The sequence below is a fragment of the Cannabis sativa genome, chromosome 3, assembly GCF_029168945.1.
Source record: "Cannabis sativa cultivar Pink pepper isolate KNU-18-1 chromosome 3, ASM2916894v1, whole genome shotgun sequence".
Classification (NCBI taxonomy): domain Eukaryota; kingdom Viridiplantae; phylum Streptophyta; class Magnoliopsida; order Rosales; family Cannabaceae; genus Cannabis; species Cannabis sativa.
Window position 1 is genome coordinate 5,055,880 of NC_083603.1, and position 262,952 is coordinate 5,318,831.

The 262,952-nt window shown below is 31.7% G+C and overlaps 21 protein-coding genes, 1 long non-coding RNA gene and 2 other non-coding genes across 43 annotated transcripts; 14 read left to right on the forward strand and 10 right to left on the reverse strand.

The window, feature by feature from the left end:
* The first annotated feature begins 6,352 nt into the window (after positions 1 to 6,352).
* LOC133035863 (uncharacterized) lies at positions 6,353 to 9,072 on the forward strand. Its single transcript, XM_061112292.1, has 4 exons — positions 6,353 to 6,649; positions 6,731 to 8,288; positions 8,340 to 8,695; positions 8,884 to 9,072. Exons 1-4 carry the CDS (start codon positions 6,353 to 6,355, stop codon positions 9,070 to 9,072), a joined length of 2,400 nt encoding a protein of 799 aa, XP_060968275.1.
* Positions 6,896 to 7,002, reverse strand: LOC115711763 (small nucleolar RNA R71). Its single transcript, XR_004010640.1, has one exon. It is a non-coding gene; the product is annotated as a small nucleolar RNA R71 (small nucleolar RNA).
* Positions 9,073 to 42,790: 33,718 nt separating the features above from the next.
* Positions 42,791 to 54,137, reverse strand: LOC115710120 (uncharacterized). Of its 5 annotated transcripts, XR_009686718.1 has the most exons (5): positions 54,002 to 54,137; positions 51,540 to 51,673; positions 48,938 to 49,343; positions 45,603 to 45,776; positions 43,494 to 44,560 (listed from the first exon to the last, which is right to left on the reverse strand). XR_009686718.1 is itself a non-coding variant. In XM_061111520.1 (4 exons), exons 2-3 carry the CDS (start codon positions 51,568 to 51,570, stop codon positions 48,955 to 48,957), a joined length of 420 nt encoding a protein of 139 aa, XP_060967503.1. In that variant the 5' UTR covers positions 51,571 to 51,673; positions 54,002 to 54,137; the 3' UTR covers positions 42,791 to 45,776; positions 48,938 to 48,954. The 5 variants fall into 5 exon arrangements, 4 of the variants coding, with proteins under 4 accessions (XP_060967503.1, XP_030494318.2, XP_030494319.2 ...); XM_061111520.1 differs by having other exon boundaries at positions 42,791 to 45,776; XM_030638458.2 differs by lacking the exons at positions 43,494 to 44,560; positions 45,603 to 45,776 and having other exon boundaries at positions 48,747 to 49,343.
* LOC115710080 (cytokinin dehydrogenase 1) lies at positions 46,119 to 48,736 on the forward strand. Its single transcript, XM_030638402.2, has 5 exons — positions 46,119 to 47,051; positions 47,175 to 47,302; positions 47,395 to 47,655; positions 47,758 to 48,020; positions 48,105 to 48,736. The coding sequence occupies exons 1-5, from the start codon at positions 46,388 to 46,390 to the stop codon at positions 48,430 to 48,432; spliced, it is 1,644 nt and encodes a 547-aa protein (XP_030494262.2). The 5' UTR covers positions 46,119 to 46,387; the 3' UTR covers positions 48,433 to 48,736.
* Positions 54,138 to 63,141: 9,004 nt separating the features above from the next.
* On the forward strand, positions 63,142 to 70,216 carry LOC115710065 (uncharacterized). Its single transcript, XM_061111519.1, has 11 exons — positions 63,142 to 65,812; positions 65,938 to 66,177; positions 66,414 to 66,543; positions 67,158 to 67,310; positions 67,454 to 67,692; positions 67,815 to 67,884; positions 68,273 to 68,479; positions 68,859 to 69,094; positions 69,195 to 69,273; positions 69,362 to 69,502; positions 69,599 to 70,216. The coding sequence occupies exons 1-11, from the start codon at positions 63,342 to 63,344 to the stop codon at positions 69,812 to 69,814; spliced, it is 4,182 nt and encodes a 1,393-aa protein (XP_060967502.1). The 5' UTR covers positions 63,142 to 63,341; the 3' UTR covers positions 69,815 to 70,216.
* A 4,550-nt stretch (positions 70,217 to 74,766) lies between these two features.
* LOC115710090 (eukaryotic translation initiation factor 3 subunit E) lies at positions 74,767 to 77,958 on the reverse strand. The gene is made up of 8 exons (XM_030638415.2): positions 77,684 to 77,958; positions 77,438 to 77,592; positions 76,611 to 76,838; positions 76,386 to 76,507; positions 75,809 to 76,028; positions 75,541 to 75,683; positions 75,193 to 75,330; positions 74,767 to 75,089 (listed from the first exon to the last, which is right to left on the reverse strand). Exons 1-8 carry the CDS (start codon positions 77,889 to 77,891, stop codon positions 74,984 to 74,986), a joined length of 1,320 nt encoding a protein of 439 aa, XP_030494275.1. The 5' UTR covers positions 77,892 to 77,958; the 3' UTR covers positions 74,767 to 74,983.
* A 1,342-nt stretch (positions 77,959 to 79,300) lies between these two features.
* Positions 79,301 to 81,940, reverse strand: LOC115710115 (protein GET1). Its single transcript, XM_030638451.2, has 7 exons — positions 81,736 to 81,940; positions 81,564 to 81,643; positions 81,384 to 81,454; positions 80,371 to 80,441; positions 80,193 to 80,274; positions 79,903 to 79,952; positions 79,301 to 79,593 (listed from the first exon to the last, which is right to left on the reverse strand). The coding sequence occupies exons 1-7, from the start codon at positions 81,862 to 81,864 to the stop codon at positions 79,522 to 79,524; spliced, it is 555 nt and encodes a 184-aa protein (XP_030494311.2). The 5' UTR covers positions 81,865 to 81,940; the 3' UTR covers positions 79,301 to 79,521.
* Positions 81,941 to 83,770: 1,830 nt separating this feature from the next.
* Positions 83,771 to 87,888, reverse strand: LOC115710088 (probable glucuronosyltransferase Os02g0520750). Its single transcript, XM_030638413.2, has 8 exons — positions 87,419 to 87,888; positions 86,460 to 86,606; positions 86,245 to 86,309; positions 85,624 to 85,693; positions 85,040 to 85,258; positions 84,437 to 84,580; positions 84,221 to 84,356; positions 83,771 to 84,125 (listed from the first exon to the last, which is right to left on the reverse strand). Exons 1-8 carry the CDS (start codon positions 87,782 to 87,784, stop codon positions 83,896 to 83,898), a joined length of 1,377 nt encoding a protein of 458 aa, XP_030494273.1. The 5' UTR covers positions 87,785 to 87,888; the 3' UTR covers positions 83,771 to 83,895.
* Positions 87,889 to 89,729: 1,841 nt separating this feature from the next.
* Positions 89,730 to 95,677, forward strand: LOC133035584 (alpha carbonic anhydrase 4-like). Its single transcript, XM_061111522.1, has 7 exons — positions 89,730 to 89,829; positions 92,294 to 92,511; positions 92,893 to 92,999; positions 93,438 to 93,540; positions 94,222 to 94,386; positions 94,925 to 94,978; positions 95,322 to 95,677. The coding sequence occupies exons 1-7, from the start codon at positions 89,757 to 89,759 to the stop codon at positions 95,400 to 95,402; spliced, it is 801 nt and encodes a 266-aa protein (XP_060967505.1). The 5' UTR covers positions 89,730 to 89,756; the 3' UTR covers positions 95,403 to 95,677.
* Positions 95,678 to 105,074: 9,397 nt separating this feature from the next.
* LOC133035585 (uncharacterized) lies at positions 105,075 to 120,854 on the forward strand. Its single transcript, XR_009686719.1, has 3 exons — positions 105,075 to 105,581; positions 106,000 to 106,047; positions 120,614 to 120,854. It is a non-coding gene; the product is annotated as an uncharacterized LOC133035585 (long non-coding RNA).
* A 1,009-nt stretch (positions 120,855 to 121,863) lies between these two features.
* LOC133035586 (uncharacterized) lies at positions 121,864 to 123,074 on the forward strand. Its single transcript, XM_061111523.1, has 2 exons — positions 121,864 to 122,377; positions 122,639 to 123,074. Exons 1-2 carry the CDS (start codon positions 122,255 to 122,257, stop codon positions 122,960 to 122,962), a joined length of 447 nt encoding a protein of 148 aa, XP_060967506.1. The 5' UTR covers positions 121,864 to 122,254; the 3' UTR covers positions 122,963 to 123,074.
* Positions 123,075 to 126,649: 3,575 nt separating this feature from the next.
* LOC115710109 (alpha carbonic anhydrase 4) lies at positions 126,650 to 132,061 on the forward strand. The gene is made up of 7 exons (XM_030638443.2): positions 126,650 to 126,910; positions 128,662 to 128,879; positions 129,366 to 129,472; positions 130,720 to 130,822; positions 131,349 to 131,507; positions 131,641 to 131,694; positions 131,865 to 132,061. Exons 1-7 carry the CDS (start codon positions 126,811 to 126,813, stop codon positions 131,943 to 131,945), a joined length of 822 nt encoding a protein of 273 aa, XP_030494303.2. The 5' UTR covers positions 126,650 to 126,810; the 3' UTR covers positions 131,946 to 132,061.
* Positions 132,062 to 137,054: 4,993 nt separating this feature from the next.
* LOC133035864 (uncharacterized) lies at positions 137,055 to 138,029 on the forward strand. The gene has a single exon (XM_061112293.1). It carries the CDS (start codon positions 137,055 to 137,057, stop codon positions 138,027 to 138,029), a length of 975 nt encoding a protein of 324 aa, XP_060968276.1.
* Positions 138,030 to 138,923: 894 nt separating this feature from the next.
* LOC115710083 (zeatin O-xylosyltransferase) lies at positions 138,924 to 140,782 on the forward strand. Its single transcript, XM_030638407.2, has one exon. The coding sequence runs from the start codon at positions 139,224 to 139,226 to the stop codon at positions 140,649 to 140,651; it is 1,428 nt and encodes a 475-aa protein (XP_030494267.2). The 5' UTR covers positions 138,924 to 139,223; the 3' UTR covers positions 140,652 to 140,782.
* Positions 140,783 to 140,861: 79 nt separating this feature from the next.
* Positions 140,862 to 142,955, reverse strand: LOC115710108 (calcium-binding protein CBP). Its single transcript, XM_030638442.2, has 5 exons — positions 142,370 to 142,955; positions 141,900 to 141,946; positions 141,612 to 141,787; positions 141,225 to 141,243; positions 140,862 to 141,128 (listed from the first exon to the last, which is right to left on the reverse strand). The coding sequence occupies exons 1-5, from the start codon at positions 142,848 to 142,850 to the stop codon at positions 141,024 to 141,026; spliced, it is 828 nt and encodes a 275-aa protein (XP_030494302.2). The 5' UTR covers positions 142,851 to 142,955; the 3' UTR covers positions 140,862 to 141,023.
* An 11,658-nt stretch (positions 142,956 to 154,613) lies between these two features.
* Positions 154,614 to 163,352, forward strand: LOC115710064 (chromatin-remodeling ATPase INO80). 3 transcript variants are annotated; one of them, XM_061111525.1, is made up of 23 exons: positions 154,614 to 154,939; positions 155,199 to 155,286; positions 155,465 to 155,864; positions 155,974 to 156,400; positions 156,529 to 156,729; positions 156,912 to 157,022; positions 157,207 to 157,625; positions 157,747 to 157,855; positions 157,960 to 158,040; positions 158,127 to 158,299; positions 158,463 to 158,588; positions 159,004 to 159,165; positions 159,262 to 159,319; positions 159,627 to 159,857; positions 159,953 to 160,099; positions 160,333 to 160,893; positions 160,986 to 161,243; positions 161,336 to 161,443; positions 161,581 to 161,675; positions 161,774 to 161,930; positions 162,016 to 162,213; positions 162,371 to 162,526; positions 162,621 to 163,352. In XM_061111525.1, exons 1-23 carry the CDS (start codon positions 154,880 to 154,882, stop codon positions 162,918 to 162,920), a joined length of 4,626 nt encoding a protein of 1,541 aa, XP_060967508.1. In that variant the 5' UTR covers positions 154,614 to 154,879; the 3' UTR covers positions 162,921 to 163,352. The 3 variants fall into 3 exon arrangements, with proteins under 3 accessions (XP_060967508.1, XP_030494242.2, XP_060967509.1); XM_030638382.2 differs by having other exon boundaries at positions 162,374 to 162,526; XM_061111526.1 differs by having other exon boundaries at positions 154,800 to 154,939; positions 155,230 to 155,286.
* Positions 163,353 to 169,397: 6,045 nt separating this feature from the next.
* On the reverse strand, positions 169,398 to 174,622 carry LOC115710071 (putative DEAD-box ATP-dependent RNA helicase 29). Of its 2 annotated transcripts, none has more exons than XM_030639445.2 (12): positions 174,448 to 174,622; positions 173,818 to 174,215; positions 172,201 to 173,362; positions 172,068 to 172,125; positions 171,795 to 171,899; positions 171,395 to 171,440; positions 171,148 to 171,221; positions 170,943 to 170,995; positions 170,713 to 170,794; positions 170,545 to 170,601; positions 169,908 to 170,031; positions 169,398 to 169,779 (listed from the first exon to the last, which is right to left on the reverse strand). In XM_030639445.2, the coding sequence occupies exons 2-12, from the start codon at positions 174,203 to 174,205 to the stop codon at positions 169,541 to 169,543; spliced, it is 2,388 nt and encodes a 795-aa protein (XP_030495305.2). In that variant the 5' UTR covers positions 174,206 to 174,215; positions 174,448 to 174,622; the 3' UTR covers positions 169,398 to 169,540. The 2 variants fall into 2 exon arrangements, with proteins under 2 accessions (XP_030495305.2, XP_060967507.1); XM_061111524.1 differs by having other exon boundaries at positions 171,148 to 171,218; positions 174,448 to 174,607.
* A 1,843-nt stretch (positions 174,623 to 176,465) lies between these two features.
* LOC115711711 (U2 spliceosomal RNA) lies at positions 176,466 to 176,660 on the forward strand. The gene has a single exon (XR_004010591.1). It is a non-coding gene; the product is annotated as a U2 spliceosomal RNA (small nuclear RNA).
* Positions 176,661 to 176,789: 129 nt separating this feature from the next.
* On the reverse strand, positions 176,790 to 180,966 carry LOC115710131 (S-formylglutathione hydrolase). The gene is made up of 7 exons (XM_061111527.1): positions 180,684 to 180,966; positions 179,934 to 180,051; positions 179,057 to 179,104; positions 178,352 to 178,548; positions 178,086 to 178,184; positions 177,937 to 178,002; positions 176,790 to 177,251 (listed from the first exon to the last, which is right to left on the reverse strand). Exons 1-7 carry the CDS (start codon positions 180,831 to 180,833, stop codon positions 177,069 to 177,071), a joined length of 861 nt encoding a protein of 286 aa, XP_060967510.1. The 5' UTR covers positions 180,834 to 180,966; the 3' UTR covers positions 176,790 to 177,068.
* A 12,034-nt stretch (positions 180,967 to 193,000) lies between these two features.
* LOC115710084 (glycerol-3-phosphate dehydrogenase [NAD(+)] GPDHC1, cytosolic) lies at positions 193,001 to 197,135 on the forward strand. Its single transcript, XM_030638408.2, has 6 exons — positions 193,001 to 193,288; positions 193,689 to 194,376; positions 195,500 to 195,721; positions 195,826 to 196,073; positions 196,292 to 196,431; positions 196,710 to 197,135. The coding sequence occupies exons 2-6, from the start codon at positions 193,707 to 193,709 to the stop codon at positions 196,831 to 196,833; spliced, it is 1,404 nt and encodes a 467-aa protein (XP_030494268.2). The 5' UTR covers positions 193,001 to 193,288; positions 193,689 to 193,706; the 3' UTR covers positions 196,834 to 197,135.
* A 693-nt stretch (positions 197,136 to 197,828) lies between these two features.
* On the forward strand, positions 197,829 to 200,923 carry LOC115710123 (uncharacterized). 2 transcript variants are annotated; one of them, XM_030638462.2, is made up of 5 exons: positions 197,829 to 198,010; positions 199,062 to 199,104; positions 199,193 to 199,284; positions 199,386 to 199,486; positions 200,671 to 200,923. In XM_030638462.2, the coding sequence occupies exons 1-5, from the start codon at positions 197,936 to 197,938 to the stop codon at positions 200,702 to 200,704; spliced, it is 345 nt and encodes a 114-aa protein (XP_030494322.1). In that variant the 5' UTR covers positions 197,829 to 197,935; the 3' UTR covers positions 200,705 to 200,923. The 2 variants fall into 2 exon arrangements, with proteins under 2 accessions (XP_030494322.1, XP_030494324.1); XM_030638464.2 differs by having other exon boundaries at positions 197,833 to 198,010; positions 200,701 to 200,923.
* A 5,924-nt stretch (positions 200,924 to 206,847) lies between these two features.
* LOC115710073 (uncharacterized) lies at positions 206,848 to 212,609 on the reverse strand. 11 transcript variants are annotated; one of them, XM_030638394.2, is made up of 8 exons: positions 212,292 to 212,609; positions 211,529 to 211,582; positions 211,371 to 211,439; positions 210,961 to 211,283; positions 210,254 to 210,418; positions 209,569 to 209,775; positions 208,774 to 208,863; positions 206,848 to 208,339 (listed from the first exon to the last, which is right to left on the reverse strand). In XM_030638394.2, exons 2-8 carry the CDS (start codon positions 211,563 to 211,565, stop codon positions 207,281 to 207,283), a joined length of 1,950 nt encoding a protein of 649 aa, XP_030494254.2. In that variant the 5' UTR covers positions 211,566 to 211,582; positions 212,292 to 212,609; the 3' UTR covers positions 206,848 to 207,280. The 11 variants fall into 11 exon arrangements, with proteins under 11 accessions (XP_030494254.2, XP_060967511.1, XP_030494255.2 ...); XM_061111528.1 differs by having other exon boundaries at positions 210,254 to 210,421; positions 211,371 to 211,433; positions 212,292 to 212,591; XM_030638395.2 differs by having other exon boundaries at positions 210,254 to 210,424; positions 211,371 to 211,433; positions 212,292 to 212,591.
* A 23,825-nt stretch (positions 212,610 to 236,434) lies between these two features.
* LOC115710074 (uncharacterized) lies at positions 236,435 to 243,913 on the forward strand. 2 transcript variants are annotated; one of them, XM_030638398.2, is made up of 20 exons: positions 236,435 to 236,686; positions 237,201 to 237,257; positions 237,400 to 237,481; positions 237,580 to 237,655; positions 237,967 to 238,046; positions 238,147 to 238,223; positions 238,496 to 238,558; positions 238,684 to 238,796; positions 239,006 to 239,085; positions 239,527 to 239,613; positions 240,126 to 240,206; positions 241,599 to 241,754; positions 241,838 to 242,014; positions 242,267 to 242,345; positions 242,437 to 242,555; positions 242,670 to 242,750; positions 242,847 to 242,900; positions 243,017 to 243,094; positions 243,270 to 243,320; positions 243,478 to 243,913. In XM_030638398.2, exons 2-20 carry the CDS (start codon positions 237,202 to 237,204, stop codon positions 243,703 to 243,705), a joined length of 1,818 nt encoding a protein of 605 aa, XP_030494258.2. In that variant the 5' UTR covers positions 236,435 to 236,686; position 237,201; the 3' UTR covers positions 243,706 to 243,913. The 2 variants fall into 2 exon arrangements, with proteins under 2 accessions (XP_030494258.2, XP_060967516.1); XM_061111533.1 differs by lacking the exons at positions 236,435 to 236,686; positions 237,201 to 237,257; positions 237,580 to 237,655 and having other exon boundaries at positions 237,463 to 237,481.
* Positions 243,914 to 247,285: 3,372 nt separating this feature from the next.
* Positions 247,286 to 250,495, reverse strand: LOC115710106 (UDP-URONIC ACID TRANSPORTER 1). The gene is made up of 4 exons (XM_030638440.2): positions 249,721 to 250,495; positions 248,816 to 248,919; positions 248,114 to 248,342; positions 247,286 to 247,742 (listed from the first exon to the last, which is right to left on the reverse strand). Exons 1-4 carry the CDS (start codon positions 250,222 to 250,224, stop codon positions 247,596 to 247,598), a joined length of 984 nt encoding a protein of 327 aa, XP_030494300.2. The 5' UTR covers positions 250,225 to 250,495; the 3' UTR covers positions 247,286 to 247,595.
* Between the last annotated feature and the right edge of the window lie 12,457 nt (positions 250,496 to 262,952).

Here is a 262,952-nt window from a genome sequence, read left to right on the forward strand (position 1 = left end):
ATTGTATTTTTTAGATCTTTATAAATTTTAAAGATTTTTTATTTTAGAGAAATTGTTATGAGTGCTCTTGAGGACTCACAATAACTTATGTAAAATAGTTATAAATGTAAAAATATTGTTAAGAGCTAAAAACAAGTGATTAAAATACCTATGAGCTATTATTGCTCAAAATATTAATTTCCTTAGCCAAATGTAGTTACAACATTCTTAGGTTTTAGTGCATAGTTATAATTGTTTATTATTTTTATAGTGTATTTTGTTGATTTTTGAGTGTAAAACTATATATATAATATAATGTATAATATTTTATTATTTATATACTATAAATATATTATTTAAATGATATAAAGGAAAATATAAAGAATCATGTATAATGTAATGTAAATGTGTGAGATAAAATAAAAATATAATTTTTTTAGTGAGATATTTTAAAGAATATAATAGAGAAGATATTAAAAGTGATTTTTTTTTTTTTGAATGATATTAAAAGTGATCTATCAATAAGACTTTCACCACTATACTACACTCCCATATTTGATATTTATTTAATAGAAAAACATTTATATATGAATTTCAAAATTTTAATTTTAACTTAGCTCTCATATAATTTAGGACCGATCTTGATTATCCTTAAAACAGAACTAGAGTATTTAAATGTTTACATATAGAAAAGTGATTGATAAATTTAGTTACTTTTACCAATAATTTTTTTTTTGTTTTTGTTTATATATATAATAAGGTTATAAAATAAGCACATACCCTACAAGAATCCGACCACAAAATTTCTAGCCAAAAAATAAAATCCTACTCAATTATTTTTTAAAAATCAGGACCCATATACATGCACATGTGTGTTGGAAAATTATAATACCAATTAATAATGATGAATACTAAAAGATATTAGTGCTATTTATTAGTATAATTAAATGTCGAAGTACATATCATAATTTAATAATTATTATAGAATGATAAAAATGTTAAAAGGTAATACCAATGCTTAATATCACCTGAAGTGTCATATCGTTATATAAGTGGAATTAAGTATCATCTCCTACAAAATTTAATTTAATAATTATTATGAAATGATGGTTATTTATAAGACACCACTTCATAATAATATTAGGCACTACTGTTAGTGTCTAATAGATTGCTCTATAGAGAAATGTTAAAAGCCAAAGGTACACTAGTAGATTAACCATCGCTCACATAATTTAATTTTATAATTATTATAATATACCGTCAACAATTTATAAAGCACCACCTATGATGTTACGCACATGGTAACTAATAGCAATATATATAAAGAATGAAAAATAATACTAAGGGGCAAGAGGTGACATACCGCTATTGGTGTAAATCAATATCAGGTCTCACACATTTTGATTTAATAGATAATATAAAAATCGCTAACCACTTTAAACGCATTACATCAGTGTGGTGTTAGGTACCTTAAAATTCTCAAAAGTAATACTCATTAAGAAAACATAAGATAAGTGTGAATCTGATGAAGTAAAATGTGTAAAAAATAGAGTTTTTTTGCAGCTAAACCTCCTCAACTATCATTTCACTTGCACTTAATTTTTCAAGCTCAAATTTTAGTAGTAAAACCCTCTAAACTATTGAATTGATAGCAAATTTAAAATGACATTTATTTTTTACAGTTAACTACCAACAATATGGGTTGCTTATACTCTTGTTCACGTGATAAGTTTATATTAGTACACCTACTATTATTTTTTAAAAATTATTTCAAAATATATCACATTTTTTATTTTTTAAATATTTTACTTTTTATTTTGATAATTTAATTTAATTTTAAAATGAATTCTTAAATAATTTTTAAATAATAATAATATTAGGTGTATCAATATAAACATGTCACGTGTACAAGAGTATACACATAATCAGCCCATAGTGGTAGTTAACTGGATGACACTTTAAATTTGCTAACAGTTCAGTAATTTGGAAGGTTTTACCTCCAAAATTTGAGCTTAAAACTTAAGTGCTAGTGAAACGATAGTTAAAAAAATTTAACCGCTAAAAACTCGTAAAAATATAAAATTGCACCCACTTGTGTAGAGTGTCAATTTTTTTTTTCTCTCTTACACACCACTCCTCTCCCTCTCTCCCAATCCGGCCCCTACTCTCTCTCTCTTTCCCACTTAATATATATATATATAAAGAAATATATGCTAAAAAAAAAAAATCTAGACAAATGTGAAGTTATAAAAGCTAGAGAGCTTACGTAGGAAATGAAAGCTACATTTGATGGAATAATATAAGCCTAGTATGTATCATAGTTGTGGGTCATCTAGCTTCTATTCAAGTACTATATGTACTCTATCATATAGCTCTGGAAATTTGTGTAGCGGACTTAAAAGGGTTGTTTCGGTAGATTTCTTTATTTTATTTGGTATAAAAATAATTGTAGTTTAATTTATTTTCAATGTGAAACTAACTTTAATATATTATCAGGTATAAGTTGTAGCTATATATATAAAATTATTTGTAGATATTTAGAAAATTTTTAATAATTTATAGTACTAAAGTTTAAATAATTACTTACCATACGTATAAAAAAATAATAATCTCACGTACAACAAAATATGTAAATTTTATTTTGGGTATTGTAAAATACTCAGAAATGTTTAAAAATTTACAAATAATCTTAAATAACTATATCACATTTATAAAAAGAAAACTAAGAAACTAAAAAGTTCTTTTATATACCGAAACAAATATGGGATCTACCAAAACATCACTTTAGAGAGTGTACTGATGTGCATTGACATGGCACTGACGTGACAACTAAGCAGCCATGTCATCATTTTATTTATAACGTGTGACAAAACTTGACAGAATGACTAATTTATAGCATTGTGAATAATTAAGTGACCATTTTTAACAGGTTAAAAAGTTCATGGGACACAACAATATATGAGTCATAGTTCGGGCACGAAAATCTTAAATAACCTATATATAGAGCTATAGGGTAATCTAAAGTGATGTTTTGGTAGACCACATATTTATTTCGGCATATGAAAGAACTTTTAAGATTTTTTTTTTTAAATCATGTACGTTACAGTTATTTGGGACTATCTGTAAATTTTTTTTTAAAAAATTGAGTAGTTTATAATACCAAAAATAAAATTTATATATTTTGTTGCATGAGTAACTGACTTTTTATTTTATACGCGCAGTAAATAATTATTTAAATCTTATTTTTGATACACTAAACTATTAGAATTTTTCTAAAAATTTACAAGTGGTATAATTATATAGCTACAACATACAAAATCATAAAAAAGAAAAAACTCAACTAATTTTTTTTTCTTGATGCCAAATACAAATAAAAAAAAATTACTAAAACAATCCTTTAGGAGTAAACTATAAATGTGCATTGAAGAAAATAATGACTTCATCAAGAGATCTTATGAAAAGAAAACTACCAAACTTTATGAAAGCCTCCTATTTTGACTTAATTAAAACATTAGTATACTAAAATATGGGGCAGTGTCATAAAATATAGGGTACCAAAATCAAGATTCAAATAGTATAATAACTGTTTAACAAGTTGTTTTGAATCATAATGTCAACACTATTTATTTTTGAAAAAAATTGTAAAAAGATACAACCACAAAATACTCACCACACATACATTGAAAAAAATATGAAATTAATTACAATTACAATATATACAATATAGAGAAAGAGACGGTTTCAACTGGGAAAAAAATCTAATAATATATGTATGTAGGAGTTTTTTTATCTTTATATTTTAAAATAGTTTTTTTTTTTTTTTTTTTTTTGCACTTTTACGAAATTTTATATAGAAATTCTTATTGCAACTAGCGGATCAACCTAAATCGCAACTAAAAATCATATAGCAACCTACATAGAAACTACCTGAGAAACCATTTTAAAAACTCAAACCGTAAATTAAAAAAAAAAATTAAAAAAATAATATTTAAAGTAATAATTTTCCATATATCTATATGTGTACATAAATATTAAGACAGGAACCCCTTTTATTCATTTGTAATGATATATATATATATATATATATATAATATATAATATATACTTGGTTAATATTATTATTTATACTTTTAGATATAGTTTTAATTTTTATTTTAATTATGTATATTTTTAGTTGTATAATAATTATTTAATTTTTTTATGTTATAAATTTTAATTTTAGTTACAATAAAATTTCTGACAAAAAATATAAAAGTTGTGACTAATTACAAATTATCATTCTTATGTTGTGATTAAAAGGTCTGTAGCTAAATGTATTAGTCGCAAAAATTACAATTTGTTGTGACTAAATGTATTTTTAGTCACAATACTTGTTATGAGTTAAAACTAAATTAGTAATAATAGCTTCTAAATACTATGTTTTAGTCACAAGTAACTTTTTATTGTGACTAAAAGTCGCATTTAGTCACAAAAAAATTATGCTGTAACTAAAAGATTATCACTAAAGGTAATTTTTTTTTTTGTAGTGTTTATATATATTAGGTGAATATTACTGCAATGCTTGTATACTATTAATTATATTTTTAGTATTTACTTTAATTATGTATATTTTTAGTTATATAATTAATTATTTTAATTTTTCATGTTATTTAATAAATAATATTATTTTTTATTAAAAATATTTAAGTGTTTGATAACTCTATGTTATAGAGTTAATTTTTATGCTTTTAAACTAGAATATTGTGAGGAGAGTAATGAAAATGTGTCTATTTTGCTTAACTTTAATTAGTTTTAGTGTTATTTTCTATTTAGTAGTCTAACCTTTAAGTTTTGTAAATATTGATATTGTTGGGTGTGTTTTTTTTCAATTAACTGTGCTTATTTTGTTGAAAAAGGAGGAACTAAATTGACAGGTAAAAGAGAGAGAAGCAAGGAAGGAAAAAAGAATACAAGCTGGAACTGGGTTGATTGCTGAAGCGGTGCTAAAGCAATGCTGAAGTGAATTCAGCATCCTGGCAGTGACGTGGAATCACGAATTTCACTTATCCACCTCATCAATTTCGGTCCAATCACTCAAATTGCATCAGCTAGCTGACATGGAAGAAAGGAGTCTCACCCTAGTGGGCCAAAGTGGAAAAGTTGGGCTTCTATTTTGGGTGAGGAGGTTGGTACCCTAAAAACCCAACATCAAAAAGAAAAGGAAAGGATTAAGTACGGGGGTCATCTTCATCAAGGAGGAGGGGACAGTACTTGAGCAGCTGCATATTTTTCTAGAGGAGCTTTTATTGCAGCAGCAAGTACACGAAGAAGAAAGAAGAGGGGACCAAGCCTAGTGTTTGAATTTTCTTTTACCCTTTCTTGATAGTCTTCTTTATTTTTCTCTTGGTTGTTGTTGTTTGTACTTAGTATTCAAAACTTTTGTAAATTGTAAGTTTGGGCAGCAGCCATGGATGTAGTATTTCTAGCTTGGATTTTAACTTTTTATTTGAATATGAGCTAAGCTTTTGAGGCTTGAATGACTATGAACTTCTAAGTTGGGTTTGATTAAATTTTAAGCTTACTTTAGTATTTGTTTGCCTTTGTTCATTCAAGTGAGTTTCATTTTAATTGAATGTTGTTTCTTGGCCATGAATAACAATTTGCTAAGCTAGATCTTGTACTGGAAGGGCTAGATCTAGTAGTTCAACTTGAATGAAGCAAGTGAAAACCTAGACTTAGGCTTTTCTTTGTAAGTGGGATAGGAATATTTCATTTGCCTTGCATAACTCACCAAATTAATGCTTGAATAGTGTTCTGCTTGATGGTTTGATATAGGAATATATTAAGCTAAATGGTAGAATTGAAGTTGTGAGTGTTGGAAAATTCTCACAAGCCTAGAGGAATTTGTTGTTATCTCTGTGCGAGCACGTCAAGTAATGTTGAACCAATGCTGTACTGACTGTAAAAAAAAAACCTGACTAGAAGGAATTAGTTATTCAAGCCATTTTTGCCATATTATATTTTTTATCTTGCAACCAATTTTTCTAGCAGCAGTAGTTTTAATTTTAGCAAGTTTAATTCTTGTCAATTTTAATTTTGAATCATTACTCAACCATTTACATATTATTTCTTTTTATTTTAAGTTGTAATTAGTTGATTTTATATCAAACTTTGTTTGCAATCCCTGTGGAGACGATCTTACTTATCACTTTATTACTTGTGTGACTGCGTATACTTGCGTACACAATTTTTCACAACAAGTTTTTGGCGCCGTTGCCGGGGATTGAAACTAAAAATTGTGTATTATCAACTATTTTGCAATTTATTTTCTGGTTTAAAGTTTTAATCCTATTTTGGTGCGCTGAATTTTTATTTTTCAGGTGTAAACTAGTGTATGAACGAGCAAGAAGAAGACCTTGAACTTGCTCCTATTGACCCCGAAATTGAACGCACTTTTAGACAAAGGAGGAAGGAACAAAAGGCTAAAAAACGCTGCAATATGGCCGATGGGTTTGAAGTTGGGGGTGTTCATAATGAAGCCAATCCTATTGCTTTGGCCGATGATAGAGCCCGAGCAATAAGAGAGTATGCAGCCCCTATGTTCAATGAGCTTAATCCGGGTATTGTGAGACCCGAAATCCAAGCACCTCACTTTGAGCTCAAGCCCGTCATGTTTCAAATGCTCCAAACGGTTGGTCAATTTGGTGGGTCGCCAACGGAAGATCCTCACCTCCATATTCGCTCATTTTTGGAGGTGAGTGATTCTTTCAAGCTACAAGGAGTAAGTGAAGAGGCTTTAAGATTGAAGTTGTTCCCATTTTCCTTGAGGGATCGGGCTAGAGCATGGCTTAATACTCTTCCTCCCGATTCGGTGACTAATTGGAATGACTTGGCTGAAAAATTTTTGAGAAAGTACTTTCCTCCAACAAGAAATGCAAAGTTTCGAAGCGAGATCATGTCCTTTCAACAATTGGAAGATGAGACTACTAGTGATGCATGGGAAAGATTCAAGGAGTTGTTGAGGAAGTGCCCACACCATGGTATTCCCCATTGTATCCAACTTGAGACTTTTTACAATGGTCTCAATGCGGCTTCTAGGATGGTGTTGGACGCTTCGGCTAATGGAGCCATTCTTTCCAAGTCTTACAATGAAGCTTTTGAGATTTTGGAAAGGATAGCTAGCAACAACTATCAATGGTCAACTAATAGAGCTCCGACAAGTCGAAAAGTAGCGGGTGTCCTTGAAGTAGATGCTTTGACCGCTCTAACCGCTCAAATGGCCTCAATGACCAACATTTTGAAGAATATGAATATGGGAGGAAGTGTGCAACCAGCCGCTGCCATTCAAAGGGCAGAAATCTCTTGTGTGTATTGTGGTGATGGGCATACTTTTGAAAATTGCCCCTCAAATCCAGCTTCGGTGTGTTATGTGGGTAATCAAAACTTCAACCGCAACAACAATCCATACTCAAACTCCTACAATCCGGCATGGAAGCATCATCCAAACTTTTCATGGGGAGGTCAAGGGGCAAGTTCAAGTGGAGCACAAGGACAAGGAAAGCAATCATTCCCACCGGGTTTTTCTCAACAACCAAGACCTCAACAACCTCATCAACCTCAAGGCTCTCAACCTAGTTCTTTGGAGAGCTTAATGAGAGATTATATGGCCAAGAATGACGCTGTAATTCAAAGCCAAGCAGCATCTCTTCGGAATCTTGAAGTTCAATTGGGGCAATTGGCCAATGATTTGAAGAATAGATCACAAGGCACCTTGCCTAGTGACACCGAAAACCCAAGAAGAGATGGCAAAGAACATTGCAAAGCGGTAACCTTGAGAAGTGGAAAAATAATTGAGTCAAATGTGGCTGCAACAGTGAAAGAAAGAGCCCTCTTCAATCCAAAAAGAGGGGGAAATGAAGAAAAAACCAGCAACTTCACTGCCGAAATTCCCCAAGAGTTACAAAGCATCCGGTCGCATTCCGTCGCAGAAAAGCCTTTGCAAAAGCCACCTCTACCATTTCCTCAACGGTTCAAGAAGCAACAAGACGATGGTCAATTCCGGAGATTTCTTGATGTTCTAAAGCAGCTCCACATCAATATACCTTTAGTGGAAGCTTTGGAGCAAATGCCAACTTATGTGAAGTTTTTGAAGGATATTTTGACAAAGAAAAGGAGGCTTGGCGAGTTTGAAACGGTCGCTTTGACGGAGGGATGTAGTGCTATGTTGAAAAGTAAAATTCCACCCAAATTGAAAGATCCGGGCAGCTTTACAATTCCTATTTCTATAGGGGGTCGAGATGTTGGAAGAGCTCTTTGTGACTTGGGAGCTAGTATTAATCTCATGCCTATGTCTATTTTTAGGAAGTTGGGAATTGGAGAAGCAAGGCCAACCACCGTCACTTTGCAATTAGCGGATCGTTCCATGGCTCATCCGGAAGGGAAAATTGAAGATGTGTTGGTACAAGTGGATAAGTTCATTTTTCCGGTCGATTTCATTATTCTTGACTATGAGGAAGATAGGGAAGTTCCAATCATTTTAGGGAGGCCCTTTCTTGCCACGGGAAGAACTTTGATAGATGTTGAAAAGGGAGAGCTTACCATGAGAGCTCAAGATGAGCAAGCCACATTCAAGGTCTTTCATCCTATGCGTGCTCCGGATGCAATAGGAGAATGCTTAGCAATTGGAGATATGAATCCTAACAGGGTTGAGGAGTCCAAATTCAAAAATAGTAAGAAGGTGAGAAAGAAGATTCCCCTTAAAGAAATTGCTAAGGATCACGAGCCGCAAGAAAGCAAAGACAAAACATCATTTGACCCTAAAAACCACCCAAAAAGAAGAGAAAGAAAAAGAAGTTTAGTAGAAAATTTTGGTCTCAAATGTTTGAAGTTGGGCAACAAGTGATTTTTGCTAACTCTTTAACGAAGGCTACTCATGGACGACTAGATTCAAGGTGTGATGGATCTTTCTTGGTGGTGAGAGTGTACCCCGATGGGGTGGTAGAACTACGTGATGCACTTTCAAGAAGAAAATTTTTGGTGAAAGGCCAAGGAGTGAAGTTTGGGAGTGGTGAGGTTGATCGAGCAAAGACCTCCATCACATTGGAAGAGGCTTGAGGAAGAAGGGTCTCGGGTTGTCATGGCTGTAGTGAATCACATTTGGGCAACCCAAGAGCGGAGGAACAAGATTATATTTAGTTATATATATGCTATGTAATAAGTTTGGGGTGTGCTACCCCTTGAAAAAAAATATATATGTATTTACAATTAAGTTTGGGGTGTGCCACCCCTTGAAAAAAAAAAAAAAGAAAGAAAAAAAAAGAAAAAAGAAAAAGAAAAAAAAAAGAGGAAAAGAAGAAAAAGGAAAAAAAAAATTAGTATATACATACTTATATAATTACATATATATATAACTTTTAATTTCCTACATTTACTAATGATTTCGCTGTAGTGTGGTGATCTTTATTGCTGGTGCAAAGCAAGGAATGACAGAAAAAAGGGGCTGCTGCAATATGGTGTGAGCAAATTTGTATGTTGAAGCAGTAGGTCCCAGTACAGCATTGGATCAGCATCGCTTCAGCATTTTGAAGCAGAGACTCTAGTGGGGAAGAGTTCAAATCTTGAGGGAGTTTTCTTTTTCTCCTTAGTTAAATTGTTATTGCTGGTTGTGTTTGATTGTTTACTTAGTTTACTTTTATTGTCGTCTTTAGTTGTGTGAGTAATAAATATTATGTGGATTAGATGTGTATTAATCATGTTGTTTTGTCATGTTTGTGATGTTATGTTTTAGCTTGCAAATGAGAAAAATACTGCTTGTGTTTTCAGCTTGGTTTAGGGTAGCGCTCGATGATGAAACATATCCATTTTCCTCCATTTGTGGAGTGCCTTGGTTTGTGTGTTGAAAATGCTAATTTTAAGTGTTATTTTTGTCCAAATGCTAGCCTATGAGGAATGCTTTCAACAATTGTGTGCTTGTGTTATCCCACCATACTTTGAGTTTTTAGAATAGCCAACGCTTTGAGAGAGTTTAAGCATCTAGAATTAGCTAGTGTAATCCTTGAGGCGAAATCCTAGCGAGCTTTATAACTTAGAAATGATTTAGGCCATCTTTGGACGTTTGAGCCTTTCTAACCTTCCCTATGAATTCAATTTTTCCCTAGTCACCCAAGGTTGAGCCATTTAGCCTATTATTGTTGTGCAACCCAATCCTACATCTAACGCCAATCTTAATTTGCATTTCCACATATGTCCTAACTTAATTACTCACTTGTCAAGAGCCAAGTTTCACATTAAGTTTGGGGTGAGTGCGGTGAGTGTAACTTGTGGCGAGCTAATTCAAGGTCATACTTTTAGCCACATTGGGGACAATGTTGGGTTGTAAGTTTGGGGTGGGGGAATTAACTCACAAAGTATATGAGTATGAATTTTCAATTAACCTTCTCTTGCTATTTATTATATAAGTATAATATAGTAATAAATGTTTTTCTAATATATGAAAAAAAAAAAAAAATCAGCAACGAAAAAAAAAAAAAAAGAAAAAAAAAAGAGAATAAACATAGCAAGAGAAGTCAATTTTAATATCAAGTACTTGTGAGTATTGAATTAGGGAAGAGGGTCAAGAAAAAAAAAAAATTTTAAGGAAGAGGCTCGGTTTTTGACAAGTGAAGTGGTTAGGTGTTAAGCTAGTTTAAATACATCCTATACCATACCCTAACCCAAGCCTAACATTCAAGCCTAATCAAGTCCTTTTTATCTAAGTTGTAAAGCTAAGCTACATTAGTGGAGAGGATTACACTAGTTCAACTTATGGAAGCAAACTTTTTAAACTTGAGGATCAAAGGTGGTTGTTGTAGAAATTCAAGTTGTTGGTGGGAAGTATTTGCACACTTATTTGATCAAATTACTCTTGATAAGTTTTAAGGACATAAATAGCATGCAAAATTCTGTTGAAACACACAAGTTCGAGGCATATTCACTACTTCCATTTCCATTTCCATTTCATCTAATTCTGAGAGCAAATTTCGTCCCTAGACCAAGTGTGAAAGAGCAAGATTTTCTCTACTGCAAGCGTGTTAGTGTCGCTGTCATTTTCTGTTCTTATTGTTTAGTTCTTTGTGTTTTTCATTACTCGAGGACGAGCAATACTCTAAGTTTGGGGTGTGATAACTCTATGTTATAGAGTTAATTTTTATGCTTTTAAACTAGAATATTGTGAGGAGAGTAATGAAAATGTGTCTATTTTGCTTAACTTTAATTAGTTTTAGTGTTATTTTCTATTTAGTAGTCTAACCTTTAAGTTTTGTAAATATTGATATTGTTGGGTGTGTTTTTTTCAATTAACTGTGCTTATTTTGTTGAAAAAGGAGGAACTAAATTGACAGGTAAAAGAGAGAGAAGCAAGGAAGGAAAAAAGAATACAAGCTGGAACTGGGTTGATTGCTGAAGCGGCAAAGCAATGCCGAAGTGAATTCGGCATCCCGGCGTTGACGTGGAATCACGAATTTCACTTATCCACCTCATCAATTTCGGTCCAATCACTCAAATTGCATCAGCTAGCTGACATGGAAGAAAGGAGTCTCACCCTAGTGGGCCAAAGTGGAAAAGTTGGGCTTCTATTTTGGGTGAGGAGGTTGGTACCCTAAAAACCCAACATCAAAAAGAAAAGGAAAGGATTAAGTACGGGGGTCATCTTCATCAAGGAGGAGGGGACAAGATTTGAGCAAATGTGCATATTTTTCTAGAGGAGCTTTTATTGCAGCAGCAAGTACACGAAGAAGAAAGAAGAGGGGACCAAGCCTAGTGTTTGAATTTTCTTTTACCCTTTCTTGATAGTCTTCTTTATTTTTCTCTTGGTTGTTGTTGTTTGTACTTAGTATTCAAAACTTTTGTAAATTGTAAGTTTGGGCAGCAGCCATGGATGTAGTATTTCTAGCTTGGATTTTAACTTTTTATTTGAATATGAGCTAAGCTTTTGAGGCTTGAATGACTATGAACTTCTAAGTTGGGTTTGATTAAATTTTAAGCTTACTTTAGTATTTGTTTGCCTTTGTTCATTCAAGTGAGTTTCATTTTAATTGAATGTTGTTTCTTGGCCATGAATAACAATTTGCTAAGCTAGATCTTGTACTGGAAGGGCTAGATCTAGTAGTTCAACTTGAATGAAGCAAGTGAAAACCTAGACTTAGGCTTTTCTTTGTAAGTGGGATAGGAATATTTCATTTGCCTTGCATAACTCACCAAATTAATGCTTGAATAGTGTTCTGCTTGATGGTTTGATATAGGAATATATTAAGCTAAATGGTAGAATTGAAGTTGTGAGTGTTGGAAAATTCTCACAAGCCTAGAGGAATTTGTTGTTATCTCTGTGCAGAATGCTGAAGTAATGTTGAACCAATGCTGTACTGACTGTAAAAAAAAAACCTGACTAGAAGGAATTAGTTATTCAAGCCATTTTTGCCATATTATATTTTTTATCTTGCAACCAATTTTTCTAGCAGCAGTAGTTTTAATTTTAGCAAGTTTAATTCTTGTCAATTTTAATTTTGAATCATTACTCAACCATTTACATATTATTTCTTTTTATTTTAAGTTGTAATTAGTTGATTTTATATCAAACTTTGTTTGCAATCCCTGTGGAGACGATCTTACTTATCACTTTATTACTTGTGTGACTGCGTATACTTGCGTACACAATTTTTCACAACAGTGTTATTTATATAAAAAAATTATCAATTATGATATAAGTTTGACCGTAATAATAATTTTAATTTTATAATACTTTTCATGTTTTTAAAAATATCATACATCTTTACTTTTTTTTTTAAGAAAATAATAATAAAAGTTTTTTTTGTAATTACAATACGAAGCCACATCATAATAGTGATTTTTTATTATTTAAAAAGAAAACAATAATAAAAAATATTTTTTATTAGATATGTAAATTAAGTAAAAAAAAATAATAAAATATATTTATTAAATATATATTTGAATCGCAATATTAAAAAAATACTTTTATGTTATATATTTAGTATAAGATAAAAATAAAAAATATATATGTATATGTGTAGTGAGTTCAATTCTTTTTTTATCTTAAAAAAAAAAAAAACCATTTCTAGAGTAGCTATCAATTTCTATACTCCTTCCACCAATTTTTTATTGATCGATCGATCGACTTAGATGAGATTTATAATCATTATTGGGAAGAATATATATATATATATATATATATATATTTATATATATTATAATCATATATTTGTGCATGTGCTTAATTAAGGAACTAGCTGCTATATGCTATATATACATATATATATACACTAGGTGATTGTTACGTGCCAAGCCACGTAGTGTTAGTTTTATTTAATATTTTAGTATTTTATTTTAATTAATAATTAAAATAGTATAATTATTTGAATGATTTGTTTTATAAAAAATAAAATATGTGTCAGTATATTTAGTAAGTAAAACATAGTTGTGTTATAATAATGTAAGTTATTAATAGTAAAATGTACATTAATCTTCTAACTGAAAAAAGTTCTATTATTTCATTTCATATCTAATAATAGCTACACAACTATATATTTATAGATTTTCACATTCTTTGCAAATTACTAATAAGCACCAATAATATTTTCATATTCTAATATTTTTCAACCTTCTTCTCTTGGTGGTAAAATTAAAAATAAAACTAAAAATAAGCACAAACATATAAGGTAAATACTAATTACAGCCCATTTCATCTTCTTTTTATTTTTTTTAATCTATTTTATCTTTTCTAGACATTTTATCTATATTTTTCTTTTTTAAAATATAAATAAAAAAAATTATTAATATTCTTTTTTAAGATAAGTTTGTTAGAGAGATATGTGGCTAAGATGATTTTTTTAATTTAAAAAGAGATTATTAATATTTAAAAGATTGTTTGATTTTTTGGGTTTAATTATTGGGTTTATTTGTTAACGGCAGATCAAACCTAATCGTTAAATTTAACAGAATATTCTTTTATTTTTAAGTATATTCTGTTAAACCAAGAAATGCCGTTAAATAAGCACTTTTAATATATAAAGATATATATTGCTTTACATTTGTTGCCCTACCTAGCTCTCTCTCTATATTATATATTTATATATATATATATATATATATATATATATATGCATGTGAAATGATATGTGCTGCAAGATGAGGACCCAACTTGGGTGAACCATAGTCAATTTAGGGTTCCACTAATTAATAATAAGGGCAACACATTTGATATAGTATACTATATATGTGTATATATATATATATATATATTAATAGATCGTGATGACCAAATTCAGTGAATGATAACTTCTCTATTATTCAACATGATATATACACTAGTCACAATAAGGAAAAAAAACATTTAGAAATCAAATGCAGCATATATAAATATATATATATGTTATAATTTAGTGACATTTGGCACATGGAAATTAATATAACATATATTATGTATATCCCACCAAAATGATCTCACTAATAGATTGTATTACTCTTTTAACACTTTGAATGTCATTAGAATTTTAGAAAAGATGGTATTGATTTTTTTTTTTTTTTTCAAACATCACTAATTAATTCATATATAATTTGTAGAATTTTAAAAAATAGCACTCATTAATTCAAAAGTATTTTATAAGGACATTGATGAATTGTAAATCACTATATATATATTGCATCATTGATAAGTGTCACTAGATGATTTATTATATTTATGAAGGTTTAATTTGCTGATGCAGAGTATAAAAAAGAGGAGATTAAGAAAATTTTTATTTGGATTCAAAATTTTCAATTGCAATTGAAATATTGGAGAATTGGTACTATGACCAAAATTTTGAGCCCTATAAGAAACTTGCTACAACAAGACCAAGCAACAAGAAATAGAGAGAAGTTGTTATTTGCTCGAGAACTTTTGGAAGTGAATTGAGTTAAGACTTGACTCATGAGATTGAATTTGTGAAGGTTAGAAAATGAAAATGGCTTTTGATTATGATTGGAGGCCTATCCTTTGTGAAAAATACAAAGGCTATAGACACATGATAGAGGACTCCAAGAAAGCTCACTACAAAAAAGACTATTTTTAGTGACAACTTTTTAGTCACAAAAAAAAAAAAAAAATTGTGACTAAATATGACTTTTAGTCACAACAAAAAAGTTAGTTGTGACTAAACATAATATTTAGTTTCAAGTTGTCACTAATTTAGTTTTAGTCACAACAAGTATTGTGACTAAAAACGTATTTAGTCACAACAAATTATAATTTTTGTGACTAATACTTTTAGTCACGAACTTTTTAGTCACAATGTAGAAATGACAATTTATAATTAGTCACAACTTTCTTATTTTATTAGTCACAAATTTTGTTGTGACTAAAAATAAAATTTTTTGTAGTGGGTTGCTAAGCCTACTAAACAAATTGAAAATATTAGCTCAAAGATAGTTACGGCTAAGGGGAAATTTGAGGAGATTAGATAAGTGGTGAAGACTACTAAGAGTAATGAATAACATGCTTCGACTCTTATTAAGAATTCGTTTCAGGTTTTAAAGGAGCTATCTGAAGGAAAAATCCAAGTTGGAAAGGTTTTGTGTGATCTAGGAGTTACTAGGGATGGAGGGGGATTCCTCTGATCCCACATGGATGGGATCCTTACTTGCAATGTCAGGGAGATTAATGCCCACTCGAAAAGAAAAAAAAAAAAAAAAAAAGGGAAGAGGTTCTTCTAACCTAAAAATGTGGGGTAATTGGCCTCCTTGAAACAAAAGTTAAATCCTCTGAATTAGGGGATTTGTACCTCAATATGTTCCCCAAGTGTTTTACTAAAAATCTCTTTTTTCATCCATAGGTCGAATAATGCTAGCTTGGAAAGTTACTAGTTTTATTGTTGATATAGAAAAAGGTTCTAGTCAAGAGGAGTGTTAATTACAACCTCCTATTACAACCTTAATCAACCTCCACGTCCGAAATCACATGCCAAAATATTTTTTTTTCAAATTTTTTTTCATAGCGGTATTCATTATAGTTACAGTATCACCTCTGTAAGTTTTTGAAAAATTTCGAATAGTTTACAATACGGAAAACAGGGTTCCTAGTATATTCCAGTTTACCACACGCGTTCAAAAAACTTCAAACGTATTTTTGACACTGTAAACTATTCGAAAATTTTTAAAAATTTACAGGGATGATGTTGTAAGCATAACGAACACTCCCATGAAAAAAAAAAATTGAAAAAAATATTTCGAGATATGTTTTTGGGCGTAGATGTTGACTAAGAGGTTGTAAGATGACGTTGACGGTAGCATTCCTCTCTAGTGAAATGTTGCATTACAAAGTCACTCCGATTAATGGGGAGTTATTTTTCGGCTACCTTCATCTATGCTTTTCAATGAGGCGGGAAGCTGAGAAAAGCTCTAAAATGAGGTGCGATGTATAGTTAGAAATAATAATGATATTTGGATTTTATTGAGGGATTTTAATGCGGTGAGACAGTCGAATGAAAGAATAAAGTATAGAGTGCAAGCTAAAGATTTCAAGGCATTGAAACAATGTATGGAAAATTAAAAATTGGAGGATGTATTTAATAGAAATTTTTATACTTGGAATAATAAGCAAGAAGGTTAGGATATATGCAAAGTTAAATAAGGTTGTTGCTAATCAATATTGGGTGGATAAATATACAACTACAGAAAATGACTTTGATCACAACCCTGACTTCTTTCTATCTATCATGAGGTCATTACTTGTAAGAAAATATTTGAATTCTTCAATTTTTGGTGTTCCCATCCTGAATTTTTGGAGCGTGTTACTCAGACTAGCTTGGAATGTGGTTATGAAGAGAACTCTTGTGTTTCAAGTTGTTCATAAGCTAAAGGGAATCAAGATGATGCTTATTAAAAGTTTTAATAAAGACATCATTGGAGATATTTATGTTGATTTTCATAGCTCTCTACTGAATATGAAAATTAAGCAGGAGTGTCTTCAAAATGATCCTTATAATATGGAGTTGTTGGAAGAGGAAAAAGTGGCTAGATAGAGTTACCTACAAGCTCAAAAGAGTTATTTTTTCTTGCTTAGTCAAAAAGCAAAGTTAGATTGGATCCGAGATGGTGATGAAAATACTAATGTATTTCACAGGAATATTGAAATGAGAAGGAATCAGTATAAATCTATGATTTGTTGGGTTCTTCCAAGATTAATGGAAGAAGAGTTAATAGTAGAGTTCTCAAAATGGGTCCTTTGGTGACTCGAAATCAGAAACTAATGCTCCTTAGGCCCTATAGTGAAGATGAGGTGAAATAGGATTTGTTCTCTATTTCTGATTTGAAAGCTTCGAGACCAAATGGGTTCAATAGTGATTTCTTCAAACAATCTTGGGAAATTTTCAGGAAAGAGGGTACTTCGTCTGTTTTGTCCTTCCTCCATTATGGGGAAATTTTGAAAGAAATTAACTTCACCACATTGACATTGGTTTTGAAAGTAAATTGTCCAGACTCTATTGCAAATTTTAGACCTATTGTGTGTTGTAATTGCTCTGCAAAATGGCTACAAAGATGATATGTTTGAGAATTTGAATAGTTTTCCCTAATCTAATCTCCCAAAATTAAGGCGGTTTTGTACATGAGAGATTCATTACTCACAATATAATGGTGTGTCAAGATTTGGTAAGACATTATGGGAGGAATGTCGACTTGCCTAATAAAAATAGATTTGAGGAAAGCCTACAATACGGTGGAATGAGACTTTCTTGAAGAGATGCTACATGCTTTGAATTTCCTAGAGCCTTTCATTAAAACCATAATGGTATGTATTCATACTCTAAAATTTTCCATATTCTTCAATGGTACATGGCTATTTTGAGTCGAAAAGGGATTTAAGACAAGTTGACCCCATGTCCTCCTTTTTATTTGTCCTGGAAATGGAGTACATATCTCGCATCCTTATAAAAACCTCTGAGTGTGAGGATTTTTGTTTTCACCATGTGATGGGATAAGCATACGCATTAATGTTTTGTAGATGATTTACTACTCTTTTGTCACGGTGATATTCAATCCACAATGCTTTTGTTACGAAGCTTTAAGCAGATCTCAAATGCTTTGAACATAATGGCCAACCTAAGTAAAACTACCATGTTTTGTACCGGGATGAATTCGAGTGAAGTTCAACAGGTTTTGAATGCTTCTGGTTTTACTCAAAGTATGCTGCCATTTAAGTTCCTGGGTGTGTCAATTTGCTCAAATAAATCCCTTCAGCTGAATGTGAAATCCTCATAAAAAAGATGGTGGCTAGGATTTGAGTTTGGAGTTCTCGGTACCTATCTTATGTTGGGAGAGCAACTCTAATTAACTCGGTCCTAATTGTTATTCATACCTATTAGGCTCAGGTACTCATTCTCCCCAAACAAATCTTGAAATCCATTAATAAAATCTATCATGATTTCCTGTGGAATGGTACTGCTGATTACAAATAGTCGAGTCTTGTGGCTTGGAAAGATGCTTGTAAGCCAAAAGATCAAGAAGATTTAGGTTTCATGTGTATTGAGGAATGGAATGTTAGTGTTGATGGTAAACATGTTTGGTCTTTGACTCAAAAAAGGATAATCTTTGTGTCAAATAAGTGCATGAAGTGTATATGAAAGATACTAATTGGTAGGATTATTAAACAAATTGAAAACCTGTGTTTTTACAAATGCCAATAAAATTTAACAAAATAACAGTAAAAATACAATTGTAACAGTCTGAAGCAGCAGAATGTAATTTTGTCACTGCAGAGCACAGTTTTGTAAAAATAAAACACAACCAGAAATTAAAAAAAAAAAAACCAGTAGAAAATAAAATCACTTGACATAAGAGAATTATACGTGGTATCAGTGTTCTTTTGAACACTCCTAGTCCACAGGACCACGTCCAGAGAATGAAATCAATTAGTAAAGTCTCAAAAATTACAAATACAATTGACTTAAACAAGTTTAGACTCCCTCTAAATTTTCGCCACAATTCTTTGTAATTCGCTTTACGAATTTGATTTCTGAAACACCATTAAACACCGAACTCCCTTTGTCTTTGAAGTGTGAGTGTTTACTTCCTCCCGAAGTAAGGCTTGAACAAGTCTTCACCCAAAGACATTTCTCTTGTTCAATCAAGTTGTTCAAATCTATCCTAAGACCGGTATAAGAACAAATACATAAGTAATAAAACTTAGTTGAACAACTAAGTTCTCACAAAAAGAACACTTCCTCATAAATAAAAAATATGGAGAAATAAAAAACTTAAGAGGTGAATTGATTGGCTGTCTCTATATTCTATTTATAGAACATAGCAAACCTAGAGACATCCACAAAATCAATTGCATAGTCGTACAAGCTTTTTTTTAAAAAAAATCATAATTTGCAGCAGCATAATCGAGTTTTTACAGGAACCAAATCAAACCAAAAAGGAAACTAGTCAAATATGTGTATGATCATAAACATGGACTTCATACCTGCCAAAAACAGTGTGCTTGATCTGATATTATCAAGACACAATCGAAAACATTAAAGAGAAAGAGCAAGGTCAAAGTTTCCAAATAAAACCAACTTTTCATAAGAGAATTTTTTCTCTTTCAAGAATTTTCCAAAACAAGAACAGCTGAAAAGAAAACTTTCCTTTGAAAGAAAAGAGCAATAAAGACACAAAATTAAATTGAACAAATCGGTTTAATTGCACAAGAAAATCACATGATAAATAAAAATATTTTGACACTTCCAAGAGAAGACTTCACACAAATCAAGATTGTAGTTAGTATTGGATTCAAATTATGAGGGTGAGGGATAAACTAAAATCTTCTTTCACCAAAAACTAGCTCAAATCTATGGATTATTCTATCAAAAAAAAAACCTGCAGCAGCTTGTTTAGTAACACATGGAACCAGATACAACATTCCAAAACACAAATTTGTGGCTTGGTGGGTGGTCATAGGATCCATGGTGTGCAAACTTGTCTTTTATGTGGCTTGGATAATGAAACACATGATCACTTGTTTTTCAAGTGTTGTTATAGTAAAAGTTGTTCTCAACAGGTCCTGAACTGGTGTGGTATTGGTTCAAACTAGTACCATTACAAAGAGATTCTTAAATGGATAAGAAGATCTAAGAATAGAAAATTTTGAAAAGAAGTGTATTCATTAGTGTTGAATGCTTGTGTATATTTAATTTGGAGAGCCAAGAATATTATTTTGTGGGGAAAAGATTTACAAAATATCAATAGCCTTATTCAAAATGTAAAGTTTGTTGTTAAGGTTAGGACATACATATAGTCTAAATATTAGGATTGTAAGTGATATAGATAAAAGTTGGATTGAAAGTATTTGTGTGTAACTTGAGATGATTGGGTGTAAAGGGGTCTAGATTTTCATTAATTTTTTATGTACATATTTGATGTGCAATACAATCATCTTAATTATTTACCAAAAAAAAAAAAGAGTTGATATTTTACCCACTATTTACTCTACAATTATATAGGATATTCCCTTTTTTTCAATTAGAGTGTACATCTTTAAAAATAAATAAATAAATAAATTCTTTCCAATTAGTTCTTTGAAAACAAGTACTTGAGCTGACCCATTTGGGCCAGGTTTCACTCAAGCCCGCCAAAAATTATTTGCAAACTATCTACATAATACATATATTTATGGAATAATTACATAAGGTAATTTTTTTTTTTTTTGTAAAAAAAATATATTTTTATGTTTAAATATTTTTTTTACATTTAAATAGTTTTTTATAAAAAAAAAAACAACAAGAAAATTATATATAAAGTAACATGAAAATAATATTTAAATAACATCAAAACAACAATAAAAAATAACATACATGATAACAAAAAATTAACAACAAATTAACAAGAGTACAACATAAAAAGACCGTATTTTCTGTAAATAAAATAAAAAAATCGTAAAATATTTAAAATTTCATGAAATCATATTTTTATAATTTTTTTATTATTTGTATGTATTTGTGAAATAATCCATATATTTATTGATTATGACCAATTATAATCATATAGTTATATATATTTAAAATTTATATATAGTGACTTTTTTTTTTGTACATACTAATGCAAGGAGACCAGTACAAAGGTGACTCTAATAAGAGTAAGAGATCCAATATGATGCATCATATATTTGTACCTTTTTTTATTATTATTGATTTCCATTTTTGATAAGTGAAAGCAAATATGTTTCTTGTTATTCATTATGGCCATTTCTAATAATGCTTTGCATGTGCTTTGACAAAATTTAATGGATGCTATAGTAAGACTAAGAGATAGACCTACAATAATATTTTAGGATGAATATTTTTATAAATTATGACTAGGGGGCATAAATGAAAAATAAAATTGTAAAGAAAACTCAAATAAAAAAAAATAAAATATCTAAGACATTATAAAAAAACAAATATATATCTATATAAAATTAAGGCAGATATAATTTTGCAGGTAGACAATTACCAACCTCATGAACATATAGGTTCATCCTTGGCTACAATAATAGTATTATTTTTGTTTAAGAAAATTAAATAATAATAATAATAATAATAATAATAATAATAATAATAATAATAATAAATAATGATATTTGTGGTAAAACCCTTTTAACATATTTATAATTGTTACATATATGACCCTAATAAAAAAATATAGTAAAATTATCTTATTTTACGATTTGTTACAGTTGTATTATTTTTTTAGTTGTTAAGTACCAATTCAGCTCATTAAGTGCCGGCTTAAAAAAACATGAGAACATACTTTTTTAACTTATTTAATACATATATAGTACAATAATATGTTAACACGTGTTTCTGAGTTGACATTTAATAGTCCAAAAATGGTACAACTATAACAAAATTGTAAAATAAGATACTTTTGCCGTCACTTTCTTTTATTAGGATCATATGTATAACAATTGTAAATATGAAGTGAATTTCGCCTCAAATATCTCTAATAATAATAATAAAAGCTCGTAGGGACAGCCCTAGTTGAACCCATTAAAGAGGAAAGAAAGCAACTAAATAGGCATTTGATACCACACACAATAACTTGAAAAGAAAGCACTGATTCATTCCATATATTAAAATTCTTTTTGTCAATTTTTTGTTTAAATGAAAGAAAATAAAATAAAATTAATTTATTAAGAGCATAATATATCATAATGGGTTTCCAATTTAAGACTAGTAATAATAAGTTAATAACATGAAGAAGTTGAAGAAGAAATAATAGATATTTGATTATATTTAAAATAATATAACAATAAAAAATGAAAAAATTTAAAACAAATATTTACTCATTTTATGGGTTTTTATATCTTGTTAAATATATATATTATGGAAAAAATTCAAATCAAATAAAATCAAATCAAAATATGAGAAAAAGTGAGTAACCAGTTACTTCTTTGAGGTAACTAGTTACCTATACTATTTTCTCTATATTTTTAATTTTTTTTTTTAAAAAAAAAAAAACAAAAACAAAATTCCCATAAAATAACTTTTTTGAAACACATTTTTATAAACTTGTGTCTTAAAAGCTATAAAAATAAAAATTCTCCTATACGTATGTTTGTTAGAATTATAGTTTTTAAAAATACTATTTCTTCCTCAAATGTAACAGAATTATGTATGTTAGGTACTATGTTTTGAGCATAAGCTAATTATGTGTGTTTATCACTATTCTCTAAATAATTCACACATATCATATCATTAAAGATATATATATATATATGGGTGATTATTCACTGGTTACATTTTTATTGTAACTATATGGTTACATTTTTTTTTAACCTGTAATAGCAGGTTACTAATAGGTAGATTTTCCTTTTTTAGATTTAATTAATTATAATTAACTATTTTCTTAAAATAATTAATTAAATAGTAGACATTTTTTTTTAAAATTATTTAATTATAATTAACTATTTTCTTAAAATAATTAATTAAATATTTAACAAGACCTCTTTTAGCAATTAATATTTATATTTAAATCTTTACTTGAATTATTTTAATAATTAAGCCATTTAATTATAATATTTACAATAATATTTATTTTTTTTTACAAAAATTAAACTTCTTTTGACACAAATTAAAATTCTCTTCTTATAATAAATTTTCAAATAATTAATTATTTTGTTACAATTATATAAACTAAGTATGAGGCCTCAAGCTAATCAATCGATAACAAGTGTAGCCATTTTTTTTTCTAAAAATTCCTTCAACTTATTTCATTTTTTAATTTTTAAATATTTAAATAAAAAAATTAAATAATTAAGTGTAATAATTTAAAATTAAGATTACAAGTATAATAAAATTTAAGTTATGAAATTATATGTGTATAATTTTAAATTATAAAAAGTTTTGCTATAAAATTTTAAATAATTTAAGTATAAAAAAATAAATTGCTAAAAGATCCTTATATAGTAATAAATTGCAAAAAGTTAATTAATAATTATAATTAATTTAATTTTAAAATATAATTAATTTTAATTAAAGTTTTATAAGGAAATAAATGATTAGGTTACTTTCAGGTTACAAGTTATTATTATTTATTTTTATTTAATTTCTAAATTAATCACAACCATTTAATAGTAATCTAATGGCTTAAAAAAATGTAATCATTGAAACTTCTTCCATATATATATATTTATATATATATATATGATATGATATTTAAGGGTAATTTTAGGATAGGTACTTTGGTTTTTATATTTTAGTGATATGGTACAATATTCTTCACCATCTCCAATGGAGTAAATAAGTACACTAAAACTGCCAAATAACTAATATCCAATGGAGCATCTCCAATGTAATTTTAATATTTTTATATAAAAAAAATGTTTCTTTAATGTGGGGGTGCATCTTCGCAGTGTGGTTGGTGTGGTTTTTTATTATTTTTTTAAACCAATCCGCACATGTGGTTTTTCTAATTTTCCAAACTGCATCCCCATCGCGAAACTAAAAAATGCAAAAATTGCACCACAAAAAATAGTGCAGTGCGGTGCGGTTTTTGTAGTTTCTGCGGTTTGGACTATCATCAAATAATTAAACTATCACAAATACAATAAAGTTTGATTGTCAAAAATACCATAAGGCTTGAAAATAAATATGAAAAAAAAATAAGTTTCAACAATACAATAATTAGATTTTCAAAAAAAAAAAATAATACAATAATTAGTGAGTTTTGAATTGAACATTTACCTATTCGACCTAAATAAACATAAAAATTGGTATTTTTATAATGTGCGGTGCGGTTTGAACCGCTTATTAACAATTCAAAACTGCAAACCGCACTGCACCGCTCCGCGCGGTTTAGGAATAATTCAAACCGCGACCGCACCGCAAAGAATCTCAAACTGTATTTTTTTTTGCAGTGCGGGCGGTTTGAGCAGTTTGATGAGCACTCATAATGTGGGGTGCTAAAATTTGTGTCAAATTTAACACACACTAAAAGTTAGAATTTGACACATATAATTAAGGAATAATTACGTAAGGCCCCCTTTTAAAAAAAAAATTACATTTTTACGTTTAAAATTTTTAATAATTTTTTTATTATTTTTATGTATTTGTGAAATAATCCCTATAATTAATATACTTTTTTACTTACATTATTCTACATTATTCTCATTTAGTATTAATGACTTACTTCAATATATTTTTTTTTAAAAAAAAATACTGCCATAATTTTTTTAAAATATATTTAATATAATGATTATCATTAATAATAATTACTTTTTTTTTGTTAATCTGTATAATTTGCTATTATGTATTGGAACAGGATTGTAAAATGTATAAGTCAAATATAGTATTTATTAATTTTTTGCACCAAATTTAGCCTTTTTTTTACTCCCCGCATTGGAAATGGTCATAGAGAAATATTAAAGGACACAGATATCTAGCTAACACTATGTAATCGAATATTGGATCTCATATATTTTAATTTAATAATTATATAGAAAATTATTAATCATCTATAAGACGTCATTTCATAACAATATTGAACACTACTAGAAGGCACTGGCGGACCCAATGAAGGACCAGTGTGGGCTTAAGCCCATGCTAAAAAAAATATTTCTTTTACTTTTTAACTAAAGAAAATCTTTTAATTATTTTAATTGCCCACAACAAATGCGCAACAAAATGGAAGATCAATAGTTGAATGATAGTTCGACAGTATATCTTAAAAAGAATGTATTCAATGCTATTGACAACGAGCTTATTATTCGTCGTTTTCAAAACATGAAAAGTCGTCGAGGACAACTCTAAAGATATGAGCTCAAAAATTGATATATTTACTAAAATTTTAGGATATTGAGTATGTTATATATTTTGAACATTGTTTTAGATTGCTTTTTTTTCTATTAGAAGATGTTTAGTGCTTGATATTTTATATCTTTTTAGTCGAGAATTGAAATATTGAATTGTGTTTTTCTTTATATTTACTTGTTTTTTTGGAATATTTTTATATATGAAAAAAATTTACGCCCACCCTCCAATTAAATTCTGGATCCGCCACTGCTAGTAGGGATGCACACGGGGAGTGGAACTGGCAGAGAGTGCTCTCCATCGCCATCAAAGATTTTAATCCCTATCCCTGCTTATTTTTCATCAGGAGTGGAGCGGGAAATCTCCTAATGGAGACGAGGACGGGGCGGAAAACCCCCTAATATAAAAATAAAGTTTTTTAATAAAAAATTAAATATATTAAATATTAAACTACATAAAAATTAAAATATTACACATTAATTATTATTTAATATAGTAATTATTATCTAAAACCCAACTTAAAATTCATAAAAATATACTAATATACTAAAACAAATATAAACATAAATTATAAAATATTAAACGAGTCCCCGTCAAGTCAAGGAGTGTCATCCTCGTTCCCGACTCGTTTAACATTGCCTGCAGCGCCTCATCCACATGGAAGAAATGTGTATCCCTAACTGTTTGTACCTAAAAGTAATGCTAAATTAAAATTCTATAGTGTGATTTTTATTTATTTTGAGGATATTTGCGAAGAAACTCTTTTAATATTTGCATTCGTTACATATATGGCTTTAATAAAAAGAATAGCGACAATAGTCTTTTCCGTATTTTTGTTGAACCTGTTAGATTTTTGACGTTAAGTGATATACTAATGTGTAATTTTTATATAAAAAAAAATTTAATAGTTTACAGTGTCGAAAATAAAATTTAAATAATTATTTATCACAAGTGTAAGAAAAATAATTATGTGTAATCAAATATTTAACTCTTTCGACACCCTAAACTATTTAAAATGATTCCAAATAACTAACATGTATACTGAAAAAATAACTACAATATTCTCATGAATACCCAAATAAATAAAAAAATCTACAATTGTCCCAAAATATATACATTAACAACTTAATTCAAAACTTAAAAAACTACAATAATTTTCAAATTATAATCAATCTAATAATATATATATATATATATATAAATATATATATATTTGAATACTAATCATCTGTTTATTTGCATGATTTTTGGTACATAATTTGACAAGATGATTGAGGTTGACCCATTAGGATCCCAATCATCATAAATATATATATATTTCTTGTGAAGTTTTTTTTGTTTTTTGTTTTTTTTTTTTTTTTTTTTTTTTTTGGCCTTAGTACGTGTCTTGTGAAGTTGTGAGTGAAGTTGTGACCCAATCCATTCCATAATTTTTTTTAATAATTTCTTGTATTAATTTCTTTTTATTATTATTAATTAGATCTTTTGGTGGAACCCATATGTCTGATTTCTTTCATATAATTTTAGATTTATATAGGCATATGCATATGAATATGTTTAATTGATCATTAACAATAACAAGATATATATAATCAAAATGTTTTGATTGAATCATTATCTAGCTAGCTATATTGCATTATAATTAATTAATAATGCCATTTTTAGACTTGAAAAATACTTTTTTTGTACCTTCAAATATAGTGTGTTATTATGTATATGATAATAATTATTAATGACATTCTATTCATCCTTTTCTTTTTCTTTATTTATAACAATATAATGATAATCGTGATATAGAAATAGTATATACATATACATAATACTATTATATTTCTTGAAACAATAATTGATAGTACACTATACATATTTACTAAAAATATTATACATAACAATATATAAAGTAATCTGTTGGAGTAAACCTCCACTTACACTGATATTAAGACTCAATACAGAACAGTACAAGGACAGAACAGTAAATACAAGTAAAATCCCTAAGTTGACCTTCGGTCTCTAAAAACCTAACAGAAATTAGTTAGAATGGATTTGGTTAAATCCACACCTAACTAATTTCTGTAACTACCTAACTAACACATGCGGAAGCTAAAAGAGAAACCCTAGATCTATATATACCTGCAATCTAAGCCCAGATCTACACGGGTTGAGGGTATTCTTCAAGATCCAGAACTTTGAAGCTTGAAGAACCAGAGATTGAAGCTCGTGCATGCAAAAGAAAGAACATAGGGTTAGATCTAGAGAGAGGAAGAGAGATTAAACACTAAAACTTGTATTAAATAGAGATTACCAGTCGAAGAAATTACCTGTGACTTGGAATCTCCTCTAATGTACTTCTGAACAGCAAGATCTAGTGGAATCGAGCACTCATTTTTGAGGAGCAGCTCAAACGGAGACGTAGCCAATTTATTGGTGAACTTCGGGAAAATTTCTGGTGTTTTCTATCCCTAAACTGTCTCTATTTGTGTGTGTGGGTGTGTACAGATCAGATCATTGTAGATCTGATCTGTGTATTGTGTTTGGGGCTTGATTTTCTGGGTTTGTAAAGGCTAGGGTTCGAGTTTCTCTTTGAGAATCTCTCTGCTAGGGTTTCTAGCTTTTCAGAGAGACAAGGAAGGAAATGAGAAGGTTCTCGATCCATTCCTAGGTTTTGTTCAAAGACAAAACGTGGTCGTTTTGGGGTTAACTTTGAAAAGTCAAAGTGAACAGGGAAAGGTCGAAATTGACCCTGAGATATTGATTTGTTTGTTTGTTGGTGTAGGGAGCAAGATAGTAAAATTCTATCTTAAAATTCCTACAATGGTATCAGAGCTTGGTTAAAGCTGGAAAGAGATCAACATACAAACTAATCAAGAAGGAAGAAAAACTCAAGCAAGAAATCAAGAAACTCAAACAAGAAATTCAAGAACTCAACTAGATCAACTTGAAATCTTTAACAAAGGATTTCTGGGACACATTATAATTATCTTTACAATTAAATTGCCTATTAACATTTATCTTTATTTGATATTATTTAGATTCATTAACTATGAGCAATTTAAAGGTTGACATTGACAAATTTGATGGCTCTGGTGATTACAGGATTTGGAGAAGGAAAATTAAGTCACTCTTGGCTCAACAGAAACTGTTGAGAGTGGTTAATGATCCCATAGAATGGCCAGAAGGGACTACCAAGATTCAACAAGAAGAATGCTTGGAAACTGCAACTGGAATCATGATATTCAATTTATCAGATGCCATAATCAGATTAATAGACAAGGAGGAAACCCCTGCCCAGATTTGGAAGAAACTGGAAGAACAGTTTCAACAGAAATCACTAACCAACAAGATTTTCTTGAAGGAAAGGATTTTTGGGTTTAAAATGAGTTCATCCAAATCCCTTGATCAAAATTTGGATGAATTCTTAAGGATGCACATTGAACTTGCAAATTCTGGGGAAAATGAGGCACTAAGTGATGAAAACCAGGCTATAATTATCCTAAACTCACTACCTGAATCCTACAGAGAAGTTAAAACTGCAATAAAGTATGGTAGGACTTCTATAACCCTAGAGGAGGTGATTTCAGCACTCAAATCTAAAGATTTAGAAATGAGGACAGAGAAAGGTGGACATTCAAATGGTGAAGTCAACCTGAGTAGGGGCAGACCAGGTCCAAGAAAACCTTGGAACAACAGGGGTAGAAGCCAAGGCAGAGGTTCAAACAAACAGGGAGGATTTCAAAGAGGCAGATCAAGTTCTAACCCTAGAAACTCTGATGAAACTAATGGGTGTTACAACTGTGGTAAACCTGGGCATTTCAAAAGAGATTGTTATTTCTTGAAAAGAAATAACAAACAAAAACCACATGGACAGGGAGATTCTAAATATTCTAACTCTAAACCTAAATATGATATGCATGATGCTAATATTACTGATGGTTATGAAAGTGGTGAAGTGTACCAAGTTGGACCATCCATCAAAGATGAATGGATCCTTGACTCTGGTTGCACTTTCCACATGACTAATAATAAAACTTTCATGTTTGATTTCAGGAAATCAAATGGGGGCAGAGTTATACTTGGAAACAACTGCATTCGTGATATACAAGGCTCTGGATCTATCAGTTTTAAAATGCATGATGGAATGGTCAGAACTCTAAGTGAAGTTAGATATGTTCCTAACCTAGCCAGGAATCTAATTTCACTAAGTGTTCTAGATGACCAAGGCATTGTTAGCAAGATTGAATCTGGCCAAATGAAAATAAGCAAAGGAGCCCTAACTATCATGAAAGGACATAAAGATGGAGGCTTATACTACTTAAAAGGACAACCAGTTGTACCTTGCAATTATACTGCTCACAGCAACAATGATGACCCAAATGCAATGCTATGGCACAAGAGGCTAGGACACATAAGTGAGAAAGGACTGCAACTAATGAGTGAACAGAACCTACTAGGTAAAGACAAGGTATGCAAACTTGATTTTTGTGAGTGTTGTGTGCTTGGAAAACATCATAGACTGAAATTTTCCACTGGCACACACAACACTAAGAAAATTCTAGAGTATGTTCACTCTGATCTGTGGGGACCAGAGAAAACAAGTACTCATGGTGGCTGTGTATATTTTCTATCTATTGTTGATGATTTTTCTAGGAAAGTTTGGATTTTTCTGTTAAAACATAAAAATGAGGCTTTTTCTAAGTTTACACAGTGGAAAACACTTGTGGAAAATTTAACAAATGAAAAATTAAAAACTCTAAGGATTGACAATGGATTAGAATTTTGTAATGAAGAGTTTAACAATTATTGTAAAGAAAATGGCATACAGAGACACAGAACAGTTAGAATTACACCCCAACAGAATGGAGTTGCAGAGAGAATGAACAGAACCATTCTCAACAAAGTGAGATGCTTACTGTTGCAATCTGGACTATCACAAGATTTCTGGGGAGAAGCAGCTTTAACAGTTGTATACTTAATCAACAGGAGTCCATCCAGTGCAAATGGATTCAAAACTCCAGAAGAAAAATGGTCTGGTAAACCTCCTAATCTTTCTAATCTTAGAGTATTTGGTTGTGCAGCATATGCACACCAAAGTATTGGGAAATTAGAACTTAGGGCTATGAAATGTGTTTTTCTGGGATATCCAGAAGGAGTTGAGGGATATAGGCTTTTGGTTTGGGAACAAAGAGGATTTAAAACTATCAATAGCAGGGATGTAATATTTAAGGAAGATGTTTTTCCATGTTTGCCTATTTCTTCTAACCCTAGTGCAGGTACAAAAGACAATGAAAATGCAGGTAACACTGCAAATGAAGGAACTGGTTCTATTCACGTGGAACAAACAGTGAACACACCTGAACAGAACCAGGGAGATCAGGTTCAGGTGGAACCTGGACACCAGGTTCAGGTGGAACCTGATGATGATAACACTGGCCTTATTGATGAAGGGACTCAAGAAGACTTGGGGGATTACCAATTGGTCAGGGACAGAGGTAGAAGGGTGCCAAGACCTAATCCTAAGTATAGCTTTAATATATGGGATGAAGACATAGCATATGCCTTCATGAGTGAGTTGGAAATGGTCAATAATGAACCTCAATCATATGAAGAGGCCATTAAAGGACCAAATTCCAGGAAATGGAAAGGTGCAATGGATGAAGAGATGGAATCTCTTAAGAAAAACAGAACCTGGATTGTGGTGCCTAAACCTAAAGATAAGAGCATAGTGGACTGCAAATGGCTATTCAAAGAGAAAGAAGGCAGAACTAAGAATGAACCTATAAGATATAAGGCCAGGTTAGTGGCCAAAGGGTTTACACAGAAAGAGGGTATAGATTTTAATGAAGTATTTGCACCAGTTGCAAAATACAAGACTATAAGGATAATGCTAAGTCTAGCTACTCAATACAACCTGGAAATAGACCAAATGGATGTTACTACTGCTTTCTTACATGGTGAACTAGAAGAGGAGATCTATATGAGGCAACCTAAAGGATATATTGAAACAGGGAAGGAAAACTATGTATGCAAGCTAGTTAAGTCACTGTATGGGTTAAAACAGTCACCTAGGCAATGGAATAAAAAGTTTGATGGATTTATGCTAAAACTAGGGTTTTCCAGGAGTTACTATGATCATTGTTTGTACTACAAAGGAACTGATATTAACAAAGTCATATATCTACTTCTGTATGTAGATGATATGCTTATAATCAGTAAGGAAAGAGCAAGAGTAAACACAATGAAGGGCCTACTCAAGACTGAGTTTGAAATGAAAGACCTAGGGGAAGCTACTAAGATTTTGGGAATCTCTATTAAGAGAAACAGAGCAGAAGGAACACTTAGCCTAACTCAGGAAGACTACATACACAAAATAATTGAGAAATTCTCAATGAAGGGATCTAAAATTGCTAGCCAACCTATAACTACACAGTTTACACTATCTAAGAAGCAATGCCCTGAGAGCAAAGCTGAGAAGGAGGAAATGAGTAAAATTCCCTATGCTAATGCTATTGGATCTGTTATGTACCTAATGGTAAGCACTAGACCTGACCTTGCTTATGCTATTAGTGTACTTAGCAGATTCATGACAAATCCTGGTAAGACACACTGGCTTGCTATGAAATGGTTACTAAGGTACCTAATTGGGACAACTAAACTAGGACTCAAGTACAAAAAGCAACAAGGAAGCACAGCAATAGAATGCTTCAGTGATGCAGACTATGCTGGGGACAGGGATAGCAGGAAATCTACATCAGCCTACATACTACTACTAGGGGGAAATTGTGTAAGTTGGAAAGTCCAATTACAACCTGTTGTGGCATTATCCACAACTGAATCAGAGTACATTGCAACTACAGAGGCTATTAAAGAAAGCATATGGGTTAAAGGAGTCCTAGAAGAGCTAAAATTACTAGACTCAAAACCAGTTATTTACTCTGATAGCCAGAGTTGTGTGCACCTATGCAGAAATCCTATGTTCCATGACAGAACCAAGCACATAGAGATAAAGTACCACTTCATCAGAGATAAAGTGACACAGGGACACATAAACATTGACAAAGTACCTACAGAATAGAACCCTGCAGACATGGGGACTAAGGTGATCACCCTATCTAAGTTTAAACATTGTTTAAACTTAATAGGGCTGGATCAAGGATAATGTGATCCTTTGGATCACAGAGCTATGACCCTCAAGAATGACTCGACCACTAAAATATCAGCTAAGTGAAGGTTTAGGTGGAAATTGTTGGAGTAAACCTCCACTTACACTGATATTAAGACTCAATACAGAACAGTACAAGGACAGAACAGTAAATACAAGTAAAATCCCTAAGTTGACCTTCGGTCTCTAAAAACCTAACAGAAATTAGTTAGAATGGATTTGGTTAAATCCACACCTAACTAATTTCTGTAACTACCTAACTAACACATGCAGAAGCTAAAAGAGAAACCCTAGATCTATATATACCTGCAATCTAAGCCCAGATCTACACGGGTTGAGGGTATTCTTCAAGATCCAGAACTTTGAAGCTTGAAGAACCAGAGATTGAAGCTCGTGCATGCAAAAGAAAGAACATAGGGTTAGATCTAGAGAGAGGAAGAGAGATTAAACACTAAAACTTGTATTAAATAGAGATTACCAGTCGAAGAAATTACCTGTGACTTGGAATCTCCTCTAATGTACTTCTGAACAGCAAGATCTAGTGGAATCGAGCACTCATTTTTGAGGAGCAGCTCAAACGGAGACGTAGCCAATTTATTGGTGAACTTCGGGAAAATTTCTGGTGTTTTCTATCCCTAAACTGTTTCTATTTGTGTGTGTGGGTGTGTACAGATCAGATCATTGTAGATCTGATCTGTGTATTGTGTTTGGGGCTTGATTTTCTGGGTTTGTAAAGGCTAGGGTTCGAGTTTCTCTTTGAGAACCTCTCTGCTAGGGCTTCTAGCTTTTCAGAGAGACAAGGAAGGAAATGAGAAGGTTCTCGATCCATTCCTAGGTTTTGTTCAAAGACAAAACGTGGTCGTTTTGGGGTTAACTTTGAAAAGTCAAAGTGAACAGGGAAAGGTCGAAATTGACCCTGAGATATTGATTTGTTTGTTTGTTGGTGTAGGGGGCAAGATAGTAAAATTCTATCTTAAAATTCCTACATAATCGTTTATTCATAACCGTTTAAATATATCAAATAAATATATTTACACTAGTTTATTTATGCTCAACATGATAATAAATACTCATCTATTAATTGTACTTAAAATTATTAGAAACAGAAAGCAAACCAAGTTTGTATACAAATTTGATGAAGAATTATAATTTTCAATAGAATTTATTATTATTAGGATTAAATATTTATACTCTATTATTTTTTTAATATTGTGTGAAAGTTAGAGTCAGACCATAATATGTAAAAAGATATAAACCAAATAAGTTGTGCAATTCTACATTGCTTGGAAAAAGTTAAGAGTGATGTTTCTAAGACTGTGTAGGTATTTGACTACAGAGGTGAAGTGGGGGCATTACAAATAGTATCAGAACCTTAAGCCAACAGGAAGTGTGGTCGATATTGAGGTCGTCGAACCCCGTAAGGGGATGATTGTGACAGTCAGAATCTCGTGATCCACAAGAATATAGACCAGACCAGGTAAGCTCCTAAGTTGTGCAATTCTATATTGCTTGATAAAAGTCAATTGCGATGATTCTAAAATTGTAGATATGTGACTAAATTCTTTTATTTGTTTGTTATTTCCTTCTTTTCAAATCAAAACAAAAAGCCTATAAATAAAATGTTGACAACAAAGCTATAATAAATTAAAGACTGGAAAGACTCATCTCTCACTATCTGGTCGAAAGTTATTCACATTACTCTTAGCTTCTTTAGCTAGCCTATAGTATAATACTAATTTATAACTACACCCTTATTGCTCTTTCAATATTTTAATAATAATAAAAAAAAATCACATAGCTTTTTCTTTTCTTTTTGGTTGAAAAACAAAACTATATAGAATTAGATAGCAATATATATGGAATTGTTGACAAGTAGCTATTAAAAAACAAAGTTAGATTTTCACAGAAAAATAACATATAGTACAAAAAGACAAATTGACATGACAAGAGTAGAAATGTAAGTCATTAAGGGAACATGATAAGAATTCATAAATAATAGGGTTTATTGTTAATATAATTTTTATCTATATTATATTATCTTGTTTTTACTCTCAATAAATATACTTTAAACCACTATTTTCATATCTTATTTTTTGAATCAAGATCATCAATTAGTTGATCAAAACAAACATAATATATATGTTTATTTATAGAATAATATGCTGTAAAATCACTAATTATTTCTAAATTTCAAATTTTAAGAGTAAAATTTTGATTGATTTGCTAACATTACAGTTGTTTGACAAATTTTGCTACTAAAAATTTAGATTCATAAGTTAGTTGTTGTGTTGAATTAATGATCATCCTCAAAACCTGATTGTTAGTTCAGTAACAATGTTCAAGAAAATACAATTCAAATTAAAACCAATCACAAAATAAAAATTAGAATTTAGATAAAATTAGACAAAAATAAAATTAACTTGAGAATGAATAAATCATGGATCTTTATTGATTAGAAATAATTAATAATACACCATGAGATATGTCTAAGAATACAGCTCCAACACAATGAACAATATAAAGAAATGTCTCACAATAAGAGAAATCACTTCAAGAGTGATACTTCCATTACATCCCTCCACACACGCACTCACTATGATCTTGGACCCTCTCTCTCTAAACTTGACTCTGAAACTGAAGTATGAGCATTGGAGATTACTTGAGGGAGTAGAGACACATCTATTTATAGATGTTGGCGGAACTCTCTTTAAGTTGGTGACAAAGCTAACTGTTATAACTTACAATATCTTTTTCAGATTCATTTGATGAGTGAAAAATAGATCTACTGATTTTGACAGATTGTGTGAGTTTAATCTCAACAATTTCACCTGATTAGACTCACTTATTCTCTCATCCAAAAGAAATAAGTGAGGACATTGAATGTCATGAATGCTCAACAAGTTTAGACAATGCCCAAACTTGTCTCTAGTTACACTTTTAGTGAAAATATACAGGGTTATCATGTGCACCTCATTGTCCATTTCAGTGTTTCCCAATGTTCAGGGCTAAGGTCTGAAATGTACCCGTTGGCCACACTCATAGCATGAGCTAAGTCAGGTCTTGAACACACCATGGAGTGAGACTCCCAACACAACTTGCATAGGGAAACTTGCTCAACTTGGCTCTTTCTGCATCTATTTTTGGTGACTGAGATGCAGACAACTTGAAGTGTTGAGCAAGTGGTGTTGTAACTGGTTTGCACTTGACCATGCCAAACTTATTCAATACTTTTTGTAGGTAGACAGCTTGAGAAAGTATTATCATGTCAGGCTTAGGTCTATTTATGTCTATCCCAAGAATTCTCTTTGCTTTTTCCATATGTTTCATCTCAGACTCATCACTGAGTTTCCTTTTTAGCTTGTCAATCTCTGACTTTGCTTTTCTAAAGATCAGTATATCATCAACATAGAATAGAAAGTATGATTATTGAAATGCACACATGAGTCATACTTTCTTTTAGTATATCCAAAATTTGTATTTAGGTATCAAACCTCAAATTCCATTGCCTAGGTGCCTGCTTGAGGCCATAAAGAGACTTCTTAAGTAGGCATACCTCATTTAGGTTACCAATGCCAAAGCCCTCAGGTTGTTACATATAGATTTCCTCTTCTAATTCCCAATGTAAGAAAGTTATCCTTACATCCATATATTTGATCTCTAAGTCCATGCTTGATGCCTTTGCCATCATGGCTCTAAGTGAAGCTTGCTTGACCACTAGAGAGAAAATCTCATTGTAATCGAAGCCTTCATTCTGAGTGAACCCCTTGGAAACTAACCTTGCCTTGAATCTGGTAGGTTCATTACCTGAACCTTCTTTATGCTTGAAAAGCCATTTTCATCCTACCGGCTTGTAAAACTCCGATTTCTTCATAATAACCCATGTTTTATTCTTCATAAGAGATGGCATCTCTTCATGGATGGCCTGCAGCATCTTTACTTCTCATAGCTTCTTAAAAGCTAGTGGATTCTAAATTGTCAACCTCTTCTGCATCATAAGAGCATATGCAATGAATTTAGTATAACCAAAACGATCAGGGGCCTTTCTCTATCTCTAGCTAACTGACAGCTGCTGAGTTCCTGTTGATCTTCATTATCTTCTCCTTCTGTTACCTCAGTTCCATCAGCAACAACATTAGCTGATGTTGGAGGAGCAACTTGCTCCACCTCAATCTAGACATTCTCATCTGATACAGCTTCACTATCATTGGAAGTGCTCTTGGTTTTTTGGCCATTTCATCTTCCTTGAAAACAACATCTCTACTAATCAAGCACTTCTTGAATCCAAGTTCTAAGCACCACACTTTATATCACTTAACCCCTTCAGGGTAGCCAAGAAACATACATCTTAAAGCTCTAAGCTGCAACTTATCTTGTCTAACATGCACAAATATAGTACATCCAAACACTTTCAAGTGATTTAAGTTTGAGGGTTTACCTGTCCATAACTCTTGTGGGGTCTTTAAGTTTTTTGGCATAGATGGTGATCTGTTGATTAGTTAGAAGGTTGTTTTAAGAGTCCCCAAAAGGTTCTGTCTAAGCCAACTCCTAGTAACATGCACCTAACCCTTTAAATCAGTGTTCTATTCATCCTCTTAGCAACACTATTTTGCTGAGGGGTTTTGATCACAGTTCTATGTCTCTAGATTCTCATTTTGGCACACAATCCCTTGAACTCATTTGAGTAGTACTCAAGGCCATTGTCAGTTCTTAGGACCTTGAGTTTGTTTCTAGTCTAGTTTTCTAGCAGCCTCTTCCATGTGTTAAAGGTTTCTAGATCTTCATCTTTGCTTTTCAACAAATAAATCCCGACTTTCTTGTTGTAATCATTAATTATACTCATGAAATAGTGTGCTCCGCCTTTAGTTGGAATCCTAGATGGCCCCCAAAGGTCAGAATGGACATAAGCTAACCTTTCTATGGTGGTGTATTCTACCTTGTTGAACTTCAATCTGAAAGTCTTTCCAAAATAAATTCATCACAGAATTCAAGTCTTTTTGTTAGCTTCTCTTTGAACAGTCCTTGCCTGTTCATTTCCTCAAGTCCCCTCTGACTTACATGCCCCAATTTGAGGTGTCATAGTCTTGTTTGACTGTGTTTAGTTGAGTTAATAACAGGTTCTGCACTACCTGTTATTATCTTTCCATCCAAGAAATACAATCTATTACTCAACCTTCCTCTCATCACAGTTTCAATGCCTTATGCAATTTTCATCACACCTTCCTCAACTTTGACAACATATCCAAGTTTATCAAGCATACCAATAGAGAGAATATTTCTTTAAGATCTAGAGCATACCAGAACTGTTTCAAGGTCTTCAAGACTCCATCATGATTCTTTAACAAGATTTTTCCCACACCTTTGATCTCACAAGCTTTGTTGTTCCCAAGAAGAAGTGTGCTCCCATGACTCTCTAAAAGGGTCTTAAACAATTCTTTGTTTTGTGTCATATGAAATGAACACCCATAATCTAGAATCTAATCTCCACCTGAATCTGATCTAGACATCACAAGTGCATCAGATGACTCAGAGCCATCTGTGACAACAGAAACTCCATGCCTTTTGGACTTGTGATGATTTTCTCTCTTCAATTTAGCCTTTAAAGTCAAACAATCATCTCTAAAGTGGCCCTCTTTCTTGCAGTAATAACATTACTTTCCTGCGGCTCTATTAGAGCTTGGCCCTCTAGTGGAGTTTCTAAAATTGAATCTTGAATGTTTACTTCTGTAGACATTTGAATTCTGATTTCTCTTGTATTCCCTCTTGGAGAATTTTCTCTTAACAATGAGTAATCCTTCTCCATAGATCTCTTTTCTCATCTCATTTCTTCTGAATCTCTTTAAAATTTAATGCAGCCTTAACCTTTGTCATGGTCAGAGTTTTTTTGCCATACAAGATTGTATCAATAAAGTTCCCATACATCTTGGGAAGTGAACTCAACATGATTATAGCATGGTCTTCATCATCGAATTTCACCCCAAAATTAATCAAATCAAGAATGATTATGCTATAATCATGTAAATGCTTTCTCAATTCCTTTGATTCATCCATTCAAAGTGTGTACAATTTCTTCTTAAGATACAACTAGTTTGCAAGAGATTTCTTCATGTAGATTGAAGTCAACTTGTTCTAGAGACCCAAGGTCTTGTCTTCATCTGAAACTTCCCTCATAACCTCATCACCAAGATTAAGGAGGATGGCATTGTATGCCTTGCCTTCAATTTCAAGTTTCCTCTTCCTGTCTTTAATCAATTTCATGGCTTCAGCATCAAGTGCTTCATAGATACCTTTGTGAATTAAAAAATCTTTCATTTTGATTCTCCATAGGCTAAAATTATTGGAACCAACGAACTTGTCCACCTCAAACCTTGTTGTAGTCATTCAAACCAACTTCTTGATTGCTTGAATCTAGTTCTTGAAAGTTCGAGTTTGATTCTTGAAATGTTGAAGATGGATCTTGATTGGTTGAATGCGATTCTTGAACTCTAAACCTTGAGCTCTAATACCATTTGTGATGAATGATCACTCTCAAAACGTAAGTGTTACAGTAGTAACAATGTTCAATAAAACACAATTCAAACTAGAACCAATCACAAAATCAAAACTAGAACTTAGATGAAATTAGACAAGAATAAACTTAGCTTGAGAATGAATGAATCATGGATGTTTATTGATTAGGAATAGTGAGTAGTGCACCATGAGATTGCCCAAGAATACAACTCAACACAATAAATAATTACAAAGAAATGGCTCACAATGAGTAAAATCACTTAAAGAGTGATACTCTCATTACATCCCTCCACACACACACACTCACTGTGATCTTAGACTCTCTTTCTCTAAACTTGACTCTAAAACTGAAGTATGAGTATTGGAGATTACTTGAGGGAGTCGAGGCACTTCTATATATAGATGTTGGTGGAGCTCTCTTTAAGTTGGTAACAAAGCTAACTATTATAACTAACAACAGCTTTCTCCATATTCATCTGCTGACTTTGACAGATTAAGTGACTTTAATCCCAACAGTTATTATAAAGTGTTAAAAATATGAGAAATGCAAAGGGCACCCATAATGCCTCACCCTTGTGATGTGTAATATTTTTATTGGTGCAATTCAATATGGAGTCTAACATATTTTACTTTAATAAAAATTATAGAAAACCGATGACCAATTATAAAGTGACACCTCGTAATGGTGCTAACACTTAAGTGTCTCATAACAATGTATAACCATCAATTACTCTTATTTATATGGTAGCTATTAACTGCTAATTAAGGCCAAAATTAATGAATAAGAGAACATTATTAGTCAACTTTTTCTTTCAATGAATGACAACTAGTAGATAAAAATTAATAAATAAGCAAGATTTAATCTTTGTGATTTTGATATGACTAATTAACTTATTAGTGAACACATTAATAGGCTGATTAAACTTATTGTTTGCTTGTTTATATCCACCTCTAATAACCAATTGTAAAATCAATTTAGATATGCTATATTGTGTTTTGTTGAGAAATAGAGTATTATATTGGTATGGATGCCTAATATTTCTTTTCAAATAATTGGTCTCCTTTTAGAGAGCATTGTAGAACTGTTTTATTATTTTATGATACAAATGTAGGGTTGTGATTGGAATTTAGTTTAGTATATAATTAAAGGTGTGTTTCTTATTATCTTTCATTAGACCAAATCATACTTACCAGAAAGTTTAATCCTTTATTTCCCCCTATTAGGTTAACACAAATATTAATAATGTATAATTTTATTATAATAATAGCCCATTTGCTACATTGATAAAATCCAGATTTTAGCTTTTATTATTTTAGCCAAGAAATGATTATTAATTGTTTCCCATTTCATCATGATCATCACAAAATTGAAATTTGAAATTGGGTGCTGAAAAAAATAAAGACAAATCAATTTATGTTGGGGATGTAATAATATTACTTGTAATATAAAATCTTAATTTAAATTAGTGGATATTACTTGTAATATAAAATCTTGATTTAAATTAGTGGGGACATAAATGCTCACCCAATTAATGACACTATCATTTAAACCAATAATGTTTTATATTTTTATATATAATTTAAAGTGCTATACTCAATAATTTATATTATTATTTATACATAATCTAAAGTGCTATACTCAAAACCAAAACAAAAAAAAAAAATAGTGCACAAAATTGATGAGTATTTAATGGAAGAAAAAGAAACTATAATAGCTTTTTTACAAAAAATAAAATAAAGAAAATAGCATTAATTAATAAAGCGCTTCTGAATTATATAGGATCAAACCTGGCCTTGAAATAAGTACCCTTAATTAATCAATTATTAAATGTAATAAGATTCCTCTATTTTCTCATTTTTTTTCATTTTTTCATAATAATAATAATAATAAGATCCCTCTTGGCAATATAGTATACTTAGCAAGAATAAGAATTGTCTAATTATTTTCAAGAAAGATAGAGTTAGTTTGACAAGGATAAAAATTAAAAAACACAACAAAAAATAAAAAGACTAGTAAAAGGTTTCAATATATGATTTGGCTTTTTTTCTTCAGAAAAAGAAGTTTGTACACAAAATATATGAATATTTATAAGAAAAATATCATAGAAAGGGAATCATTTTGGCTTGTCTTAATGTCGGAATCTAGGGCTCCAAACCCTATAGAATAGAGTTGCCTTTTAGTCTTTTTATTTCTTTTGAAGGTAACCTTTTAGGGCTCAAAAGTCATGGTCTTCAATTATCAGTGACAAAATATTAATCCTCTTTTTCTTCTCCTTTTGATCTTAAAGTCAATATACAAGAATCATAGCAATTTATACACAAATTTGTGGTTCAACATTCATAAAACATATATTTTTTTTTTTTCTAAACACAAATTTAAATATAATAAAAACTAGTTATATATAAAATCTTCTTCATAATAATTGATCGAAGAAACATTTATTTTTAACTAAGAGAGCAAAATGGATTCATTACTATAATATTGTATATTAGATCATATGTATCCTATGCAAAATTTAAAATTTATGCTATATTTGATAAAAATATATATATGCTATATTCAACTCACTTTAATAAATTATAATAGTAAATAAAAAAATAAAATTTATTGTGAATTTGACCCATTATTAGAATAATTTATATTCTTATATAATGTGTTGTTGTATTAAAATATATCATATTTTACATAATACTACTAAAATATATACTAATTAATATTATATTCTCTATGTAATTCGGCTTACCAAACAATCAATGCATGTTAATTAATTAATAGATTCATAAATACTTTCTATATTGCACACTTTTTTTTTGTAGTGTTAAATGGATTGACACGTACATTTTCATAATAATTTATAACATAAAATATCTATTTGTCATACACAGTACTCAACCCTATAGGCCATATTTGTTGCAGTACTGGATTAGTGCTTGGAATTGGATTAAATAGGGAATTGGATAATTTCATCCACTCCACACAATTTGTCCCTTTGGCTTGGACTATTATATTATCCCATCAAAAAAGATGATTAAAATAAACCTCCTATTTTTCTTTTACATTATTTTATAAATAATGTATTACAAAAAATATCATGAGTACTTAGAAATGATATCTATTTTTTTACTAATTTTTACTTCTAATTCTTTTTTTACTACTATTTTTTTATAATATTATTTTACTTTTTTTCAAAAAACTATGATTATTTTAAAAAATAACTTTCTATTAAATTTAATCCAATCCAATTTTAATTAATGAAAGAACATTACATAATAAAAAAACACTTATGTTTAATTTTTTATTTTTTTTTACATTTTCACAGTATTTAATAAAAACACAAAAAACCCACATAAAAATAATTAAAAAAATATCATAAAAATAATATATAAATAACAAAAAATCAATAACAAAATAATAAAAATACAACATAAAATCAAATAATCGTATTTTATGTAAATAAAATCACAAAACTCATAAAAATGTTCAATATTCCGTACAATCATATTTTATATATATATTTTTTTTTTAAATAATCCCAATTAACAATCCTATTCAACCCAATCTAATCTAGCATACCAAATAAACCCTATAGTAATAAATTAATATAATTTAGTAATTATTAAAACCTTATGAATATATATCTAAATAAATTGCTAATTTTATATGTAAAATTATATAATGGTAATATGCACCACCACGTATGCACTCAAAATTACACCACTTAAAACAATGGTTTTTTTTTACTAACTGTCATTATTGGATGGTGCACCATAACTGAATTATATAATAGAATAGAACCGTTGAGGTGGTATATTATTATATTATGTTAACATATTCTCCACATGGCAGACCAGAATTTAAAGTGAGAGAGGCGTAATTTTTTTTTTTTTTAAAGTGGAGGCAAAAGTAAACTTAAAAAAAAATGCTCTTCATAAGAATTGAACTATTACACTAAAACTAATTTGATGTTTATAAATATCATTTTTTATTATAAATATATGTGGTAACTAACTAAAATTCATGTCCCCCTCGCCTATGTGTGGGTCCACCCCTAATTAATAATGCCTTTGCTTGGTCATTTGAATAGTTTTGCACTAAAAAAATTCTTTGATATAACTTATTATGACCACTAGATGATTCATCAAGTTTAACGAATACCACATAATAAATGTAAGAAACCAAATTATGATCTAAAATAAAAACAAAACAAAGCAAATAAAAGAGTGTGTGTGTACTAGTTTGTATTGATGGTGAGGTCAATGGTCCCCCAACCACAACTAGTTGTTAAAACCCAACGGTGACACGTAAAAGGGGGTGTTAGAATCTTCTTGGGGGCCTTAAATAAAATCAAAATCACCTTCTAAACCCCAAATAATTGGGACTTCCTCACAAATCAATTTCTATTCTATCATACACTTATATACAGTGAATATATATATATATATTTATTGTAGATATTTAAGATATTATATAAATAATTTACACAACTTCAAAACCCATTGCATGTTTTAAACACGTCAAATAAATAAAAACAAGAGCACATAATTTTCAAATTATCTACTATAAATTATTTAAAATTTATAAAAAAAATTATTTTATAAATATATATAATTATAATAATTCATACATATAAAATATATATACACATTTGTGCACCTATAATATAATATACTTTACTAACTCACACACTCAAATTACACACTACAAAGTACAAACAATAAATAATTTTCAAAAAAATTAAAATAATTTAAACCGAAAATATAATTGAAACAATTACTTTACGTGCATTAAAAAACAGTTAGGAGTGCAGTAAAATATCGCACTATAAACTATTCAAAAATTTTAAAAAATTTAACACAATTATGAAAAAAGAAATAGATTAAAAAAATCTCGCTGAAACAAATATAGGGCGTACCAAAAAGGCCCTATACTGTATATTTACCCTATACTTTGTGAAGCAAAAGATTAAAATATGTAAGTAAACAAAATAATTGGCTAAAGCAGGGGACCAATGACAATCCAAAGTTTTAAGATGGGGTGAGATGGGTCCCTAGGTGACAAAGCTATTGTCCCAACAAGATGACCTAAAGAATCAGTGCTTATCATGCAAGAAGAAAAAAAAAACAAGTGTGTTTTTCTGATATATATGAATCAGCAGTGGAAAGTAGAGGGAGGGGCTGATCTGATCTTTAAGCCAATAGTTGATAGGTTATATTGTCACTTGGTATTTTTTTTTTTTTTCTACTTTGTCAAACTATAATCCTTGTGTCCACTACTAATACTTCTAATATCTTTTTCTCTTTTAATATCCCTCTCATTTCTCTTCCTTCACAATAAGCTCTCTCTCCAAACTCCTCCTACGGCCCCTACATGAGCAAATTGTACCAAAAGAAAAGATGATACCATACCCCCCCCACCCCATTTGTGTCAATTAGAGTTTATGCGCTTAGGCATGCCTTTTAGATATAAACTGACATGAAACCAACAAGAATTGCATATATCTATATCTATCTATCCATCCATCACACAATATAGTATACAGAGATTTTATGTGGTATAGGGGTTTACCTCTTCTTGTTTTCGGTTCCGGAATAATTTTGAATTCAATTTATGCTAAGATAATTTATTGTAATTGTTTGATACATCCTGCAAAATTTCAAAAAAAATCGAATTAAATAAAATAAATAAAGAAATAACAATTCGGGAACTAAAAACACACAAGAGGGTGTACCGATACACAAGGTGTGCATTAACCTCTGTGTATTCGGTTCACAATATTAAAACAAATAATTATAAAAAAAAAAATCAAAATAACTATTCAGGAACTAAAAACACACAAGAGGGTGTATCTATACACAAGGTATGCATTGCAAAGATCTCTAGTATATACCTTTTTTTATTTGGAAAAAAAAAATCAAAATCAAAATAAACAGAGAAATTGGAATTTTCAGCTTAAGTTAATGGAAAATAGTGGGGTATCTGTATAAGATGATATGAAACTCTAGTAGTAGGACTCTTGACTATTCAAATGTACCTTAAAGGAATTTTCATTAGAAAACAACCACCCTTCTTTCAAGTGCAAAAATATATATACATATATAAGAATCTATATGACTAATCAATCTCACATGTTACTATCAGACCCCTAAAGAGTATTTTTTTTTTCTTTTTCTCGTGATATATAATGCATATGAGGTTGCTGGTAGTTATACCAAAAACCAAGATCATGACAGGCATATTTTTTCCCACAAGGGGGTCACGTGCAAGAGGCTCCACATGACTCCTTTCCTAGCCATGCTCTAGTAGCCTTTAACTTACTACTATTACATCAAATCTTGTCAACTTAACAATGACTATGACTACACAATATATATAATAAGGCCCTAATATTAAACATGCTCTAAAAATCAGCTCTTTCAAAATCAGTATAACATATTCTCTTTTTTGCTATTATTTCTTTCAACAACCATAGGACCACTAACCATTTCTGAAACTAAACAAATAATACATAAAAGTCCAGAAAAAATCACCAGAAATGCTTAAAACTTCACCGTCGAGGGGTCGGCCGGAAGTTCTTATACCAAGTATTCCATAGTCAAAATCATAGTGATTCTTTAAATATTAATGATAAGCAAAAAAAAAAACAGAATAAGAATATAAAATTTAAGCTAAATTAAGAAACACATACCTTGCTGTTGATTAAAATGTTTGAGTGGGGACCTCATTTTCTGACTCAAATTCACTAAACTGAAATAGCATGCATTGTAGTAAGTAGGGGCCAATCAAGCCCATTTGCTTAGCAACTGGAAAGTTTGTGCTCTGTTTTGAAAACCTGACAACAGTCACGTAGAAGAGGCATGCACTGTGTTCCATGAAAAGATTGTCAAAAACTCAGATGGTCTCTTGGCAGTGAATCAAAGTAAGACTGTTTTTGGGTCTTGAAATAGTTATTAGAATCGGCTATACAGTGAAGAAAAAGACATTTGAGTGTGTGTGAGGAGGGGTTAGTCCTTTTTAACTCAAAGAGTGATTTTTTATCCTGAAAAAACTGTAGAACCCAAAAGGGAAATCTAAAAGGTATTTTATTCTTTTCTTTTTCCTCTTAAAATAAAAAGAAATAAAAAAAATAAAAAGAAAGAGAAGAAAAAACTCAAGGAAGTATATACTTAGATAGTCTTTTCAATGGAAATAGTACTTTTTCTGATCAATATATTATATGTGAGCACTATTAGTCAGAAAAATATAAGACAACGTATTAATATATTCAGCTATCTACAGAAATTTAACTATTACGCCTCCCTCTTTAAATTCTCTTCTCTAGCCCCCAAACTCTTCTACACCACACTTGCTTTTTCTCACAAACCACAGCAAAGTAAAGCTCTCTCTCTCTCTCTCTCTCTCTCTCTGGTTCTTCATCTCTCTCTCTATCTATCTATCTAGCCATATTTATATTCTTATACATATTATCAGTAAATGGTGCCACTCGTTTACAGATTCCTGAAACAGAGAGACATAATCCACCTCAAACTTCTCATGATTATACTCATGAGCTGCATACCTGATAGAATCGAGCTATGCTCAAACCATTTCAAAGCAGCTCCAAAAGTAACATCTCATTACAGCTCCTCTAACGTACCTTTCTCTTTGGAAACACTGAGTCTAGATGGACACTTCAGCTTCGAGAACAATCAGTATGCAGCAAATGACTTTGGCAATATGCACCATTTCCTACCGTCGGCAGTCCTGCATCCAAAATCGGTATATGATATTTCCACCACAGTAAAGCATATATTTCATATGGGTTCTGGTTCAGAATTCACTGTTGCTGCTAGAGGCCATGGCCACTCCCTCCAAGGTCAAGCACAAGCTCACCGAGGTGTGGTTATCAACATGGAGTCACTTAAGGAACAGGAAATAAAGGTCTTCACTGGAGAGCGGCCTTATGCAGAAGTTTCAGGTGGCCACTTGTGGATAAATATTCTGCATGAGACGCTTCGGTATGGGCTGACGCCAAAATCTTGGACTGACTACCTATATCTCACTGTCGGCGGGACTTTATCATATGCTGGCATCAGTGGACAGGCATTCAAGCATGGACCTCAGATCAACAACGTCTACCAGCTTGAGGTTGTAACAGGTACTATACTATGTTCTATGAAACTTACTACTTTTTTTTTCCCTCAACCACAATCCCAGAATACAAGCATATGTCCAAACTAGTTGACAGAGAAGTAACAGAGTCTAGAGCTTTCTATTTCAGGTAAAGGAGAGGTGGTTACCTGTTCAGAAGAACAAAATGCTGACCTCTTTTACGCTGTCCTGGGAGGGCTTGGACAGTTTGGCATCATTACTCGAGCAAGAATTTCCCTTGAAGTTGCACCCAAGATGGTAATAATCACAGCCCACATTACACCCCCCGAAGAAAAAAAGTATGCAGGCTGACTATAGCAGATCTAACCAAATTGTCCTAATTATGACAGGTGAAATGGATTAGAGTTCTGTACTCAGACTTCTCAACATTTTCTCAGGACCAAGAACACCTTATAGCATCCCGAAACTCATTCGACTATATTGAGGGTTTCGTGATCATAAACAGAACAGGTCTTCTAAATAACTGGAGATCCTCCTTCAATCCTAAGGACCCAAGTCGAGCAACCCAATTCAGCTCAGATGGAAGAACTCTCTATTGCTTAGAAATGGCCTTATATTTTAACCCAAATGATGAGAAAAATATGACCCAGGTTAGCATTTCAAACAAATATTCCAAACATATAACTTTGTCCTAATTAAAATGTTATTCATAATAAAATCCTCATTGAAAAACTTTTTGAATATGAATGCAGAAGACAGAACGCCTCTTGTCAGAGTTGAATTTTATTCCATCCACTCTCTTCCTATCTGAGGTTTCTTATCTTGACTTCCTAAACAGAGTCCACATTTCAGAGATAAAACTTAGAGAAAAAGGACTGTGGGAGGTTCCTCATCCATGGCTGAATCTTCTGATCCCAAAAAGCAAGATAAACAGTTTCGCTAAAGAGGTCTTTGGCAACATGCTTAACCACTCAACCAATGGTCCCATCCTCATATACCCAGTGAACAAATCCAAGTATGTACTCACTCAATAAACTACTAAGTTTTCAACATCTTTGAAACCTAACAGGTTTCTAATTCATACTATTACATGATACAGGTGGAACAATAGAACGTCCTTAGTTACACCTGATGAAGATATAATGTACCTGGTAGCATTCCTATCCTCAGCAATTCCATCTTCCACAGGAAAAGATGGCTTAAACCACATATTGACTCAAAACAAGAGAATTCTACAATACTGTGCCACAGCTCATCTTGGGACTAAGCAGTATCTACCTCATTACAGCACCCAAGAAGAATGGCGAGCTCACTTTGGTTCTAAATGGCGAGTTTTTTTAAACAGGAAATCAGCCTACGACCCTTTGGCCATCCTAGCGCCTGGTCAAAAAATATTTCAAAAGGCAATACCTCTTAGAGACACCTAGCAAACCAGGAAGAAAATAATTACCCTGCAGACCTCTATGACATTCCCAAGACCTATAAATTAGTGCCAGTCAAGTCTGAATGTTCATGGTCTCAACCAAAAACAGCAAAGTGAAACAAGAAGCCTGTGGGTTATCTGACAATTTTGTTGGGAACTTAGAAACAAATATATAATCAAACATCACAATGTAAAACGACTAAAGCATTTACCTGGCTAAGGTTGTTAGTAATGTATTTATAAATAAATATGTCTATCACTAATCAAATTAGTTCCATGTGATGGAAAAGCCAAATTTCAAAAGAAAATACCAATGAGTGCAACAACAACGTGAACTATTTAATGATATAGTCCATTTCATATAGCAATATAATATGAGTATACTGTTAAAGTAAAACCCACAACAACAAAGAAATAACTTTAAGAGTTGAGTCACACTTCAAATTAAAAACACTAAAAACCAACAGCCAATAAGTAGCAGAAAAGTTGAGTTAACACTAAATACATACATGGCAGTAACTGGCAACTACTTTTGTGTAGTAGTTTCTTTCCAGCCAAGACCTGGTCTGCATACTTCACCCTGAGGTTCTTCATATTCACGGGCATCACGTATCATGGCTTCAAAGTCAGTAGAATCACTTGCAACTGGAAGAAAACTGCTAAGATCATCTCTAGCACCAAAACCTCCTGCTCGTATAACATCATCTTCTAATATGGAGGCATCCATTACTTCCCCGGGAGCATCGATCTCTAAAGGGGATGCATCTTGATTAACATTTTGACCATCTTTCCCTTTGACAATGTTAACTTGAACATTAGTTTCAGAATTTGGAACTGGTTTTAAAAACTCTTTCTTCTTGATCTCAATATGAGTGGATTCAGCTTCTTCACCTTTTGGCTTATCTTCATTCTCATCTAGTTAAACAAAAGTTCAAACAATTACATATTTCAGTAAGAAATATGATATATGTGAAACCCAGGAAAAAAAAGAAGAGAAACAACCATCTATAAACAGCATAACCGAATATGAAATTACAATCCAAATTGATTTTAAGTTTTTAAGCATAGAACCGTGCACGCTTCGTTCTCAAACTTTGGACCATTTGTTTCTGCACACAGATTGCTGTTTAAAGCAGATTTTGCATAAGTTCTACCTGAAAGATGTGAGAGGATATCGATTGAGAAGCCTTTTGGCTCTAGTAGAGGTAAGATAGAAGTTGTTAATTAGTTATAGAGATAGAAGATGAAATCTTCAAGAGAAGGAACTGTATTTGTTATCTTTGTGGTTAAAAAATGTAGTTTCTAGCTGCTCTCTAAGCATTGGCAAAAACACTTAACTAACGGGTTTAGTTTTTGCTTTTCAGTTATTTTGTTGGTTGTGTTTACTCTGCCATGTCAATATCTTACCCTCGATCATGTGTGTGCATGTTTCTTCCCCGTTGACAGAGGTAGTTTTACACCACAACACCCATTTCACCCCTTCCCCCCGCCCCCACCCACAAATAATTTATTTCAAAAAACTAAACTAATTTTTGCAAAAATTCTTGTACTTCAAAAAGAAAAAAAAAAATTGGCCCCCCTATAAGACCAATTCTCCCTCCATCCCTTTGTGAAAAATAAATAATAATGACTCATTCATGTTTATACTTACCTTTTTCACCTAAACTATGGAACCTGGGGTGGACCATGACCAAGTAAGCTGTCCAACTATAGTAAGACACAAATCATCCAAATCTCTTTCAAACTGACTTCAATATTTTTGTGAAAGCATGCATGTTAACTTTTCTCCAAATATAGATTAGAGTTCAAATACAAAAACATATACACTGAATATAGTATACATCCCCGTCTTCACATAAAATTTATACCTTATAATCTTTTCCTACAGACTATTTCACCACAGAATTTCTTCTGTTCAGTCCTTAGACTTTCAACCTATTCACTAACTAATGGACTGTGAAAGATAAATTTAATGATTCATAAATGTAAGTTGACTTTTCCTGCCAAAATTAGAACCATTAAACGTTTTATTGTGTTAAATAAACTATAAAACTCATAACTAAACTTTCATTTATTTTGTTGAAAAAAGTGAAGATACTGACCCTTGTCAAACTTTTCAAACTTATGAATCTCTTAAGAACTTCTCTTGCGATTTCAATTTTTAACTTATTTCAAAGAAAATTTACTCTTACCTTGCTTTATAGAGATCATCCCTTCACGTATAGAGAGTGCGTTGACTAAATAGGAGGAGGGGGGACAAATAGGAGAGAGAAGATAAAACCATCCAAAAGCAAGACAAAGACAAATTAATTTCTTTTAAAGAGTCATTAGGAGACAACATAAAATTAAAATATTGATCTCCGTCTTCTTATCAGTAAGCAAACAAAAATTCTACCACAATTATCAGGGACAAATCTTTGTTTGTATCAATGACAATGAGAGCACTTATTGAGTACATGTCACTCTTTAAGTGACAATTAAGCATCGTGTTAGGAAATAATTACCATAATATCATCCTCTTACATACATTGAACCCGCCTATAAATCATTTGCTAAAGCTTGGACCAAATTCCTTTTGACTAAAACATCCATGAAGCAAGCTCAATTCAGGAAACAGGTGCCCCATGGCAGGATACATAATCAGACAAAGAACAAAGTGATGTGAAACTGTACTGTTTTATGGTTATTTCGATGGAACATAAAGTCATATCTTAGGCCAAGAAACAGGAAGAGTTATCCAAATGAGAAAGTGAAGAACTTTAACTAATTGTGAATTTCCACTTTCTTTTGTTTTTTCTTTCTGTGAGGATATTTCATCTTCTATTATTCTTTTAAATTATTCCATTACAGAATCTTACCCATTTATATCATTGTAAGAGTCATCAGATAAAAAGTGAATTTTACAAAGGGTACCCATTTATATCGTTGAAGGAGTCATCAGATAAAAAGTGAATTTTATAAAGGGTTGATATGTATTGAAAATAAAGCTTTTGGGAAAATGAAACCTATAATAACACTAGAAACAAAAGACATCAACAACAGATTGTGGAAACAAAACATACAAAGCAAAAGGCATAAAACTATAATCCAAAGAAGAAACAAGAACCATACCATGCGAAACACTATCCAGACAGCTGTCCATGGGGGAAGCAAATCAGTGAAACAGAACAGTTAGCTGCTTCCTGCACTGTATTTCTTGTCTTTTAGGCTACAGGATGTTACAATCTTTTGAAAGGAATTTGGACCTAAGAAAACCAAAATTAATATTCATCTAGGTAGAAAAAACGAAAGAGCTCAGCAATATTCCTCTGGTATCTAATACAAAAATTGCATATAGAAGCATACAGTTTTGTACATCAATAGTAAATGCTATGAGCAAAAACAAAATTGAGAATAATCTTAAATGCTACCGGTATATAATAAAACTAGTAAGTATTTTTCATGTTTCTACTCTCATTCTTTGACAAATGAAAACAATCAAATTTTCAACTTCTGATTTAAGGCTATGTTCCTGCCAAATGTTAAACCACACAATTTGTATCCATTCGACTCTAATTGTGTCTTCAAAACCCTGGACACATGATATAGTAATGCAACCACCAATTACACCATTGCTTTAACAAATCTATTTCAATGAAAAAGCAACAGATATCACAGGGGCTGCTGAAAAAACAAAAGAAGAAACTGAAGTTCTCTTCTTTTAATAATCAAACAATAATAGCTGAAGGAAATAAAATGTAAGAAAGGGAAACAGAGACCTCCCTACAAATTTTGTTATGAGCTTTAGGCTGCACGTATTGTCTCAAAAATTACAAAACTTTTCCGATTTAGATATCTCTAGTTAATTATCAGCCTAAACTTATTAAAAAACCAAGTACTATAGACACTGAAGGAAGAAGAATTTGCTTCAAAAGAGCGAAAATGGACCTATGCTAGACTATGGTAGTGGACAGTATTATCACTGTTTATTCCATTGTAAATAATATGCTTCTTATCATTGGCACAATTAGTATAAAAGACTCATCAAATTCTTGATCTTGGGTACAAACATCATGGAATTTTTTCAATGAAACCCCATTCAATAGCTTAAATCACAACATACTGCACCTGACTAATCTACTCAGTGAAAATTCATGACAACTGTGCTTGAGGGTCACCAACAAGAATTAGGAAATACACTTGTGGCAAATTTCAATAGAAGACGTACCAGAATTCAACAAAAATTCCATTCATGTAAATTGTCATGAAAGCAACTTCACTTATTCCAATATTAGAAAAGTATTCAAATGAGCATGCAAGAAATATCAGAAATGAGGTAACATCTAAAACAAATCATATATAGAACCTCATAATTCATAATCACTATAGGATAGAGAAACCAAACATGAGTGGCATGAACACAAATTTGTCCAAACTATGAATCTGTGGTCTATCAATAACATTCCAGTAATTTGGTTACACAAAATAACAATCAACAACATTCCAGTAATTAATGAAAAATTTCTTATAAGAAAATTCCTCTTCTGTTCTGTTAATTTATGGGTAGTAAAAATTTCAGGATTTCTCGATTTTATATAAATATATATTTATATGCTACAAATAGATATGTGAGTATAAGTCAGAACACGCCCTTTCTTTCATAACACTTAGGTCATCTTTTCATCACCAACAAGGCACTGCGACAGTGTCACAGTAAGCCAATATTAAATAAAGAATATAAAGAATTAAAATGAGAATGTTCCGCATAGCTCTCAAAGCTCTTTTAGTGCCTAAAAGTCACTTTTGGTGTGTGAATATTTTTAATGTGTTTTCTCTCTTTGGATGGATTTCATACTATTCAAAAAAAAAAACAATAGAAGTTATTTCAAGTCCTATAAAACTTTAATGATTAAACATATCAAACTAATCATCTTACTAACTAAAGAAACATATATCATAAATTTATATAAATCTTCATGCATCGTCTACATCCAATATAAATTTTTGCTGTTTGATATATTCTATTATAATATACAAATTGTACATTTAATTTCTTTCTTCTATTTATTTATAATAGATTGTGTGGATTAAATTTGAATATTATTGTAACAAGGATTTTAAAAATTGTACAACCAATTAAACACATCAAAAAGCCCTGTCTAAATAGTAACTAAGAATCCATTTCAAAAAGTATCATATTCACAAGCCGGCCCAATGCAAAGCAAGTTAAAATTTAGAACATATTGTACAAATAAAAGCCTATCAAAATCAATTATCGAAAAGAAAAATCAGCACAAACAAGCTACTAAATCACAAATAAAACTGGTAACCAAAACTAGTTTAGACATGAAGAAATGCATTCATTCAACTCAAATCAAATCCCCAAAATACATCCACTCTATCAACATCTACACACGTATACATATATATATACACATTGATCAATGCTAACATTCTGAATCGCATCGTCACTAAAAACATTTCCTCAAACCATTCATTCTCAAAGCTTAATCCAAAAAAAATAAAAAAAACTAGAAACAAAAGCAACAGAAAATAGATAGAGAGAGAGAGAGAGTTAAGGTAGGGTTTAGTACCAGGCAGTGACGACCATGTATGGCTCTGTAATTTTTGGAGCTCTGTTTCTGTGCCACCTTGCGTTTTGGAGAAAAAAATGGAAAAATGGAAGTGAAAAAGGCTTTTGTACTCTTTTTTGATTCTTTTGCCTTTTTAGGTCGAATTGGCGGGATTTTATGAGCTATTTTAGGTTCAATACGTGGACGGTTGGGAGGGGAACACGTGTCCATGATGGTGACTCATTGGTTTTGCTACAGTGCTACGCTGGTGCATATTCATTGGTGGACAAGACTCGAATCAACCAACATCCACCAATACTTTCACGACAAAATTTAATTAGTAATTTTTCTCCTGAATTTTGACATATACTAAATCGTGCCTCTGAATTTTTTTGGCCATTAAAAATTGCTCCCGAATTATTGAGATTGTTAAATTTAAAGACTTTTGTCTAATTTTAGTAAAAAAATTCTAACAAGGATGAAAGTTCAAGGGGCATGATTTAGTACAAATCAAAGTTTAAGGGGCATGATTTGGTAGATATCAAAGTTTGAGGAGCATAGTTTAGTACATAAACAATCACTGAAACAGTAAAATTGAATGAAATTAGACAAAAGTCCTTAAATTTAACAATATCAATAGTTCAGGGAGAATTTTTAACGGCAAAAAAATTCAGGGGCATAATCTACTACATGTCAAAGTTCAGGGGAAAAATTATTAATTAGCCTTTAACATTTTATATAAAATAACTTGCGACGTAAATACTCATAGTTTATTAGATTTTTTAAGTTTATCCAGATTCGATCCAATTATATATTGGATGTTAGATTTTATTATCTGATTCGATCCAATTAATTTTAGTCATCCAATCGATCTAACATCTATTGGATATTGAATTGGATCGGTTCTATCCGTTTGATGTATTTCATATATATTTATTGGTTTAATTCAGATTTATATAATATTTTAAACCTAGTATTTTTTGGATCAGATCGGATCCATCCAATATTTTAAGTCCAGTATGTATTAGATTGGATTGTATCCATCCAATCTAAGAAAAAAAAGAGTAAAATTTTAATTTAAATTTTTATATATATATATATTACGTATAACAATATAAAATTTAATAACTCATCCAAACTAAATGAAAATACTTAGTTCAATTGGATGTTGGATGTATTAGATTTTTGGACACCTCATCCAACATCCGATCCGATCCAATTGGATATTTAAAAATAACATCCAATTTGATCTGATCACAATTGGATATCTAATGTTTAGTGGTCGTTGTAATTGGATTGGGTGATTTATGCACACTCTAGTCGTAAGTTTAACTTTTGGTTATAAATATATATTTTTGTGTTATACTATTAATGTTATACAATAGTATTGATGTTATCTTCTTAAAAAAAAATTATACAATTTATAATTAAAAAATAATATATTTACAATAATATTTTTGAATGGTATTATTATTAGGATTTTATACTCTAAATAAAATTTATTTAAATATAATCATATTTATTTATTAATAAAAATCATAAATTATTTTATGTTGCATGATTCACATTATTATTTTTATATTATATGTTTAATATATAAATTATATTGAATCTCGAACATATAATTTTCATGATTATTTTTATAATTAGTGTGTCTACACAGTGGAAAATAATTATGAGTATATACTTCAAACTATTTAGTCTCAAAATTTATCAGTGCAATGGATTTACACTCATGTGATAATTATTAAGAGTTAGTCCTACATTGCTAATGTGTAGAAATAAATTGTGATCATATATAAGATGAATGAGCTACTCCTCCCATTGCCAATTGGTTTTGAGATGGAACCTCATGATTCTCAACATGGTATCAGAGCCATTTGTGATCCGTTGTGAGCCCAAATTGCCACTGATTCAAAAGTCATTTGTGATCCGTTGTGAGCCAAAGTGTTGCCAATCCAAACAGATACTTCCAATGTCTCCTCGTTAGCCTCCATTTGGGACCTTTCAGACAATGTGCCAATTTCTAATGTTGGGTCTTTGACCTGTTTTAAAATTCACAAATTTCTCGACGTGTACACCCACAAATTTCCCTATATTTGGCCTTATGGGATTCTTTCAAATGTTATGTTCAGTCATGTGGTCTCTTAAGAGTTAGTCTCACATTGCTAATGTGTGAAAATAAATTGTGAGATATAAGAATGGGCTACTCATCCCATTATCAATTGGTTTTGAAATAGAACCTCATGATTCTCAACAATAATCAACAATGTAGTTTACTTACACTTGTAAAAGTGGAATATCTTTTCCATGGCATTAGATAAGTAAACTTGTATCAGATGTATCAGCTATACATCAGACTGAACCGATATTGACAAACGACAGTGGAAAAGATATCATAAACTTACTGTTATGTCTTTTCTAAGGGCTCGTTTGGTACAGCTTTTAAAAAAGTTAAAAGTTATTTTTTTGAAAAAGCTATGATAAAAATATGTTTGGTAAGCAGTCAAAAAATAGCTTTTTGAATAATTTTTAGAAAAACTATATCTAAAAGTTAAAGCTGCTCCAACCCAACTTTTTGGAAGAAAAAAAAAATTGATTAAAAGACTATAATATAATTTTTTTATACTAAAATAATATTTACTTATTTATTACATATTAAAAAATATAAATATTTAAAATAAATTAATTATAATAAGATAGATAATTATTTAATTTCTTATTTTTTTAAAAAAATATATATTTTATTTAATATTAATAAACAACATCAATTGAGTTTTTTTTTTTTTTTTTACATTTGATAAAACATAATATAAAAATACTATAAATTATTTTTATCAAATGCATATAAATTTATATTTGAACAAAAATTACAAATATATATAAAAAAAATAAAATATTATATAAAATACGTTTTTACATATTTGTGATAATAATAAACTATATTATAACATTATCATTATCAATATAATAGATCTTTATAACTCACATTATTTTAAAATTTATAATTTACCAAACACTCAGCTAAGGTTTTTTCTACAGTTTTGATGCAGCTGCTTTTTCTCACAGGGCAGCTACAGCTGCTTTTTCCCACATGGTTGTGCCAAACTGGCCCTAAGTCAATGTCACTTAGTTGATCTTAGGTCAATTGATCTCAATCCTAATATGGTTAAGTTCTAGCTTAATTGTATTATACGGGTTTTTTGACTTGTTCGTTACAGCTTATCAATAGGATTTGCTCAATACTTACACCTTAGAAGCTCGGTAGTTTAATTGAGTGGGAGTGTTAATCATAGATATGAAATCTATAGCTTCTAGAAGTGAAACGATGATTTCCTTAGAGCTTGGCTTAACGCGATAAATGATAGAGTGCTCATTTCAATAATTATATTAGTATACTGAAATATCATTTACAAGTAACTGAGTGTTTTGAGGATAAAATACATTGAAGAGTAAAACAATAAATTTGTCATTACTCAATATAAACTGTTTATAGAGGATCATTGGTTGTTTAGATTGTAACAATAGACAATTCATAGTGTATCTATATTTGGTATATAAAGCATTCTATGTAATTTAGGAGTGCAATTTTGAATCTATAGTGGAGTCAGGAGAAATTAGTAAGTTAGGAAATTTACTTAGTGAACTTCAAATCTACTTATTTGGAGCTTGGTTACATAGGTCAATGATCTCCACACTAACTCAGATAATATTATTTTTTAGTCTCGGTTAATTGATTTATTTAATCAATTAGGATTCTAAATAATGATTGTGTCTTGTTTATGAATTTTACTAAAGAATGGCATAATTGAGAAGAAAAGAGAATTCATGATTTGTTTATTAATTAAGAGACATTGGAGAATCTAATTAATAAATATATTTAAATTGTAATTTTATTTAATATCTAATTATAATTATTAAATAGATAAAGTTAGCATTGGTGGTGATAATAGACGGCTATTATTGTGTTAGGACACAGTGATAGTGGCGCCACCTATGTCTTAATCAAGACATTAGTAGTATCTTTTGTCTAGACAACTTTTGTCTTCTCTCCAATTTATTAAATTTATAAATTTAAAAATAAATTATTTATTACAAAAATAAATTATTACTATTTTGACAAATCAAAATAGATTTTTTCAAACTTCTATATACAACTTGTATCTTTACCCTTGACAGTGTTTCAAGTAGGGGTGTACGTCGGTCGGTTTGGTCGAGTTATAACATATTTTTATTAACCCAATATAAATATCGGGTTGTAAATATTTAAACGTAACCCGCCCAATGAAAATTTAGAAAAAATTCAACCCGCCCAATGATTTTGTCGGTTTGGTCGGATTAACAAGGCAAACCGTTTTTTTTTTATATATATAATTGTTATTGTTAGTTTCTAGAATTCAAGTAATTAAATTTAAAAAAATAAAAATATATTATTTATATTTCAAGCTAAAAAATGCTATAGTTTAAATTAATTTTAAGAACTTTAATATAAAAAAATATATAATTGAGTAAACATAAAATAATAATAAAAAAGTGATAATATGGTATAGATTTTAAACTTTAACTTTAATATCCAAATACACTAAAACTTATTAACTATAAAATCTAAGTTTTAAGTTAAAAATTAAAATGTCCAAACTTTAAATACAAAATAGTTTAACTAATAAATGTAATTTATATAATATAAGATATAAATTTTTATTAAAAAATATATAATTTGGTTTAATTCAGTTTATTCGGGTTAATTGGGCGGTTTAGAATAATTTGTAAACCACCCAGTATATTCATTGGGCGGTTTGGATTTTCATCAACTAAATAATCTTGTTTATTAATTACATGATTACTCTACTGTAGATATGGAATTAAACTCTTAGTAATTATAAAATTATATTTATTGAGTTTTATTGCAGTGTACATTGATATAGTCAATTCTAATTATTAGCCATCCTTATGTCGATTCGTAATTGGTTTGGTCAAATTACCTTTTATCTTTCGAATTACTTCTTTATCTTTTAGTACCGTTAATTCACTAGTGAACGTATAATTTAGATATAAAATTTGTGCACAACTTTTCAGTTCTAGAAGTGAACCAACATTCGATCCATTAGGAAAGTCAGGATTCCATAATTATAGATCATGTTCCAGACATCCATATTATTAGATCCTTAAAATAGAAGTTGTAAGAATCAACTTCTCGTAATCAAGAAACTAATAACATGAACTCAGTTCATGATTACTCAGGATTTATGTCGATCTACTATTGATCATCTTTATGACATGAATTAGGTCTTTATAGTAAACGACATGTTACACCTTTTGACATGGGCCATTAAATCTTTTATCACAATTAGCCAAAAATACCCTTGCTTGAGTATTTTCTTAGACAAGTTCTGTCCCTTAGCGTGATTTCTATAAAAACCTTCGTGGACCTCAACACGAATTTGTGCTACTTCGTCCTAGGTGACACATCTTAGGAGGGGAAGTAAAATTCACATTTGTACATTATAAAGTACCATGCAACTTTCCTCATTATTTTTCGAGCTTTATTTTTGTCACTTGGGAGTGTTCTAGATTCGAGGTAAGTTGCGATTGGGGTCATCTTGGTAGGAGTGTCATCCAAAATGTTAATCTCCTTTGAGCAGGTGATACTTGGCTCTTCAAGGTATTGGACAAGAACTAAGTTTTCCTTGTTAACCACCGTGCTGCTTGCTAACCAAGCTAAAACGTATGTAGTTGCATTTTCTTCCCTTGGGATTTGTCTTATCGTGTACCCTTTAAATTGTGCCAAGAGATCTTTGATTTTGATGAGATAGGCTGCCATTTTTTTTCTCATGCCATATACTTGCCTAGAACATGATTGGCGATCAACTGTGAATTACTACATATATCTAAGTATTCAACGTGTATTTTTCGAGCAAGTTTGAGTCCAACAATGAGTGATTCATACTCTGCTTCATTATTCGAGGCTGAAAACCCAAAATTTACAACTCTGTGTAGTTTTTATCCCCGAGTAATTAGGGTGATTCTTGCACCAGAAAGCCACTGGTACATGACTCATCCACATGGTCAAATAGTTGATAGCCCTCCTTGTTCTTTATCTGCGAGGCCTTCCTCACGGACACCTCCCCGAGAGGTTTAGTATGTGTTGGAGGTATATCATTCTGCCCCGCTCTTATTGCAGCAGCCTCGCATTCTAACTTCGCATTTCTTTGGTTTGACTCAATAAGCCTTTACTGAAGTTGACGGTTTTCCACTTTTACAATTGGAATGTAATTGTTGGGATCATACACTCCTTGGTTCTTTCTTTATGGAATACCCTCTTCATTGTCATTTTTCTCAAAACCTCATACACTAAAACCTCTTCCTGTGTTTTGATCCTCATTGAGATGAGTTTCCTGTGGCTCCTTTCTAGGGTGATGCCCCGTGTCCGTTTGTTCGGTATGAACATCAGGGGTAGTATTTTTCATGGAAAAAAAACTTTTTAATATATAAAATATGTGATTAGAGGAGATGTGTTTTCTTAGAGTCTAATTATCAAAAACTGTCATTGAAAATACCAATCTGTTAACTCCAAATTTCGTTAACATTAAATGAGGCTTAGATAATTAATACTTTGAATATCAAATTAATATAAATAATGTATTCAATAATGAACAATAAATGAAAGATAGAACTTTTTTAATGTAGTTTTATAGTTAATTCTACATACTTCATGAGTCTATTTTATTTATAAAAATATTGAGGAAAATTTAGAATCAAGATACAAGATTGGCAATGTTTTTTCAGTAAGGAATTTTTGTCGTCCCTTTTTACATTGATTTCCTCTATTTATAGGTTAAAAGTAGCAGTTATTAAATCTTATATTTACGATGAATGAAACATGGACAATCCTCACATTTCATTTATCTTATTTTGCAGGCGGGAAATATATATGCATAAGTGCTATGTATTCGAGATAATTATGGCAGATATATTTGATCTTATCTAGAACTCGTTATGAGTGACCCCTTATTCAAGCAGTGGCTAAATAGTTCTTGAGTTGAACTGTTCTATTTATAACTTTATTTGGGAGATAATTCATCTCGAGAAATGAACTATCATTTTTCCTTACAATGAGGGTTTGGATAATTTTTGTACAATCTTACTCAAATTGTATCTCTTGTTCTTTATGGATGCTGAAGCCATTCAATCTCGCATCTAGCTTGGCCTTCATCTCCTCGTCAATAATATATCTATTCATTATGCGAGCTGGATCATATTGCCAAATTTTAAAACACATGTCGAATGTTGGCCTTCCATATTTACTATTCGAAATATGAGAATAAAATATTGTAGTTTTAAGTAATGTGGAGGTTTTTAACACGAGTGCCACCATTGAAGATGCTTTTAGAGCACACTCCCAACAATTTATCTACTCCATCTTTTAAAATACATCACAAAAATTTTACTTTCTCTATAAATGTAGAGTATGGATAGTAAATTTTTAAAAAATAAAATAAAATGAAAGAGCATTTTAAAGCATCTGCCGTAGCGCAATTTTACTATAGTTCTTTAAATTTTTTTAAGAAGTTTTTTTTTTTTTTTTAATTTTTACACTTCAAAGTAGTTTTTTTTTTTTACATTTTTACAGAAATCCACATAAAAATTTACATAGAAACTAACAGAGGAACTTAAATCGTAACCAAAATTCTCATAACAATTGTTAGGCTACTTTTTAGCCTAGCTTTCAGGTGTTAATTTAAGTTGTTTTTGAGCCGTTCGTGATGCTTTAGGACAAAATTATGCTTGTTCTTTATGTTTTAAGGCTTCGTATAGTTGTAAAAATTCGAGGCTTCAAAAGGGTGATAAAAGACCAAGGCAAGTGAATACAAATCAAAAAAGCAACATTTGATTCACCAGCGGCGGATTTATTCACGGCCGCGGCCGAAATGTTACAGAATGGGGGGTTTTTACCTAGCCCAGTCGCCGCGGCAAAGCCAAAGCTGGCCGCAGCCAAAGCTGGCCGCAGCCAAAGCAGCAGCCTAGCCGCGACGAATTTATTTACGGTCGCGACGAGGACTTAGCAGATAGACTCGCCGCGGCAAGGTTCCGTACAAGTCGAGGCCAATTTCGTCTTTTCTCGATTCTTTGGAGTCTGGAACTGAGATTATAAAAAGAAAACTACGAGAAACAGAAAATAGGAGCGAATTTTAGACCTAAAAAGCAGTCAAGAGCGGCATAAGGAGCAGAGTGGCGGCCCAGATTTATTCTACCATCAGTTTCTTTCTTCTCCTTTTATTTCTTTTATGTTAAATTCTATTTAGTGCTATCATGGATATGAATATGAACTAAATTTCCAATCTAGAGATATGATAATTGTTAGATGACGTTATTTTGATTCAGTTAATGTAATTATTAGTTTTCCTCCTTGATTGTGTGATTTGTTCTTATTTGCTTTAATTACATATTTTAGACTGGCTATCTTAAATGTGACTTATGATCCTAATGTGAAATTTGATAAGTGAATATTAGGAATGCTTTAATAGGACAAACATAAATTGATGTAAAATGAGAGTATTTACATAGCTTATGTGATTTGTAGATTTTGTTCTTAACGCAAGTTGTATGTTATTTTACTGTAGAGATGCGAGTAGATGATATATGATTTAAGATCTTAATGATCTGAGAAGAGTTAGGGTTAAATTGATAATCTATCATCTCCAATAGGGAGAGAATTAATAATTAACATTAGCAATTGAGAATGAACTAACCGGATTCGTATTCCTAACCACTCGTCTACAATTTATTACACTCGTTACTATTATTTTCCTGTTTCTTGAATTTCTAGTCATTTAATTCTTGAATCTTTCTAATCGATTTGCCAAATAAAAACGAAAATCTAATTTTGTGGTACTTGATAACAATTCCCTGTGGATCATACTCACTTGTGTGAGTTTAAAACTATAAACGATTATGTACACTTGCGTAATTGTTTATAAATTTCGTAACAACAATCCGCATAAAAACTACCGTAACAATTCAAATCGTAAATTAAAAAAAAATTATAAAATAATATATAAAATAATTTTTCAATAAAATCCACCACCAATGAAAAAGAAAATTACAAAATTGGGTTTTTTGAGCCACGTCACCAAGTTTAAACTTGAGGATTTCGTGGTTTAACTTTAAAACCCCTTTTTCTCTTCATCTACTTCTCTTTCTTTCCTCTCTTCTCTCCAGAAAATACTCTACTCTGCTTCTCACTCTGTTTACTTACCTAAGCTCTCATTCTCTCAACCAATCACTGCTCGACACGTCATTCTCAGCTTCAGTCCAGGGTTTCTCTTCTTCTTCTTCTTTGAATTTCGATTCTCGCCGGAAAATGCCGCCAGCCGCGGTGGATGTCCGGTCACCGATTGCCTCTCCTCCACCGACTATGCAAAACCCTAGCTCTTCTTTCCCCCAATCCACACAGACTGAATCGCCTTTCAATTTCCGGACAGCTTTTGGTGATGGAGGCGGCGATCGTGAAATGGAGGTGCCGCCGCAGCCGTCGGGGAGGTCTCGACCGAGGCTTGTGAAGGTGAGGAGGCAGGTTGGAGCTCAGCATGCGAGGTCGAGGATTGGTTCGAGTGAGGTTGGGCTGGGTTTTAATCCGTTTTGTTCGTCGAATGGGGATAGTGCTTCCAGTAAGGAGAATGGAAGTGTAGGGTTTGGTTTTGATAGTATTCGGAGTGGTCTAAGCGAGGGTTTGGGTTCTGTGGAGGGACATAGACAGTTAAGCTCTGATGAGTCTGGGAAGTCGAATATTGGCAATGGAATGGGTTTTGTGTTTGGGGCCAAGGAAAATGATACCACAAGGGATTTTCTCGGGGAAAAGGAGCAAGCTTTTAGAAATGGGAGAGAAGTTGTTTCTGATGGTACGGAGATAAAGAAAACAGAGTCTGAACCAGTAAGCGGAAAGTTTGGGGGTTTTGAATTTGGCAATAATTGGAATGGGTTAGGTTTGAATTCTAATATGGAAAAAACAGAATATGGTGATTTTGCTAAGAATTTGAACTCTGATGTAAATGGAAAGATGAAACCTGAGACTGGAGCAGAGTGTTCAAAGGATAGCAATGTGGGTTTTGTGTTTGGAGCCAGTCTTAATGGGTTGAGCTCAAATTTGAATTTGAAAGTAGGAGAGGACAGAAAATCTAGTTCGGAGTTTGTGTTTGGTGCTAGTTGGTGTACTTCTGAATCGAATTCGAGTTCGGAGAAGAGAGATTCCGGTGATATCGAAAAAGAAGTTCCCAGCAAAGTTAATACTAATGAGAGTTCGAATTTGTATAAAAATTTAGGTGCTTTTGTATTTGGAAGTAGCAATAGGAAAAGTTCTGGCTTGACTGAGACTTTAGGGAATTTCCATGGCAATGTTGAAAGTGATAAGTGTAAATGTCGACATGAAAATAGTGATAACATTGCTAATATTTCTGATGAGATGAGGAAGTTGAATATTGATGCTTCTGTAAATGTTCCTGGGACTATGAAAGCTGAAGATTCGAATTCGAAACCGTTTTTCAATGTTGGGACAGCTTCCAAGTCAAGAAGATTTGTAAAGGTTTCTAGACCAAGTAGCAAAGGTACTTTTTGCTCTAGTAGACATGTAGAAACTAATTATTGTGGTAAGAGTTTTGAAGGTCCTTCTGTTGATGTGGAAGTCACCAATGGGAGTAGCTCAAAGACAAATGATGCAACATCAGGTATATCTAATTCTGAGCCATTTACTTTTCAAGCGGGATTTGTTGAGAATGATAATGTTGGGCAGTTTCATAAGAGTGAATCAATTGATAATATAGAAGCAAATGTAGGTTCCTCACAGTCTTCATTTTCGACTAATAATCTCGAGTCCCAACATAGTGTTTTTGAAGCACCTTCTGTTGGAGTAGAAAAGGACTATGTTAACAGTTCTACTACTACCAGTACTCAAGATGGATTGGGAGTGGGAGGGTCATCTATGGAGTTCAAAACTCCAGCATGTGATCCTTCATCCCTTAAGGATAGCTTATTTCCTAAAGTAGATAAGAAACCACAATTCATTGTAAAGAATAGGACAATCAAGGATAAAAGATTTAGGGATACAAAGCATAAGTCGAAAAAGCCTTCGGTTAATCAACGGCTTGGCCAAGATCATGCCTCTAAGCAAAGCAGTTCCCAAGAAATTCCAAACTCTCCTGAATGTTATTCCCCCATGGATTTCTCTCCCTATCAAGAAAGTACTATGCCTGATGAGCACTCAAGAGAAACTTCTGCAGCATCAAATGGGTCCTTCTACCAAGACAATAATTGTAAAACCTGTTCATCAGATGTACCTGTACCTGCTGATCTTGGAGTTGATCAGGAATCTATACAAGAAAAGGAAAATGTTGCATGTCATGATGGATCATCTCTTCAGAAGTGTCCATCAGTTTCTAAGGCTGAATTTTCCTGTCCCGATGCCCGAACAGAGCAAGCTGGCTGCCACAGTGGTGTTGGTTTGTCTTCGTTGGAATCTATAGCAAATTATAGATCAGACCCAGAGAATCAAGAAAACAGTTCTACAACACAGTTCTATTTTACTTCAGGTCTGGAAGATAAGGAGAGAAGTTTTATGTTTTCTGCAACACCCTCTGGGCAGGAGAGATTATCTGCAAAAAAGCATCGATTTAGAAGGAAGATTAGGAGTGGTGTTGGTCGTGATTCTTCTGCTGTTTCTTCAAGCTCAAATCAATCTTCGTCCAATGCAGCAGGCAAATTTGAAGCAAGTAAACAGGTCAACCAAGGGCATAGTGCCTCAGCTGAAATTCAAGAAACCTGTGAGAAATGGCGACTCAGGTGGACTTTCCTTAAGATTACTCTTTCATTTCCAACTATTTAATCTGTTGTGTTTTCTTGATGATTGTCTCTCTTTAGTGACCATTATTAAGCTATTTGCATTTTGAATATTTGGTTTTTATCAGGGGAAATCAATCTTACAAAGATGGGGATCTTGCAAAGGCCGAGGAGTTTTACACACAGGGGATTATTTCTGTACCTTCAAGTGAAAGATCAGGTTCCTGTCCTAAGCCACTTTTGCTCTGCTACAGCAATCGCGCGGCAGCTCGCATGTGTCTTCTAAGAATAAGGGAAGCAATAGGCGACTGCATGATGGCTCTTGCATTAGATCCCAACTTTCTCAAAGCTCAATTAAGAGCTGCAAAGTATGTTATCTAATTTTTATTACTTTTGTACAGGGGTTAAAAAGATAAATGAATAAACATCACATAAATCAAATTCGGGTGATTTTAAACATCAAATTAATAGTCATATTCTTCATCTAACATGCTAGTATGATTTTGAACATGTTAAATTTTGTATATATTTTTGCAAGTGTTGTTTCCATTTCCATCATAAGTCATTACATGTCTTTTAATATTGTTTTTTTTTCGAGTTACAGCTGTCATCTTGTGCTTGGGGAGATTGAAAATGCGTTACAATTCTTCAATCGGTGCTTGGATGTAGGGGCAGGTGTGTGTTTGGACCGGAGAATCATATTAGATGCAGCTGATGGTCAGCAGAAGGCTCAGGTCTGTCTTTACACTATTATTATCTTGTTAAAATGTTGATCTTATTATACTTAGAATTCAAACCAATTACCTGCTTGTTACATTCTGTCATATAAATTCTTTATTTATATAATTGCAGTTTCAGGATGGTACTGAATCTATTCTGCATCTCTTTGCCTTAATGTATCTATAATTTTTTGACATTGTGGTTGGGGGAGGGGGGCATTCAAACTTGGGTGGGACTGTGGGATTAACACAATTTAGAAGTTTAAACAGTTAATTACAGTGTTTGATTTACAAATGAGCTTTACATAACCAGAATAGATAATTTATTACTTCTGTTTTACAACAGAGATCTGAATCTGAATAATATATTAAATGAAGAACAACTACATAGATAATGGATACTATCAACTTATCTGATGAACAAATCTAAAGTACATAGAAATCATATTCATCATACCTATTCTAAAGTACAAATCTGATCAATAATTTGCTTTCAGCTAGTGCTATGTGGCTTTAAGTTTTGTATATTAAATTTGTGCAGTTTATTTGGGCGTGAAACAGATTAAATCCTTGTTAGTTCAGATATCACGGCTCTTATTTATCTATATGTTTATTTTTTTTTTTTGCAGAAAGTGGCCGATTGTATTGGTCAATCCACTAAACTTTTGGAACAGAAAAATCCCGATGCAGCTCTCAGTGCTTTGGAAATAATTTCTCAAGCCCTATCGATTAGTTTGTACTCAGAAAAGTTACTCAAAATGAAAGCCGAGGCTCTGATAGTGGTGTGTACTTCATTATTTTCCCTTCGAACTTTTTAGAGTTTTGTATCGTGAAATATGTCTATGGTGGATGCCTTCCTATCGGCAATTTTTTTTCTTTTTAGTTTTGTCTATCTGTTGGCTTATTTACTGTTGGCATCTTTCAGTTGAAGAGGCATGAGGAAGCAATTCAACTGTGTGAAAAGAGTTTATCTTTTGCCGAAAAGAATTTTTCTTCAGGAGTGTCATTGGTAGCAAATCTATATGGTTCTGTTGGTGAACATCATTCATTTGAGAGAATATGGCGATGGTGCTTGATATCTAAGTCTTACTTTTATTTGGGAAGGCTCGAGGCTGCTCTTCCTATACTTGATAAACTGAAGCAAATCGGATCTTTAGAGGACGAGTAAGTATTTTAAGTTTATATAAGCCATCAATTTATCATTTTTTCTAACAAGTAGAATAATAAAAAAGTTTATCTCTTTTATTGAAAAATTTCGATGTTGATTAATAATTTCAAATTTTTAGGTCTGCAAAAAAGGAGCTGGAGTCATCAACCCTGCTGGCAGCTACTATACGTGACCTTTTACACCAGAAGGTAACCTTTTTGTTTTGAAAAAATATTTTTCTATCGGATTTGAGATCTAATATTCATTGAGTTTACAAGTCGTAGCGGAGAATTTAGTCTAGTGCTGCTCACCTCTCAAGTAATTTATTTTTAAGATGATCTGAGTTCGATGATGGTTAGAATTTTTGGGGTCGAGTTTACTCAGCTAGGTCAAAGTTGCCTTCTCTTTATTCTAGGAAGTATGATATGTCAGTATGTTTGAGAGAGGGAAAAGCCGGAGGATTTTGTTATGTATGGATGTTTAGTTGGAGGGGTTATGTAAGGGAATGGATAGGGACGGGATTGATAACGCCAATTAAACTGCATTGTGTCCTAGGAGATGATAGAAAATTAATCATGTGTTCTTTGTATATAATAGAATGCAGGTAATGAAGCGTTTAAATCAGGAAAATATTCAGAAGCAGTGGAGCATTACACTATCGCCCTTTCTAGCAATGTTGAATCACGGCGATTTGCAGCTATCTGTTTTTGCAATCGTGCTGCAGCACACCAAGCTCTGGGTCAGATTGCTGATGCCATTGCTGACTGTAGTTTGGCCATAGCACTAGATGGAAATTATGCAAAGGTATGCCACATGACTTTATTAAAATCTTTATCCTATAGAAGATTCTTTTGTCAAAATCTTTAATGATTAGCTTTCCTTATTTTCCCCTTCACACTACATAATAACTGCAAATATTTAGTAAATGCCCGATCGTGGTGGCGGAACTTTCTCCTTGTTCAAATAGAATTATATTCTTTTTACACGATTAAAGAAACTTATTTAGTTGTTTCCTCTACCAGCAACTTTGGCCCGACACGAGATTCCTCAATATAATTTTGTGCTCAAGTATAATTTTCCATGGTTACAGGCAATTCGGTTTTTTTCATTTTTTTTTTAGATATGAATGTTTTGCTTTGCAGCTTTCTACTTTCCCAACTTTGCTTAATTTCACTTAACACAGGCAGTTTCTAGAAGAGCTACCTTACATGAAATGATTCGAGACTATAGCCAGGCAGCCACTGACCTCCAGAGACTCATCTCCATTCTCGAAAGCCAATCTTCCAACAAGACCAACGAGCATGGCTCGTCCGGTAGATCCACAGGCAATACAAAAGATTTAAGGCAAGCTCAAATGCATCTACAAATAATGGAGGAAGAATCTAAGAACGGAATCTCCTTGGACTTCTATCTCATTTTGTAAGTTTTTATTCTGCCGAAGCCTTCATTAGTTAGAATCAGATGATTACCTAAATTATATGTTGTATAATTTGAACTGATATCATAATTATAAATGCAGGGGTAGTAAACAAACCGATGCAAGTGCGGACATTAAGAAAGCATACCGTAAAGCAGCTCTGAAACATCACCCTGACAAGGTTTCAGCTTCTGTTCCCTTTTATTTTTAATTTAATTAGTCTTTTGCTTTAGTTACTGTTTGATCATTTTTCTCTTGGCGGGTTTCAGGCTGGCCAGTTCCTTGCAAGAAGTGATAGTGGAGACGAGGGGCGACTTTGGAAGGAAATCTCCCAGGAGATCCACAACGATGCTGACCGCCTTTTTAAAATGATTGGAGAGGCATATGCAGTACTTTCAGACCCTGCCAAGGTTTGTCTTCTGGGTGCAATATCCTACACCTGGCAACCGATATTTTCATCTAACCCACGTATGCTTTATCTTGATTCACCATTTTTCTGTTATCAGCGTTCCCAGTATGATACCGATGAGGAGATACGAAAAGCTTCAAAGGGAAGCAGCAGCAGCAGTAATGGAAGACATTCAGATGCTTGTAGTTCTGGAAGCAGTGGTTTCAGACATGAATTCCGTAGCTCACCATTTGGGAGAAGTTCATACAGACGCGATTTCAGGGATAACTGGAAGACTTATGGGAACTCATACTCATCATACTCTAGATGGTAACAAAACAGGAGAGACCAGAAACAAAATTCTTTTCCAACTTCCCAAAGGTTAGCCGAAAATCATTGGGAATCGAATCGACTGACCAATGGTGGTGTTGGAGTTGCACTTTTGGGATCGAATCTGGTTGGTATGGATTGGTCGGTCGGTGTCGGTCTGAAACGACAGTTATTCTTTACACAAAGTTGCAAATTTCATGTATATGATTGATTCAACCTCAAAAGCCAATATGCTAATTCTGACCAAAACTTGTCCATTCTTTTAGTATTCATCAATTTTGAAGGAAGAAAAGAAATGTTGAATTTTCTTTCTTTCATTTTTTCATGTATTCTTGCTGTTATTTATTTCAGCAGTAAGAAGGAAAGCTTTCTTGCCCAATTTCAATTATTCATTGAATCTCATAAAGTATTATATATATATATATATATATTTATATATTTTTTGGTTAGGAATGAAGATATTATGAGCACTTTCTTAGTTTGGTCAAAGGATCACATGGGTGTCCCAACCCAAGTATTGTGCTTCATTGGGCTGTTCATAGATACTGTTATTTCATGTACTTTTCTAGTGTGTTTACTTCAAATAATTTTTTTTTTTAAATATATATATAAATATATTTATATAAAGCATTTTTTTTAGGTAAGTGTCATTTTTGTTGCATCATGGAATTGGAAATTATAATTCAATTTGAATTTTGCCCATTTTCAAAATAATTTTGAATACTATTTTTGATATGGCAAATTATTCGATTTTTTGGAAAATAAATAAAATATTTAGTTATAAGAACAAATAAGTTTTTTAACTAGGACACATTATTTAAATAATTACAAAGCTCTCTTTTTTATTTTGCTTTTGAAATAATTTATTAATGTGCCTACAAATTAAGGATGACAATCTTATCTAAAAATCCATTTACCCTACCCGTAGAATTTAGGCCTTTAGGGTAGGGTAAAGGTGTGAAAATAAGTACCCGATGAAGGTAACATATGGTAGGGTACGATTATAGGTGTACCCTATCCTATTATCTTAAGTGATTTTATATATATATATATTTATATGTACATTTGAATACTATTAGCAAAAAGTTACGTGCAAGGCACGTATACTAAATTTTATGCTAGTTTTTTTTATGTTAGTTGAAAGTGATACAATTAAAAATTAAAGAAAAAATATTATTAGTTATAAGGTGAGATTATTATTATGTGTATCTAAATAGTATGGTTTATGTTGTCAATTAAAAGTGAATACCGAATACAATATATTAATGTTTAAGAAAGCTTGATGATTTAAATATGTTCTTAAGTTAATCCAAAAATAAATTAAAAATTGATGTTCTAATACTTAAAAAAAACATTACTTAAATGGGTGTAAGATAAAAAGAAAATTAAAAATCAATCTTTAAATTATTGATAATTGAAGATAGCATTTGTCTAAAAATTGTAGATAAGAAAACTAATGATAGTCATTGGTGCATTTCAATTTTCATTTGTTTCGATAGAGACAATAGTGTAATTTTTGTATTTTGTACTTTTCATTCTAGCCGGGTTTGCGTATATCTGGATTGTCCATTTTTTCGTTGATAAATTGAATATGGTAGTGTCGACAAAGCGGTGGTCTGCAAACCGGGATGTATTTTCTTTTAAAATGATTAGACATGGTGTGCATAGCTTATTTAATTAAAAAAAATCAACTTATGAAAGGCATGTAAAATTATTTTATTTTTTAAAAATTACACATTTGCAGTATATTTCATTAGTTGGGCAGCAGTACACGAACATATTTTTTCCACAATATCTGCGAACATGACAGCAGATATGCTCTTTGTATTGTCATCAAGTTCAACATATGTTATAGCACTGTAAAATGCATAATAAGATTGTTAGTATCTTCTTTTTTATTATTATATTTTAACTTAATTTCAATAACATCATATGTTTTTTGTAATATTAGTGGTGTAGGAAATCCTTCCTGGCCGCATGTTGGCTTGTCACATATAATTTTTTCATTGCGATTGTATCAATCTATTTTTTTATGACATGCGTCACATGACATGTAATAAAAACTCAGGACGGTATCAGTAATTTTTATTGCCGTTTCAATCCAAAAATATTTTCTCTACATCAAAATCAAATGGTGTTAATAATAGAAAGATATTGAAACAAAAGTTTTATAAAGTAAATATTGTAGTAGTCTTTACCTTATTCAGTTGCAAAATTTTCTTCAACTCTGAAATTTGGATGTTAGTCACTATTTTGCTAATATATTTAATTGTGCTTCTAATTTATGAGCACGTGATCAAAAACAGTGCTATAATGTACTCTCTGATTTGTTTTTTTTTTTTTGCATCTAATGCCTCAGGTTTAATTATGATAAGTTTTGGTAGGTTTTAGTAAATGTTTTTCTTTTTCTGGTTTGCATTAATAGCTAGAACATGGAGAAATTAATAAGATTCACATTCTTTTTTGTCGCAGCATGTACAAAGCAACATAATTATAATAATGTTTTAAGTTGCTTTTATTTTTATTTAACAGAAGACGAAATTATAAATTTTATGACTTCTTAATTATATTGTATGTGCTAAAATATAATTTTTTTTCTTTTAATGAGTGTTTTTATAGGAAAATGGCAATTCTAGAAGAGAATAAGAGAAGAAGAAGAGAAAAATCGTAGATGTCAAAAACCCAATCGTATTTTTTTTTTGGATTTAATAGAATTTATTTTATTATATATAAATAAAAAGTGACCCATAAATTTCTCAAAAACTATTTTATTTTTAATATAAATAAAAAGTCATCCAAGAATTTCTCATAAACCAAGAATTCGGTTATATAGGCACACTTTATATGGAATAGATACATTTATTTCATATTTGAAAAACACACACAAAAAAAATATACTTTTATATTAAATATTATAAAATATAAAATTCAAAAAATAAATGTATACCATTTCTAATACTTTATATTGCTTTAATGGTTAGCATTATACTTTTTAATTAATTTATAATTTACAAATAATACAATTAACTTACTATTTATATAATTACATATATATTAGTATTATTATGTCATTATAACTTCTAATTTTTCCTTTATTTCTTCTTCAAATTTATTAGGGTTGGGTAATTCGTGGGTACCCTATACCCGATAAGAAAATACTTGTACCCTACCCACAAAGAATAATCGATAAATACTATTTTAGACTCTGTGTTTTGCAAAAGTTATCAATCGGACTTTCTGTTTTTTTAAATGACAAAATATACCCTATATCTTCCAAAATAGTAAAAATAAGACCCTGACTTAATTTTGAATAATTTTAGTTTTTTAATATAATCAACTTTAAGACAATTTCTAATACGAACAGATACAAAATATTAAATAATTTTGTCATAACATCTCTAAATCAAATTATTATTAAGTTTTATTTTGACGAAAAATCAGTTCAGGGTCCTATTTCCACAATTTTAGAAAATACATGATTTATTTTCTCATTTAACAAAATAGAAAGTCTAATTGATAACTTTTGTAAAATATAGAATTCAAAATAATATTTACTCAAAAATAATAAGGTAACATGGTAAGTATGAGTAGAACTTTTTCATAGAGTAGGGTTGTGGAATAAGCATACCCTACCCATACCCTACTCGTTGCCATTCCTACTACAAACCAACCGCATATGATTAAAGTATGAGGGCTTATTTAACTAACTTAAGCTAGTTGGAATCAATTTTAATAGTTTTAAAAATTTATACATTAACTCTAAAAATTAAGAATATTCATAGAGTTTATCGTTAAAATATTGTCTATGCAATTATTATCTGTTTAAACTCTCGAATTATAGTAGACTAGCTTTGGTTCAATTTTACTTCAAGCAATTGTTACAAAAATAAACGAAATAAAACTGAAAGAAAAAATTTGCAATAATTTTTAAAGTTTGAGAATAATTATAGTAGATTAATCATGGATCGATCTTATAATAGGAAATTGTTTACAAAATTGAATGAAATGCAACTATAGGAGGGCAAATTTACGATTTTCAAAGTTAAGAATGAATTTTTTAAAAGAAAATAATTCACGAACAAAAATTCTATAAGTATCACAGTAAGAACAAAAATTATATTATTTTCTAGTAATAACTACAATACACCAATCATATAAAACAAATTAGAATATAATTATTTAAATGTCAAATATTAGCATGTGATAACCCATATATATTATAATTATTAAAAAATAAATGAAAGACAAGTAATGCTTAAAGATTGCAAGTTTATTCAAATGTAGATCTTCTTAATTTTAATTTTGAGTTTTTAAATGTAAACTTCAAATTATAAATCTTATTTTATAATTTAGGCTAATTATGATTTTTGCCCCTTGAACTTTGACATGTACTAAATTATACCCCTAAACTTTTAAGATCGTTAAAATTAGCTAGAAACTTCAAAATTAATAAATAAATAATAATAATAACTTATCAAACAAAAGTAAATTTTAATTTTATTTTCATTAGTTAATTTTATTTAAATTAAGTCTGAATCCGAATCTAAACTTGAATCGGGATCCAAGTTCAACTCTAAGTTTGGGTTCGATGCAAAGTCAAAGTGCAGAGCCGAATCCAAAGTTGAGGTCAAGATCAGAATCCGAGTCAGGAATCAAGTCTAGATTCCGAGTCTCGGACCAAGATCCAAGTCAAAGTGCAAAATATTAATTAAGAAAAAAAAAAACTATTTAGAAAATTTGTGAAAGTGACATGCTTATGTTTTTAAAATTTTAATTATTAATTAAAAACTTGAAAAGGGGAAGCAATTTTACAGAAAATATTTTCAATTAATTAAAAAAATATTACTAAATGCAACCAAACTTAATAACTTTTTTTTTAAATGAAAAGAGAATGTACCTATAAAATAAGCCGACTCAAAGCTAGCCAATATTCCATGCAAAAGAAGAAATTATAAGTGAACAAAATTGAAGAAAACTAAAATAAATTGCTCTCTGCATTACAAAGGTTGGAAAAATTAACATAATAAATAAGTTCTCCATAGACAAAAGCCACAAACAGTAAACTAAAAGTCTTACAACAAAGCAAAATCTGTTGCTAGTTTAGCAAGAATTTTTAATAGAGGTCTCAAGTGATTGGAAATCTCCGAGTTCAAATCTTACTAAAAATCACCGACTACCGGGCAACTTGTGTCTGATTTTGAGCGTGCTCGAGAACCTGACTGACTAACTTGTAAGTACGCCCCGACAATGCCTTGGAATGGTCTATCAGTTGTTCATAGCTGGGAAAAAATGCATACTATTTTAGCCGAAAGAAAGGAGAATGAAAAAAAGGAAAGCAAAAATCATAACGATTTCGGGTGTCAATATGCATCAAAAACTTACACATTGGGTTGAAAAGGTTCCATGATTACAGTTCCTGTTTTAGAGTCAATCTTAGCATCTAGCTTTGAGTTTCGGATAAGATTGACGATCCATCTCTCAGCCTCTTCATAGTTCAAGTTTAGTTTCTCAGCAAGGACTCTGTCATAAAAAAAACAAGTTCTTTTAAATTGGAATATTCCAATGAAACTATATTGCCATGTACACATTATTATATAAATGCACTCTAAGCTACCAAATATTAAATAGACAGCTACCAATCCTATCCTAAGATACATATTAACCCCTGTGGCATATGTAATAATGGAAATTTAAGATATAAATAATACGAAGAAGTAAAAAGTCCCAAACCCCATATCAATGCGCTGATGGATTCGGCAATAAGTCTCGAAGATAAATAGTCTGGCATTTTCAAGGAACTCATCTCTCATTGGTACCGTTGAGAAGTTGCCTTCTTCGAGTCTCTTTCCTAGGAAAGGATCATTCAGTATTACCTACATTTGTCAAAATGTAACAGTAAGCAAAGTCCACAAATCAGTATGCTCCTAAAAATGTAGATGCAGTTGAAAATTATAATGGAACACTAATTTTGTGGTTGAATTGGGGCCGATGGACTTACTTCTTCGCACTCTTTCATCTTTTTCTGTGCACCGTCAAAATCATAATTGACATATACACATGCTAGAAATTCTGTGATGGGATCTTTGTAAGAATGTTGCTCCTGCTGAATAACTTTGATAAAGTCTTTAAAGTTTTGTCTCCTTCTCTTGTTAACAACGAAAGCAGTGGCCAAGTAGCGTAAAAGATGGGGAGCATTGGTTTGAATGGCATTTAGATACCTACAAAATTTTGAACGTTACGACTGTAAATAATAATAGGGTTGCCAAAAAGACTTACCGACACAAATACAAGAATATACTGCCTATTGCAAGGATTATGCCGCCTAAAAAGTTATAATGTATTTAAGGATTATGACAAGTGAAAGTTCATAAAGAAAAGAAAAACTCTACAACTGTTGGTAAGATGTGTGTTCAAAGAAGCTCGATTGGTTTTATGTTATCAAACAGCATTTAGAAGGCATCAGATATTCAGATTAAACAATAGCAAGCAATTTATGAGATCTTCACAAAATTGAAGGCTTCTATGAAAGTTACACACAAAGCAACTAAAACGGAAAAGTTTAGGGGAGGGCATACTTGTCCTGATTAAACAGATCAATGATCTGTGTTCTTCCATTGTCATGGTTGAAAAATATGAAGAGACTCCAGTGCATCAACCAAACTCTACTTTGCACCTGATTCATAGGTGAACTGAAATTCTGCAATAACAAAAACAACCAAGACATGTAAACAACAAAACAAAAGTACCCCCTACAAAACTCTACTAAGCAACTAATTTAGGAGTATAGAGATGAAGAAGACCTTTGAGTCAATGCTCTCTTTCAACCGATTAAGCTCTTCAAGAGCAATATCCCAGTTTTGCATCAAAATTTCAGCTGCTAGCTTTCCCCATAAAGCACTCAAATTCCTTTCACTGTTTGTGCACAGAGCTCTGTACTGGTAAAGATAATCAGCAGCGCCAGAGTAGTTACCGCACTCGAACTGAAATTTAGCATACTGATACAATGCCTCTATTTGATCTGGCCCAATCTGTTTATTTTCTCAAAAAAAAAAAAAAACAATTAATTAACCAAAAATACCCTCTTGAAGAAAAAACAATGGAGACATACACTACATATATAGATTTCTAAGGCATGTTTGGACCCAAAGAAAACGATATCCCAAAAATTTCATTTTCATATGTTTGGACTGAATCAATAAATTAAGAATTCCATTTTCAGATAAATTAAAACTTTGAGCGTAATATAATCTAATAAAATTTAAAGCAACAATACATACAAAAAAATATATAAATTAAAAAAAGTCTCATATCAAATTCATGGTAAATATTTCGCATTCATCTTTCCCCTACCAAATGTTTTGTAAAAATAACCATTATGAAAATTTTTATTAGCAAAATAACCTTATATGGTCGCAGAAACTACTATAGAGTAAATTAAGTGAGTTTATTTTGTAAATTTTACTATTTTAAATTGTTAGTTTGGCAAATTTCACAATTTTTTTGCTATGTAATATCACAAGGTCCAAAACAAAGCATCAAATTCATGACAAAAATTACAGTAAACAAATCCAAAGAAAAATTAACCCTAATCCTAATTTTGATTGAATTAGAAAAAGAAGAAACACACCTGATAACGTTCATTAAGCATCTGAAGATTATACTGTTTGTCAGCCCTCAATTCCTGAACCGCAGCTGGATTTTGCAAAAATGTAACAAGAGGCGCCGCCGCATCCTCCAAAGCCTTTAACCTAGAAACCACCTCAACTCTCCTATCCACCATATCTACAATCCATCCCAAACCAAACAAATACATAAAAAATTCAATCTTGAAACGCATATTCAATTGTATAGAAAATGAAAACAATGAAATTACCTTGAGGAACGTCTTCAGTTTGATAAAGAGATTTGTGGATGTCCATGGCGTAATCAACCATGTTAGTATTGTTGAGAAGCTCAATCTTGGACTTGAGGATCTGCTTATCGGGGTAAATGCTTTGATCCTGAAGAAATTCAAGTAATGGAAAGACCAAGTGTCGGTCGAGATTGGGAGCTATGCGTGGAGTTAAGTCGTATTCCGCCATTGTTACGGAGAAAGAGAATTTTACGATAGCTTTGGCTCTGATATAGAAGAAGAAAGAATATGATGAAACCCTATGTTATTGGGCTTTCTCATGGGCTTTATGTTTGGGCTTAATGTCTGGGCTTATTCAATTGGATTTTGGGATTATTTCACAAGTATACAAAAACGACAAAAAAAAAAGTTGTACAGATTTTTATAATTTTACAGAAAATACGGTCTTTTTATGTTGTACTCTTGTTAGTTTGTTATTGATTTTTGCTATTTGTATATTATTTTTTATTGTTGTTTTGATGTTATTTTAATGTTATTTTTCTATTATTTTTATGTAGTTTTTATGTTATTTTCGTGTTATTTTTATAACAAATCGTAAAAATATAAAAAAAATTATTTAAACGTAAAAATATAATTTTTTTACAAAAAAATATGCATTAGGTGATTGTAATTATCCCTTGGATTTTACTGAATTTGTGGCTAGTAAAGGGGAATGGGAATGAGGAAATTACAGTATGCTCACTTTACTTTATTTGTTTTAATTTTTACTTTTATTTTCATATTTTTTTTAAGATATACCCATTTTTATAGATAATATCTCTATTATACCCCTCAGTAAGGATGCACACGGGTGAGAAATTTACGAGGAGTGCTCCTCCGTCTCTATTTCCGTTAAGGATTTTAATCCCCATCTCCGCTTATTCCCCATCAGGGATAGGGCGGGGAATCCCCTAATGGGGATTGGGACAGGGCGGGAAATCGCCTAATAGAAAAATAAAATTTATAATAAAAATTTTAATATACAAAAATATTAAACTACATATAAATTAAAATATTACACAATTATTATTCAATAAACTAATTATTATCCAAAACATAACTTAAAATTCATAAAAAATATACTAATATATGAAAAAATGAAAACATAAATTACAAATTATAAAATATTACTAAAAATATAAGATAAAATACTATACGGGTTCCCGTCGATGCAAGAGAGTGTGATCCTCGTCCCCACCCCATTTAACATTCGGGGACAAAAAATAATCCCCATCCCTGTCCCGTACCCCATTTGATCAAATTTATAGTTTGAATTTCTAAAATAGTTGTAGCGCTAATTGCAATAGGAGCTTTTATACAATTTTTTGTTGCAATTTAAGTTGCAGCGTTAGTTGCAATAAGAATTTCTATGTAAAATTCCATAAAAATACAAAAAAAAAAAACTATTTTGAAGTGTAAAAATAAAAAACCCCCTTAATTATATTGTTATTTATTAAAAATGAAAAAGACAAACATACCCTTCAAAAATATATAAATAAAAAATAATTACATGTTTTAAGAATGAAAAATTATTTCCCTTACAAATTGCATTGGAACTAATGTTAAATAGAGAACATAATACAACTAAAAAGAAATTAGTGGTCATCAATTAACGATACTCATTTATAGCATTTTTCTATCAAGCTTCACAAAAAAGCTACTTTACATATACATGATACAATTACAATCCGATAAATAATATGAAGCATTAGACAAAAACTCCCTAATTTGTAATCGAAAAAAGGGAAAAAAAAAAATAAAATAAAAGAAAAAAACATAGCCATGCTTTTAATTAGAGAGAGTATATTAATCACTTCATCTTAAAATTTAAAAAGTTTACAAATGAATTTGCTAACCCTTGTTGATAATATTAACCAGGGTATGATTCCTACCTGCAATTTGCATTAGAAGATAAGTTGTTGTTAAGTACATTCAAGAAATGATAAAGAAAAAAACATGTAGGCATTGGAAGATCGAGCACCGATACTACCTAAAATTGTTGTACCGATACGTATTTGAATTTAATAACTAATATACAAAACTACTAACAATTCGTAAGGCGCCAAGCAATTGTGGTGTTGGGCACCACTGATGCTTAATAGCCAATCCATAGTATTAAAGATCATTTTATATTTAAAAATAAGGTCTTTTTCAGCTTAGATAGGTTAAAATTGAATATCATAAAAGTTTTAACTTATTACCATGACATTGTCATTCAAAATTCCACCACCCTTCCATGATAAAACCTTGCCTGCAAAAAGACATGAAATAAAACACATGGCATCAATATTACTTCTTCAAAGATTTGTTACTTCTTTATACAGATTGATCTGTTGATTCTGTTCTATTCTGTCTGCTAAACTTTTCTATTTTTGGTAGTACAAAATATCTATGATCTTGCTTAGCTACCTAACCATATTCCACAAAATTGAAGACATAAAAGCTGGCGTTATGAAACAAAAATAGATATTGAAGACATAAAATGCTTTACCGAAGGGTTGGACAAGCTGCTCGGATATGGTGGCGACAGGGACCCTCCAAAACCAGCATACCAGCACAAGATAAGTTAACATCTACAATGGGGGAAAATAAAATGAATTATTAGGAACATTAGTGTAGACAAAAGAAGCAAGTGAACTTCAAAAAGAGTCTTAATTTGTCAAAATTACCTTTACGAAGAAGAAGACTTTCGAATACAATTCACAAGATACTTTCTGCTCATTTTTATGTGATTCTTGATCTAAATAATAGATAAGGCGTTAAGAAGTATAACCAAAGACTGAGATTATAGTTCCACAAAAAAGGAAGAAAAAAGAAACATATACATAGTACACACATATTATTTATGAATATCTACTTTTTCAATCAAAGCCGTTAAAAACTAAATTGAAGCAAATGGGAAGATGGGGAGTCACCAAAAATCAGAATTGTTTTGAATTATTGTCATTAGAATTGAAATATCCTAAAAAGAGACATACATGATACACCTATAGTCTCATTTTCTTGTCAAGCTTAATAACAAAGCAACAAGGATTAAAATTCTCAAGCATACTGGTTAGCTCGCTTTTTGATATTCTCAAGCTTAATTATGGTGTTTCAATTCTTGTATAGGCTACTTTGATAGCTGATTCTATCTAATGAAGTATGCTTATTTTGTTTTTTTTTTGTTTTTAAAAAAATACATATTACTCCCAGCAACAAGGATAAAAATTCTAAGCGATTTCTAAAATACTAGGTGGTATTTGATTGGAGGTAATGAAATAAAATAGAAACAATTTTCATTCTATTCTTTTGTTTAGTTACATTTTAAAGTATCGGAATGTCATTTTAATAGAATGATTTTTCCATCATTTTAGTGGAATAACTATTCTATTTTGAAATGGATTGAATAATCATTCCAATATCCAAGATGAGAAATTTTTTGATAATTTCTTTTATTAATTCTAAATTTGATTCCATTCCATTCCTATTCTCATTCCCATCCCCGCTCCACCCTATTCTTATTCCTATTCCTATATTTTCATTCTTGCCAACTAAATACCACCTAAATCTCACAAACAGAATTTCAACCTTCTAAATTTGAAAAATGGCAACATGAAAAAGGATAAATTGCAATGTATTCAAATTTTCAATAAAAGAAATCTCTAAATTAATGGTTGCATTGCAGGACCTCAAAACTCACATTTCATAAGCTCTTTCTCCTTTGCAACAGCCATTCTTCTAAGCTTGGCAGCCTGTGCAAACGTAGCTGGCCTATAATCCACAATCAACAACACAAGAGAACAAAAATTTCAAATCCACTAATTCAATACTCAAATTCACAAACACCAAAAATATTAAATAAATAAAAGAAAAACTCAACTGTGACAAAATACTGGCTTCCTTCATAAGCTTCTTTATCTCCTCACGCAACTGGATCTCCGTCGCACTCTTCGATCCTTTCTGAGAGAAATCAATTCCATTTTCATAATCCAAATTTGATATTGGAATGAGAAGAAGAAGAAGAGAGTGAATTGAGATATTGTTATTGTTACCTTCTTCAAGTGTTCGAGCCACCTTGAAAGGAATTGGAAAGCGATGACGATGGCGAAGATTAGGGTTGGAGCGAGGGAGCCCCGGCGATTAACCTGGAGAGCTTCTTCGGCTTCGGCTATGTCTCCCATGGCTTCTTTAGTTTTCCTCTGTTTCGGATTCGAATGAGAATGTAACGAACGATGGTCTTGCTGAATCGGTCCAATTCGGTTAGATCCAACGTGGGCTTCATTTTGGGCCTTAAATATGGGCTTTATTAGTTTATGTAAGAATTTCCTATGCTTTTTTTATTTTTTTTGGAAATTTACATGGTATACTAACTTTTGTTATTTTTTTACAAAAATACTGTCAGGCGGTATTTTTTTACTGTGTTTTTTTATAAGTTTCATACTGCAGTATACTGTGTTAAGTTTTCACTGGTGTTCTACTGGTGTTCTACTGTTGTTTTGAGTTGTTCTGCTTTGTGTTTTACTGGTGTTTTATAAAAACACAGTATTTTTTAAAAGATTTTCGTGTGACAGTATTTTTATAAAAGTTAACCCAAATTCCAGTATTTTTCTAAGTTTTCCTTTTTATATTGTTCTCTTTTATTTTTACCTTATTTTTTAAAGTCTTATTATTTTTACCTTTTTTTTTCAAACACTTTATTAATTTTGCCCATGTCACTTCAATATACTCTCCATGTGACTGTCAGGATATTTGGGGTACAATGCATATAAAAAGAGGTATGTTTCAATTAAATATAAATTAGAGGTAAATTTGGTTAATTGATAAATAAAAAAGATATTTTCTAATATACTCCGTCAAGTAGAGTCCTTAGATGCAGGGTCGAGCCGGGACTAGGCTCGTACCTTGGGTCCACCCAACCCAATGGCCCAAAAATATATTTTCTATTTAAAATTATACATAAAATATTTTAATAATTTTCGAAAATACTTTATATTTTTTAAATAAAGAGCCCAATAATTTTTCTTTTTCCTTAGGTCCATCCAATCTCAAGATCTACCTTGCTTAGATACCATTTTTAACAAAAAGAGACAAGCTTCATTGCTAACAGTGGGCAACAATGCTTGGTTTATTTTTTCTTTAAATCCTAATTGGCTAAATTTCATAGAAAATATTAACCAGGACTCCTAGAGCAAGACACAATAGGTTGCATTGTTGACGCTCTCACAAAATCAATACACTAGCCAATCACCGTCAACAAAAATTGTTGGACATGAATAGACATGTCTATCGAAGTCGCCAAAGGCATGAATTTGATTGCAATTTCCAACCAACTCTGGCCATTTCAAGGCCAGAGAAGGTATGATTTGGAACAATCATTTCAAGAGGAGCAAAATTTAACCATCCATTCCTCCTAAATCATCATCTTTTTTATAGTGTCAGCATAATCCCAAGTAAAAGTAAATTTTAGTTATTATTTTATGAGTAATTTCTCACATAAATATTTAAATTTAACTTTTTTATAGTTACCTAATCATTAAGTGTCAAGTAAATAACCACATACACTTGATCTAAATTATTAAATTTTTATTTTTTATTAAAAATTAATTTAAATATACCAATAAAAAAATTAATACGTGGGTAATAACTAAAAACGGTTAAATACGTATAACAATTTCAAAAATATAATTTAAGCTAATTTTCTATTTGATGAACCAAAAATGAATTATAATTCCCCCATGCTTTATCCTGATGTATACATATTATTACTATTTCATATTAAAAATTTATCATGTAGTATACAGTCTTAAGAATTATTTTAGAAACGTAATTTTTCTTTTATCAATTTCTTTATTTTATTTTCTAAGAAAAAAAGTTGTTTAGGATAGTAGTGTACAAAAAAAAAAAAGTAAAACATAACAAAATACACTTTTTTGGTAACTCATTAAGTCATATTTCACTAAATGTTGCATATTGATACAAGTTTCAACTTCGAGTCCTTTTGTCCTTTTTCCTTTTCCTTTCTATTTTTTTAGATTTGAGGTGAACCCATTATAGTATATTTCTCATATATAAACTACAAAATTATTAGAGGAAGGAAGAGGATCTTGATGCAACTAAATAAGTGAAAAAAAGAAAAATTAATAACATAATGATCTACAAAAATATGCAGAGGGTGAATTAATAGAAGAAGAGCACCACCTGAAATGAAAATTTTAAGGCAAAGGCAATGGAGATTTCCAATCCGAAAATTTGACCAAATCCCTATTTGTAAAAGTTCCATTGTGAAGCCAGAAGGTTTCAGTTGAGTGGTGAAACTGCCTTACTTTTCTTTGAAGTTCCCACAAAATCGCTTCCATGGCTGAACATGGAGACGAGTCGGGAGCATAAACCCATAAGCACCTCACTTTTCTACTGCGGCTTAACATATTCTCGATATCTTCATCTGCACCGAAACCATACACGAAATAATTACATTTAAGAAAAGAAAAATGAAGGAAAATTGAGCTATGTGAATGTGTTTTGAGTGTAAAATTTGACCTGGAATTGACTCTAGGTACTCCAAGAGCTCCGGCCCTATTCGGTTCGATGGCCATTTGATTGATATTTGGCTGTAATCAATTACGTTTTGAAATGGCAATTCTATTTGATCTGATAATATCACTGGGACACATTCCTGAACATCATAAACATGTCAGTTTCATGAGCTTGGCAAATCCTAGTGAGAGAGAGTGTGAGAGGGAGAAAGAGACTGACCACAAAGAATGACTCGTAGAAGCGAAGAGTCCAGGATGATTCCCCACGTGGAGCAAGACAGAATTTTGCATTGCGGAGGTGCTCGAAATATTCTGCTCTTCCTAATTTTTCTGGGCCACTAAACTTCAACTCTGGAGATTCCAACTGTTCATAACATCAATAAGGGTGTTTTGGGACATCTAAATAATGAAAACATGTTTCTTTGAAATAAAAAGTTGCAATCAAATCATTGAAATAATTTCCCCAAAAAAGAGATGGGAAAACATGGTAATCAGTTAAACAGTAAATCTGACAAATCGGAAATATAATGAATTACTAAATAATAGACTAAACTTGACAAACATTACTAAATTAAGAATTCACGAACCGAGCGATTCAAAGAATGGAAATTTGAAGTTGTAAATTGGTGTTCAAGCACTATCTTTTTTCGTTTTGTTTAAACAATTTCAGATATTATTCAAGTGAAAAGAACCGAGAGTGTGAGAGCGCAGATACAAAAAAAAAGGATTACTACTAAATGGACCTTAGTTCACATTTCACATAGACAATGAATTTCATAACCAAGAAAATTTCATTTAAACTAAGTCGTAGAAGAATATGTACCTTGTCTGGAAATTGTTTTGAGAGCTCTATCAACTTCAAACGGCCAGCTTTTCCTTGTGCACGACCTAGATAATTTGCAAGGTATTTCCGCTTTGATAGAGGCAATGGCTTGACAACCCTTGCCTTATTTGTAGTCATTGAATCATCAACATTGCCAGGAATGATTATATCTTTCCAAGTATTAAAGGCGCTAGTATCTTTCTTATCAGTTCGATCCCCCTGCACTATCACATAATTTGACAATCTCATATGTCAAATTATATTCTTGCAGAAAAATGGATATACAATTTACATGGCTACTAAACAGAGTACAATAAGTCAGAAACCATGGAAGTACGTTCTCTCAGAAAAGATTTAGCAACTGAATAAGTAATGTCATCATACAATTAAACTTTAACTTCACTTGCTTTTAATTTGATGTGTAAGTATAGAACATACATGTTTTAGAGATTGAATCAACACCAATCCTACTCAGACTAATAACCATCTCTCACATGCAGTATATTAGCCGAGGTAACAATGCCTTAGTGAATTATTCCATTTATGTTAAATGTAACACATAATGTATTCTAATGATACCGTACCTCGGGGGTGAGAATTATGGATCGATTTATGTATGTCTCCCATGACTTAAATAAGTGTGCTCCAGCACCACTGCAAAAAGGGTTAAACAGAAAACATAAGTATCCAATTGAAATATTTGAAAAAATTATTTATACATAATATATATAAAAAAATTGGTTCCTGGATTGATTTTTGCAGCTAAATGTATGGAAATGAGAATCCAAATTTGTCTTGATTCATGAAAAGTGAATAACTGCAGTGCTATTGGAAGTTTTGAAATTCTCAACTAGCCCTTTCAATTTTTTTTCGTTTCATTTTTAACACTCATTTGATTTAAGAATAACGCAAGCAAAAATTCCCATTTCCCATCAAACTTACAAACAAGCACAAGTATTTCTAACTATCTTTTGTTTCAGCCCTTGAATTACTATCCTTTAACACCTATTGTATCATGTGAGACACAATTTAAGTATCCAATCCAATCATAAGAACAAACATGGATTTGCAAAATGTAAACTTACCAATAAAATTTACTCCATAACAATCCTGATTATTAAATATAATTTCCATCTCCTAAAGGAAATATCAAATGAAAAACCAAAAAAGGAACACAATTACACAGTGAACTAAAAAATTTGTACCTTGGAAAGACAAATATGTGATCGCGGCCACCAGATAGCCGAAAATAAGGCAGTTGACTTAAGACCTACAATCAAATAAGATAAGAAGAGTTTAGCTTGCCCTTCAGCTCGATAGCTAGCAAACACAACTACATACAGTGAGGTTGCAAAGAACCAAAACCGGTCACAAAGTTTAAACAATATAGAAATTTTAAGCAACAAATTGAAAAACTGACCTTCACATAAGTCTCAGTAATCTCTTTATCCTTAAGACCACCCATCATTCGAACACATTTTACATAAGCTGGCACAAAGAACAGATCAGCTTCCTCCTTCTTCCTTGTCCGAAATCTAGATTGCAGAAGTAGCTTATGTATTTTAACCTACCAAAAAATCAACAAATGGTTCCCTTCATTGTCGAGGATTCATAGCCAAATATAATCCAAAAAAAAGTTACTAATTGTTAAGAATGTGAAAGTGTGGTTTAGAAGTAGTGAAAATAGGATATAGTGAGGTGCAATTGTAAGATGTACGACAATGAGTGAAGTAGCCCATGCATCCTATATATGGTAATAAGTTTTCACACATTATCAAAGAACTCTCTAACATTCCCGAGCGGTGGCTCGATCACAAATCACTTTTTTTTGGCTCTCTAATCAACATTTCTCAAATTTCACTGAAAAAAATTCTTTCTATTTAACATTTAATTTTGTATCTTCAAAATTCTTTTTGGTTAAGAAAGTAAGTGAAAGTAGGATTGAGTGAGGCATATGGTAACATGTACGAGGTTCCAAGATTCCGTTTCAAAACCAATTAGCAATGGAGTAGTATATTCATCTTATATATGGTATTAAGTTTCTATCTAACATCACCTAAAGATGGTGGCTATGTATGGCTCAATCACAAATGGTCTTTTTGGCTCATTGATCAACAATTCTAGAATTTCTTTCTATTTAAGAGTTTCATTTTTGTATCAGCAAAATTCCTTTACCTACAAACCATAGAATCACATACTCTAACTTAGGATACCTACAGACCTAAATTTTCCATAACATACTAAAATTCACCTTCAAAATTAATCAAAGCAAAGTTTTAATCTCTCCATTCCTTCTGTTCTGTTCTGCGCATTTTCTTAGTAACCAAACAAACAACTTCCACTAAAATCAAAACAAAGAAAAGATATATTCAATCACACCTGAGTTCCCCACTGGCCTTTCAAGCAATCCTTAGAAGTGATTCTTCCATCGCGGCCATACATTAGGTCCTTCAAGCCATCGACCTCATCTTCATCGTAGACGTAGATTTTGAGGTCGAGGTTAGGCCCGTAGCCACGGTGAGGCCACGAGAGATCTCCACCGTCGGTGAAAAGCGGAGTTTCGCCAGGTGTACGGATGAGATCGGGGGAGAAGGTAGTTGAATCGTGAGAGCGTGGACGGCGGAAGAGGCTGGTGAAGAAGAAGGTGGAGAGGACTAGGAGGAGAGCTCCGATCTGGTGCGTGCGTGTGCATTGGAAGTGGTTGTGGGCACCCAATGGCCGACCTTTGTTGCTCATGCTTCTCATTCGGAGTCTGAGAGAGATGAGTTCAGAGCTCTCTCAGTTACAGTTTCTGATTGTAAAATGAAGAAGACGAAGATGGAAACTCATACCACTACGACGCCGTTTTCATTCAAAAATAATAAGTTAAAAGGGCATTGTTATTGGAGACGTATAGCCTTTCGAAAATTATTTCATTAAACAACTCGACACTTAGTTAGATCAATAATGATATTGACATGTAGAGATAGAGGTGTCCATAAATCATCCAATTCAATGACAATTGACCGATCCAATTACAACCGACCACCAAACATTGGGATCGGATCAGATTAGATGTTATTTTTAAATATCTAATTAGATCGGATCGAATCTGATTTTAAATGTGGTGTCTAAAAATCCAATAATACATCCAACATTCAATCGAAGAACTAATTAGTATTTTCATTTAGGCATGTTTATTAATAAGTAATGAGAATCAATAGTAAGGTAATCATTCCCTTACCTTTGTTTACTTAGATTATTAAAATTAGGAAAGATAGAACTTGATTAAATAAGAAAGAAAAGAAAGAGAAAATTTCTCCCACTAATTTTGTAAAGAATGCCATTAAGAGTAATGAATTTTAATTATTTTTATTTTATTTTTTAATATTAAATATATAATGACAACTTTGTCATTTAAAATATATCTTACAAAATTACTACCATATAATATAGTTTAACTCAAAAGGGTAATTTAGTCAATTTAAACATTCCGATTACGTTTCCTAATAAAATAAACAAGAAAAATCACAACTATTCTATTTTCAAAAATTTTTAGTAAACAACATATTACAAATATTGATTCTGATTATTTTTCATTTATTCCATTACATTTCTCCATTAATTTATTCTGGTTCTGAATACTGTATAGTAAACGTGCTAGTTTGGATGAGTAATTAAATTTTATGTTATTACACGTAAAACATATATGTATATATAAAAATTAACATTAAAATTTCACTCTTTTTTTCTTGGAATCGATGGATCCAATCCAATCCAATACATACTAAACTTAAAATACTGGATGGATCCGATCCAAAAAATACTAGGTCTAAAATATTGAATAAATCTAAATTAAATCAATAAATATAGATGAAATACATCTAACGGATAGAATCGATCTAATGTTGGATCAATTGAATGACTGAAATTAATTGGATCGGATCGGATCGGATGATAAAATCTAACATCTAATATATAATTGGATCGGATACAGATAGACTTAAAAACATTGATGTGATCTAATAAACTCCCCTACATAGAGAATCCTTTTAGCATTTCTCAAATTCTAATTACACCTTATAAAATTTATTTGCATCATATATAAAATTTTCTTTTAATATATAAAGTTATAAATATACCTCACTATTAAAAAGAAAAAATTAACTTAAATTAATTATTGAAAATTAATTTTGATATTTTTTTTAAAAATTTTCATTTTGATTTTATTTTCGCTTAATATCAATAATCATTTTGATTTTATTTTTATATTTTTTTTTTTTCAAAATCATGTGTAATTTTTCTAATAGAATTTGATATATTTTTTATTTTAATATTTTAAATACATTTTATTTTTATTTTATAGGTATATTTTTGTTGGAGTTTTTTTATTTTTTTTTTCTTAAATTACCACAAACATAAATACCCCGATTATCAATGGCAATGTAATATTTTTTTTTTTTTGATAGATCATTGTAGTATCTTTACAATAAATAAATAAATATATAAAAGTAGTAATATTATCCCTAATTTACTTAATTTTATATCTTTCTTTAATGCGCCATTCTTTAATTAAGAAAATAAATATTTAGTATTAAAGCCAAACAAATAAACCTTAAAACGAAAATAAATATTATTCTGTATTTTTTTTTATATATATTATATATATTATTCTCTTCTGCAACACTTCACCATTTTCAAAAAAAAAAAAAAAAAAAAAAGGGGTTTGATTGAAAAAATGGGCTTTTTCAGCTTCATCTTTCTCATTACAGTTCATTTCATCATTTGCAGAGCTCTTCAGTCTGAAAGTAGTGAGTTTTTCTTTTCTTTTATTTCAATTATAAATGCATTTTCACAAGTTAATTTTTGGAGATACATTCATGAGTTTTCTTCAAATTAATTAGTGCTTAAAGTTTCAAGCTTTATGGTTCTTTCTCTTCATTTTTTAATTATTTTATAGTTTTGTTCTTTTTATAATAAATCATGTAATTTTATTAATAATTATCAGTGTAATTTAATCGAAACATCTCTGTCGTTAGAGACACGACGAGGAGCCTAAATGTCAAAATTAACCTAAACAACACTTATATTCAATAAAAACTGTTGCAATTCATTTTTTTATTTTATAGTTTTATTTTTAGTATAAGTGTTTTGACTATTTTATTTTTTTGGGAATCATATATTTGGATGGGATTAACACATTTTCATTTTTTTATTCAAAAACTTGCTTAATTGTTGGTATTGATTAAAATCTTTTCAGAAAAAAAATGGATCATAGTAACAATTCAATGAGATTTATAGATTTCATATTTATTTGTTGATTTATTATGTTGTGATTTGAACTAGAAATGTTATATATTTTTATTAATTTGTTTTGATGACTAATAAACATGTCAATAAACACAATTTACATGGTGTAGTGATAGGGATGTCTTTAGTTTGTCTGTGAATGTTTGGTTTCTTGGGAGACAAATATATTGATGACTAATTAAGAGAAAATGAAGTATAAAACTCTTATAGCTAGCACGTAATTTATGAAATTGTCTAGGCTATACTAAAGAAATGAAAAAGTGATTTGCACCTTATGCATAACCAAATTAGGCTTGTATTTAGGACTTACCTAGTCAAAAAAAAATCTCCTTTATAAAATGACATATTTTTAATTTATTAATTTTAAAAAAGATCACATTTAATTCTAAAGAAAGGTCTAAAAATATTTTTTTTCTTATGAGTTATAACTTACTAAATTTCAGAGCCGTCTCTATCTACACCACGTGATCCACTGATGTTGATTATAAAAAAGTTTTATGTTGGCAGTTTAGAAATTCTTTGTGGATTTTGTGTTGCTTGAGAAGGAAAAAAAAAGCATTAGCTTCTTTTCTTTTCTAAAGACTGCAATAGGTTATTAAATTTAGTGTTTTTCTCTTCATTTGAGTTGGAGAATCTATCTTTTGTTTTACTCTTTGTTCTTTATTTTTTTTACTTTTGTTTAAGAGATGGTACTCATTTGGTATTTTTTTTTTTTAATAATTAGCGTAAATATATTAACCAAAATAAAATTAGACCTCACGGTCAATACATAAAATATTATTTAGTATAGAAGAATGATTTACTATACCAGTTACACCACTAACGAAAGTTCACTTAGCCACATAGAGTCGCAAAATTACACAATCTCGAAGTAAATACAAAATTATAGCTAATAAACAAATTAGAGAGTTATTTGCAATGAAGAACATAGTTACAATACCCCAAACGAAACAAGTTTCCTTCAGTGCATTGATAACCGTCTCTGAGTTACTCTCGATCAACACAAAGGAATGCTTTCAGGAGATCGCTGATTCCATAGCTAACAGACAGACAACAACTTCCCCAGTGAGCGGATTAGAGAAGTTGAGCAATCTAGTAGCTACCCACAAAATCGACTCATTTTGGTCCCTAGTCAGTGCTACCACACACATTGAATCACAACCAACTTTAACATCACAGTTGATTTTGACCCAATCTTTCAAGAGGACCAAACAGTAGGCTCAGCTGTCACCGGCGCAGGAAAAAGACAAGAACTATAATCTACGTAAGACATAGAAATAGAATCAATGCAATGTTTGATGTTACAAATAGAATTATTATGAGCCTTGTTATTAGTGGATTTCCAAATCATGTCCATCACAACCGAGGCATACAAAAAAATCTCTTTGACCTCCACTCCCTTAGACTCCAAACCCCATAAGAATTTGACTCAATCCTACATACGAACTCCAGAGTTCAAAACTGCCATCACTCCCCAAGAGAAAGCTCTCCACAGGTGTTAGTTGGTATTTGGTATTTTGTTTAATGGAAATATAGATTTAATACTTTACATTTCCATAACATTTTTTTTTAAAACCATACATATGTATTAGTTGATACTCTAAATTTAAATTTCATCAATCAAATTTTATAAATTCGACCAAACTATTCTAGTTATATATACAATTTTCGAATACATGATCAAATAAACAATATTAAAAACAAAGAGTACTAAACTTATTTCTTCTTTTAAATATATATATTTATAAAATACATGAATAATAACACTATCTACAAACAATAATATATATAACTAATAATCTAATACAAACCATTAATGTTGCATGACTATCATTCCTTTTTGTCTTGAAAAGTTGCCTAATCTCCTCTGTCTATACATTTTATACTTGGTCTTTCTCATTCAATCATTTTGACATATATAATTAATATCAAAGTGTGGATGAGAATTTATTTATGGTGTAGCAGATAATGAGAGCCCATTTTCTTACAATGAAGGAAGTGGTAAAGGACCAAAGAAGTGGGGTCACATTGACCCACATTGGAAAATTTGTAACAATGGAAAATTACAGTCTCCCATTGATCTTCTTCATCAAAAGGTTCAAGATTTTCCCAATCTTGGTGAATTTAAAACAGATTACAAACCAGCTCCTGCTACTCTCATAAATAGGGGACATGATATTACAGTAAGCTCCTCTACTATACAAGCTTTAACTTTAAAAGGGGTCCACTGATACACCTTTATCTATTTCGGTATTTAAGAGAATTTTTTAGTCTAATTTTATTCATGATTCCTAGTTATTTAGGACATCTTGTAAAATTTTAAGAAATTAAAAAAAAAAAATTTAACAGGCCGAAAATAAAGTTCAAATAATTTATTTCACATTCGTGTAACTGGCTGTTTGAATCTTGTTTTCAACGTGTTAATTTTTTTTGAATCTCTCAAAATTTTGCAAGATATATAAAATAACTACAACGTAGACGAATATAAGAAAATTAAACTAAAAAATTCTCTCAAATATTCAAAGTGTTTTAACTAAAATAGTAAACAAATTATATGGTTTCAGGTGAAATGGAAAGGTAATGCTGGAAAAATTAACATCAATGGGACTAACTATGAATTGTCACAATGTCATTGGCACCATCCTTCTGAACACACATTCAATGGATCAAGGTTTGCTTCTCTTAATTTCTCTTTTTCTTTTCTTTTTTTATGAGACTTTTTACACTATGATTTTTTTTTACTTTTAGTCACAACAAAACTTGTAACTACTAAAAGTAAAAAAGTTATGACTAATTATAAATCATCATTTTGGCGATATGACTAAGATGTCTGTGGCTAAATGTATTAGTCACAAAAATCACAATTTGTTGTGAATAAATGTATTTTTAGTCACAATATTTGTTGTAACTAAAACTAAATTAGTGACAACTTGTATCTAAATAATATGTTTAGTTACAAGTAACTTTTTGTTATGACTAAAAGTCACATTTAGTTATAAACAATTTATATTGTGACTAAAATTTTTTTACTAAAAATAATTATTTGTTGTAGTGTTAATTGTTTGCTAATATCTATCTTACTTTATTATTGTTATTTTTTGCTGTAAAGGTTTGATCTTGAGCTTCACATTGTTCACTTAAGCTCTAGTGGAGATAGAGCTGTTGTTGCAATTACTTATAAGTATGGCCAACCAGACCCTTTCCTTACAAAGGTAATACACATAGTTTCTTTTTATCTTTGTATTTTTATGACAATAGGTATAATTAGAAGTAGGAGTAGCCAACAAATACGATGTAACACGATTTTTATGAGTTAGGGTCGAAAAAATTATTTATGGGTTAATATAATTATATAAAAATATATATTTAGTGATTTTGAGTTAAAAACTTTTAAATTTAATTTTCTTTAAAGTTTTTAAAAAATCTAAATTTTATTATAGATATATATATATATATATAAAAAGCTATATATACATAGATGTGCATAAGTTTTTTAATAAAATCTTTCTTTCTACAACTACAACTTCAATAATATTAAAATTGGCAGTTAAAGTGAGTCAACACAAATACGATATAATTTTTTACGGGTAGGATTAAGGTTAAAAAAATTAGATGTGGATTGAAAATGGGTTGACACGCCTGATATAATACAGAAACGAGTTAAATAATTATAACACAAACACGACAGATGATACATTTTGCCACCTTTAATTAAACGTTACTTCTTAGCCAAGTCTCACCAATATTTGAATGATTTCATTGCAAGAAATGTAGCTTTAGCAACACCAAAAGATGGCAATGAGTTTAGAGGTTTAAATGGTCATAAACTCATATATATATAAACATATATATAATGTATGAATTTATTAATGTTTGGTACCCTTTTATGGCAGCTGTTTGAGCACATTAAATCAGTGGATACAGATCTTGAAGAGAAGGATTTGGGAATTATTAATCCAGAAATCATTAAATTTGGAAGCAAAGAGTATTACAGATACATTGGTTCACTTACAATCCCTCCATGCACAGAGGGAGTCATTTGGACTATATTCAGAAAGGTCTTTCCTTAAATTTTAAACAATCTTTTTTACGAGTAGATTTTGTTTCGTTTGGCACTACAAAAAATATTATTTTTAGCGACAACCTTTTAGTTATTACATAATTTTTTTGTGATTAAATATAATATTTAATCATAACAAAAAGTATTTAGATACAAGTTGTCACTAATTTAATTTTAGTTTCAATAAGTATTGTGACTAAAAATATATTTAGTCAAAATAAATTGTGATTCTTGTGACTAATACCTTTAGCCATATACTTTTTAGTCACAACATATAAATTATTAATCACAAGTTGTCACTAATTTTTTTACTTTTTTTAGTCACAAGTTTTATTGTGACTAAAAGTAAGATTTTTTGTAATGTTTTACTTTTATAACTATATGTTAGATTAATAGTTCAGTTGATCGAACTGTTATTAATCATTAGAACTCAAAGTGCATTAAACTAATTTTACAATAAATTATTCACATTTTAAATAACGAAACAAATTACATTGCTTATCGCTTTTAAATACGAACATAGTGTTATTTTACAGGTTAGAACAGTTTCAAGGGAGCAAGTTTGTGCACTAAGGAATGCAGTCCATGATGTAAGCTTTTGTGAAATTGAGAATACATCCTTATAGTCTAAATTCGGTTGAATGTACTTTGAATTTTAACGAAATAATCTAATTATTGATCTGACAAAATCTTATTAAAAAAATAATGTTAGGTCTTCTGACTAAAATGAGACTTTCAATCCACATGGTACGTGATGAAACTTGCAAAATTGCTATTCACGTAGTGCCACGTGGATTGAAAACTCTATTTTTCTTGGACTTAAGTTTTTTTTGTATTAAAAAACATTTAAATTTGTTAGACTATTGTGATTTTATTTTTTAAGCACAAGTCAAATAATTAAAATGGGTTTTTGTTGATTTTCTTTTATTCTAGGGTTTTGAAGTAAATGCAAGGCCAACTCAGCAATTGAATGGAAGGCCAGTGTGGATGTATACTCCAAGAGGAGGCAATTGAGGTTCTACTTAAGCTTAAGTGGAAAATAGGGAGAGAGTACATTTTCACACATGTCTATATATATATATCATAAATATGAAACATGCTATGGTTTATTTATTTACAATTCAATCTTAAATAATAATTAATCCAATAAAAAATACAATTTGTGATGGTTGTTAATCAAAATTTAAATTTTGTTTTTTTAAAAAAATAGTCAAATAATTAAGTATTTTACTTAAGCTTTCATTAAGTTTAGAAAATGATAAAATTAAATATGTGAGGACGTTTGCATTTGAGGTTATAACTCAACTTTTTTTAAAATAATGTGTAATTATAGCAAACACTCCACTCATTTTTGAAAATATTTAAAATCAATTTAGTATAGTACAACTTAATGTTAAACTCTTTTTTATATCGCAAAATATTTTAAATAATAAATTGATTTTAGTAACTTATTCAAATGTCGAAAACATGAGTGTCCTACTGTAAAATTAAAAATAGTGACCCTACTATAGTTGTAGCCTAAAATTATAATATACAAACAAATAGGTAAGCCCTTCAAAAACTTAGCTAGAATCCATTTTCATGATTTCCCAACTCCACACTTTCTCTCAACTCACCCACCAAGACTCCCACCAACTTCCCAATCCATCTCCTACCATCTTTCGAAGCTTCTCTTCAACTTCGAAAACCTTTCCCAAAACTCCTCACAAAGATCAAAATGATAGTCGAAAGAGTTGTTGTTGCAAAATTTAATAGCTATTCAAGTGCTCACAATCACAATTTATAATAAATCATAGTAAAAATATCGTCCCACAATGACTGATTATCAATTATCAGTGAACTAATCTTTTATTTCTATTTGATTAAATAATTTTTTTAGAATTTTTAGCAAAGAAAATAATAAAATAACAATAAAGATTTAAGAAATAGCAATGAGAATTTAATTAGGACATTTATGATCATCAACTAATCTCTCTTTTACTTCTTAATGCAGATTACTCAATTTCTATTTTTTAAGTTGGAAAGATGAGATGTGAAAAGTGAGTTAGCTGATACTGCTAAACCTCATATGAGTGTTATTTATATATGATGAATACAATAAGGTTACAACAGAAAGTTGTTACAAGAAGATAAAGAAGCTGAGCAATTCACTAACTTATAACTACCCAATACAGTTGTAACTATTCACTAACATCCCCCCCTCAAGCTATACTTAGTGTGTTCTAAGTGTAGCTTGTTACAAGGAAACTGGAACCGTGGGGAAGATAAAGGTTTGGTGAAAATGTCAGCAGTTTGGTCTGCAGTAGGAATGTAGCACACTTCGAGTTTGGCAGCTGCTATTTGATCTCGGATATAATGAACATCCAGTTCTATGTGCTTGGTACGGGAGTGAAACACAGGATTTTGAGCAAGAGCTTGGGCACTTTGATTGTCGCACCACAGCACTGGTGGATTCTTGTGTAATTTGATGTTGAGTTCCTTGAGCAAGGAGCTGATCCAAACTAATTCAGTTGCAGCTGAAGCAAGAGCCCTATACTCAGATTCGGTGCTTGATCGAGCTACTGCCCTCTGTTTTCGTGAACTCCAATTGACCAGATTGTTGCCTAAAAACATGCAGAACCCACTCGTAGATTTTCTGTCATCTAAACTGGATGCCCAATCGGCATCAGAAAAAGCTTGAAGATCAAGAACAACAACTGGTTTAAAGTTCAGGCCAAGATGTGGGGTGCCTTTGATGTACCTGAGAACTCTCTTACAAGCATTCCATTGATTCACTGTGGAGGCTTGTAAATACTGACTGAGTTTATTAACACAGTAAGCCAGGTCTGGTCTGGTAAATGTTAGGTACTGGAGGGCACCTATGGTGCTGCGATATAGTTCGGGTTGGTCAAAAGGAAAACTATCAAGTGTTGCAAGTTTGTTGGATAATATCATGGGAGTGTCACATGGTTTGGCATCATCAAAACCAATTTTATCTAGTAAATCCAAGGCATACTTGGACTGTGTGAGATATAAGCCAGATGCATTTATGCCTCAAATCTAAGGAAATAACTGACTGGTCCAAGAGATTTGAGGGAGAAATTTGTATGTAAGTCTTTGATGAGATCTGTGATGGCAGTGGTGCTTCCTCCAGTTATTAGGAGATCATCAACATAGACCAAAACCAAGAGAGCAGAGCCATTTTTCTGAGTATAAAACAGAGAAGTGTCTGAGAGAGACTGTTGAAAACCCCAATTAACTAAAGCAAGCTTTAGTTTTTCAAACCATGCACGGGGTGCCTGCCTTAGTCCATAAAGTGATTTGTGAAGTTTGCAAACATAATTTGGCTTTGTCTCATCCTCATAGCCAACCGGTTGCATCATATAGACATCCTCCTGCAAATCGCCATTGAGAAAGGTATTGTTTACATCAATTTGTTGTATTTCCCAACCAAAGGTAACAGCTAAAGCAAACATCACTCTTATTGTGCACGGCTTGATGACTGGACTGAAGGTGTCTTTAAAATCCAAACCAGGATTTTGTTGAAAACCCCGAGCGACAAGCTGTGCCTTGAGTTTCTGCACACTGCCATCTTTGTTAAATTTTACCCGATAAACCCATTTATTAGTGAGAATATTCATGTCAGGTGTAGGAAGAACAAGGGTCCAAGTTTTCTTCCGTTTTAAGGCATAAAACTCGTGATCCATAGCTGGTCTCCACTTAGGAGATTGTAAGGCCTGTTTAACAGTTTTCGGAATGGAAAAGTCTGGGTTTTGGGAGGCAGTAACAAGGTAGACTTTTGGTTTATATATCCCTGATTTTGACCTTGTTTGCATGTGGTGACCTTGGGGAATGGGTGGAGGAGCATGTGGCATTTCAACAGCTGGTGTGGTGACTTTGGTTGGATCACCAGTAGTGGTGGACAATGTGTTTGGTAGGGGAAGAGTTTGGGAAGTGGTGGAACTAGAAGATGGTTGAGAAGTGGGTAACGACATATGAGAGGAGGCTGCAGAGCTGTCTATAGAGCCAAACTGGACAGGTGTGGCAGGGATGGTTTGAGTGGATACTGGGATGACAAAGGCAGGTGCTAAGAGGTTGTTGTGAATGGTGGAGGTGACTGATGATTGGGAGGGAAAAATAGTAGTATAGGGAAACTCATTTTCATTGAAGTTGACACTTCTTGAAATGTATATGCGGCCTGTAGGGTGTAAAAACCTATAACCTTTGTGAAATGGGCTGTATCCAAGAAAGATACACTTGGCAGTCTTGAATTGAAACTTGTGACTATTGTATGGTCTTAGAAAGGGAAAACACGCACAACCAAAGGATTTGAGAAAGGTATAGTCAAGAGTTGTGTGAAAGAGACTCTCAAATGGTGACTTGTAGTTGTTGACAATGGTAGGAAGTCGATTAATAAGAAAAACAGCAGAGACAAAGGCTTCCCACCAGAATTTCAGGGGCATTGAGGCTTGAGCAAGCATGGTAAGTCCCATTTCAGTGACATGCCGATGCTTTCTTTCTACCCTACCCTGTTGTTGGTGATGGTGAGGGCAAGGATGTCTAAAATGGATCCGTAAGCTTTGTAAAAGAGGCTGTAACTTTCGATACTCACCCCCCAGTCTGTTTGGAGACATTTCAGCTTGGTGTTAAGTTGATTTTCGACAAGTGTTTTGTAGGTAAGGAAGATGTTGTAGGCATCAGCTTTGGTTTTCATTGGATAAATCCAACTGTATTTTGTGTAGTCATCAACAAATAGGATATAGTATCTATATCCTTCGGGTGTGGAATGTGGGGATGGACCCCAAACATCCGAATGCACAAGTTGAAGAGGTTGTGTGGTTTTAATTGGTGTGGAGGAGAAATGCATGAGATGGTTTTTGCCATATTGGCATGCATCACAGAATGTAATATCAGATTTACTACAGGAAGCATTAATTGTTTGTAACACTTTATTCAAGATTACATGAGAAGGGTGTCCTAATCGATTGTGCCAAAGTGCAGCAATTCGATTGGGAATGTTACAGGAGAAAGACCTTTGGGAATTACAGGGAAAGGACTTATTACAATCTTGATTATTAGGTGGCTCAGTTGTACTGAGATTTACAATGGATGAATGTGTAACAAGATTGGCTAAAGAAGGCACAATAGATGGGGTGAAATGGGGTTGTGACAGCTTGTAGAGACCCTGGCTAAGAGTGTCGTGCAGAAGGACCCTCTTCGTGACCTTGTCAAGAACAAAACACAGATTATCATGGAAATCAACATGAATATTATTATCAAGAGTAAACTGTGAAATGCTGATTAGGTTTTTATGAATACCAGGAACATACAAGACTTTCTTTAGAATTAAAGAACGAAAAGAAGGAATGACACAAGAACCAATAGCAAGAATAGGTAGAGAATTGTCATTACCAACTGTTACTTTGCCTTTTCCTTTGTAATCAATCTTGTCACTTAGCTTAGAACCATCAGAGATGACATGGTGCGATGCGCCACTGTCAAGATACCAGTGAGGGTCAGCAACTGTGGAGGCTGAAGCAAGCAAAGCCTGCGAGTCATCTGTACTAGTTCTTGAGTAGTGGTGCTTTGTTCACCTTGATAGCTGAGATCAAAGCGGTGAAAGCACTTGAGAGCAATGTGGCCAGCTCTGCCACAAACTTGGCATATAGGACGATTACCACCACGATTATTGGGATGAGATCGTCCGCCTCTGCCTCGTGCACCATTAGAGGATCCTCGACCACGATTTGTGTTATTAGGAGAAGCAGGGGAGCTACTGGCTTTCTTTGAGGCGTAGTTTGCTGTGGGATTTTGAAGATCCAGGGTAGCAACAGAATGTTGTTGTTCAATTCGCATTTCTTGTGTTTGGAGGAGGAATTGAACCTCGGAGAGAGTGATAACATCTTTGGTAGTGAGAGCAACTATGGCGGAATCATATTCACTACCAAGACCTCCAATAATGTACAATATGAGTTCATCATCGCTGATTTCATGACCAGCAGCATGTAGAGCATCAGCCAAGCATCTCATCTTGAAGATGTATTCATCCACGGGTGTAGAACCTTTCTTCGTCGGCTGAAGCATTCCACGGAGTTGTAGAACTTTGGCGCGAGATTGATTAGAAAAAAGCTGAATCAGAACATTCCATAGTTCAGAGGAAGAAGCACATCTTGCAACATGTCCTAACATTGCTTCGGATATGGAGTTGAAGAGCCAACTCATCAAGAACTGATCCAGACGCATCCAGTCGGCAAGATCTGAATTGGGGATGAATCTTGAAGCATCTGAGGGATCTGGAACAGTTGCTAGAGGGCGCGCTCGAGCACCAGTGATAAATCCTTCGAGTTGATGAGCACGGACTGTTGAGAGAACCTGTGATCTCCAGTAGAAGTAGTTCGATCGATCAAGCCGAAGGTTCAGGGGAACAATCTGATTTGGTATGACCTGAGAAGCAGCAGGAAGGTCGGTGATGCCAGTAGCAGATGTAGAAGCAGCAGCTCTTGGAGCAGAGTTTGATGTGGACGCCATGGATGAAAGCTTCGATAGAAGAAAGAGGAGAAGAAGAAAGGAAAAAAAAATTGAACCAGAGGCTCCGATACCAAGTTGGAAAGATGAGATAGTGAAAAGTGAGTTAGCTGATACTGCTAAACCTCACATGAGTGTTATTTATATATGATGAATACAATAAGGTTACAACAGAAAGTTGTTACGAGAAGATAAAGAAGCTGAGCAATTAACTAACTTATAACTACCCAATACAGTTGTAACTATTCACTAACATTTTATATTCAATTGACAAGTTGAAACAAATAGTTTATAATCTCGTAAGACTTATCAACTCAATCAATCTAAAAACTCTCTATATTTATATGACAAAGCTTAATCACAAAAAAAGGAATAAACATATCAACTCAATTTAATCAAACAAATAATCTAAATATTTTCATGCTAAATCGGTTTGTATCTAAAATAATCATATCATAATCAAATCTCACTTTTGAGAATTTTAAATCAGATTCATAGATAATAATTATAAATGACCACTAAATAATTGCACAATTAAAAATGATTGTATGGAATTTGAGAGAAGATGAAGAAAAAAATAAAAAAACTACATTAATACATAAAAGAGGTTCAAGCGAGTCACATAACACCCTTAAAACTGAAATTAGCACATAATATTCACTCTAAACATCCAAAGACTTAATTAAAAACATAAAAGATAAAGATAGATAAAAAAAACACAATTCAGGGACTCCAATGATATTCTCTCTCTTCCAGCCACCTCATCCAAAATCACTCTCCAAAGTTGAATCCCCTTCAAAAAAACCTAGTTGTCATTCATTTTATAGACAAAATTAGGAAGTTTCCCTTTTTCATAAGAGTTGCGACATTGGATAGAGAGTCACGACTCTATAGCAATTTTAGATAATAGTGAAATTTGAGAATTCTTTGAGTGCCATGGAATTAAGTCAAAGGTCGCGACTCTATAGCAATTTTCCAGAACAGTTGCAATTCTAAAATCTTATTGCGATGACCAATTGTATTTTGGTCATAATGTTAGGTTATTTTAGTATTAATTTTAGATTAAGTTTAGTATATTTTTAATTAAGTTTTAATCGTGTTTGGAGCATTTTTATGCCTATTATCTTTTATTTATGCAGATTTAAAATAGAAGAAGATTAGAAAATATCAGAGAAAAAAGATAAAAATATCTCACAAAAAGATGATATTTAAAATAGAGTAAATTGTGTAAGAAAATAAAGCTAAAACTTCAAGCCTAAATTCAACTATGTTCTGTTTAGATTTTGGAAAAATTCAAAACACAAAAGTTCTAGATCTCTCTTTTATCTTTCTGGAACATCTTGTATCGTCCAATTCCGAGAAATATCGAGAGAGTTATGGCCAAAATACTATCAGTCAACGCAGCAGAAAACTCACCTCTTCTTCTAATCCTAAGCAGAATAGGTTTTCTAATCCTAAGGAGAATATGTTTTTTCTTCAGCAATTTTTATCTTATTTTATCATTTTTTGGCTATAAAAGAAGGGGACTTCAATAGTTTTGGCCAAGCAATTTAAAGGGAAAAAAGAGTACGAATTTCAGAGACAGAAGTCAATACTGGAGGCATTCTGCAGAGGGCTTTTCAGCATTATTTTATTCTTTATCTTCTTCTCTTCTTAAAGTTAATATGTGTGATTTTGTTTCCATGAACATGTGTAGCTAAACACTTAATTAGGGTTAGATGGATGTTGTTTGACATTGTTTTATGGTTTTAATATGATTTATTTTCTCCCTAATTTCTATGTATTCTATTTCATTCGTGCTTAATTACTTTTATTTGTCTGGCCATCAATTAACTGTTTTATGATTTCGATGTGAGATCTGAGAAGTGAGTGTCGATTATGCTATAGTGAAATAAAACTGAATTTCGATATAGGACGAGAGTACCTGTATGGTTTAGATAGCTTATAGGGTTTCTGTGTTTAATGCATGTTGCATGTTAAATTTATCACGAGAGTAGAAAGTTTACATGTGATTGAGATTTATATATCTGAGAAGACTATAAATTACCTTAGTAAACCTGCTACTGCGTAGAAATTGATAATAGGGAGATAATCATATTAGACCATAATCATTAGAAACAATTGAAGTCGAAGCCCTAGTTTTTATTAATCGTTAATTTCCTTATTAGTTTAATTGCTTATTCTTGCACTATTTTTATTTTCTAATTTTAATCTTTTCTTAATTTTTACTCAACCAAATAGAAGTAGAAGTTTAATTTTAACGTACTTAACTACAACACATAACACTCTCAATATTGCTCAAAATTAGACGATTTTAGATGTGTTAGAAAGCTAAAAGAAAGATATAGAACTTTTGTTCACAATATTTTTCATGAAAGTGAATGAATCATAATCAAAAATTGGCTTTAATCTTCAGACTTGATTTTCGATCACAAACGGAGTGTGTTGAGCATCTACAACATAGAATTTTTCACCCATTGTATCTTACAACTCCAAAATTTATGCTAAATCCATAAAATTCTTTTATTGAGCATGTTTTCTCCCATTTCAACTCATATGATGTACTTGAACATTAAAACTTGAAACAAGAAGAAAACAAGTGTATAACTAAACAATGTATAAAACTACTAAAAACACATACTAAAACAGACTCTAAAACAACACAAAAAGAGACCTAACATTCGTTATTTATGATCTTCTAATGAGATAAGTCGTTCAAGATTCAGTGTTTCTAGCACTCAATTCAGAAGTTCATGTTTTTCATTGTGTATTCTATTTCTAGAGTTGCCTTTATCAGAGACACCATTGGAGTAAGCTTTGAGTCCAAGATTACCTCCCCGAATGGGACTTTAGATCCAAGATTCGAGGCTTTTGTAGAAAAGTAAATTCTTTTTATGAAACCCACCATTTTTGAATCACACTATTTTTGAAGAACATAGATTGCTACACATTCTCCACATAAAAACCACCATTTTTTTAGAAGAAACACCTTAGAACCACCTTCTTGTGCAAAACAAAGGAAGGGACCAAGGAAAATATTCATTAAAACTAGGCATCAACCAAAATTAAGTTCTTAATACAAAGAGGGTAACCCGACCACCATATAGAACTAACCAAATTTAACAGACCAAAATTAGCTAAGGTGTGAGCTACAACATTAGTATTCTTATGCAAATATTATTAAAAACAAGCATTATGGAACTACTACATTGAGAAGTAATGTCTTGTAACATAAGACCCAAAGAAGAATTACAAAACTTGCCCTTTGGCAATCAAATTCAAGTTAAACATTATCGTAACCAAAAGCATGACATTGTGTCATAACTATCAATTTTGTGCTTATTAAGATTAGTCATAGTGGGAATCTAACTTAAAGAAGCCTTCCAAGCAAAAACTTTTACCTTTGGAGAAATATGAAGACTCTACAAATTTTTCTACCATTTTGAAGGACCTTGAGAAGACGAAGAGCCACTCAAACTCAATTTTTTGATAGCAAGCCAATAACCACTTTTAACCAAATAAAAACTCTTATTCTCATGGCTTCACAACAATTTGTCATGGGTAGGAAGCAATGGCCACATAAAGGCCATAATTGAGTTTACCTCCTCCACCAAAAAATTACTTTGAACCAACTCTCTACCCTAACCCCACATTGAAGCAAGAAGACTAGCAACCATTGCCTCATCTCTAGAGATTGAGGCGAGGTAATCATAGGGACCAAAACTTTAGGCAACCAACATTGTTTATTTATAGATAGCAATATCCGCACCATTAACCACCCACCAAACTAACCCAACATCAAACAATTCCTTTTCCATAAAATATTACACAATGGAACTTTTTTTTTTTTTTTGGAAGAAACCACCTTTACAAACTCGTTCCTAGGGAAATATAGCCCTTTTAAATAGGCACTACTACAATGTTAGCCTTTAGAGGCAGTTTTTTCAACCCCATTTATAAAAAGGGAAGCTAAAGGGTGTGAAAATACCCGCTATGTTCGAAATTGACATTTAGAGGCGGTTTTTTGATAAAAACCGTAGGTATAAAATTGCATTATACCATTTAGAGGCGGTTGGAAATTAATTTTTATTTTTTTTTCTGAATTACCCTATGCCGTCGGTTCCTTCATAGGAACCGACGCATGTGGTACACGAGATCATGACACGTGTACCCTATGCCGTCGGTTCCTATGAAGGAATCGACGGCATAGGGTCGATCAGAGTATATACTCTTCGACCTTTCTTCTTCCTTCCCACTTCACTCAGCAACCAAACCAGAGAGCTTCGACCAAACCCAGAAAAACCCTCGCCGCAGCCCCCTTCTCCCCACCCTATCTCCCCCATTTCTTAACCTTTTTAGCCCATTTTTTTTTAAAATCCTCCATTTTCGATACTTAATAACATACACCTAAAAAGTTTTAATTTTTTAGCCTCTTTAAGTGTCATCCGAACCCAAATAGTAAACTTTGGGTGTGAAATCCGGCCACCCATTTTTGTTGAGAAATTGTTCAATCTCAACCTCGTTTAAGGTATAAATATTGCTTCTATTCTTATTGTATTATGTATATTGTTTTATTTTATGTTTTTGTAAATTATTATTTGAGTTTTTTTATTTTATTAGTAATATTATTGTGTTTTATGTGTATAGTGTCGGGATTTTTTACGGTGGTCGTCGGATTGCGGTTATTAGGTAATAATTTATACCACAATGTATAGTATATATATGTATTTGTATATTTTATTGAATATTTGTATATAATGTGTGTATATATTGTGTGTGTATATAGTGTGTGTATATTTTTTATAAAAATAAATTTTGTAATTGTATTTTATATATTTTTTGCAATATATATTTATTGTGAATAAAATGACATTGGAGGGATTTTATTAGTTTCAAAAAAAAAAAATTAGTTTAGAAATAAAAATTTTAAAATGGAATTAGTGTGTGATATAATTTTATTTTTTTGAGATAATAGTGTGAGATATAATTGATTATATATATGTATGTATAATTTAGTAACTAAGTAACTTGTTACAATTTTTTATAACTAGTTATAAGTTATGAAATAATTAATTTTGTAATTTCGTTGTATTTCTTTATATTATAGGGGTTCGGCATAATTTTGTGTGTAGCGTATTTGGGCTTGCAATTATAGGTATATACTTTTACTAACTTTTTCTTAATATATAATTAATTATCAATGCATGTTAGTTGAGTTTGAATATCTTAAATATTCATCCGTAGTGAAGTAGGTTCTGCGAATACATGTACTGCGGTCGGATGGGTGGATTAATTTTTGTATTGTTTATCTGTTTTGTTTGTTATTTTAGGCACTTGTAAAATTTTTGGGAACGTCCAATTACAGCCGTTATGCTGCCGAAATTTCGGTAGAATTAGGATAAATCTTACTAAAACCATTCATAATATAGTTAATTATAACATAGTAATAAGAAGTTAGGTCACATAAAAAATAATAATATTCACATTTATGAAAACTTTTTAATTTTACCAACATTATAATCAACTAAACAACCTAATAACATGAACTAATGTAAAACGAAAATTTGAGTAATTTTTAGATTAATATGAATAAATTGTGTGAGAGACTTAGTTAGTTACATTGTGTAATTAGTAACTAGATATAATTAGTTACTAAATAAATTAACAAAATAAACATATAAAATCCTTCTTTTTTTATTTTTTTTCTTTCATTTGAGAGGTTCAATGTGGATTTTTATTTTTCAAAGAAAATAAAGAGCAAAAGTTAATTAAAAGGGGAAAATATTAGTTAATACCTTTATTGCTTTACCAAAAATTTTTCCCCTCAATTTTATTTATTAAAAATATTTAACATTTTAATAACATTCTAATCAACAAAACAACCTAATAATATGAACTAATCTAAAACGAGAATTTAAGTAATTTATAAATTAATATGAATAAATTGTGAGAAACTTAGTTAGTTACATTGTGTAATTAGTAACTAGCTATAAGTAGTTACTAAATACCTGAATTTTTTGGATAGGATTTTTGTTATGGATAAATCATGGATGCGTGAGGAGAGAGACACCTTTGCGATTTCAAGTAGGGTTCGATGCATTTTTAGAGTTTGCCTTAAAGAATTCTACAAATCACGATCGTATTCATTGTCCGTGTGTAGATTGTTGTAATGTATCTAAAGGGAATATTACAATGATTAAGGACCATGTGTATTTACGAGGTTTCAATAGAAGTTATACTAATTGGTATTACCATGGCGAACATTTACCTAATGATCCATATCCATTAGGAAAGCGGGGGGTAGATGATATCGAGGGTAATGATTTGGATGATTATCCATTGGACTTGCTTAACGAAGCACAGGAGGAATTTCTTAATGATCCTGAGAAATTCGATAATTTTCTTAGTGATGCTGATAAACCTCTGTTCGATGGTTGTAAAAAACTAAGATTACCAACAATGGTAAAGTTTTACAACATAAAAGCAGAAAATGGAGTGAGCGATAAATGTTTTACTCAATTTTTAGCTGCTTTTAAAGATATCTTACCATTTGCCAACTGCTTTCCGGAATCTACTTATGAAGTGAAAAAAACGTTAAATTCTATAGGATTGAAGTATGAAAAAATTCATGCATGTCCGAACGATTGCATTTTATATCGTAAGGAATATGCAGACATGAATTATTGCCCGAGTTGCGGTTTATCCCGCCATAAAGTAAACAAGAGTAAGGAGAATAGGAAACTTATCCCCCAAAAAGTGATGTGGTACATGCCTTTGATTCCGCGACTGAAACGATTATATCGTAGTGCAGAACATTCTGAAAATTTGATTTGGCATGAGACCAAGAGAGTGAAAGATGGAAAACTTAGACATCCTGCATTCCCAAGCTTGGAAAAAAGTGAACTACATAAACCCGAATTCAAATGCGAACCAAGACACATTCGTCTCGGTACGTACGCGGATGGAGTAAATCCACATAGATCTCTAAGTAGTCGTCATAGTTCATGGCCTGTCTTCCTAGTGATGTACAATCTTCCTCCCTGGTTAGTGATGAAGAGGAAATTTAACATGCTTTCTTTAATGATATCAGGCCCGCAACAACCTGGACATAATATCGATGTATATTTGGAACCATTGATTGACGATTTAATAGAATTGTATGAGAACGGGGTTCATGTCTATGATGGTTTTAAAAAAGAATTCTTTAATGCGAAAGGCCGTGTTGTTGTGGACCGTCGGTGATTTCCACCTTATAGTAATTTATCGTGCTTAAGCACAAAAGGTTACGAAGGTTGTCCGATTTGTTGCACTAACACATCGGCTCGTCGCTTGGCAAATGGACACAAGATGTGTTATATGGGTCACGGACGGTACTTGCACCGCAAATCATCCACGATAGACGGAAGAAGAAAGCATTCGATGGTACTGAAGAGGGTGATATGGCTCCTTTGCCACTGTCTGGGGAACAAATTCTCCAACAAGTTCAACTTGTAGATTTTAAGTATGGAAAGACGCAAAAAAATAAAAAAACTAATGGTTGTTTTCAAAGAAAGTCAATCTTCTTTCGTCTTCCATATTGGAAAAGTCTACTAGTTCGACATTGTTTGGATGTCATGCATATTGAAAAAAATGTGTGTGAGAGTATTATTGGTACCTTACTTGATATTCCCGGCAAAACTAAGGACGGTCTAAATAGTCGTTTAGATCTCGTTGAAATGGGTATACGACAATCTACGGCACCCGAGAAGAAAGGTGAACGTTTATATTTGCCTCCTGCTTGTTTCACTTTATCCAAAAAAGAGAAACAAACAGTTTGCAAATCACTTGCAAATATGAAAGTACCCGATGGTTACTCGTCTAACATCAAAAACTTGGTGAATGAGATTGAATTGAAACTAATGGGTCTGAAATCACATGATTGTCATGCGTTAATGCAACATCTACTTCCAATTGCCATTAGATCAGTCTTGCCAAAAAATGTTCGAGAGTGTTTGACACATGTTTGCATTTTCTTTAATAGGCTGTGCGGGAAGGAATTAGAATTGGATAAGTTAGATGCATTACATGAACATGTAGTCAAAACATTGTGCAACCTGGAAAAGTTTTTTCCGCCATCTTTTTTCGACATCATGATCCATTTAATGGTTCATCTAGTGAGAGAAGCAAGGCTGTGTGGGCCGGTGTGGGCGAGATGGATGTATCCATTTGAAAGAAATATGAAGGTACTTAAAAGTTATGTGCGTAACCACTATCGGCCAGAAGCATGTATGGTTGAGTGCTACATATCTGAAGAGGCTGTGGAATTTTGTTCAGAGTACATGGCTGGAGTTGAGGCAATAGGAATTAGCAAACCAAGAACTGACCCAGATGATGTTGATAGAGGATTAAGGGGCAAAGGGACAATGGTGACAGTGTCCAAGCTTGAACTAGATCAAGCTCAATTAGTCGTGATGAACAATAACGCAGAGGTTCAACCATATATAACGTAAGTACCTTTTGTTTGATTAACATTACTTAAGTCACGATGAACAATAACTTGATTTATCTTACTTGTTTTACAGTGACCATATAGAGTTATTACAATCAATGGTTCCAAGACATCAAAAAACAAAAAAACAAAAATGGGTTGTAGACCAGCATCATCAAACTTTCATTGGGCGGTTAAGGAATACCATTCTAGAAAAGTTGAACGAACCGAATCATAGAGTATCTGATGTGTTGAGTCGTATTGCCCTTGGACCAACTTTTGCGGTTGCAAAGCATGAAGCGTACATTGTAAGGGGTAAACGTTTTCATACAAAGTCAAGAGATGATGCTCGTGTTGGGTTTTATGCCCTAAATAAAACTCATTTCAATATAATCAGATTTGTTTATTAATATAGATCAGAAATAACATTTAATGTTGCATGGTTCACATGATTTATTTCATGATTATATGTACATAATGTATAAATTCATCTGAAACCCTTTTCACATACTTGATCCTGTTTATTGTGCCGTCAACACATTGGAAAGTAAACATGACTATGTGAATAAAGTTTCCTAGATTTATCAGACACAGGGTTTTACTGATATGATAATCTACAACAAGAGTTTACTTGCATTTGGAGAAGTGCTATGTTCTTTCCAGAGCATGGGTTAAAGTAAAGCTCAGGTTGGATGCATGGAGTATGCATCGGAAGGGACCGATATTGAACTTTGACTTAGATTTATTAAACTTACCGTAATATCTATTCAAGTCAATATCGCCTAGTTGATCCTAGATCAAATGATCTTAATCCAGATATGATTAGGCTCAATCTTGAAAGGCTATTCGTGTTCTTTGATTTGTTAGTTAAGCCTACTTTTAGGTCAGGGTGATACGTACATTTTGGGAACACGGTAGTGCAATTGAGTGGGAGCGCTATCATAAACATGGAATCTATAGCTTCTATCTGGCGAATAGTAAGCAAAGGATGATCTCCTTCGAGCTTGACCAAACGAACATAAATGGTGGAGTACTCATTTCACATAAGCTGAAATATCATTTATACGGGGTCAAGTGTTTTAAGGAATAAATACATTGTAGGGTGTAACGGTAATTTAATCCCTTTACAGTGTAGATCATTCATATAGAGGATCATTGATCAAATTAGGATTATAACAATGGATAACTAATGATGTGTCTATATGGTGGAACATATAGAGCATTCTATATACTGAGAGTGCAATTCTAAGTTCTATGCGTGGATTCAACGAAGAATTAATAAGTTAGTGAATTTTAGTGTTAAATTCTTGATCTACTTATTGGAAGCTCGGTTATATAGACCCATGGTCCCCCCACTAGTTGAGATAATATTGCTTGTAAGACTCATGTAATTGGTTTTGATTAATCAATTATAATTCTCAAATTAGACTATGTCTATTTGTGAATTTTTCACTAAGTAAGGGCGAAATTGTAAAGAAAGAGTTTATAGGGGCATATTTGTTAATTATGATACTTTGTATGGTTCAATTAATAAATATGATAAATGACAATATTATTTAATAATTATTTATAGTTATTAAATAGTTAGAATTGGCATTTAAATGGTTGAATTAGGAAATTGGCATTTTTGAGAAAATCAGATACAAAAGGTGTTAAAATTGCAAAATTGCAAAAAGCAAGGCCCAATCCACTAAGTTTAGGGCCAGCCACTTTTGTAGGAAATTTAAACTGATTTTTTCATTATTTTAATGCCATATAATTCAAATCTAACCCTAGTAGGAATGCTATAAATAGATAGTGAAGGCTTCAGGAAAATTACACTTTTCTTCTGACTTTTTCTATTCAGAAAAACTGAGCCTTCTCTCTCCCTATCTTTAGCTGACCACTCTCTCTTTTTTTCCTTAGAATTTCTAAATCCTTAGTGATTTGAGTCGTGCCCACACACATCAAGTGATACCTCAATCATAGTGAGGAAGATCGTGAAGAAATATCATCGACGAAAGGAGCTTCGGCATCAAAGATTCGGAGAAAGAGATCCGAGGTTCGGATATTGATAATGCTCGCTACAGAAAGGAATCAAGGGCTAGATATCTGAACGGAAGGAGTCATTATATTCCGCTGCACCCAATGTAAGGTTTCTTAAACTTTATATGTGTTTATTTCATCGTTTTAGAAAGTTCATATTTAGGATGTTAATAAACATACTTGTGAGTAGATCTAAGATCCTGGTAAAATAATTTCCAAAAACTGGCCTCAGAGCCATGGTAATTGATTTACTTGCAAGAAATTTGGACTTTAAAACGATTGTTTGTATGTTCTTTGGATGGTATCATGTTGTATTGAGTGTTATTTGATGATTGATTGATGATTGTGAAATTTTCGTGAAAAATAATTGTTATTTCGGTTCTGGCATTATTTTTATTGGATAGTATGGAAAAAATTAAGCAAGTTAGCCTTTTACAGAACTCAATTTGGATTTTATTTGAATTAGTTATGATTTTTGAAGATTTGACAAAATCGGGAAATTTTGTCTTGATAGTTTCCTGCGATCGCAGAACTGTCCGTACAGTTTCGAATTTTTTCAATTTTCTTCAATTTTTCATACTTTTTCATGGAATTAACTTCCAATTTTTTGTATGGTTTTGTATATATACTATTACTATTCCTAATTCAATTCTAATTATCATTTTGAATTAATTTAAATTTTTTTTTAATTTAATTCAAGATATTAGTGTAATTTGAATTTGAATAGAATTAGTATTTATCTTTTTGCTTAAAAATCTATCTTATTTTTAAATTTGATTATATTTTTTTTTAAATTTAAGGTCAGATATTTTAAGATATTTATAATATCTTTTAAAGATATTTATAATATCTTTTAAGATATTTTAAAAATATCTTATCTTTTAAGATTTTTTAATTAAATCTTTTTAGATATTTTGACCATATTTAAATTTAAAATAAGATATTTATAATCATGTAATTTTAAATAGATATAAGATATTTTGCTAATTTTTTAAATTTTGTTATTTTATTTATTTAAATTACATTTAAAAATTTGAAAAAGATATTTATTTATCTTTTCTAATTTTTTATTTAATTTTTATTTATAAAATAACATTTAAAATTTAAAAGTAGTTAGCAAATTTTTGAAATGATATTTAGGTTGGTTGAAACCTAATTTTTCAAAAATTGTAGGTTTAATTTTAAATTTTTTTTAAATTTAAAATTTTTTTTAAATTTTTTAAAAAAAAAATTTCGAAAATTTTTTATTTTTTTTTATTTAATTAATTATTTTCGAAATTAAATATTTATTTAAAATTAAATAAATCCTACATCCAACTATCCAGCTAACCTTGTTGCAGGAGTATGTGTTTTAGCTTATGTGTAAGTTTTTAAAACCTATTATTACTTGATTGCAAATAGCCATGGTTACTTTTTGCCAGATCTAATGATCTGATGGCTCCCTTGGTCAAGTTAATAATTTGTAACAGGTAAATTTTACAATCTTCTTTCATCTGTGTATGACCTAGCAACATGATAGGACCCATCCAAAGTGTGCCTGTGTGAGCCTATGTGTTTAATTTGATTATAGATACATATAGGTTGTTGTTGCTAAAATAAATTATCATAGTTCTTGATAGAATTTATTTAGGCCCATTTAGTTATTGGGCTTACTCAATGAATAACAGTTGTTCTTATTAAGGTTAAATTCCTCTCTTTTGGGCCTTGTGTGAGAGTTGGGAGCCATAGAAGTGGGTACGACATACTGAACCCAGCACCCCCTCACACAAACCACCCCAATTGTGAAGGCCCATTTGCCTGATTTGAATAACTGTACTAGGTTAATTACACTAGTTTAACCTAATAAAAATTGATTAGCAACATAATTAATTTCATTTATTTTGAAATTAATTTAAGAAAAATATAGTTTAAAGAATTTTTTTTATTCTAAGCTAAACTATATGTATTTTCTTGTATTTAATTAAATATAGAATTATAACCATCTAGATTCTTTCTGGAGCTTAATTTAAATTTTTCATTAAATATTCCTATTTAAGTTGATATTTAGTTATCTACAACTAACCAACTTAAATCTGAATATCTTTTGAATTTCAAATTTCAAAATTAAGTTGAGGAATTTTAGGCATTGGTTATTAAGATTCTTTAGATATTTTTTAAGTTAATATTTTTTTGAATATTAACTTAAAATGGAATATTTTCAAATTAAGTGGTTACAACTTAATTTTTGATATTTAATTAAATTTAAATTTGAAAATATTTAAGTTCTAGATTTTTTCTAATACAACTTAAATTAGATATTTTTTCAAATTTTGTGGAAAAGATACTTAGTCAAATAAGATATTTTCTAGATAGTTATTTCTAGACTACTTATTATTTCTAATATTAAATAGGAAAATATTATAAATTGTGAAATTAATTATTTATATAATTAATTTTGGTACAATTTATTTTAAGTATATTTTTCCTAGTATTAAACTAGAGATTAATAATTAAGCCTTCTCTACACTTAATTATTTATTTCTTGAATTTAATACATTTAATTAATTTGAAAATAAAATATCTAAGTTGATTTAATCATCATACTTAAATATTTCTTTTTCATGACATTTAATTATAAAGAAAATTATTTTTAGTTGAAATTTAATTTTTCAACTAAATTTAAATAATTTTCAAAATATATTTTTTCTTTATTTTATTAATCAATTTTTCGAAATTGCATTTCTTAAATGCTAGAATTTCGAATTTTATCTTGAAAAATAGATTAAGTTGTAAATTAATTATTTATTTTAATTAATTCTTGGATCAACTTAAATCAATGATTTTTTCATTTATTGATTAATTTAAAATAAATTGAATTAAAGTATATTATTAGAAATTGAATTAATTAGTCAAAGGAAAACCTAGATAGATGATATTTTTGCTTGAAGTATTTTTCTAGTGTATTTAATTAAATAGAAAATTAATATTTAAGTTGATTTTCATCATCATACTTAAATATTTAAAATTTTTCTTATATATTTAATTAAATAGGAAAATTATATTTTTTGTTGTAAATTAATTTTATTAATTAATTTTGGGCCAACATTAAATTAGAATAATTTTTCCAGGATTAATTTTTTATTTTAACATGCATTTTCGAAAATTGTATTCTTAAATACTTTAATTTTTCGAAATGCAATATATATTTATAGAAAATTAAATTTGAGTTGTAAATTAATTTATATTAATTTTGTAACAACTTAAATTGAATATTTTTCTAAATATTTATTGGAAATTATTACTAAGATGGAAATAATTCATCTAAGTAAAATTTATAAATATTAAATTAAAATTTATATTTAGAATTTTTCATTCTAAATTGGAAATTTTAAATAAATATATATTTAAAATAAATAAATTAAATAAAGAGAATCAAAGAAAATACAACTCACTTTAAATAATGAGCTTGATTATTATTAAGATATTCGATCTCCATTGTTGGTCTTACAAAAGTTAAATGTTTTCAATATAACCTCGAGACGCTAGACTTCGTCCCCCTATGGATGGTTATTCGTTGAACGCATTTAACACCGTAAGATTTCATTTGATAAGTGTTTTGTAAGTTTTCGTCTCTATTAGACTCTCCCCTACGGTGACTACTTAGAGATAAACTTATGAAACATGAAACAATGGTAGAAGCTCATAAAATGAGAATAACCTTGACTCTCGCCTACCGGGACAACGTTGGATTCTTATTTTGATCGAATAAAAGGTTGCTAGAATGGTTTTTATTTTAGATGAAGTCGACAACTCTATTCAATAAATGATGCTTTGACTCTCGCCTACGGGACAACGTATCAGTTTATTGAAAACCTTGGAAATTATTTAGGATTGTATGTTTTAGTATTTTCACTAGTCATTCCTACTTGCTATATGTTTATAATTTCTGAATTGTGTATGAATTTATATTGAACCATGTTAATTTCTGTTATTAAGTTGTAGTTTAATTTCGAATCTTCATTGTTGGTCTAACATGTTTGTTTTTCTAATGAGATAAATCCCTAGTGGATTTTCACCATTAGACATACATAATAGTGTAAGATCTCGAAAGATAAATATTGTATATGCGACATCTAGCTGTTCATCAATTGATGACACCTTAGACTAGTATTTTTACGATATGAAACAAGAAGATTATATAAATAAGATTACTTTGACTTTCACTAATCGAAGCATCGTTGGATTCTTATTTTAAACGAAATTATCCTAATTCCTCTTAGCTTATTCATTTCGAATTAGCTTTCAAAACATATCATTGGATGAATTGTCTATAAATCATTTCATGTCATTTTATATGACGCATATGATTATAATCCCGAAATTCTATTCCCAATTGATATAAATCCTCAATCTTAGAAATCTCCTACTTGTATGGGCAAATCTGACTTAGAGTTTGTATTAGTAATGCTGGTCCAAGAAAGAATTACTCATTATATTTGGTTGAATTTAAGTCTTTGACTTTAATTTTAGAATCCAAACAGAAATTTTCTTATATTTCTAATTCCAGATACAATACAGTTACACTTTCTCAAGTGTTTAATATCCATCTTTTATTAATGGATTCAAACTGTATGGAATATGAGTTAGGTATTCTGTGACCAGGATCCACTTGCACTATTCTAAGAACTCTTTGATGTAACTAAACCTATGTCATCAAAAGACACTACCACATTTTTTTTAATCTATGGCATTTGTATCTTGTTCATAGTGAATTTGACATGATCAATCTCTGCAAAGAGATAATATGCCTATATCCACTGAAAGTAGTTCATCTCATTCGCAGATGGATGTACATTCAGGGGTGGATATGAGTTTTTCGTTGTATTCTTAAGACGATAACTCTAGATTATACCTTTTAGCAGAGAAATTTGAAATGTTTGAAAAATTTCATTAATTTCTAGCAATGGTTAAAACCATTAAGGTAAGTGGTTAAAGATCTTGCGAACTGATAGGGGTGGAGAAATAGGTAGTAGATATGCAGTTCAAAGATCATTAAATTGATTTTTGAATTATATCCAAACTTACCTCCCCAGAAATTTCGATTTGCATATTGATGATTAGTTACTAGTCGTTGCCTAAGTCCTTCTATGGTAATACAATTTCAGAATGATGTAATGGTTGTATACTTAATGTAAATCATTACTAGATTCATGGATGACCTAATCAAAATCTTAAGAAAGGCTAGAACTGTTAACCATGGTTTGTTAGCTTTTCTAAGTGATTAGGGGTGGACCATCCCATTGTCAATAGATAAGAAAGTGTTTGTTCAAACAAATACTACTTTTCTAAGAAAATGACTAAGTCTGAAAAAACAAGTAGCAAATAAAGGAGATATTTATTCTTGATTCCAAAAGTGTTCTATCATCTTATATAACATATGATGATCCTACTGCCTCTGTTGTCTTTTCACAACCGAAGAGATCAATACCATTTAGTTTTCTTCGACATAATTCACAGTACCTTGTCGTAGTGGGAGAGTTTCTAGGAACTCACCTTCTTATGACTTGGGAGACACAAGTGATTAAAATCCATTGTGAGTTTAAACAAGTAATGGATTGTCAAGATAAGAAACTAAGAAGAAAGCCAATAGAACTATGGTTTAATCCATTCACATGGAATAACCTAAAGTTTTCTATTACAAGGACATAAAAGGAAATTTTTGTTTATAAGTCCATTCAATAGACTTAACAAAACTTCCTGTTCCTAGCATTATAGGTTTGAGTTTATCTAAACCTATGGCTTATGGTATACACAGTAATTACTTACTCTAATGCAAGCAACTTACTTTAGTAAGATGTCGAGCATTTTCTTTCTAATGGCAATCTATAGAAGCTTCACAACTTCTTAGGTATAGATTTTATTTATCTAAGGAAAAGTCTTGACTATTCCAGAAAAGATAAAGCCATGAAAGAATTTCTTACATCAACAGTGAGAGGTCTTAGATATGCTTTTGTATGCCTTAGACCAGACACCTGCTGTTGAGTGGGAGTAATGAGTAGGTATCAGATTAATCCAGGAGAAGAACATTGGAAGACAATCAAGTAAATCCTAAGATAAAGAAGAGGAACTATATGTTAGTCTATAAGGGTGTGTTTAAAACTCTTAGACTACACCATATCAGATTTCGAAATTTGCCTATGTGCTAGTAAATATTTACGATAAGATGGTGGTTACTGCGGGGGTGGAATAGTGATTTTGGAGAAGTGTAAAAACCTATCCGAAGTCTCTAGGTCTACCGAGAGAGACCGAATGTTAAAGTCGCAGGAAAGGTACTTATTCAGTCTAAGGAAAGTTCTATACATCTTTGGCACCATTCCAAATTGCCTTAAACTACTAGTGTTAATTTCCTGATTAACCAAAAGTAGTTGCCAAAGATATAGAATCCAGTATCCCAAGAGAGTAAACATATAGAGAGGAATTTCACATTATCAATGATTTTGTGATTAAGGAAGAGTAATAGTGGAGAAAAGGTTGTGGTTAATTCAACCTTTCAGATCCTATTACGAGGAGTTTACTACTACTACACTTGATTTGCATATCAAGGTGTTGAGATTATTTGAAACGCACTTTTTGTTTTATATTAGTGCAAGTGGGAGTTTGTTGGGTTTTATGCCCTAAATAAAACTCATTTCAATATAATCGTATTTGTTTATTAATATAGATCGAAATAACATTTAATGTTGCATGGTTCACATGATTTATTTCATGATTATATGTACATAATGTATAAATTCATCCGAAACCCTTTTCACATACTTGATCCTGTTTATTGTGCCGTCAACACATTGGAAAGTAAACATGACTATGTGAATAAAGTTTCCTAGATTTATCGGACACGGGGTTTTGCGATATGATAATCTACAACAAGAGTTTACTTGCATTTGGAGAAGTGCTATGTTCTTTCCAGAGCATGGGTTAAAGTAAAGCTCAGGTTGGATGCATGGAGTATGCATCGGAAGGGACCGATATTGAACTTTGACTTAGATTTATTAAACTTACCGTAATATCTATTCAAGTCAATATCGCCTAGTTGATCCTAGATCAAATGATCTTAATCCTGATATGATTAGGCTCAATCTTGAAAGGCTATTCGTGTTCTTTGATTTGTTAGTTAAGCCTACTTTTAGGTCAGGGTGATACGTACATTTTGGGAACACGGTAGTGCAATTGAGTGGGAGCGCTATCATAAACATGGAATCTATAGCTTCTATTTGGCGAATAGTAAGCAAAGGATGATCTCCTTCGAGCTTGACCAAACGAACATAAATGGTGGAGTACTCATTTCACATAAGCTGAAATATCATTTATACGGGGTCAAGTGTTTTAAGGAATAAATACATTGTAGGGTGTAACGGTAATTTAATCCCTTTACAGTGTAGATCATTCATATAGAGGATCATTGATCAAATTAGGATTATAACAATGGATAACTAATGATGTGTCTATATGGTGGAACATATAGAGCATTCTATATACTGAGAGTGCAATTCTAAGTTCTATGCGTGGATTCAACGAAGAATTAATAAGTTAGTGAATTTTAGTGTTAAATTCTTGATCTACTTATTGGAAGCTCGGTTATATAGACCCATGGTCCCCCCACTAGTTGAGATAATATTGCTTGTAAGACTCATGTAATTGGTTTTGATTAATCAATTATAATTCTCAAATTAGACTATGTCTATTTGTGAATTTTTCACTAAGTAAGGGCGAAATTGTAAAGAAAGAGTTTATAGGGGCATATTTGTTAATTATGATACTTTGTATGGTTCAATTAATAAATATGATAAATGACAATATTATTTAATAATTATTTATAGTTATTAAATAGTTAGAATTGGCATTTAAATGGTTGAATTAGGAAATTGGCATTTTTGAGAAAATCAGATACAAAAGGTGTTAAAATTGCAAAATTGCAAAAAGCAAGGCCCAATCCACTAAGTTTAGGGCCAGCCACTTTTGTAGGAAATTTAAACTGATTTTTTCATTATTTTAATGCCATATAATTCAAATCTAACCCTAGTAGGAATGCTATAAATAGATAGTGAAGGCTTCAGGAAAATTACACTTTTCTTCTGACTTTTTCTATTCAGAAAAACTGAGCCTTCTCTCTCCCTATCTTTAGCTGACCACTCTCTCTCTTCTTCCTTAGAATTTCGAAATCCTTAGTGATTTGAGTAGTGCCCACACACATCAAGTGATACCTCAATCATAGTGAGGAAGATCGTGAAGAAAGATCATCAGCAAAGGAGCTTCAGCATCAAAGATTCAGAGAAAGAGATCCGTGTTCGGATATTGATAATGCTCGCTACGTAAAGGAATCAAGGGCTAGATATCTGAACGGAAGGAGTCATTATATTCCGCTGCACCCAATGTAAGGTTTCTTAAACTTTATATGTGTTTATTTCATCGTTTTAGAAAGTTCATATTTAGGATGTTAATAAACATACTTGTGAGTAGATCTAAGATCCTGGTAAAATAAATTCCAACAGCTCGAGAGGTTCAAAATAGTGGTATACGTATCGTCGCAGAAACTATGCACTTTGCAAGTGCAAAAGATAGAAACCCTGTTTTAGGTACTATGACGTATTACGGGGTCATTGAAGAAATATGGGAGCTCAATTATTTTGCGTTCCGAATTCCACTTTTTAAGTGTTCTTGGGTTGACAACAACGTTGGAGTAAAAACTGACGAGCTTGGTTTTACTTTGGTTGATTTAAGTAAGAGAGGAAGCAAGAATGATCCATTCATCATGGCTAGCCAAGCAGCTCAAGTTTTTTACATTTCTGATCCGGCTAATGATAAATGGTCTATTGTTTTATCGACACCAGAGAGGAGGTTCTTAGAGACTGAAGAGGATGAGGAGAATGCTGACTTATGTTACGATGACTTCATTGTTGGACAACCAATTCATGAGCAACTCATGGGAATTGATCGTAACATTGAGGAAGACGACGCTGAATACATTAGAAACGATATCAATGAGGGAATATGGGTCAATTGTGATTCAGGCAAACATAAACAAAAAAAGAAAAGAAAACGTGTCTAATTGATAACTTGATATATAGCTTACTTTATATTGTGGTTGTGAATGGTCCTGAATACTTAACAATTTGTTTATGCTTTTAATATTTCATATACACTACTTGTTATATATGTAGCTAACTTTGAAGTTTGTTTGTTAATGGTGTAGACATGGCGAACTCAGAATCAGGATCTGATTCGGGAGCAGAAAATGAGTGTCCAACCACAATACCTACACGAGGGCCGACGCAAATGAATGAAATATCCAAACTAATGGATCAGGGCAAAAGAGTGGCCCTCGAAGTTAATGATAAAGGTCAATACTGTGGAAAAAGCTACGCGAAGCTCGTATCCACTCTGGGAGTCAGATGTCGGCAGACAATAGGGTTGGCTTATAAAAATTGGAAAGAAGTCAACCGTACTCGAAAAATAAAGTTTGGAAAGACATTCAGGTAAGCTATTAATTGTTAGAATTTTGATTTGTTTTTCTATTACTCCAAATGTTGACTCTAACCGTGTTTGTTTTCCTTCAAAATAGACGGGGTTCATTGTGCGGACACCTTCAAACATGATTGTCTCATCCTAGCTGGGAAGTTAATGAAAGACTTCAAGAATAGGATGACAAAAGACATCATAATGCCCGCGTTGAAAGAGAATGATCTGGGACGACTGGCACAAGTCCCTGAAAAGCACCCGGAGATCGACGCTGCTGGTTGGTGCAAATTTGTTGAAAGTAGACTAACTCCTGAATTTCTGGTACGTTAATTATATTAACACTAAGATAAACTCTTAAATACAAGTACATGTATCTAATGTATTTTTTTGGCATTGTAGGAATTGAGTAAGGTGCAACGTGAACGTTCCTCAAAAATTCAATCCAGACATCGAAGTGGTCGGAGTGGGATGGTGAACGTACGGGAAGCTGTGGTAAGTAATACTAAAAATTTAATGTGCTATAATGTGCTATACAATTTAATTGGTACTCATTTCATTGTTATAACGTTATGTAGAAAAAGGACCTCGAAGTTGCAGATCCTCCCCGCCACCGTGTTTGGATTAAATCTCGCACCAAGAGTAGAAAACTTGTCACTGATTACGACAAGGAAATTGCCGAGAAGATAGTAAGTATATATTAATCCTTAATTGAGTTCTACTCATGAGTTAGTGTATATAATTCATATACTAATTGCTTGAATATATGCGTGCATTAGGCTCAATTAGAGGAGAAGCTTAGTCGTGGACAAATTCGGGTCCGGGGCCAAAACGATATCCTCACGCAGGCGCTCGGGACACCAGAGCATCCTGGACGTGTCAGGGCTGCTGGGTATGCTATTACTTCAAATGTTATTTATTTAGTTACACAAATGAAATCGTTGCTAATTTGCATTTTATGATTTGTAGGTTCCTGACCAAGGCATCTCAACTGTTCGGCAGGAAGAAAAGGGAAGTGTCTGATGTTGTGGCTCGGCAAGCGAAGGAGATTGAACAATTAAAAGCCGAAGTCCAATCCCTTAAGCAGCAGAGGAACGCTGCCGAACAAGAGGAAGAAGGAGAGGTGGCTGGTGAGGCGTATGTTCCACAACCATACGCTCCTCAGGATGAGGTACAACCACAAAATTATGCTGAAGAGTTCATTTCCCTCAACAACCAAGGTATCCTATACAATTTTGATGACCATGCGGCCCTTAATCAGCAAGTACATCTCTGCTCTGACAACATCGACAATATTGTGGCCCGAGGGTATTTGTACGAGCATGTGGGTAAGATCAAAGTTCACTGCCAGGATTACGATGATTCACATGCTCGGATCATGGTTTCGGAAATCCTGCAAGAGGACGCTGAAATCCCAGTCCCAATTGAAGAGTTCAGATATGTTAGGGACGTGTACCAGATGTTCCTTCCTTGGCCTAAACACTTAATTTTAACAACCGAGGTAACTTCTCAACTGAAATTAATTATTAATGATTAGTGGAGTTTGAATATCTTCAATATTCATCCGTAGTGAAGTAGGTTCTGCGAATATATGTCTTTGCGGTGGGATGGATGAACAAACTACTGTTATATATGTGTTATTTGTCGTTATACAGCCATGTTCAAAATTTTTGGGATCATTCAATTACAACCGTTATGCTGCCGAAATTTCGGTAGAATTTAGATAAAATTTGATATATATATTATGTTCTGTTTTGTTTAGGGTCCACTCGCTCAACCGCCCTCAAGACGTGATGCGTCAAAGGGGAAAGCTCCGATGCTTTCTCCACAAAGCCGTGGTGCACGGGAAGATGAGTTGTTCACGGAAGAGAAGATGGCGTTGATCCCTAATTCGCTGAAATGGATGATTCATGAATTCCTAAGGCTCAAAGATAAACGTGATATAATCACAATTTCTGTCCCCCGAGGATTCATTGCACCGCGTACCCAGATCATTTTATCTGGAGAGGATTTGCAGCAGGTTGCTACGTGTGACTACATCGGCAACCAGGGAATGTTGTTTGGAATGATGTATACTCTTCTTTAATCTAATTAACCTTATATCAAATTATAGTTAAATTATTATAAGGCACTAACACTTTTTTTTGGCAGGCACATATGGGAGAGCATCAACGGTCTGAGAAAAATTTTCAAGTTTTACGACCCGCAGCTTCTCACAAAGGTAATGGGATCGGCGATGAAGAACGTAGTCGATCTTTTGACGATGCGGCAAGACGATTGGCTAATTGGTTATCATTAATGAACAAGAACCACCAAATGTTCTTTATTCCTTGGAATATCGGGTAAACTTTATTAAATTCTTTAGTGCTAATTGTTCATTTCTATATTATGTCTTCAAATTATTTTTATACTATCTTACTTATATTCCAATATAATTTTCTAGGATGCATTGGACGCTAGTGGTGGTTGCGCCAAAGAAAATTATCCATTTAAACCCTCTAAAAGGCCGCCCAATTCCCGAAGAAATAGAACAAATGATCGGAAGGTAATTATTTAATGACTTCTTATGTAACGAATTTAAATTAACTAACGAATTGAAATGCTAATATAATTTTTCCAAACAGGGCATTCATGTATATAGGGGACGCACATCAGTATCTTGGCCGTGGCAAGGAATTGCACAAGCAAACTGTCCAAGACAACCTAAAAGCCAAGAATGCGGTTTTTATGTTTTGAAATATATGACTGACATCGTCGCACGTGCCAACCCCAACCGTTACATAGAAGATCAAAAAGCTGTAAGTTTTAATTATTGATCATAGTATATAAATTTTATAATAACAAATATATAATATACATATACATAAACTAATATAAATTTTTAATTTTTTTAACAGTTTGGGGGTAAGAAGCAATACGATCCAAAAACAGAAATTTTACCACTACAGCGAAAGTGGATCGAACAATTGATGGCGGTGATTCACGGTGACGATTGAGGTTCAAAGGTCGAAGAATTTTTCTTTATTATGTAATTTTTATAGATTAACTTGTAATTAGATTTATTAACTTATTAATATTTTTAACTAATTTTACATGTTTGTGTAATATTTAATTATTTTTATGAAATCAAATTATGTTTTTACCCAAATTTAATTACTATTTAATTTAAAATGTAATTAATATATAATTAAATTAAATAAATATGTAATTTAAAATTTAAATAAATATGTAATTTAAATTAAATAAATATGTATATAAATTAATAAATATAAAATTAAAATAATATAATTAAATTAAAAAAAAATGAAAAAAACTGAAATCTGAGGAGTTTTGGCGTCGGTTCCTACGCCACATATGGCGTCGGTTATTGGCTAGGAACCGACGCCATATGTACCCCTATGGCGTCGGTTCCTAGCTAAGAACCGACGCCATAGGGGTATATATGGTGTCGGTTCAAATAAACCCTTTAGCGTCGCCCTGATAGGCGTCGGTAGCGAATTTCGCGAAAACCGACGCCTAAAGGGCTTTAAAACCGCCTCTAAAGGGTGTTTTTGTAGTAGTGAGGGCTGAACATTTAGACCCGCAAACTCGAAAACCCGGCAACCCGCCCCGACCCACTGCCGAAAAAAACCGAAAAATTAAAAACTCGTGTGGTCGGGTTGGGTCCAACCCGAAAATATTCCACACGGGTTTCGGGTTCGAATTTTAAAATAAGCCAAATATTATTTCAGGTGTTAATTCGAAACACGAAAAATTAGGCACAACACAAATTTTCCTGCTACGAAAGTCAAAACAAAAGTACAGATTTTTTATTTATTATAAAATAAGAAAAGAAAGTGTGAGAGAGAGGTTGTCTTTACCTCTGCCACCTACAAAGTAGGTCATGCTTCTCATGCCACGTGGTTGATATGCCTATTCAAATTGTTTTACTTAACAAACAAGCTTCATTAGTTTGTTTTAGTTTTTATTTTTTTTATTTTACTTTCATAAAAACAAAATGTTATTACTTGTACTTTCTATATCAGAGTGAAATAGACACAACTTTTTATTTTACTTTTCGTTTACAGTGCTGTCCAGAAATTTAAACTGTACACTATAATTTTTTTTTATGTAAATATTGATTCGGGTGTTAATCCGAACCCGACCGCAGTAAACCCGTCATACCCGACTCTAAACCCGTGGGACCCGACCGCTCAAAAATCGAGTTCGGTTACACATTTTAAACACTCGAAGTTCGAAAACCCGAACCCGACTATCCGAAAACCCGAAAACTCGACCCGTGTACATCAATGCATTTTGCCAACAAAGGTGTTCTCAGTGCATCAATGCATATTTCTCTGAATATCAGAATTACCCTACCAGAAATGAGGACACATATGGATGTTATTCACAAAATTTTTAGGAAGCTTAAAAAGATTCATAGTATACGTTGAGATTGATTAAAGCACATAAAGCTATTATTTTTTCCGCATTTTTTTATAATTGGGAGGAATTTTTATAATGGGGAGGAGTAACGAGATTTGAATTTGGGACTCCCTCTTTATAAGGAGATATGTGAAATTACTAAACTATATCTATAATGAAATAGACCACATTCTTATATGTGTATTAAGGATACTCGATTAAATTTTAATAGTTTTAATTTATATTCAAAACCAAAAAATCAATAACTCCTAAAATTAATAATCAATTAATGATTTTTATATATATTAAAAAAATAAAAAAAAACTCAACAATGAATAATTATGTATATATATTAAAAAAAAATTATTTATAAATATACACTTTCGGCTATGTTATATATGTATATATAATATAATTTTTTTTTTGAATAAAAATTAAATAAAGGAGAGAATTAATAAGAAAAGAGATAAATGTATTTGAAGTAATTTTAGACTGTCATATTATCGCCTCATGACTTAATTTTATACAAATATATAGATATAGATTTTGTAAACTCTTAATAACATTTTGGTTGTATTTTACAAAAGTTATCGATCAAACCCTATTTCAACTAAATAAAAAAATAGGCAATATATTTTTTTAAAATAGTACAAAATAGTACCCTAATTCAATTTTCGAATATTTTTTTATAATATAGTATGAATAGATGCAGAAAATATAACTAGTCTTATCTTAATACATCTATATCAGCTTATTATTAAGGCTTAGTTTGATAAAAAAAAAATTAGTTCATGATACTATTTTATACCATTTTAAAAAAAATACAATGTTTAATTTCTTATTTAACAAAATAAATAATCTAATTTATATCTTTTACAAAATACATTATCCAAAATAATATTTTCACACAAATAAATAACAATTAATACCATACAATTAATTTTAAGTGAACATGTTATTATATCTGTCTTTAATTAGGAAAATAAATTAATATGTTGCCTCAAGTAACATATTTAGTAATTAAAGCCAAAGAAATAAACCTTTTAAACGAAACATCACAAATAAATGACCAAGGTTTTTTTATTAATAGTTGTTAGGGGACACTAATGGTACTCAACACTTTCTATAAGTGGTATTTCACAATTGTTAGTGATATTCCTAAAACTATTTTTTTAAATTATATGAGACCCGATACTTAATTACACAAATATTGCTATTGAACACCAGTGGTGCCCACCTTCTATAGGTGACACCCTACAATTGGTTATCAATATTTTCTAAAAGCTATTTTTTAAAGTTATATAGGTTCAGTACTTAATTACACTAATAACAGTACGATACCAAAAAAAATACTTGACACCAATAATACATGACATCGAGGAGGGTGTTAAGTAGCTGTGGTACTTTTTAACAATTCTCTTTTTTATTATATGAATTGGATGAAGAGAGTTATCTATAAATATATGTATATTACTAGTACTACTAACACTTCTCTTCTATTCTCTTTTCTTAAACTTGACTAATTAAGAAATGGGCTTCTTGAGCTTCATCTTCCTCATTACAGTTCCTCTTATTCTCTTTTCCATTCAACCCCATTTCATCATTTGCAGAGCTACTGAGCCTGAAATTGGTTAGTTTTCTTTCAGATTAGTGCTTAAAGTTTGAAGCTTTATGGTTCTTTCTCTTCATCTTTTTTCTTTTTTTTAATTTCCATTAATTTTTGTTTCTTTTTTATTATATAAGTGTTTTGACTCTATTTTATTGTGATTCTGAAAATAGAAATCATACATTTGGATGGGATTAACACCTTTTCATATTTTTCTTTTCTTAGTATTCATACTTATTAATTTATGTTTTTATGTAATTTATGCTTAATTGTTATTAATGATTAAAATCTTTTCAGAAAAAAGGATCACTAGAAACAATATATTTCAATGAGATGTAACGATTTCTTATACATAATTATTTGTTGATCAATATGTTCTAGTTTGAACTGGAAATATTAAATATTTTTACAAGTCAATCAATAGATAAAGATGACTTTGGATTATTGTTAGATGTTGTAACAAGCTTGTTATCTAGATTTTTAAGGAGAAATGCTAAAAGGTACCAATGGTGTCAAGCACCCTTCTACGTGTCAATATCGCTATAATTTGGTATTGGGTCTCATATAATTTAATATAATAGCTTTTAGGGAGTATCGATAGTCAATCGTAAAACGACACGTCTTTAAGGGTGCTAGGCACCACTAGTGCCCAATAACAATGCTCATTTTTAAGAGTGTCCATAATTTATATTTGTCGGGCTGTTATTATAACTACACATGAATTAGCTAAGCATATTTTTCGAATGAGTGAACAACTTGTTAAGAAAATCAAATCTTATTTAGTTTGCCAATTACATGTTAGTCTGAGCTAGTAGTTTTACAATGACAATTTAGCGATTCTTTTGTGAGTGTTGCTTGAGAAAAAAATAAAGTATTAGCTTCTTTTCTTTTATAAATTGTAAATTGCAATACATGGTATCAAGATAAGTAATGTTAAAAACACAAAGTACTAATTTATTTTTTTAAATCTGTTGAATAATAATTGTGACACACTTAAATTACACACATTATATACATGTACCTAGATGTGTCTAGCATTACTCAAAACACATATACAAAATGAAAACATTGTTACAAGCCACCACTAATATAGTGTTGATATGATATTTTATAAATGATTAATGATATTATATAATAATTATTAAATTAAATTATATAAGACCTTTTGGTTTGGTGGAATGTAGTGGTAATAGTAATATAATGAGATAAGAATGGTAATAAGAATCGTAATAGTATTGCAAACCAAACAATGTAATAGTAATCATAATTCTATTACTATTATAATAAAAGCATTGTTATTGGTCACCAGTAGTACCCAACATTTTTTGTAGGTAACGCCTTATGATTAGTTAACGATATTCTTCAAAAAAATATTTGTTTAAATTACATAAGATCCAATACTTAATTACATATAACACCGAGAAAAGTGCTTAACAGAAATAATACATTTTAACAATTCTCAAACCATAAACCAAACATGACCTAAAAGTGATATGGCATTTCTTTTAGTATTTCTCTACCAAATAAACATATTCTCCTTTTTTTAATTAATAAGTTTCCAAAACATTGCAATACTATCATTGCTTTTTGTCTGAAAAGTAAAGATTCTGTTTGCCTAATGTCTTTATTTCAATTTTCTTTCACAAAGAATCATATAATATATTTACACTTTCTTATGTCTATACCTTTTATACTTGGTCATTCTCATTCAATCATTTTGACATATATAATTAATATCAAAGAGTATGGATGAGAATTTATTTATGGTGTAACAGATAATGAGAGCCCATTTTCTTACAATGAAGGAAGTGGTAAAGGACCAAAGAAGTGGGGTCACATTGACCCACATTGGAAAATTTGTAACAATGGAAAATTACAGTCTCCCATTGATCTTCTTCATCAAAGGGTTCAAGTTTTTCCCAATTTAGGGAAATTGAAAAGAGATTACAAACCAGCTCCTGCCACTGTCATGAATAGGGGACATGATATTACAGTAAGCTTTCTCATACAAGTCTTTTAAATAACATTTACAATATGTAACCAAATATGTACTGAAATAGTTTTCGATACATTATTCTTATCACATTACATTACTAATGTTACTATAACGCAATACCGATATAGTTCAGATGATCAGGCATGTGTTTTCTTCCCGTAAAGTTTGACAAAACAGTAACATTAACACTAATGCTATAAGTTCTAAGAATCAAGTTTCCTCTTAGTGAGGGACAGAACTAGAGTTGAACTTTAGAGAGGGTCAAAAAGAAAAAATTTAAATTAAGGTGGGCTAAACTATAAATTTCGAAGAATATAAGAATAAAATGCAAAAAGAATAATTGTGAGAGGTAAGTAGTTTTTTTTTTTTTTTTGAAACATAGAGAGGTAAGTAGTTCAAACTCTATTCAAGTATTTTTGGATACCTACATAACAATTGTAATAATTTCGTGTTTATTTATAATAAATTGTGTCATTTTTTCAGGTAAAATGGAAAGGCAATGCTGGAAAAATTAACATTAATGGGACTCATTATGAATTATTACAATGTCATTGGCACTCACCTTCTGAACACACATTCAATGGATCAAGGTTTATTTTTATATCTCACCATAATAATAATAACAATAATAATAATAATAATAAGGTTAATTAGGATTTTTGTTTCCTGAACTTTGACATGTACCAAATCATATATTTTGAATTTTTAAGGTTGTTAAAAATCTCTCCTGAACTAATGAGATTGTTGGATTGAATGATTTTTGTCCAATTATAGTAAGAAACGTCTAACATAGATGAAAGTTCAAGTGGTATGATTTTGTACATATAAAAGTTTGAGGGGGCGTGATTTAGTAGATATCAAAATATGAGGAACATAATTTAGTAAATACACAATTATCAAAGTGGTAAAATTAAATGAAATTGGACAAAAATCTTTAAATCCAACAATTTCAATAGTTTAGTGAGAATTTTTAACGGTCTAAAAAGTTGATAGAGCATAATTTAGTACATATCAAAATTTAGGGGACAAAAATCTTAATTAGCCTAATAATAATTGTGCTTGTTCCTTTCAATGGTGATTTTATATGGGCACGTTTGATGCATTTTATAAATGCTTGGGATTGGATTAAATTAGCCTTTTTCATGTTTGGAAAAAATTTAGATTTAAGATGGATTGGATAATACTATCCTTTTATTATTTTTATACCTTTAGGTAGGGACTATTTTATCTCACAAATGGATTAACATAGTCCCAACCTTCTTTCCTTTTTTTTTAGAAAAAAAAAATACTTTTCATATATTTTAACTTTCAATTATAAGTTTAATATAATAAATTATATATAATAGTTTATATATATTTTTAAAATGATCAATGATTTTTTTTTTTAGAATATGTAATTTAAATTAAATTTCACTATAATAATTCTCTTAAAATACTCATTTTTTAATTGAACATGTGAATTTAAATTCAATATTAAATATAAGAATGATAAAATTTTATAAAATAAAAAAAATATATATGTCAATATATTTTATCACATATTATTTTATTTTCAATATTATTATTTTCATTTATAAAATATGTTTTAAATAAAAATATCTAATATTGCATATTATTTTTTATTCAATAAAAATATAATTATATTAAAAAAAAAATCAATTTATGTTTCATTTAGCCCTATACTGCACCAAACATAGCATAGTACTAAGATAATCCAGTCCAATTCAATTCAGACTAATCATACTTACCAAACCAGTAATAATTCTCTTTTTTCTTTTCTTTTTCATAAAACTTTATAATTGTTTGGTAATCTTGTTTTTTTTTTTTGTCTATAAAGGTTTGATCTTGAGCTTCACATTATTCACTTAAGTTCTAGTGGAGAGATAGCTGTTGTTGCAATTACTTATGAGTATGGCCGACCAGACCCTTTTCTTACAAAGGTAATAAAAATAATTTACCTTACATCTTTTGTATTTGTATGAAAATAGGTATAATTAGAAGTTAACTTATTCAATTTTGGGTTAACTTCTTAGCCAAGTCTCACCAATATTCAAATGACTTCATTGCAAGAAATGTACCTTTAGCAATGACAATAATTTTAGAGGTTTAAATGGGTCAAAATCATACTTAATTTTACTAGATCAAGATTGAGTTGATATATCAGGAATTTAAAGTGAATTAAACCATGCTTAGATTACATTTCACCTTAATCAAATACTTAAAACAAAGTACAAAACAAAATAATTTTTCTTTTCTTATATATAATAAAGACAAATTCATGTTAAAGCTAATATTATGTTTATAGTTATCACCTTTAATTATAAATATACATTATAGCTAACCATAATACATATATATATATCTTTTTCTCGATTTTTTTCAGGGGCGATTGTCCCTCCTTGTTTCTATGTACGATGTCATATACATAATGTATGAATTTATTGTTGGGTACCCTTTTTATGGCAGTTGTTTGAGCACATTAAATCAGTGGATCATGAAGAGAAGGATTTGGGGATTATTAACCCAGGAATCATTAAATTTGGAAGCAGAAAGTACTATAGATACATTGGTTCACTTACAGTTCCTCCATGCACAGAAGGTGTCATTTGGACTATAGTTAAAAAGGTATTTTCACTACAGAACAAATTAAACTTATTTTAAAAAACAGAACAAAATCCATTTCTCATCACTTTTAAATACTAACAGTGTTATCATTTTCAAAAAAAAAATAATAATAACATAGTGTTATAATGTACAGGTTAGAACAGTTTCAAGGGAGCAAGTTCATGCACTAAGGAAAGTTGTCCATGATGTAAGCCTTTTTTCAAAATTTACAATACATATATATATATATGTATTTAGAATTTTAATTAAAACCCAATTCATAAATATATATATATATAGAGAGAGAGAGAGAGAGAGATTTCAAATGGTTACTAAGGAAAAATTAAAATGGGTTTTTGTTGGTTTGTTTTATTTTAGGGATTTGAAGTAAATGCAAGGCCAACTCAGCAATTGGATGGAAGATCAGTGTGGATGTATACTCCAAGAGAAGGCAATTGAGTGTTCTACTTGAGTACATTTTCCCACATATATAAATAAATATATTTATATTATTATTTTGAGTATATATATTATCAATAAATATATTTGATACTATTATCCATAACAAAATCGAGGATTTTCTTCAAAGTCATTGTCGCCAGTAGTTTATCTTCTCTCTACTTAGTGCAATAGTCAATTGCGATTACGACATATTGTATTTCTTTTTCCTTGCGGAGTTAACCGATTCGGTCTATCTCCCATTTCAATCTAATTTGATTTGTTATCAATAAAAGATTAGAAGTCATTTATGTTTACATGTAGTTTTCATGTTTATGGTTAAATATGCACAAAATCTGTTAAGTCCAGTACATATAGTTATTCCTAATTACAGTAATGTCAACATAGTGGAATGTGATTGTGATTATATGCTTCAAAAGACAATGTCCTTGATTCATCAGTGCACTGGATTTACACTGATGTGATAATCAGCGATAAAGTATACTTACACCTTGGATAAGTGTTATGTTCTTTCCAGAACATTGGCAAAGTATGCTAGTATCGGATGTATGGAGTATACATTGGACTGGGACCGATATTGATCTTGGTAAAAATATTATAATCTTACCGTTGTATCTTTCTAAGTCAATATCACTGGTTGATCTTAGATCAAAATATCTTAATCCTGACATGCTTGGGTTCAATCTCAGGAGTGTTATTCATGTTCTTTGATTTGTTAGTTAAGCCTACTTTTAAGTCATAGTGATACGTACATTTTGGAAACATGATAGTACAATTGAGTGGGAGCGCTAAACATAGATATGGAATCTATAGCTTCTATCTGGACATAGAAGTGAAACGATGATTTCCTTCGAGCTTGACTTAATAGAAATAAATGGAAGAGCTCTTGTTTCAGTGATTATATTAGCTCACTGAAATATCATTTCTAGGAAGCTAAGTGTTTTAAGGATAAAATACATTGAGGGGTGAAACGGTAAATTTATCCCTACTCGGTATAAATCATCTATAGAGGATCTTTGATTATTGAGATTAGAACGATGGTTAAATGTTTATAGTGTATCTATATCGTGGAACATATAGAGCGTTCTATATGAATGAGAGTGCAATTTCAAGTTCTATGGTGGATGCAATAAGGAATTAATAAGTAAGGGAATTTACTTGGTAAATTCTAGTTCTACTTATTGAAAGCTCGGTTGTATAGGCCCATGATCCCCATACTAATTGAGACTATATTGCTTGTAAGACTCAGTTAATTGATTTTAATTAATCAATTATAATTCTAAAAATTAGACCATGTTTAGTTTATGAATTTTTACTAAGCAAGGGCTTAATTGTGAAGAAAAGAGATTCAAGGGCTTATTTATTAATTAAGAGACTTTATTGAGTCTAATTAATAAATATATTAAATGGCAATTTTATTTGATAATTAATTTTAATTATTAAATAAATAGTTTTGGCATTTAAGTGGTTAAAATTGGAAAAATAACATTTTTGAGAAAATAAGAAAAAATTGTTAAAAATGGCAAAATTCTAAAGTGGGGGCCCATATATCCATGGCCGGTCACTTGTAGGGTATTTTCCATTTATTTTTTTTCAATATTTTAATGCCTAATTAATTCTAACCTAAATCTAGGTGGTTGCCTATAAATAGATAGCGATGGCTCACACTAAAAGATGATGAAAATTCAAGCCTTCAGTAAAATTTTCAGAGTCATCTCTTCTACCTATTTCGAACCACTCCTCTCTCTTCCTCTCTTCATATTTTCGTACCCTATAGTGATAGAGTAAGTGCCCACACACGTCAAGTGGTACTCAATCATAGTGTGTAAGGATATGAAGAATCCAGTTTCAAGAGAAGGAGATTTGAACTCAGATCTTGGTAATACTCTGCTACAGATAGGATACAAGGGTTAGAGATCTGAGTGGAAGGAGCCATTATTATTCCGCTGCACCCACTGTAAGATTTCTTAAACTTTATATGTGTTTATTTACATTATTATAGAAATTCATATTTAAGTTGTTAAACAACATACATGGTAGTAAATCTAGATTTTGGCAAAACATATTCCAACACTGCATTAGTGTGAGCTCGTTTGGTGGAGCTCTCGAGATCTTTGAGAATCTTTGGAACTTGTCACATTTTTTGACGTAGTCCATTGAATCCTCAATTATGGTAGGTCAAAAATACCCTTGGCCAAGTATCTTTTTGGATAGGCTTTGCCTCCTGACATGATTGTCGCAGAAGCCTTCATGCACTTCTATTAATAGCCTTTCAGCTTCTTTCATGGTGACACATCTTTGAAGTGGCATTGAGAAACCATGTATGTACATGACCCCATTCAGGATTAGATACCGAGCAACTTTCCTCCTCATTTTTCTTGCTTCATTTTTGTTTCCTAGCAAGATTCTTGTCTGGAGGTATGTTGTTATGGGTTTCATCCACGTTGGGCTATCATCCAACATGTCTATTTCTTCTGAATAGTGATGCTCGGTTCTTTTAAGAACTAAATGGGCACCAAGTTATCCTTGTCTGTCAAGGTGTTGCTGGCTACCGAGCAAGTGCGTCGGCTATTGCATTCTCTTCTTTGAGAACTTGCCTTGTAGTATAACCTTTGAGCTGACTTAATAAGTCTTGAATCTTGCTCAAATATGTTATCATTTTTTTCCTCGGGCTGTATAAATTCAACTAGGACATGAATAATGACCAATTAGGAGTCGTTGTATATATCAAGTAATCTGCCTGTACTTTATGTGCTAACTTGAGGCCAGCAATTAGAGTTATTAAATTAAAATAATATGAATATTCAATATCCTCCCTAGTAACCTCCTCGATCAACATTGTATTTTGGGCCTCCGTTATCAAGGTACATCCCGATAAAGCGTCAGGTCCCGATGGAATGACTCTGGGTTTTACCAAAAGTGTTGGAATATAGTTGGTGATGACATTGTTGAGTTGGTATGCTCTTTTTTTGCTACTGGCTTTTTTCCTAGTTCTTTAAATCAAACAAACATTGTGTTGATTCCTAAGAAAAAATTACCAGAGTATATGAGTGATCTTTGCCCTATTTTGCTTTGCAATGTTCTTTATAAGATAATTTCAAAAGTTTTGGCGAATAAATTAAAGATGGCTTTGCTGAATGTCATATCCAATATGCAAAGTGCTTTTTTACTTGGAAGACTAATTTCAAATAATATTATGATCATGCATTTGTTGGGTTTTATGCCCTAAATAAAACTCATTTCATATAATCAGATTTACTTATTAATAAAGATCAGAAATAACATTTTATGTTGCATGGTTCACATGATTTATTTCATGATTATATGTATATAATGTATGAATTCTTTTTTAAGTCCAGAACATATGAGTTTGTTAAAGATTATAGTGTTGTCAGCACAATGGAATATAATCTTAATTATATGTTCAAAAGTTTATTCCCTGATTTGTCAGAACACTGGATTTAGACTGACATAGTATAATCAGCGATAGGTATTCTTACACCTTGGAAAAGAGTTATGTCCTTTCCAGGACATTGACAAAGTTTACCAGTATCGGATGTATGGAGTATACATCGGAAGGGACCGATATTGAACTTTGATTAGATATATTAAAACTTACCGTAATATCTATTCAATTCAATATCACCTGTTGATCCTAGATCAAATGATCTCAATCCTGATATGGTTAGGCTCAATCTCAAGAGTATTATTTGTGTTCTTTGATTTGTTAAGTTAAGCCTACTTTTGGGTCAGGGTGGTACGCACATTTTGGGAACACGGTAATGCAATTGAGTGGGAGCGCTAACATAAATATGGAATCTATAGCTTCTATTTGGCAAATAGAAGTAAAGGATGATTTCCTTCGAGCTTAACCAAACGAAGATAAATGGTGGAGATCTCATTTCACTTAGCTGAAATATCATTTATACAGGGTTAAGTGTTTTAAGGATAAAATACATTGAAGGTGTAGCGGTAACAGTAGTGCCTTTTCAATGTAGATCATCTATATAGAGGATCATTGATCACATTAGGGTTATAACAATGGATAACTAATGACGTGTCTATATCGTGGAACATATAGAGCGTTCTATATAACTGAGAGTGCAATTCCAAGTTCTAAGTGTGGATTCAATGAGGAATTAATAAGTTAGGGAATTTACTTGGTAAATTCAGTTCGACTTATTGGAAGCTCGGTTATATAGACCCATGGTCCCCATACTAGTTGAGACCATACTGCTTGTAAGACTCAGTTAATTGATTTTGATTAATCAATTATAATTCTAAAAGTTAGACTATATCCACTTTATGAATTTTCACTAAGCAAGGGCAAAATTGTAAAGAAAAGAGATTTTAGATTTATTTATTGATTAAGAGACTTTATATGTCTAAATTAATAAATATATTAAATGACAATATTATTTAATAATTATTTCAAAGTTATTAAATAATTAGAATTGGCATTTAAAAGGTTAAATTGGAAAAATTGGCATTTTTTGAGAAAATGGGAATGGAAAATAACAAAATGGGAAAGTTGCAAAGTGAGGCCCAATCCCTTTGTATGACCGGCCCTATGCATAGGAAATTCTATTTGTAGTTTCCATTATTTTAATGCCATACAATTCTAACATAAACCTAGAGGGTTTTCTATAAATAGAAAGTGTTGGCTTGAGGAAACACACACACATCTTTGATCACTCTGTTTCCCTCAGAAAATGCCTCACACGCCTCTCTCTCTCTCTCTTTTCTTCTCTCTAAATTTCGAAACCTTTGAGTGAATGAGTAGTGCCCACACACATCAAGTGGTATCTCAATCATAGTATGTAAGACTATGGAAATTTTGCATCAAAGAAGGAGAAAAGAAGATTCAAGTTCAGATCTTGGTGATGCTCTGCTACAGAAAGGAATCAAGGGCTAGAGATCTGAACGGAAGAAGTCATATTATTCCGCTGCACCCACTGTAAGGTTTTCTAACTTTATATGTGTTTATTTGCTTTGTTTTAGAATTCATATTAGGTTGTTAATCCAACATACATGATAGTAAATAGATCTTGGTAAAATAATTTCCAACAACACTACCTAAAGAGGAAAAGAGTGGGTAAGGAGGGTTTCATGGCGCTTAAACTCGATATGAGCAAAGCATATGATCAAGTTGGGTGGTCATTTCTTGAGGCTATGCTTATTCGGATGGGTTTCCATCTGCATTTTGTGAAGCTAATCATGTTCTGCGTTTCTACAGTTAATTATAATGTCACATATGGAGGAAGAACAATGGGTCCTATAACTCCGGGGAGAGGGGTTAGGCAGGAGGATCCATTATCTCCTTATCTCTTTCTGGTCTGTGCTGAAGGTTTCTCCTCAATGTTGAAACATTATGAAAGAAGAAGTTGGTTAACGGGATGTAAAGTTGCAAGGGGTGCTCCTCGTGTCTCCCATGTGCTATTTGTGGATGATAGTTACGTATATTGCAAGGATAATGATAATGAAGCTTTGAATGTGCTACGATTACTTCATGATTATGAAAGGGAGTCTGGGCAGCAAGTTAATTATGCTAAATCATCAATATTTTTCAGCAAAAATACTAATGAGGGGACTCGAAATAGAATGTGTGTTGCGTTGGGAATGGTTGAAGCTTCTGAAAATAGCTTATACTTGGGTTTGCCTTGTACCATGGGGAGAAATAAAAATGCAATCTTTGGTTTTCTTAAGGATAAAATGCAGAAGAAAATATTTAGTTGGGAGAGCAAATTTTTGTCTAAAGCGGGAAAAGAAATCTTGTTGAAATCTGTGGCTCAAGCATTACCTTTCTATGCTATGGGTGTATTCTTACTTACTAAGGAAATTTGCTCTAGTTTGGAAGGAATGATGTCAAAATTTTGGTGGGAATCTAAATCTAGGGCTGCTACTAAAGGAGTGAGTTGGATGAGTTGGAAGCGTCTTTGTCGACATAAAAATGTGGGGGGTATTGGCTTTCGAGATCTTAGAGACTACAATCTTGCCTTTATTGGAAAACAAGAATGGAGACTATTGACGAATAAAGACTCTCTGATTAGCCAAATCTATAAAGCTCGGTATTATCCTACATGAAGTTACCTTAATGCTTCCTTAGGACAAAACCCAAGCTTCATATGGCGAAGCATCTTTGAAGCTCAGAATTTGGTGCGTATGGGTGATAGAAGATCGATTGGTGATGGTCATTCTGTTAGCATTTTAATGGACTCGTGGCTGCCTAATTCAATTAATCCGTATGCTATCTCATCACATCTGGGGCTGCAAACCAAAAGGGTATCGAGCTTGTTTGAGGTTGGATCTAGAACCTGGGATATGGAGGTGCTAAATGACTTGTTTGAAGCAAGAGATAGAGATCTGGTTGTGTCGATTCAGCTGGGCAAAAGTGTGTTGTCTGATGCTTGGTATTGGAATAAGGAGTCGACAGGCTTTTATACGGTAAAAAGTGCATACCGTTTATTGCAGCAGCAAAGCTCTGTACCTGATGAAGATGACTGTGATGGTTATAAATCACTTTGGCAGTTGGACATTCCCCCAAAAGTCCAACACTTCTTATGGCGTGCCGTCTCGGGTTGTCTCTCAACCAAGATACAGTTAAACACAAAGCATGTTAACGTTGATCTTATGTGCTCATTTTGTAATATGGCTATGGAGTCTATATTTCACATTCTATCGATTGTGGTTATGCACGGTCTTGTTGGAATATTTCAAGCGTTGATACGGCTGGTATGGGTGTTGGGGAATTTAAAAGCTGGTTTTTTCAGTTGGTAAAATCCCAGCCGACTGCTATAGTTGCTGATGCAGCAATGATTGTCGAGTTTTATTGTCTTCTTTGATGAATGTATCTTTAATTTTTGTTAAACAGTCTGCAAACAAAGCTGCTCATTGTGTGGCTAGAGAGTCTTATTTTTTGGCAAATTTGTATTTTTAGTGAGCTTGATGGTACTTTGAAGTTTATTGTACTTGATGAAAGTATTTGAATAAATATCACATTTCATTCAAATATATATACATGAATATTCAATACAAATTTGATATGCTATTGAATTGAAATGATGTAAAGATTCAACACAAATTTGGCACGAGCTTTGTCATTGTACTTTCAAAACAAAACCCAACGTTATCCCATTTCTAGGAAAACCACGTTCGTTCATTCCAATGATCTATATTAGTTTGTTTTTCTCTCATTAATTTATATAAGTACTACAAACAATAAGCAAGTCCCTAATAGACTATCAAACTAAAGAGAAAATCTTAAACAAGGTTCCATTAATGGCTTCTTCTTCTTCTTCTTCTAAACAACACTCAGTTATAGTATTAATGGTACCATTCCTAGCTCAAAGCCACCTAAACCAACTCCTTCAACTTTCCCATGTCGTTTCATCCTCATACGACATCCCAGTCCACTACATCAGCTCATCACTTCACAATTCCCAGGTCAAATCTCGATCTCCAACTCCAAACTTAGCCACCAGAATCCATTTTCATGATTTCCCAACTCCACACTTTCTCTCTCCTCAACCCACCAAGACTCCTAACAATTTCCCAAACCATCTCATACCATCTTTCCAAGCTTCAATTCAGCTTCGAAAACCCTTCTCAGAACTCCTCACAAAGCTCAAAACGACAGCCGAAAGAGTTGTCGTTATTCATGATCTTATGATGAGCTATGTCGTTCAAGATTCAATTTTTATAGCACCCAATTCGGAGGTTTATGTTTTTCATTGTGTTTCTGCTATTTCTAGAGTTGCTTTTATCAGAGACGCCATTGGAGAAAGCAGCTTTGAGCCCAAGATTCCCTCTCCAGATGGGACTTTAGATCCAAGCTTTGAGGCTTTTATAGAAAAGCAAGTTCCTTTTATGAAAGCAAACAAATCTGGTCATCTTTACAACTCTTGTAGAGTTGTTGAAAGTGATTTTCTCGATTTCATTTCCGAGAAAGAGGTGGGAAATTATGATGATGATGATGATATGAAGATTTGGGCAATTGGGCCTTTAGATACTGTAACAGTGTTCTTCAATATCAATGGTGATTCATCATTAGAGAAAGTTTATTACTTGGATTGGCTTGATAAACAGAGACCCAACTCTGTTTTGTACATCTCTTTTGGGACTACAACTTTCTTGGAAACCAAACAGATTGAAGAAATAGCAATTGGGTTAGAGAAAAGTGGAGTGAATTTCATCTGGGTTTTAAGAGATGCAGATAAAGGTGATATTTTTAATGAAGAAGAGGGAATTAGAGGAAGAAGAAGTGATCAACTTCCAAAAGGGTTTGAAGAAAGGGTTAAAGGAATGGGAATGGTGGTGAGGGAATGGGTGTCCCAATTGGAGATTTTGGGGCACCCATCAACAGGTGGGTTTATGAGCCATTGTGGGTGGAATTCTTGCTTTGAGAGTATGAGTCTTGGAGTGCCCTTATTAGCTTGGCCTATGCATTCAGATCAGCCCATGAATGCTGCTTTGGTTACTGAGTTTGTAAAAGTTGGTTTGGGTGTTGGGGAATTGGGTGGGAATAGAGATGGGTTGGTGAGTTGTTGTGTGATTGAGAATGTTGTGAAGAGATTGATGTGTTCTGATGAAGGTGATGAGATTAGGAAAAGAGCTGAGAAATTGGGTGTTGAGTTGAGAAAGGCTACTGCTGAAGGTGGTGTTTCTAGGATGGAATTGGATTCTTTCATTTCTCATATCACTAGATAGTTTTGGCTTCAATTGAAATGTAGAATTTGCAATCATTACCTTATGTTATTATTTTTTAACATTTCTGGTCATGAGCATTGAAATCATAAATATACCAACTTCTTAATATTATAATTATTTTACTGGTTTTGTAGACATTGTTCAACAATCAATTTATCCTAAGTAACCTTTTATATAAAAAAATACATAAAAATAAAAATAAAACCACAGTAACATACTAACACAAATCATAATATAATCAGATTCTTAGCCTTATTAAAAAAAAAAATGGCAAATCTGTTAAAAGCACATACAATAATAATATTATATAATACACTAGATATTACAACATATAAATCTAGCTCCATAAAGATTTACAAACAAACACCTCAATTAAGCTATGAGGAAAGGAAGTACAGTGAGCATGAAAGCTTCATAACTGAAAGTTGCAGAACCAGAGTATTTGGTGTCCTTCTCCTTAAATTTCTCAGTTAATCCCTGAAACCAAAATACCAAATCAATTTTAATATAATGGACAAAAAAAAAGAAACAAAATGTAATTCACTAAACAAATTTCCAAACTCAAATCTTTACCTTAACAGTGAGACAGCACCTGATTTTTAACACCCAAAAGAACAAAAAAGGAAACCAATTTAGAGATTAATAAACAAAAACACATACTAATACAGTAAAAGGGTTATTTTCAGAAAAAACCTCTTAAGTTTTGATTTTTTACACTTAACCCCTTATTTATTTTTGGTGACAAAATGCCAAAATGTTAAATACTAACCGGATTATTATTGTATTGGTTTCGAAGTTTTACTTTAAATTTTTCAATTAGTATTTAACGTTAATAACACCTTAAATTTATAAGGAAAAGTAAATTAAGGGGTTTTACCAAAAAGAAAAGATAAGGAAGTTAATATATAAAAGTTAATTACTCTTAATAAAAATTGAAAATGGGAGAAAGGATAAACATACTCAATGAAATTATCATATTCAATGGCTTTGACTTTGCCACCAGTTTTGTCGAATTTGGAGACCAGTAAATCCAAAACCACTGGTGAAACAGAAAATCCCAGACTCAAAAGTGCTTCTCTCAACTCATTCATGTCGATTCTGCCACTCCTGTCTCTATCAAATCGCTCAAATATTCCCTATTTTATTGAAAAATTAACACAACAAACCATTATTCTCAGCTCAATATAAAAATATTAAATTTAAGAAAAAAAAATCATTTCTTTAGATTAATTAATTAATTATTATTACCCTCCAACTCTGAAGACTGTAGAAAACATCAGTGAATTCCTTTGGACCTAATAAAAAATTAAAAATTAGAATGAGAAAAAATAATAATTAAGAAAGTCAACATTTTTTATTTTAATAAAGCAAGAAAGTCAACATTAAGATAAACACGTGACCTGCACGTGATAAATATGTAAATGTCGTTAATCTACTTTTTGATTTTGTAGGGACCACAAAGTATCGGAAAACAAAGGGTTAAATATGTAAATAAATTTTAACTCTAAGGGTATATCGGTCATTTCATAGCATGAAAGAAGAAGACCAGGCTTAACGCGCCACGAGCGACTCAACTCAGTCGTACCCGAGTTACGACTCAGTTTCAGATCTTTTAACGAACCGACGAAAACCCTAAAAATTCATCGATTCGTAAACTTCTGAAACCCTAATTTCAATTCCAGAACAATCAATTTTAAGAGAGAGAGAAAAAGATGTACCGATCTTCTTGCTATTCGAATTGGTGAAAAGATACATAAGAAGATGAACCGTTCTGAGACTAAAACTCTGATTATACGAAGAGAGAGCTCTCTGCAACTCCTTATCGTCGATTAAGCCACTTCCGTCTTGATCAGCCACCTGAAAGCAAGCCACCACGTTGGGATCCGTACCGGGAGGGAAAGTCGAAGGCACAAGCGAAGCGAATGGGGTTCCGTACCCCTGCGGTGGTGGATACGCGCTACCTCCGGAGCTTCCGCCGTACGGAGAGTAGCTGTCCTTTGGTGGCTTATCTGGATTGTAAGGAGCCGATGGCTGAGCGTAGGGACTCGCGTAAGCTGGTGAAGGCTGTTGGTGATGGTGCTGATGATCTTGTGGTGGCGGAGGAGCGCCGTATGGCGGCGCGGCGTATGGTTGGGCGGCTTGCGGCGGCGGCCTCCCGCCGTAGCCGTATCCTCCGGGCGGTTGTGGGTATCCGGACATTGGATTTTGGTAAAGATGTGATTTTTTTTCGTTGCTATGTGGCTTTGTGAGAATTATTAGTTGTGAAATATTTATATATAATATATTATATATTTTTACTCGGATGTGGTGTTTGTCCAAGTTGATATTTTAATATATATTTATTTATTCCCATAGATAAAAAAAAGTTGGAAAGAGCAAAGATTAGGAGACCAAAAAAATTCGAATCTATTAGCCATTCAAAAATAGAATTGCTAAAATATTTTATTGGTGCTTACTATTAGGGACGATCTAGTCTAAGAAAAGAAATTATTACATGGAATATTTAAATTTTGACACTTTATTTATAAAAATATATTCATTAGGTATGGATAATATTTATATATTTTATGTGCTTTTAATTATCAAAATACATCTTACAGAATCAGACAATGGTTGAAGGGTGGTGGGCCCAAAGTTACATCAGACGAAGGTTTCAATTAGACAAAATAATTGTTGGCAAAATGTTTATGCAACTGTTATGAAACACTAAAAATCATAACAGTATTTTCACGTAACTCTATCTACGTGTCTCTTCATGATTTAATATGAACAAATTCATTATTAGAAATTTGGAAAAACAACGAAAATACACTAGGATAAACATTTTACTATAGTATTGATGTAATTTCTTTTTATTATACTTGAGTTAGATTGTTTGGGAACTCCAGTTTAACTTTTTGAGATCTATATTTCATAGATCTGAAAATTGAAGTCAGGACATTAGTTTTATGCAAATTAAACTGGATTTCCAGTTGAATTTTAGTTTCGTAGTAGTTTTTTTACACTTTTTTTTTCATGAATTTGAAACAGATCATGTTTTGATTGATGCTGGTTGTCTTCTCATGTGAACTCGCCAGAATTAATAGTGGTTCTCTTTCTAATTGAATTTTCGTTTCGGTTGCGTTGGGTTGTTGCGTGGTTGCGCGATGGTTGCCCAGGAAGCATGTATCCTGAGTCGAAAGTGTGTGTAAGTGGTATTTGTGTAATTTTTTTTATTTGGGTTGTATATTTATTTATTTGTTCAGCTTGAAGTGTTTTTGTAAAGTCATTGAGGCCATTGGAAATTAAGAGGTTCTGAGTTGGGTTAAGAGCAACAAGTGGCAACATGTCGAGATTGAGATTGACAACTTGGTTTTGGTACAAGCCATTCAAGGCCATCAACCCATGAGCTCCTCTTCGGCCTACTCATCAAGGACTGTTAGATTTTATTATCTACTCTGTCTAATGTTAATTTATTTTTCATAAGACGATCAACAAACTGAGTAGCACACTATGTTACTAGACATTCTCAGTATCAATTTGGTTGTAGCATTTCTAATATTTCTATTTTTGTTTATCTTCAACATCTTTTGTATTCAAAGTGGTATTTCATTTCAAAACAAAATTAATAGTGATCAAACATTAACAAGATGATAATTAACACAAAATTTCATAAACAAGTAACAAGAACAAATATAGAAATAATGTATAAACTTTAATTCATAATTTAAAATAGTTTCATTAACACTTTGTTAGGGTTTATGTCTTAAAAGCAAGTATTTATTGGATAATGTATGCAATACAAGTTACTGACTGGATTTTTAGTCAGTTGACGCGGAAATGAAATAAATGAGATTTAAACCAAAACATGAGTAATAAATGTAAATAATGACACCAAAATTTGAAGAGGTTGGCCCCAAGTAGGAGTGTGTATCGGTCGGTTTACGTTACATTTTATTCAACCCAACGTAAAGATTGGGTCACAAAAATTTAAGTGCAATCCGCCCAATTAAGAAAAAAAATTTAACTCGCCCAATGAATTGGTCGATTTGGTCGGGTTAACCCACCCAAACTGAGCACCAGTATTTTTTTTCACATTCAATTATTATATTTTAATTAATTGATATAATGAGACAAATATATAGATTGAATTCAAAGTTCAAATCTAACACCATGAAAAAAAATATATAGTAGTTTAAACTTTTTTTTAAATGTGTATATAAATTATAGTATATGTAAACTATATATAATAAAAATATATATACAAAAAAAAAAAAAAAAAAAACCTTCTTAATCAGGTTGGTCGGGTTAGTTCAGGTTAATTGGGCGAATCAGTATTATTTTTAGCCCGCCAATATAAAGATTTGGCAAGTTATATTTTTGCCGGGTCTTTCAATTTACATTTTTCGTCGGGTTATCTCTGTTTAGTTTGGGCGGGTTGTTTGGGTTGGACAGTTTACGATAGTTTATGTACAGCTCTAGCCCCAAGTATTGGTATAGTTTACTCCCCTTGTATTTTACTAATTTGAGTTGCAAAGTCAATAACAAGTTCTTGAAAGCAAGAAGTAACAATTAATGGAAAATTTTCTGCTCTTTGAGTGATAATTTTTGGATCCCCTTCCCAGGTCAGGTGTGACCCCTTATATAGGGGAAGGGTTGGTGCATCTCACTTCAGGAGACGCGACCTTAGTGCTAAAATATCTCAACTATTCTCTTAATTTTCGGGAATGGTTGAGGTCTGATTCTTACGGTAATATTTGTTATTTCTATGGGTTCGTAACCCCCTTTGAGCTTCATGTGTGATTAGATGATGCTGGGAGAGTGTTGGATGTATCAAGCTACGTGGGGTACCTCATGGGATAGAGTTTGGCTGATTGACCCTATGGTGGGTAGCACTTACTCCAGGGTCGTATCCTTAGGACTTCTCCCTCTTGATTCTCATGTTATATTCAGAGCTTGGTAGTATATAGTCTTGATACTTAGAGCAATTATTTCACTATTCATGTTCATATGCAGGTAGGGTGTGAGACCAAGACTATAAGAGTGTAGGGGTAAGAGTTAACCCCTAGACTAACTTACCACCCCTATGTAGATGACCTACCCTCGGGGAGGTAGGGAGGTGACTATCTAACCAACTTTACGGGGTAGTTACCTATCTCACCCTCGGGGGTATGGGTGTTCATCAAATAGTCAATCCAATATAATCTGCACGATCCAATCAAATCTGCAAAGTGCCATATCTGCCAAGGACTATCAACATCACCTCAACACAATGTGGAAATGTATTAATGATTACAAGTAAATTCACACTAGAAATGTAGTAATGCAATGAAGAACCTAGAGTGATTAGCAAGTACACTTAAAAATAAATAAATACAAATTTTGGTTCAAATGTGTGAAAAATATTTAATAGGATTTAATGCTAGGGAGATCTCAAAACCACTTTCAATGTGTTAGGTATACTCAATAAATGCTCAGTCAACTCTCAAAAATATGGAACAAATGAGTTTATATAGAGTTGGGAAAGAAAGTAGTCGTTTATAGCTGTTAGCGCATTTTTCGAGAGAAATACTGGGGAAGACGTTTCATCATTTCACAAACGAGTAACCGTTTACTAGGACAAATGGGTCACCTCACTGTTTGCCAAATGGCTAGCCGAAAATAGCATAGTGGCAAAATACCACTTTTTCCGTCTTAAAACGATCATAACTCTTTACCCGTTTATTCAATTTCAGAAATTCTAAATTTGTTCTCTTAATTAAATGATATGCGATCTTAAAAAATTATTTAAAAATTTTAGATATCATTTTTGTGAAATAATTTGTCACACAAGTTAGTGAGCTAAATTTCGTACTTAGAAATTTTAAGTGTGAACTTGTAGAAAATGTAAATAAATCTTCATGGAGTCTTGTCTTGAGTTTCTTGAGTCTTAGAGTCCATTTTGGGTCATTTTCAAGAATATTGATAACATTACCATTTTGTCCTTAAAATCAATTTTGCCTTAAAATGAGTAATAATATTATATGGCAATGTAAGTGGCTTTAATAAAGTAAAAAGTTAAATTTTTATGTACTTCAACTTATTGATCTTTTAATTTTTCTTTTTTTTTTTTTTTTTTTGGTAGAAATGCTCCTTAACTTCACTTATGTTTACAAATTTGAGGTGTCAGTTAAAATTCTATTGTTAAATGCTAATTGGATTGCACAAGTGTATACGTGGCATATTTTCATTGACTTTGAGGTTTTGGTGGCACGTGTACACAGTGAGAATCTCAGTTAACATTTAACGATAGAATTTAACTAATGCCTCAAATTTACAAATAAAAGTGATGTTAAGTTAGTATTACAAAAAAATGGAGTTAATTGCATAAATATTAAAATATAAAGGAGTTTCAATGCCAATTATCTATTTTGAAGAAGATGAAAGAAAAATTTATTAGTATTTTTTGAGCTAAAATTTGCTTAAAAATTGAGTTAATGATATATTTGACCCAAATTTTATAATAGTGCTCCAATGTATTAAGGTAAAATTAATATTTTCTTATAAAAAGGTATAAAAAAGTCAACAAAATATTAAATTTGTATTGAAAGTATATACAAACCTTATTAAATATGTAAATAGAATATAAAAGGTTATTAATTACATTAATAAGTGGTAAAAAAATAAATAAAAAATTGATATTTATTGTGGTATAAAATTTAGCCTATGCTATATTTTGTGTCAAATTTGGCATAACTTTCAAACCATCTCCAATGTAAGATTTAAATTTTGTGCTAAATTAGACATAAAAATGAGTTTGTGTTATATTTGGTCTACTATTTATAATTATGCTTCAATGAACAATATGTAAAATAAGTACAAAATAATTAATTAAGGATAATTTAAAAAAATACAAAAATAACAAAAAAAAATTTTACAAAAATACGGTTTGTACGAATATTCAATATTCTTACGATTTTGTAGTTTTTATTTATATAAAATACGTTCTTTTAGTGTATTTTTATGTTGTGTTCTTGTTATTTTATTATCGATTTCTTGTTATTTGCATATTATTTTTTTTATGTTATTTTGATGTTGTTTTATTGATGTTTTAATGTTATTTTCTTGTTACTTTCATGTAATTTTCTTGATATTTTCTTGTGTTTTTATAGAATACCGTAAATATATAAAATAATAAAAAAAAAACTTGAATGTAAAATTGTAAAAAAATTACAAAAATTAGTATTTTATGTAATTATTTAATGGTAATTTTTTATTGTTTAAATGATGGTAATAAGATAAATTATGAATGTAAAATTTTATAAAAGTCAGTGAATCATAATAATTAGTGACACTATAGTAAATAAAAAAGTAATATTTATTGTGTGATAAATTTGACACAACCTTTAGCATATACCATATTTAACACACTTTTAGAAAACCATTGAAGTAGCAATTTTTCATAAGTGTATTAAAATATAGCAATACATCACGTTTTAAGCACTATATTGGATATACTCTTAACATGTGCTAATTTTGGATCACTTTATGCATATCATTAGAGTTTATTTTTATAAAAATGGGTTAAATATATGAGCATTGTTATTGGACACTAGTGGTGTCTAGCACCACCTAAAGGTAACACTTTATGATTAGTTAACAATTTTTCCTAAAAGTTATTATTTTAAGTCATATGGGACTCGCTCATAAATTTTCAATAAGGATGAAAAACCCTTTACACAAATCAGAAAAAAAAAATACGGAGATAACAAATCTCCTTGTCTCAACCCTCTACTAGGAATAATTGGCCCCATAACACGTGTCACATTATAAGTAACAGTATAGACAACAAACATAATCAAAGCCACCAATCGACTATTAAACCCCATACGAAGAGCAAATGCTTTAGAAAAGACCATTCAACTTTATTATAGGCTTTGCTCATATCAGTTTAATAGCTATGAAGCCCTCCTTACCAACCCTCTTCCTCTTCAAATAATGTATTATCTCAAAAGACACCATGATGTTATTAGAAATCAATTGCACCGACAAAAAAACTCTTGCGTATCAGAAATTACATCCGACAAAACCATTTTAATCTATTAGCCAAAACCTTCAAAATAATCTTGCAAAGCACATTACATAGCGAAATAGCCCGAAGATCACTCATAAATTTTGGCTGTTTTTTTTTTTTTTTTTTGGAATTAGCACTATGTTAGTCTCATTCAACGCTTGAGGGAAATAGCCTTCCTCAAAGAAATACCTAACTAGCTTCACAATACCAGTACCAAGAGTATTCCAATATTTTGATAAAATCACGAGGCCATACTATTCGGGCCAGGCAACTTGTCTAGATTCATTTGGAATAGAGCTTTTTTAACCTCTGTTCCTGAAATCGTGTCAAGCATAACCTAATTCTGTGTAGCAGACACAGTAACAGGCGTACACTCCAACACTTCTTTAAAATTAACCACTGAATGAGAAAATAAATGAGTAAAATACTCAATAACAACTGAAGAGAGATCACCTTGCCAATCCACCCACACACCACATGATTTTTTCAATTTCTGAATAGAATTGTTGCGACTTCTTGAAGTATCCATATCATGAAAATACTTTGAATTTCGATCTCCCTCATGGAGCCAAAGTTGCTTACTCCTTTGTTTCCAAAAATTTCTCCTATAACAAGACATCATTCAACTTAATCTCAGCCTATTTATAATTATCCACCGACACCCTATCACGACCCTTCTTCGATTTACGAATCTCCAACTTACAATTCTTAATTCTTTGAGTAAAATTACATGTATAATCCTTTCCCCAATCTAGCAACACATCCCCACAAAGTTTCACTTTCTCTAGGATAGTATTACTTGAATACAAATTCCAACTATCCTTAATGATCTTAAAGCACAGGGGCTCCTTAAGCCAATAACAGAAAGCGCAATGATGAGCAACCACGATAGAATTAACATGAACTAAATGAAGAGGACAATGATCAGAAGTAGATACTTCCAAATTCAAAAGCTTAGCAGATGGAAAATAGTCTAACCATTGTTGATTCACCAACCCTCTATTGATACACACTTCCACCCAATCCGTACAACCTCTGCTACGTTCCCAAGTGTATGGATACCCATACAACTCCAAATCGTGCAATCCGCAGTTAAACAGTGTATCACAGAAAACAATAATCAACCAATTAGGATATGGGTTACCTCCTTTTTTCTCATTTTGAGAAGCGACACTGTTAAGATCACCAATAATGCACCACAAAACCCGAATTTATCCTTTGAAAATCGTAATTAATCCTAAGTTCTTCTCCTTAAAAAATTATTTGGCTCACCATAAAAACCTATGAGCCTCCACGGCCCCCAATCTTCACCAGTAATTACCACATTGATATAATTAAAACCATATTCCAACACCTGAACCTCTTCCTCAACTCGCCATAACAAAGCCACTCCCCCACTCTTCCCTTAGAGATCAACTTAGAGCGCACCATCAAAGCTAAGAGTCACACGCAACTTCTCCACTAAATCTTTGCTTCGACAAAGTCTCACACAAAAACAAATAGTTGGGCCTCTTTTGGACCACAAGATCCTTAATGAATTAAAAAGCCCATGGGTTCCCAAACCCATGGCAATTCCAGGCTATAACGCTCATAACGATTGGTGGGCTTGAAAACAAAGGCCCACCTTTAATTCGTTTTTTTGACCCATTTTGTCCTTCAACTACCTGGCCCATATTGCGCCTAGCTAAGTCAATCACCTCATTATTATCAATCAGCTCAGTACGTCATCTTTTACTCTCCAATACCATAACAACGCATCCTTATTCAAACTTTCCTTTTCCATTGCAATACTTTGATTACCTACACCAGGTTGGTTTCCTTGAAAATCAACCTCCCCATTATTATTCCCTTATTAAAGTATGTTTTAGTTGGAAAGAATATAAGAGTAAGAGTAATATGATGAAGCTTCTGCTATTCTTTCTTTTCCTTGGCCTTCTGCTCCATCTAGTGATAAATTGATTTGGGGTCATGATTCTTTTGGCTTTTATTCTACCAAGAGTGGTTACTGGTTTGCTACTCGATTACTGGAGTGTGACAAACCTTCTTCTTCACATGGTTTCTTTGGATGGTGGATGAAACTTTGGCACCTTAATATTCATCCTAAAGTTAAAATATTTGCACGACAAATATCAAACAATTAGATCCCTTCCAAGTTTAATTTGAATAAGCATGGCATGCTAACTGATGGTCTTTATCCTCTGTGTGATGCGTAGGAGGAAATTACTCATCATGTTTTGTGGGGTTGTTCTTCTCTTTCACAGTGCCAAAAACATTATGAGTTTAATCTTGGAGACCCTTTGGTTACTTATACTGATTTTATTAGTTTATTTACTTTTTTATGGACTTATTGCCAATCTCTCAAGTAAAATAAGCTATTGTCATTATATGGAGAATTTAGTATAGGAGAAATAAAAATGTGCGTAATAATTCTTTAATGTCTCCTGAGTTGGTGGTCAATTGGGCTCGTGATTTTTTATGCGATTATCAAAAGTCTCTTTTGAAACCAAAAGAGATTGTTTTTGTGTGAGGGCAACAGGGCTCCACGTGTCTTCTTTCTTTCCTCTTATTGTGCCTTGATGGGTCTCCCCTTTAGTGGACTTTTTCAAGGTCAACATTGATACGACTTTACATGTGAAGAGGGTTTTTGTGGCATAGGTATGACTATTCATGATACCCATTGGTTTGTTTTTGCCTCAATTATTTGGCACATGATTGGACATTTTCAGGCTGAAGTTGTTGATGCTCTTGCTCTTCGACATGTGGGAGTTCAATGTTAATTGTTTGGTCTAGATAATATTCAATTCGAGATTGACTGTCTTAATGTGGTTAATAATATTAACAATAATATTCCTTTGGATTCGTCAGGCTTAGTTCTTTGTAACATATATTGTAATTTTGCTCTCTTTAATCATGTGAGTCTTGCTAATTGTTCTACGATTTGTGGCCGACAACTTTACTAAGTTTGTTTTATCTATGGTATTTAGCAAAATTTAGTGCTCTGATTATCTGGATTGTATTTAAAATTTAATCATGATTGATGTCATGAATTTTTAATGATATCTCTATCTTCCTCCTTTTTTAGAACTGTTGCTCTTTAGGGTGGAATTTGGGGGGGTTTTCTTCTAAAAAAAAGTAAGAATAATTTACAATAGAAAAGTAGACTCCGTTTATTTTCTACTCAAAGAATAGTAGAAAAGAAAAAATTTGTGTAATAAACTAATTAAAAATTATTTTCTACACATAAAATTATTCAATTTATCAAAATTTTGTAGTAAAGTATACTGTCATATATATATTTTGAAAAGAAAGATAAAACTTTTATTAATTTGCCAAATCAAGATAATGTTGGAATATGTTTTACCAGGATCTAGATTTACTAACAAGTATGTTTTTAACATCATAAACATGAACTTCTAAAATGATATAAAATAAATACATAAAAGGTATGAGAAACCTTACATTGGTTGCAGCGGAATTAAATGACTCCTTCCGTTCAAATCTCTAACCCATGTATCCTTTATGTAGCAAAGTATCACCAAGATCTGAACGCGAAACTCCTTCTTGTTGTTTGGATTCTTCACAGTCTTACACACTATGATTGAGGACTTACTTGATATGTGTGGACATGCACTCAATCACTAAGGCTTGAAATTATTTGTGAAGAAGGCTATAGTATTTTCAAAATTATGAGAAGAAGAAGGAAGAGGTCTCGTGAACCTAGAGAGAAAAACTAGATTTTTAGCTTGAGATGCATTAGTTGGATAATGAGACCATAGTTTTCCTTTTATACTAATTTCCACTAGGGTTAGAGTTGAATTATTTGGAATAAAAAATTGATAAAATTAGAGTAAAATAACCACCTAGTGGCCGGTCACATAGTGGGCCCTACACTAGTTTGGTTTTTGCCATTTTTCTCAACTATTTTATCTATTTTTCACAAATACCATTTTTTGTACTTTCAACCCTATAAATGTCAAAACTATTTATTTAATAATTAAATAATTATCAAATAAAATTGTCATTTATAATATTTATTAATTAGACTCCATAAAGTCTCTTAATTAATAAATTAACCTTAAAATACTATTTCTTCACAATCAAGCCATATCTTAGTGAAAAATTCATAAACTAGATATAGTATAATTTTAGAATTATAATTGATTACCTAAAATCAATTAACTGAGTCTTACAAGCAGTTTGTCTCGGCTAGTGTGGGGACCATGGACCTATATAACCGAGCTTTTAATAAGCAGATCTAGAATTTACCAAGTAAATCCACTAACTTATCAATTCCTCATTAAACCACTATAGAACTTGGAATGACACTCTCAGTTACATAGAACGCTCTATATGTTCCACGATATAGATACGCTATTAATTATTCATTGTTATAATCCCAATAATCAATGATCCTTTATAGATAATCTACATTGCATAGGGATTAATTTACCGTTACACCTTTCAATGTATTTTATTCTGAAAATACTTAGCCACCTATAAATGATATTTCAGTGAACTAATATAATCACTGAAATGAGTACTCAACCATTTATCTCTGTTTAGCCAAGCTCGAAGGAAATCATCGTTTCAATTCTATGTCTAGATAAAAGCTATAGATTCCGTATCTATGATTAGCGCTCCCACTCAATTGTACTCATATTCCCAAAATGTACGTATCACCCAGACCAAAATGTAGGCTTAACTAACAAATTAAAGAACACAAATAACACTCTTGAGATCGAACCTAACCATGTCAGGATTAAGATCATTTGAGCCAGGATCAACTAGGTGATATTCAATTGAATAGATATTACAGTAAATTTATCATATCTAATCCAAGTTCAATATCGGTCCCCTCCAATGCATACTCCATGCATCCAACCCAAGCTTTACTTTAACCAATGCCCTGGAAAAGACATAGCACTTATTCAAGGTGCAAGTAAACTATGTTGTAGATTATCATATCAGTTAAGCCCTGTGTACTAATAAATCTAGGAATACGTTTAATCACATGATCTTGATTACTTTCCACTGTGCTGACGGCACAATAAACAAGAGTATCAATGTGATAAGGATTTAGATGAATTTATAAATCAAATAAACATATAAATGATCACATGAACCAAATGACACACTAAATAAGTAATGAAAATAATTCTGTTTCTTTATTGACAATTGAATAGAAAAAGGTTACATTAAAATAAAGCTTTATTTAGGGCACAAAGCCCAACAGATAAGACTGTACCTTAACAGGAACATCACCCTTACTGAACACTTGATTTGGAAAAGAACAAGATGCTCTAGCAAGAGTATGAGTAACCATGTTAGCAGATCGTTTAATAAAAAAATAAAGAAACGTTGTTTAAAGATGTAAGAAATTTACGACAATATTCTATAATAAGCTTAAAAAAAGCATAGATAATAAATTTCGAATAGCTTAGACTGCTACCAAGGAGACTGACTCCAACTCCACTTTTTGCTATGGTTGAGTTTTAATCCAACTTAGCACAAAACTACCCGACTTTTTTTTTTTTTTTGAAGAAAAGCGTACATATATTAGAATCAAAAGTAGTTAAACCTCACGGTCATTACAAAACAAGTGTTCTGAAATTGAGCAAATCGGGATACAACTGAAATTGTGGTGGGTAAACGCCCATTTAGCCACATTATAGGCGACAAAGTTACAATGCCTACTAATATTAGAGAAAATATAACTAACAAAATAAGGAAAAGATCTAATACAAAATGAGACATAGTTCTCAACTCCCATCAAAATACCTCCCTATTAAGAGTGTTGATAACTAAATGCCACACGAAAAATAGCATAATCAACAATTAGCTTCATTGTCATATGTATTTAATATCACAATAATATTATTTTCAGTAATAAAAATGAAATTTCAGAAAAAAAAAATTAGAAGAAAATGAAACAGCGCATGTTAACAGATAATATACGAACCCAGTGCACGTTAGCATGTGTCTATGCTTCCTGCACCGTCTGTCACTACTACGATACGTCCTCTTTCTCCGCCGACCTCTCTTATCCTACGCACCAACCCCATTGTCTTTCCCATTCTCTTCTTCTAGGGCTAACTAGGGCACACTCTTCTTCTTCTCCTCGCTCAATTCTCCTTCCCCAATTCTCCATGCCCTTCCAAGAACTAGGGTTTTATCTTCTCACCTTTTCACACTGCACATGGACCACCGGACCCAATCCAAGGACTCCACCTCCTACTCGAATCTTTTCGATCTCGAGGTTCGTTAATTTCTTACTTTTTTTACTTTGCTCAATTCTTCTGTCTCTGTTCCTTCAGATTTTTGCTTATTTTAGTTCACTTTTTTCGGCTTTTGCTCTGTGAATTCGAGCGTTGATGGTTTGTTTGGCATTTTTTTTTGGTGGGTAAATTGAAATTTTGATTATTTTGAACTTTGTAAATTTTGTATTTTTGATTAAAAAATGAAACTTTGTTTTGTTTTTTAATTTGATTTTCTTTAATTTTTGAGTTGTGTTGTAGTCTTTGATGAACTTTCAACTTCCACAACCAGATGATGACTTTGATTATTATGGGAATAGTAGTCAGGATGAGAGTAGAGGAAGCCGAGGTTTGTTCTTCTTTTTATTGGATAATTTGAACTCTTGAACACACTTATGGAGTTTTTACTTATGCAGATTGAATCTCATTGTTTTCTATTGTATTATAAGCTTATGTGGGTGGATGAAAATTGTGGGAAGTTTAGATAGGAAGATTGAAAATTATGAGCTTTACTATGTCTACTATAGGTGGGGCAGGTTCAAACAAAGGTAATGGACTAATGTCTGAAAGGGAATTGAGCTCATTGAAGAAGAGAAGGCGGTCTCAGAACGGTGACTACGAGGACGAGGATAGTTACTACAACAGAAACATTACAGAGGAGAGATATCGATCGATGCTTGGAGATCACATTCAGAAGTACAAGAGGAGGATCAAGGATTCCTCAGCCAGTCCTGCTGTCCCACCCAGGACGGTAGTTCCAGTCCCGAAGAGTAATGTGGGTTTGAAAGCTAGGAAATTGAAGAATGAACAACGAGGAGGAGGGTTTCTTGAATCGGAAACCACACCTGAGTGGCTCAATTATGCTAATCATCCCAAACCAGGGAATTACCATGAGGCAGATTTGACACCGCCTAATGGCTCTGATAGGTTTGTTTTCTGGCATCTCAGTTGTAGGGATGTTTGAAGATCTGAAACAGCCTCTTTAGTGCCAGATAAACAAGTTATTCGTATTTGTAACTTTTATTTATTTATGCAGAGCAATATATGAGCCTCCTTATTTGGATATTGGGGATGGTATCACCTACAGAATCCCTCCAACTTACGACAAGCTGGCGGCATCATTAAGCTTGCCAAGTTTTTCTGATATTCGAGTGGATGAAATTTACTTAGAAGGTACATTGGACTTAGGCTCACTAGCAGAAATGATGGCGACTGATAAAAGGGTTGGGCATACAAACCGGGCAGGAATGGGAGAGCCTCACCCCCAATATGATTCACTTCATTCAAAATTGAAGTCGCTTGCTGCTTCTAACTCATCTCAGAATTTCAGTCTCAAAGTTCCTGATGCATATTCTCCCATCCCAGAAGGGGCAGCTGGAAGTATAAAACGCTCTATTTTGTCTGAGGGTGGTGTTTTACAGGTCTACTATGTCAAAGTTCTAGAGAAAGGCGAATCGTATGAGGTTTTGATGTCCTTTACTTATGATTGTTAATTTACACTTGTCTATAAGGGGTGGGAGGTGGCTGGTGTGCAATTTCTCATTTTCTTAGTATATGGGTTTTAATCAAATTGTGTTTATTTGTACTGCAGATAATTGAGAGAAGCTTGCCTAAAAAGCTAAAGGTGAAGAAAGATCCTTCTGTGATTGAGAGGGAGGAAATGGAGAAAATTGCAAAAGTGTGGGTCAACATTGTAAGAAGAGACATGCCAAAGCATCATAGGAATTTTACAGCTTTTCATAGGAAGCAACTAATTGATGCCAAGAGGGTTTCAGAAACTTGTCAAAGAGAGGCAAGCAAACATTCTCTCTCTGAAGCATATCTTGTTTCAATTTCATGCAACATTATTAAAAGTAACTTTGAATTTTGTTGTAGCTAACTTAGTGAAGCCTAAATTTATTAGTGTTTGTACTGTAATCTAATATCCTGAAGCTATGGTTTTATTTATCTGTTTGTCAATATTTTCTTCATCAGGTGAAATTGAAAGTGAGTAGGTCACTTAAATTGATGAGGGCTGCTCCAATTCGCACACGGAAGATAGCTAGGGACATGCTGCTTTTCTTTAAGAGAGTGGATAAAGAGATGGTAACTTTCAGCTTTCTTAATGAGAGTACATTGATTACAGTTAAAAATATATTTTTTTGAAAGAACATTATTGGTGGAATTTTCCCATGTCATAAACTAGTTTTATTTTCTTTAAAAAACCCATGTCATAAACTATAAGCTGGAGTGGAATTATTAATTTATTATGTACATACTTCTTTTGCAGGCAGAATTGAGGAAAAAGGAGGAAAGAGAAGCTGCTGAAGCCCTAAGGCGTGAGCAGGAGCTTCGAGAAGCAAAGAGGCAACAACAAAGATTGAATTTTCTTATTCAACAAACTGAGCTTTACAGCCATTTCATGCAGAACAAGTCAAGCACACAAGCATCTGAAGCTACACTTGTGGATGAGGAAATAACTGAGCAAGAAGAGCACATTATGTCTGTTGATGCTGGGAAGGTTGAGGAAGATGATCCTGAAGAGGCTGAACTAAAGAGAGAGGCCTTGAAAGCTGCTCAAGATGCAGTTTCTAAGCAGAAAAAACTGACAAGTGCATTTGATAATGAATGTATGAAGCTGCGCCAAATTGGTGAACCTGAGGCTCCACAGGAGGTTGCAGGAGCTAGTAACATAGATCTACTTCATCCGTAAGTTTTGTTTTCATCTGTTTCCTCAGATTTCTATTCTTGTTTAGAACAGATAAGGAGTGGGACTAAAGTGTTTTTCTCAGTTTAATATAATTTATAATTATATTTCCATTTTTTGCAGTTCCACCATGCCAGTGACATCAACTGTTCAAACACCACAGTTGTTTAGAGGCACCCTTAAAGAATATCAGCTTAAAGGTCTTCAGTGGCTGGTCAATTGTTATGAGCAGGTCGATTAATGCAACATAATTTAAATTAAACATATAATTTCTCTTTTTTTTTCCTTCTTTTTTCTTTTTCCGATTGTTTACTTGGAAAATTTTATCATTTGTAGGGTTTGAATGGCATCCTTGCTGATGAGATGGGACTTGGAAAGACCATACAGGCTATGGCATTTTTGGCTCATTTAGCTGAAGTAATTACTCGGCTTGTTGTCTGAATTTTCCTTGCTGTAACTTGGAATTCTAACTTTTAATTTTTGAATTTATATTTTTAATTCAGGATAAAAATATATGGGGACCTTTTCTTGTTGTTGCTCCTGCATCTGTTTTGAACAACTGGGCAGATGAAATTTCCCGGTTTTGCCCTGACTTGAAAACTCTTCCATATTGGGGTGGGCTTCAGGATCGTACTGTTCTGAGGAAAAAAATCAATCCGAAGACATTATATCGTAGGTAAGCTTCTTTAGTTCTGTTGTATTTTCTAAGGATCATTGGGGATTTGGTAAAAGAAGCATTTTTGCTTTCATTTGTCTACTAGTTTCCTTTACTCATTTGAGTTTGTAGTCAAGGGCTGAGATACTTTTCAATGTAATCACTTTTTTTCCTTCATTTCCAGGGATGCTGGGTTTCATATCCTTATCACCAGCTATCAGCTACTTGTTTCTGATGAGAAGTACTTTCGGCGGGTGAAATGGCAATATATGGTGTTGGATGAAGCACAGGCAATTAAAAGTTCAAACAGGTTTGATACATATCATCCGTGTCAGTGTACTTTAAAGTTTGTGCTAACATTTAACCGTTATAATGTAGCTGAGTAACATAGATGTGCTGCCTTTAGGAAAAGGGAATTATTTATTTCAATGGTGGTGGTCTTTTTCTTCTTATCTGATCATCCTAGCTTGATTTTATTGTAAATTGTGTTCTTGGTTAAAGAACATTAGACATTTTATCGACTTGGAAGAAGGTTTACTGAAAGAAGTTATTCCTGTGAACTGTATGTTGTGGTCATATTGCTGAGACGCTTTTCTAATCATTATTTGGTTTATTAGCTTTATAGTATATCTATTTTCTTCAAGTCCCTCTACTTTCTGGGTGGTTTTCTATTTTTAGTTCTTTGTACTCACGTACTATTTTGTGTTGTGCTTATGAGTGGACAGTATAAGATGGAAGACACTGCTTAGTTTTAATTGCCGAAATAGGCTTCTGCTTACTGGCACTCCAATCCAAAATAATATGGCAGAGTTGTGGGCCTTACTGCATTTCATCATGCCGACCCTATTTGACAGTCATGAACAGTTTAATGAGTGGTTTTCTAAAGGGTATGTATATATTTTTTTATGTTTGCTGACACAATTCAAATAATTAATATTCCTATGCGCTATATATTCTTATTAACCATCTTCTATCGTATCCAGAATTGAGAGCCATGCAGAACATGGTGGTACTTTGAACGAGCACCAGCTTAACCGATTGGTAAGCATCTTTAACGCAACAAAATTTAATAGATTTAACTTGCAATGCTAACATAAGAATGGCGCTGCTTTAATGCATGTGTTAGCATATCAACTTACTGTGAGCTTGAAACTATGATGAGGTCAGAGGGTATTTGTTTGTCTTTAACATTTAAGATTCCTCTAGTTTTAGGCTTGGTTAATATTGTCGCTATTAGTGTTTACATATTGCTAGTGAAGGGATGATGCAATCATTTGGCCTTTAAATGTATGAGTAAATTCATCTAACAGTTGATTTCTGACATATATTATGCTTGGTCCTTCTACAGCATTCAATATTAAAACCTTTCATGCTGCGTCGAGTTAAAACAGATGTAGTTTCAGAGCTTACCCAGAAAACAGAGATCACGGTGCACTGCAAATTGAGTTCACGACAGCATGCTTTTTATCGAGCTATCAAGAACAAAATATCTCTTTCAGAGTTATTTGACAACAATCGTGGACAACTTAATGATAAAAAACTCCTTAATTTAATGAATATCGTCATTCAGCTAAGGAAGGTAAGCTATGCTTTTACCCCTCTTTCCCGAAATTAATTTGATTGCTCTGCAATCAAGCTAAAACATTTGCCTTTATATTTAATGTGGGGAGACAGGTCTGTAATCATCCAGAGTTATTTGAAAGAAGTGAGGGAAGCACATATATGTACTTTGGTGAGATTCCCATCGCCCTTTTGCCTGCCCCCTTCGGGGAGTTGGAGGACGTACACTACCCAGGAGGTCGCAATCCTATTATATTCAAGGTTTTTGTTACAGCTGCTTTCTTTTAATATGCATAATTATGCAAATTGTATTGTTATTATTCTTTTCAAATAAGCTCTATACACCACATGTCTTCACAATCACATCCCCTTATCCTCTGTTTTTAGTTTAATGTAAATTGAAAACGAAAATGAATGTCGCTGTAGAACTTGTTTACCATATGTCCATACATGAGGAAAGTAATTCTGGAATCTTTTTATCTTATTTTTTTCAGATTCCAAAACTTGTCCATAAAGAATTTATTCAGAAGTATAACACATCTAATTCAGCAGAGTGCAGTGTCCGTAGAGAATTTTTGGAGAAGTATTTTAATATATATTCCCAAGAAAATGTTTATCAATCAATTTTCTCAAATGAGACCAGCTCAATTTCATCTGTTAAGAGCGGAACCTTTGGTTTTACTCGTCTGACGGATCTTTGCCCAGCTGAGGTTGGGTTTCTGGGAACCTGTTCTTTTATGGAGCGGCTCTTGTTTTCTCTTACAAGATGGGACCGACAATTTTTGGATGGAATCGTAGACTTATTTATGGAAAGCAATCATGATGATTCTGAACTCGGTTACCTTGAGAGTGGGAAAGTGAGAGCTGTTACACGAATGTTGCTGACACCATCAAAATCTGTAACTGTAACAAACCTCCTTCAGAAAAAATTTGCTACTGGACCTGGTGATGCTCCCTTTGAGGCTTTAGTTGTCTCTCCTGAGGACAGGCTTTTATCAAATATCCGCCTTCTTCATTCAACATACACAGTCATCCCGAAAACTAGAGCTCCACCTGTATGTCCACTATGTTCAATTTTGTAACTTTATTTATTTTTTGTGGAAAATTAGATTGCAAGTTTTTATCTAAAGCTTACGCTCTTTTTTAGGTTGATGCTCATTGCTCTGATAGAAATTTCGCTTACAAAATGATCGAGGAACAACATTCACCGTGGATCAAGAGGTTGTTTGTTGGCTTTGCACGGACTTCTGAGTTTAACGGGCCCAGAAAGCCAAATGCTCCTCATCATTTAATACGAGAAATTGATTCGGAATTACCTATTTCACAACCTGCTCTTCAATTGACATACAATGTTTTTGGGTCTTCTCCTCCCATGCAAAGCTTTGACCCCGCAAAATTGCTAACAGTAAGCTGCTCTCTTTTATTCTCACTTTGTTTACCATATTTCTCGTTTTAAATTATACAGGCTCAGATTGAGTTATCCTTTTTCTTTTGTAGGATTCTGGAAAACTTCAAACGCTAGATATATTGTTGAAACGCTTGAGAGCAAATAATCACCGGGTTCTTTTATTCGCTCAAATGACAAAGATGCTAAATATTCTCGAGGTAATTTAAGTCTTTAATTTTAATTCTAATATATGGAACCATGTGGCACCGAATGAGCTAAGATTACAATTTACCTCTAATGTCAGTGCTCATGGAATTTTATTTTAAGCGTTTGATGAATGAGACTGTACTTGCAGGATTACATGAACTACAGAAAGTACAAATATCTCAGACTTGATGGATCATCCACTATAATGGATCGTAGAGACATGGTCAGGGATTTTCAGCATCGGTAGGGGTTGGCTGACATGCCGTGATTTGTAAATATATATATTTTGCCGTTAAAGCTGGCATAACCCTTGTATGGCTGATGTTATATGTTTGTTGCAGGAATGATATTTTTGTGTTCTTGCTAAGTACAAGAGCTGGTGGACTTGGAATAAATTTGACAGCTGCTGATACTGTCATATTTTATGAAAGCGATTGGAATCCCACGTTGGATTTACAGGCAATGGATAGAGCTCACAGATTGGGTCAGACGAAAGATGTGAGTTTTTTTTCGCTTAAGTGGCATTTATCTTCCTTACTTACTCAATATTTATTTATTTAATACTCAACTCATTATTGCGTAGGTCACTGTCTACCGACTAATCTGTAAAGAAACTGTCGAAGAGAAGATTCTACAGAGAGCAAGTCAAAAAAATACTGTCCAGCAGCTTGTCATGACTGGCGGTCATGTTCAGGGAGATCTCTTGGCTCCCGAGGATGTTGTATCATTACTTCTGGATGATGCCCAGTTGGAGCAAAAATTAAAAGAAATTCCACTGCAGGTGAGACAGGCTTAAACATAGTGTCCTTTGTTAACTTTACCTTTCAAATTTTATTGTATTGTTTGACAAAAAAAGAACATGTAATTTTATCCTCTCTTCGCTTCCCGAGAAAGCGTTTTTTGTTTACTATGTATGTTAACTGTTATTTTGTTCTCAGCAGGCAAAGGATAGACAGAAGAAAAAACAAACCAAGGGCATTCGGGTAGACGCAGAAGGTGATGCATCTTTGGAAGATTTAGCAAATAATGTACCCGAGGCTGCTGGACATGAGAATTCTCCAGATCTGGAGAAAACCAAATCCGCCAGCAAAAAGGTTTGGATGTGTTGAATTTTGCTCTTGTTTCTATTTGTAGAACCGTACTTTTATAATGTCGCATATTTAATTAGCATATTACATCTCTATGCAGAGAAAACCAGCACAAACTTCCAAATCGAGGAATACCCAAATGACAGATGAACTAAACACCATGTCAATGGACTTTGGTTTGGATGATGCCCAACAAAATACTGATTCATTACCAACGAAACCCAAGAGACCGAAGAGGCCAAAGAAGAGTGTAAATGACAACCTTGAGCCAGCTTTTGTAGTCACATCGGCAGTTCCAGAGCAGAGCCAATATCCATCTTCATTGCAAACCATAAGTTCCAGCGCTCCTATGCCACAAGCAGGCGAGGATTTCTCCATGCACGGGAATTCATTTACTTGAAGATCATAACCCCCTGAATCTGTCAATAAAGCTTGGCCTCGAGGTTCCTATTCCGAAAGGGGTCCCATGGGATAGGCTGGGGGAAAGAAAGTGTGCTCCATCCATCTGTGTTAGTTTTGTAAATATATTAGCTCTATTGATCGATCTACTGTCCATGAAATTAGAGAGAGATGGTATAGATGGAGTCACAGTCGAGCAATTTTCGGGTGTAAGAGCTATTTTTCTATGTTCTATTATTGAATTGGAGAGGCCTAATTCTAGGAGGCAATGATAAGCTTGCTAGCAAATACAGCCTTGTCCATTTTTTAGCTTTAGGTAAATTCATGTAAAAGATGTCATATTATTATTCAAATGTAATAATGAAAAATATATAAGGTTTTCTTGCATATATTATATAATATAATATAGCAGGTAATTGCTATTTTATTTTTATTTTTTTTTTAAAAAAAGGTCTCTTTCTTTTATGTAAGGTATGAAAATGTGGAACAATTAATTCCTAGGAATTTTGTCATTATTGAGACCATTTTGTGAGATTTAAATAAGCAGCAGAACCAATATATTTATTTAATCTTGAAAAATTATTATTATTTTTTAAAATATATATATCTTATACTTATATAAGAATCACATGAGATTATGTGACATTCTTTATGTATTTTGTTTACTATTCTTTGTTTCTTAAATTTTTTAGATTTTATTATTTTTATTTAATAAAAACCTTTCATATTTTCAAAAAAAAAAAAAAACCTTTCATTTTTTTTATCCTCACTCCCTATTAATTAATAACAACATTTTTTGTTCAAAAAAAAAAAATTAATAACAACATTTATGTGTTTATCAATAATAAATAATTAAAAGACCGAAGAAGAAGTAACATTAAATTAAAAACATTAATTATAAAATAATTTTTATTTATTAACATATAATAATAATAATAAATTATTCAAATACCATAATAATAATAATAGATAGATATATGACAAATTTTATTATATATTATATATGAGAAAATATAAGTTCAAGTAAATTTATATAATAAATAGTCAAAATTTAGGGATGGACAGTATCCAATCCAATCCAATTTAATTACAAAATATTAGATATTCAATTACAGTTGGATTGGATTGAATGCTAAAAGTTGGATTCTAATTAGATTAGATTGGTTATTGGATGTCAATCTCAAAATTCAATTAAAAATCGATCCAATCCAATTACATTTATAAATGTTAAAAAATTATTTATATAATAAAAAATATTGAAAAATATAATGTATTTTTATTAGATTTTTTTTTGTGTGTGTTGAATTTGTAACATTTCGTTGTTTTGTGTATTTATTTTCACGACATTTTGTTCTATTTTATTACTTAGAAATATTGTTGTTTTAATTATTTAAAACTTTTAGTTATATTACACTTGTAATAATGATATGTTTATGAAGTATTAAACTTAAATAAACAGTGATACTTAGTTTTTAATTATTTTTCTTCATATTTTTAAGTTAATATTAAAATGTAGGTTTGTAATTAGATATCCAATTAAAAAGACGATCCAATCCAATTAGTAATTGAATTGAATTTTGAGGTCTAATTAGATTGGATGGGATGATGATTTTTCAAATCCAATTACTAATTGGATTAGATCAAATGAGGAGAAAAACATTGGATTAGATCGGATGTCCACCCCTAATTAAAATTATTGTGTATGCATTCTAAATTGCTACAAAACTCTTAAAAGTAAGGATGACTATAAATTTTATGCTTTTGTGTGCTTCGGAAGGCTAAAGCTTTGTATTCTAACTTCAAAGGGTAATGAGGAAGTTGATAGACTTGAAAGATTTGGTATGTTTTATAATAATGTATTTTAAACTTTCTTTCTTAATCTATTTTATATTTTTCTACTGTAATTTATTTTTCTATATAAGAATAGTTATTTTGTATCTTGTACTATAGTCAACTGAATTATTTTATTTTTTTTCCATGTGAGAATTGCATAATCATTTTCAGTTTGGTTCATAAAATTAGATAAAATATTATAGACTTGAATCAAGTTGATTGTGATTTTTATATTCTACCTGCTATACCAATTTTTTTGGATTATTTAACAAAAAAGTTGAATTGAATGTTTTTTTTTTTTTTTGAAACATGAAATATCAACTTCATTAAAATAAAGCATTCAAATTACAAATTGGCATGAAAGTCTGCCAGAACATCAACATCATGAATGCTACGATCAGAATAGAAATAAGAGCACCTAGCTATGAAGTGGGCAACTTTGTTTGCTGATCGTCTAACAAAACGAACACTAACATTAGGTAGAGAGGATAAGAGAATTTTACAATCATGAGTAATCAGACCAAAGATAGAAGAAATTTGTTGATTACTAGAGATTGCTTGGACAGTGAGTAAACTATCAGTTTCCACCTCTACCGTATTCCAACCTTTATCTTTGAGCCAACTGAGTGCTTCCTTGACCCCCAAGGCCTCAACAACCACAGCCGAGAACGAGCCATGATAGTACTTGGCCACGAAGTCAATGACCCTGCCTTCTGAATCACAAGCTACTATACCAAACCCATAGGCATTGTCTTTCTCAAAGATGGCCCCGTCAACGTTGATCTTGATCGTATCATAAGCAGGTTTAGTCCAATGCTCAAAGTTGTTTCCATCTCCTATCAAAGAAGAGGATAACAAACTTGTTTTATCTTGAGCTTTTAACCAGTGATCAAGGGTAGTCCACGCTGAAGAAACAACATGAGAAGGTGAAGATGCTTTTTTGTCCCAAACTAAAGAATTTCTTGCCTTCCAAATTGACCAACATAGCATCACAACACGGCAAGAGATGTCTTCATCAAAATCAAAGCCATTGAACACATCATAAAGAAAGTGTCCAATGGTTCCAACAAAGTTAGCATGGGTAACAATATCAGCCTTTTGCCAACAACTAATTGCAAAGGGGCAGCTAAGTAATATATGCGAAGCAGATTCAGTAGCATGATTGCAAACAGGGCACATAGAAGAAACACTTACCCCCTTAGAGATGAGCTGAAGACAGGTAGGAAGCACATTTGAGACTGCCCGCCACATAAAGTTCTTCACTTTAGGAGGTATTTTGAGGTGCCACAGTTTACGCCAAAAGCCTGAATTGTCTTCCCTAGAACGGTTGTTCTTCCGACTTTGCAGCAGATTGTAGGCCGACTTGACAGAATAATGGCCTAATTTCTCACCAGCCCAGGCCCATTGATCATCAGTAGCAGAGAAACTGAGGGGAATTCCCAGAATAAGGTCAGCATCCCTGACATTAAACATATCTCGCACAAGAGAGACATCCCAACTTCTATCATCCACATGAAAAAGAGAGTTGACCGTATGATGGTCGAGACCCGGAGTAGTGGTGGATACAAAAGGGTTACCGTTATCAGGGAGCCAAGGATGAGCCAGAATGCTTGTTGCAGTACCAGTGCCAATGATCCTCCTAGTACCAGACCGTACCAAGTCTTAGACATTCCAAATACTACGCCAAACAAAACTGGGATTACTTCCCAGTTCAGCATGAAGAAAATCCGATCGTGGGTAGTACTTGGCTTTAAAAACTTGACTAACAAGGGATGAATCAGAGCATAACAATCGTCACCCTTGTTTGGCAAGCATTGCAAGGTTAAAATCATGGAGGTGACGAAAACCCATACCTCCCAAGTCCTTGGGAACAGCCAACCGATCCCAAGACATCCAAATAATACCTTGCCCACTAGCACTCTTTGTTTTCCACCAAAAGCTAGCCATAAGTTTCTCAATATCATTGCAGATTTTCAGAGGGATCGGAAACACACTCATGGCATATGTTGGAAGAGATTGGATGACAGTCTTTAGCAGAATTTTCTTACCAGCACGAGAAAGGAACTTACCATCCCAACTATTTATGCGGTTAAGTGACATAAATAATAAATTTTCGTAATAAATATATTGTGGGACATATTGAAAAAAACTCAATACTCAGCCTATGAGGCGACCTAATCTAAATAAGGATCACAAGATTTACGAAGAGAGGTATTTCAGCATTGTCGAGATGTTATTTCGATAAAACATTCAACATCTCGTAGTACAAGGATCTTGTAACTGACCGTAATACGATGATCTTGGATGAGTTCGTAATATAAAGATCTTGCATCATCTCATAATACATAATCAGTGGTGCATCACCTCGTATTACACAGTCAATGATGTATCACCTCGTACTACACAGCAGTGGTGCATCACCTTGTATTACACAGTCAGTGATACATCACATCGTAACACATAGTCACTGGTACGTCATCACTAATAATGCTCATATCAAAAACAAATAATGCTACTCTTGATGATGATATACATCATCACTTATTATACTCTTGATATTACTTACATATATCTCCCAGCACATGTCCATTAGTTTCAAAATTTTATCGAAAAATCATATAAATTCTATCCAAAATCTTCAAATAAATTTATAAAAAAGCTATAGAAAATATATCAAAAAACCAATTGGTTAGAAGCTTGACCACCTTCATCATCTTCGGTTATTTGGACCAACCACTTGTTAATATAATGATGAATTAATAAAAATTCAAACATGAGATAAAGTAAACTTATTGTTACAAATAAGTTTCTATTACATTTTAATTTATGTACAAAGTTGAAATATATAAACCCCAAATATATTATTAATTATAAACCCTACGTATTCTATTAATTATAATATATAACTAAACAATGCCTTAAGATAGCCCTCATAAAAGTAGGGTTTCTAGATCAGAAAATTTATAAAAATAACGATTTTTGATTTAATTTTACAAAAATACTGCCACAAAAATTACTTTTATACTATCTTGACCATTTTTTTTTTTGTTTTAAACTGTAAACACAAAAAAAAAAAAAAAAAAAATGAGACCTCCATCTTCCACACCCACAGACAGAACCACCACACGAACACCAGAACAATCGAAAAACAACCATTAATTACGGTGAGATAGAGAAAAAAAAGTGAAATCGACGTCAAATAAATAATCGTGGCAAAACAACTGTTAAACAACACTAAAACAAATCAAACAAAAGAAAGAAAAACATGATTAGAAAAGACTAAAGAATATTTTGCACAGCCTCAATACCCAATGCAGTAGCAGTTATATTTGCAAGCCCAATCTTAAAAAATCAGAACAAAAAAATTACTAAAATAACATAAAAATAAATGTAAAACAATAAGCAGATATAACCACTTAGGAAAATATAAAAGAACCACACACCTCAAAACTTTTTTTCTAGTGAGCTCGTCAAATTTATTTTTAGGAGAACCAAAATAAAAAAATAACCACAAAATAACCATAGAGAAGGAAGAAGAAATGTATTTTATGATCTTCATTTTTCACACCCACGGATAGAACCATCACAACACCACGAGAACACCTAGAAAACAATCATTAATTCCAGCAAGATGGAGCAAGAACAGTGAAAAATAAACACAGTATAATGCAGTATGAAACTTATAAAAATACACAATAAAAAAAATAAAAAATACCACCTGACAGTATTTTTGTTAAAAAATTGTAAAAGATATACTATGTAAATAGGTCCATTGAACCCCATTTCACAGAAGTAGGGTTTCTAGATCTCACTATAGACACATTGAACCAATTAACTGATATGAAATCCCAACTTTCAATGACCATTTTCAAATTGTTATAAAATGAGAAATGTTGAAGGAGATTTGGGAATATTTGGGAATTAAAGGTGACGTTTGGTTGGAGGTAATGAAATGGAATGAAAACAATTTTCATTTCATTCTTTTGTTTGGTTGCACATTAAAGTATTGGAGTGTCATTCCAATGGAATGACCTTTCTACAATTTTGGTGGAATAACTATTCTATTTTAAAATGAAAGGAAAGACCATCCCATTGCATGACAAGAAAAAAATTAATAATTTTTTTATCAATTTTTTTATGTATTTTAAAATTTATTCTATTCTCATTTCTATTCCTATCTTTTCATTCCTCATAACCAAACGCCACCTAAAAGTCTAGAGAATGATAAAAGAAGGTTCACCATTTAGGAGAAGGGAAGCGTGTTCGTAACATTATTGCGAAACTAACCTTGAGCTGCCTTATTCCAATACCTAGTATCGCTATTATTACAAAAACTAATCAAGTCTCCTATTTCTAAGTTTTTATGATCAACAAAATCCTTCCAACTAGGGCAACATATCTGATCATACAAAGTACTTTTCTTATTCCTATCGTTAAATTCTCCCATTTCTCCAACAATTTCGAAATTTTCAGCAATATTTTCCTCTAAATAAGTATTTCGAACCACTTTAACATGTAATTGAATTTATCTTCTATCCAATTTAAACAGTCTAAAACTTTTAAGAGAGGTCCATGATTGAATTTATTAACATGTAATTCTTTTGTTTGTTGTGTTTGGTGATTGATGATGTTTTTCTCTTCATAAATAATAAAAAAAAAATGATTGGGAAAAGAAATTTAATTGTTGGTCTATGCACTCGTCGATACAAAATGTGCATTCCAAAATTGACAAATCTCAAAACTTTCAGTTTGAGATAAATATACTAAGTCGTACAACAAGTGAAACAACTACTTAGCACTCGATCTTTTCGACTTTCCTCTTTTCGCAAATTTGCCACCTTTTTTACCCCGGCTGTTACTCTTGCCCTTCAGATAAGAAATTTGCGTTGCCTTCTTATGTCTCTCCTTTCTAACTTGGTCAAGATCTTTGATTTCGGAACGTACATGAGCATTAGGCACGTGGTTCTGGTTTCGCTTACCCTTAAATTTTCTGTTATCACCTTGTGATCGCCCTGCAAAAGATCGTCCTGCATAGCCATGTCCACAATCATTGAGTAAATAATTTCTTCAATCAAATTTTAAACAGTAACAATTTTGTACCGACTTCCACAAAAAATGTAATGAATCGAAACAAGCATCCACTCGAGAATTTTACCAGGGCGTTCATCAGTATTCTCTTCACCACCTCTAAAAGATATTTTATTGTGTGAATGTTCTTTCCATTTCTTGTATATCCCAGTTTTGTTAGCTTTTACTCTTGCACCACTTTCTGTCTTTACCTACACACACATAAAGAGAAGAGTTAAGTTAAGCATTCCCTAGAACTAGAAGGGCTTTTATTGTATTAATTGATCTATTTTATAAGGCCAAACAACCAGCCAAAATCCATAGCAGGAAAAATCCTTATGTAAATCTTTTTTGGCAAAAATCCCCATATAATAATTTAGCAGCAAAAATCTCTTTGTGGTCATTTTGTTACAATGTTAGTCCCTTTGTGGTTACAATTTCAGGGACTAATCCTGCATGAAATTTAAAGATTTAAGTGAACTATATAAGTGTAACAAAATGATCTACATAGGGATTTTTACCGCCAAAAAATTTACATAAAGAGAGTGCAAGAAAGTGAACTATATAGGGATTTTTGCCGCAAATTTCCCTTCTTGCATGAGAAAGAGTTCAACTATGAGCAGATAACAAACTCCAGACAGAATGATGGTACAAACAACAGAGCTGGGAGAGATGTTTCTCCTTATATGTATTTACCAAAATTAAAATAGGAGTTCAAAAATTACCTTCCCACTAGCTGTAACACGGTCACCACTATTTAATTTGATGTACTTTTTACTCCTCTGCCACCAAAATGATAATGAGGTTAGGGCAAGTTGTTTGGGTAATTATATGATAATAATGAAACATTATTAAATGCCGAATTAATGAAGCAAAAAGTGATCTATATATACCCTGTCCCAGTGATACACAGATTTTTGTCTCTGCATTCCTGCAGTATCATCGGCAACTAAATCTAACACCGCAGCTTCAAACCTAAAAGATAAAAGTGGTTTAGTTCAGTCCCAGCCACTACAGCATATAGCAACCAGAATAGAGAGAGAAATAGGCAAAAAGATAATACAATCACTAATCAGTGAGAAATCTGCAATTGCACTCTCCTGAAAATGAGCATAAGATTTACCTATTTGAACCGAATTCCTGGTTAGCTCCAACAGAGAGTCCTGACTCTGAAATCTGAAATAATAAAGAACATATAAATCAGATGCTTATTCAGATGGAAAAGAAAAAAAAAACCGGGACAGGGTGGAGATTCTACTTCTAGACATAACAATACATTTGCATATTGAAATGAAATTTAATGGGAAGTTTGTACCCGTATTACTTACATGATTTGTCGGTATAGAACTTATAAAGAACTCTTCATCCTTGAAGTTTCTTTCTTTCCTTTTAGAACCAGCTTCTAACAATCAGGGACAAAAAACATTCAAACATTTAGATTGCTTTTGAAACAAATCTCACTTTTGAAAGACATGTAGAGAGAAAAAAAAAATACCAAGTAATAGAGTTTTACTAAAACCAGATAAAATGCATGCGGTTAAACTTAAAGAAAATGTTAGATGACAAAAGTCAAACCTTTATTATCCTTTCCTATCACAGAAGCTCTGTCATCTTCTATTTCCTGCGACCAAGATATTTAAGGTAATTTTTAAGAGCAACACAATATTAATTGAAATCAAAACTCTAACTGGTGTTTGGTATGTGGGTTTGGGTTCTTGGGAATGGGAATGTTAAACCAAACCTATATTTGGTATAATTTTAGTGGAGGGCTTATGATTAAGCTGGCTCCCTTTTTAAATACTTCAGTGTGAGATTCCCTTAATTTCAGCCCCTCTCAACTAAACTGACCAAGTGAAACTCTTACAAAAAACACCCCATAAATGAGATTAGCTAAAAATAATTGTTCTCATCAATTGTGGTGATTAATTTAATAAAGTCAAAAGAAAGCTTTTACAGCACAATATTGTGAGATTACCTTCTCCGCAATAGTATTAGAACGCTGCTGTTGAACCAAGTTAATTATCTGCTCGTGAATAGCTCTTTTTTTCTTCATCACATCAGTCCATTGACTAGAAGAACCCTGCAAACAAGCCAGAAAAAGCATTGAATATATATAATTACCCCACTGAATGAAAACATTGTTCCAGAGAGAGACTCTTAAAATCAGAATGCTAGTCACTTCAGAGAAAGAGAAAAAGAGGAAAATTTGAAAACACAAATGATCGATGCAGAGAGGTATAGAAGTTACCTGTAAATGCTTGGATTTAGCAGCTTCCCCTTCAGCTTCAAGTATGGTCTGCTTCGGTCTAGCAAATATTAGCTAGATTAAAAACCATGCATATATAACCTTGGAAAGAAAAGAAAAGGCATGGAAAACTAACCTAAATGTCTTCAAACGCTCAGAAAAAGCCAGTGCCATTAACTCTCCCCCACCAAGAACATTTTTGAACATTGGATGCAAACCTTCAGGAGGTAATTCCTTTGATCTTCTAATGGATTCCTTTGCAGGTGATGGTTTTGTCTTTGAATACAAACGAAATGCATTTACACAGGTTTTCATCAAAGAACTCAATTCGCCAGAGGAATCAATGACTTCCCTAAGTCTATCTGAAACAAGATCAATTACTGTCTGGGGAAAGCGTCCATAGACTGTTTCTCCATTTGCAATGGCATCATCAATTTTGGACAATATACCATCTTTATCATCAAGAACTTCCTCCTCAGCTGGTGCAGGCCAAATTGGTTTCGAGAGAAATAGATGAAGATCCAAAAGATAAGGCATGTCCTCAGTTGTAACAAAAGAAAATGCAGTACCCTTTCGACCAGCCCTGGCAGCTCTTCCGACACGATGAACAAAAATTTTAGGCTTTGGAGGGAAATCCCAATTTATGACATTATCAAGCAACGGAATATCAATGCCCCTGGCTGCAACATCAGTCACAATGAGAAACATAGTTTTCCTTGCCCTAAACCTTGATATATTAATCTTGCGAGCATCTTGGTCCATATCACCATAGCATACAGAAGGCTCAATACCCTCTTCCCTAAACAACATATTAAGGAACTCAACATGATGCTTTGTGGACACAAATATTAATGTCTGCTCATCAGAACCAATTTGTTCCCTTACCAAATAAAGTAAAGCTGCATTCTTTTCTTCATGTCTTAAGGTGAAAAATGCAAGTTTCAAATCAGGGCTAATCTTAGTTTCCAAATCAAGCCGCACAAGCAGAGGATCTCGCAAACCAGCCTTTGCGAACTCAGCAAGGGCACTAGGTAATGTTGCACTGAAAAGCAAAGTTTGACGATTTTCACTCAACTGCGCAAGAATCTTATGCAACTGCTCAGCAAAACCCATGCCAAATAGACAATCAGCTTCATCGAAAACAACATATTCTACAGTGCGCAGTGACATGTCATCCACCTCAGACAAATGGTGCATTAGCCTACCAGGAGTTGCAATTATGATATCAGGAGATTGGGCTAACTCTTCAAACTGACTTTCCATACTATCACCTCCAACTAGTAAACTAATACGAAGATCTGAAATAACAAATAAAAATTAAATTTAAGCCAATCTTCTTAAGTTTTTTTCTTTTGGAAAAAGAGACAAAGTTCACTTGTCTAAACCAATCTTCTTAAGTTAAACCAATCCACCCAAAAGCAAAAAAAAAACAGCTGATTCTAATTTACAAACCATCATATAAATATCAAATAGAATTATTTAGGGTTTAGGGTTTAGGATCACCTTATTATCATTTTCCAATTCCTAATTTGACTCAAAAACCCAGCGACTCTAATTTACAAATAATCATATAAATGATATACAGAATTATTAAAATACTTTACTCCCCATAATTGTTGTCATGAACTTCAATCATTTACAACAGCCTTTGACGAATTTAAGCATTACAAATTTATAAAAGTAAAACCTCTGTAAAATGAAAATAAAGAAATCATTCTATAACCAAATGCGGAAGAATTTTGTAAAAGGATACCTGTAAAGCGTCCGAGCTCCTTAGTGAACTTGTGCGTTTGAAGTGCCAAATCCCTGGTAGGAGAAAGGATTAGAGCTCTAACGCCGCTCTGAGGCACGTGCTGCTTCAATCGCTCAATCATGGGAACAAGAAAAGCGGCTGTCTTGCCGGAACCGGTACGGGCCATGGCTACAACGTCGTTTCCAGCGAGGATGAGAGGCATAGTTTTCCTCTGAATTGGAGTTGGGACAATGTAGCCCTTGCGCTTGATTCCTCGAAATACATTAGGACTTAGACCCAATGACTCGAAACCTCCTGACTTGGCCTTCTTTCTTTGCTTCTCCAACCGGATTAAATCTGCTTTCGAGCTCACTTGAATCTGAGTCGGTTTAGGTCTGCGATCCGCCATTAGAGAGTTTCTGTTTCACACACAATTAATTTAGAAGCTTTGTAAATAATGTAAAATCACTCCAAATAACTCAAAGATATATGGTGCAATCCTAATTCAGTCTCAAACCAAGCTTATTGCTAACAATTATGTCTATTAATATCATGAACAGTGGTAACTAGTGTGTAATTATCTTATTGTGAATTATTCAAGCGTTTCAACTCAAATGAACAGAGCACAATAATTCCTTTTGTAATGGTTACCTGTCTACCAATCAAGCAGAGGACAATACCAGTGTGGTTGAAGTTGAACTTGAAAATAGAGAGGCGGAGGCCACAAATCGTGGTTGAAATCGCAGAGAAACAATGGCTGAATACTCAGCCTTGTATCGTCGAGAACAGAGAGAAACGGAAGAAGAAGAAGAAGAATAGAAGGTTAGCCCTAAAATTAGTGGGCATTGGGCGGGGCTTTCACATATTGGGCTTTCAAATTTAAAAGCATAAAATGACCAAAAAAAAAAAAAAGCTTGAAATAAGTTGAAGAATACCTTTTTTTTTATTCATTAATTAAAAATACCGTCATATTATATATGAGAAATTTATATGGTATACTAACTTTTATCAATTTTTTACAAAAATACTGCCAGGCGGTATTTTTTTACTTTTTTACTGTTTTTTTTATAAATTTTATACTGCAATATACTGTGTTAAGTTTTTACTAGTGTTCTACTACTATTTTATAGTTGTTCTGCTGTTGTTTTGAGTTGTTCTGTTCTGTGTTCTACTGGTATTTTATAAAAATATAGTATTTTTAAAAACATTTCTATGTGAGTATTTTTGTAAAAGTTAACTCAAATTCCAGTATTTTTGTAAGTTTTCCTATTATATTACATTAAAATATACCCACATTTGTGAGTGAGTTGTCCAATATACTTTCACCATTTATTTAAGTCTGTACATAATTTATATTAACTTAAGGGATATTATAGGGACATCATCTATAAAAGTGGGTATATCTTAAAGAATATTAAAATAAAGGTAAAAATTAAAACATGTAAAGTAAAGTAGGTATACAATGTAATTTCCTCAAATAGATTGGGATAATTTCAAAAACCCCAAAAATAATAAAAAAAAAATACAAAAATACGGTCTCTACGGAATTTATAATATTTTTATGGTTTTTAAATTTTATTTACACAGACGCAAGTGAAGATCCCACAGAAATTTATCACATCAAACACTAATAGATTCAAGTCAAGAAAACATTGTCGACAAAACCAGATCAAGATCCATCATTGCTGCCAATCCGCTTAGGGTAGTGGGACTAGGATCTTCTTACACCTCTATCCTCAGTACATTTCATCTTGAGGGGTCGTATTAGGAATTATAGTTTAAGGTGTTAGTTAGCTTTGTTGTAGCAACTAGTTAGTTGGTTATATTTAGATATTGTTTTTCTCTTGTATTCATAACACACAAGTATCTTATAATACTCCATCAATAAGATCAATCTTAGTGTTCAAAAAAAAAAAAAGATCAATCTTATATTCCTAATAGTTTTGTAAATAAGCTGGCTAGCAAAATACAGCCTTGTCCATCTTTTAGCTTTAGGTACATTCATGTAAAAGATGTCATATATTCAAAATGTAACAATGAAATTGTTCTTGCATATATGGCTGGTTGTTACTGCTAATTTTTTATTTACTTTCCTTGTTAACTAGAAAAGATTCACACAATAATATTGATTGACCATCCCAAATATTATTATTCAGACTTCAATTGGTGATTTAATTAAGCAGCAAAACAGAACCAAATGGTACCAATATATTTAGGCTAGGCTAAGCTTTCGGCGCTCTCTTCCTCTTCTCGCTCTAAAGAACCACCAACCCGGCGATACTGAATTTTCTGGAGTAACAAGACACAATTTGTTTTCAAATCTTAGTAAATCATCATTTTCTCTGGTTCACTTTGAATCAAGATCCAAGAGTAACATGTTAGTATGCAAGCATGTCAGACTAAGCTTTCCAGTTTTTATATTCATTTGGTTAATCTCTCATAAAAACATTAGTTTTCAGAAACTAAACAATTTTAAATGAAGTGATTGTGTTTATTGGGGATTTTGAGAAATAATTCCTAGTCAAATTACACCATACACTGACATACACAACTCACTCTTTAGCAGCAGTGTTTTTTTTTTTTTTTTTTTGTAGTCCCACATGGATGGCGTAACAAAATGAAAGAAGACAAAGGTGTCATAAAAAGAGAAGAAGAACAGTGAACAATTCATACCTTTCTCGGCCTTTTGGCTAAGATCAAGTGTAGTATCTGTTCTTATCAGTTTAATATCTGATATGTGAGTCAATGACTCACACGATATTAAATTAATTTTTGTAAGGGGAGAGCCCATCACAGTGGCTTGCTGCTGGGGCTCTCGAGTGTCGCCTATGTCTTGCACTACAGCATAGGCAGGCGCACCCTACCAAAACTACTCTAATCTTCACTTTGCCTAATTTAACTCAATAAATCTAATATTTGGGTTTTGCCTAATGTGAAATTCTTGCATTTGATTTGCTCACAAAATCTGGAACCCAACATAATCTGACATGAACTTTGTTCAAATTATCGATTCGAGTTAAAAAGAAGAGCATTCAGAATAACTACAATAGTTATATAAAAGTGAAGATGTATATAGCAAAAGTAACACTGACAAGGCTTAAATTCCAATCCACACAACAAACATGAACATCTCCAGCAAATCCTTTTACTACAAGTGGACTGATTTGTTTTTCACTATAACATAGTTCTCACCCGAAAACCAACTATTGCACAAACGAAAACAGAATATATAAGGCTTATAGTCGACCGAGGTTTCCGGGTTTTGCTAACCTTCATGGGAGATTAAGAGCTTGAGCATGGTGGCTAATGTGATCATCTATGAAGGTGGCAATGAAATAGTAAGAGTGATCGTATCCGGGCTGCATTCGCAGTAGCAATGGAACATTAGCAGCTTTGCAAGCCTCTTGGAACTTGTGCGGCATTAACTGATCGGCCAAGAACTTGTCATCTTCTCCCTGCATTAAAGAAGCAGTCATATTTTTGAAAAGAATGGAGCCAATTTTGTCATAACAAAGACAAGGTAATTTTGTTTTCTACTTTAAAGGAAGTTTGCTCCTGTAGATTGTATCATGAATTTGCAATATCGGCTTAACTCAAATGAAATAGAGACATACATTCTTCTACCTAAACCTGAACGACATGCAGTTCTTCACAGAAAGATCCAATCTTCTAAATTTCGATTCTTTTTAAGTCACTTTCATGACTTCACACAAACCTAATCACGCAACCCAAGTGTTAGCCTTTTGCAAGCTCACGCTTCTGAGGGATTAGCTATCTCGAAGCAAGTGCCTTCTCTTACCGAAGTTGTCATCCGAAAGGCTTGTTCTCACTTCGTACTTACTCTAAATTTAAAGGCTAATCTCACCGATGGTCATGAGACTCGTACTTACTCCTAATATTTGAAGAGAACAAATAAATATATCTATTTCCAAGAGATTTTTATTTATAGTAATTCTAGTATGATAAAATTCCAGCCCAAAAACTTTTGAGACTTGATAACTTTAGTTACAATATCCGAAATCAAACCGGCCCACTCGTTTAACACAACAAGTTTTTAATGATGAACTTAGGAACATAACAACACAAACAGCTGCAGTCATGTGTAAACGAAAATTAAATATTCGACAAAATAGTACGTACCTGATCGATTAGAATTGTTGCTGAAACGTCACGGAACTTAGCTACAAGGTTAGTGGCATCATATTCCTGCATTTTAACAATTATATTATCAAGTATAAACACTTCGAACTCGAGAAATGTTGCATTTGTTAAATTGTGTAGCAACTAACCTCCCAATCAGCTTTGTTGCCACCAAGATAGTTTGTGAAAGCTTTCTGGCCCCAAGGACAGTTTGTAGGATTCACAATTGGTGCAAAGGCTGATGCTGACTAGAATACGAAGAATCGGAAAAAATACCCAAAAAAAAAAAGAACAGATTTTAAGTTGTTCTATGGAAACAATGATTTATGATAGAAAAACGTTTCTCCGAGTTTTCAAAGAACTTCAGATGATTAGCTGAATCTCAACCCTTTTAAGTGCACTCAACGGTGATTACCTTATACTTGTCGAGATTTTTAAGGTAGATTGTTAGAGCACCATGCCCACCCATGGAATGACCAGATATCGAGGCACGTGAAGTATCGAGCTGTGGAAAATTTTCTTTCACAAGGTTTGGCAACTCCTTGACAACATAATCATACATACGCCAGTTCTTCCACTTCTCTTGTGTAGCATTGAGATAAAATCCAGCACCTGGTTAAAAGAAAATAATGATTAGATAAATAACTTAGCACATTTTGATAAAAGCTCACTTCCTAACAAAGCTTGTACACCTTTTCTTTATATTGTTTTCATTAAAACAATTTAATGGTTTTTTTTTCCTCTTTTCGGAATCATAATTCAGTGTACTATGCTAACCAAATGCCCATGATAAACAAAGCATTGGTAGGGAGAAAATGGCATCTTCAATTGCACTATATTTTTATACGAAAATTTTAAATGAAGTAACAATTTCACTTGATAAGAAAGAACTATACTAGGAGTTGGGCCTAAGTAGACAAAAGTTGATAATATATAACCGAAATTCAAATTACATTGAGAGCATCCAAGTTGACATGAGCATGCTCAATGCTTATTATAGAGATTGAAGACAATGCCAAGATGCAAGACGAGCACCCAAAAGTTTTTCCAAGGACGTATAACAATTTAATGTTAGAAAATCTTATGCAGAATGAAAAATAATCAGCTTTGTGCGGCTTACCTACACCGAAATCCCAGCTATCTGCCTCTCCTTCCACATTCAAACCTCCTGTAAATTATAAAGAAAAGAAAAAAAACAGTAAGACATACTCCACAGTCAGGGCATGACTAAAATGAACTGCTAATTTTGTATGAGGTTTCAAAATTCCCTAGGTTGTACTCAGTTTTTATGAGGTACCATGAAATAGAAAAGTGGGGTTAATCTACCGAATTATCTTAATGCATTGAGCAAGAAAATATATAACAAGACAGTCATAAGCTGATAAATTTTACTGATCAATAATAGGCTATATTGGGTATAGATGCCAAGTGTTTTTCTTTCTAAACCATGCATGTGTTTTTACTTACCCTATAGAAACACAAGTTTCGCAGAATCTTTGACACAGTTAGATAGATTAAGAAAGGATAAAAGAAAGTCTATTGCTTTGACATAATGGTTTGCCTTACAAAAGAATAAAAGTCGAATAACTAAATATAAGCGAGATAAGCCCTATTCCTCCTTCCCAATGGCCAATCCACCACTTCACTTATTTACTACTAACTTAATACCGGAAAAACAAGAAAAGTGGCACTAGAAAAGCAAATAGAGAGAGTACAAGACAGAACTAAATAGGTGTAGAGTTCAGAGTAGCGAAGAGGCTTTGATGAAGAAGTGAAGTACAAAGTGAATTTCTCATGTCCCTCCGAATCATTTTTATGCAAAAATACCAAATAACAGACACTCAAAATAGTTGCATGCTACTCTAAAGCAATAAGAAAAACACAGAATTTACAGTGTTAAAATATATTGAAGTTTTGGCAGCTCTGGTAATGCTGCTATCGAAATTTGTCATTCCAATTCAAACATGAAAAATAAATACATTACAAAAGTTGCTTACTTGGAGATGTGTCAGGAACAATCAGAGCAACACTCTCACTTGAAGCAGCACGTTGTGCTCCAGACTTTGTTATAAAATTCTCATCTGAGCAAGTGAGGCCTGAGAGCCAGTAAAGCACCTGTTCATTGATAGAAATGCAAACTTTTACATTCATGTAATTATGTTGTGATACACAAAAGCTGGCTGGCATAGTTAAATATGGAAAGAAAAACTTCTCAATACCAAGAAAAACACTTCCAAAATCCTTTCTAAAATGACTCAATTAGCAAAAAATTTACACAAGAAGCTTCTGAGCTTAGATGTTGTACTCACTGATTGTAGTAATAAATCAAGATTGATTATAATCACAAACATGTCATAGTTTACACAAATGTTTTCTAATTTGTAACTCTAAAAAGAAATTGGGAACTTGCTTTAACCAATCTCTGGTAAATAACAGTCATAATTCCCTACATTTTCTCTTCTTTTAGCATCTGGGCAAGATCACAATTTTCATGAAAAAAATTTCCTTTAATCAAAATTTGAGAAAAGGATTAAATTCTAACATGCAAATTCAGAACATCCCAACTCCATTAATTATCAACCAAAACAAAGTAAGAATAATCCCAACAAAACCTATACAATTTCACCTTATAACATAAACCCATCTAATAAAATTGCAGCTTTATGAAAACCCAGATGCCAAGTTCCAATCTTGAGAAGAATATGGAAATGGGTACGTGAGAAAATTGAAGATAATGATTAACTTACAGGAAATTTTTTGGAAAGAGATTGAGGAGAAGGAGGGAAGTAGATGTGGAAAGTCATGGAGCAACCGAGAGTTGGGCTGAAATGCTTGTATCTCTTGTTGAATCCTCCAAACATCTTTGAGCTGCTGATCTCAGTCGGTTTGGTATCCATCTTGATCTTCCTGAATTCGAATTGAGTCGTCTTCTTCTTGCTCTAGAAGCTTATACAGGAGTGAGTATAGTGAGTGAGATAATGGAAAAATCTTATTAAAAATAATCTAAAGAATAACTTTTGTTTTACAAAATTTCTATTTTTTTTTAAGGACAAAATATCTATTTAATTTGCTAAAAAATTCTATATATTTTAATTATATTTATAAAGAGAAATTTTATGTACCTGAATATTAAAAAGTAAATAACTTAAGTTAAATTTAAATAACTTAAGTAAATAACTCAATATTAAATTTAAGCATACAATTTTTTTTGACTAGTTTATGGAAGTGTTGGCAGTGGGTAATATAGGGTTGGTGGAAGAAGCCGTCATAGTTGGTTGGGCAATTTAGAAGGCTCGGAATGATATGCTTTGGAATGGTAAAAGTTGTAGTGCTGCTGATGTTATTTAGCTGGCTCGTACCACTCTTCGACAATGGACAAGTGCCCAGTCTAAGCGGATGGGATCGATGTCACTGGCTTCCAATCGCACTGACACAAGAGATTACTGGTCCAAACCGGCTGCTGATCAGTTAAAAATTAATGTGGATGGGGCAGTTTTTGAAGACACAAATGAGATAGGTACGGGTTTTGTAGCACGTAACTGTGATGGTCGAGTACTAGAGGCGTTTTCAACTATTTCTTCTGTTTAGCTGCCGACCCGAAATTGCAGAAATTTTAAGTGTCAAATAAGCACTTAGTTGGATAAAGAGGAATAACAGGTCAAATGTTATTCTAGAGACAGATTGCATTTTAATTGTTCAAGCTATTCTTAGTTCGGTATCTATGCCTTCTATTTTTGGTTTATTTGTTAAGGATTGTCAAGTTATTTTATCTTCTTTAAGTAATGTTTTTATTGGTCATGTTAAACGGTCTGCTAACAAAGTCGCGCACTGTATGGCATGTGGTGCTTGTTATTGGTCATGTCGTCTTTTTTGGGAGAGTGATATTCCCCTTACTCTTCAGTCTTCTGTATTAGCGGATGTTTCTGTCTAATAAAATTTATTTTCATTCAAAAAAAATAAATAAATAATTTAAGTTAATTTTTTAAAATCATTTTTAATATTTTTTATAAATTTCATTTTCATATTATTTTTATCCAATATTAATAGTTAGTTTTATTTTATTTTCATAATTTTTTAAATTATATAATTTTTTCTAATAAAATTATATATAATTTTGGGACTTTTTTAGTTTTACACTTCAAAATAGTTTTTTTGTTTTACATTTTTACGGAATTCTACATAGAAATTCTTATTACAACTAGCGCTGCAACCTAAATTGCAACAAAAAATCGTATAGAAACCCATATTGCAACTAGCGCAGCAACCACTCTAGAAACCCAAATTGTAAATTTGAAAAAAAAAATGTTAAAAAAACAGTATATGGGGTAATTTCCCATAATTTTTTTGCTTTAATATTTAAAATATTTATTTTTATTTTATAGGTATATTTTTTTTAGAATATGACAAGAAAAAAAATAAAAAATTAGTACGAATAAAATATATATATTTTATATAAAATAAAAAATTTAAAATGAAGTCTATTTATAATTTTATGGGATAAAAAAAAATTCTCATTTATTAAATATTTTTATTTCTATTATAATTATTAAATTTCGATATATATTGAGTATTTTTTTCAATTATATAATTAAGGATTAAAAATGATGCAACTTTTACTTATTTTAAAAAATAGTGCATTGTTATTACACACTATGATGTCCAATATTATTATAAGGTGACACCTTATGAATGATTAGTAGTTCTCTATAATTATTATTACTATAAAATAAGTGATATTGGCGGTAAAATTACCCGAATTTATATTTTTTAACTTAACCATAAAAATTGATTTTTCGGGGGCAAAACTACCTAAACTCTCATTACGTTTTACTTTTTACCCCTCTGTCTAAAAATCTCAGCTAATTGTCATGTGGACAATTGAAGTGTATACTAATGTATACGTGACACATTTTTAGTAGTCCACATAATATTAATTATTAAAATATTATAAAAATTATTCAAAAATATAAAAATAATTTAAAACCCTAGAGTTCTTGGCTGAGGTAGGTTTTGTTCCGACCACCTCTTGGTCGGCGTTAATGACGATAACTCCATCGCCAGAGGAGGCCTTGGGGTCAATCTTCTGCGCCTTGCTCGAACTTTCCCTGCCTGAAGTTCCGCCCAACTTCCTCTTGAAGGTTGATTTTAGCCTAATCGACATTTCTGCACAAACAAGAGAAAAAAGTTAAAATTGACGGCCAAGTTAATAAAAACATGAGTTATCAATAATAGGCCTACTCTAAATGTTTGGAGGAGCATCCTCCCGGACAAGAATTGAAGAGACGTCATCATCAAAAGATTTCTCTTCAACTTCCTCAACAAATGGCTTTCCCCTTCCCCTCGATAGGATGCACGACTTTGACGAGTAGGTACCTCTTCAGTGTCCATGATTGAATGGGTTCCTCGATAGGCGAAGGTCCGACCCTATTGGCCTTGGTCTTCTTCTTCTTCTTCTTCCGGGCAGCAGATGGATTTGTCAGCTCATAAGGCTTCTCAGAGAACGAACTCTAAGGCGTCGGATAAAGTCCCTGAGACGCAACGTAAAAGTAGGCCATATGTACATCTTGGCCCGTTGAAAAGTAATGGAGTTGGTTGGCATCTTTGTGACCATGTAATAGTCTCAAAGGAAGCTACCAATCTTTTTGACACACTTCTCATTAGTATCGATCAGCCACGAGCATTCATACTTCGAGAAGTAGAAGTACCCCGAGCAGTCACTGTGCAGGGGAGATTTTAATTTGAAAAACCATTTAATATCATGCGCAGAAGGTTCACCCCCACCCTTACTGTGCATATAATACAAACATGGTGGCCAGGTATTTGATTCCCTTCGGCGTGAATTGCGTCGGGGAAATTTTGTAGTAATTCACCATCTTCACAAAGTATGAGTGAAGTGGTAGGAGGGAACCATGATTGGCATGTGGGTCGTACCATGCACACATCCCCTCACCTGGGTTGTAGGAAAGTTGTCCCTTGAAAGGAAGAAAAACATGTACGTCCCTAAGAAGACCATCCTTGTCTAAATTTCAGAGATGCCTCTCAGTGAGCTTGGACGGTGGAAAAATCCACATTGGACCCTTAGGCTCTTGGTGTTCAAACGACTAAGCCTCATCAAATTCTTGGTCCGTATAATCAACACCCACGACTAAGAGGCGTCCACATGAATCATACAGTTTGTCATCCTCCGACCACCAACCAACCCCTACAAAAGGCATAAGGGCATACCTATGATTGTCAACCTGGTCTTCGATCTCTTGGACTTCAGGATCCTCTGTGGGGAGATTTCCCTCACTCTTAGAGTCTGGCTCGTCCTATTTGTGATGCATAGCCATTATTTGAATGAACTCTTTGTCGTACGAGCCTATCTTACGAACAGTTTGCTTTGTGCGAGCCACGTTTCTTGAATGGAATGAATAACTCTCTAAAGGATTATCTGTGACGACAACTGCGATCTCTGCCTCAACCTTTGGGTGGAAAGAAGGTTCAGGGTCCACTTTTGGCAAAGTGTTTGGAGTGTTTGGTCAAACAATGATGTCCAGTTGGACGACAAGTATTTCCTCCAGCCAAAATTGTATTCCCTAATAAACATGTCATACACGTCTCCAACAATCTAGTCTGGATAGGAGAAATTTTGGACGGTTGGGAAAAAAGGTTTTAATTCTTCACTCGAGACGTCCCACTCCTCAAAGCTAGAGGAGGAGTTATCAGCAGAGGGCGAAGGTGATGCCCTGAGTCTTAGTTGGTCGTGAAAGAGTAACTGTAAGAGATCATCAATTCGATTATTACCTCCCCAAAAGTCGTCGAGAATCATTTATAAAAGAAAGAAGGAGATGTAAATACCAGATAGAATAGAAATAAGGTTCTTTTTGGAAATAATTTATATATTTTGACCAACAAAATATACAAATCAAAAGAAAAGGTTTCTCTAGAATGACGAAGAACCTGGTTCGAAGCTGATCAAGAACAATTTTGAACCTAGAAAAAGCTAAAGTACTATACAAGCCTTAGTTCAACAAAATTTCTCAAGAAAACATATATTCATGCGACAATTCAATAGTTTAACCCCGCACAGGAAAATTTGTCAACAACGAAGAACATTCATGGCATAAACCTAGATTTTTGCAGAAAACATGCAATATCAAACGCAAAGAAAAATAGTAAAATATATTTAAATCAACACACTTACTCATTGGGGGAGAAGCGAGTTGAAGGTGATTCAAATACTTACGATCTCCAAATGCGTCCTTACGATTTGAGAAAACAAAAATGCTCTCTGGTTGTACAAAGAATCAAAAATGCCAAATGAGATTTCTCCTTCCCTTTTTAAGAATTTTTAAGGGGCACGATGGTAATTTGGATGCCCAAATCAAATTTTTGTTTCCTTATAAATTTTGCGATGAGTACTTTATAGAGTACAACCGTTAGCACATGCTTCTAAGGCACAAAAACTCGTGTCAAAGCATTAAATGCCTTAGATACTCAAAAGGATTTGAAGAGACTACATGTAGTATCATAACTACCTACTCTGATACGTGTCTCTACATCTGAATAGTTGTGAGCCAAGCAAGTCCACGCACCTACTAGGAGGTTCCTCCGCAGACTTGGGGGGCAAATGTTATTCCAATTTTAGCCCGGGTGATGTGGCACATTTTTTCGGGTGACACGTATCATCGTATATAAGCTTGGGTGGATAAAAAAACCTCGCGAAATGTCTGCCCAAGATAAACACTCGGTCGAATGTGCCAACAGACGAACCAAGTGTAATCTGCCACACAAGATAAGCATGAATTGACCTGGACGGAAAGAAATGGTATGAACATTATACCAACCGACTCAGGAGAAAATGCGTGACAGAGGCATTTAATATAGTTTCCTATTTAATATGTAATCCAATCCCAATTTAAAGGGAGTTTCGTATATATTCTTCATAATTTAAGAATGTCATTTATTCCCTATTTTCATGGATCGACAACTTTGGAAAACCAATATCTGTTGTAAACATCACCTATAAATAGTGGAGTCACTCCATTGTGAAGGGGACCAAAATCAGTTGCTTGAGTGAGATATTACGCTGCTCATTTTCTCTGTAAAGCTTTCGAGAGAAATCAAACTCTTTTTGCTTCTCCACTCACAAGTTAAATACAATAAAAAGGGGAGTAAGCTATTACCAGAATAATGGGGCTGAACCTTTATAACATATCGTGTTCTTAGTTTTACTTACTATTGATTATATTCTCTTTAAATCTTATTGATTTCTTGTTGCTTTGAAAGGTTCAGTGTCGTTGGTTAAAAGCGAAATCAACAACATGAACATTAGTTCATGATTACTCAGGATTCATGGTAATCTATTTTTGATCATCATTGTGATATGAATTAGGTATTTATAGCAAATGATATGTTTGATAAAGATAACTTAATTACATATCGGTCCATATCATATATAATCTCTATTATATACAACATCTTCACTTAGATGTCGTACTATATCAACGATTCGAATCGAGATTGCTTGCACTGAATAACGAGCATCAGTGAACCGTACTAACAACCATTGATTAAAAATTCTATAGTTTTAATATTTGCGGACTATATTATTCATGACTAAGTGATATTAATTCTTCGTATAATGCAAGTCACAATCTCATATATGAATAAGAATTTTTTTTTAATATTTATATATAAATTATTCAATATAAAATATTAATAATTTAACATTTAAGTATATATCAAAATATTTAACTACTATTTATAATTAAAATTATTTTTACAAGCTTTTTAAGACATGAACCTTTACATATATGCCCAATGACAACTATAGACAATTATTTGTAAGAGTAGAAGACATACATGTCAACTCCAGCTACCAGGGACCCACTTATGAAAAAAAAAATAGAATTATGAGGCACACTCTTATTCCTACTCTATTTTTTATTTAGGAAAAGAATTCTCCTTAGGAGTTTTTATCTGATCCAATTTGTTATTTTGCTCATAGTACATTTAATCTGCACTAGATGTGAATTTCATATTTTAGATCCAATCCAATCTATATAATAATTCAAATTCAATCCAATCTAATCCGCAAAAGTACAATTTGAATCGATTATTTTTTAATATTTAAAAATATTTTTTCACATAACTAACAACAGAATAAAATAAGTATCGTTGTTTTATGTCTCCAACAATAAATTAAAATAAAAAATTCAAAGCAAGAAAAAAAATTGTACGTATAAAGAAAAAATTAATTTAATTTTAAATTATATTTTCCTTATAAATAAGAATGAAATATAAATTTGATCTATTATATTTTGAAATATATTTATATCGCATGTATTAGATTTTTTAAATTACTATTTTTTTATATTGAAATATTAGTTGTATATATATTTTAAAATATATCTAAATATGTGTATTTGATTGAATCAGTTACTTTGACATATCAATCAATATTTAATCCGCACAAGTGTGAATTTTAAATTTTCTAATCTAATCCAATCCGCACAAATAAGAATACCTGAATTTTGTATATTGAATTAAATTAGATCGTGCAAATTAGATTTAATTGAGTATTTTATGAACATCTCTAATTCCCGCTCGATTAAGAGTGTTATTCCAAGAAAAAGTCTCTACCCTACTTTTGAAGGATGGATTAGCCTAATCCAAAAACATGGCACACTAATAGACTCAGAATGGGCATAGGCATATATGGTGCAACTCAAGTCCAATTACTTGCTATAAAAACTCACCACTAACATTCAACATTAAATAATAATTTAACTTTAAATACAAACCTAATTTATTCACCAAATTTAAAGTATGAAAAAGTGTATTTGTCTTGTAGTATACATTCACCATGATTCTTTATTAATAAATTTTGAGTTATATCTCATTAATTTACACCTAGCTTAGCTAAGTAGCTAGATACTTCCACGCCTAATTTTTGTATGTTTTGAGCTAAATTACATTTTTACAATTTTTTTTTGGGTGGGATAGGTTCGTGTTTAGTATTCATTAGACTTTTATTTAAGTAAAATTAAATATATTATAAATAACAAATATTTATAACTTAATTAATTAGAGTGTATAATACATTATGATGATATGGATTCAAGTTCCATTCATGACCCAACCCAATTCTATGCTTAAAAAATTATTGAAATTAATTTTCTTTCTATTTTTTTATGAAAAATTTCTCTTTTTAAATTTAAAATTCGTTTTAACAACTTTTTATTTTTTATTTCGTCCCTTTATGTAATAAGCTCTATCATTTTGTTTTCTATGATCCACAACCACATATATTTAACATGAGAAAAAAATTTTAATCAAATCATCTAAATATATTTAATAATAATAATAATATATATTTTACTTTCTGTAAATATAATTTGATTTAAAATTTTTAGTTAAAATCTTAAAAATAGTTTTAATTATATGTTAAATTTATAAGTAAAAACGAGTATTGTATGAGGGTCTCAAAATTTAAATTTAAATCGTTCTAGATTTATAGATTCTCGTGTTAAACCCTAATATGTACATGCATTTGTCGTTTATATAAATATTTAAAGTGTTATTTGGATGTGTCATATCAATATTAGCACAATTTAATATTGAATTCTATTTATTTTACTTTAATAATAACCATAAAAAATTACTAACTAGTTATAGGGACATCATTTCGGGGTATTGCTATTAAAAATACAATTACTTTTTTATTTGTCATCCTTGTTTATTTATATTTTTCTTATGTCCCCACACTTTTAATAATATTAAATATTATCAAAAATAAAATTTAGTCTTTTTAAAAATCTTGCTAAAATATTACAAAAACACTAGAAATATGTAAAATAAATAAGTTTAGTAAGGGCATAGAGTATCATTCCCATTCATCTCTTTGTTGTTTCCTTTCCCATATAGGCTGAGAATCCCCAAAGGCTTGTCCATATTTGCCATTTCTTGCCAATTTCTCAACAAAAATTTTAATCACCTAAATTAAAAAAAATCACATCATTAAATACAAATTACTGCTCTCCGAAAAAAAAATCGAGAAAAAATATATATATTTTAATTAGAATAATTAGCTTTTTTAGTCCCTGTACTTATGACACTATATTATGATGCCCCTTAATTTATAAGTGTAGTTAAAAATACCCCCTAAAATATATCAGTTGGAATAGTATAATCCTTCTATCTAATTTTGTTAAAATTGACTAAAGTTGACTGTTAAATTAATAATGTAGCATTATACATAGATAGTAGTTGAAAAATTATATACCATTAGGAAAATAAAGTACAAGTCATAAAAATTACAATCACAGGAAAAAAAAAATGAAAAATAACATCCCAAAAAATAGAATATCATTACCTTAATTTTCCAAAAATCTCATGTTCTTTCTAGTGATATCCATCTCTTCAAATACTGTAGAATCCTAATTTTACACCTTTTTCTAATTTGAACTGCTAAAAAACGATTGGAATTATTTTAATAAAATTATTTTTATTAAATTTTTTTAAAAGGTTATGAAATCATTTTTTAATCATCTTTCATTGTCAGTTATTATGCCACCTCATAGTCAATTTTCCCTCTAAAAAGAGATGAAATTACTACTCTATCCTTTGTTATAATACCACATCATCAATACAAACAGTATTTTTAAACAAAATAAACAGAAGGACTAAATGTATGCATATAAAATTATACAAGGACTATTTATAACAAGCTGAATAGATTAAAGGGCATAATAGTATAGTGTCATAAGTACAAGGGGTAAAAAAGATAATTATTCTTTTAATTAATTAGAACATATTTGTAATGAAATGAGACACATTAAGTACTTTATGTGTATATATATATTAAAGGATCATATTTTAAATTATATTTAATACTATAAAAATATAAATTTATATTAATTTTCTAACATTTTATATTATTTAAAATATAATAATTAATGCTACAACTATGAAATAGGTATTTTTAAAAATAGAGAAATACTAAAATGTACTAGTGATATTTAGCACTCTTTTACGTGTTAATATCGTTATTGGTCTAACTAAGTGTCGATTTTTATATAGTTTAATGTAATAACTTTTAGAGAATATCGTTAGCTAATTGTAAGGTGACACATTTAAAAGATGTTAAGCACTACTGAGACTTAATAATAATGTTCTTAAGAATATTATATAATTGTGATTATAGATATAATTTAATAATTTTACATTTTTCCTTGTAAAGGAGTACCAAGTTCGCTTATTCTTTTTGATAAAAAGATTGGTGATTAGGCTTCTACAATTAATGACATGGCCCAATAAATTACCAATTAAAGACTAATTGTGTCACACTGTATACATTTGCTTTAAATATCTTAGGATGATATTTTACTACTTTTATAAATATATCATTTTCAACTATATGACAAAAAAAAAACAATAATTGGTAATGACATATTGCTATGGCTAATAAACCTAGCCAACCCAGTAATTGTAACTTATAATAACTACTAGAATAAAAACAAAATCATGCACTACAAAAAAGTTACTAGTGATAATTTTTTAATCATAACATAAATTTTTTGTAACTAAATGTGATTTTTTAGTTACAACAAAAAATTATTTATGACTAAAACATACCATTTAGGTACAAGTTGTAATTAATTTTATTTTAGTCAAAACGAGTACATTAATTAAACTATTTTGAATTTGTGCCAAATTTAATACCCAAAAAAAAAAATTGCTATATTTAATTTACTATTTATAATTATACTTTAATATATAAGATGTAGAATAAGTTAAAAAATAATTAATAATATTAATAGTCATTTAATATTTTATTGAGAATACATACAAATTATTAATTTTAATTTTTTTAATATTTAAATAATAATAGTATCGTAAATGGAGAATATTAAGTTTAATAAAAGTTAATGAAACGTAATAATTAGTAGTGCTGTAATAAATTAAAAAGTATTATTTATTATTGACCAAATTTACTACAATGCTATATGATATGCTAAATTTAGCACAACTATTTTAGCATACTTTTTTAGAACACCAATAATAATATTTCTTAAGTGTGCTAAAATATAAGAATACACTATATTTTTAGTGCCCTATTAGAAATGTTCTTAAGACTGTAATATAAAATGTGATATTTTGATATAATAATTGTATATCTATAAAAATATACATTTTTAAATTTGAAGATTTCTTGATTTGAAGTCTACCAAGTATTATAGAGATATTTTAAGTTAAACCAATATCCTATCTTTCTCTTAGTACAAAAGTATGGGTCTGGTAGGTTTTGTGAAATACAAGTTTAAGTGAACTGTCAATTATTGAATATCAACAATAAATTTTGTAATGAGATCATTTAATATGCATGGGCCATCCCTATCTCATCTCCATTGGATCCGTATATGTATATGTAGATATACAATATAATTAATATATTGTATGCATTGTAACAAATTACTATTATTTAGAATTAGAAAAGGAAAATTTAATTATTCATACTTAAATTGTGGCCAAAATTAATATCTAAAAAATAGGCACAAAGTTATTTGTCAACATTGTTGAGTTCCTGAGATCTCGTTTTGATACTTTTAAGGTTTTTGAACTTAAGGATGAGATTTCTTATTCTGTTTTTGACCATTTCAAATTCATTAGTTGATCAAATTTGACATTTGAACAATCGAAAGCAGCGCACCAGATTGATTGACAACCTGGGCGATGTGCCTTATTTCTAGGAGTTCGGGTTTGTAGTTTTCTCCCTAAATTTACTTAAATCTTTATTATTTTATATGATGAAAAAAATACCCAAAATACTTTTTCGAGAACTTGATTGGAAATAGCCTAGGCTGACATATGCCAACCTGGGCGTTGGGCCCAGTGTCAGGTGTTAACCTAAGTGCTGGGTCCCAGTTATGACCCTTTAGAAGTTCTGTTTGGTCTCCAGAAATAATTAATCTTAATATTTTATGAAAAACGCAAAAGATGCTCGAAAGAATTCTCAAAAAACATCATCGGAATCGGCTCAGGTTGACAAAATATCAACCTGGGCACTGGGCCTTGCTTTTGGAACCCACAAAGTGATGTTTCTTCCCTGAAAGTACTTATTTCCCCATTTTTTATGAAGACAAAGAAGATAAAAAACTTGAATCGTCGATCTGATACATGAAAGGCACTCAGATTGACAAATTGTCAACCTGCATGTTGGGGTGCCCGGGCACCGGGTGCTAAAAAATAAACTTACTTTGAATCTAATTCCGATGCCTCAAATTTTTCTATGGTATGTTTAGCTGATGTCCTAAAGTAAAGTTTAATCCATTTTCACTAAGACGGTCTCAAAAATTGAAACTCTAGTTGGGAATGTCAACTTAGGCGATGGGTGAAAAACACTAGGTGCCCAGATTGACTTTTGGGTTGCAGGTTCGTGTAATTTCAACTCATGGGCTTGTATTTGATTGGTCTATGTATTTATGGTACAAAATACTGAAAAATAGTGGACAGGATTCAAGTTATTAAAGTCATTAATAAAAATAGAAGGAGATAATAAAACTGTAGTTTCAATTGGAAGATTGATACTATATCGAAGAGTTCAATTTAATGATTTGTTTTGCCCTTAAAAAGATTCATCACCTATCATTTTAATTTGTGAAAGAGCATAAAATATTGAGTATTGCTATTAGATATTGGTGTTAACACCACCATGACACGAGGTGCTCCTTTGTATATAGTTAATGATATTTCATAATAATTATTAAATTAAAATATATATAATCAAATATTTAATTACGTTAATAACAATACAATATTTTGTGATAATGTTAGACATCGCTACTACTTTTAACATTTCTCGATAATATTAAGGGTAAAGGAGAGCATTGATAATAAGCACTAATATTACTCACACTATCCTTCTAAAGAGCATTGATAAAACTCGTAATTAATTACATCAATAACGATATGAAACCGAACAATAACAGCTAGAGTGATCCACCATTAATGATCGTTGGGGAAGTTGGCATCATCCAAAAATCTTTAAATGCATTATATAGCCTTTCAACTGTAACCCATCAATACCTATTATTATTCTTCTTCTTCTTCCTTACTAGCTACATTTCATTTCCCTTTTTTTAAATAAAAAACAAATAAATAAAAATATTAATTTTTGCTGAGCTTCAAATGACTTTTTCGGTGCCTCTTTAAATTTTGGTCACAAAATCACAATGCATTGCTCTTAATTTTAACAAGCTGTTATTAGCTTTTGGTGGTTAGGAAAATGGGATTGTACAATTTCTCAATTTAAAAAGCAAATGGCTTTGAAGTTTTCATATTCATACACAAAAAAAGAAACAAAGAGGTTAGTATTTTATTTTAATTTTATTTTCTTATTTGTATTTCTATTTTCTTAGTTCACTGAATGATTTTGTAGCTGTACTAATTGAGTAGATGAACAACCTTTGACGGAGAAACCAAAGTAGAAATCTTTATGAATAAGTTTTGTAGTTAAAATTTATGACCCTTTTTAGACTCATTCAAGTCTAGAAAAATCCTAGTGAGAAAAAGACATGGGTTAGCTTTAGATTTGGTAAAGAAATCCACCAATAAGATTTTACTCTTGTTTTATGTTAAAGTTTTGATTTTTATTTTGTTTTAGTGTCACCCATATAAATTTGAGAAGTGGGGTTTTCTCAGAATTTGTTCTACTCCAAAAAAAAGGCTTAAATTTGTTGATTTTATTAAGGGTTTTGTTTCTTCAGGTTTTGATCTTGATAAAGATGGTGGGAAGTGTTGAAACAAGGAAAAGTTATGTTTACTCAAATGGGGTTTCTATTCAGAAGAATCAGAACATTTGTAATTTGGAAGAGAAACTTGATGAACTAAGAACCATTTTAAACAAGGCTGATGGTGATCCCATTAGGATTGTTGGTGTTGGGGCTGGGGCTTGGGGGAGTGTTTTTGCTGCTTTGATGCAAGATAGCTATGGTCAATTTCGGGATAAGGTTCAGATTAGGATATGGAGAAGAGCAGGGAGAGCTGTTGATAGAGCAACAGCTGAACACCTTTTCGAGGTGATCAACTCGAGGGAAGATGTTCTTAGGAGGTTAATTCGTCGTTGTGCTTACCTAAAATACGTCGAGGCTAGGCTCGGGGATCGAACTCTTTATGCAGATGAGATTTTGAAAGATGGATTTTGCTTGAACATGATTGAAACACCACTTTGTCCTTTGAAAGTTGTGACTAACTTGCAGGAGGCTGTTTGGGATGCTGACATTGTTGTGAATGGCTTGCCTTCAACCGAAACGAAGGAAGTTTTTGAAGAGATTAGTAAGTATTGGAAGGAGAGGATTACAGTTCCTATCATTATCTCTTTGGCTAAAGGGATTGAAGCTAAAGTTGAACCTGTTCCACATCTAATAACTCCCACGCAAATGATTAAATGCGCAAGTAAGAGTTCTTGTTCTTTCTTATTATAGTTTATAGCTCATTGTTCTCTTTGTTGTTCTTGGATTTTACTTGGTTGATTATGAAAACAGATAAGAACTTCAGGTTTTTGCTAGGACTAACACAAAAGATTGAAGATGATCTATTGAATTCGGTTATATCCAACTAACATGTTTATGACACTAACATGTAAGCATTGATATATTTGATCCATGAAAGAGTTTTTTGTTATGACATTGCTGAGAAATTTGTTAATGTTGTTTAACTATATAGAATTCAAAATCAGCTTGCTTGTGTCTAAAGTCAATGCTAGTGAAAATTTAGTTGTTAAACGTGCAAGTTCGTTCTTTCTTATTATAGTTTTATAGCTCATTGTTCTCTTTGTTGTTCTTGGATTTTGCTAGGACTAACACAAAAGATGGAAGATGCTTTACCGAATTCGGTTATATCCAATCCAACTGTATTAGATAAATTCAAGAGCTACTGATCTTATATACAAATTTCAGCATATATATATTCAGAATAAATATGATTTTTCCCACTTAACTATGATCCTTATAGAGTTTTGCCTCTTTCTTTTTTGTTACAAAAGTTCCCTCAAACTATAAAAAGCATTGTAAATATCTCCCTTCAGTCACATCCCGCTCATTTTTCGAAACGATTTACATATTTGGCCATGAGTCACAAATATAGTTGCAGTACTAGAGTTTATTTAACAACTTTAAGCTACCCGAGATCTAATTTATTAGCATTAAACATACAAACATTAGCTTGAAGAATGCATATATATTCCCATAAGCCATCTTGATCTTGTTTAACTATATAGAATTCAAAATCAGCTTTACTTCAAAAGTTTCTTGTGCCTAAAGTCAATGCTTATGAAAATTTAGTTGTTTTTGTTATGACATTGATGAGAAATTGTTAATCTTGATGTTGTTTAACTATACAGAATTCAAAACCAGCTTTGTTTCAAAAGTTGCTTGCGTCTAAAGTCAATGCTAGTGAAAATTTTAGTTGCTTATTCGCGGTTGTCTAGATCTTTCCTTTAGCTATTTCGTCTGCTATGCCACTTCGGAAACCATGTCCCTTTGTTTTATTTCTAAGCATTAGATTTCTAAATTGGCAGCTGGAGTACCTATAGAGAACATTCTATATCTAGGAGGACCGAACATTGCATCAGAAATCTACAACAAAGAATATGCTAATGCTCGAATATGTGGATCCGAAAAGTGGAGAAAACCTCTGGCGAAATTCCTAAGACAACCTCATTTTATTGTTTGGGACAACAGTGATCTTGTCACACATGAGGTGATGGGTGGCTTGAAAAATGTCTATGCCATTGGAGCAGGTTCGGTTACATGAAAGTACTTTCGAATTTCAATAGTGATTGTATTGAACTCAGCTGTGAAAGTTACATGCATTAAGTTCTCTATCTTTTTTCTTTGATCTCAGGAATGGTAGCAGCCCTCACAAAGGAGAGTGCTACCAGCAAATCGGTATATTTTGCTCATTGTACTTCGGAGATGATTTTTATTACTCATTTGTTGGCGGAAGAACCCGAGAAACTTGCAGGGCCTTTGCTTGCTGACACTTATGTTACCTTACTAAAAGGTCGTAACGCTTGGTATGGACAAATGATTGCCAAGGGCGAACTAAGCCGAGATATGGGCGACAGTATCAGTGGAAAAGGAATGATTCAGGTATATTCACTCACTACATTCTTTAGAAACTGTTAAAACTTGTTGCTCAATTCGAAATAGCAAAACATTTTGGGACAAACGACGAAAGTACCAATACGATTTTGTCAAACTATATCAGCTTCTCAGGTTGTAAGCCACATAGTGTTTGTTTTTGGTTCAGTCACTTGTCACTTTTATTGTTCGAAAACTTGTACCAAATTCGGTATCTTTATTTGCAGGGGGTCTCTGCAGTGGGAGCTTTTTATGAACTTCTTAGTCAATCGAGCCTGAACATGTTGCATCCCGAAGAGAAGAAGCATGTTGCTCCTGTAGAGCTATGCCCCATTTTGAAGATGCTTTACAGAATTTTGATAACAGGGTAACTTCTTCTACAAGCTATGATTTTACTTGACCTTAGCTTCTTACCTAATTTAGATAATCATATTATGCACCAATGTAATATTTCATGTAACCTACAAAGTTGTTTGGCTCCTTTTCGACTGTGATCATAAATCTTAAGAGGGTCAGTTCTGGGCTATGACGGGCTAGGCTTGCGCGCAAGGTTCACTCAGCCTAGGGCCCCCCGGAAAAAAACTTAAACCTAAATTTTTGTGATTGATTTTCAATTTTTTTTTTCTTTTTTGTTTTGATTTACAGTGAACAATCGCCGCAAGCCATTCTTGAAGCCTTAAGAGATGAAACCTTGAACGATCCGAGGGAACGAATTGAGATTGCACAAAGCCATGTGTTCTACAGGCCATCACTTCTTGGACAACCTTGACTAGTTTTAGTAACATATATTTATTTTTATTATATTTATATATAAAGCTATATAGAAGTATGTATACTTAAATTAAATGATTGAAGAGAAATGTAGGGGTTTCCTCAAGTCAAGTGTAGTGTGTACTTTCAATAATTTGAAATATAAGTTGATGAGATTGATCTCCAATTGAAATGAACTTTCATGCTAGTTCTGGTCATTAATGTTGGGATTGGGAACAATTGAGTTCAAGAATTATGTAACTATAGTTGTGAACTTCCCAAAACAAGGTTTGACTAATTGTGATGTTCATTGATTGAAAATCATTGTTTTGATGCATAATTTATCTTATTTTTATCTTAATATTATTTCATTGTTTTCTTCTTGAGTTTCCCAAAACAAGGTTGACAGAATTTAATAAAGAATTGTTAAAACGCATATTTTTAGTGTCAAATTGTTATTGAGGTCTAATAGTTTTTAAAAAATATCGTTAACCAATTGTTATGTGTCATTTACAAAATGTATTAGACACTACTGGTACCATATAATAATTTTCAATTTAATATTATTTCACTTGTTAAGTTTTTTATTTCCATCCAAAAACAAGGTCTTTGGGAATATAATTATATTGAATGCAAAGTATGATGACTCCTTTTTTTTGTTTGGTAAATACTATGTATGAGATTGTTACTTTGTTAATTCTTTCTCAATAGTCAACACTTTCCTCAACAAGAAAATTTTGATAAGAATGAATGTGTTGAGAAAGAATTAACAAAGTGACAGATGTTACTTTCTACAATTTAAATAAATAAATAAATAAGATATTTTTTTAGACCACAAAATATATGGACAACTGAGCATATACATATATTTCATTTAAAAAAATCCAATTATTTTTGTGAGTTAATTAACCAAAACGACGAGCATTAATCAGAAGTTAACATGTCGTTCGTGTTAAACGACATGAAAATATAAAAAACGACAAAAAAATACGTGTTTAGGAGGCTAATGACCTTACCTTTTCCAAAGCTCTCGTTTTTAATTCAAAGAATCAAAAAACCAAAGTTTTCTCCTCCAATCTGCAACTCCCAAAACCCAGGAAACTTACAGTGAGTTTCCAACAATGGCGGATTCTGAGAAGCAAACTGGTCTTGGAGATTCCTTGAAACCCTTCTTCCATAGAGCCTCCGAAGCCGAGGTTCGAGTTTTCTTTTCCTTCAATTTTTATTTGTTCATTAGTCCAATTCAAATAAAGTATCAATTTTTTGTTCATTCAATGGATTAATTGCTGTAATCTTTACTGATGTTATATCTTTTAATTTTCAATGGCTTTTTGTGTAAAAATGAATTCTTTTATACACCATGCTTTTCTCACTTTGACTCAAAATATCAACATTAATTTTTTATAACCTTATACATATACTGATAAATATATATTTTCTACAGTGTTTAATGTACTGTGATATTTCTAGCCAAAATATTATAATTATGCCATATTTTCAGAAAATATATTCTTATTATAATTATGCCATATTTTCAGAAAATATATTCTTATTTTCAGAAAATAACCATTGCAATTGCAATTGCAGTTCAGTTCAGTTGCTCAAACATATCTTATTTTGTCACTTAGTTTTGTTTATGAATTTAAGTTTTATTGGCTGTTTCAGCATATGGATATAAGATGTTGATTTGAGTTTGGTATGGCCAACAAAAATTATTCTTTGAATGTCCTGTTCTTATTGATTGATTAATATAACTATCTGTGGTGTTCTTTAAACATACTGATAAAAATTAGTAAGAGGGAAGACTTTTGATTTGAGAATGTTTTATGAAAATAGCCTTTATGAAAATAATTTTTCAAAAAAATTTATTAGCATAATAATCATATTTGGTCGAAAAGATTTACAGACTATTATAAACGCATAATGTAAATTCAATGCAGTATTTTGCAAATTTTACAATTTCAAGTTGTTTGGCCAAATTTAGAAGAGGGCTTTAGCAAATAATTTAAAAGAGAAACACTTCTTTGTCAAAATTTGTGTTTTCAAAAACATGGGCATTTTCTTTTCATCTTATATAATTGATCAGAAAATCTATCTATTTAAGTGTCTTAAAGGAACTGAATTTACACTGAGTGAGCATGACTCACTTTATATTGTGCTAATTTTTACTAATTCTTAACATTGTTATTTTGGTAAACTCCATGTTTCTTGAATCATTCTTAATTGTTAATGTTGGTATAATCAAAGGAACGATTGTCAAGACTTGAAGCTGCACTTGCCACTAAGAAAGGTAAGATCTTAAGGACTTGATTCTTTTCTGTATAACAAGTTAAGAAATAAGTTTGTACTTAATACTTATTGTAGCAAAATTGATTCAGATGCTGGAAATGAAGAACTTTTAAAGGTGATAAGTGAACTTCAGTCTAAGCTTGAATCTACAAATGCAGAACTAGTTTCAGAAAGCGAAAAGGTGTAGTGAAAAGTTTGTGTATTTCCATTTTGTTCTTTGCTTATTTCATTTTGGAGTGAAGATTAGAATGTTAAAATGATTCTGTCTCTGTTGTTTTTCAGGCTCGAAAACTTGCTGTTGAAAATGCTAAGCTCCAATATCGAATTCAACATCTTGTTTGGGCAGTTGAGAAGGTTGATCATCATGAATTGGAACAAACCAAGTGAGTTGTAGTGATTGTTAATGTTATGTTTTGCATCAAATTTATTGCAATTTGTTTGAAATAATAGACTTATAGGTTCCCAATGATTTATGGATATTGGATAATGTGGTTAACTTGATTAAAGTATTTGATCATGAAAAGGAAAAAAACTGGTAGACATATTATTCTCTCTCACAAATTTAATATTAACTTTGATTTAAGAGAAGGGAAATCTTTATATCAAACATAAAAAATATTGATTTCTGCTTGAGTAATTCAGTAGTCAATGAAGTTAGCATTTTCTAGGCCAAGCCAAGTTTTTTCTTTCTTTTTTAGCTTAGAAGTCTTTTTTGTGCTAAAATTAAGTTCTTATTTGACTAGCCAAGAGTAGGATGGAAATTGAGTAGCTAATGAGCGGGGAATGCACCCCCAACCCCATCCCCATTCCCGCTCCCATCCCAGCCCCTTGCCCTGCTTCCACCGGGTTCAGAGTAGGAAAATTCCCATTGGGTATGAAAACCCATTGGGTACCCATGAAGATTAAAAAAATGATAATAATAAAATAATGTAATGTATGTAATTTAAAATGAAAATAAATAGTTTTTCAATTTTAAATAAATATTATGTCTAACCGATATTATTTATATTTCATATTTTATAAATTGTCAAAAACAAATAAATCAGAAACATAACTAACCACATATATTGATGCTAAGTTTGTAAAGTAATAAGTTAATAACAACTTAAAAGAAGATATGAAAAATTAAAATTGATATGTAAAACACAATATTAAAAAGTATTTATTATAATAATAATAAGAAAGATCAATAATCAACATTGTAGTCAATAACTTTAATATAACTTTAATATGAAAACTATATATTGGGATCAGATATGGGATAAGTAGTGTTAATGCCCTGACTTGCTCCGAACCTGTTTTGGGTATACAAAATTGTCTCCCACCCCGTCCCATAACCTATCAAAGCGGATATTTCCCGTCTCATTCAGGATGGGTATCCATGGGTACCCAACCGCATGGGTCAAATTTCTATCACTAGCCAAGGGTAGTAGTATTAGTATAGTTGTATTAGAGGTGGTTTTCTTTTAATTAAGTAATGTTTTAAAACTATTATGGGGTAACTTTAGTACAAAAAGTGGATTGCTTTGGCTGCTATATGACAAAAGCTAATAACTATTTTAAACAGTTTTTTTTTTATCAATTATTTTGGTCTCAGGTGATGTGTGGTCATGGCAGAGGGGAAATTATTTGAGATATTGGCTGGAAGTGGAAATACTTGATGGTTCAACCAACTTTGCTGCATCAATTGTTGCACATATTTTATCTCTATTATTAGGTCATTGTGATTTTAACATACATTTTGCACAGTTTCAATTCAACTATGAGTTTTGAATACACACAAAAATGGAAATGGTACAGTCGATATTTATTACAAGTGTAAGGAAACGTGAGAGAGATGAATGAATTGGGATGAGTGAAATGAAATGAAAAGGCTCACCTCACAAGTGAAGCTAGCCACTGTATTTATATTATGAATCAATAACAGAGTTTGTTACAGAGTAAAGAAAAGTTAGTTACAATTGTTTGAAAACAGAAAAACCAGAAGAAGAATTTAACTAACAGCTGCTAACTAACTTTTTATTCTATCACCCCCCCTCAAGTTACACTTGGGCATCCAAGTGTTAACTTGTCCCTCAAATAATCAAATTGAGTATGAGGCAGAGGTTTAGTGAGAATGTCCGCTATTTGATAGTGAGAATCCACATAACGAACATCTAGCTGATTGGCCAAAACTTTGTCACGAACGAAGTGCAAATCGATCTCTATGTGTTTCGTTCGAGCGTGATACACCGGATTGGAAGCTAGAGATCCTGCCCCTAGATTATCACACCAAAGTATGGGACTGTGAGGGAGAGTAATATTGAGTTCTGTTAAGAGTGACTGGATCCATGTTATTTCAGCAGTGGCAAGAGCTAAAGCTCGATACTCGGACTCTGTGCTTGAGCGAGCTACAACACTTTGCTTCTTTGAGCACCAACTAATGAGATTTTTACCAAGAAAAACACAGTAGCCAGATGTTGATTTGCGATCATCATAGTTGCCAGCCCAATCGGCATCCGTGTATCCTTGAAGATCCATATAAGAAGCTGGAGAAAAAGTGAGACCAAGGTTGATGGTGCCAGCAAGATATCGCAAGATTCTCTTGCAGGCCCCCCAATGAGTTGTAGTGGGACTCTTGAGGAATTGGCTTAATTTATTTACAGCAAAAGAGATGTCGGGGCGAGTCATTGTTAGATACTGTAGAGCGCCAATGATGCTACGATATTGTTGAACATCTTGGAGAGGCTGACCCGAATTGATAGACAATTTAGTTGTGGCACACATGGGAGTTGACTGAGGTTTTGATTCCAGCATATTTGTCTTGTGTAATAGATCCCGTATGTACTTTTGCTGAGTGAGATAGTAGTTACTGCCACTTCGATATGCTTCGAAACCCAGAAAGTAGTTCACAGTACCCAACTTTTTGAGATCAAACTTGGCATGTAAGTTGTTGATTAGGCATTGAACTTGATGCAAACTCGAGCCTGTGATGAGTATATCATCAACATAAACTAACAGGAGTAGAAGTTGATCATTTTTGTTGCTGTAAAATAGGCTAGTATCGGCCTTGGAGTTGAGAAAACCCATCTGTAGCAAATAACGTTTCAACTGATCAAACCAAGCCCGGGGGGCTTGTTTTAGGCCATAGATAGCCTTATTTAATTTGCACACATAGTCAGGATGTTCTTTGTCAATGAAGCCTTGAGGTTGTGTCATATATACATCTTCACTAAGCTCACCATTCAAGAACGCATTGTTTATGTCCACTTGTTGAATGTCCCAGCAGTTTGTGGCAGCAAGAGTGAAAAGAATTCGTATGGTACAAGGCTTTACCACGGGGCTGTATGTTTCAAAAAAATCTATTCCATGAGTTTGTTGAAATCCTCTTGCTACTAATCTTGCCTTGAGTTTGTTGACCGAGCCATCGGGGTTGTATTTAATTCGAAACAGCCATTTGTTGGTAACTATGGTCATGTCCGAGTTGGGGGGAACCAATTTCCATGTCTTTTTGTTCTTGAGGGCTGTGAATTCATGATTCATAGCTTTGTTCCATTGAGGGTCTGCGAGAGCTTGTTTAGCATTAGATGGCTCAATAAGAGTTCTTATATCTGTAAGATACACTTTTGGTTTAAATATGCCTTTCTTGGATCTTGTAACCATAGGGTGAGTGTTTGTGTTTGGGACACTAGGAGGGGGTTGATTTGTGTGGACAGAACTCGATCTTGTTGAATCTGTGGGGCAAGGAACTCGGTTTAGGCTTGGTGAGACAGCATCTGGTTGTAAGGGATCGGGGAAAGGGATGGGAGATGACTGGTTTGACTGGACAGGTGTGGGTGAGATATACTCGGGCTGTGAGGGGAGAGTTGAGGTATTTTGTAGTGGTACTTGGAAGTCATTTGGGTTTATGACTACTGTTGGGGATGTGGGAGTGGATGTGTGAGTAGGAAATAGTTGTTTGTATGGGAATTCAGATTCATTAAAGTGCACACTTCTTGCCACATAAATTCTACCACTAGGGTGTAGACATCTATACCCTTTTTGATTCATATTATATCCTATGAACAAGCATTTGGAGGATCTAAAGGACACTTTATGAGCTTGATAGGGTCTTAAGAGAGGAAAACAAGAGCATCCAAAGATCTTGACAAGGTTATAATCAGGGGCATGTTTGTACAATTTTTCATAGGGTGTAAGGTAGTTGTTAACAGGAGTGGGTAGTCTATTTATGAGATAAGCTGCTGAAACATAAGCTTCCCACCAGAAGCTTAAAGGCATTTCAGCTTGGGCCAAGAGAGTCAATCCTACATCCACAACATGCCTATGTTTGCGTTGAACCCGTCCTTGTTGTTGATGGGTGTGGGGACATGAATTTCTAAGAACAATACCTTGGGCAAGGAATTGTTCTTTGAGAGGAGAGAACTCATTTCCTAAATCTGATTGTACACTCTTTATTTTTAACTGAAATTGTCTCTCAACAAAAGCATTGAACTGGTTAAATAAAGAGGATGCCTCAGATTTAGATTTCATGGGGAAAATCCACACAAACTTGCTAAAATCATCAACAAAACTTATATAGTATTTATATCCTTCCATAGAAGGGTAAAAGGAAGGACCCCAAACATCTATATGCACAAGTTGGAAAGGAACAGTAGTTTTATTTATTGTAGGTTTGAAACTAAATTGGTGCATTTTGCCAATTTGGCATGCATCACAGAAAGTAACATTGTTACATTTGAGATTTGGATTAATATGAGACAACACTTTAGCTAATATTGGCTTGGAAGGATGTCCCAACCTACAATGCCAAGTGGACACAATTTTGGACTTATCTAGGACCGGATTACTGGATGTAGTACAGTTAAAAGCTGAGGGTTTGTTGTTGGTGTGCACAGCAGCAGACTGAGGCAAACTTGAAGTGTGGACATGGTTTCTTGAGGGCTGGACTTGTAGCTTGTATAAGCCTTCATTGAGAGTACCCTTTAGAAGTACTTGCCTCGTTTTCTTGTCCTTGATAAGACAACAAACATCATTAAATTCAAGGATGACATTATTATCTTTAGTGAATTGGGAAATGCTTAAAAGGTTCTTGGTGACATTAGGCACATGTAGGATATCTTTTAGAATAAGGTATTGATTTGGAAAGGAAGTAGGGACATGGTTAGATCCAATTTGAAGAATAGGCATAGAAGTACCATTACCTACAAGAACTTTGGATTTGCCTTTGTAATCCACAGGATTTTGCAGATGTTGATTTTCTGATGTCATGTGATTGGTGGCCCCAGTATCAAGAAACCAAGCCCCTGAGATATCACTGGAGATTGCAGTTTTTGCCAAATTTGCTTGAGGAGAATCAGTTGCAATTTCATTGTTGTTAGACTGATTTGAGGATGAAGGGCCATTAAAGGTAATGTCAAACCTATGATAGCATTTCTGGACAGTGTGTCCAGCTCTGCCACATAGTTGACACACAGGTTTGTTCCCCCTGCCACCACGATTGTTGGTGTAGCCACGACCCCCTCTATAGTTGCCTCTGTTACTGTTATATCCTCTACCATTATAACCTCCTCTGTTGGAGTTATTGTGGTTGGGAACGTGAGCAAGATTGGCCTGAACATTGACAAGAGTTTCTGTGGTGTGTTGATTAATTCGAAGCTCATGACTGTGCAACATGAATTGGATTTCAGGTAAACTTAGAGGCGTTTCTCGTGAAGTAAGATTTACTATTACTGCTTCATATTCTTGACCAAGACCCCCAAGGATGTAAAGAGCAAGATCATCATCTGATATGGGCTGTCCTGCTGCTGCAAGGGCATCTGCATAGCTCTTCATCTTGAGGATGTAATCTTCGATTGTTAAAGATCCTTTCTTGGTGGCCTGAAGCAATCCACGAACTTGAAGAACTCGAGCTCGAGATCTTGATGCAAACAGTCGTGAGAAGACACTCCAGATCTCAGATGAGGATTGGCAATTGATGATATGCCCCAACATAGATTCAGATACGAAATTCATCAGCCAATGCATTAAAAATTGGTCGAATCTAAGCCATTGAAGATATTCTGGGTTGGGAATGTTACCTTCAAGGGTTTGTGGTGGAGAGGGAATTGATCCGAGTATGTAGCCGTCAAGATTGAATGCCCTAACGGCTGCAAGAACAAGAGATCGCCAGAAAGTGTAGTTGTTTCTGTCTAGGCGAAGGTTGAGCGGAAGTAGATTGTTGTTTGGGAAAGCTGCTTGAGGAGCCTCTGGTGCAGCAAGGATCGGATGAGCAGCGTTCGGAGGAGCGGTGTCTCTGTCGACTTGTCCTCCATTGTTGGACGAGTGTGCTCCAGTCGACGCCATGGGAGCTCTGATACCATGTAAGGAAACGTGAGAGAGATGAATGAATTGGGATGAGTGAAATGAAATGAAAAGGCTCACCTCACAAGTGAAGCCAGCCACTGTATTTATATTATGAATCAATAACAGAGTTTGTTACAGAGTAAAGAAAAGTTAGTTACAACTGTTTGAAAACAGAAAAACCAGAAGAAGAATTTAACTAACAGCTGCTAACTAACTTTTTATTCTAACAAAGTGTTTATGAAAAATGAGTACAAGAGTCCATATATGTTACTGTATGCCACCATTTTATTTTACTAGATAGTAATCTGATTTAGACAAAAAATATATATATATATAATAATAATAAAAACTAGTTTGCTAATGTAAAAGCATTCACAATTTCATATCACAATGAGCTGGTATAATTGGATTTAAAAAATCCAAACAAATTATATGAAAAAATTTGACTTGAAAAAGTAATCTCTTCCCTTGTACTCAAAATAAATTGAAAAGTTTACAACATATAATATTAAAATAATATAAAAATATAGAAAAATTTATCTTAATACCACATAATGTTTATATCGTTACTTATATAATTAAGTGTTAAATTTTATATTTAATATAATAATTTTATAGAATATCACTAATTATTGGAGTGATATTAGACACCACTGATGCTAATCATTCGCAATGCCCCACTAATTAAAGCGTCACATTTACACTAAAAATCCCACTAACCCGACTTGAAACTCAAAAAAATGGATTTAAAAAATTATAGACTGATTCACTGGGCCAAATTCAAGTTTGATTACTTTAATACCCGAAAAAATCAGATTACACCCGAACTCACCCTAAATCCGATTATATATAATTTATTTATTTTCTCTCATTTTTTTATACATTTTTTAAAAAATAAACTTAAAAAAATACCTAATTCAAAACAATAATATTATAATATATCATTTTTATTTTCTTCAACTCCTTTTATTTTCTTTCTTTTCATTATTACTGTTTTTATTTTTATGAAAAAATGTATAAAAAAAAGGCCAGCCAATCCGAAACCCAATCAAAATCCACCCACACCCAAAACCCAAAAGCTCAGCAGTCACACAAACGGACGAGTTTGGTAAGCTAATTCTATACACTTCAAAAATCCGAAAAAAAAAACTTACACACCTACCACTGTCACTTCATAGTAGTACTAGACACTACTGATACCTTAAAACAACACTTTGAAATGTTTGGTATCATACGATTATTAGCACAAGTACATTCACTATAAAGTGCAAAATACCAATAGTGGTAATAAACCATATTGATGTACTTGCAAAGACAAAATACAAAGAATGAACAAATGCATGCACTATAAGCAAAACATGGGCGTGGAGAAAAATAAACTGTAATACGTGTTTACAATTTTCTATACTGAAGAAACAATTCATAAGGTCAAATCCTATGTATTCATCATATTGGATTCAAAATCCACCAAGTTCTATATACAAAAAGGTTAAATGCAATTTTCCCAACATTCTATGCCAGTTGAAATGGCCACAATTGCTCAAAAAAAAAAAATGAATAGCTTTGTGTGGTTCTTTCTTTGTCATCACTGCAATAAAGCCCCCTAGTACCATTATAAAAGCATTTCATGTAAAACTAAGACTAAATCTAAAAGCTAGCTTCTTTTCTATACTTGTTTCTTTTTCATATACTTGTTTCTTTCTCTCTCTTAGATTTCTGTGGGAGGTTAAAAGGAATGATGCTATGGACAGTGATAAAAGTTAAAAAGAGCGCCCTGGGACATGAGACACGGTCAAGGAGATCAACAGTAACCCGAAATAGTGAGATGAAAAACAAAACAACTGTACAAACTACCTTCAAAATTGACGCTCTTTTCGTTTGGCAGATATTCTTTCAACCAGCTCTGATTTCTTAAGCTTACTAAGTTTAGTGAGATCTAAAAATTTGGCGATGGTCTTCAGTTCCTGTATTTTCATACCGTCCAGTACACGTCTACCAGAAGACAACTCAGCCAAAAGGCTCAAAGCCATGGCATTGGGATCGTTGTCAACAGAACCGCTGTCACTTGCAGGCTTGTTTGAAACTGAACTACGTGGCAAATTTGAAGTCTTTTTACTCTCTTGTGACTGTGAAATTGGTAATATGATAGCTACAGAGGCGTTATGGTCTTTGGCGTAATTTTCGCGCTGACCCATCTTCTTTACCCGCTTACCACCCATTAGCTGCACTAATCTAACATTGTCGTCATCAGGCTCACATTTTCGTCTTTTAAGTGGAAATGCTTTCAAACTGCTGCTTTCTGTTGCGGAAGGGAATGCAGACATAGTTTCTCTGATGATTTGCGAATTTGATTGAAGTTTCCTCATTGCCGATTGACTTTGGTGTTTTCCACTCAAGTCTGAAACAGAGTTGTCAAATACAACAATAGCCTTCTGAGATTTTTCGATTTCTGTTTCTCCTACATTGTTCAGCTTGGTCATGATTGGATTTTTCACTGTAGAGCTATTTAAAGCCACAGCCAACTTTTCAGTGTTAGTCACAGGTAGTAGACTGTCTCTTCCGTTCACTACAATCCTTGACAGCAAATCCGAAGAAACATACTTGCTGGGTGGAATATTTATCCTTTCATTTCGAGCAAGTTTCGGGGAAAGCTCAGCAACCTTTTCCTCCATATCACAGTCGTCACTTTTTAATGTTCTTGGAGGGCTTAATACGAATTCAGCAGGAATAGTTATCCTTTCATTTCGAGCAAATTTTGTGGAAAGCTCGGCAACCTTTTCCCCCGTATCACAGTCGTCACTTTTTGATGTTCTTGGAGGGGTTGGTACGAATTCAGCAGGAATACATCTCATGCTGACAGCAGCTGATCTTATTATAGCATCTAGGCTTGTATACTCTACGATAGCATTTGAAAGCTGCTAGTTAAAAGAGAAACAGGGTTAGAGGCTGATTATAACTAGCTCGACTCAACTTGTGGGACTAGAATGAACCAACAGTTGCATATACAGCAGGCCTGATCCACCAACTTTGGTTCACCATGCAAATAGTTTCAAACACAAGTTATGTAAATTACGACACTATGGTATAAGTATGTGTAAATTCCATAGTAGTATGTTAGATTCTCTACCTCTTAAAGATTGCAAGACTCGTCAAGAGAACCAATAAAGAGATAGGCTGAGAAAATCTAAATGGAAGCAGGGGCAAAGCCACTCACAGTCAAGTGAGTGCAGCAGTTCCACCCCACCTTAAGTTTTTATTTTCTAAACTAACTATACTCAGACTGAATTTAAAATTTGTCCCACTTGAATATAATGGATATATTTAATAGTATATGTTTACTCCATCTTACATTAGTCTGTTTATAGGCTTGATTTCCTTCACACGATAAATCTTTTGTAGCAGTAGCAAGTTGCTCCATTGCTTCCATATTTTCATCAACCTTCAAAGCAGATAAACAAACTTTTCAGTATAGCAAAGAATAGGTCAAGTGATGACTGCTGAAATAGTAAAATATTATAGAAAAGACCTCGTGTCTAATCCCTTTTTTTACTTTGGTCTTATTGTCATTATATTAGATATTATACGAAATATTATATATGGGGAAGGGGAGAAGGATTGAACCCATAACTTCCTCTATGATAGCAGAGGTGTGGAACCAACTAGGCATGGTTGAACCACCTTAATATTAGAAAGGTTTGTTCCTGTCACTCATGGAATGTAACCTGTCTCTTTTTCAAAAAGTAGAGAGGTTTGTTTCAAATCTAACAGGCTTCAGTTATGATTAAAATCCATTCTTGTACTCAGCTTTTTATCATCTGATTGCATGCTAAAATAATGCTTGCGTGATAGAAATGTCTGCCCAAACATTTCACTCTGAAAGTAAACACAATTGCCAAAAAGACAAATTTGTTTGACTAACGTACTATTCATGCAGACGATCAAGGTAAGTAGACAAGAATGGTAATATGATTAATGCATTACATGAAATGAACTACAGACATCTCCTAGAAAAGCTCAAGTTCATGCCCTCAGCACAGCATGCAAAAAAGTGAAGGTTCAAAATTCAAACAAGGAAAACATTTCAAGCTTTCTAGAGTCATTTGAATAATCACGCAATCAAAATGCTTGTGAGGAAAGTAGCTACCTTAGGTATTTCTATGTTACAGCTCGTCTTCTCTTCATGCTTTAGTGTAATATTCTTATTCTCGCAGTTAAGCTCTTGTTCAGTGGCCTCCGAACACCTGGTGGTTCCATCTGAATCACTTATGACCAATTGTTTTTCCTCAACACAGGAGCCAGCTGCAAGTCTCAAACACTCTGGGCCATGAAATGTGGAATCGCCATTTGCAAGCTGTCCATTAGTAAACAGGAGTAAGCAAAGGCTAGTAATTAAGCCTGTTAAAATATTCACAACAACACCATCTGCAATATATTTGACAAATGATAACCATAAAATCACCTACATAAATCTCCACCCCATTTATACACAATACAGTGATAATCTATCTTAATAATTTTGTAGAACCATCTAAATTAAATTCCCACACATCATAAGTGTCTGATCTTCACCCCACCTTTAGAATGGTTAGATCCTTCAGTGTAGGTTTTGTTAAAGTTGACTTGCAATAATCAAAAAATACACTGTGACACATGCAACCCAAGCACTAAAAGAATAGATTGAGCCGAAACTAAAATGCATTAAACGTCGTTTAATATAATTGCTAGCCACAAAATAGCTTTGTCCATGACCTGTTTTAAAATAACAGCTAGAGTTCCTATTAGAATATCATTTACTAGTATAACTTAAAAGAGTGATGGGATAGAGATACCTCTAGTTTATTAGGAGAATTTGTTTTGCTCTCTTGAAAGTTTGTAGAAGGATTTGTCTCTTTGCATTTTTCTGCTGGAGTAGCAATTTCTCCAAATTCCTCCTTTACAAGGATCTCTGATGTTGATCCATCCAATTTTACGTCCGAGACAATGACTTGCTGAGGCTGCTTCTTATGGAAGGAAAAACATCAGGTATTGACAGATTGAGAATATTCAAAAATTTATATATATATGTATGTATGTATATATCAACATTGAGATTTGAACAGACAATGAATATAGAACCTTTAAGGTACAGAAAGCATAGGAAAAGTAATAAATGGTAATATTAACAAGCATATATTGTCTTCAAAAAATACGTGTGTGTGTGTGTGTTAGCTTTGTGAAAAATAAAACAAATAAACAAACAACAACAGCCCACAAAAACATATGGATATAACATAAAGCCAAATTAATAAAAATAATCACCAATATCTCCATGGGTGATCCATTTCCATTGGTATCATCATGGAGCCCAGATTCATACAACAAGTCCAAAAAATTCAAATGATACCAGAAAGTGAACCAAATAAACATAAGATTCATAAGACCATAAAAAGAAGATGACAGAAGAACAAAAAAAACACAAAGTCACAAACAGTGGAACAGAAGAATCACAAGCTATCATAAGGTGTATCTTTCTCTTGCAAGGTATTACGAGTCAAACCTGTTTATCATTCTCTGGCAAGTACTTTCTCATAAGATCTTGTATCTTCTCTGCAGGTTCTCTATGCAGTGACAATTGAACCTCAATATCATTCTCAGACTTGCTCTTCAAACTCTTTATTGCTATATCAAGACAACCTATCTTATCGTTCAAAGCATTGCAACATCTTTCAGGCCATTCTTCGTGTTCCGCAAAAGCTAATTCAGTTTGAAGAGACACCAAATCATTCTCAAGTTCATCAAGCTCAGCATCTGCCTTTCTTATCAGTATCCGTAACACTTGAATGCAAGATTTCTCATCCAAAGCACGTTCTTCAATTACATCTACAAATCCCAAGTGTAACAGCTGAACTACGCAAACAATACGTGTAAAATGAATTAAAACCAATAGAAAAACAGTTTCAAACATACCAGTCCCATAACCAAAATAGAAGTCACACTGCCATTCAGATTGCCTGCTGGCATTGTGCTCAACTGTTACTGAAAAGCAAGTGCACAATTAAGTCTGGAATGATATGTTCTTCAATTGTAAAAAAAATGAAGGAAGTAAATTAAGAAGTGGCAGAAACCTTGATCATGTGACCAATTCCATAAATCCCACTCCATGAAATAAAGAAGTTGACCTGGAAATGCAAATATAACAATACCATAACTACAACTGGATATACAACATAGAAAAAGATGAATACTTTAAACAACATTTCACTTCATTTAAGCCTTTTAAGGAAACATTTCAAGGGATATTAACATTAATCAGAGTACTGGACACAAGAACGCATTTTATAATCAGAGTACCAAATAGCTGGACACTACACACTGTGACCAATTGAAACAATGGACTATAAATTAAGGCTTAAATGCCCCACCACCAAAAAAAAAATACAGCTCTCAATCAATAACAACCAGGAATTCATTAAAGGCTAGTGCCACCAAAAATTACAATCCCTAAAAACAATAAAAAACAATGCCTCCTATCAAAATAGTGAAATACCATTCAACAACAATGAAAAAAAAAAGAAAGAAACCTTTCACAATGAAAGAGAAACCAAAATAAAAACCCAAATTCCATAAAAATATATACACTGATCATCAGTACGGCAGCATCAAGTAAAATAAAGCTCGAAAAAAACAGAATCAGTTAAAAAAAATCACAATCCATTATACAAATTCAACAACCAGACAAGTAAAATGAAAATGCAGTAATAGTAATAATATTATTCAATTCATAATCATAATAATGTAGCCAAGAAAGAAAGCGAGAGAGAAAATGGGAGAATCTGATTTTCCTGGCCACCAAACAACAGCACAGTAAAGTCAGACCAATCAATATACCTTAGACGAGACTATTCAATGGCAGTGGTGGCAACGAACGAGAGAGAAAAGAGAAAACGAAACTCGCCTCGTCTCCGAGTGTGAGAGTGATTACAACTATCCCAGTATCTCTGTGTCTAGGGTTTCGAGCACTGAAACAAGTTTAAGAGAGAGAAGAAGAAATTGTTAGAGAGAGAGAGAGAGAGAGAAGAGAGAGGCAGTGAGGGGTGAGACATCTCACTCTCTCTCCGGTAGTGACAGAGAGAAAGAGAAATAAAAGCCTGCGATTGAAAGCGACGAAGGCGCGTGCGGACAAACTGTCTTTCATTATATAAATTTTCAATAAATTTTGTCCGAAGTTTTTACATGGTTTTCTCTTTGAATTATTTTGATAAACAATTTTAAATATTTTTGTAATTTTTTTAATTTTATTTATAAAAAATATAGTCTTTTTATATTGTACCCTTGTTAATTTTTTATAATTTGCATGTTATTTTTTTTATTATTTAAATATTATTTTCATGTTATTTTATATAGTTTTCTTGTTATTTTTATGAAAAATCGTAAAAATAATAAAAAAAAAATTGTAAATGTAAAAATGTAATTTTTTACAAAAAATTGTGTCTCATGTAATTATCTCTTATTTTTTTTAATTAATTAAAATTTTTATCCTTTAACATACATTAAATTATGTGTTTTAATGTTTAAAATTTTTTAAAATTATTAAATTTAAGAATTTTTGTCTAATTTTATTTAATTTTACTAATATAGCGGTTGTATTTATACTAAATCATGCCCCTAAACTTTAATATCTACTAAATCATGTCTCATGATCTTTAACATGTAATAAATTATGTCCCTTAAATTTCCATCCATGTCAGATTTTCTTTGGTAAAATTGGATAAAAGTATTTAAATTTTAACAATTTCAATTGGTTAAGTAGAATTTTTTATGACCTGAAAAGTTCAAAAAACATAATTTAATACATGTCAAAGTTTAAGAGGTAGAAATTTAAATTAACTTAAATTATTTTAAGAATTTTTTTTTTCTCAAATAAAAATAATTGTAATATTGTCCTTTTGGTTGCATTTTGTCAAGTTTTACTAATAATTTTGTGATGTAATTTGTATTAGGAGAATTTGTACAAAAAGAAAATAATGGTATCTATAATACTCTAATGATAAAATTTAAGATTGTGTATCTGTAAATTTAGAGTTAAAATTTGAATACTTTATGTTATTATACTTGATCTTAACTAACTTAAATAAATTTTTGCCCTAAAATTTTGATATTTATATAATTGTGTCCCTATGCTTATAATATTGTCTTTTTGGTTGTATTTTGCCTATTTTTCTAAATAATTTCGTGATATAAGACTCATCTATAATTAATTTATTGTATTTTGAGAATTTATATAAGAAAATAATTTCATACATAATACTTTAATAATAACATTTTAAACTGTATATTTGTAATTTTAGAGTTAAAAATTTAAATATTTAAAATTATTATATTTAATTTTAACTAACTTAAATTAGTTAAGTAGATTAGATTCTGTAATTATATGCATAATTTGTGATCGTGTTAATAAATTATTTGAAAAAATGAATAAAATATATTTGGAGTTGTAAATTGACAATCATTTTCAAAGTTGGAGAGATATTTTTTACAAAAAAAATTATAATTTGTGGGACAAAATTATATAAGTGTCAAAGTTTAGAGGCTTATTTAGGACAGAGGTCAAAATATGGTAAATTGTTCTAGTCAGAGCGAGGGTAAAATCGTCATTGTAAAATGACGTGGATGAATAAGAGAGCTCCGCGAGTTACTCGGTTGATTGCAGAACACGCGCCGCGCCAGCTGGGGATAGGGCGGTGGGATAGTGTGTTCTCTTCCATTTGTGGTAAGAGAGTTTACCGTATTATTCGGACAGTTGGTAAAACAAAAATGGGTAAAAAATTCTGGTGTGGTGGGGTCCATGGTACATTACTGAGCCCTGGGTTTTACCTTTTACGACGGCACACTTTTTATTTTTTTTGTTAATTTATTTTTGTTGACTAGTGTTTGTGTGTCGTATAGGAGGGTTTTGTTTTGGTCAAATTTGTGGAGAAAAAGGAATAAGGGTCTTCTACTCTTCTTAGAAGTAATTCTATAATTGAATTTTGGAACACCTTCTTAGTTCTTTTAGAGCAAACAGGGCCGGTCTTGAGATGAGACGAGTTAGACGTGCAATTTGAATTTTAAAATTGTAAAGAAAAAAATTATTAATATATAAATAAAATATTAAATAATAAACAAGTATAGCAAAATAATATTTGATGTATTGGTTGAAATTATGATTTTAATTAGAGAGATTAAGTGATTAATTCTCAACTTCTAATTTTAGATTTCTTTTTTAGATATATTTAATTTATATTTATAGTTATAGAGGATATAACTTTTGAGGTCTTAAGATTTTTAAATTTTTTTTATTACTACACATATTTCGTTAATAGAGACTATGTTATAGTCTTAAACAAGACACGTATGAAATTTAGATTATAGATTATTATGTCTAGACAGAAATATGTGGTATCAATTACTTTTAAATGTTGTTTTAATAAATTCAAAACAGAGTTTGTACAGACGAAATTATAAAAAAATTACAGTTTTACAAACATTTTAGTACTTATACTGCTAAAAATAAACATTAAGTTTATGCTACTTACAAAGTTAAAATTTTGAATACTTGTACCGTCATTTACCTTTTTATATGACGGTGTACATCATAGTTATTTAAGACCTAGTACAAATTTTTGAGAAATTCATAATAGTTTTACTCATCAAAAATAATATTTAATATTGATTAGTGTTCAATAATGTCATTATATTGATCTTAAAAGTGTAAAATAAATTAAATTTAAATTAATATTTTCATAAAATTAATAAAATATATTTTTATGTTGAAAATATTTGATTTAGATTTAATTTATTATCAAAATTAAAAATTATTGTAGTATTTTGAAAATAAATAAATAAAAGTGGTGAACAAAAATAGAGATTAATATCATGCACCTATGTTCTCGTGCAAATCAGCCACTATTCCTTCTCTCCTCTCTCCATGCATGCGCCACATGGTAATTTTCTATTCACCAATCACTTTTTAGCTTCTTGGGCTCCCAAGGCACTTAGCATGCAACTTGCATAAAAAATAATTAACGCAAAGCATTAAAATATTAAAATATTTTCATTGGATTTTCCTTGAGAGGCAAACTAAAGCCCACTACTTTCACTTAGCCAACATTAAAATATTAAAAACCTAATCAAACATAATAAACTTTCATATTCTCATTCCCACTTCTCCCATTACCGCATACCAAACAGCCCCTAAGTGCTCCACTTCTCCATATAGCTCTTTATATCATGTGATGAAGTCATGCATGCTTGATGCATTAATTGTAATATATATCACTTAAGAAATTTTGTTTTGTCCTATGCACAAAGAAAAAAAATAAGCAAATAAATGTATATCATCTTTTCCTTATTCTTATTCCAATCACAACATGCCACATGTAAGCTCTTATGTCTTCATCTCTACAAAAGCCATGCCTAGATTGGCATTGAAAAAAAAATAGAGGAATTACCTTATATACTATTTTTTAACTTTTTTTTTTTTAAATTTACGGTTTGGATTTCTAAAGTGGTTGCAGCGTTAGTTGCAATATGAGTTTTTGTACGATTTTTTGTTGCAATTTAAGTTGCAGCGCTAGATGCAATATGAGTTTTTGTACGATTTTTTGTTGGAATTTAAGTCGCAGCGCTAGTTGCAATAAGGGTTCCTATGTAGAATTCCGTAAAAATGCAAAAAAAAAAAAAAAAAAAAAGCTGTTTTGAAGTGTAAAAATGAGAAAACCCAAAAAAATATCATCTTCCAACAACATAGTTAATAATGAATTAGATTTTATTTTTAATATTATTTCTTTATTATTCCTAAGACCTTAGTTTATTTCTATTTTCTTTTTTAGTTCTTTTGAGATTCTATAAATAATAGCTCATTTTAGTTGTGAAAGATAACTTAAACAATAACTTGTAGTGTAGAAGAACTAAAACAAATTTTTCTTCTCATATTTTCTTCTTAGAAATTTTATGAGAATGATTAGCATAATTGTCTAATCTTCTTTGGAAGGTTAGAGATGATTCCATATGTAAAGTGAAGTTATTTTGTATATTTGATTCACTTGTTGTAATATTTATTTGAGTTATACAAATTCTTATTCTACTTTTATTTTTATGTTCTTCATCTATCTATACTATTATATACTAAATATATAAATAAACTTATGTTGTCGAGTGAATTTCGCAACACCAAATTATATAGTATTATTAATAATCAAGAAGAAATTTATATGGAAAGACAAATGCGAGTATTCGACCTAGAATGGCGAGTACTCGACTGGGAATGAGAAACAATCAACCAAGGCTGGAAAATAACAATAAGACAGAGAATTATAGTGGTTCAGTCAGATTATGATCTGCTTAGTCCACTGTAGCAAGGGATTCGTAGGTGCCATTTCATGGTGGATCACCCCTTTATATACAAAGCAGGTGTTCAATCGGTTACACAAGGATCACATTCATTGTTAATCCATTATTTACATATTGAATTGCAATAATTAAACCCAAACAACGTTAACATTAATAAATGAATGACAGTTACTAAGTCTATCAACGTATGCGGCTTCCGCATCTGCGGGTTGACTGTTCATGTTCCGTTGTTGAGCTCGCAGGGTTATCATTACGTTTGGAATGCCTGCGTTCTTAGATAATCGCCTCTTGTAGACATCGCGTGTCAAGCTGATAGAACCTAGACACGCAAATTTATATCGGTTTATCAAGGCTATCAGGTCGTTGGGATCAAATCGCATCATAGAGAGTTGGTCTCTATGCTTTCGCAGAAGTATAGAGAGGACACTCGCATATGTCCTGACACATGCGAGTTGGATCCATCCTGCATAATGCGAATTACGGTTATGCGATCCGACTCAGGTCGTACTCGCAGTATCTCGCTGGTTTTATCCTGGGCGAGGTTTAAACTTCGAGAAGTCTCTCATGGACAATTCATCTTTCATTGGAAATCTGAATATACGTGTCCTCTAAATAGGAGTCTGGTCTCGAGTTTCTAGGTGAGAGAAATCTCACTATAACAACTTAGTCATGTTCTTTTTCTATGTGATAATAGTAATAGTGGTATTTCTCTTGTTCTATCTTTTATGATCATTTTTATTTACTTGTTGTTAAATGATATATGGATTTAGTCATGTTCTCTCTATGTGTTTAAAAATTAATAAAATATATTTCAATGTTCATTTCCTTTACTATCAGTATCATCTCTATATCTTTGTCATTATTTTTACTAAAAATATATAGGATTAGTCATGTTCTTCTTTCTATGTATTACTATTTAGTAAAAATAATATTATATTTAATTTTATGTTTAATCTTTTATTGCATTATTGCTTGATGTATAATGTTATTTCTAGATTCTACATAAGATTAAATCATTTATTTTATTTGTAAAAACTTGTAAACACACAAATATAATGAACTTTAATATTATATTATTTGTATCAACTTTGTGAATCAAATGTACAAAATAGCTAAATAAGCATATGGATAACTCTCGAAACATTTCTCTCTTTTATTAGAATATTTCTAATTAAGGAAATAAAATAATATTATTGATTCTGATAAATGAATATTTTATATTCATTGAATCTGGATAGAATCAATTACGTAATATTCTATATATGGTCAGATTTCTATATTCATTACCTGATTTGATTTCCTGAATTAATTGTCAAAATATTCTGACAATTAATGTGACACAGATACTGATGGAGTATCTCACCTATAAATATAGGGTCTCGGTCCCCGAGCTCCTCACTCATTCTGTTTATAACAGCAAAATCCATCTAAAGAGAGTTGAGAGAGCGAGGAAGCCCGATTACCCACATCAATCGGTTTCTTTTGCAGATCAAGCTTATGTGGGATTAATGCTCAAAGAATCAATGGCTGGAGGTATTTCGATCCTTATATTCATATAGTGTATATGTTTATTTATTCCGCATGTTATATACACATACATATATTTTATATTATACATATAAATATCTAACAGTTGGTATCAGAGCGGATTATATATCTCTGCCTTGATTTATTTTGAGTTTCATATGTATATATACATACATTTACGGGGTTCTTCATTTATAATATAATATATATTTTATATATATACTTTCATATTATATAATTCCCGATTATATATATATATTCATATACTCAATTTTTTATATATACATATATATATATTCATCTTCATATTTACGTTCATATATATATATATTATACATTCATTTATACCGTATAATATATATATTTCTGAGTATACACTTTCATATTATATTCATTGTTTTCTTTCCATATAATTGATTATCATATTCTTTTATATATCTTTATGATATTTTATATGGTTTAATGTATATATGTAAGTATATATGTATATATATACATATCCAGTATTGATTTTTGTTTGTATATATATTTTATATACATTTTCTTTTCATTTACGTATATATATATTCATATTTATATATATACTTTTATATTAATATTTCATAATCTATATGTTCATATATATATATGCACATTCATATTTATATTCATATACTGTGTGTATACATATAATTTTCATGTATATATGTTTATGTATAATACTCAATGCTTTCATATTTTTGTTGCATAAAATTGTATGTAATACTCTCTTTCATACATTAATGATGATTTTATGCAGTATATATACATTGTATACGAGTATATATATACATGAAAGTTTTATTTTTCGGTCTATAATTTTTCCGTTTTCATTTTCGGTATTTATTTTAAATCCTCTATTCATTACTATATTCATATAATATTTTAGATCGATTTTATGAATGAAAAGGATTTAAAACCCATCTGAAAACTGAAAAAATTCTCTTAAGAACACGATCGGACCCGAAAGAATTTTTTATGAAATTAAAGTCTACATTTTACGTGTTTTTGATGCTTGAAATCAATATGGATCTCTTAATTTATTCATTTAGATCATTTTAGAATTGGTTTCATGAATTTTGGTCATTGGTGTTGTTTTTCATGGCAGTTTTTCAAAAAAAAAAAGGAAAATTAAGAAAAATTTAAGAAAATTCTGAAATTTTGTTACTTTGATTTATTTTTGGAATTTTATTTTAATTCCTTATTTTTGTTGATTTAGTCAATTAAATTACATTTGTTTAACTTTCCATTCTTATTTAACATATATCTTCATATATTATATGTTATTTAGTTATAAATTATTATGGAAAGTTTTTAATTTGGTAAATTAATTACATGCTTTATTTTTACATGTAATTACAATAATTGTGATATTTTAAGAATGTGAATATTTAATTATTCTACAATTAAGTGCGCAATTATTATATTTATTTACCAATTAAGTAATTTATTGATTAAATTAATTGATAATCTGCCATTAAGTATATTCTTTAATTTTGCATTTAATTGATTTCATATAATTAATTGTACTAATTTGTATATTTACCTTATTTATACAAATTAATTATTAGTACAAATAATTAAGATATTATATGGTTATAAATGCATAATTAATTACATATCATGGAATTAAGCATTTAATAAATTATCATACAATAATTATTTTAATTTGTATTTATTTGGAAAATTTATTTTTAATACAATTAATTTTGATTTGTATGATTTAAATGCTATACATAAATTCATTTTATAGTGCTAGATATATTTAGAAATGTTCAAACATTAAGATAGGTTGAATATTTTATCTAGCACATTAAGTTTCATAAAACTTCATAAAATTATTCATAAAATATTCATAAAACTTTCTAAAATGAATAAAATATGAATAAAATGTAAGTAATTTTGTGGTTTGACATAAGAAAACATGAACTTGGGACAAATGCTCATATCTAGAACGGTTTTTAATGATCTTCGGACGACCACACTAGGAGCACTAATCTCAGTGATTGTTTATTATGTTAATAACAAAATTACTTTTAGGTAGAGCCCAATACCTAATGTCAAAGTGAAAATATAATTTTATATAATTAGGGAGTAGCCATAGCATCCTTATTTGTATAAAATTATATATTAATTAAAATTCACCTTAATGGACATAACTTGTAATTAATTATATAGGTATAATAATTTTACCCCACAGGGATTTTATTATATTTGTATAATTAATTAGGATAATATGTTAAATTAAGTTCTCTTAATTTACCCCACAGGGAGTTATGGGGATTTAATTTAATAGTGTTATCACAAATTTAATTAAAGATAGATAATAAACCTTCATTTTCCAAAACTAATTGTTTAATTAAATCTATCATAAAGTTCATCTAATTTTATTAAATTTAAAATTTAGCCCACAGGCAATTTTGAATTTAGTAAAATTTTAATCTTCAGTTTATACTTTGGTGTCTAGTGAACCACATAATTTTAAATAATTAGGGAGTAGCCACAGCATCCTTAATTATATAAAATTATATATATTAAGTGGATTAAGATCACATAATGGACATGAATTATGTGAACATAATAATCTTACCCTACAGGGATTTTATTATATTCACATGATTAATATGTTAAATTAAATTCTCTTAATTTATCCCACAGAAAATTATGTAGATTTAATTTAATAATTTTATCATAAAGTATAAAATTTTGAAACATTTATAAATAATTAAGTGTTTCATACCTTTCATTAAGATAGAAATATTAAACTTTAAGTTTTTCATAAATTGTGTAAATCTATCATAATCTACATCTAAATCTAATCTTATTAAATTAAAAATTTAGCCCACAAGCAATTTTTGTTTAATAAGATTTCATATTTAAGCATGTTTATTCATTGGTAAAAACATGATTCATTTAAACCTCAAAACTATATATGTAATTTTATTACATCACTATTCATAAATTTCTTCCATACTAGTAGAAAATTTCCTCCATAACAGTAGAAATAAATTTCAAAATTTATTCTGATAACTTCATCTAGCATATACAGTTTTTACTGTATAATTAAGAAAAATAAATCACTCTTTATTATCACCAATAAATTTTAATTTATTGTGTATGAATTCATTCTAATATAGTTAATGTGATTATTAACACATAGTGGATTATTTTAGATTGTTATTCCACATTCATAATTTCTTGCAAGGTTTACAAATAAACCTAAGAAAGTCAGTAACTGTGAGCAAATCTTATCCACAGACAAGATAAGTTCTCACATTTAGAAGTTTAAGGAACAAGCAATATAGTAGTGGCTTTGTTTTAAAATTGGCAAAGATCTTTATGTTCCAAGATTCTATTGAAACTTGACACATTTAGAGGTCTTTACTACAAATGATGTCACTCATAAAGATATGCAAGTTCAATCTGACAATAAGAAATGTGTTATTAATAATAATTCTTCTACATTATAGCACCAAAAATTATGGAACATATCTCCATAAATAGAATAAATGTTAGTAAATGGTGGGGATTTTCATTACACTAGATTTTACTAACTTTATTTAGAACTTGTGTGAATTTCATTAAGAATATGTATTCCAACAAGTCAAAATCGGTGCATACTAGAATTCTATCATATTAGAAATCATACAAGTCAATTAATTTTGAAGACATGGACTCAAATTTTGCATCTCTTTTTTAACGATTACTCACATAAATAATTTTTCTACAAAAGTATAGATTTATATGTTTCAAAGACATTTAAATCTTAAGTAGAGAAATGGTGCATTTTGCATATTAAGATAGTGAGATCAAATATAAAATGGAGAATACTACATTAAAATTCGTGAGTATGGATAAACTCCCAGTCTATTTGCAAAGTTTCTTTAAAAGCATGGGTTCATTGCCCGATACATATGCTTGGTACACCTAAATTATAGTGTGTAACAGATTTAAGAAACTAAGCATTTTTTGGACATGGGGTGGAGCCTACATAGCAAACTCCAATCTTTCCTAAATCTTTGTCTATTGATACTCAACAATGGGGTGTACATATCGAATCGTGTTCTAACCAAAGTTGTTTCTCAAACATATTTTGAGTTGTGATAAGGTTGAAAACCGACTTGATGACATGTACACATTTTATAAATACTCATATATAGTTAGAGTACAATTGTCAAAGAAAAAGATCTGGGCCCTAAACCATAAATGAGCATATTTCATTTGAAAAGCTATAAGGTTTAAGGGTTACATATTTTATTATCCATCTCACAACACTAGAATTGTGGAATTAAGAACTGACTTGATCAGTGGGAGTGATCAATCTAGGAACCTAGTTTCCGAGAAAGATCATTCATATTTTCTCAAACTTCCACCTCAAGTGTTAGATTAATTATGATTCACAACAACCCTTAAGATTACTGGTTATTGAGAATTCATAACTAATCATTAATAATATACAAGTCATTGGTAAAATTCTAATAAGTTATGTTATTTAGTAATTGCTTACAATTTCTAAAATAACATGCTATTGAACCATTTGCTCTTTTAAGAGTTTGTTGGTCCATCCTTAAGATGACTTATTAGAACAGTAAGATCAATGTATTCTAGTGATCACATTTTGTACAATAAGAGTTCAACTACAATATTAATTTGAGACACAAATTAAATTATAGAATGATAAAGAATTGAAGTTGTAGTACAATATGCCATGAATGAAGAAATGAATATCTTAAATAGCAATAAAGTTTATCTTTAGTAAAGTTGCCTAATGGGGTGGAGAACATTAATTAAGCATAGGTTTTTTCACCAATAATATTCATTAGGCAACATTGAGAAACATAAAGATATAAAAGAATATTCATTGCTAAGAAGTTCATTTTGAACTAAGAATCAATAACAAAGGAGATTTACATTCTCAATTGTTTTTATAAAAGATTCTATTATAGACCTTGGCATTTGTTGCTTGTTTTAATTCATTAATCAATTCCAAATAGTGAACTAGAGGAGAAGGTATATAGACTGCCATAAAGATTTTCCTCTAGTAGTGGTGAACATATGCAAGCTTAAAGTGTCTACCTATAGATTAAAACAAACATCTCACAAATTGGTATTATATCATCTTTTCCTTTAGGTTTGAAAAGAGAATTATGGAAATAATTATATACCAGAAAGTTAGTGGGAGTAATATTTGTTTTATACGTCGACAATATGTTACTTGCAAATGATGATAAAAGTTTTCTATATAAGTTGAAATCATTCATATCTTAAATTATTATTTTGAGATAAGGAATATAAATAATATATATAATTTTAATTAATTAGAGAGTAGCCACAGCATCTCTGATTAAATAAAATTATGTATTATTCATCAGATATAACTTTTATCTTTAAGTGTAATAAATTCAACTCGAACCAAAGATTCGAAAAATGATCTGAAGTGAGAATAAATTAAGAACATTCATTTGCTTCTATTTTAGAAGCCTAATGTATGCCTAAGAGTCTGAATAAGACTTTGCATTACATTTGTTTCAGGATCGTTAAGTAGTATCAGAATAACTAAAGTTAAGACCACTTTATTTTTCATACAAAGTGATGAGGTATCTTTAAGATACTAAAAATTATATTCATTTTAAGATGAATTGACCATCTGGAAATATAGTTAACCAATTAGATTCTAATATACTTCACTGGTTGTATTTATTCACGTAAATCAATATTTTATTACGTCCTTAAGATTACCAGTAAGTTATATTGTAGAGAATCTTGATTGTTATTTCCACTATAGAAGTCAGATTCATTTATTGTTTTGAGGATACATCTCGTATGATGTATTATAGAGTTTCATAGTAGGCCTAGAGTTCAGAATTACAGTTTCATTAGGCCATTAAGAAAATTTTGCGATAAATTCAACTACAATATTTATGGCTAATAACTCTAAGAGTACTGGTCGAAGCTAGCATATCGACATTAAGTATTTAGCCATAAAAAGGCGTGATAAGTGGTCATTAATCACGCAAACTGAATTGGGTGATCGCATAGATCCTTGACTAAAGGCATGCCGCAACACAAATTCAAGGATCATAAAGTAAATATGGGATTCAGTTAACCCATATGCAGTATTTTTATTTGTACAACCAAAAATTATTTTATGAAACTCTAATTTCGATATTTTCTCATATTTATGTGCACCTTAATTTCATCTGAGAAAATTATCGTAAGAGGACCTGAATAAACATAAGGGTTAGGATTTATTCACTTAAGTACATTGCCACATAAAATACATTGTTATATAATAAATATATCGTAATACATGGAAGATAATACTCGACTTATAATGAGGACATGTCGCTATGATTCGTATGTTTATTATATAATGAGGAACGTTTGGGTTTGAATGTTTTAGTTTAAATGCTGACCAAGTGGGAGAATATTAGAATATTTCTAATTAAGGAAATAAAATAATATTATTGATTCTGATAAATGAATATTTTATATTCATTGAATCTGGATAGAATCAATTACGTAATATTCTATATATGGTCAGATTTCTATATTCATTACCTGATTTGATTTCCTGAATTAATTGTCAAAATATTCTGACAATTAATGTGACACAGATACTGATGGAGTATCTCACCTATAAATATAGGGTCTCGGTCCCCGAGCTCCTCACTCATTCTGTTTATAACAGCAAAATCCATCTAAAGAGAGTTGAGAGAGCGAGGAAGCCCGATTACCCACATCAATCGGTTTCTTTTGCAGATCAAGCTTATGTGGGATTAATGCTCAAAGAATCAATGGTTGGAGGTATTTCGATCCTTATATTCATATAGTGTATATGTTTATTTATTCCGCATGTTATATACACATACATATATTTTATATTATACATATAAATGTCTAACATCTTTACCATTAATTACATGTTTTATTTGCTTTCTTTTAATATTTATTACCAAAAATAAAAATCACAAACTCATTGGTTATTATTGTCACTCTTTATTAATTTTTTATTTTTATTTTTCTACTAACATTTTTGTCCATAATCACCTTCATGTGGAATTTACGGCCCGATCTATACTACAACTACTACTAGTAACAATCACATTTTGGACGTAAAGCACATACCTCTTTTACTTTAAGCGCGTGTGAAATATACTCTCTAAACTATATTTATTGTAGTATAAATATTGCAAATTTTTCAAAACTTAGCAAAATATCATAAATAACCATACTATACATGTGCAACCACATAAGGTGTTTAACTACATAAGTTGTTTATCTACTCGAATAACATGTACCGCTAATCTATATGCAGCTATATTAATCGTCCAAGGAAGATGAAAATCTTGATAACAAACTTGCTAAATCATTTGGCTTAAGAAAAATTAAGAATTTAGTTGGGGGTTTGTGTGTTATATTATTTATAATAATATAATATATAGATTAAATATGTGTAATAAACTAATAATATGTAACATATGATTATATTACTTATCATCTTTTTGTAACATTTGAGGAGTTGTTACTATGAGTAACCTCCACCATTATCACCAACATTAAGAGTGTAAAAGATGTTACACATCTTTATTTGAAATTCTTAATGCTATAGGAGTTATGGTGTGTGTAAGAGTTACATTTGAGTCCATAACATCTATAGGGGTTATGAGTTTGAATTTCAAATGGTGATATCCTAAACACTATATAAAGGAGGTCTATGGTGCTCATTTGGGAGTAAGAGATGTCAAGTTTTCTATCAAGAAAGCACATTGCTAGAAAACTCTAAAAGACTTGATAATTCCCAAAGCTATTTCCTAGAGAGTTCCCTTAGTGCTTAGAGATAGGGGGAAATAAGCTTTTGGACAAAGGTGTAATACCTTGTTCAAGTCATGGTGATCCCCACTAATCTACACTCAAGGTTGTGAGTGAGTGTTTGTATATATATTATTCTCTTGTTATATATATACATATATTATATTATATGTGTTGTAATCTTCTCTTCTACCTTTCATATATATATAATATATAATGTATATATATGTATTGTAACATATATTTAATAAATCTCTTATTTTAGTCCTTGTATTATTTTACAATAGAGTTGTAATAAATCTTGATTTTCTTCCATTGTAATAATATCTCTAACATTGTGTTGTGTTGTGAGTTGTAAATGAAGATATTATTGTAAAAGTGGATTTTCCAGGCCGTGATGTTGACTCGTAGTATAGCTTTAGGCTATAAATGACCACTTAACTTGTTCTTTTCGTTTTGTCATTTGGGAGAATTGGTAGGCTAGGGAGGAGTTAATGAATTCCAACCCAAAACTACCTTTAAGTGAAAAATAAATAAATAAATAAAAATTTATTTTTACTTTTAATCTATTTTTGATGATGTTTATTTTTATTATTATTAATAATAAATAGGGTATTTGAACGTGCTCTTATACGAGTTTTATACTTGTTTTAATTGGGTTATCACTATGCATTTTATGAGAGTTCTCATTCCATTAAAGTTTTATTCACTACAATTTTAGTCTTTAAAAAATAAAAATAAAAAGTAAGAATGAGAATAAATTTTAATATAGATAAAAAATGATTATTTTTTTTTTTTAATATTGTTGGAAAAATTCTCATTACAAGAGAGAATAGGAGGATTACAATCAAAATACTCAAAATACAAATAAAAGTATTTCATCAAGATTGCAAGAAATCTAGAGAAGAAGAAGGATAACACACAAAAAGCTTGACCAAGGCTCAAGGACCTTTGTCCTAAAAGTCATTTCCTCCCTCATATGGACACTTAGGGAAACTCTAGAAATGCTCTTAAGGATTTATCAAGCCTCATATGCTCAGCCTAGTGTCTAAGGATGAGCATATCCTCACAAGGTTCTAACCACAACAAATGGTTTCAACCACTTCTTCTTACAAGTGAACAATATGGTATCTATTTATAGAGTTTTCACTCTCATATGAACATGAATGACCACCATAAAGCCCTTGGATGTTACCAATCATAAATTGGGCATTTATGTTATTAATTTGGTGATTTGGAGGAGTTTTGGGCTGTTACAAAGGCTCTCAAACTTTCAAAAACGTGTGCAATAATATGCTGAAAAATACAGTAACTAGTTACTAGTTACCAATTTTTCAGCTTTGGCCAATTCTTCTCCAAAGTGTTCCAAATCATTCACACTTGATTTTGAACCATTTATACACCTTATAAATGAATAAATCAAGTCTCCAACAACTATATTTTTAATAGCTATCATTCATTCACATTCATAAATAATTAGTAACATCTTTTACTAATTTAAGAGTGAAAAAGAGATGAGAGTTACATATTCAAGTGATCATCAATTTAAAGGATTTGCAACTCCTATTTTGTGATCATTCTACATACATTTTGTAACTCCATAATGTATGTTACAATTTGACAAAATTAATACTTTGTCACACTTAATTATTTACAACTTAATTATTTAATCTAAACATTATATTATATAAAATAATATAACATTCCCCCACTAGATTAAATAATATCTCATTTGTAGCAAATAATTTTGTAACACAACATTTTATTTAATCAATCAAACATTATATTATGGAGTAATATAATATTTCCCCACTTGATTAAATAACTTCACTCTAATAGAAACCATTGCATTTGTGCATAGTGTAAAATGTCTTTCGACTTGAATTTTACCTTAGTGTAATTACCACAAAGTTTATCGAAATTTTGGTTGCCGTAGCATTGAACCACTATTTCTTGATAACAAACCGGTGATAACACACACACATTTGCTATGTTCACTCAAGAACCTTATGGATTGCTTTTGCACCGTTAATGGCCATGTGCACAAATCCAATTCATGGACTTTCTAGAGAATAACTCCCAATTCTCATAAGAGGCGGCACCACCCCTAGTCCATATAGGTGGAGTTTTAGTGTCTCGCAATACTTACACTTTCTTAAGCTTCAGTGAGTTTTCTTAAGCTTAAGCTCCATTAAAAAATCTTTCAGTTTTAACCCTCAATTTTCACCACATGTACTCATCCATAGATGGGACAATTGAGTACCACATTCACTCTATTGATTTGTTATTACCTATTGAACTTAAGACTAGATTTTTACTAGTGTTAAGATAGGTTACCATCAACGAGCAAATTGCTAAGGGAGTTTAGGTCCCATCCCTCGAAATTCATGCTTTAATCTTGTATGAAGATTAAGCGATTTGTTAACCTCACACTTTTGATTCCAAACGAATCATGCTAGCCAAATATATAGTGTTCACTTTGTGACCACTTTTCTCCTTAAGTACTTAAGCTTTGAAAAGTCAATCATAAAAGATTAATTTTCACACAACTCAAATTCTCAATAATTTTGATATCAAGCATATCAAAATTAAACATTAATTTAGACACCAAGCATGTCTAAATTACACACTTAACTTTATACATCAAACATGTCAAAGTTATACTATATTTAAGACATCAAGCATATATCTCAAATATATACATTTTTATTTTTAGACACTCAATATGTCTAAACTTCTCATATTGGAGTATGCACCCCCACTATCTTAAATTTAATTTCCTTCTTGAAATTATTACCACCAAATTTTGACACTAAATATGTCAAAATTTCACATATGCACATAGCAAAATATTAATTTCTCAATAAATTTGATTAAACTCAAATCTCACCCCCACATTTAACCATAAAGTTAAAATACCACATATCACTTTAAAATAAATCTCTTTATTTTATTTTGTTCTCTACACATTATCTTTCAAAATAATGTGCACTCAAAATTATCATGAACCTTTCGATATCACATGATAATCTCTCCAAATACCACTTACAAATTAATAGAATTATTTTATCCATTATTTGTCCTTTATTAACAAAATTATACTTAAAATTTGTTAATAGATACACAAAATTCACATAATGATAAAATTGCTTCTTCAATTTTATGGTTATCTCCTCATTGAGATTAGTCCAAAGTTAACAAAATTACTTCTCATCAATTTTGTTTCACCACTTTACTTTTTAAGATTCAAAATTGCTTCTCCAATTTTATAATCTTTTATCTCATTATTTGAATCCACAATGATCCACTTTCTTTGAGTCTAAAATTGTCCTTCCAATTGTATGAGCTCATTTCACAATATAGACCCACTTTGATCACTATGCTCTTGCTATGAAATGAACAAACACAAAAAAGTGTAACTCACATAGTTCACTTTTTCTTATCTCATAAAATGAGATGATTATCACCAAAATGGAACTTCATTTCCAAGTAACTATCTTTAATCATAATATAGTTTCACAATAATAATGATAGAATGAACACATTTTTCTTATCATCATCCCCATTATCATACCATATAGTACATATATTAATATGATAATTTATATACATATATTAATACACAAAATTAATATATAACTCCCATAAAATTATAACTCTCAAATAATTTTATATTAATTAATATTGTATATATGTTACCATACTATCATAAATAACATATACAAAATATCAATATTAATTTCACAATTAAATCTATATATATGTTACATATCATATATATTAACATACAAATACATTAATATGCATATACACAATATATATATCATGTATGCATGTATATAGAAATCACTATTTCTACATATTTATTCTCACAAATATATATATGTAATTATATCTCATGCTCATCATATAATATACATATAACTCACATATGTCACATATTATATGATATATATATATCTCTCTCACATATATACATATAATAATATGTTATAATCTCAATTATAATATTATATATCACTATATATAATAATATAATATACACATATCATATACATTAACATGTAAAAACTTTATACCAAAATATCATATCTCATCATATGAATATGTTAATATATATTACTATTAAATAAATAAGATATCACAAAATAAATCCATCATGCTTACCCATGGATGGCTTGAATCTCTTACCACATTATTTTTCTTCTCATGATCTTGATTGATGCTCTCCCTCATGGATAATTTTCTTTGATTGTTTGACCTCCATGGCATGTCTTTTAGAAAGAAGAATATGCCACATAGATGACTTTTAGATTGTTGGAAAAATTCTCATTTCAAGAGAGAATAGGAGGATTACAATCAAAATACTCAAAATACAAATAAAAGTATTTCATCAAGATTGCAAGAAATCTAGAGAAGAAGAAAGATAACACACAAAAAGCTTGACCAAGGCTCAAGGACCTTTGTCCTAAAAGTCATTTCCTCCCTCATATGGACACTTAGGGAAACTCTAGAAATGCTCTTAAGGATTTATCAAGCCTCATATGCTCAGCCTAGTGTCTAAGGATGAGCATATCCTCACAAGGTTCTAACCACAACAAATGGTTTCAACCACTTCTTCTTACAAGTGAACAATATGATATCTATTTATAGAGTTTTCACTCTCATATGAACATGAATGACCACCATAAAGCCCTTGGATGTTACCAATCATAAATTGGGCATTTATGTTATTAATTTGGTGATTTGGAGGAGTTTTGGGCTGTTACAAAGGCTCTCAAACTTTCAAAAACGTGTGCAATAATATGCTGAAAAATACAGTAACTAGTTACTAGTTACCAATTTTTCAGCTTTGGCCAATTCTTCTCCAAAGTGTTCCAAATCATTCACACTTGATTTTGAACCATTTATACACCTTATAAATGAATAAATCAAGTCTCCAACAACTATATTTTTAATAGCTATCATTCATTCACATTCATAAATAATTAGTAACATCTTTTACTAATTTAAGAGTGAAAAAGAGATAAGAGTTACATATTCAAGTGATCATCAATTTAAAGGATTTGCAACTCCTATTTTGTGATCATTCTACATACATTTTGTAACTCCATAATGTATGTTACAATTTGACAAAATTAATACTTTGTCACACTTAATTATTTACAACTTAATTATTTAATCTAAATATTATATTATATAAAATAATATAACAAATATTGTATTGGAATGAATTTTCATTTAAAAATGAAATAGTAAACTAATGTAATTTTCATTTATGATTATGCAAATCACAATATAATTTTACATAAATCATAATAGGCAATATCTTTGAACAAAATGATTTTCATAATTACATAATAAATTAAGAGAACATATCTTATTCATAGTAAGAGACATTGATTTCTATTGAAGAAATCCAAAAATTGTATTTCTTCTTCTTCACCTCTATAGATAGGCTTTCTTGGTGGAGAGGAAAACTAATAAGTGGGTAGAGAAATAGTCAATTTCTATATATTAGGGGTTTTCTTTTCTATATATACACATTCCATTTAGGTCATAATTGAAAACTACTAATATTTATTATTATTATAGAAATTACTTAATATATTAAAAAATTATAAAAATTTAATTTTTTATGGCATAAATAAGTAATATTATGTATTTTATTTTTAATTTTTTTTTTTTTACATTTATATGGGCTTTTTTATGTCATGTTTTTGTAAAAAAAAAAAAGGTAAAAATCTCATATTTATAAAACAATAATAAATTTTGTTGGAAAAGTTGCTAGTGTTAAAAAAATCACCGGAAAAATTATTGTCACTAGAAAAGTCGTTGTCACCAGAAAAGTCACTGAAAAAGTCACCAATAAGTAGATATCTCAGATATAAATAAAAATAGAATCAGTTCTATGACATAACAAATAAAAACAAATAATACAAAATAACTCAAACCGACTATAATTGAAATATAACCCGTTCTGTAACATATTAAATAAAAACAAATAACACAAAACAACCTAAACCAATTATAATTAAAATATAGCCGATTCTATAACAATGTTACAATGAATAAAAATAAATAACATGAAATAACTCAAACCGGTTATAACTAAAATAGAACCGGTTATATAACATAGTGAATGTGTATTTTTGGGATAAATATGGTATGCGTGTAATTATTTAGTGGGGTTGGAGTATGTTAAATGGATATTTTTATTTGAGTTATTTTATTTCATTGGCTTTTGTGTGTGAGTTTTTATCTTAGTTACTTTACAGAATTGGTTTTTATGTCTCAAATTTTTAACTAGTTGATAAATATAATCGGTTTTTTATATTATATTTGAGTTAGTGTGTTATTATTTGTGTTTATTTATTTTGTTATGGAACCAATTCTTTTTTTATTTATGTCTCAATATTTTTTAGAATTGATCCCCATTTTTTTTTTAAAAAAAAAAAAATTATAACCGGTTTCATGAGGTATTTTGTTGTGAAACTAATTTTGTTTTTAATTTATATATTTCAGTATTTTAAGAACTGATTTTCTTTTGGTTTTTTAAAATGTGATCGGTTTGAGTTATTGCGTGTTACTTGTTTGTATTTATTATGTTATATAATCAGTTCTAATTTAGTTATAGCCGGTTTGAGTTATTTCGTGTTATTTGTTTTTATTCATTATAACACTATTATAAAACCGATTCTGTTTTAATTATAATTGGTTTGAATTATTTTGTGTTATTTGTTTTTATTTATTATGTTACAGAACTGGTAATATTTCAATTATAATCGGGTTGAGTTATTTGTTTTATTCATTATGTTATAGAACCAGTTCTATTTTTATTTATATCTGAGACATCTACTTTTGGTGACTTTCTGACACCAACGACTTTTTCGGCGCCGATGACTTTTCCAGCAAAACTTATTATTACAAGTTTTATTAAATTTATTTATTATTTTTTCTCATATTTTAAACTTTAATTATTCTCTTACATTATTTATTTATGCCATATAAAAGTAAACTCTACTATATTTATCCATATTTTTATATATATATAAATATATATATATATAAAAAAAACCATATCCATTCTATTTATTTTATTTAACTCGAATTGGCCTACTTAATTAATGGGCTTTATATGATGATTAAGGTCTAACATGTTTCACCAAAATAATAAAAAAATCAAAAAATATAATTTATTTTTGAAATCACGTGTTAAAATATTTTTTTCTAATTTTTTGTTCAGAGTAGTATTTATTTTAATTACAATATCATTTTTGTAAATTTTTACTATTGTACGCATTTTTTTTTCTTCACATTTTTTCGGATGGTTGTTTTTTCAATCTTTTTTTTCTTTGAAAAACATAGTATAATGTTGTAGTAACATGAAAACAATTTTTTATGGTCTGCATTTTTTTAAAAAAAAAAATTCCATAAAAAATTAATTTTTAAATCATTTTTAAGTATTTATGAAATAATTTCAAATAAAATTAGGACTTTTTTCAATAAGAATTTTTGGACCAAGGTAAAGGCATTGCCATATTAAGCCTATGTTTATGGATATAATGTGAATGACATCGGACCCAAATTTCGACCCTAAACCCCAGACCTCAGACCCAAACTCGAACTCTGGACCCGAACTTAAAGTCAACCCCGAACTCTAACCCCAGACCCTAAATCCCGAGCGTAGACACAAATAGAGGTCCAGGTTCGATGTCGGGGGTTTATGGATGGGGTTCGGGCCAAGGTTTGTGGCTTGGGGTCGAAGATGGGATCAGGGTCCAGGATCAGGATTAGGTTAGTGTCGAGTTTATGGATAGATAATCTAATTTTACACACTTATTAATACAAGTCAATACTAAACATATTATTGTATTAAATAATATGGTGATTGGCGGCGAAATTCTCTTAAGCTTTAATTTTTATACAGTTAATCCCTTGATATATTTTTTTGTAGCAATACTCCCATAACTTCACATTTTTTTGTAAATTTGAAGCGTCAGTTAAATTTCACTATTAAACGCAAACTAAAATTGCCATTGTGTACATGTAACTGTAAAACTTTGAAGCCAATAGAAATATGCTATGTGTGGTGTGGGTTGGGCGATGAATTGATGAAAACTTAACTAACCCACAAAGTGCGGTTAAGTATCTTAACCACATGGTTAATTTATGTGCGAAGCGAAATAATACGACTAATCATAGTTAAATTATTAATTGTAAATATTAAAGAAAATTGTAGAATTTTCAATAAACATACTCATAAGATTTCTGTGTCCTATTGCTAATATTATATAGAGAAATAAAAATCAAAAGAGAGACATTACCATGATAATATATAATATATAATTTCAACTTTCACGATAATAATACTTAAGTTAAATTTTTAGAACTTCTGTATGTATATCAAATTATTATCTACATATTATTTTATTATTGGTATATTTAAACTATTTTAAAAATAAAAATATAAATTTAATAATGTGAACCAATCAAGAATTAAAATTATTATTTTTTTTTTGATAAAAAGCGTTTATATCATAAATCAAGAGTTAGACCTCTCGGTCATTACAAAATATATTGTCAGGTAAGGAGGACACCGGGATAGTCCCAAACACCTGATGAGCAAATGCCCATCTAGCCACATTGTGAGCGGCAAAATTACAAGTTCTACGAATATAAGAGAAATTACAACTGATAAATAAAGGAGAAGATTTAATACAAAATGAGACATAATTTTCAAGGGCCCAGTGGGTTTCCAACCCATTTAGCGCATTGATAACCATCCTCGAATCGTTCTCCACAATCACAAACTTGGTTCCGATATCTAACGCCACAGACACAGCTAAGCAGCAGGCCGCAGCTTCTCTGCACAGAGCATCCGAGAAGTCTTCCCGAGCCGTCTGAACTCTAATCACATTGCCAAAATGATCTCTTGCAACAACAGCAATGCACAAACTATTTAGACCCACCTTGACATCACAATTCAGCTTGATCCAATCCGGAGGGGGAGGGGACCAAACTTCCTTGAGATCTGGAGTGGGGCTAGGCAGCAAAGAAGCAAGAGAATCTGCATAAGAGGTACAAATATTATCAATACACTTTTTTATGTCAGGAGAACAGTTATTATGGACCTTTTCATTTTGCACTCTCCAAATAGTATCCACAACAATCGAAGCATATAAGAAAACTGCATCAGCGTCAATTCCTCTTTTGTTTAGATCCCAAATAAACTTGACCCAGTCCCAAACACGAATGCCAGTGTCACACACTGGGAATATGCCCCAGGGAGAGGAGCGCCAGAGATGATAAGCCATTTCACAAGAAAGAAAAAGATGTTCAAAAGATTCTTCCCCCACTCCGCATAATGGGCAGCTAGTGTCATCTATGTGGAATCTTTTCCCAATCACCGCTCTAATGGGGAGAGCAGTGGACAGGATGCTCCACCACAGAACCTTGTGGCGCTCTAAGATTTTGCTATTCCATAACTTATTCCAGAGCTTCGGGGAGACATCACAATGGGGAGCTCTTTCCAAAGCTTGAGCCAGATATGCTGATTTAGTCGAGAAACACCCCTTACTCTCTAGCGTCCAAACCCATTTATCAGAGCCACTACCAGAGGGTTGACCCCCTTTGAGAATGTCTGAGACTGTTTCTCTATCAAATGTTTCGCACAACTTTTGAGTATCCCACTGCCCATTATTTAAGAGAAGATCAGACACATAGTTCAAGTTGGGGGAGGTTCCCTCAATTGGTTTCGGATAGAAACCTTTCCGGTGTGGGATCCAGGGATCTCCCCAGATCTTAGTACTCTGACCATTTACAATCAACTTACAAGCTCCTTTTTTCAAGATGGAATTAGCCTTCACCACACTTTTCCAGAACCAAGAATCTGAATCTTTGTACCTGCAGGTAAGAAGATCTTTTCCTTTGAGGTATTTAGCAGATAGAACTTTGCAGCACAGAGATTGACTGCCATTAAGAATATTCCATCCCCATTTAGCCAAAAAGGCCTGATTCATCTCCTTTGTTTTCCGGAACCCAAGCCCGCCCATGGATTTCGGGAGGCAAAGTTTGTCCCATGCCTTTAGATGAAGCCCCCTATTTCCTTAATATTTAACACTTAACATTCAAGTATCTACAGAAATTAAACTTAATATTTATGTCGCAAGTTAAGAGTATTTCTTCACATCATTTTGTTTGGAAAAAAAAAACAGCAGAGGATCAATTTATAAAACAATGATAAGTTAGAGGACCAAGCTGCAAAAAGGTATATATATAGCAGAAAATCACGTCTTCATTCGTTGTGTGAAACTTTCTTCCCTAAACCCCTCAAAACCAAATCCACTTCATCTCTCTCTCTCTCTGCTCCTCTCGGAGCCCTCCATTCCACCGTCTCCGGCCTCCGTCTCTCTCCGGTGGGGTCATCCTCACCGTGGCTGCTGTAAGCTCAGTCGACCAGCTACCTCCTCTTAACTGCCCTGGTAGTTTCCAACTCCAGATCTCCCTCTTCCTTCTTAAAACCCCCTTATAAGGTATCACTCACTAACTAAGCTTTGGGTTTTTAACTTTGAAGATTGAATCTTTTGTGAGACTTTATGTAAAATATTTTCTGAATTTATGTATATGCATGTATGTATGTAAAAATATTGGGTTGTATATCAGTGTTGGAGGTTGAAATGGAATCTCTGCTTTTTCATGGTTTGTCAATTTGGGGGGAAAAAGATGAGTAAATTATAACTAGATTATACATGCCAATATGTAATTTACAACTGTTTTGATAAAGGTCATTACTTTATTGTTGTGTCAAAATAAATCATTATGTATAAATTTTGACCTTGATCAGCTTCTTGTTAAGCTTGTTTAATCAGCTAGACTTGTTCTTATGTATATGAGTGAATGAAGCTTTATAGCTGATTTTTGGGTGGTTCTTGAATGAATGTTTTGATTAAATTCTTGGTTGGTTTTGTTTTGTGTGAATTTTGATGTTTTAATTGTGAAGAATGTGTTTTTATATATTATCTAATTTGGGTTTCTCTGTTTATGTAGAATGTGGTGTAGTCATTGTCAAAAGGACTGCCCTACTACTGAGGAGACTGGCAGAATGTGAGTATCTTATTCTAAGATGCTGAATCGTTTTTACTTGTTTGTTTTATATTTTTACTTATAAGAGAAACAAGAATCAGAACATGTTTTGCAATAACTTTGTATAATATCTGATATATATATTTTTTTTTTCAAACCAAAGATGTTGTGATTTTTGTGGAAGAGTTATCTCAGATGCTTTCTTTACCGAGGAGCCTAGTTTTGTTAAAGGTCCTGGAGGAGAGGTATGTGTGTCATTTTCTTGGGTTTCATTTTTATCATTGTTTATGATTTCCTTGAGTTTGATTTTTGTTTTCTTTATTATATTATCATTATTTTACAGAGCCACTTGTCTGGTAACTTTGTTAAATCCATTGCAAGTTCAGTCTCGGATTCCTTTAGAAGGACTTTGGAAAAGGGTACATGTTTTATTTATTTAATTCAAATTCTCAGATTATGTATTTGTGTTTCATAATCCCTTCATTCTGAGCTTTAGAAGTTATAGTGTCTAGTGATTATGGGAAACCACCATAGTAATGATCCGTTCTAAAGTGGGCATATATGTATAATGATTGAACAAAGTTACTTGTTTATCTAGTTTCTGTGGTTTGATGGTGATGATTAAGTACAATCTGGTGTGAGGTTCTTGAAGTGATATTTGTCCAAGATTCTACTATATGCAATTACGGGTCCCGCCAGTAACTCTTGATCTTTTTGTTCTGTTTCTTAGGAAGAGATGAAATAAGGCATATAGTTTTGCTCTTAAATATGGATGAGGCTATGGTTGGGCCATCTTTCTCACTTTATAAGGTGAGCTTTTGGCTTAATTTTTTTTTCTTTCTTCTCACTTTTCTTTTGTCTCAAATATCATGTATTTTTATATCCAAAAGATGATATGGCTAATTTGCAGATGGCAGTTGAACGCAATTTCACAAGAGGCCGTAGGACAACACAAGTTGCAGCTGCTTGTATCTATATTGCATGTCGGTGAGTTCTTTTTGTTATTGATTTCATTGTTTTCTGCTCGATATTAGAGATCTCATTTGGCTATGGAAATCAATGTAATCGGTTTTCATTCATCTAGAATCTAGACTTAGTTAAATCATTTTCCTGCTTTCCATATAATCTCAGAGAACTCACTTGCTATAATTTTGGTATTCACTAGAATGTCATTGTCATATAAACAAGTAGTATTACTATTAAGTTTTTACTTTTAATGTGACTTACTAACCTTTGCTGGAATCTATATTGCAATGCAGAACTTCAAACCCACCAAAACCGTACCTACTCATTGACTTTTCAGAAGCTTTGAGTATAAATGTGTAAGTAAGCAATTCTATTTCTACATTTATTATTGACTGAGTTTTCAGCAACAATAAGTAGATATATGATATCTTAAACATCACCTTTTGCGTGCACTAGTGATTGTATCTGTTTGCATATGTAGGTATGTGGTCGGAGCTACCTTTTTGCAGCTTTGTCAACTGTTAAGCCTTGGAGAGCATAACATTATTAAGAGACCCATTGATCCTACTCTTTTTATTCCTCGATTTACCGAAAGTAAGTTTAAGTCTCTTAGTTTTTTCTGCACTTTGTGTACTTACTTTATTACTAAAAACATATTCCACATGATGAGATGATTCCAGTTTTTGGAAGCTTCTGTAGTGATTATAGTAGTACTAGTTTGACTTTGTATTTTAGAAATGTGTTACATCTTAAGTTATTTTTTAAGCAACATTAAATTTTCCCTTTTGTTTTCGGGATTCTAGAGTTATTAGCTGGAAAAGATGTCGAGGTTTCCAGAACTGCAATGCGCATCATAGCTAGCATGAAGCGAGACTGGATGCAGGTACGATTTAAGCAGATAGATTATTTTTGTTTCTAAAAGCTGCTTCTTCATCTCCATTCATGAAGGAAGGCATTTAGTACTGCATATCGCCTTTGTTATAAAAATCTAGAATTAATCTTGCTACAGCCCCAACTCTTAGATTAGTATTACAACATGATACATTTACACGAATGCACCACACAATGAATTACAAAAGTGTTTCAATAAAAGCCCTTTAGTACCATACCAAGTTAACCAAATTTCTCCTACAATGCTACCTGTTTCTGCCTAGCTTTATATATTTGCCAAAGTCCTTTGCTATGAGAAAAACCTTAGAACCCATGAATCTTACTAGCTAGTGAACCTCTGCATCTCTTTCCTTTTTTTTTTTTTGACTCTTATATTAGCAGGTATAGATAATATACGTGCATGCGAATCTTACTATAGCTACATATTATACAGACAGGTAGAAAGCCAAGCGGGTTATGTGGCGCAGCATTATACATCTCTGCTCTCGCACATGGTCATAATTTAACAAAATTAGATGTTGTAAGTCCAGCTATTATTAAGGATTGCAAGTATAATGTTGTATATATATTTTTTCTTGTTTTGTTTTTTTTCTTATAAGGTAGCCAACACTACATGAGATGACATTTTATGTATGGTTGACATACATAAAATCCGATCCTACTTATTATAATTTAATAAGTGGTGTTACGCACCCACTAAACCGTACATAAAATGCCGACTCATGAATTGTTTAGGCACCTTAAGTTGTTGTATAGCAACGCTGTAATTGTAATGATTATGCATTTTAATATACACTACATTTTTGAAATACAATTTTTAAGGTGTAGAATTATAATGTCTGCAGTTTGTTTTTTTTAATATTTCATCATTCATGTACCATGAATCAATCATAAATTGGTGATTTGTTTGTGCCAACTGCTGAATAACTTCTGGATTACCAAGAAAGAAAGAAATTGACTTTTTATTTATTTTGTGTTTTATACTAGAAATGTCTGTATATACTGTGACTGATGGATCTCTTTTTTTACTAGGTAAAAATTGTACATATTTGTGAAGTGACATTGCGAAAACGATTGATTGAGTTCGAGAACACAGAATCAGGGAGCTTAACTGTAAGTTCTTCTGTGTGACATTCTCTTGCATGTTTGTTCTTCTCTTTCACACTGTAATACCTGGTATAATCGCTTCTGAGATACATATGTGCTTGTATTGTTTTGATGTCATGTATATTTCAATAAGGATTATACCAGGTATTTTTTTTTTTGACAATGAACTTTCATTGAAAATATTCAAAAGTTTATACATAGAGAAAAGATGAAAAATCATCTATTCAAATTAGTTTATCATCCATCCTGAGTGCACGAACTGCTAATTCATGTGTACAATAAACATGAATCAGAGATGCCTCAGGAAAACTGGATAGCAAACTAGCAAAAAAATCTAGGAAAGATCCTACTTCAAAACAAAAAAGAAGGATCTCCTAGATAATACAGTAATTGAAAATAATCAACTAGACTCAAAAGATTTATTAGGTAGCCCGATGCAAGAGACCAATCCAGTGCAACCACTAAAGCTACATAAGTTTAACTGCTACTAATCTGTGAACCTCCCTACAAAACCAAAGAAAAAAATAATAATGATTAGAACATATTATACCAATGAAAATAATAATAACAATAATAATGTAATAGATAAAATAAAAAAAGATAGAAACTTATCTCTAACTCGAATACTTGGAGAGAGATCTTGTTCAAACTTGTTAAATTTTTGTCAACTCCAAAAGATAAAATTTTACATAATAAACTAATGAACATTAACATAACATAATAATATTACCGTACAAAATAACACAACAATATATAAAAAATACTTGCAATGTTAAGACAAATAAAATAACTTATTAAAAGAAAAATTGGATAAAACTTAACAACATAAATGAAAAATCACACCAAACATAGTATTTATTATTGTCAGTGCCTGTATAATTTAAAATTAAAAAACATTAAGTTATGTATTTTTAAAAGATCATTAAACAAAAAATCAATTAATAATTAAAAAAATTGCATAAAACTAAATTAAAAAAAATTAAATTTTATATTTTTTTTTTCAAATTAATTATGCACGTGACGTTGGCGTGACAATTGTCTAAATAACCATGTTCTGTTTGCCACGTGTGATAAAACTAGACCGAAGGACCAATTTACAACACTTTGTATAGTTCGGGGACCATTTTTAATGGGTTGAAAAATTTAGGGGCACAATAATGCATAGATCATAGTTCGGGGGATAAAAATCTTAAATAACCTAATTAATAAGTGTATTGTGAAAGCAATATCTTGGTTACCAGTCTCTGAGTTAATTACTCAGTTAACTGAGCTGCTTATGAATTACTTGTGTAAACTGTTGGGAGTATTCTTGGTGATGAGTAATTATCTTCATCTTTGGACATGTCTACATTTGGGTTTCTAGTTTCAGTACATAATTTAGTGAATATTTCTGAACAGATTGAAGAGTTAAACAATAACGCTGTGGAGCTAAAAAAATCGAACTTGTCACCTATTGGTCCCCATAAGTCTGGGGAGTTGCTTTGTCAACATAAAGAGAGTAAAGAAGCTCCACCTCCATTTGCCCATGGGCTATGCGAGAGTTGTTTCAGAGATGTAAGTTTCCAACTGCTCATCACAATTGTGAAATTCTGTTTTTCTATTTCTGCTCTTCATGTGTGAATATTATGTCATTGCAGTTTGTGGAAATTTCTGGCGGAGTTAGTGGTGGAGCAGATCCTCCTGCCTTCCAGCTTGCTGAAAAAATAAGAGTTGCCAATAAAGCTGCTGTATCAGATGATTCAGAAGTTGATCTCCAGCAAGGGGATAAAACAATGGATCACGTTGATAAAACAACCGATCACGTGGATAATACAGTTAGTTTCTTGCCTTCCATCACCATATTGTTCTCTCTCACTTTTATATTCTCTTTTTATTTTCGGTCTAGACTAATTTTGTTTACAATGTTTGGTGAAAAATTAGTGATTTGATTGTGTTATAGATTAAGTTGAAGGGTTTGTATTTATATTTATAATGTTGTCTGCATAGCCTTAAAACAAATAGTATCAAGTATTTATTTTATCATTCATTCTGATTTATTAACATTCACATGTTTATGTTTATTTCAGAACAAGAATGTTGAATCTTCATCTGAATGTGACCAAAATATGAACCATAAAGAAAAATTGGGAACCGTAGAGTCTGACAGTAAGCTATATTGTTTTGTAGATTTTGGAATGTTTAAGTTATGTTTCTTGTTACAATACATTTCAGATTAATTCTGTGACTGTTTTTCTAGCTGTTGCTGCAGATGGAATGTCAAATGACACCTCTGATAAGGCCTCTAAGTTTACTTCTACAAGTAATCTTACTAGTGACGGATCAGATGATGGCCTTTCTGATATCGATGATTTAGAGGTATGTCACCTCATTTCATGATGCTGTAATTTCTGTAATAAGGTTAGATGATAATTCAGATTGGAAATTGAAGTATATTGTTTGTTTTATGGACCTTTATTTATTTTTATAAAGGTAAATGGATACCTTAACAATGAGGAGGAAACACGTTACAAGACGGCCATCTGGGAAGACTTGTACAGAGAACATTTGGAGGTTAGAATTTCATTTTTATTATTATCCGATTACTAATTCATTTGTATTGTAATATGATATAACACTAAACAAAGTGGTACCGATATGGATCTTCAGGAACAGGCAGCAAAGCGTAGTGGGGATGGCGACAAGAGTTCAAAGCCGAAAAAGGTCCTTTCCTAATTAACATTAATTCTGGCAATTTGGTCCTATAATTATCATTGCGATTCTTCATTAGTTGGTCCAATTTCAAGGTTATTGAAGTTTTTGTGTTTATTCTAAACTAGGAGAGGAGCAAGAAGCAAGATACTAATCCCAATCCTCAAACTGCTGCAGAAGCAGCGCGCCAAATGTTAAGTAAAAAGGTAATTCAGTTGCATAGAATCAATCATATGCTTGCTCATGTTAAACAATTAACAAATTAAGTGGTCATAAAAAGCCTTTCTTGGATTGGATTCTGCTTCTTGTTTTTTACATTATGTCAAGATATAATCAGATTTCATATTTCTCTTCTGATTTGCTTCAACTGTTTCTTAACAGCGACTACTTTCAAAAGTCAACCTCGATATGTTGGAGAAGGTCTTCGATGATGTAAGTTGACATTCATCTCTCAGTCTAATCGAATAAATAGTAAAGAATTTTGCGAGTTTCTCTGTTTTTTGTCTCCTGAATTGTAATTAGTCTTAAAATTATTGTTTGTTATTGTTAACCAATCGTACTCGTTTTTCTCATCTCTCCTCATATATAGGTAACCCCTGCAAATAAAGCTCCCAAATTATCGAAGGATGAAGACTCTTACGGCCTCAGCCCTAACGATAAAGACCACAAGTCAGATATCGAGGACAATAATGATGAAGCAGGCTCAGATTTTGAAAATGTGAAAGAAGGATACAACAAAGGATACGACAACGGGATTCATGATTGGAACATGGAAGAAGATGGTTACGAGTTTGGCTATGAAGAAGATGAGTTTTGAAAATTTTGAATCCCTTTCCCAACTAGCCAACTCTAGCCTTGGTGATGATAACATATTCTTTGTATTTTGCACTTACAGTTTTAGTAATTGTAGAAGAAAATAAATTGTTATATTTGCCCTCTCCTTTGTTGTGCTTGTAAAAAGAAGAGGTTAACAATTTTGAAAATAGGTTATTATATATTACAAGTTTCTTTTCTCATAAAATAAAGTCATTACAAGTTTATGATTTTTAAGTTTTTTGGTAAAAGAAATTGCAAAACCAAGGGTCAAGTATCATGCAAAAAAAAAAAAAAAAAAAAAATAGGGGAAAGGGGACTCTCTCTTCCTTGCTTGGAGTGTTAAACATTTTCAATGGTGGCATTCTTGGTGTTAAAAATTTTCACATCAATTAAAAATATAGAATTATATTTTCTTTTTGTCATATTATTTTTGACATTTTTTGTTTTAACAATATTATAATAGTAAATATTTTTAGAAATTATTAAATAATTGATTTTTTTTACTTTATGGCAAAATAATAATAAAAAAATAAGAAAAAAAAATGTAAATAATTTCATTGTATAATATTCTTTTTTGACATTCTTTTTCACTTTAACGGTGAACATCTATTAAAATATATTAAATTGTCATCAAACATTCTTTAAAGTATTTCTATTGGAGATGCTCTTAGTTAGAGTGTTGCTACTAGTACTACCTCTAGGAGATATGATGGGCTAGGGCGAGATCGCCTTGTTGGTATGGGTGGTTTGGTTGACGCTCCATTGGTTTTTGCTTCTTTTCTAGCACGTTATGAGATTTCTTCTGCATCTAAAGTGAGGCACTCTTGCCTCATATTTGGTGTCACTTTCCAGCTTGTCTAGTGGCGGTTACATATGGATGTCGTCGTACTTCAAGATGTGGGTCGTGGTTCAAGGTTGTGGGTTGTCGGGTTCCTCCTTATCGTTGTCACTGCGCCTTATGTACTTATTGGAGTTTCTTTGTTTTGAGCTATGTTTTAGTAGGCTATGGTTCTGAATGTTAGATATGTTTTTTGGTTCGAGTAATGGTGCTTGAAATGCTTTTATATTAGTATATCTTCATTTTTGAAACTTGTAAGAGTTGGTTCATTTTGACTTGGTGAAGGAAATTTAATATAATTGCACTAAAGAAAAAGAAAAAGTTATTTGGTAAAAGAAAGAAGAACATTTTCAAAATTAGTGATTTTAACTTCATTAACAAAAGTCCATTTTTTATTTTATTTTTTCAGTGTAGTAAATTTTGGTTCTTATTCCTACTCAAATCTCTACCTTTTAATATAAAGTAAAGAATCTCTACCAAATTAAGTATTTCTTTCGAACATACTTTGATGTTATAAATTATAATGCACTCAAGAGTGGTGTTAAGGTCTATTTATTATTTTATTTTTTCCTTCCAAAGCTTCTTAGTTTACTTTCTTGTGAATCAACATTTTCATTTGAGTTAGTCTGCTTTAGGTATATATGGTTTTGTCTTTTGCCTTATATGACCACACGTAGCATGTTGTAATTCATGATTAACAATAATAGTAATAATAGTACAGTAGAACCTCTATCTAAAAATACACTTGGGACCAAGTAAATTATATTTTAATTGGAAGGTTATAAGTAAATAGAGTTACACTAGAAAAAAAAAAAATTAAAAAACCAAAAAATATCAATGTAATAATAATAATAAATAATCATTAATACTATATCATAATAGAAATATTTTAGAGTAAATATAATTTCATACATGTATTATAATTTAAAATAAAATTATTAATTTTACATAAATAAATTTATAAAATACATGTATATATTTTATTAAGATGTAATTATTTTTATATAGAGGTATACTTTGTTAATACGGGACTTAGAAAATGTATAACTAATTAGAATTTAGAGGTTATTCTTATTTATAACTGGCCCAAATCGGGACTTGATTTTTTTATAACAAATTAGAGGTTATTCTTGAATAGAGTATTCTTAAATAGAGGTTCTACTGTAATAGTAGTACAAGTCAGATATTAGAAATGACATTGTCATTATTAGGTAACTAATCATTATCCAAAATAAATATAAACATCATGGAAAATAAAATACCAACTTACTATAAGCCATTAAAAGAATATCACAATCAAACATATTATATAATCCAATTTAAGCAAAAAGAAAAAAAAAACCGATAATATATGTTTTAAGATTATATACCCCCCAAATCTTTTGATGAAAGAAGGATATCAAAATACTTTTATTTTTATATAATGAGTGGGTGTTTATTTAATCCAATCCGCACTATTTTGTTCATAGTGCATCTGATCCGCACTAAGTGCGTATTTCATTTTTTTGGATCCAATCCGATTCGCACAATAGCTCAAATCCAATCCGCAAAAGTGCGGATTGGATCGATTATTTTAATTTTATTATTTTTTAATATTAAATTATTTAATATTTATGATTTTTTTTTTACACATAACTAGTAACAAAATAAAATAACATATTCAAAGGAAGAAAAAAATTGTATGTATAAAAAAATGTTATACTTTTATTTTAAATTGTATGTAGAAAAAAATTTATATATAAGAATAGAATATACATTTGATCTATTAAGTTTTGAAATATAATTGTATTATATGTATTATAATTTTTTAATTTTTTTTTATAAAGATGTGTGGATTGAATCAGTTACTTTTACATGTCAATCAACATCAAATCCGCATAAGTGCAAATTTTAAATTTTCTAATCCAATCCAATCCGCGCAAGTGCAGATATCTGCACTTTGCAGAATGGATAAAATTGGATCGTGCGGATTGATTGGATTGGATCGGCTATTTTATGAACACTCCTAATGTTAATTACATTGGTATAGAAGTTAGGTGGCGATTGGTTAAGAGGAATGAAAACATAAAAATGAGAATGAGAATAGGAATAGAATGGAACAAAATTTAAAATGTATAAAAAAGATTAATAAAAAAATGAAATAACGTTTCCTTCCATTTCAAAATGAAATAGTCATTCTACTAAAATAGTGGGAAATACCCTTCTATTAAAATGACATTCTAATATTTTAATATGCAACCAAACAAAAGAATGAAATGAAAATTATTTCTTTTCCTTTCCATTCCATTATCTCTAACCAGTGACGTTTAGTTGGGAGGAATAAAAATATAGGAATATGAATGAGAATTGAAATTGGAATAGGGATGGAATATAAATTTAAAATGCAGAAAAAAAAAATTAATAATTTTTTTCAAATCTTGCATTGGGATGATCTTTCCTTTTATTTTAAATTAGAATAACCATTCCACCAAAATAGTCACCAAAATAGTGGAAATGTCATTCCAATACTTTAATATGCAACCAAACAAAATAATAGAATGAAGATTATTTCTTTTCTTTTTCATTCCATTTTATTACCTTTAACAAAAGGTGACCTTAATTCCTTTAGTAACAATAATTGTATTATGCATTACAAAGTTTTGGTAACCAAAATCTAAACATGAAAACTATAACGATGATTCCATAAAGATTATGTCAAACCGAATTAAAGTTAAAATTAAGCCTACAAAAACACATAAATATATTGGTAGAATAATAAATTATATTAGTGAATAGAGTTCTCAATAATAACATTACTAATATGTTAACAATGAAATATTCTATGTAGGATGATAACAATGTATTACAAAAGAAGCATATAAATATGTTTCTTTTGAACTATAAAAATAATAGATACAACAAAACCACATTTTCTCTTTTCTTTCTTCTCAAATGGGAATAATTTTCACCAAGAAACTAGTTGCAATTGCAAATAATCTCACTACCTCTTCAAATGAATTCACTAAACCGAAAAAAACCAGAGTTTTAAGACTTGGTTAATGCAGAAGCTTTACTCATCTAAACCTCCTTTTCGCTTCTCCATATGCAACAACTCCCATGACAGTAATCGTATACCCGCCAATGCCAACGACAGTCACCGGATTTCTGAATAGAAGTATGGAAATAACTACGGCCACGGCTCCTTTTGCGTTGCCTAATACCTGATCACGCAATGGTATTAGCTCGAAAAAGGAAAGTTACAATGAAAACCGAAAAACAGAAATGAAATGATTGTTGGTTTTTAATGAGACATCGAAAAGCAGGAGCCCCAAAAATATATTTTCTTTTAGTAAAGGGTCTAATAATTTTTCGTTTTTCCTAAGACTCACTCAATCTCAGGGCCGTCCTAAATCTGAGCTCTTAAAATAAATTTAGCATGAAAATTAGATATGAACTATTTTCATAACACTATAGGGGTACTTTAACAGGCCAATTTACTGATTGTGAATCCTTAGAACCTTCTTTTTAGTCACTTGAAAGTGCGAAAAATATGGGAAAATTTAAATTGTAGGGTAAAAGAAGGAAAGAGAACCTGGAGTGTTAGAGGACTTGTATGTTTTGTAACCAAGAAATTTGACAAATTAGCTGAATATGCTAATACTGAGTTGACAAGAAGAAGTAACCACATGAATTTATCTTCCCTTCCAAGGTTTAATGTTTGTTCTATAACCCTTGGCTCCATTATAAGCGACGCGGGCAATAGAACTAGAACGGCGATTGGGGACATATAGAGCATCAAATTCATTGAGTTTAACTTTTCCCTGCAAGTTTATGATATTCAAAAACTAGTGAGAAAATACCAAAACAAGAAAATAAATCAGCTGCATTTTGTGGGAAACAAAATTTGTAATTTACAATAAGAAGAAATGTTTTCACTTGCATAGACACACAAGTGAATTCTCATAAAAGAGTAATGTGACCAAAAACAAGGACAAGAATTATCTAAAATTTACTTGTGTTAGATCAGTTAAAATTTCCCCAAAAGTTGACGAGTATCAAATCATGCCCCCTAAAAGATTCTTGTCCAATTATGTTTAATTTTACTAACAGACACATGATTGTTCATGTACCAAATCATGCCCCTGAAGATCATGGTATTGTAGATCTTCATGTTAAATATTACTGCATTTTACTAAGATTAAGTTGCTGAGACAAGACTAATCTACTAAAAACATACAGAAATATATATAAATATTAACATAATGAAAAGAAAAGAAGAAGAAAGAGTATTCACCCTTCGGAAGAAAGTAGAATGCCTTGAAGAACAGACTTAAAGGCTCTTGCAGCAGTTGCACTTAGGCACATTACGAAGCCAAACAAGTGAAATCCCGGCTCGCCCTATCTCACCAAACATGAAATTGTTATTATAGTTTAACTGAAACACGAAGCAATGCAGGTCGAAAAACACAATAACAAACGCCATACGACAACAATCCTTTGAAATCGAGCATTGTTTACAAGTTAATCTAAGGGAACAAGCTCAAGAATTATGTCTAGTTCACAAAGCATAAAAAAGTAGATATAGCAATGTCACAATAAAAACTAATGCCAAACTCATATGTACATAAAATCTTTTGGTAAGACCCTTTATTTATTAAGTAGCAAGTTTGCTTAGGATTAAAACAATACTTTATACAAATAAACTTGAAGATTAATCCTAATTATCAAACCTGAAAACAATTTATTTGATTCTTCAGCTCAGCAATAACATTATGCATCATTATCTCACTACAAATTTAGCCAAAGATTATTATTTACATTATTCAGTTATTATAAAACATGAATTACAAAAAATACAATAACAAACAAGTTCTTAGAATTTTCAGCAAAAGAACAACAATTGTCCAAAACTACATAGCTTTACACCAAAGTCTCAATCTTTCACCTCAAACACATATAATTACCAACAAAAAAATCAAACCCAACAAACAACAGATCTCAGAAATTCAGAAAACAAAACTCATAACTCATAAAAACACTAATATATACATACTACAGATCTCCAATTTCCTTAAAAAAGTAAACTTTATCCCAAAATATCACACCCCAGATAAGAAAGTTTCCAAATTTATACACACACATATACATATATAGATATACATATATATATATATACATATAATTGACAATTGGGCTTACCCCACTGGCAATGACAACCCCAGTAACAACAGGAACCAGAGCACCATAGGTAAGCCAAGCTTCTCTCTTAAAGGTAACAAAATAAGCAAAAAGGGCAGTAAAAAACGGCGTCGTTGCACCAACAGCCTGATTAAACGACACAGCAAGATACCTAAGAGAAATGTTTCCACCAACAACAGAGGCACAAAAAACGACACTCAAAGTTGCGATCTTTAGAAACTGAGAACGAGATTTGATCATCTGAAAAGGAACGATCTTTAGGAAAATAATTGAGAAGTAACTGAGGATGGCACAAGCTGACATGTGGCACATTGTCAGGAAGATTGGGAATCGGAAGCCATAGTTGGAGAGTAAGAATTTGTTGAGGAGAAGAACACCTATGTTGGATGAGTACCACAGAACAACCAATGAGAATATGAAAATGGCTTCTTTTTTAGACGAAAGAGATAGGGATGAAGATGAAGAAGAAGAAGAGGAAGATGAAGATTTCTGATGCGGAGGCATTTTTGGGGGAAAAATCGGTTTTTTTTTTTGGGGAGGAAGGAAGCTTTGGTTTTGAGCTTCAATGGAAAATAGGTAATATTTTTATTTTAATTAATTTTGAAAAATGGTTTTTTTTTTTTTTTGAATATATTTTGTTTTTGTTTTGAGAGAAAAAAGGTTGAAAGGTAAATATTTGGTGTGTCATGGACTTATTGTGGTTAGGGGATGTGGAAGGAAGGAAGGAATAGAGGAAACATCAATTTTGTGTGTTCCAATTTTTTCTTTTCTTTTTTTGGAAAATTAATATATTATTTTATTTGTACTTTAAACTAATAAATTATTAAACTTTTAAATAAACAAAATGAAAAAGAAAAAAGAAACTCACATAAGTGTATATAAGTGTACCTTATTGTGAGGGTATAAATATTATTTTAAGAGTAAATATTATTTGAAATTTTGTGATTTGTGAAAGTCATTAATTGAGTTTTTTATTTTGTTAAATAATAAATTGGATTTTGTGTTTTTTTTAGGAGATGTTGTGTTTTTTTTTTAAAAGGTACAAAATAGTAGTTTGAACTGATTTTTTGTTTAAATAAAATTTAATAATAATTTGATCTAGAATTGTTATGATAAGATTAAGTACATTTTTTGTACCTATTTGTGTTAAAAATTATTTTCAAGTTAATTATACTAAAAAAACATTATCGAAATTTGAGTTCAGATACTATTTTGTACCATTTTAAAAAATACAAAGTTCAATTTGTTATTTTAAAAAACAAAGAATCCAATTAATAATTTTTGTAAAATTTAAATACAAAAAAATATTAATATTTATTCAATCTTAATATATTTTAATTTAATAATTATTATGAAAAATATTTAATTATTTATAAGTAGTTATCGAATAGTAGTGTTGGATTAATATTTATATATATATTTATTTATATATATATATATATAAAAGTATTAGATATTATTAGTGTATCTCTAGTCCCTAATATTTAAAATTATTAAGAACATCATCCTAATAAAATCTAATTATCCCAAAAGAAATCTAGCAAAAATAAAACAAAAAATCTCAAAAAAAAAAAAATCCAATAAATCATAATGGATTTTTTTTGTTTAAAAAAAAAAAATCCTTCCATATATGTTTAAAGATTAATTTTGATGTTTTTGTTTTTAATTTAATTAATACAATTTAAATTAAGTCCTTAGATGTTGCAGAAATCCAAAAGTTTAACTAACTTAACTTTTGAGGTTGAAGTTGAAGGATATACCTCAATTGGATACCTCGTATGCATCAAGTGTGTTAGTTATGCAAGTTATTATTATAATATACAAATTGCTTTTTGGAAACTACTTAACTCAAAAATATAATAAACAAAGTTGAAAATTCACTCCAAAAACAACACTTGAACTGAATCCTACAAAACAAAATATTTTTTTATTTGCACCCTACAAAACAAAATATTAAGTATACTTTAATATTTTTTTTAAAAATAAACTTAAAATAATTTTTAAAAATTACTTTTAATATTTTTTATAATTTTTTAACATTATTTTATGTTAATTTCAATACTTATTTTTAATTTTATTTTAATAATTTTTTAAATCATGTATAACTTTTTTAATAAAATTTCATATAATATTTTATTTTAATTTTGTGTTATATTATTTAAAAGGAAAATTACTTTATATATTATTTTTTAATTATTTTTTTTTAAATTTACAGTTTGAATTTTTAAAGTGGTTTCTCCAGTGGTTTCTATGTGGGTTGTTATATGGATTTTGGTTGCAATTCATGTTGCTCCGTTAATTGCAATAAATTTTTTTATGTAGAATTCCGTAAAAATGCAAAAAAAAAAAATATTTTAAAGTGTAAAAATAAAAAAATTCCTATTTAAAATGTAATTTATTTTTGTTTAATAAATAATAAATATATTTTTTAAGAATATGAATTGGATGAAAAAAATAAAAAAATTAATATAATTAAATATATGTATTTGGGTGATTCTACAATGCACCCCCTTAAAATGGATGTATTGATGCACCCTCTACTTGTTTTGGTATTTAGAAAAAAAAATTAGTCTAATTTTTTTCATATTCATGTACGTTATAGCTATTTAAGATATTCTACAAAATTTTAAGAAATTTGGAACAATTTACAATATAGAAAACAATGTTCAAACAGTCTATTTTACACGCGTATAAAATAAAATAGTCACGCGTGCAACACACTACTTGAATGCAATTTTTGGCGTGTTAAACTTTTCCGAATTTCATAAAATTTTGCAGGATGACTTAAATAAGTATAATTTACATGACCATGAGAAAAAATTTGACTAAAAAATTATTTCGGATACTAAAACAGATAAAGATGTATCGGTATATCCCTTTTAAGGGGGTGCATTATAGAATTTGCCTATATATTTTATGTAAAATAAAAAATTATTGAAATACGTTATTATGCAATTATAAGTTTTTAGAGTAGAAATAAAATTTTTTAAACCCTTAAAAGATCCAAAATTTTTATGACTTAAATAAGTATAATTTACATGACCATGAGAAAAAATTTGACTAAAAAATTATTTCGGATACTAAAACAGATAAAGATGTATCGGTATATCCCTTTTAAGGGGGTGCATTATAGAATTTGCCTATATATTTTATGTAAAATAAAAAATTATTGAAATACGTTATTATGCAATTATAAGTTTTTAGAGTAGAAATAAAATTTTTTAAACCCTTAAAAGATCCAAAATTTTGTATAAAACTAGTTGCAACAACACGTGCTACGCACGTGTAATCTTTTTGGAAGTAAATATATAATTTTTATTAATGTGCTAAATCAGTTAAAAGATAAGATTCTTCCTTAATAGCTTGTACTGCTACTAAGCAATCTGACTCTAACTCCACTTTCTGTCAAGGTTGAGTTTTAATTCAGTATAGCATGCGTCATGTACAAATTAAATGTTTGTATAAAATATAACACAATTTTTATATTTCTCATTGAATACGATCTGAACATTTTATTAACTATATGCGATAAAATCTAACATAATTCATTTATATTTAACAATAGGATTAGTTCAAAGATAATCTTAAAAAAAAATACAATTTAATAGTGGTCCTAAAAAATCTTTAATAAACACTTATTTTCTCTTCTTAAAAAAAAAAGACCAAAAGAAAAAAAAAATAGAAGAATGTATACTATAAAAAGTAAAAAAAATAAAATTATTAAAATTATTTTTTTAATGTGAAATTATGTTATGTAATTCTTTACAAAAAGTAGAAAATTAAAAATATTAAAATTATTTTTTTAATGTGAAATTATAATATGTAATTCTTAGTAAATTATATAGGGTGATAAAGTTAAGGCTAAGTTTGCTAAAAAAACTCTAAATATTTATTTTTGCATACTATTATTCTTACAAATATGTATATATATATATGCAACTATATTGAATAAAAAAAAACAATAAAACATGTTTTTACATATATTGAGTAAAATTTAGTTTTATTAATCAATTAAACTCAATCATTCACATATAAATGATAATTTAGTCAAAAAAAAAAAAAAACAATTAATCACCATATATTTTGTATATGATTAACCTCAACATAATAAATTTAATATGTGGAAGCCCAAAACAAAATTGTCATAGTAGTTATTAATAAAAAATAAAAAAAGCAATTAATCACCACATATTTTGTATATGATTAACCTCAACATAATAAATTAAAGGTGAGAAGTGAGAACTTTTTAGTAATTTAATATGTGGAAGCCCAAAACAATATTCTCACTTTTATAGTAGTTATAGAAGTATCAAAAATGAATATTTTGTTGGGGAGAAAATTCCAAAGATGATAAGAAAAAACAAAGGAGAAGCAGTTATATATTGTAATATATGTTCCCAAAAAAAAAAGAAGAAATAGAAATGTGATCCTATAGTTTTGGATCGTGTAACGCAATTGTTGGTTAAGGAAAGAAATAATATTAGAAAAGTATTTAAGGTAAGGTAAGAGTAAGAGGAAGATCTAACACATTTCATCACCTAATCATTTTACGCCACGTGGACTACAAAAAGACGACAACGATTCCTTGGCTTTTGTTTTGGGCCGCCGACACAACACAAATCATATAAAATACAAATGCACTGCTCACTCAGTGACTGAGTCACACTGAATTAATACTCACAACAATTATTTTAGAAAAGAAAATTGTTAAAAGGTATCCACTATTCTCAGTGTTACACTGTGTAATTATGTAATAGATAGCATATAATTTAAGAAAAAAATTTTTAGAAAATATTATTAATCAATTATGAAATATCATTTATAGAATATATTGGAATAAGTTGAGGAATATCTTTTTTTTTTATCCATTAATTAAAAATACACTCGTATTATAAAAAGTAGGTATATCTTAAAGAATATAGAAATAAAGGTAAAAATTAAAATAAATAAAATAAAATGGATATATAATACAATTTTCTCAAAAATACTTAGATAATAATAATTTTATTTGAAAAAATATATATTATACCCTAAACACCATTTATCTATTTTTTTTTTTTATTATACACCATTTGTTTATTTTGGTATTAAAAAAATAGTTTTTTTTTTTTTTTTTTTTTTTTTTTGTTATAAATGATAAACGTTATTTTAATTTTTTTTTAAATATTTCACTATACTAAAAATTAAAGTTCAACTGAAAGAGGAGTGAGTGGGTCTTGCCAGCTGGCATGGTTTGAATGTTTCTCTCCAACAAACTTTTGAAGTTTCTTCTGCGTACGATTTGTTCTTGCGTCTGGGTAGTTTTTCTCGGCTCCGGTTGGTGCGGCTTCAACGGTGGAGCACGGCGGCGTCTCTCTTAGGCTTCCTGAAGGTCACGATTGAGACTGTTATTGTTTATCTGGGGTTTTCTGCGTGTGCAACTGGGTTGCGACTGGGGTGTGTGTGGTCCGTTTTGCTTGCGTTTTCACTGGCACGAATTGGCGTCGACTGGTGGGTGCTACATATCGTATCTTCCATCGGTTTATAGAGTCTCACAGGTGCGGTTTGTGATTGAATTCTCTCGGGTTCTGGGTTATTTTTTCTGTTTCTCTCAAGGTTGGATTGTCTTCTACGTTTGGTTTGGTACGGCTGTGTTATTTTCTTTATTTGTTTGGTGCGATTTTTTTCTGGTGGATTTCGTCAAGGTTGATCGTTCATTTGGTTGTTGTGCCTCGCTTGTTTGTGACTGATTTATTATTTCTCTCTGTTTGCTGCGAATTTACCGGTGGAGCATGGCGTCAAGCAGTCATGCCATGGAGGACATGGACCGGAGCTACGGGAACATTGAGTTGGAGGATGAGGAGAGTTTTGGAATTGAGATCGATGATGATGTTGAGGAGATGGCACTGGTGGATGATCGGTGGTGCCTCGTGGGTAGATTTTTGAATGCTCGATCGTTAGACTTTGAAGCTATGAAGCACACTTTGGCTGGGCTGTGGAAGCCGGGGAAGGGTCTTTTTGTCAAGGAGTTGGGTCCAAATTTATTCTTGTTTCAATTTTACCATGAAATTGATATTAAGAGGGTCATCAATGGTAGTCCTTGGACTTTCAATAGGCTCCCTTTGATTTTCAGCAGGGTACCGAGGGGTGGTGATCCGAAAGCAGTCAGTCTAAATAAATTGGATATGTGGGTTCAGATTCATGGCCTTTCAACGGGATTTATGACAGAGAAAATTGTGTCTACAGCAGCAAATTACATTGGCAGTCTAGTCGAATCGGATCCGAAAAATTATAATGGTCTTTGGAGGGAATATCTTCGAGTAAGGGTGACGGTGAACATAGATTTTCCTTTGAAAAGACGCATGAAATTAAAGAAAACTGGTGGTGAGTGGTTCTATGCCAACTTTAAATATGAGTTTGTTCCAACATTTTGTTTTATTTGTGGTATTATTGGACACTCAGAAAATTTTTGTCATAAGCTTTTTGATACTCCTGAGGAGGAGCTTGTTAAACCGTATGGGAATTTTATGCGAGCGCCACCACGAAGAAAGAATTATTTGCTTGGTGCTCAATACTTGCGCATGGGTACGGAGGCAGATGAACAATTTGGCCACGATCAGTCACCGGTGCGACAGCCCGAGGAGATGCCACAGATGCAATCGCATCATCCAAACTTACCTCGGTTAGATTTTGGAGAGGATCAGGGGTCAAAAAATGGGAACAATATTCCTGATTTAGTAGATGAGGGAAATATTCCTAATAATGGACATAAAGTTACTAATGGGAAGCAAAATATTAGTGGTACTAAAGATAGTGTTTCTAAGTTCAGTGCCAATGAAAGAGGGAAGTCTGTTGTGTTTGGAGATCATGTGCCGGGTCAACATTCTCTGTTTCTTCCTGGTCCATTAATGCCACGTGGTGGACAAGGGGGCCGTGGGCCTTCTCTAGAGTCAAAGAGAAGGAGACAAAGTGAAGGGGTGGTTGGGCTGGATTATGTTGATATGGATGAGGATGATAGTGCTGATATGGTTGATGATGGACTCTCAAAAAACGAGTTCGAGGTGGGCTCTGGTCTCCAGACCCACCGGGCATTATGAATACTTTAAGCTGGAATTGTCGTGGGATGGGCAACCCACGGTCGATACAATTCCTATATGACACTGTGGCCCAAAAGAAGCCTGATTTTATTTTCTTATGTGAAACTTTATGTCGTAAAGATGTGTTGGAACGGGTCCGTATGAAATTGAAATTTGATGGGGTGTTTGCGGTGGATGCTTGTGGTAGAAGTGGCGGGGTGGCTTTCTTATGGAGGAATAAGGAAGATGTCAAGGTGCTGAATTTCGCAACAAACTTTGTGGATGTGGAAATTCTTTCTAGTGATATTGGGCCGTGGCGCCTAACTGGTTTCTATGGGGAATCAAAAAGAAGTCTTCGGTGGTCCTCTTGGGAACAACTTCGGACTTTAGCTACTGGTAATACTCTCCCTTGGTGTGTGATTGGTGATTTGAATAATGTTCTCTCTCAAGAAGACAAACGAGGAGGACATCCTTATCCAAACTGGCTTCTCGATGGTTTTCGTGATACTATCCGGGTGTGTGGGTTGATTGATTTAGATATTGTTGGCCATCAGTTTACTTGGGAGAAGAGCCGTGGCACTGAAAATTGGATTGAGGTTCGTTTAGATCGTGCTCTAGTGACAGAAAGCTGGCTTCATCGCTTCCCTTCAGCTAAGCTTATTAATCTTGAGGTCTCTTCTTCTGATCATTGTCCTATTTTACTTGATATGGCTGTTAAAAAGTTTGCTTCTCTTAACCGTAAATTTCGTTTTGAAAATTGTTGGCTCCGTGAACCACTTTGTTTTCAAGTTGTAAAGGAGTGTTGGGAGGAATATCCTCTGGTGGGGATTCAAGAGAAAATTCAGCGGTGTGGGGAGATTCTCTCGGAGTGGGGAAAAGACTACTCCGGAAACTTTGCTTCTCGTATTAAACACTGGAAAAAGGAGGTGAGACGATGGAAGAATGGCCGTGACCCTGATGCCATTATTAAGTACAAAGAGGCCGAGACTGAGCTTTTCGAAGTTCTTACTCAAAAAGAGGTATTTTGGCGCCAACGCTCGAAGCAATTGTGGTTGCAAGAGGGCGATAAAAATAGCAAATTCTTTCATGCTACGGCCTCCTCTCGGCGGCGGTCGAATGCTATTGAGAAGCTTCAAAACGACGATGGCAATTGGGTCGACTGGGATTCGGGTTTATCTGAGGTTATGTGCTCTTATTTTCGAAACCTATTTACTAGCTCTACTTGTCATATGGATGATGTTCTTGATGGTATTTCACCCTCTATTTCTTCGGCTCAGAATGATTTTTTAATGCAACCTTTGACTGATGAAGAAGTGAAAGCAGCTCTTTTTCAGATGCACCCTGATAAGTCTCCGGGTCCTGACGGTATGACACCAGGGTTCTATCAGAAGTTTTGGGCTGTTGTGGGCGCTGATGTAATTAAACAGGTTCGTTCTTTTTTCTTAGTTGGTCATTTGCCAATTGGTCTTAATCATACTAATCTGGTGTTGATCCCTAAGAAGAAAAATGCCACTACCATGGGAGACCTGCGCCCTATTGCTCTCTGCAATGTTCTTTACAAGGTGTGTTCTAAAGTGCTTGCTAATCGGCTGAAGAGTGTTCTTCCTTCTGTGATTTCTGAAAACCAAAGTGCTTTTATCCCGGGGCGTCTTATCACTGATAATATTATGGTTTCGTTTGAGGTAATGCATTATCTTAAGCGGAAGAGGGTCGGAAAGGAAGGTTATATGGCTCTGAAGCTTGATATGAGCAAAGCTTATGACCGGGTTGAGTGGATTTTTCTTCGTCACATGATGCTTAAAATGGGCTTTCAAGACCGAGTGGTGGATCTTATTATGCACTGTGTTTCTTCGGTTTCATACACAATTACTCATGGGGGTCGTGAGATGGGGCCGATTACACCGGGGAGGGGTCTTCGTCAAGGTGATCCCCTCTCTCCTTATTTGTTTCTGTTGTGTGCTGAGGGTCTTTCTGCTCTTATAAAGAGATTTGAAGCCAGGGGTGTTCTTCATGGGTGTCGGGTGTGTAATGGTGCTCCTGTTGTTTCTCATATGTTGTTTGCTGATGATTGCTACATCTATTGCAAAGCCATTGCTAGGGAGGCTCATAGCGTTCTTCTTTTACTTCAACTTTTCGAACAAGCTTCAGGTCAGTGTGTTAACTATTCAAAATCAAATATATTCTTTAGTTTAAACACTACCTCCACTGCTCGACAAGATATGTGTAATCTACTCCGCATGCATGAAGCTCCTGACAATAGTATGTATCTCGGCCTCCCCTGTGTTATGGGCCGTAATAAGAATGCCATACTTGGTTTTTTGAAGGATAAGATGCAGAAAAGAATTTTGAGTTGGGAAGGTCGGTTGCTTTCTAAAGCAGGTAAAGAGGTGCTGATCAAAACTGTTGCCCAAGCTCTCCCTACTTATGCTATGTCTGTTTTCTTGTTGCCCGTGGAAACTTGTAATAAGCTCGAAGGAATGATGAGTAAATATTGGTGGAGTTCGGGCTCCAATCAAAAACGTGGGGTCAGTTGGTCTAGTTGGAAGCATATGTGTCGGCATAAACATCATGGTGGGCTTGGTTTTCGTCACTTGCGGGATTTCAACTTAGCTATGCTCGGAAAACAAGCTTGGAGATTAGTCTCGAATGAGCATTCTTTGGTTAGTCGGGTCTATAAGGCTCGATATTACTCTCATGGGTCGTTTTTGACTGCTTCTCTTGGTCCGAATCCTAGTTTTATTTGGAAAAGCATCTTCGAAACACAAGAGCTGATTAAGAAGGGCGCTCGACGGGTTGTTGGTCCTGGTACAAGTATTAGTGTTCAGTTTGATCCGTGGTTAGAAGACACTTCTCATCCGTGGGTCACTACTATCGCTAATGGTATGGAGCAGTGGAAGGTTAACAATCTCATGGTGCCAGGAGAAAGATGTTGGGATTTGGAAGTGATCTCCGATATTTTCAATGATCGGGATAAGGAGTTAATTTTGAAGACCAACATTGTTCAGGAGTCTACAATTGATACGTGGTATTGGTCTCTGGATCTGCATGGTGTTTACACTGTAAGGGAGGCCTATCGCTTGCTACATCAGGCTGATGTCACTAACATTAGTGACTTTGAGATAAAAATCTGGAAGATCGCTTGGAAGCTTCAAGTCCCCCCGAAAGTTCACCAACTTATGTGGCGTGCTTTGACAGGCTGTTTGGCTACTAAAGTTCAACTTAATACCAAGCACATTCCTCTGGATCAACTATGTCCCATGTGTCACCAAGCGTCTGAGACGATCATCCATTTATTGGTTTTGTGTCCCTTTGCAAGATCATGTTGGCAGAGGTCGAGTTTAAATATGGTCTCAGTGTCTTGGACGTCATTTTGGGATTGGTTTAGTCAGATGATACTTCAGCATTCTACTATGGCACAAGAGGAATTATTGATGGTGATTTGGGCAATTTGGCATGCCCGAAATGAGCTAGTTTGGCGGGAGAAATCATTGTCAGCGGCAGAGGTTAATCTATTGGCAAGAGTAGTCCTTAATCAATGGAGAAATGCTCAACAAAGGAGAATGGGGTCTTTATTTGTTCCTTCGGGTTCGAACATAGACTTGGAGCATTGGGTGAAACCGATTATGGGAAAGATTAAGGTAAATGTTGATGGCGCAATCTTTGCAAATGACAGAAAATTTGGAGCGGCTGGAGTGGCTCGAGATCATGATGGGCGGTTCATTGAAGCCTTCACGGTCCTCTTGGAGGGGTGCGTGGACCCGGTCATAGCTGAAGTTGTGGGGGTTAAGGAGGCGTTGAGTTGGATAAAGAGACACCAATGGGGTCGGGTTGATGTTGAGACGGATTCTTTGGTTGTTGTTCAAGCAGTTCGGGGTTCGGTATTCATTCCATCTCCTTTTGGTCAACATGTGTCTGCTTGTCGTACATTGTTGGCTTCCTTACCCTTAGTCACTATTAATTTTGTTAAACGTTCTGTAAACAAAGCTGCACATTGTCTTGCTCGTAGCTCTTGTTTGTATTCAGATCGTATTTTCAGTGAGAGTACTGCTCCTGCTGATCTTTTATCTATTGTAATGGTTGAAAGTTCATTCTAATAAAGTTTACCATTTTCCTTCAAAAAAAAAAATTAAAGTTCAACTACTTGCGATGCCTGTAAGAAAATATAGTAAACATCCAACACAATACTTTTAATCTTATTTGCGATACGGTAAATTATTTAAATTTTTTTGAAAAATTTATAAACAGTTTTAAATAACTATAACGTAAATAATCATAAAAACAAAAATAAATTAAAATACTCATCAAAATAAATAAATAAAAAAATGTATCAAAACAACTCTTTTAGGCTTACCCCACAATTTTTATTGAATATATCTATTCTATATAAAGTGTGCATATATAACCGAATTCTTGGTTTATGAGAAATTCATGGGTGAATTTTTATTTATATTAAAAATAAAATGGTTTATGAGAAATTTATGGATCACTTCTTATTTATATATAATAAAATAAATCTCATTAAATCAAAAAAGAAAAATATCATTAAATAAAAACAAAAAAATGACTCAACATCAAATCTTCAATTACACAACATGTAAATTATTCAACATCAAATCTTGAACTACACGATACATGTAATTACTCAAACATCACATCTTTCAATTATAAAAAAAAATGACTTTTTAGGAGGGAAAATATGGTTGTCTAATAGAGCTAAAACAATATGTTTCCAGTGTGATGAAAAATTAAAGCAACAATTTTGTTAATATCAAAAAGTTTGTAAAATCCGAAAGAGTTTGGGCACAAAGAAATGATGTTTCTTTTTCTTACTATTTTTAGAATCAATATATGAACAGTAATTTGAATTAATCTTATAATCTTAACTTTTTAATTCAATCAATAATTATTTGTCACGTAATTATTAAGTCTTTTCCCTTTAATTTTCCTTTTGTTGATGATGCTAATTTATTCATATTTTGATTTCTACAATTTTTGTGTTCAAACCATTAAGGTAGTGTTCTACTAGGGAATCTAACGAGTTTCGCCCCTTCGCTAATGGCCTCTAAGAGTTCAAATTCCAATATTGTATAAATCTTCAATTTGTTCTATTTCTTATATTAACTGAAATTTTCTTACTTTTTTTTTAAAAAAATTTACAACTTTATTGTTTATATCTTATTAGGGACATTCATGAAAATTAGGGTTTCTTTGAAATATACAATTAATGAGCATTACTTTTTGATCATAGTGTCTTTTCCATGGCTGAAAACCACAATAATCTCTATCATTTGATATCAAATAAAATAAAATTATCATAATGTAGACATTATGGTTATTTAGTGAGTAATTAGTGTGTTGAAATTGTCAAGCTGATATTTAGAATTGTTTATAATTGAATTGTTTCTTTGTCAAAATTAATATTAAGTATATTTATATGTTTATATAGATTTATCTATTTTCTCTTAGATCAATCATGCTCATATAGCAAAAAAATCATACTCATATAGGCATGTTATTTTCATTTTGTAATTTAGATCTTCTTAATCATTATTTAGTTCACTTAAACGTTTTCAGATTACGGTAACTGAAGTTTTGTTTCTTTTAGGTACTCCATTACAAAGATCTGTATTACATGTATTATTTATTTTTGACTTATTTTTGACTATGAGGAGGTGAATTTCTTTATTGGGAAACATATAGCGTGACAAATTATTGTTCATATATTGAATAATTATTTTTGATTAATGGGATTCATATATATAACTGTGTATATTGAATTCTTTATTCAAATAATTATTTTTTATTTTTACGTGTTGACCGAGATTTTCGGCAACTATTAAAATATGATTATAATAAAGAGCTGTAAGAAAGTGAGATGAAGGTTTTTTACGTGGTTGGGGCGTTAATGAGCCTTAGTCCACGAGTCTCTGTTATTAATGGATGTATTTAATACAGATTCCACACTTGAGAGAATGTCTTTCTCTTAAATACAGAGAATGTTCTTGGTGAGTATTTTCTCTTCTTGCTTTTTTGCAAAACCAAGATTCTCGACCCCATTAAATGAGCTTTGAGGGGGTATTTATAGTGTTTTGGTGGGGTAATCCCTAGAATTGTTCTTACACATGTATCTGTAAGTATCCATAAAGTTGGGCATTTCCAATGAATATACCATGGGTG

What these genes read in the sequence shown, in the direction of transcription:
- LOC133035863 (XM_061112292.1), top strand. Translation starts at nt 6,353, where the DNA reads ATGAACGAGCAAGAAGAAGACCTTGAACTTGCTCCTATTGACCCCGAA. An exon ending in TCTTTGTGACTTGGGAGCTA is followed by an intron (nt 8,289 to 8,339) that starts GTATTAATCTCA and finishes GAATTGGAGAAG; the next exon opens with CAAGGCCAACCACCGTCACT. An exon ending in AATTCAAAAATAGTAAGAAG is followed by an intron (nt 8,696 to 8,883) that starts GTGAGAAAGAAG and finishes TCTTTAACGAAG; the next exon opens with GCTACTCATGGACGACTAGA.
- LOC115710084 (XM_030638408.2), top strand. Translation starts at nt 193,707, where the DNA reads ATGGTGGGAAGTGTTGAAACAAGGAAAAGTTATGTTTACTCAAATGGG. An exon ending in GCAAATGATTAAATGCGCAA is followed by an intron (nt 194,377 to 195,499) that starts GTAAGAGTTCTT and finishes CTAAATTGGCAG; the next exon opens with CTGGAGTACCTATAGAGAAC. An exon ending in TGTCTATGCCATTGGAGCAG is followed by an intron (nt 195,722 to 195,825) that starts GTTCGGTTACAT and finishes CTTTGATCTCAG; the next exon opens with GAATGGTAGCAGCCCTCACA.
- LOC115710120 (XM_061111520.1), bottom strand. Translation starts at nt 51,570, where the DNA reads ATGGACAGCTGTCTGGATAGTGTTTCGCATG. An exon ending in TCTGGATAGTGTTTCGCATG is followed by an intron (nt 49,344 to 51,539) that starts GTATGGTTCTTG and finishes TTGTTTAACTAG; the next exon opens with ATGAGAATGAAGATAAGCCA.
- LOC115710131 (XM_061111527.1), bottom strand. Translation starts at nt 180,833, where the DNA reads ATGGATACCAAACCGACTGAGATCAGCAGCTCAAAGATGTTTGGAGGA. An exon ending in CTCTTTCCAAAAAATTTCCT is followed by an intron (nt 180,052 to 180,683) that starts GTAAGTTAATCA and finishes ATCAATGAACAG; the next exon opens with GTGCTTTACTGGCTCTCAGG. An exon ending in GCAACAAAGCTGATTGGGAG is followed by an intron (nt 178,003 to 178,085) that starts GTTAGTTGCTAC and finishes GTTAAAATGCAG; the next exon opens with GAATATGATGCCACTAACCT.
- LOC115710088 (XM_030638413.2), bottom strand. Translation starts at nt 87,784, where the DNA reads ATGAGAAGCATGAGCAACAAAGGTCGGCCATTGGGTGCCCACAACCAC. An exon ending in CAAAACAATTTCCAGACAAG is followed by an intron (nt 84,581 to 85,039) that starts GTACATATTCTT and finishes TGTTATGAACAG; the next exon opens with TTGGAATCTCCAGAGTTGAA. An exon ending in TCTACGAGTCATTCTTTGTG is followed by an intron (nt 84,357 to 84,436) that starts GTCAGTCTCTTT and finishes TATGATGTTCAG; the next exon opens with GAATGTGTCCCAGTGATATT.
- LOC115710071 (XM_030639445.2), bottom strand. Translation starts at nt 174,205, where the DNA reads ATGGCGGATCGCAGACCTAAACCGACTCAGATTCAAGTGAGCTCGAAA. An exon ending in GGAGCTCGGACGCTTTACAG is followed by an intron (nt 173,363 to 173,817) that starts GTATCCTTTTAC and finishes TTGTTATTTCAG; the next exon opens with ATCTTCGTATTAGTTTACTA. An exon ending in GAGCGTTTGAAGACATTTAG is followed by an intron (nt 172,126 to 172,200) that starts GTTAGTTTTCCA and finishes AATATTTGCTAG; the next exon opens with ACCGAAGCAGACCATACTTG.
- LOC115710108 (XM_030638442.2), bottom strand. Translation starts at nt 142,850, where the DNA reads ATGTCCGGATACCCACAACCGCCCGGAGGATACGGCTACGGCGGGAGG. An exon ending in TTCGAATAGCAAGAAGATCG is followed by an intron (nt 141,947 to 142,369) that starts GTACATCTTTTT and finishes ATTTTTTATTAG; the next exon opens with GTCCAAAGGAATTCACTGAT. An exon ending in ACAGTCTTCAGAGTTGGAGG is followed by an intron (nt 141,788 to 141,899) that starts GTAATAATAATT and finishes TCAATAAAATAG; the next exon opens with GGAATATTTGAGCGATTTGA.
- LOC115710106 (XM_030638440.2), bottom strand. Translation starts at nt 250,224, where the DNA reads ATGCCTCCGCATCAGAAATCTTCATCTTCCTCTTCTTCTTCTTCATCT. An exon ending in GGGTTGTCATTGCCAGTGGG is followed by an intron (nt 248,920 to 249,720) that starts GTAAGCCCAATT and finishes TTGGTGAGATAG; the next exon opens with GGCGAGCCGGGATTTCACTT. An exon ending in ATTCTACTTTCTTCCGAAGG is followed by an intron (nt 248,343 to 248,815) that starts GTGAATACTCTT and finishes ATAAACTTGCAG; the next exon opens with GGAAAAGTTAAACTCAATGA.
- LOC133035584 (XM_061111522.1), top strand. Translation starts at nt 89,757, where the DNA reads ATGGGCTTTTTCAGCTTCATCTTTCTCATTACAGTTCATTTCATCATT. An exon ending in CACACATTCAATGGATCAAG is followed by an intron (nt 93,000 to 93,437) that starts GTTTGCTTCTCT and finishes TTTGCTGTAAAG; the next exon opens with GTTTGATCTTGAGCTTCACA. An exon ending in TTTGGACTATATTCAGAAAG is followed by an intron (nt 94,387 to 94,924) that starts GTCTTTCCTTAA and finishes GTTATTTTACAG; the next exon opens with GTTAGAACAGTTTCAAGGGA.
- LOC115710073 (XM_030638391.2), bottom strand. Translation starts at nt 211,565, where the DNA reads ATGGAGTGGGATTTATGGAATTGGTCACATGATCAAG. An exon ending in CTATTTTGGTTATGGGACTG is followed by an intron (nt 211,284 to 211,370) that starts GTATGTTTGAAA and finishes TGGGATTTGTAG; the next exon opens with ATGTAATTGAAGAACGTGCT. An exon ending in TGCCAGAGAATGATAAACAG is followed by an intron (nt 210,425 to 210,960) that starts GTTTGACTCGTA and finishes TCCTTCCATAAG; the next exon opens with AAGCAGCCTCAGCAAGTCAT.
- LOC115710083 (XM_030638407.2), top strand. Translation starts at nt 139,224, where the DNA reads ATGGCTTCTTCTTCTTCTTCTTCTAAACAACACTCAGTTATAGTATTA.
- LOC115710109 (XM_030638443.2), top strand. Translation starts at nt 126,811, where the DNA reads ATGGGCTTCTTGAGCTTCATCTTCCTCATTACAGTTCCTCTTATTCTC. An exon ending in CACACATTCAATGGATCAAG is followed by an intron (nt 129,473 to 130,719) that starts GTTTATTTTTAT and finishes TTGTCTATAAAG; the next exon opens with GTTTGATCTTGAGCTTCACA. An exon ending in TTTGGACTATAGTTAAAAAG is followed by an intron (nt 131,508 to 131,640) that starts GTATTTTCACTA and finishes TATAATGTACAG; the next exon opens with GTTAGAACAGTTTCAAGGGA.
- LOC115710115 (XM_030638451.2), bottom strand. Translation starts at nt 81,864, where the DNA reads ATGGGAGACATAGCCGAAGCCGAAGAAGCTCTCCAGGTTAATCGCCGG. An exon ending in GGAGAAAGAGCTTATGAAAT is followed by an intron (nt 80,442 to 81,383) that starts GTGAGTTTTGAG and finishes TCTATTATTTAG; the next exon opens with ATCAAGAATCACATAAAAAT. An exon ending in GCAGCTTGTCCAACCCTTCG is followed by an intron (nt 79,953 to 80,192) that starts GTAAAGCATTTT and finishes GTCTTTTTGCAG; the next exon opens with GCAAGGTTTTATCATGGAAG.
- LOC115710090 (XM_030638415.2), bottom strand. Translation starts at nt 77,891, where the DNA reads ATGGCGGAATACGACTTAACTCCACGCATAGCTCCCAATCTCGACCGA. An exon ending in AAGAGAGCATTGACTCAAAG is followed by an intron (nt 76,508 to 76,610) that starts GTCTTCTTCATC and finishes TTGTTATTGCAG; the next exon opens with AATTTCAGTTCACCTATGAA. An exon ending in GATCTGTTTAATCAGGACAA is followed by an intron (nt 76,029 to 76,385) that starts GTATGCCCTCCC and finishes AAAATTTTGTAG; the next exon opens with GTATCTAAATGCCATTCAAA.
- LOC115710074 (XM_030638398.2), top strand. Translation starts at nt 237,202, where the DNA reads ATGTGGTGTAGTCATTGTCAAAAGGACTGCCCTACTACTGAGGAGACT. An exon ending in CATCTTTCTCACTTTATAAG is followed by an intron (nt 238,047 to 238,146) that starts GTGAGCTTTTGG and finishes GCTAATTTGCAG; the next exon opens with ATGGCAGTTGAACGCAATTT. An exon ending in GCCAAATGTTAAGTAAAAAG is followed by an intron (nt 243,095 to 243,269) that starts GTAATTCAGTTG and finishes GTTTCTTAACAG; the next exon opens with CGACTACTTTCAAAAGTCAA.
- LOC115710064 (XM_061111525.1), top strand. Translation starts at nt 154,880, where the DNA reads ATGGACCACCGGACCCAATCCAAGGACTCCACCTCCTACTCGAATCTT. An exon ending in GCAATCCTATTATATTCAAG is followed by an intron (nt 160,100 to 160,332) that starts GTTTTTGTTACA and finishes TATTTTTTTCAG; the next exon opens with ATTCCAAAACTTGTCCATAA. An exon ending in CGAAAACTAGAGCTCCACCT is followed by an intron (nt 160,894 to 160,985) that starts GTATGTCCACTA and finishes GCTCTTTTTTAG; the next exon opens with GTTGATGCTCATTGCTCTGA.
- LOC115710080 (XM_030638402.2), top strand. Translation starts at nt 46,388, where the DNA reads ATGGTGCCACTCGTTTACAGATTCCTGAAACAGAGAGACATAATCCAC. An exon ending in CCAGCTTGAGGTTGTAACAG is followed by an intron (nt 47,052 to 47,174) that starts GTACTATACTAT and finishes TTTCTATTTCAG; the next exon opens with GTAAAGGAGAGGTGGTTACC. An exon ending in TTGAAGTTGCACCCAAGATG is followed by an intron (nt 47,303 to 47,394) that starts GTAATAATCACA and finishes TAATTATGACAG; the next exon opens with GTGAAATGGATTAGAGTTCT.
- LOC115710123 (XM_030638462.2), top strand. Translation starts at nt 197,936, where the DNA reads ATGGCGGATTCTGAGAAGCAAACTGGTCTTGGAGATTCCTTGAAACCC. An exon ending in ATAGAGCCTCCGAAGCCGAG is followed by an intron (nt 198,011 to 199,061) that starts GTTCGAGTTTTC and finishes GTATAATCAAAG; the next exon opens with GAACGATTGTCAAGACTTGA. An exon ending in CATGAATTGGAACAAACCAA is followed by an intron (nt 199,487 to 200,670) that starts GTGAGTTGTAGT and finishes TATTTTAAACAG; the next exon opens with TTTTTTTTTTATCAATTATT.
- LOC115710065 (XM_061111519.1), top strand. Translation starts at nt 63,342, where the DNA reads ATGCCGCCAGCCGCGGTGGATGTCCGGTCACCGATTGCCTCTCCTCCA. An exon ending in ATGGTCAGCAGAAGGCTCAG is followed by an intron (nt 66,544 to 67,157) that starts GTCTGTCTTTAC and finishes TTTTTTTTGCAG; the next exon opens with AAAGTGGCCGATTGTATTGG. An exon ending in TACTTTCAGACCCTGCCAAG is followed by an intron (nt 69,503 to 69,598) that starts GTTTGTCTTCTG and finishes TTCTGTTATCAG; the next exon opens with CGTTCCCAGTATGATACCGA.
- LOC133035864 (XM_061112293.1), top strand. Translation starts at nt 137,055, where the DNA reads ATGGCGCTTAAACTCGATATGAGCAAAGCATATGATCAAGTTGGGTGG.
- LOC133035586 (XM_061111523.1), top strand. Translation starts at nt 122,255, where the DNA reads ATGGTTTCGGAAATCCTGCAAGAGGACGCTGAAATCCCAGTCCCAATT. An exon ending in ACTTAATTTTAACAACCGAG is followed by an intron (nt 122,378 to 122,638) that starts GTAACTTCTCAA and finishes TGTTTTGTTTAG; the next exon opens with GGTCCACTCGCTCAACCGCC.